The sequence below is a fragment of the Zootermopsis nevadensis genome, unplaced genomic scaffold (assembly GCF_977971745.1).
Source record: "Zootermopsis nevadensis isolate Lab colony 2312 unplaced genomic scaffold, Znev_1.0 Znev_ptg000001l, whole genome shotgun sequence".
In the NCBI taxonomy this organism is placed as follows: domain Eukaryota; kingdom Metazoa; phylum Arthropoda; class Insecta; order Blattodea; family Termopsidae; genus Zootermopsis; species Zootermopsis nevadensis.
Genome location: NW_028259133.1, coordinates 6,352,790 through 6,620,021, shown reverse-complemented (window position 1 = coordinate 6,620,021; position 267,232 = coordinate 6,352,790). Strand labels below are relative to the sequence as shown.

The 267,232-nt window shown below is 39.1% G+C and overlaps 7 protein-coding genes and 2 long non-coding RNA genes across 27 annotated transcripts; 3 read left to right on the top strand and 6 right to left on the bottom strand.

The window, feature by feature from the left end:
* Window positions 1-42,104: 42,104 nt before the first annotated feature.
* LOC110839605 (putative RNA-directed DNA polymerase from transposon BS) lies at window positions 42,105-46,511 on the bottom strand. 2 transcript variants are annotated; one of them, XM_087340363.1, is made up of 3 exons: window positions 44,015-46,511; window positions 42,619-42,791; window positions 42,105-42,169 (listed from the first exon to the last, which is right to left on the bottom strand). In XM_087340363.1, exon 1 carries the CDS (start codon window positions 46,497-46,499, stop codon window positions 44,205-44,207), a length of 2,295 nt encoding a protein of 764 aa, XP_087196489.1. In that variant the 5' UTR covers window positions 46,500-46,511; the 3' UTR covers window positions 42,105-42,169; window positions 42,619-42,791; window positions 44,015-44,204. The 2 variants fall into 2 exon arrangements, with proteins under 2 accessions (XP_087196489.1, XP_087196533.1); XM_087340407.1 differs by having other exon boundaries at window positions 42,107-42,169; window positions 42,659-42,791.
* A 24,765-nt stretch (window positions 46,512-71,276) lies between these two features.
* Window positions 71,277-80,692, bottom strand: LOC110840176 (uncharacterized). Of its 5 annotated transcripts, none has more exons than XM_087340114.1 (4): window positions 80,545-80,692; window positions 76,207-76,370; window positions 74,793-75,218; window positions 71,277-72,682 (listed from the first exon to the last, which is right to left on the bottom strand). In XM_087340114.1, exons 3-4 carry the CDS (start codon window positions 75,089-75,091, stop codon window positions 71,512-71,514), a joined length of 1,470 nt encoding a protein of 489 aa, XP_087196240.1. In that variant the 5' UTR covers window positions 75,092-75,218; window positions 76,207-76,370; window positions 80,545-80,692; the 3' UTR covers window positions 71,277-71,511. The 5 variants fall into 5 exon arrangements, with proteins under 5 accessions (XP_087196240.1, XP_087196278.1, XP_087196346.1 ...); XM_087340152.1 differs by lacking the exon at window positions 80,545-80,692 and adding an exon at window positions 80,263-80,537; XM_087340220.1 differs by lacking the exon at window positions 80,545-80,692 and adding an exon at window positions 77,215-77,482.
* Window positions 80,693-82,698: 2,006 nt separating this feature from the next.
* Window positions 82,699-95,832, bottom strand: LOC110829271 (uncharacterized). The gene is made up of 7 exons (XM_022062838.2): window positions 95,630-95,832; window positions 91,977-92,210; window positions 91,065-91,234; window positions 90,494-90,663; window positions 87,227-87,385; window positions 85,828-86,032; window positions 82,699-83,076 (listed from the first exon to the last, which is right to left on the bottom strand). Exons 2-7 carry the CDS (start codon window positions 92,121-92,123, stop codon window positions 82,917-82,919), a joined length of 1,011 nt encoding a protein of 336 aa, XP_021918530.2. The 5' UTR covers window positions 92,124-92,210; window positions 95,630-95,832; the 3' UTR covers window positions 82,699-82,916.
* Window positions 95,833-96,512: 680 nt separating this feature from the next.
* Window positions 96,513-130,379, top strand: LOC110829278 (ubiquitin carboxyl-terminal hydrolase 36). 10 transcript variants are annotated; one of them, XM_087360926.1, is made up of 13 exons: window positions 96,513-96,837; window positions 98,684-102,796; window positions 113,508-113,671; window positions 115,178-115,244; window positions 116,053-116,166; window positions 118,200-118,308; window positions 119,437-119,504; window positions 119,876-120,107; window positions 121,042-121,467; window positions 123,979-124,074; window positions 126,981-127,078; window positions 128,310-128,390; window positions 129,715-130,379. In XM_087360926.1, the coding sequence occupies exons 2-9, from the start codon at window positions 102,757-102,759 to the stop codon at window positions 121,418-121,420; spliced, it is 1,173 nt and encodes a 390-aa protein (XP_087217052.1). In that variant the 5' UTR covers window positions 96,513-96,837; window positions 98,684-102,756; the 3' UTR covers window positions 121,421-121,467; window positions 123,979-124,074; window positions 126,981-127,078; window positions 128,310-128,390; window positions 129,715-130,379. The 10 variants fall into 10 exon arrangements, with proteins under 10 accessions (XP_087217052.1, XP_087216954.1, XP_087217010.1 ...); XM_087360828.1 differs by having other exon boundaries at window positions 96,513-97,875; XM_087361029.1 differs by lacking the exons at window positions 96,513-96,837; window positions 98,684-102,796 and adding exons at window positions 102,803-103,693; window positions 104,324-104,363.
* A 4,057-nt stretch (window positions 130,380-134,436) lies between these two features.
* Window positions 134,437-162,604, bottom strand: LOC110829277 (Succinyl-CoA:3-ketoacid CoA transferase). Of its 2 annotated transcripts, XM_022062846.2 has the most exons (12): window positions 162,441-162,604; window positions 161,112-161,199; window positions 158,455-158,560; window positions 155,864-156,090; window positions 154,099-154,221; window positions 152,545-152,678; window positions 150,160-150,328; window positions 148,191-148,305; window positions 144,083-144,299; window positions 143,546-143,621; window positions 142,894-143,064; window positions 134,437-138,612 (listed from the first exon to the last, which is right to left on the bottom strand). In XM_022062846.2, the coding sequence occupies exons 1-12, from the start codon at window positions 162,539-162,541 to the stop codon at window positions 138,463-138,465; spliced, it is 1,677 nt and encodes a 558-aa protein (XP_021918538.2). In that variant the 5' UTR covers window positions 162,542-162,604; the 3' UTR covers window positions 134,437-138,462. The 2 variants fall into 2 exon arrangements, with proteins under 2 accessions (XP_021918538.2, XP_021918539.2); XM_022062847.2 differs by lacking the exons at window positions 161,112-161,199; window positions 162,441-162,604 and adding an exon at window positions 158,769-158,906.
* LOC110829280 (uncharacterized) lies at window positions 159,642-167,902 on the top strand. 2 transcript variants are annotated; one of them, XR_015532463.1, is made up of 4 exons: window positions 159,642-160,016; window positions 161,249-161,329; window positions 163,090-163,296; window positions 166,943-167,902. It is a non-coding gene; the product is annotated as an uncharacterized LOC110829280 (long non-coding RNA). The 2 variants fall into 2 exon arrangements; XR_002542934.2 differs by lacking the exon at window positions 166,943-167,902 and having other exon boundaries at window positions 163,090-163,754.
* On the bottom strand, window positions 167,812-195,952 carry LOC147875183 (succinyl-CoA:3-ketoacid coenzyme A transferase 1, mitochondrial-like). 2 transcript variants are annotated; one of them, XM_087360694.1, is made up of 12 exons: window positions 195,816-195,952; window positions 194,487-194,574; window positions 191,830-191,935; window positions 189,239-189,465; window positions 187,473-187,595; window positions 185,919-186,052; window positions 183,534-183,702; window positions 181,565-181,679; window positions 177,458-177,674; window positions 176,921-176,996; window positions 176,269-176,439; window positions 167,812-171,987 (listed from the first exon to the last, which is right to left on the bottom strand). In XM_087360694.1, exons 1-12 carry the CDS (start codon window positions 195,914-195,916, stop codon window positions 171,838-171,840), a joined length of 1,677 nt encoding a protein of 558 aa, XP_087216820.1. In that variant the 5' UTR covers window positions 195,917-195,952; the 3' UTR covers window positions 167,812-171,837. The 2 variants fall into 2 exon arrangements, with proteins under 2 accessions (XP_087216820.1, XP_087216877.1); XM_087360751.1 differs by lacking the exons at window positions 194,487-194,574; window positions 195,816-195,952 and adding an exon at window positions 192,144-192,299.
* Window positions 192,364-212,289, top strand: LOC147875182 (uncharacterized). Of its 2 annotated transcripts, XR_015532490.1 has the most exons (3): window positions 192,364-193,391; window positions 199,081-199,135; window positions 210,743-212,289. It is a non-coding gene; the product is annotated as an uncharacterized LOC147875182 (long non-coding RNA). The 2 variants fall into 2 exon arrangements; XR_015532495.1 differs by lacking the exon at window positions 199,081-199,135.
* On the bottom strand, window positions 200,350-258,341 carry kermit (PDZ domain-containing protein GIPC-like protein kermit). Its single transcript, XM_022062855.2, has 7 exons — window positions 257,778-258,341; window positions 214,692-214,788; window positions 211,252-211,385; window positions 205,633-205,771; window positions 204,033-204,139; window positions 203,552-203,633; window positions 200,350-200,733 (listed from the first exon to the last, which is right to left on the bottom strand). The coding sequence occupies exons 1-7, from the start codon at window positions 258,039-258,041 to the stop codon at window positions 200,576-200,578; spliced, it is 981 nt and encodes a 326-aa protein (XP_021918547.1). The 5' UTR covers window positions 258,042-258,341; the 3' UTR covers window positions 200,350-200,575.
* Between the last annotated feature and the right edge of the window lie 8,891 nt (window positions 258,342-267,232).

Sequence of the window (267,232 nt, the reverse complement as noted above, 5' to 3'; positions counted from 1 at the left end):
CAGGCACTCTGCTTCTCCTGTTGGTGTGCGTAGTGAAACAGTTGGCATCGTTTTACGGATACGTTGGCATGGTTGTTATCCCATTAGAGAGATACTCACAGTCGTGAGGTGACCCATGATCCTCTGCGCATTATTACACTGACCTCTGAACACATTGAGAAACAACAACCTAGGATAACATTGGTGCGATTGTTATTAACATTGTTGCCCTGATGACGTCGGCCAAAGCCCGAGTTCAAATGTATTGATTTATTCGCGCGAGTCGCATGCCGTGTGCGACTCCTAGAATCAAGCCAAGAAGCTTGTTCTTCTATACGCGCCTTCTTCCACATGTGACGTGGGCGCGTATCCTCCTGAAGAAGGACGACGTCCCCTAGTCTGAGGCTCGACGAACCTCTCTGCGGCTGGCGGACCTCATGGAAACTCTTCAACTGAGTTAGGTATTCGCTTTTAGATCTTTTTCAGAAGTCTCCCGTAGCTCTTTGTTGTCGTCTGAATTCCTTCGCTAAATCCCTCCTAGCTACCGGCTCTGGCGTTCCCCAACGAGAAAGTGCGCAGGCGTCAGTATGTCAGGATTTGCCTCGTCTGGAGTTCAGTGCGGCTTCTATGCTCACCAGGATGGTGTTTAGGCCTTCTTCGTCCACCTGCGATCGTCCCAACACCTTTTGCAGGCAGCGTTTGGTGGATCCAATCATACTTTCCCAAAACCCTCCCCACCAAGCCGCACGTGGAGCTATAAATTTCCAGGTTATGCCATGCTGAGCTAAGAACTTGTGTGTCTTGCTTGCTGTGAGGGCTAGCCAAAGTTCCTTCAGCTCTCTATTCGTGGCATGGAAGGTAGTGGCGTTGTCCGAATAGATAGTATTAGGCAGCCCTCGTCTTCCCACAAATCTCTCAAGTGCTAATAAAAATCTGTCCGTAGACATACGAGGTGCGATCGGAAAGTTTAAAGACTGTGTCAATAGAGGGCGAACCGTCGAGATAATTAAACAGAAATTTAAATTTGATGTCTCCAAAGATTCGATCCACCTCACGGCTTAATATCTGCCCTCCTACACAAATCCCTATGGGCAGTTTAACAAACTCATACAAGCCAAACGGGGTGATAAAAGCGGTATATTTCCGACTTTTCTGATCGAGAGGTATCTGATAATATGCACTATTCATGTCTAAAACACTAAAATACTTAGCTCCGGAGAAATGTTGAAATGCACTTTCAATAGTGGACAACGGAAAGGAGTCGTAAAAAACTTTCTGATTCAATTTCCGATAATCGACCACCAAACGAAATTTTCCCTCCTTTTTGGTGACCAGGAAGGCCGGACTTGCGTAATTAGAAGTGCTCGGTTTAATGACATCATTATTCAGCAAGTCGTTCACATGCTGCCGGAGGGCGATAAGCCTAGGCGGTGAACACTGATACGGTCGCGATCTTATCGGCACATTGTCAACTAATTCGATGCCACAAGTGCGTCCCCTCACCGTGCCCGGTCTATCGGAAAACAGCACGGGAAACTCTTTAACAAAAGTTGAAATACTACAAGCCGGCCTCTCGACTATAGGCATAGCTGTTTTTCCGGACGTGCTTGTTGAATTAGAGAGAAATTCATACTTTTGCTGAGGTCTAAACTGGAAGTGGTAGATCCCCCGAGAAGGATTCAGAACCATAAAAACTAAGGCAGACAAAACCTGCTCCCAGAATTACTCCCACTGGCAAGCGTCTTGCCACGAGAAATTCGGAAGTCCCACGAGTAGTCGTGGATTTTAAAATGCAGTTTGATACTCAAGGAGATTCGAAACTCTCGCGACGCAGCCGTTACCAAACTGATGCCAAACGCCCTTTTCTGAAACAGGACACCCGATTTCCGTAAATCCTCAACAAAATCCATAGCGACCAGAGTAAAGACGGAGCCTATATCTACCAAAGAGGGTTAGTGGAGACTTCTACAAGAGACAGTAACCCATGGACACAACGATCGGAATGGTCGAACCCGAAATCTCGCGTTCGGGAAGGAAAATATTTGGGGCCGCCCACTCCTACCTACGATTGGGCGGCCGGACGTTTCCCTGTCCGCGACCATAACCACGAGTCCCGCTCTTACATTCTGACCGCCTATGTCCGTATTCTTGACAATTCCAGCATCGGCCTCCCTTAAAGTCCCTTATGTTATGACGGGAGAGAGGATAATCTCTTGAACCACTCGCCGTAGACGCGGCACCGAGGGCGTCCAACCTTTGCCTCCCAGCTACCAGACAGTTAGATCGGTTACGCCCCAACGCGTACAGATCTGCAACTGCTCTTGGCCTTTTAGAGAAAACAAAGTGGGTTCTCTGCCCCGGATCCATATTCTGAAGAATAATATCCACTATCTCGATCTCCTGAGAGAAACCCGGCAGAACCTCGGCAGCATTAACTGCGAAGTCTATAAGGTCCAGAAAGCTTTCTCCGACGGCCTCAAAGCGACGGGTGACGAATTCAAGCTTAAGGTCCTCCAGTAAGCGAGAGGGCAGAAACTCCTCTATGAGCCTTTGCCGGATCTGTCTCCAGGCAAGATTAAAGCTTAAACACTTACCCATAGTTCGTGTCACCCGCTCTATTGTTTGGGAAGAAGAGTACAAAGGATTTCCTTTTCCCCGACTAGGCCCAATTTAAATAGTCAATTGGCCTTCATCTGAAAGTTCACCAATGCCTTTGGCGAAATGCCTTGCCCTGTCTTGCCTTGCCTTGCCTTGCCATCCCTTCCCTAGCCTTGCCTTGCCTTAAATTGTCTTGCCTTGCCTTGCCTTGCCGTGCCTTCTTTGCCTTACCCTGCCTGCCCTGCCTTAACTTGCCGTACCTTGCCTTACCCTGCCCTGCCCTGCCTTGCCCTGCCTTGCTTTGCCTTGTCTTGAATTGCCATGCCTTGCACTGCCTTGCCCTGACTTGCCCCTTCCTGCACTGCCCTGTCTTGCCCTGACCTGCCCTGCTCTTTCCTGCTCTGCCCTGCCTTGCCTTGCCCTGCCCCGCCCTGCCCTGCGTTGCCCTGCCCTGTCCAGCCCTGCCCTGCCCTGCACTGCTTTGCCCTGCCCTGCCTTTCTCTGCCCTGCTCAGCCTTGATCTGCCCTGATTTGCCTTGCCTTGCCCTGCCTTGATCAGCCCTGCCCTGCCCTGCCCTGCAATGACCTGAACAGGCCTGTTCTGCCCTGATCTGCCCTGCCTTGCCTGCCTTGCTTTGCCTTGCCTTACCTTGCCTTGCCTTGCCTTGCCTTGCCTTTCCTTGTCTTGCCTTGCCCTGCCTTGCCTTGCCTCGCCTTGCCCTGCCTTTATTTGCCTTGCCCTGTCCTGCCCTGCCCTCTCCAGCACTGCCTCGTTCTGCCCTGCCCTTCCCTGCTCTGACCTGCCCTGCCCTGCCATGCCCTGCCATGCCCTGCCTTGCCTTGCCTTGCATTGCCCTCCCTTACCCTACCTTGCCCCTTCCCTGACCTGCCTTGCCCTGCCCTGCCTTGTCTTGTCTTGCCTTGCCCTGCCCTGCCGAGCCCTGCCCTGCCCAGCCCTGCCCTGCCCAGTCCTGCCCTGCTCTGCCCTGCCCTGCCCTGATTTACCTTGCCATGCCCTGCCCTGCCTTGCCTTGCCCTGCCCCGCCCTGCCCTGCGTTGCCCTGCCCTGTCCAGCCCTGCCCTGCCCTGCACTGCTTTGCCCTGCCCTGCCTTTCTCTGCCCTGCTCAGCCTTGATCTGCCCTGATTTGCCTTGCCTTGCCCTGCCTTGATCAGCCCTGCCCTGCCCTGCCCTGCAATGACCTGAACAGGCCTGTTCTGCCCTGATCTGCCCTGCCTTGCCTGCCTTGCTTTGCCTTGCCTTACCTTGCCTTGCCTTGCCTTGCCTTGCCTTTCCTTGTCTTGCCTTGCCCTGCCTTGCCTTGCCTCGCCTTGCCCTGCCTTTATTTGCCTTGCCCTGTCCTGCCCTGCCCTCTCCAGCACTGCCTCGTTCTGCCCTGCCCTTCCCTGCTCTGACCTGCCCTGCCCTGCCATGCCCTGCCATGCCCTGCCTTGCCTTGCCTTGCATTGCCCTCCCTTACCCTACCTTGCCCCTTCCCTGACCTGCCTTGCCCTGCCCTGCCTTGTCTTGTCTTGCCTTGCCCTGCCCTGCCCAGCCCTGCCCTGCCCAGCCCTGCCCTGCCCAGTCCTGCCCTGCTCTGCCCTGCCCTGCCCTGATTTACCTTGCCATGCCCTGCCTTGCCTTGCCTTGAAATGCCCTGCCTTGTACTGCCTTGCCCTGACTTGCAATGCTTTGCCTTGCCCTACCCTGATTGCTCTGCCTTGCCCTCCCCTGCTCTGCCCTGCCCTGCCCTGCCCTGCCCTCCCTGCCCTTCTTTGCCCAGCCTTCTCTTGAATTGCCTTGCGTTGCCTTGCCTTGCCCTGCCATGCCCTGCCCTGCCCTGCTCTGCCCTGCTCTTCCCTGCCCTGCCTTGATTTGCCTTGCATTGCCCTGCCTTGCCCAGCTCTGCCCTCTGCCCTGGCTTGCCCTGCTCTGCCCTGCCCTTCTCTGCCCTTCACTGCTTTGCACTGCCCTGCTTTGCCCTGCCTTGCCATGACTTGTCTTGCCTTTCATTGCCTTTCCTTGCCTTGCCTTGCTTGGATTGCCTCGTCTTGCTTGCCGTGCCTTGCCTTGCTCTGCCATGCCCTGTCGTGCCCTGCCCTGCCTTGCCATGCATGCCCTGCCTTGCTTTCCCTTGCCTTGCCTTGCCTTGCCTTGCCTTACCTTGCCTTGCCTTGCCTTGCCTTGCCTTGGCTTGCCTTGCCTTGCCTTCCTAGCCTTGGCTTTCTTTGCATTGCCTTGCCTTGCCTTGGTTTTCCTTGCCCGGCTTTGTCTTGCCTTTCTTTGTTTGCATTGTCTTGCCTTGCCTTGTCTTGCCTTGACTTGTCTTGCCCTGCCATGACATGCTCTGCCCTGCCATGCCCTGCCTTTCCATGACTTGCCTTGCCATGCCATGCCCTGCCTTGCCCTGCCCTGCCCTGCCCTGGCTTGCCCGGCTCTGCCCTGCCCTGCCCTGCCCTGCCTTGCCTTGAACTGCCTTGGCCGGCCTTGCCCTGCCATGCCCTGATTAGCCTTGACTTGCCCTGCCCTGCCCTGCCCTGCCTTGCCCTGCCGTGCCCTGCCTTGCCTTTCCTTGCCCTGCCTTGCCTTGCCCAGCCCTGCCTTGCCTTTCCTTTCCTTGCCTTGCCTTGCCTTGCCTTGCCCTGCCTTGCCCTGCCATGCCCTGCCTTGCCCTGAGTTGACCTGCCCTGCCCTGCCCTGCCCTGCCCTGCTCTGCCCTGCCCTTCCCTGCCCTTCCATGCCCTGCCCTGCCCTGCCTTACCCTGCCGTGCTATGCCTTGCCCTGTCTTGCCTTACTTTGTCTTGCCAAACCTTGCCTTACCTTGCCTTGCCCTGTCTTGTCCTGCCTTGCCCTGCCCTGCACTGCCTTGCCTTGCCTAGCCTTCCCTTCTCTTGCTTTGCCTTGCCTTGCCTTACATTGTCTTGCCTTGCCTTGCCTTGCCATGCCTCAGCTTGCCTTCCTTGTTTTTTCTTGCCTTGCCTTGATTTATATTACATTACCTTACGGTATCTTACACTACATTACATTACATTACCTTGCTTTACACTACATTGCCATGCCTTGCCTTACATTACATTACATTACGTTACCTTATATTACATTACATTACATTGCCTTGCCTTACCTTTCCTTTCCTTGTATTGCCTTGCCTTGCCTTACATTACATTACATTACGTTACCTTACATTACATTACATTGCCTTGCTTTGCCTTGCCTTGCCTTGCCTTACCTTGCCTTGCCTTGCCTTGCCTTGCCTTGCCTTGCCTTGCCTTGCCTTGCCTTGCCTTGCCTTACGTTGCCTTGCCTTGCCTAACCTTGCCTTGCCTTGCCTTACCTTGCCTTGCCTTGCATTACATTGCATTACCTTACGTTACCTTACATTTCATTACATTGCCTTGCCTTGCCTTGCTTTACATTACATTACCTTACGTTACCATACATTACATTACATTGCCTTGCCTTGCATTGTCTTGGTTTGCCTTGCCTTGCCTTGCCTTGCATTGCCTTGCCTTGCCTTGAGTTGCCTAGCCTTACCTTGCCTTGCCTTGCCTTGCCTTGCCTTGCCTTGCCTTGCCTTGCCTTGCCTTGCCATGCCTTGCCGTGCCTTGCCTTGCCTAGCCTTTCCTTGCCTTGCCTTGACTTACATTACATTACAATGCTTTGCCTTGCCTTGCCTTGCCTTGCCTTGTCGGGCAAAAGTGCTACATTAAACCAATGAATATCTAACACCCTAAAGTGCATGTTTATAATAATTGGAAACATTAGACTTAAAATTTATGAACCACAAATCCTGACATTTTTTTGTTAGACCATTAAGGTCATATTGGATTATTGTTTTGATTTTTGCGTTCTGAGCATTATGCCACTATATACTGTATGTATTTAAACGTTTGTACGTAAGTTTGAAAGGATAATTATTTTCGAGCTACATCATTCTTGAATACCACAAAAGAATAGTGTCTTTAATATAAATCATATATATGATAAAACGTCTCCAAACAAATTCAAAACTCGAGTCTGTCCGTATATAACATTGCATCGTATATATTCACACACACATCTTTGTTGCTGCAATATTGTCCTACATAAAATGTGATCGGTGCACGCCGATTTTCGTTGATACAGAATTGAGATCTAAAAGAGATGACAACTCATAATATGACAACCTAATAATTCTGCCTATAACTTAAATATTATTAATCGGATAATAGTGCTACTTTATACCAATGAATATCTTACCTTAATGTATATGTTTATAAAAAATGGAAACATTTCTCTCAACTTCATGAACCTCCTATTCTGACACTTTTAGTACGACCTGTAATGTAAGAGTCGACTAATGTTTTGATTTTTGCGTTCTGACCCGTGTGACACTAAACACTTATTGTATTCTAACGTATATACGTAATTTTGAAAGTATAAAAAATTTCGAGTTACATCATATTTGAATACCTCAACAGAATAGTGTTTTTAATATAAATTATGAATGAATTGCGTATGAGTTTTGAAGTTTGTTTGAAGACGTCTTATGATATAAATGTTTTATATTAAAATGACTATTCTTTAATGTATTCAACCATCATGTATCTCACTCATCATATTCCTGTCAAACTCAGTGAAGATGTTATGATTCAAAAAGTATATAGTGATAGATAGCTCTGTAAGTAAAGAGCAAAACATTAATTCACCAGTACAGTACATGTCGTGGAAAAGAATTCCAGAAATGGTGGTTCATAACCTTGAATGGATGATTCAAATTATTATAAACATGTACATTACGGTTAGATATTCATCGGTTTCAAGTAGCACTTCTGTCCGATTAATACGGGTCGCGGCCACAAAGTAAGTTTCCCACTCGTCCCACAGCTAGCAAACCTTATATTGCCTTAAGCGACTGTGCGTACGTGATAGAGCAATGACGTAGCATGTTTTGATTTTTGCGTTCTGATCTTTGTGCCACTAAATTCATTTTGTATTTTAACGTTTATATGTATTTTTAAAAGGATAACAATATTCGAGGTACATCATGTGTTATTACCTCAAAAGAATAGTGTTTTAAAATAAAATATGTATTGATAAGACATCATCAAAAAACCAACAAAACTCAAATTTGTCAGTATATTTCATTGCATCGTATATAATCACACATATCTATGTAACATGTAGTCGCTGTTCGGCGGTGAACGTTCATTCATAATTGTGAGTTTTTCAGAGCTGAAAACGAGTAGAATGACAACACAGTAATTTGCCTGTAACTTAAATAATATTAAAAGGAAAAAAATGCTACTTTAAATGAATGTATATCTAACCATAATGTATATGTTTATAGAAATTGGAAACATTTCCCATCAACATTATGAAACTCCATTCCTGACAGTTTTTGTACGACCTAAAATATGCGGGTAGACTAATGTTTTGAATATTGTGTTCTGAGCTGTGTCCACAAAATACTATTAGTATTTTTACATTTGTATGTAATTTTTTAAAGGATAACATTGTTCGAGGTACATCATGCTTGATTATCTCAAATGAATAATTTTTTTAATATAAAATATGTATATGATAAGACGTCTTCAAACAGCCATCAAAACTCAAGACTGTCTGTAGATAATATTGCATCGTATATATTCACACACATTTTTATTTCTGCGATAATCCCTGACGAAATCTGTGGTCGCTGCACGCCGATTTTCGTTGATACAAAATTCTGTACTATTCAGAGCCGTGAACCCATAATATGACAAGAAACTAATCTACTTGTAATACATAATATTAATCGGACAAAAAAAGTCCTACTTTAGAGCAATAAATATGTAACCTAAATATACATGTTTATAATAATATGAATATTTCCCTTCAACTTAATGAACCACAACTTCCAACAGTTTCTGTACTACCTGTAATGTACGGAACGTATTGTGTTTTAATTTTTGCGTTCTGGTCTTTGTGCCACTAAATTCTGTTTGTATTTTAACGTTAATATGTTATTTTAAAAGGATAATATTGTTCGAAGTTCTTCAAGCTTTATTACCTCAAAAGAAATGAGATTTTAATATACAATATGTTTATAATAAGACGTCATCAAAAAAACTCAAAACTCAAATTTGTCTGTATTTATCACTGCAAAGTAACTAATCACACATATCTTTATACCTGAAATATTCTCAAACGTTATATATGGTCGCTGTTCGGCGGTGTTCGTTGATACATAATTGTGAGTTTTTCAGGGCTGAAATCGAGTAGAATGACAACACTCTAATTTGCCTGTTACTTAAATAACATTAAAAGGACAAAAGTGCTACTATAAATAAATGTATATCAAACCCTAATGCATATGTATATGAAAATTGGGAACATTTTCCGTCAACATTATGAAACTTCATTTCTGAAAGTTTTTGGACGACCTGAAATATGCGGGTGGACTAATGATTTGAATTTTGCGTTGTGAGCTGTGTCCACAAAATACTGTTTGTATTTTTACGTTTGTATGTAATTTTGAAAGGATAACTTTGTTCGAGGTACATTATGCTTGATTACCTCAAAAGAATAATGTTTTTAATATAAGTCATGTATATGATAAGACGTCTTCAAACAACCTTAAAAACTCATGTCTGTCTGTAGATAACATTGCAACGAATATATTCACACACATCTGTGTTTTTGATATAATCCCCAACGAACTCTGTGGTTGCTGCACGTAGATGTTCATTGATACAGAATTGTGTGCTAATCAGAGCTGAAAACGCTTAATATGACAACACATTAATCTATTTGTAACTTACATAATATTAATCGGACAAAGGTGCTACTTTAGAGCAATTAATCTCTATTCTAAGTGTACATAATTGGAAATATTTACCTTCAACTTTAATAACAACTTCTAACAGTTTTTGTGCTACCTGTAATGCACGGATGATCTAATGTTATCACACAAACATAGATGTGTGTGAATATATATGACGCAATGTTATCTACAGGGAGACATGAGTTTTGACGGAAGTTTGAAAATGTCTAATCATATACTAGTCTTATATAAAAACACTATTCTATTAAGGAAATCATGCATTATGTTCATCGAACATCGTCATCCATGCAAAGATACGTAACAACATGAAAATATAATCAGTTTTAGTTACACACGGCTCAGTACGCAAAATTCAAACATTATTAAACCCGTACATAACAGGTAGTCCAATAATTGTCAGAAATGGTGATACATATAGATGAAGGGAATTGTTTCGTATTATTATAAACATATACATTAGGGTTTGATATCATTGGTATAAAGTAGCCCCTTGTCCGATTAATATTGTTTAACAAACAGGCAGAATGTAGTGTTAACTTATTATGCGTTTTCTCTCTGAATAGTTCACTATTCCGTATCAACGAACATCGGCGCACAGCAACCACATTGTATTTTGAAGAAAATCTCAGTAATAAAGATATGAGTGATTATATACGATGAAATGAAACTTACAGACAAATTTGAGTTTTGATAGATGTCTGAAGACGTCTTATCATATACATATTTTATATTAAAAACACTATTCTTTTGATGTAATGAAGCATGATGTATCTGGAACAATGTTATCATTTTAAAAATACATATAAACGTTAAAATACAAAATGAATTTAGTGGCACAAAGATCAGAACGCAAAAATCAAAACATGCTACGTCATTGCTCTATCACGTACGCACAGTCGCTTCGGGCAATATAAGGTTTGCTAGCTGTGGGACGAGTGGGAAACTTACTTTGTACTTAATACAGTATTAGGTGGCACACAGATCAGATCGAAACATTAGATCATCCGTACATTACAGGTAGTACAAAAACTGTTAGAAGTTGTAGTTCATAAAGTTGAAGGGAAATATTTCAAATTATTATAAAATGTATATTTAGGATAGATATTAATTGCTCTAAAGTAGCACTTTTGTCCGATTAATATTATGTAAGTTACAAGCAGATTACTGTGTTTCTTATTATGCGTTTTCAGCTCTAAATAGCACACAATTCTGTATCAACGAACATCGGCGTGCAGAGTTCGTCGGGGATTATCGCAGAAACACAGATGTGTGTGAATATATACGATGCAATGTTATCTACAGGCAGACATGAGTTTTGACGGTCGTTTGAAGACGTCTAATCATATACGTCTCATATATAAAAAACACTAATCTTAAGGAAATCATGCATTATGTTCATCGAACTTCGTCATCCTTACTTGGAAATCCCCTGTTCCATTAATCATGAAGAAAACAATGCTACATGTGAGAGCAGAGATGGGAAGGGAGGGCAAGGCAAGGCAAGGCAGGCCAAGGAAGGGCAATGCAAGGGAAGGCAAGGCAGGGCACGGCAAGGCGTGGCTAGGCAAGGAAAGGCGTGGCTAGGCAAGGCAAGTCATGCCTAGGCAAGTCAAGGCGTGGTTATGCAAGGCAAGGCAAAGCAAGGCAGGGAAGGTAGGGCAAGGATATTCAATTCAAGGCAAGGAAAGGCAAGGCATGGCTTGGCAAGACAAGGCTAGGCAAGACAAGGCTAGAAAAGGCAAGGTAAATCAAAGCAAGGCAAGATCAGGGAAGGCAAGGCAAAGCATGGCAATGAAAGGAAGGCAAGGCAAGGCATGACAAGGAAGGCAGGACAAAACAAGGCAAGGCTGGGCAAGTCAAGTCAAGGCAAGTCAAAACAAGGCAGGGCAAAACAGGGCAAGGAAAGTCAAGGCAAGGTAAGGCAAGGCAAGGCGTGGCTAGGCAAGTCAAGGCAAGGTAACGCTAGGCAAGGCAAGGCAAGGCAGGGCAAGGAAAGTCAAGTCAAGGCAAGGCAAGGCAAGACATGGCAAGGCAGGAAAAGGCAGGGCAAGGCAAGGCAAGGCGAGGCAAGGTGTGTTCAGGCAAGGCAAGGCGTGGCTAGGCAAGGCAAGGCGTGGCTAGGCAATTCAAGGCATGGCTAGGCAAGGCAAGGTGTGTCCATGCAACGCAAGGCAAATCATGGCTAGGCAAGGCAAGGCAAGCCGTGGCCAGGCAAGGCAAGACGTGGCTAGGCAAGGCAACGCGTGGCTAGGCAAGGCAAGGAAAGGCAAGTAAAGGGAAGGCAAGACAAGGCAAGGCGTGGCTAGGCAAGGCAAGGCGTGGCTAGGCAAGGCAAGGTGTGGCTATACAAGGCAAGGCAAGGTGTGGCTTGGCAAAGCAAGGCGTGGCTAGGCAAGGCAAGGCAGGCAAGGCATGGCAAAACAGGACAAGGCAGGGCAAAGCAAGGCAAGGCAGGGCAACGCAGGGCAGCGGAGGGCAAAGGAAGGCAGAGCAAGGCAGGGCAAGACAGGGCAAGGCAAGGCAAGGCAAGTAAAGGCAAGACAAGACAAGGGAATGCAAAGCAAGGCAGGCAAGGCAAGGCAAGGCGTGGCTAGGTAAGGCAAGGCGTTGCTAGGTAAGTTAAGGCGTGGCTAGGCAAGGCAAGGCGTTGCTAGGCAAGTTAAGGCGTGGCTAGGCAAGGCAAGGCGTGGCTACTGAAGGAAAAGTGCGGCTAGGCAAGGCAAGGCGTGGCTAAGCAAGGCAAGGCGTGGCTCGGCAAGGCAACGCAAGGCGTGGCTAGGCAAGGCAAGCAAGGCAAAGCGTGGCTAGCCAAGGCAAGGCAAGACAAGTCAAGGCAAGGCAAGGCAAGGTAAGGCGTGACTGGGCAAGAAAAGGCGTGGCTAGGCAAGGAAAGGCGTGGCTAAACAAGGCAAGGCGTGGCTTGGCATGGCAAGGCGTAGCTAGGCAATTCAAGGCGGGGCTTGGCAAGGCAGGGCAAGGCAGGTTAAGGAAAGTCAAGGCAAGGCAAGGCATGGCAAGGCAATACAAACAAGTCAAGAAAAGGCTAGGCAAGGCAACGAAACGCAAGATGTGGCTAGGGAAAGCAAGGCTTATCTAGACAAGACAAGGAGTGGCTAGGCAAGGCAAAGCGTGGCCAGGCAAGGCAAGGCGAGGCTAGGCAAGGCAAGGTGTGGCTAAGCAAATCAAGGCGTGTCTATACAATTCAAGGCGAGGCTAGGCAAAACAAGGCGTGGCTAGGCAAGGCAAGGCGTGACTAGGCAAGACAAGGCGTGGCTAACGAAAGCAAGGCCCGGCTAGATAAGGCAAGGCGTGGCTAGGCAAGGGAAGCCGTTGATAGGTAAGGCAAGGCGTGGCTATTCAATGCAAAGCGTAGCTAGGCAAGGCAAGGCGTGGCTAGGCGAGGCAAGCAAAGGCGTGGCTAGGCAAGGCAAGGCAAGGCAAATCAAGGTAGGGTCGTGGAGGGCAGCGATGAGCAAGGCAAGGCAAGGCCAGGCAAGGCCAGGCAAAGCAAGGCAAGGCAAGTCAAGGCAAGGCAAAGCAAGGCAAGGCAAGGCAAGGCTAGGCAAGTCAAGGAAAGTCAAGGCAAGACAAGGCAAGGCAAGTCATGGCAAGGCAAGACAAGGCAAGGCAAGTCAAGACTAGGCAAAGCAAGGTAAGGCAAGGCAAGGCCAGGCCAGGAAAGGCCATTCCAGGAAAGGAAAGGCAAGGCAATGAAAGGCAAGGCAAGGCAAGGTAGGTTAAGGCAGAGTAAGGCAAGGCAAGGCGTGGCTAGGCAAGGCAAGGCGTAGCTAGGCAAGGCAAGGCAAGACAAAGCTAGGCAATGCAAGACAAGGTAAGGCAAGGCAAGGCTAGGCAAGGCAAGGCAAGGCAAAACAAGGCAAGACAAGACAAGGCTAAGCAAGGCAATGCAAGGCAACGCAGGGTATTGGAGGGCAGGGCGGGGCAAGGCAAGGCAAGGCCAAGCAAGGCAAAGCAAAGCAAGGCAAGGCAAGGCAAGGGAAGGCAAGGCAAAGCAAGGCAAGGCATGGCATGGCAAGACAAGGCTAGGCAAGGCAAGGCAAAGCAAGGCAAGGCAAGGCAAGGCCAGGCAAGGCAAAGCAAGGCCAGACACGGCAAGGCAGGGCAAGGCAGGGCAAGGCTGGGCAAGGAAAGTCAAGGCAAGGCAAGGAAAGGCAAGGAAAGGCAAGTCATGGAAGGCATTACAAGGCAAGCCAGGCCAAGGAAGGGCAATGCATGGCAAGGCAAAGCAGGGCACGACAAGGCGTGGCTAAGCAAGGAAAGGCCTGGCTAGGCAAATCAATGCGTGGCTAAACAAGGCAAGGCGTGGCTAAGCAAGGCAAGGATTGGCTAGGCAAGGCAAGGCGTGGCTAGGCAAGTAAAGGCGTGGCTAGGCAAGGCAAGGCTAGGCTAGGCAAGGCAAAGCGTGGCTAGGCAGGGCAAGGCAAGGCCAGGAAAGGCAAGGCAAGGCAAGGGAAAGAAAGGCAAGGCAAGGCAAGACAAGGTAGGTCAAGGCAAAGCAAGGCAAGGCAAGGCAAGGCAAGGAATGGCGAGGCTAAGCAAGGCAAGGTGTGGCTAGGCAAGGCAAGGCAAGGCGTGGCTAAGCAGGGAAGGCGTGTCTAGGCAATGCAAGACGTGGCTACGGATTGCAAGGTGCGGCTAGATAAGGCAACGCGTGGCTAGGCAAGAAAAGCTGTGGATAGGCAAGGAAAGGCGTGGGTATTCAATGAAACGCGTGGCTAGGCAATGCAAGGCGTGGCTAGCAAAGGAAAGCAAAGACGTGGCTAGGAAATTCAAGGCAAGTCGTGGCTAGGCAAGGGAAGGCAAGACAAGACAAGGCTAGGCAAGGCAAGGAAATGCAAGGCCAGGAAAGGCCAGGAAAGGCCAAGCAAGGCAAAGCAAGGCCAGATAATGCAAGCCAATGCAAGGCAATGAAAGGCAAGCAAGGCAGGGCAAGATAGGGCAAGGCAAGGCAAGGCAAGGCAATTAAAGGCAAAGCGTGGCCAGGCAAGGCAAGGCGTGGCCAGGCAAGGCATGGCGTAGCTAGGCAAGGAAACGCGTGGCTAGGCAAGGCAAGGCAAGGCGATGGTAGGCAAGGCAAGGCAAGGCAGGACAGGGCAGGGCAGGCCAGGGCAGGGCAAGGCAAGGTAAGGCAAAGCAAGGCAAAGAAAGGCAAGGCAAGGCAAAGCGTGGCTAGGAAATTCAAGTCACGGCGTGGCTAGGGAAGGCAAGGTGCGGCTAGGCAAGGCAATTCGTGGCTAGGCAAGGGAAGGTGTGGCTAAGCAAGGCAAGGATTGGCTAGGCAAGGCAAGGCTAGGCTAGGCAAGGCAACGCGTGGCTAGGCAGGGCAAGACAAGGGGTGGCTAGGAAATTCAAGGCAAGGCGTGGCAAGGCAAGGCAAGGCAAGTAAAGGCAAGGCAAGGTGTGGCTAGGCAAGGCAAGGCGTGGCTAGGCTAAGCAAGGCGTGGCTAGGCAAGGCAAGGCGTGGCTAGTCAAGGCAAGGCAAGGCTAGACAAAGCAAGGCAAGGCAAGGCAATGCAGTTCAAGGGAGGTCATGGCAGGGCAGGGCAGGGCAAAGCAATGCAGAGCAAGGCTGGGAAGAAAGGGCAAGGCAAGGCAACGCAGGCCAAGGAAGGGCAATGCAAGACAAGGAAAGGTAGGGCACGGTAAATAATGGCTAGGCAAGGAAAGGTGTGGCTAGGCTAGGCAAGGCGTGGCTAAACAAGGAAAGGCGTGGTTAGGCAAGGCAAAACTTGGCTAGGCAAGGCATGGCGTAGCTAGGCAAGGAAACGCGTGGCTAGGCAAGGCGTGGCTAGGCAATGCAAGGCAACGCAAGGCAGGGCAAGGCAAAGCAGGGCAGGGCAAGTCAAGGCAAAGCAAGGCTTGGCTACTCAAAGCAAGGCGTGGCTATGCAAGACAAGGCGTGACTAGGCAAGGAAAGGCGTGGTTAGGCAAGGCAAGTCTTTTCTAGGCAAGGCAAGGCAAGGCGTGGCTAGGCAAGGCATGGCGTTTCTAGGCAAGGCAAGGCGTGGCTAGGGAAGGCAAGGTGCGGCTAGGCAAGGCAAGGCAAAGCAAGGCAGGGCAAGGTAGGGCAAGGATAGTCAAGGCAAGGCAAGGAAAGGCATGGCAAGACATGCCAAGTCAAGGCAAGGCAAGGCAGGCAAGGCAAGGCAAGGCAAGGCGTGGCTAGGCAAGAGAAGGCAAGGCGTGGTTTGACAAGGGAAGGCGTGGCTAGGCAAAGCAAGACGTGTATAGGCAAGGCAAGGCGTAGCTAGGCAAGGCAAGGCAAGGCAAGGAAAGGCATGGCTGGGCAAGGCAAGCCAAGGCGTGGCTAGGCAAGGCAAGGCAAGGCGTGGCTAGGAAAAGCAAGGCAATGCAAAGAAAGGCAAGACAAAGCAAGACAATGCAAAACGTGGCTAGGCAGAGCAAGGCGTGGTTAGGCAAGGCAAAGCGGGACTAGGCAAGCCAAGGGGTGGCTAGGCAAGGCAAGGCAAGGCGTGGCTAGGCAAGGGAAAGTGTGGCTAAGCAAGGCAAAGCAAGGCGTGGCTAGGAAATTCAAAGGAAAGCGTGGCTAGGCAAGGCTAGGCAAGGCAAGGAAATCTAAGGCAAGGCAAGTCGTGGCTAGGTTAGGCAAGGAAAGGCAAGACAAGGCGTGGCTAGGCAAGGCTAGGCAAGGTAATTCTAGGCAAGGCAAGGAAGGCAAGGCAAGGCAAGGCTGGGCAAGGCAGGGCAAAGCAAGGCAAGGCAAGGCAGGGCAAGGCAGGGCAGCGGTTGGCAGGGCGAGGCAGGGCAAGGCAGGGCAAGGCAAGTCAAGGCAAGTCAAGGCAACTTGACTTGCCTTGACTTGCCTTGACTTGCAAGGGAGGCAAGGCATCACAAGGCAAGGCGTGGCTGGGCAAGGCAAGGCGAGTTTAAGCAAGGCAAGGCGTGGTTAGGCAAGGCAAGGCGTGTCTAGGCAAGGCAAGTCGTCGCTAGGTAAGGCGAGGCAAGGAAAAGCGTGGCTAGGCAAGTAAAAGCAAAGCAAATGAAGGCAAAGCAAGGCAGAGCAAGGCAAGGCAAGGAAAGATAAGGCGTGGCTAGGCAAGGCAAGGTGTGTCTAGGCAAGGCAAGGCGTAGCTAGGCAAGGCAAGGCGTTGAGAGGAAAGGCAAGGCGTGGATAGGCAAGGCATGGCTTGGCTAGGCAAGGCAAGAAAAAGCGTGGCTAGTCAAGGCAAGCAATGCGTGAATAGAAAATTCAATGCAAGTCAATGCAAGGCAAGGCAACGCAAGGCCAGGCAAGGCAAAACAAGGCAAGGCGTGGCTAGGCAAGGAAACGCGTGGCTATCAAGGCACGGCAAGGCGATGGTAGGTAAGGCAAGGCAAGGCAGGACAGGGCTTGGCAGGCCAGAGCAGGTCAGGGCAGGTCAAGGCAAGGTAAGGCAAAGCAAGGCAAAGAAAGGGAAGGCAAGGCAAGGCAAGGCAAAGCGTGGCTATTAAATTCAATTCACGGCGTGGCTAGGCAAGGCAAGCGTGGCTAGGCAAGTAAATACGTGGCTAGGCAAGGCAAGGATTGGCTAGGCAAGGCAAGGCTTGACTAGGCAAGGCAGGGCTTGACTAGGCAAGGCAAGGCAAGGGGTGGCTAGGAAATTCAAGGCAAGGCGTTCGAAGTCAAGGCAAGGCAAGACAAGTAAAGGCAAGGCAAAGTGTGGCTAGGCAAGGCAAGGCGTGGCTAGGCAAAGCAAGGCGTGGCTAGGCAAGGCAAGGCGTGTCTAGGCAAGGCAAGGTAAGGCTAGGCTAGACAAAGCAAGGCAAGTCAAGGCAATGCAGAGCAAGGCAGGGCAAAGCAAGGCAAGGCAAGGCAAGGCAAAACAAGGCAAGGCAAGGTAAAGCAGGCAAGGCAAGGCAAACAAAGCAGGGCAAGGCAGGGCAGGGGAGGGCAGGTCAGGGCAGGGTACGGCTGGGCAGGGCAGGGCAGGGCAAGGCAGGAAAGGCAAGGCAAGGCAAGGCAGTTCAAGGGAGGTCATGGCAGGGCAGAGCAGGGCAGGGCAATGCAGAGCAAGGCTGGGAAGAAAGGGCAAGGCAACGGAGGCCAAGGAAGGGCAATGCAAGACAAGGAAAGGTAGGCCACGGTAAGGCATGGCTAGGCAAGGAAAGGCGTGGCTAGGCAAGGCAAGGCGTGGCTAAACAAGGCAAGGCGTGGCTAGGCAAGGCAAAGCTTGGCTAGGCAAGTCAAGGAGTGGCTAGGAAAGGCAAGGCGTGGCTAGGCAAGGCAAGGCGTCTTAAGGCAAGGAAAGGCAAGGCAAAGCGTGGCTAGGCAATTCAAGGCAAGGCGTGGCTAGGCAAGGCAAGACAAAATAAAGCAAGGCAAGGCGTGGCTAGGCAAGGCAAGGCGATTCTAGGCATGCCAAGGCGTGGCTAGGCAAGGCAAGGCGTGTTCAGGCAAGGCAAGGCGTGTCTAGGCAAGGCAAAGCTTGGCTAGGCAAGGCAAGTCAAGGCATGGCAAGGCAATGCAAGACAACGCAAGGCAAGGCAAGGCAGGGCAGGGCAGGGCAAGTCAAGGCAAAGCAAGGCTTGGCTACTCAAAGCAAGGCGTGGCTAAGCAAGACAAGGCGTTGCTAATCAAGGCAAGGCTCGGCTAGGCAAGGCAAGACGTGGCTAGGTAAAGTAAGGCGTGGCTAGGAAAGGCAAGGCGTGCCTGGCAAGGCAAGGCGTGACTAGGCAAGACAAGGCGTGGCTAGGGAAGGCAGTCAAAGACGTGCCTAGGCAATCCAATATAAGGCAGGGCAAGGCAAGGTAAAGCAAGGTAAGGCGTGGCTAGGCTAGGCAAGGCAAGGCAGGGCAAGACAGGGCAAGGCAAGGCTAGGCAAGGCATGGGTAGGCAAGGCAAAGCGTGGCTAGGCAAGGCAAGGCGTGTCTATTCAAGGCAAGGCATGGCTAGCAAGGCAAGTTGTGGCTAGGCAAGGCAAGGCAAGGCAAGACGTGTCTAGGCAAGGCAAGTCAAGGCAGGGCAGGTGAGGCCAGGGCGGCGAGGGCAGGGCATGGCAAGGCAAGGCAAGGCAGGATAGTGGAGGGCCGTGCGGTGCAGAGCAGGTAAAGGCGATCAAGGCGTTGCAGGGCAGGGCAGGGCGGGACAGGCGGGAAGGGCAAGGCAAGACATGGTAAGGCATGGCGAGGCTAGCCATGGCAAGGCAAAGCAAAGCAAGGCGAGGCAAGGCAATGCAATTCAAGGAAAGGCAAGGCTAGGCAAGGCAAGGCAATGAAAGGCAAGGCGTGGCTAGGCAAGGCAAGGCGTGGTTAGGCCAGGCAAGACGGGGCTAGGCAAGGCAAAGCGAGGCTAGGAAAGGCAAGGCTTGGGTAGTCAAAACAAACACTATTCTTTTAAGGTAATAAAGCATTATGTTCATCAAACTTCGTCATCCTTGCAATGATATGTGCAAAAGTGAAAAGAATTTAGTGGCACAAAGATTAGAACGCAGAAAGCAAAACATAATACGATACGTACATTACAGGTAGTACAAAAATTGTTAGAATTTGTGGTTCATAAAGTTGAAGGGAAATATTTAAAATTATTATAAACATGTATATTTAGGATAGATATTAATTGCTCTAAAGTAACACTTTTGTCCGTTTAATATTATGTAAATTACAAGAAGATTAGTGTGTTGTCATATTATGCGTTTTTAGCTCTGAATAGCACACAATTCTGTTTCAACGAACATCGGCGTGCAGCGACCACAGAGTTCGTCAGGTATTATCGCAGAAATAAAGATGTGTGTGAATATATTCGATGCATATTATCTACAGACAGTCTTGAGTTTTGATGGTTGTTTGAAGACGTCTTATCATATACATGTTTTATAGTAAAAAAACTATTCATTTGAGATAATCAAGAATGATGTACCTCGAACAATGTTATCCTTTCAAAATTACATTCATACGTAAAAATACAAACAGTAATTTGTGGACACAGCTCACAACGCAAAGTTCAAAACATTAGTCCACCGCATATTTCAGGTCGTCCAAAAACTGTCAGAAATGGAGTTTCATAATGTTGACGGGATTTGTTACCAATTTTTATAATCATATACATTAGGGTTAGATATACATTTATTTAAAGTAGCATTTTTTTCCTTTTAATATTATTTAAGTTACAGGCAAATTAGTGTGTTGTCATTCTACTCGTTTTCAGCTCTGAAAAAATCACAATGTATGAACGTACCCCGCCGAACAGCGACTACATGTTACATAGATATGTTTGATTATATACGATGCAATGAAATATACTGACAAATTTGAGTTTTGATGGTTTTTTGGTGACGTCTTATCATATACATATTTTATATTAAAACAATATTCTTGTGAGGTAATAAAACATGATGAACCTCGAATATTGTTATCCTTTTAAATTTGTATTTTAACTTTAAAATACAAACAGTATTTAGTGGCACACAGATTAGATCGCATAAATCAAAACATTAGATCATCCGTACATTACAGGTAGTAAAAAACTGTTAGAAGTTGAGGTTCATAAAGTTGAAGGGAAATATTTCAAATTATTATAAAATGTATATTTAGGATAGATATTAATTGCTCTAAAGTAGCACTTTTGTCCGATTAATATTATGTAACTTACAAGCAGATTACTGTGTTTCTTATTATGCTTTTTCAGCTTTGAATAGCACACAATTTTGTATCAACGAACATCGCCGAACAGCGACGACATGTTAGGTTTGAGAACTTCTCTGTTACAAAGATATTTGTGATTATAGGCGATGCAATGACATTTACAGACAACCATGAGATATGATGGTTTTTTGATGACGTCTAATCATATACACATTTTACATTAAAATCACATTTCTTTTTAGGTAAAAAGCTTGATATACTTCGAACATAATTATCCATTTATATAAACATATAAACGTTAAAATACAAACAGAATTTAGTGGCACAAAATATTATGTAAGTTACAAGCAGATTACTGTGTTGTCATAGTATGCGTTTTCAGCTTTAAATAGCACACAATTCTGTATCAACGAACTTAGGCGTGCAGAGTTCGTCGAGGATTATCGCAGAAACACAGATGTGTGTGAATATATACGATGTAATGTTATCTACAGACAGACATGAGATTTGACGGTTGTTTGAAGACGTATAATCATATACGTCTCTTATATAAAAAACAGTATTCTTTTAAGGAAATCATGCATTATGTTCATCGAACTTCGTCATCCTTACTTGGAAATCCCCTGTTCTATTAATCATGTAGAAAACAATGCTACATGTGATCATCATATGGTGTGTTCATAGCCTTAAGACACATGTGATAGTGGAAACTTTCTAGCAAATACAGACTTCTGACAAACCACGATTTCGATCATTGCACGTCGCTCTTTAATCCCGGCCTTCAGCCATTTGATGAGACATCACACTTTGTCTCTCTTGAGCTCATCGTTCACCTCGAGCTCGTCATCCACCACGAGGTCATAATACATCTCGGGGTCATCATCCACCGCAAGGTCATCCTTCTCCTCGAGCTAGTCATTCACCTCGGAGTCATCATCCTCCGCGGAGTCATCGTCCACCTCGAGGTCGTTGTTGTAATCCTAGGACCAGAATAATAACATTTACACTGCAGCTGGCAGCTTTCAGTGCAAGCGGGAGGGATCTTTTTCATAGGGGATGTGTTGCTCAGTTAATCATGTAATAACATATGATTCCCCACATGGATATGGGAATACATTGATATACCCTACAAAGCCACTTTCATTCGCAGAAATGGAAGTAATTAGTTCTATGTATTGTTAGTTATTATTTGCTTTTAAGGAATTTGTGTTGATAACGCGTAGGTCGTGGGTTCGATCCCCCCACGGGCCACAAGGCAAAACGTGGCTAGAAAAGGCAAAGCGTGGATAGGCAAGGCAAGGCGTGGCTAGGCAAGGCAAGGCGTGGCAAGGCAAGGAAAGGCAAAGCAAGGAAAGGCGTGTCTAGGCAAGGCAAGGCTGGGCAGGTGAGGCCAGGTCGGTGAGGGCAGGGGAAGTCAAGGCAAGGCAACGTATGGCAAGGCAAGGCAAGGCATTGCAGGGGAGGCCAGGGCGGGACAGGGCAGGGCAGGGCGTTCAGGGCGTTGCAAGGCAGGGCAGAGTGGGGCAGGCGGGGCATGGCAAGGCAAGACAAGGTAAGGCAAGGCAAGGCTAGGCAAGGCAAGGCAAGGTAATGCAATGCAAGGCAAGACAAGGTTAGACAAGGCAACGCAAGATAAGGTAAGGCAGGGCAAGGCTAGACAAGGCAAGGCAAGGCAAAGCAAGGCAAGGCAATGACTGGCAAGGAAAGACAAGGCTAGGCAAGGCAAGGCAAAGCAAGGCAGGGCAAGGCAAGGCAAGGCTAGGCAAGGCAAGGAAAAGCAAGGTAAGGCAAGGAAATTCTAGGCAAGGCAAGGCAATGCAAAGCAAGACAAGGCAAGGCATGTCAAGGCAGGGCAAGGCAAGGCAAGGCAGGGCAAGGCAGGGCAGGGCAGGGCAGGGCAAGGCAGGGCAAGACAGGGCAAGGCAAGGCAAGGCAAGGCAAGGCAAGGCAAGGCAAGGCAAGTCAAGGCAAGGCAAGGCAAGGCAGGCAAGGCAGGGCTAGGCAAGTCGTGGCTAAACAAGGCAAGGCGTGGCTAAACACGGCGGGGCGTGGCTAAGCAAGGCAAGGCTTGGCTAGGCAAGGCAATTCAAGGCGTGGCTAGGCAAGGCAAGGCAAAGCAAGGCAGAGCAAGGCAGGGCAAGGATAGTCAAGGCAAGGCAAGGAAAGGCTTCCTAAGCCTTGGCAAGGCAAAACAAGGCAAGGCAAGACAAGGTTAGGCAAGGCAAAGTAAAGCAAGGCAAGGCAAGGCCAAGAAAGGCAAGGCAAGGCAATGCAAAGAAAGGAAATGCAAGGCAAGGCAAGGCAAGGCAGGACAAAGAATGGCAAGGCAAGGAGAGTCAAGGCAAGGAATGGCAAGGCAAGGCAAGGCATGGCAAGGCAAGACAAGGCAATGCAAGACAAGGCTAGGCAAGGCAAGGTAAAGCAAGGCAAGGCAAGGCCAGGAAAGGCAAGGCAATGAAAGGCAGGGAAGGCAAGGCAAGGCAAGGCAGGGCAAGGCAGGGCAAGGAAAGGCAAGGGAAAACAAGGCAAGCCAAGGCAAGGCAAGGCAAGGAAGGGCAGGGCAGGGCTGACCAGGGCAGTGCAAGGCAGGGCAGGGCAAGGCAAGGCAACGCAAAGCAAAGCAGGGCAAGGCAGGGCAGGGCAGGGCAATGCAGAGGTGGGCAGGGCAATGCAGGCCAGGGCAGGGCAAGGCAGGCCAGGGCAGGGCAAGGCAAGGCAAGGGAAAACAAGGTAAGCCAAGGCAAGGCAATGCAAGGAAAGGGCAGGGCAGGACAGGGCAGGGCAGGGCAGGGCAAGGCAAGGCATCGCAAGGCAACGCAAGGCAACGCAAGGCAAGGCAGGGCAAGGCAAGGCAAGGCAAGGCAAGGCAAATCAAGGCAAGGCAAGGCAGGCAAGCCAAGGCAAGGCAAGGCGTGGCTAGACAAGGCAAGGTTTGGTTAGACAAGGCAAGGCGTGCCTAGGCAAGTCAAGGCGTGGCTAGGCAAGGCAAGGCAAGGCAGGGCAACGCAGGGCAAGGCATGGCAAGGATAGTCAAGGCAAGGCAAGGCAAGGCATGGTAAGGCAAGACAAGGCAAGGCAAGAGAAAGCTAGGCAAGGCAAGGCAAGGTAAAGCAAGGCAAGGCAAGGCCAGGAAAATCAAGGCAAAGCATGGCAATGAAAGGAAGGGCAAGGCAAGATAAGGCAAGGCGTGGCTAGGCAAGGCAAGGCGCGGCCTATCAAGGCAAAGCTAGGCTAGTCAAGGGAAGGCAAGGTTAGGAAAGGCAAGGCAAGGCAAGGCAAGGCAAGGCATGTAAAGGCAATGCGTGGCAAGGAAAGGCAAGGCAAGGCATGGCAAGGCAGGGCAGGGCAGAGCTCGGCAGAGCAGGGCTGGGAAGGTAGGGCAAGGCAAGGTAAGGCAAGGCAGGCCAAGGAAGGGCAATGCAAGGCAAGGCAAGGCAAGAGAGGCTAGGCAATGCAAGGCAATGAAAGGAAATGCAAACCAAGTTAAGGCAAGGCAGGGCAAGGCAAGTCAAGGCAAGGCAAAACAACGCAGGGCTTGGCAGGGCAAGGAAAGTCAAGTTAAGGAAAGGCAAGTCGTTGCTAGGCAAGGCAAGTCAATGCAAAGCAGGGCAAAGGTTGGGCAAGGAAACTCAAGGCAAGGCAAGTAAAGGCAAGGCAAAGCATGGCAAGACAAGGCAAGTCAAGTTAAGGCTAGGCAAGGCAACGTAAGGTAAGGCAAGGCCAGGAAAGGCAAGGCAAGGCAAGACAATGAAAGCCAAGGCAAGGCAAGGCAAGGCTAGGCAGGTCAAGGCAGGGCAAGGCAAGGCAAGGCGAGGCAAGGTGTGGCAAGGCAAGGCAAGGCGTGCCTAGGCAAGGCAAGGCGTGGCTATGCAAGGCAAGTCAAGGCGTGCCTAGGCAAGGCAAGTTAAGGCAGGGCAAGACAGGGCAAGGCAAGGCAAGGCAATGCAAGGCGTGGTTAGGCAAGACAAGGCAAGGCCAGGCAACGCAAGGCAAGGTCAGGCAACGCAAGGCAAGGAAAGGCAAAGCAAGGCAAGGCTAGATGTGTCTAGGCAAGGCAAGGCGTAGTTAGGGAAGGCAAGGCGTGGTTAGGCAAAGCAAGGCGTGGCTAGGCAAGGCCAGGCGTGGCTAGGCAAGCGAGGCGTGGCTAGGCAAGGCTATGCGTGGTTAGGCAAGGCAATGCAAGTCAAGGCAAGGCAAGGCAAGGCATCGCAAGGCAGGGCAAGGCAGGGAAGGGCAGGGCCTGACAGGGCAGGTCACGGCAGAACAAGGCAAGGCAAGGCAAGGCAAGGCATTGCAAGGCAGTGCAGGGCAGGGCAGGGCAGTGTAGGGCAGGGCAGGGCAGGCCAGAATAGAGGAGGGCCGGGCAAGGCAGGGTAAGGCAGGCCAGGGCTGGGAAATTCAGGGCAAGGCAAGGGAAGGCAAAGCAAGTCAAGACATGTCAAGTCAGGGAAGGGCAGGGCAGAGCAGGGCAGGGCAGCGTAGGGCAGGGCAAGGCAAGGCAACGCAAGGCAAGGCAGGGCACGGCAGGGCAGGGCAGGGCAGGGCAGTGCAGAGTAGGGCAGGGCAATGGAGGTCAGGGCAGGGCAAGGGAAAACAAGGTAAGGCAAGGCAAGGCAAGGAAAGGCAAGGCAAGGAAGGGCAGGGCAGGGCAGGGCTGGCCAGGGCAAGGCAACGCAAGGCAAGGCAAATCAAGGCAAAACAAGGTAAGGTTAGGCAAGGCAAGGCGAGGCAAGGGAGGCAAGGCAAGGCAAGGGAAGGCGAGGCAAGGCGAGGCAAGGCGAGGCAAGGCGAGGCAAGGCATGGCTTGGCAAGGCAAGGCAAGGCAAGGCAAGGCAAAGCAAGGCAAGGCAAGGCGTGGCTAGACAAGGCAAGGCGTGGCTAGAAAAGGCAAGGGTTGGCTAGACAAGGCAAGGCGTGGCTAATTAAGGAAAGGCGTGGCAAGGCAAGTCAGGGCAGGGCAGGACAGGGCGGGGCAGGCTAGGGCTGAGTAAGGCAGTGCAAGGCAAGGCAAGGCAAGGCAAGGCAAGGCAAGGCAGGGCAAGGCAAGGCAAGGCAGGGCAATGCAGGGCAAGGCAAGGCAATGAAAGGCAGGGCAAGGCAAGGCAAGCACAGGCAAAACTAGGCAAGTCAAGGCAAGGCAATGAACGTCAAGTCAAGGCAAGCAAGGCAAGGCAAGGCTAGGCAAGGAAAAGCGTTCCTAGGCAAGGCAAAGGAAGGCAAGGCAAGGCAAGGAAAAGCAAGTCAAGGCAAGGCAAAGCAAGGTTAGTCGTGGCTAGGCAAGGCAAAGTGTGTATAGGCAAGGCAAGGTGTGTATAGGCAAGGCAAGGCGTGGCTAGGCAAGGCAATGTGTGGCTAGGCAAGGCAAGACGTGGCTAGGCAAGGCAAGGCAAGGCAAGGCGTGGCTAGGTAAATCGAGGCGTGGCTAGGCAAGGCAATGTGTGGCTAGGCAAGGCAAGACGTGGCTAGGCAAGGCAAGGCAAGGCGTGGCTAGGTAAATCGAGGCAAGGCGTGGCTGGGCAAGGCAAGGCATTCAAGGCATGAAAGCCAAGGCAAGGCAAGGTGAAGCTACGCAAGTCAAGGCGTGGTTATGCAAGGAAAAGCGTGGCTAGGCAAGGCAAGGCGTGTTATCCTTTTAAAATAACATATAAATGTTAAAATACAAACACAATTTAATGGCACAAATATCAGATCGCAAAAATCAAAACATTAAACAATTCGTACATTACAGTTAGTACAAAAACTGTTACAAGTTGTTAACAAAGTTGAAGGGAAATTGTTCCAATTTTTATAAACTAGTACACTTAGAATAAAAATTAATTGCTCTAAAGTAGCACCTTTGTCTGATTAATATTATGTAAGTTACAAGTAGATTAATGTGATGTCATATTAAGCGTTTTCAGCATAATATGACAACACAATAGTATGTTAATAACTTACATAATATTAATCGAACAAAAGTGTTACTTTAAAGCAATTAATATCTATCTTAAATATACATGATTATAATAATTGTTAATATTTCCCTTCTACTTTATGAACTAAAACTTCTAACAATTTTTGTACTACCTGTAATGTACGGATCGTTTAATGTTTTGATTTTTGCGGTCTGATCTTTGTGCAACTAAATTCATTTTGTATTTTAATGTTTATATGTATTTTTAAAATGATAACATTGTTCCAGGTACATCATGCTTTATTACATCAAAAGAATAGTGTTTTTGTACAACCAGAAATATGGGGTGGGGTGGTTTGAATTTTGCGTTGTGAGCTTTGTCCACAAAATACTATTAGTATTCTAACGTTTGTATGTAATTTTGAAAGGATAACATTGTTCGAGGTTCTTCATTCTTGATTATCTCAAATGAATAGTTTTTTTACTATAAAACATGTATATGATAAAACGTCTTCAAACATCCATCAAAATTCAAGACAGTCTGTAGATAATATTGCATCGTATATATTCACACACAACTTTATTTCTGCGATAATCACTGACGAACTCTGTGGTAGCTGCACGACGATGTTCGTTGATACAAAAATGTGTACTATTCAGAGCTGAGAACGCATATAATGACAACAAACTAATCTTCTTGTAACTTACATAATAATAATCGGACAAAAGTCCTACTTTAGAGCAATTAATATGTAACCTAAATATAAATGTTTATAAAAATTTCAAATATTTCCCTTCAACTTTATGAATCACCATTTCTGACTATTATTGGACTACCTGTTATGTACGGTATGACTAATGTTGGAATTTTGCGTACTGAGCCGTGTGTCACTAAATACTGTTTGTATTATCACGTTTGTACGTATCTTTGCAAGGATGTCAATGTTCGGTGAACATAATGCATTATTTCCTTAAAAGAATAGTGTTTTTTTTATAAGACATGTATATTATAAGACGTCTTCAAAAAACCTTCAAAACACATGTCTGTCTGTAGATAACATTGCAACGTATATATTCACTCACATCTTTATTTCTGTGATATTCACTGACGAACTTTATGGTCGCTGCACGCCTATGTTCTTTGATACAGAATTGTGTGCTATTTTTAGATAAAAACGCATAATATGTCAACACAATATTATGTTAGTAACTTACATAATATTAATCGAACAAAAGTGTTACTTTAAAGCAATTAATATCTATCATAAATATACTTGATTATAATAATTGTTAATATTTCCCTTCTACTTTATGAACTAAAACATCTAAAAGTTTTTGTACTACCTGTAATGTACGGATCGTTTAATGTTTTGATTTCTGCGTTCTGATTTTTGTGCCAGTAAATTCATTTTGTATTTTAACGTTTATATGTATTTTTAAAATGATAACATTGTTCCAGGTACATCATGCTTAATTACCTCAAAAGAATAGTGTTTTTAATATAAAATATGTATATGATAAGACGTCTTCAGACAACTATCAAAACTCAAATTTGTCTGTAAGTTTCATTTCATCGTATATATTCACACATATCTTTATTACTGAGATTTTCTTCAAAATACAATGTGGTTGCTGTGCGCCGATGTTCGTTGATACGGAATAGTGAGCTATTCAGAGTTTAAAACGCATAATATGTTAACACTACATTCTGCCTGTTTGTTAAACAATATTAATCGGACAAGGGGCTACTTTATAATAATGATATCAAACCCTAATGTATATGTTTATAATAATACGAAACAATTCCCTTCAACTATATGAATCACCATTCCTGACAATTATTGGACTACCTGTTATGTACAGGTTTAATAATGTTTGAATTTTGCGTACTGAGCCGTGTGTAACTAAAACTGATTATATCTTCACGTTGTTACGTATCTTAGCATGGATGACGATGTTCGTAGAACATAGTGCATGATTTCCTTAATAGAATAGTGTTTTTATATAAGACTAGTATATGATAAGACATTTTCAAACTTCCGTCAAAACTCATGTCTCTCTGTAGATAACATTGCGTCATATATATTCACACACATCTATTTTTCTGTGATAATCCCCGACGAACTCTATGGTCGCTACACGCCAATGTTCGTTTATACAGAATTGTATGCTATTGAGAGCTGAAAACGCATAATTTGACAACACACTAATCTCCTTGTAACTTACATAATAATAATTGGACAAAAGTGCTACATTAAAGCAATTAATATCTATCCTTAATATACATGTTTATAATTATTTGAAATTATTCCCTTCAACTTAATTAATCTCAACTTATAATAGTATTTGTACTAACTGTAATGTACGGATAGTCCAATGTTTTGATTTTTGCGTTCTGATATTTGTGCCACTAAATTCTGCTTGTATTTTAACGTTTATAAGTTATTTTAAAAGGATAACATTGTTCGAGATATATCATGCTTTATTACCTCAAAAGAAATGTGATTTGAATATAAAATATGTATATGATAAGACGTCATCAAAATACCATCAAAACTCAAATTTGTCTGTATATTTCATTGCATCGTAAATAATCACACACATCTATGTAACTGATTATTCTCAAACGTTACATGTGGTCGCTGTTCTGCTATGTTCGTTGATAAAGAATTGTGAGTTTTTTGAACTTTAAACGAGTACAATTACACAAACTACTGTAACTTAAATAATATTGAACGGAAAAAAGTATACATTAAATAAATGTATATCTATTCCAAATAAATATGTTTATAATAATTGGAAACATTTCCCGTCAACTTTATGAAACTCCATTTCTGAAAATTTTTTACGACCTAAAATATACGGGTGGACTAAGGTTTTGAAATTTGCGTTGTGAGCTGTGTCCACAAAATACTGTATGTAGTTTTACGTTTGTATGTTATTTTGAAAGGATAACATTGTTCGATGAACATAGTGCCTATTTTCTTTAAATGAATGGTGTTATTAAATAAGACATTTATATGATAAGACGTCTTCAAACAACCGTCAAAACTCTATCTACAGACATACATGTGTGTTTCTGCGATAATCCCCGAAGAACTCTGTGGTCGCTACACGTCGATGTTCGTTGATACAGAATTGTTGCTATTCAGTGCTGAAAACGTATAATATGACATTACACTAATATGCTTGTAACTTACATAATATTAATCGGACAAAGGTGCTACTTTAGAGCAATTAATATCTAGCCTTACTAAAAATATTTATAATGATTTGAAATTATTCCCTTCTACTTCATGAACCACAATGAATTTAGAGGCTCAAAGATCAGAACGAAAAATTCAAAACTTTATTCAACCCGTACATAACATATATTCCTATTATTGTCAGAAATGGTGATACATAAAGTTGAATGGAATTGTTTCGAATTATTATATACATATACGTTACGGTTTGATATCATTGGTCTAAAGTATAACTTCGGTCCGATTAATATTGTTTAAGTTGTTTAAGGCAGAATGTTGTGTTAACATATTATGCGTTTTAAACTCTGAACAGCTCACTATTTTCTATCGACGAACATCTGCGTGCAGCGACCACAGAGTTGCGATGTGTTTGAATATATACGTTGCAATGTTATCTACAGACAGACATGTGTTTTGAAGGATGTTTGATGACGTCTTATCATATTCATGTTTTATAAAAAAACCATTATTCTTTTAAGGAAATAATGCATTATGTTCACATAACATTGACATCCTTGCAAAGATACGTACAAACGTGATAATACAAACAGTATTTAGTGACAAACGGCTCAGTACGCAAAATTCCAACATTAGTCAAACCGTACATAACAGGTAGTCTACTTTATGAACTAAAACTTCTAAAAGTTTTTGTACTACCTGTAATGTACGGATCGTTTAATGTTTTGATTTCTGCGTTCTGATTTTTGTGCCAGTAAATTCATTTTGTATTTTAACGTTTATATGTATTTTTAAAATGATAACATTGTTCCAGGTACATCATGCTTAATTACATCAAAAGAATAGTGTTTTTAATATAAAATATGTATATGATAAGACGTCTTCAGACAACTATCAAAACTCAAATTTGTCTGTAAGTTTCATTTCATCGTATATATTCACACATATCTTTATTACTGAGATTTTCTTCAAAATACAATGTGGTTGCTGTGCGCCGATGTTCGTTGATACGGAATAGTGAGCTATTCAGAGTTTAAAACGCATAATATGTTAACACTACAATCTGCCTGTTTGTTAAACAATATTAATCGGACAAGGGGCTACTTTATAATAATGATATCAAACCCTAATGTATATGTTTATAATAATACGAAACAATTCCCTTCAACTATATGAATCACCATTCCTGACAATTATTGGACTACCTGTTATGTACGGGTTTAATAAAGTTTGAATTTTGCGTACTGAGCCGTGTGAAACTAAAACTGATTATATCTTCACGTTGTTACGTATCTTAGCATGGATGACGATGTTCGATGAACATAGTGCATGATTTCCATAATGGAATAGTGTTTTTATATAAGACTAGTATTTAATAAGACATTTTCAAACTTCCGTCAAAACTCATGTCTCTCTGTAGATAACATTGCGTCATATATATTCACACACATCTATGTTTCTGCGATAATCCCCGAAGAACTCTGTGGTCGCTACACGTCGATGTTCGTTGATACAGAATTGTTGCTATTCAGTGCTGAAAACGTATAATATGACATTACACTAATATGCTTGTAACTTACATAATATTAATCGGACAAAGGTGCTAGTTTAGAGCAATTAATATCTAGCCTTACTAAAAATATTTATAATGATTTGAAATTATTCCCTTCTACTTCATGAACCACAATGAATTTAGAGGCTCAAAGATCAGAACGAAAAATTCAAAACTTTATTCAACTCGTACATAACATATATTCCTATTATTGTCAGAAATGGTGATACATAAAGTTGAATGGAATTATTTCGAATTATTATATACATATACGTTACGGTTTGATATCATTGGTCTAAAGTATAACTTTGGTCCGATTAATATTGTTTAAGTTGTTTAAGGAAGAATGTTGTGTTAACATATTATGCGTTTTAAACTCTGAATAGCTCACTATTTTCTATCGACGAACATCTGCGTGCAGCGACCACAGAGTTGCGATGTGTTTGAATATATACGTTGCAATGTTATCTACAGACAGACATGTGTTTTGAAGGATGTTTGATGACGTCTTATCATATTCATGTTTTATAAAAAAACCATTTTTCTTTTAAGGAAATAATGCATTATGTTCACCGAACATTGACATCCTTGCAAAGATACGTACAAACGTGATAATACAAACAGTATTTAGTGACAAACGGCTCAGTACGCAAAATTCCAACATTAGTCAAACCGTACATAACAGGTAGTCTACTTTATGAACTAAAACTTCTAAAAGTTTTTGTACTACCTGTAATGTACGGATCGTTTAATGTTTTGATTTCTGCGTTCTGATTTTTGTGCCAGTAAATTCATTTTGTATTTTAACGTTTATATGTATTTTTAAAATGATAACATTGTTCCAGGTACATCATGCTTAATTACATCAAAAGAATAGTGTTTTTAATATAAAATATGTATATGATAAGACGTCTTCAGACAACTATCAAAACTCAAATTTGTCTGTAAGTTTCATTTCATCGTATATATTCACACATATCTTTATTACTGAGATTTTCTTCAAAATACAATGTGGTTGCTGTGCGCCGATGTTCGTTGATACGGAATAGTGAGCTATTCAGAGTTTAAAACGCATAATATGTTAACACTACAATCTGCCTGTTTGTTAAACAATATTAATCGGACAAGGGGCTACTTTATAATAATGATATCAAACCCTAATGTATATGTTTATAATAATACGAAACAATTCCCTTCAACTATATGAATCACCATTCCTGACAATTATTGGACTACCTGTTATGTACGGGTTTAATAAAGTTTGAATTTTGCGTACTGAGCCGTGTGAAACTAAAACTGATTATATCTTCACGTTGTTACGTATCTTAGCATGGATGACGATGTTCGATGAACATAGTGCATGATTTCCATAATGGAATAGTGTTTTTATATAAGACTAGTATTTAATAAGACATTTTCAAACTTCCGTCAAAACTCATGTCTCTCTGTAGATAACATTGCGTCATATATATTCACACACATCTATGTTTCTGCGATAATCCCCGAAGAACTCTGTGGTCGCTACACGTCGATGTTCGTTGATACAGAATTGTTGCTATTCAGTGCTGAAAACGTATAATATGACATTACACTAATATGCTTGTAACTTACATAATATTAATCGGACAAAGGTGCTAGTTTAGAGCAATTAATATCTAGCCTTACTAAAAATATTTATAATGATTTGAAATTATTCCCTTCTACTTCATGAACCACAATGAATTTAGAGGCTCAAAGATCAGAACGAAAAATTCAAAACTTTATTCAACTCGTACATAACATATATTCCTATTATTGTCAGAAATGGTGATACATAAAGTTGAATGGAATTATTTCGAATTATTATATACATATACGTTACGGTTTGATATCATTGGTCTAAAGTATAACTTTGGTCCGATTAATATTGTTTAAGTTGTTTAAGGCAGAATGTTGTGTTAACATATTATGCGTTTTAAACTCTGAATAGCTCACTATTTTCTATCGACGAACATCTGCGTGCAGCGACCACAGAGTTGCGATGTGTTTGAATATATACGTTGCAATGTTATCTACAGACAGACATGTGTTTTGAAGGATGTTTGATGACGTCTTATCATATTCATGTTTTATAAAAAAACCATTTTTCTTTTAAGGAAATAATGCATTATGTTCACCGAACATTGACATCCTTGCAAAGATACGTACAAACGTGATAATACAAACAGTATTTAGTGACAAACGGCTCAGTACGCAAAATTCCAACATTAGTCAAACCGTACATAACAGGTAATCTACTTTATGAACTAAAACTTCTAAAAGTTTTTGTACTAACTGTAATGTACGGATCGTTTAATGTTTTGATTTCTGCGTTCTGATTTTTGTGCCAGTAAATTCATTTTGTATTTTAACGTTTATATGTATTTTTAAAATGATAACATTGTTCCAGGTACATCATGCTTAATTACATCAAAAGAATAGTGTTTTTAATATAAAATATGTATATGATAAGACGTCTTCAGACAACTATCAAAACTCAAATTTGTCTGTAAGTTTCATTTCATCGTATATATTCACACATATCTTTATTACTGAGATTTTCTTCAAAATACAATGTGGTTGCTGTGCGCCGATGTTCGTTGATACGGAATAGTGAGCTATTCAGAGTTTAAAACGCATAATATGTTAACACTACATTCTGCCTGTTTGTTAAACAATATTAATCGGACAAGGGGCTACTTTATAATAATGATATCAAACCCTAATGTATATGTTTATAATATTACGAAACAATTCCCTTCAACTATATGAATCACCATTCCTGACAATTATTGGACTACCTGTTATGTACGGGTTTAATAAAGTTTGAATTTTGCGTACTGAGCCGTGTGTAACTAAAACTGATTATATCTTCACGTTGTTACGTATCTTAGCATGGATGACGATGTTCGATGAACATAGTGCATGATTTCCTTAATGGAATAGTGTTTTTAATTAAGACTAGTATATGATAAGACATTTTCCAACTTCCGTCAAAACTCATGTCTCTCTGTAGATAACATTGCGTCATATATATTCACACATCTATTTTTCTGTGATAATCCCCGACGAACTCTATGGTCGCTACACGCCGATGTTCGTTTATACAGAATTGTATGCTATTTAGAGCTGAAAACGCATAATTTGACAACACACTAATCTCCTTGTAACTTACATAATAATAATTGGACAAAAGTGCTACATTAAAGCAATTAATATCTATCCTTAATATACATGTTTATAATTATTTGAAATTATTCCCTTCAACTTAATTAATCTCAACTTATAATAGTATTTGTACTAACTGTAATGTACGGATAGTCTAATGTTTTGATTTTTGCGTTCTGATATTTGTGCCACTAAATTCTGCTTGTATTTTAACGTTTATAAGTTATTTTAAAAGGATAACATTGTTCGAGATATATCATGCTTTATTACCTCAAAAGAAATGTGATTTGAATATAAAATATGTATATGATAAGACGTCATCAAAATACCATCAAAACTCAAATTTGTCTGTATATTTCATTGCATCGTAAATAATCACACACATCTATGTAACTGATTATTCTCAAACGTTACATGTGGTCGCTGCTCTCCTATTTTCGTTGATAAAGAATTGTTAGTTTTTTGAACTATAAACGAGTACAATTACACAAAGTACTGTAACTTAAATAACATTGAACGGAAAAAAGTTATACATTAAATAAATGTATATCTATTCCAAATAAATATGTTTATAATAATTGGAAACATTTCCCGTCAACTTTATGAAACTTCATTTCGGAAAATTTTTTACGACCTAAAATATACGGGTGGACTAATGATAATGGTAATGATATTCGAGGTACATCATGCTTGATTACCTCAAAAGAATAGTGTTATTAATATACAGCATGTAAATGAAAAGACGTCTTCAAAGAATCATTAAAACTTATGTCTGAATGGAAATGACATTGCATTCTATTATTCACACACACCTTTGTTGCTTAGATAATGCCCGACATAATTAGTTGACGCTGCACTACGATGTTCGTTGATACAGAATTGTAATCTATTCAGAGCTGAAAACGCGTAATGAATATCTAACTCTAATCTACATGTTTATAACAATTGGAAATATATCCTTACATCTAAATCAACAACCTTGCCTTGCCTTGCCTTGCCTTGCCTTGCCTTGCCTTGCCTTGCCTTGGCTTGCCTTTCCTTGCCTTGCCATGCCTTGCCTTGAATTTCCTTGCTTTGCCTTGCCTTGCCTTGCCTTGCCTTACATTACATTACATTACCTTACGTTACCTTTCCTTACATTACATTGCCTTGCCTTGCGTTGCATTGCCTTGCTTTACATTACATTACCTTACGTTACCTTACCTTACATTACATTGCCTTGCCTTGCCTTGCATTGCCTTGCTTTAAATTACATTACCTTACATTACCTTTCCTTACATTACATTGCCTTGCCTTGCGTTGCATTGCCTTGCTTTACATTACATTACCTTACGTTACCTTACCTTACATTACATTGCATTGAATTGCCTTGCCTTGCCTTCCCTTGCCTGTCCTGCCTTGACTTGCCTTGCCTTACTTTACATTGTAATACGTTAACTTACATTACATTGCATTGAATTGCCTTGCCTTGCCTTGCGTGCCTTGTCTTGCCTTGCCTTACAATACATTGCAATACGTTACCTTACATTACATTACATTGCCTTGCCTTGCCTTGCCTTGCCTTACATTACATTATCTTACAATACATTACCTTACGTTTCTTAACATTATATTACATTGGCTTACCATGCCCTGCCTTGCCTTGCCTTGCCTTGCCTTGCCTTGCCTTGCCTTGCCTTGCCTTGCCTTGCCTTGCCTTGCCTTGCCTTACTTTGCCTTGCCTTGCCTTTTATTACATAAACTTACGTTCCCTTACAATACATTACTTTGCCTTGCCTTGCCTTACATTACATTACCTTACGTTACCTTTAATTACAGTACATTACATTGCCTTGCCTTGCCTTCCCTTGCCTTGTCGGACAAATTGCTACATAAAACCAATGAATATCTCATCCTAAAGTGCATGTTTATAATAATTGGAAACATTAGACTTAAACTTTATGAACCACAAATTCTGACTTTTTTTGTTAGACCATTAAGGTAAGGTTGGATTATTGTTTTGATTTTTGCGATCTGAGCATTATGCCACTATATACTGTATGTATTTAAACGTTTGTACGTAAGTTTGAAAGGATAATTATTTTCGAGCTACATCATTCTTGAATACCTCAAAAGAATAGTGTCTTTAATTAAAATCATATATATGATAAGACGTCTTCAAACAAATTCAAAACTCAAGTCTGTCCGTACATAACATTGCATCGTATATATTCACACACATCTTTGTTGCTGCAATATTGTTCGTCATAAAATGTGATCGGTGCACTCCGATGTTCGTTGATACAGAATTCAGATATATAAGACATGAAAACTCATAATATGACAACCCAATAATTCTGCCTATAATTTAAATATTATTAATCGGATTACCAATGAATATCTTACCTTAATGTATATGTTTATAATAATTGGAAATTTTTCTCTCAACTTTATGAACTTCCTATTGTGACACTTTTAGTACGACTTATGTTTTGATTTTTGCTTTCTGACCCGTATGACACTAAACACTTATTGTATTCTAACGTATATACGTAATTTTGAAAGTATAACAAATTTCGAGTTACATCATATTTGAATACCTCAACAGAATAGTGTTTTTAATATAAATTATGAATAAATTATGTATGAGTTTTGAAGTTTGTTTGAAGACGTCTTATCATATAAATGTTTTATATTAAAATCACTATTCTTTAATGTATTCAATCATGATGTATCTCACACATAATATTCCTGTCAAACTCAGTGACAGGCTTGAGTTTTGATGCTTGTTTGAATACGTCTTATCATATACATATCTTATATTAAAAACACTATTCTTTTGAGGTATTCAAGCATGATGTAACTCGAACATCTTATTCCTGACATAATTATGTATAAACGATATGATACAAACAGAATTTAGCGCTAGATATCTATGAACGTAAAAAGCTAAACACTAGTCCACCAGTACAATATAGGTCGTAGAAAAGAAAATCAGTAATGGAGGTTTATAAACTTAAATAGAAATGTTTCAAATAATTATAAACCAGTAAATTAGGGTAACCTCATGTACATCCACGCCTGCGCCCCGAGTTCTCAACGCCTCTTAAGACCTTCACTTATCTGATCGACTTTTCCGGTTATGACCTCGAAAACAGTCTGACGCACTAATTTATCGCACTCACAGAGTGCAGTGCACTGGCAACCTCATTTTTACCCAATCCTGTTTAATTGCTATTAATTTTATTATTTTGTCATCTCACGTGTCTTTTATTCTCACACGTGGGTCCGAATAATTAAAATTTTCCTTCTAAAATGTTTCCCATGTCTTTTCCATTCACTTCCCATCCATTCCTCGGCGGAGACTTCAAATAACGAAGCTCCTGTTCTACCTTCCACAGTGTCTCGGCAATTCTCGTCAGTGTACATCCAGAACATGTAAAACGTTTGCGGTTTCTCGATAATTCCAGCTCTTACGAACACTTTATGTTTACGTATGAAAACATTACGACAATCTTACAAGCGCATGAGCGAAGTTTGTGCAAGCGTTATCTTCTATTCTGACGCGATTAGGTGGAATCAAAGACCAGTTAGCCTCTGTAAAGTCTTCCTCACGTACTTTTGACGGGCGAGGAGAAACAAAGCTTCTGAGATAGAGACTGGCGGATTGGATTCTCGAGACAACAATAGAGGCCATGTCACTCATGCTGATTGTAAAATTTTGCTAGACAACCCCTATCACAATTCCTTGATATAAGTTTACTTCAAATCTAAGGAGACAAAACTGATTCTTGCCAAGGCAATCGGAAAAAATGAATGTGGTACTTGTGGGTTATCGGGACACATCGCTTTAAAAATAGGTTAGGTTAGGTTAAGTGAGGTAAGGTTAGGTTAGGTTAATGTTTGTGGATAACTGACATACTTGAAAGTTTTTATATTTTATTTTTGGATATGCATGAGATGTTAATTGTTACAACCTGATTCCGGAGGCCAAAATTCGCTTTGTGTCCCGATAACCAGAAGTACCAAGAATGTTTTGTGGAACGACGTCTGCTCAAATACCAATCACACACACTGTATCATAAATCCTTATCCTGACCAGCCCTGCCAGCCTCGAAAACAGCTTCCAACGTCTGCCTCTTGCAATGTCATAGCTGCGATCTGAGCTCCCGTTTCAACTACCGGTTTATTTTATCTTCAACAATGAGGAAAGTTATTTTTAAACACTATTTATAGAAGTTAGTGGTTACTGTAGGCTACACGGTATGACGAATTACAAGTTCTCAGCGAAGCTACTGGTCCCTGCACAGGGTCATTTGAACGCGAAATATGAAAACACAATAAATCTGTCTGTAACTTTTAGAATAATAATCGGACAAAAGTGCTACTTTAAGTAAATGTATATCTAATCCTAATGTACACGTTTATAATAATTAGAAACATTTCCCTTTAAATTTATGAACCACGAATTTTAAAGACTTAATGTACGGCCTGTAATGTAGAAGGGGACAACTATTTTGCTTTTTACGTTCTGAGCGCTGCGCCACTAAATCCTGGTTATATTCCACTGTTAATTCGTAGTTTTGAAAGGAATATGATGTTCGAGTTATATCATGTTTGAATAACTCAAAGGAAATAGTGATTTAATTATACAACATTTGTATGATTAGAAGTCTTCAAATAACCATCAAATCTCAAGTCTGTCTGTGAAAAATATTTCGTCGTCTGAAATCACACACTTTTTATTTGCTGCTTTACACCGCGTTAAATTACGTGGTCACCTCACGCTAACGAACTTTGTAACAGAATTGTGCGATTTCGATCGAAAACAAGATATTGGACGACTCAATAAATGAGCCTGTAACTTTTAGAATATTAATAGGACAATAGTTCCGCACTGAAGGAAATTAAAAAAAAATTCAACGTCTTACTGCAAGCGTTTCCATGGGAATGAAATATTGATGATTGTATTTGAAAGACAACTTAAACAAACTATTGTTGCGTGGTCATGGCCTACTATGTACACAAATCAGTAACACTCACTAGTAGGAATAGTGTTTCACAACTCTAAATCGTATTATAATCTCTCTCAATGCAGTGTACTGAAATACATAAAATATTGACAAATGTTGCTTTCAAGTGAATAATTTATCCTGCCATTTTACAATAAATTTATTCAGTACAAACAATAAGACAGAACCCCTTGACGTTCTTTGTCTTGTGCCTCGGAGATGTTGTGTCGCTGGGATCCAGTTCTATTGTAGTTGCAATATATGAAATATTTGTGCAGCGTTTTCTTTGATACAGAACGGATAACGATCCAGCACATATACAAATTCATCACTTGTTCTTTTAAATTTTCTATTGTCTGTTACGTGTTTTGCCCGTTGTCATAATATGTAAATGCAGTTCCTCATGCGTACCATGCGAGCGTCTAGTAGTCATGTATTTCTTAGTGCCGTCTAAAAATGTGTGCTTCATGAATATTTGTAGGTCTTGAATTTTGCAGTACAGAATTTAACTTAGAAACCTTCAAAAGGAGGCGGAGAAGACGCCCAATGCGTTGTAGAGCCAATAAGGAGGCTGCTATTATGCATTTGATCAAAACATGTTTTTATCATTATATTGTAAAATATAAGAAATTTCTACAAACAAAATAACACAAATTTATTTAATAAATAAATAATTAACAAGACATTAAGTTGATATGAGCATCATATCTGACGATTGCATTCTGAAAAGTATGTATTTTGTACAACCTGGTGCCTTCACACACAAGGAGAATAAGGAAAAATAATCAGTTTAAAAACACAAACATTCATATGTATTTAACAGTATACTAGGACCATCATAAATCAAATGATTCCGAAATACATCACTTCCTCCATGTAAGGAGTTATCAAGGTCGGTTAGCAGATTCGTCATTCACGTTGCTAAAGCCAGAGCTTTCCAGCCTTTGTAAGAGAGAACTTATGATGTCTTCCTGTTCCTGTATTACATCCTGCTGATTACTCGCCATATTCTCCTGGAACTGTAAAATGTATCAAATGTATTCCAGCACTGTTGTGGAAGGAACTACTTCACCAAACGTACAGATTACAAATAACAGTTATTTTCTGTGCATTTGCCAGAATATGAAATTTGGAAATGTCATCAATAACTGAGAATTAAGCTGCTCACATGCATTCAGTTCTATCAACGTGTTTCATGCAATCTGGTGAGGAGTTCCTTTGTCATTGTAATGGTTCAGCAGACAAGATATCGTTGATTTCATTGGTACACAATAATCGGGAAATACATCCATGAAGTCATTGTGGAAAGTCAAGTAAGAATGAGATGTCAGGTAGAGTTTGGTAATGAAAATTCATTTTTGATCACCCCGTATCATTTTGGAACTGCACCTTTTATTTTCATGGAGATCGCAATTCCAGTGCCCTCCTTTCAGGTTCCAGTTTCGAAGGGGTGAGACTATATCTCTTAAGGAGCCCTTTCTCCACGGCCCCCGATGATACATGATTGAGTCTGGAGCAGTCATGTGCTGCTATTGATTTCGAACAGAAGGGAACAACGTGGAGGGAAACCCACCCCGATAGCTGTTAAGGAATATAATTTTGGTTGTGCCTTGTTCTTAACTTGGAAACTGTTCCTTGTCTCTCACCTCATTTTCTTCAGCAAGTTCAGCCTCTCTTTCATTTTTGTCTGGATCTCTCACATAATATCCATTTGACCCTTCATAACTTCCTCGAAGTAAGGAGATGTCCATTTCAGATTTGGGAAGAAGTTCGTCATTCACGCTGCTCCGGCCAGTGTTTTGCATTATTTCTACGAGTTTCCTTATGACGTCCTCTTGTCCCTGTATTACCTTCTTCTGAGTAGACACTGCATTTTCCTGGAATAGTAACAAATGTTAAATATAATCCGCACTGTTACGGAAGGAGGTATTTTACATGTTATACGGCAGTGGAACTCAACCTGGGGTACGCGTACCCCCGGGGGTACACGAAGACATCTTAGGATGTATGTGAAATTTAAAAATATATGTATATATAATTTTATGAAAAACACTGACTAATCAGTAATGTAATTTATTTAATTAACTTTAAAAGTATACTATATACTATGTATAACTTGAATTATACGCCAACAACTTTTGTGATACAAAGTAAAAGAGAAATTATATCTGGGGGTACGCGAACAAAAAAAGTCGAATACCACTGATATATAGAACATGACGAGTTATTTTCTGCTTCAAGATACTAAGATATTAGGAACGATATGCTTAGCACAAAATTCTGCATGCTCCAAGGAATGGCAGCTTTCAGTGCAAGCGGGAGGGATCTTTTTCATAGGGGAGGTGTTGCTCAGGTAATCATGGAATAACATATGATTCCCCACATGGATATGGGAATACATTGATATTCCCTACACAGCCACTGCCACTCGCAGAAATGGATGTAATTAGTCTTATGTATTGTTAGTTATTGTTTGCTTTTAACAAATTTGGAAATGTGCAGGCACTTTTCAAACAAGTTCTCAAATGTCAGACTTCAAAGATGTTTAAGTGCACTACTGAAAATGAATTTATACAATGTAACCTTTTTATATACATATATCCATTGGAGCACCCTATATAGGTTTCATGACTTTGATCGCACTTTGTAATCTCTTTATATAAGTCTCAAGACTAGCTTGGCTGGATGAATGAATAACCTGTCCACACATTGGGAGAATTGGGGAGGCCAAAACCCACTCCGGGCTGTAGCGCCTGGGGAGAAGAAGATATTGCGAGAATTATGGCGGTGAATAAGGAATCTGCTTGCTGCTGAAGTAACATGCATATAGACATGCATGCCTTGGAAGGCATTCAAACCTACAACAAACCTAGGTCTTTCAGCTTGACTTGTGAAACAACTATTCAGAATTGACAACTGATCAAAGGAACTTGTTGCGTCCTTCATCAGTCACCTTGTAGGTAGAGACAGCAAGGAATTAGAAACTTTTACCAGACTACAGGACCCTATTTCCACGTTAAAGGGACATGTAGTGACAGAATTCATAAAAACATACTTGGAAATCCCCTGTTCCATTAATCATGAAGAAAACAATGCCACATGTGATCATCATATGGTGTGTTCATGGCCTTATGACACATATGTGATAGTGGAAACTTTCTAGCAAATACAGACTTCCGACATACCAAGATTTCGTTCATTGCACGTCCCTCTTTAATTCCGGCCTTCAGCGATTTCATGAGACATTTCACTTTGTCTCTCTTGAGCTCATCGTTCACCTCGAGCTCGTCATTCACCTCGGGGTCATTATCCTCCGCTGTGTCATCGTCCACCTCGAGCTCGTTGTTGTGATCCTAGGACCTGAATGATAACATTTACACTTACGTGTCACATAATTATGATATTGGAGGAGATCTAAATCCAATTCAGTGTTCACAGCACTGATTTTCTTTACAATGGATTTATCTCGGAGCAAATATAATTTGCACCCTTCAAATTTAAGTGAGGGAGCTAAATCTTTGTATTTAAAAGCACCTACTGTTGACATTTTCGGAGAAGAGTTCAAATCTAGGTTCAAGGGTTGCAGGAAGATCAAAACATCTTCTTCAATAATTTTATCATTCCTTGGATCAGATAATTCTCAAAAAATTCCAAATAGACAACAGAGAATTACAAAGCAGAGGAGTTGCGGAATGAAAATTTCTGAGTGTACCCTGTCTGCTGTTTTAAAAATGCGGTGAAATGTGGTATTAACACTACGAACAATAATGTAATCCACACTCAGTCAGAGAGAGCGACCTTGTACATACCCAGAACACATAAATGGTGAAGAACATGACTAACACGAACCGGAATACGTCATTTGTGGAGTAGCTGTTGTTTTGGACCGCCGTGCTTACTTGCTCAAGAATGTGTTTTATCCAGGACAGCATTTTGTCTTTGAAGTTGACTGTTGGTGTCGGGCGTCGCAATAACCAAGATACTGCAACAGAACATATCACACCGTCAGTTTAATCGTGTAGGCTCACATCACATTGTAGTCGCCCTTGAAAATGTTATCACACAATAAAATTCGAATTCACGTGTCTAAATAGAATGTACCAAAACAAATTAAAAATAAATCCGAAATTGAATATAGTAATTATCAATATCAAAGTTTCCATTCTGTGGTTCGTCTTTACCAATTTCCAACTGTTTACTGAAAGCGTTTCCAAAGAAATGCGGTTTCGTTGACTATTTGTTGTTTGTTGACTGTTCTGTAAACAATGTAAAAATGCAAAAAAATTGTCAGTGGAACTACGGTTCCGGAGAATCTGACGTATATAGGTCTCTATATTTAAATTATATTTAAGCAACAAATACAATGAAAGGAAGCTAGCTGAATGTAATGTAATATAATGTAATGTAATGTAACGAAATGTAATATCAAAATTATCTAGTCTACGACGCACTTCTTCTACAAGCGATTCACAGTTCAGCTCTTTCCGCAATAACGAAAGCAACCAACCAACCAAAGAAGCTAACTGAGGGCAGAGACTTGCGCAAGCAAGCATCGTCCCTACCTAGGTGAAACCATTCCTGCGCACAAGACGCATTGCTGGAAATGGTAAACGGTCGTAATATAAGAACGGAAATTTTGCTAACGCTAACGAGGTTTCGTCGTGGCGGGAGCCTCGACCATTCAAACTGGGATCTGTTGCTGCTGATGGGAGGTTATCCGGTCAGGCAAGTTGTCGAAGGAATTTGGTTGGTTGGGTCTCTGGGGTATGAACCCAGAGAGGGAGGGGCCGTTTCGGCTGAAGGCCTCTGCGGCATGGGGGAAGATCACTTCAGCTGATGGCCTCCATGATCGGGGGAAGGGTGGCGGGCTGTGCCCCTATTAAGTTATACCCTGGCTTTCGCCTTACAACTGAGGAAAGCACGGAAAACCTCAGTCAGGGTAGCCGAGTAGTCTAACCACTCGTTGTGCTGACTTGGCCGTCTTTTGGGGACGGCCTCGGCTGGCCTGCTGAACATCAGTCGCCCTCGGTTGCCCTTGGGCGACCTCTGGCAGCCCTCATTCGGCACGAGTGCCTCACGAGTTGCCGAACTAAGGGGTTCCCCACACCAGCTAACCTCGAGTCAAACCTCTCAGTTAGTGCTCTGATGTGGTCGGCAAAGAAAGGGACCCCCAGATCCTCATGTATTTGCCTGTTACTAACGTACCAGGGCGCGTTAGTAACAATGCGAGGACACTTGGATTGCAGAACTTGCAGCTTCCGGACGTGGCTGCGGGCAGCTGACCTCCAGATCGGGCATGCGTAATCCATTATGGGACGGATGAGCTGCTTATAGAGTAGCACACCGTTCCAGATGGACAGGCCACTTCTCCTATTGATAAGCGGGACTAGCACACCTAATCGTTGCGCCGCCTTCTTTCCCACTTGGTTGACGTGCGCCGACCAAGTAAGCCCGGCGTCAAGGGTGACCCCCAGATTCTGCGCTGTTTTGACCCATTGGATCGGTTGTCCGAGGAACTGCACGCGGAAATGAAGAGAACCGCGGTGCTCTTTGAGACGTTGATAGCAATCCTCCAGGCCCTGAGCAAGAGCTCAAGTCTACTGAGGTAGGTCTCCAGATACCTGACTAGAAGCGTTGGGCTACGGGACGTGACTACTAGAGCCGTGTCGTCCGCGTATTGTGCTAACTCGACGTGTCGGGACGGTGTGGGTATGTCGTTGACATACAGACTGAAGAGCACAGGGGAGAGAATTCCGCCCTGCACAACTCTAGCCCGCATGGTACGACGTGTGGACGTGGCCGACTGGAAGGATGTCTGGAATGTCCGGTCAGCGAGGTAGGAAGAGATGGTTTTTACCAAGTACGACGGGAAGTTGAGGACGGTCAGTTTGTATAGGAGGCCTTGGACCCAGACTGTGTCGAAGGCTTTGGCCACGTCCAGGAAAACCGCGCCGGTTAGCCGCTTCTCATCAAGGTTTCTGTTGACCCTTTCGACGAGGCGAGCCAGCTGTAACGATGTGCTGTGTCTGGGTCGAAACCCAAACTGCTCGTTGCGCAGCAGCCCGCGTTCACTGACCTCGTGTAGGACCCTCGTTAGTAGCATTTTCTCGCAGAGTTTGCCGACCGTGTCGAGAAGACTGATGGGTCTATAGGAAGAAAGTAGCGTGGGGTCCTTCCCCGGCTTCAGTATGGACACCACGCGAGCGTGTTTCCATGCCGGGGGGAAGTGTTGCCTGCGAAGTACCGCGTTGAACACTTTCGTGAGAAAGGTTACAGCGCGTCGTAGGAGATGTTTCAGGACCCTGTTCGGTATACCGTTGGGGCCCGGAGCCTTGCCAAGCTTGAGTCCCTTGATGGCCTGGGCGACCTCCGAAGGACTGGTTAATTTTGGTTCATTTGCAAGGGCATACTGGTTTGCTCGCATCGCCTCGTTAACCATGTCAATTGTAGCCAGGTCCGACGGGTTGTCTACCGGCTGGAACTGGACCTCAAGGCTGTCGGCCAGGGCTTCTGCCTTCTCAGGGTTCGAGAGAGCCAGTCCTCCCGGCACTAAGAAGGGGGGCGACGGAGTGGGGACTCGCATCACACGCTTGGTCATCTTCCAAAACGACTGGTCCTCGCAGTCCAAGGATTCGAGCGTGTCGCTCCACTGTTCGTTCCGCCACTCGTTGAGACGATAGGTCACCGACCTCTGTAGTCGATTGACCTGGGTCTTAAGAGCGGGGTCTCTTGTGACCTGCCATCGCCTCCTCAGCCGGTTCTTCAGGCGTATTTCATCTCGAATACTAGCGGGCAGAAGCGGTCGCCTGTCAATGCGGGGTCGAAGCTTGGGAGCGGACGCTGCTGTGGCTTCCAGGATAGCACTGGTCAGCTCCTCGACGCACTTGTCGATTTCCTCCTCGTCGTTTACCACGGGGTTCCCCGGGAGTCTGCTTTCGAGGCAAGCCTGGAATGCATCCCAGTCCATTCTCGCGAAGTCCGGGCGATCAGGCGGGTTTTGAAAGGACGATCGGCACGTGGTGTCGACAAGGACGGGCAGGTGATCTGAGCTGAGTGCGGGGCAGACAGTCAGGTGCACCGGTAGGACGAAGTCCTTGATGAGGACAATATCAAGGACGTCAGGTGTGGCGTTGTGTGTGTAGGGAGCCGTGGTTGGAGAATCCGGCCCGTAGATGAAGCAGGAATTTCTGTTAGCGTAATCACGCAGGAGCGAGCCCCTAGCAGAGATCAGCCTAGAATTCCAGTCCGTGTGTTTCGCGTTGAGGTCACCAGCCAAGAGGACCGGGAAACCCCCGCTCAAGCACTCGGTCAGGTCCGACTCTATCCATGGCCGGGTGGGTGCGAGGTATGCCGCCACTAGCTTGACTTTCCTGGTTGCCAGTACCAGGTGAATGGCGGTTGCTTCTAGTTGTTGTAGACCCGATACCGGCACAGGGTAATGATCAATGCCCCTGCGGACAAGGATCTCTGTGCCACCCCCTAGCGTCGGGCGGTCCGTACGGTGGCAAACGTAGTTCGCGAACCTCAAGGCCCGACCCGACGTGAGGTGCGTCTCGTTCAGGAGGCAAACATCGACTCCGTAGTCACCGAGGAATTGCTCCAGCTCCAGCTTCCTGTCGCGGACACCGTCAGCGTTCCAGTAAGCCAGCCGCAAGGCCTTGCTACCGTGTCCTCTAGGCCGTGCAGTCATTATCGGCCATGAAGAGGAGAACGGTTTGGAGGAGGGCTCGCGGACGAGACCCCCCGGGGGGGAGTGAATGGATCGCGGCGAGGAGACGGCGTGTTAACTCGATGCAGACCCGTGACGAGAGGGTTTCCAGGACATCTGAGATGTCCTGGAGCGGTGACTAACCCTTGGGTGGGGTGGGGTCAGTCTTCTTGGGAGTAGGTGCAGTGGGATTTGCCACCGGCGCCACAGGACGAGCGGGCTTGGCACGGTCGCCCTTGGGGATAGTCTGCCGCTCAGTCTGTGCAATGGCTCCAGTTGGCGTTGGGTCGGGGTTCTTCATAGCCGCAGCCTTGACGACGCGGCCACCACGGACCACGTGGTTCCACCCAGGGCCCAAGTTCTCCTGCTCGAGGGAAGGCTTAGCTAGCGCCGATTTGGGCGCTGGCAGGCGCGTGGAGACGTCGTCCTTTCGGCCGCGATCCCCTTTCGCACGCTGTGTAGCGGCCGCCATGGCTTCCTTCCACTTACTGCAACCTCTATAGTTCGCCGTGTGGTTGCCTCCGCAGCTGCAGCACTTAAGTTGCTGCTTGGGGGTGGCACACGACCCGGATGGGTGAGCGTCCCCGAAGGCCACGCACCTGGGTGCATAACCGCAGTTCCGCTGCGTGTACCCGAAGCGTTCGGTGCAACATATGTTTCTACCTTGACCCGCAGACCGAAGATCTCAGTAAGGGAACGCACTTTCGCCACGTCGGGGCCCCGTGCTACCGACACTATATTTGTGGCGTAAGGGGACGGTCACCGTCCTGGTCCATGGCCCGGCGCCTCGATCGCAGTTGCATGACCCCCTGCACAGCAATGTGCATGGCGGCCAGCTCCTCGCGTACCTCGGCCTCGAGCATGCGCACGCCCAGATTTTTAATCACCAGGCGCACGCACCGATCCTAAGGGAGGGAGAATGTGTGAAAACTCACACCATCGCCCTCATCGAGGGACCGCAGGACCCTGACGGTGGCCCGGAACCCGTCGGCGGTCTCAGGCACAAGAGTCAGGAGGTCTCCTTTCATCTGCGCCACGATCCCGCAGGCCAACTCCGCGCGAATCCTATGCAGGAAGCCGCGTACGTCCTTCACCCCATTGTTGACGCCAATATATACTAATGCAACAATGTCGAATAAACAGATGACGTAATAAATAGTTTATTACGTAACATAACTATTGTTGTCGGTCCATATTTACACATTGTTGATAATGATCTCACACACCTTCGTTACGCTTTTTTGCCGAATGACACTTCAATATGGACTTATTTACGTCAAAATTAAGCACCCATTAAAAATCGTACTTTAAGAAATATATTGTAGAAGTTATACTATAGCCTACAAGTTTTCATGATTCTGCGTTGTTGCTTTTGTAAAGTAGAAAGTTTATTGTGAAGGAAACTTGCTACTCTGCAATATACGGAAACATTTAACTTTTAGGAGTAAAATACACTGGTTTCATGTAAGGTACAAGTGATTAGGAATGTCAAGAAGTAAAGGTTGACAGTGGAACCACGGTTCCGGAGAATCTGACGTAAATACGTCCCTATAATATAATGAAATGTAATGTAATGTAATGTAATAATTCTCATATAAGATTAGTACCTGTGACACACTGAAACGTATTTACCAGCATGAAATTATCTACTCTACGACGCACTTCTTCTACAAGCGATTCACAGCTCAGCTCTTTCTGCAATAACGAAAGCTGATTGTTGACGCCAATATATACTAATGCAACATTGCCGAGTAAACATGACGTTTCCTAGGTGACATAACAATGCACGCAAGCTTACCATTGTTGTCGGTCCATATTTACACATTGTTGATATGGATCTTACATGTTTTCCTATGTAACAACAATTCCGAGTAAACGTAGCCTCACACACTACCCTGACTACCGTGCTTTTCCCTAGTTGTAAGGCGAATATCGGGGTATAATTTAATAGCGGCACGGCCCACCACCCCCGATCCCGGAGGCCCTCAGCTGAACTGATCTTCCCCCTCCCCCAAGCCGCAGAGGCCGTCAGCCGAAACGGCTCCTCCCTCTCTGGGTTCAAACCTCAGAGAGGAATGGAACTAAATTCTTTGAATAAGTTGCCTGACGGGATAACCTCCCATCAGCAGCAACAGACCCTAGTTTGAGTAGTCGAGGCTCCCGCCACGACAGAAACCCGTTAGCGATAGCAAAATTTCCGTTTTAGCAATGGCTCTGTTTACCATTTCCAGCAATGCGTTTCGTACGCAGGAATGGTGTCACCTAGGAAGAGACGATGCTTGCGCTTGCGTAGGATTCCGCCCGTAGTTAGCTTTTTTGTTGGTTGGTTTGTTGTTCCTATTGGCATTTTCATCGCCCTGATGACGGAGGCAGTATGACCTCTGAAACGTTGGTAAGCATCGACCATACTACACGGCGCAACAACCCAGTAGACAGAAATCTTCAAAATAAACGGAATTTCAAAAATATATTTTTTATACTTACAATCCGCAATTCGTTGGTCCCTGCGATTGACTGCGATTCTTTCATGTGATTGATGTGTACCGTCATCTCTGCTGTTATGCGATAGTTGCATTCATGTAAGACGCCGACCTATAGAAAATCGCGTAGTAAAAATAACCCCGGTATCTCCGCAGAATGAAATTAGTCGTTTGAAAGTTTAAAGCGCATAAGAACAAACTCGCATATGCAAAAGTTTGCATTTCACAAACAGCTTTTACCGATTCATCGATCTCATTGGAGCAAATTCGCGTTAAAGAAACATTCTTAATTGCTGAGAACACTGCATTTATAATTTTTGTTCAAAATCAGCGATGTAAGACAGAAATCTTCATACTCACCGCTGTGAAAACCTCAAATCCCTTTATTTTGTTTACATTATTTCAGTGTTTTAAATGTAATGCCATTATATTACTCGTGAATATTTAAAAGAGTTTCAATTTACGCCCGTTCGTCCAGGAACGCTTCCCCGGTTTAACTCGAGGGCTACCTGTATACTTACCTAAGTGCGTTTTGGAGCAGTATGGGAGAACCACTTGATAAATGACTCTGTTCTTATATATATATATATATATATATATATATATATATACTTACCTAAGTGCGTTTTAGAGCAGTATGGGAGAACCACTTGCTATATGATGTATTTCAGAATCATTTGATTGATAATAGTCCTAGTATACTATGGGCGCTCCAACGTCAAGCATATTATCTGAAATTTTCCTTCAATATATAGAACATAATAATATAATAAACATTTTAAATAAAAACTATATTCAATATTATAGTAGAAATGTAGATGACATACTAATAATTTACAATACAAAAAAGACTAATATTCAACAAGTACTTAAAGAATTTAACAACATAAATCGAAATATACAATTTACATTAGAACTTGAACAAAATAACTCAATAAACTATTTAGATTTAACAATAAAAAGAAAAACAAACAATTTCGAATTCAAAATTTACTGAAAACCAACAAATACAAGCACAATAATTCATGCCTCATCCTGCCACCTCATCGAACACAAACAAATGGCTATCATATACTTACTAAACAGAAAAAATCTATATCCAATATCTATAAAAAAACAATTCAATTCAATTCAATTCTTTATTATTTGTGTGCTGTATCAACAGCCTGATGGCCAATTACAGATACAGCACAGAGATAAACTCACAAACACAGTAAAACATAGAAGGTAAAACAAGCAATATATAAAATACATTGATACGGAAAAATACACAAAAAATTACTACCAACTATATTAGGATATTTGTAAAAATAACATAAATCAATTAAGTAAATTATGCTATTATAAAATGTAAAGAAGTGTGACAATTTTCGTCTCGAATATGTCCAAATCCCTGCAGATGACATTAGCAGCTGATGCGCATCTAGCAGGACTGTTTTTGATCAAAGGGCTAACACTGAACATAGAAAAATCTCTCAGATTCCGAGCAGGAATGCGCAGACCGACAGCTTCCAGAAGGGAAGGACAGCATTTAAATCGCGGTAAACCTGCGCAAGGAACAGTGCATCACTGCAATGCCTTCTCTTACGCAGGGTCTGGAGTTTTAAATACTCTAACGCATCAGCGTAGCTGTAAGCACTAGGGGGAGGAAACGATAGTAGCAAAGGGCTGCAAACTTCTGCTGAATACGTTCCAGTTTGTTGGCATCAGTAGTCGTAATAGAATTCCAAACGACCGAGGCGTACTCGAGCTTGGATCTAACTAAGGTTACATATAACATATACAGGCATTCGAGAGAAGAGAACGAAAACGTTAATGTGCGAACAAGACCCAGCAACTTAATACAATGTGAAAATATATGGTCAACATGGTTGTGAAATCGGAGCTTGGAGTCGATAAATATTCCCAGTTCTTTAATTGTATCGGTACGTGTTATGGAGGACTGAAAAAGTTTGTAATCAAAGATCAAAGTAGTGGTTTTCCTGGAGAAGGAAATTATTGTAGTTTTACTAATATTGAGTTTCATGAAGTTAGCAGTGCACCAACCTTGTACCGAGTCAATGTCAGTTTGAAGTTGATTGCAGTCGTTGGGAGATTTAATGGCACGAAAAATTTTGATATCATCAGCGAAAAGAAGGCATTTAGAATGATTAATTACTTGGCATATGTCGTCAATAAACAAGTTGAAAAGTAGAGGACCCAAAACAGATCCCTGTGGAACTCCAGAGAGGACTACAAAAGGAGACGAAAGAGTTCCAGAAACGCGAACCTGGGATTGTCTGTTGGTTAAGTAACTACGAAAACCAGTGTACATAACCATCAGAGAGTCCAAAAGCACTGAGCTTGTTGAGTAATAGATTGTGAGGGACAAGATCAAATGCACTGCTAAGATCAAAATAAACAGCATCAGCTTGACCCTGGGAGCCAAATATTGGATTAATAAAACCAAGATAGGTTACGAGATTAGTAACTGTAGATTTAGATTTAGTAAAACCATGCTTACAAGGATTTAAGATATGATCATAAATAACAAGTTCAAATAATTTGGAAAAAGTATTAAGTATAGAAATGGGTCGGTAGTTACTAACAGTGGCAAAGTTATCTTTTTTAAAAACAGGAACTACTGATGCCTGTTTCCATAAAATAGGGAAATAATTCTGTGCTAAACTTAGATTAAAGATGTGCTTGAGAACAGGAACAAAGATCTCCGAACATCCCTTTATAACGAAGCTAGGAATGCCATCAAGTCCGACAGATTTGGAAGGTCTCAGACGACGAATTGCTTTACAAATGTCCAATTCGGAGACAGGGGCTAAAGACAAGAAGTCAGAGTACTCTACAGGGGAAGGGGATACGCCTAAAGAGGTACTGTAGACCGACTGAATATGCTTAGCAAATGCATCGGCAACAGAATGGGGTTCAGCCAAATGAGTGCCGTTAACCTCAAGCTGAATACAGGTGGAATTTCTTTTTCTACGTGACGCCACGTATTTCCAAAATTGCTTGGGTTGCGACTTTAAATTGTCGTCAATCGACTTCAACCAAATATGTCTGTCAGACATGATTGTAGCCTTCACTAGCTAGCGATAGAAGGACAATTTACTATAAAAATAATCAGAGTTGTTCTTTTTAAAACGTCTGTAAAAGAAATCTTTCTTCCAGATGTAGTACCGTAAGGCACTCGAAAACCAGTGGGGGAATTTTGATTTTCTTGTAAACCCGCGGGGAACAGCCTTATCTATAGCATTTAAAACAACCGAGCTCAGGCTAGTGACAGCATCATCGACAGCGGTGATACTGTACATGTATGACCAGTCATAACTCGACAGAATGCTATACAACAGGGTGTAATCCCCAGATGCAAATTTACGGTAGGAAAGTTCGGAATTTCTTATACCTGTTTCCAGGGACAATGGGACATTAATAACTAAAGGTGGGTGGTAAACATCCGGCTTTACAATAAAAGTATCAATAAAGCTAGTACCAAACTCACTGAAGTTCGTTAATACAAGGTCTAGGAGACCACTGCTGCCAACAGTTTCCATGCATTGTCTGAGGTCGAGAAGACACACGGAGGTGTAGATGGCATCTCCCTTGAGTTTCGAATAATAATGGCAGTTAGCCAGAGGGAGACCGCGCTTCCAGTCAAAACGAGGGGTGTTAAAATCACCCATGAGAATAACCCGAAAATTTTGTGTATCCAAATTGTTTTCTAGAAATCGAAAATAATTAGCAACAACTTCAGGTTTAACATCAGGCGGAAAGTAATGGTTGCCAATGAGTAGATTTAGACCATCAAAAGAGGGGATTTCAACCCATACACATTCTTCGAAAGATTCTAAGTCGTGCCTGCGTTTACAGGCATGTATTCCGGGGGATAAAGCTATTAACACTCCACCTCCACGTGTCTTATTTGTGCATATTCTGTCAGAACGGAAAACAGTGTAACCGTCCGGAAATAAATTGTGATCGTAAAACGAGTCGTTTAGCCATGTCTCAGTTAAACATAAGATACTATGACCAGAGGACCAGACGCTATCGTAGAATTCGAGTTGCTTGTTTCTCAGACCTCTGACGTTTTGGTAATAAATGTCCAAAGAATTTAAATGCTGTTTTCTAGTAGACATGGAAACCCACCCGTGTTGACATCACCGGTGAGAGCCATTTAACTGAGTGAAGTAGCCCCACCCTCCAGAGGTTCCTCAGAAATGGCATTTGCACCTAATTTATCTAAAGGTGCGACACCTAGAGCTGAAACCTCTGCACCAGGGGAGGACGGACGAGATGAAAGAGTCGGAGGGGAATAAATTTGTTCAGGAGTAAGACGACCGAAATAAGGATCAATTAAACACCCACTAGGCCAAACACCGGTATTGTTTACAAGATGGAAGTCATCCTCTACGACTGAAATGTGGAATGACGCATACGAGTTAAATTTTGTCTTTAACCTGGTGCAGGTAAGCGACGTCAGTTTTAATTGGTCTTTAAGTGAGTCTTCTATATCTGTGGAAGTGACGTCCGGGGAGAAGCGAGAGACGAACAGCGACTTCATTTTTACCCTTTTCGCTATGACAGACAGCGAAGAAGAGCTCCTCACTCCAATCATTGTGGGCCTCACCTTCTTGGAAGAGTTAGCCGACCCAGGAAGTTCAACTCTCTTCTTCTTAGTAACAGTTATAAAGCCATCGTCGGCAGACCCAGGACCTCGAGCTGAAGTATCGGGAAGTACAGGTACAACGGTCCCCTCAGAACGAAGGCGACACAATAGCAGTAGGGACACTATCCGACAGCGCATCCTTGTAGGATTTGGGTGCGTTGAGCTTGGGACCTCCCAATGACGTCACGTCCCGCCGAGGCAACATATCCTGCACAGATGGATCCCTAGGTTGTGCCGCCATATGCATGGTATCAATCATGAGTTTCATTGATTCATTTTCCTTACGTAGTTGGCCGACTTCGTCAGTCAGCTTGAGAACCATCTCAATTAGGTTCTCGATTTTGCTGTTGGTGTAAACACCATTAATCCGAACAGCCTCGAGTTGCGCACTCAGAGCGTCATTGGCGTTTCGCTGGGAAGCAGCTTCCTTAACAGCGGTCGCCAGTTTCAGAGGCCGATACGGACCTAAGAGAGCGAACAGGAGTATTTTCGGACCTCACTGAACGTAACCTCCTATCGCAAGTGTCGCACTTATAGGTAGACTCACCGTTTAAAGTGTAACAGGAATATTCTGCATCACTCACTCGCAGGCACGACAGATGAAATCTTGCAGAGCAAGGCACACTACAACGGAGAAACTTCTGTTTCCCATAAAATGACTTCTTACAAATGTCACACTATCTTTGCTAGCAGTCATGCCAGCTAATAAAAGCTGATGCTGAAGGAAGACTAAATCCGCACTGGAATGAGTACACCACAGAATACCACAGACAGCAGGTAGCGGAGCACGGAGCGAACACGTCTGCTCTCCACGAAGGACAGGAAACAAATAGAATTAAACATCATTCAACAAATTCTTAAAGAAAACGGATATAATAACTACAAACTAAATAAAAAACCTAATAATACAACAAAACACAACGAAAACGAAAACATACAAAATAAATGGGCCACATTAACATATATAGGTAAAGAAACCAAATTCATAACTAAATTATTTAAAGAAAATAAAATAAAAACGGCCTACAAAACTAAAAACACAATAAAAAACATCCTAGAACAAAAACCAATAACGAACATAAACAACCAATGACACTTACCAGGTATATACAAATTGAAATGCAAAGATTGTCCTGTAATATATATAGTTCAAATAGGTCGCACTTTCACACACAGATACAAAGAACACATAGCAGCCATAAAACACAATAAAGATAGTTCTCCATACTCTAAACACATTCTCAATACAGGACATGCTTACAACACAATTGATGAAACAATGGACATATTAAAAATAGTAAAATACAAAAGACACAGAGATACAATAGAAAAATATCACATATATGAAAATTATAAACAAAACATATGCCTTAATGATAATAATATTATACTTAACAAAACCATTTTTAAAGCACTCCAGTACCTTGACCTCAACCCTAACAAACCACCTTTCACCCACTAGCACCGCAGTCGGTAACCAGCCACGATCCGATACAGTATACCTCCAATCTCTCTTAATACTGCTACGATATTAAGTCTTGGGTAAGTTTACATGATTACTTTCAGCCATTTATTTTGTTTTCTATATTCAATTTTCATTAATAGTATTGAAACCTTTACTTCACAGTCCATATACACAACATTGGCATCAGTACGAAATACAATCATATTAGTGACTTGTGATACAACAACAGATGAAGATACAATATGAAGGACAAGAACATGATAAGGAAAATGAAAACTAAAAATCATTAAAATTTTTAAAAATCAGTAATTCAGTTAAAAAGTTTATAACATAACACCTGATGACGGCTATATATAGCCGAAACATTTCGTAAATGTTCCACATGTTAATCGAGTACTCGATAAGGAACGTAAAATGATATTTTAATCTTTTAATTATCTTATATTGTGATTGACGGCCTATTTTAATATATTTTTAATACTATATGAATATTTGTGTTTTTAAACTGATTATTTTTCCTTATTCTCTTTGTGTTTGAAGGCACCAAGTTGTACGAAATACATACTTTTCAGAATGCAATGGTCAAATATGATGCTCATATCAATTTAATGTCTTGTTGATTATTTATTTATTATTTAAATTTGTGTTATTTTGTTTGTAGAAATTTCTTATATTTTACAATATAATGATAAAAACATGTTTTGATCAAATGCATAATAGCAGCCTCCTTATTGGCTCTACAACGCATTGGGCGTCTTCTCCGCCTCCTTTTGAAGGTTTCTTAGTCTTTCGAAATATGCATTTGTGATCTTCCCCCCATGCCGCAGAGGCCTTCAGCCGAAACGGCCCCTCCCTCTCTGGGTTCAAACCACAGAGATCCAACCAACCAAATTCTTTGGGACAACTTGCCTGACGGGATAACCTCCCATCAGCAGCAACAGATCCCAGTTTGAATGGTCGAGGCTCCCGCCACGACGAAACCCCGTTAGCTTTAGCAAAATTTCTGGGTTTTTTTATTAAGACCGTTTACCATTTCCAGCAATGCGCCTTGTGCGCAGGAATGGGTTCACCTAGGTACGGACGATGCTTGCGCTTGCGCAGGCCTCCGCCCTCAGTTAGCTTTTTGGTTGTTGGTTGTGGAAAGAACAGAGCTGTGAATCGGGCGTAAGAGAAGTGTGTGGTAGAGTCGAGTGTGTGGGGCAACGAGCGGTCTGGAGTGGCGCTGAGTAAGGACAGGGAGGCCGCATGTGAGAGCACCGGGTTCGTGGACCGTGGCGGCCGAGGAGCCAGCGTGTGTCCAGTGGGGTGCTACGGGCCGACGCTGAGAAAGGACGCGTTGGCTGCGTGTATATCTGGTATAGTGTACGGCATGTTAATAGTTTCTGAATTGCATAACAGCAACAATTGATGAAACTCTAATAGAGCTATAGGAATTAGTTCTGAGTTCATCCCGTCAAATTGAAAGAACTTGTAACATTTTTGTTTCACTTTTTCCATTAAGAATTGCTCTGAAATAAGTAGTGCCAGACAGTGTGTGGTCCATGTAGCCTATGTGTCCCTGCAGGTAAACCCAACAAAAGATAAGATGGATTTAAATTTACCTTTGAGTGGCGGCCGAAGATTTTGCACAGCCCATAATCAGAGACTGCGATGTGGCCGCGTGAATCAATCAGGATATTCTCTGGTTTTAGATCTCGATGTACTACTCTGATCTGAAAGAAACAAAATAAGATATTCCATGCACAGTTTCATAAAAGATGGGACATGTTACATTCTAAATGTGGTAGAAAGATTAGTATATGAATTATGTATCCAGCTAGATATCAGATTAATTATGAGCATTATTGTTACTGTAAGGACACTTAATGAAACTTATGGAACTAGTGAGTGCTACTGCGTTATCTGTTGAACTTGACAACAGTGTTACTGCAATGTTATCCTCTGCAGAAGACTGGAAACTGAAAGATTGTTTAAAAAGAAACAGCAGATTTGTTTGTCAGTTGGGGATGAAACACTATCTGTAGACAGTTCTGTTGTACATCTCTTTGCGAGACAAAACTAACAGCCCATGCAGGACACTGTACTCGATGTTTGAGAAGCAAATAAATAATAAGCTGACCCTTCTTCCTCCGGTCGACATGGTGGTCACTCCTTGTGCTACCCGATCTAAAAATTGTAATTGAAACTTATTTTACTGCTATGTACACTTTAGGCTTCTATAAACAGATATAAATTCTGAGTAAACATGATTCCTCACACAAAACATGATTCACAAATTATACCAACTACAGAATATGGAATATGGAACATACAAATATGTACAAATTAAAATATCAATTAGGTTTCACGGAAGATAGAGGTTTAATAACGATTTTAAGATATTGCACTAAAAACACTGTTATGCAGAAGAAAGGCCTAAGTACAGCAAATTTGTCCTTATCTTTAATAGTTTTCACACTAATTAACAGAATTTTGAAGGTTTTGATTACAGCAGAGTACGCATATTCTCAAAACATTGAATGTTAGGAATTTAAGTTTGAAGTTAGTTCTTATTCTTTGTGTTACTAGAGCAGGGCGCTCCTTTCGGAGCTCCTACGGGGGAGTTGGTCAAGTTTGTAAAACGCAACCAAGCTTGTGTAAGAAACTAAAGTAACCGCCCCGAATTGAGGGTTAAACAATAGGGGTTTGGTTGCGTTTTGAAATCTTAAGTAACATGCTAAACTAACTGCCCTTCGGGGAGTTAGTTAAGTGTCTCATTCAAGTGTTTAAACCCTTGTGTAAGAAAACGACGACTAATCCTTTCGGAGCGCTTCTTGTAATCTAATATTTTACTTCTTTACGTCGCTGATCAGAGGCCAACAGTTCTTGTTTAGTCAACTATCTACGTCCAACCCCAACCTTGCAAGTAATTCCCCCTTCGCATTTTTTATTTGTTAAGTAGGTCTTATGTTTTAGTTCTTTACGTCGCTGTTCAGAGGCCAACTGTTTTTGGTTAGTCAACTATCTACTTCCAACCACACCCTTGCATGTCTTCGTTGGTATTCTTCTGCTCTTCTGTTCTTGTTGAATACGTTTTTCTTCGTTTAGCCGTGTAAATATACCTTCCCCTTTCTTTACTTGTTAAGTAGGTCTGATGTTTTAGTTTTTACGTCGCTGATCAGAGGCCAACTGTTCTTGATCAGTCAATTTTCTACGTCCAACCCCACCCTTGCAAATCTTCATTTGTTTATTTTTGCTCTTCCGTTCTTGTTTAATACGTTTTTCTACGTTTATCAATGTAACTCTCCCTTCGTTTTACTTTATTTGTTAAATAGGTCTGATGGATTAATTCTTTACATCGCTTTTCAGAGGCCGACTGTTCTCGGTTAGTGAACAAATCTTCGTCTGTTTTTCTACGTGTGTCGTTAATATGGTCTCGTCTATCATTGTAAGTCATACATCGCTTTGCTTCATTTGTTAAATAGTTCTGATGTTTTAGTTATTTACGTCGCTATTCAGAGGCCAATTATTCTTGGTCAGTCAACTTTCTACGTCCAACCCCACCCTTGCAAATCTTCGTTTTTCTTTTTTCCCCTTCTGTTTCTGTTGAATAGGTTTTTCTGCGTTTATCAATATAAGACATCCTTCTCTTTTCTTCTTTTATTAGTTCAGATTGTTAAGATTTTACGTTCCTATTCAGAGGCCAATTGTTCTTGGTTAGTGAACTATCTACGTCCACCCCACACTTGCAAGTCTTCGTTTATTTTCTTCTGCTCTTCTGTTCTTGTTGAATAAGTTTTTCTACCTTTATTAATGTTAGTCTCCCTTCGCTTTTGTTTATTTGTTAAATAGGTCTGATGTTTAAGTTTTTACATTGCTGTTCAGAGGCCAACTGTTCTTGGTTAGTCAACTTTCTACGTCCAATCCCGCCCTTGCAAATCTTCGTCTGTGTTTCTACGTGTGTCGTTAATATGGTCTCGTTTATCAATGTAAGTCTTCTTTCGCTTCTCTTTATCTCTTAAATGTCTGATGTTGTAGTTCTTTACATCGATGTTCAGAGGCCAACTGTTTTTGGTCAGACAACTTTCTACGTCCAATCCCACCCTTGCAAATCTTCGTCTGTTTTTCTACGTGTGTCGTTAATATGGTCTCGTTTATCAATGTAAGTCTTCCTTCGATTCTCTTTATTTCTTAAATGTCTGATGTTGTAGTTCTTTACGTCGCTGTTCAGTGGTCAAAAGTTCTTGTTCAGTCAATTTTTTACGTCCAGCCCCACCCCTGCAAATCTTCGTCTTAAAATCGATCATAAGGTCAGTTTTCATAATAGTTTTCGTAATCGTAATATATCGAATGAGTATCAGTTTATCTTGTTTAAGTTGTTAGAGTTGGTACTTCAAATACTTGATAACGTCTTCTTTCACTTTTCTGATGTTTTAGGTCAACTGTCAGTCAATATTCAAGAATGCTAAGTGCTTCTTCTGGAACAGTGATAATGCGACTGGCTTGATATCTTTTGATTTCTTTGTTGTGAAGCGTTATTTGTTTACTCGACATTGTTGTGTTCCATGTTGACATTGTTGATGACGTAATTTTTTGACGACAAATTGGTTGACGACAACGAGGAATCACAAATTTTTATAGTAAAGAAAGAAGAAGACTAGGGTGATGGGGGTAGCAAGTACCTCTGCAACATTGTAAATTTGACTGCATTACTTGGCACTACAACGCACTGACACGTCTGTTGTTAAATTATTCACTTTGCTTCTCAACCATCCTGGAATCAGGAATTGTTTTTTATGTACTCACCAAGTGCGATACAGATCTTGGACTTTGTCCGGAACGTGTTACAGAGTGCTACCAAGAATGGAAATTGGCAGCAGAGTTGATGGACGTAGCACTCTGTTTGGTATTTGTCTCGGTCGCCTTCAAGGGGACGTCCATGATTTTCATCGCATATATAATATCATCCACGCCGCAGTTCTTCCTCGTCTTGTACACCTTTCCAAAACCTGTAACGGTACACGGTTATGATTCTTGTTTCTTTCTGCTCAACAGTGGTCTCAAGTATTTGTAGACTGTCCCTTTATAAAGATGTTTATCAACGTTTTGTGAAATATCAAACGTTTATGTGAATACACAACAATACCATTCTTTTTCATATTGCTGACTACTTTCTCGAATTTTATCTGGAAAGAGTGGACTGACAAATGGTAACCATTATTAACCGTGTCTTTATCTTGGTACAAATAAAGACCCACAAATTTATAATGTTAGCACTAAATGTCTAGTGGATTTCTAGGGCAGGGGCAATTACTAACATCAATAAGCACTAAAACACATTTAAATTAAGTAACTAACCGTTTTTAAATACCGCAGTCGAGCTCGTACATCGGTAGTTTTTTTCGGTGTCCATTTAAATTTTGCTCTAAAATACTTTTTTATCATAACTTTTAAACTATATGAGACATAATAATAAAATTTCACTGAAATCCTTTTAAAAGATGATTTTATAATCTTACCTTATAAGATGAGCATCCTCTGTGTGAGGAATAGAAGCAGGTGGATTAGAAGTTCAAAGTTGGTTTTATAATCATATCTTATTTGATGAACACTGTGAGCAATGGAAGAAGTTGAGTTTTGTATGGTAGTTCTTGAAACGTCATCAAAACACAACACTACACAAATAAATAGATTCTATCCTTTTCTGGCGTTTCCTACATAACACGCAATGAGGCCTGTGTCAAGAATAAGCGGGAGGAAATGTGGCAGCCTAACCCCACCATCTGAACACGAACTGAAGGCCAAATATATGCATCATACATAACTCTTTCTATACACTTCTAAGTATAGGGGTGCTAAAATGTAGTTATTCTGCCACACCGAAACATGACAACGACATATATTATAGATAAATTATGGGGCCCCTGACCGTTTCAGATAATTTTTTTTTCCCTCTGTCCATCGCAACACGACAAATCAAATGCAAACATCATATATCAATCGGTATTATTTTCATACTTATGGGCATTTGAAATTAGGCTTACAGCCGAACGTCAATGAACGACGATCCGTAGACCTGGATTTAAATTCCAGAACGTCCCGAGACGCCGACCCAATATATTGAAACGCAGACAAGACGTTTTAGGGGCTGGTTCTGCCCCACCTTCATGTAATAAAACCTATTCTTTAAATTGAAAGTCGAAGCTAGTTTATAAATCATAAAAATAAATTAAACTTTATGGCAGTTTATTAAAAATGCTACGAACTTTCTATTATAAGTAGGTACACAATATCATTTTCTATAGAAATTATTAATTAGTAAGATATCTGACAACAATTTTGCTTCAGTGATCTTTCAGTATCAAGTTTAAAGATCTGTTGTAGCAATCTGCATACCCCACCGGGGCTCTTCCCAAGTATTCAACAGTCAGACGCGTCTTAGTTCTTGACGCTCATTAAGCTGAGCAGTCACTCACAGCGATAGTTACTGACAAATACGGACGATAATAGGAAGATATGCTTTCTCATAACAGGTAGCTATTTTTCGTGTAACAGAATTACACAAAAATATCAATAAATCACGCGAGCCTGTCAAAACATATCGGCGGGCCGCCGGTTTATAACTTTTGCAGTAGATGATTACGTATACACATTTGTATACACTGAAAAGGAAGTGTTACTGATTACTTGGGTACGGACAATTTTTTGTACATAAGGGAATTAGGTTAGTAGTTAGGATGGTAGAACAGAACCGTAATAGGATTTCCCAAAAGTTTGGAATTATTGTTCCGAGGATAAACGTGACAGTTTCGGGAACAAAGGTTCCTGCAGTTAAGTCATTACAAATCAAAAATCCATCTGTCGTGCGAGATAAGACACTTTTGATTTTCGCGTTTAATAATAACAGCGGAGTAGCGCTGCGTCTGGATGGAGATATGCGGGCGCGATGTTCGGCTGTTTACAGTCAGTCTACCGCTGGACTTGGGACGGAGCGGTGCGCCTCAAGAGAGCAGCAGTGTTATCGTGTGCGTGCGCCAATATCACGTATTAATTTTGTGTGGATTGTTTCATGCATGGTAAATACACCAATTGCCAATTTTTGACTGTTAGTAGTAGTTTTGCATAAACAAAATTAATTTATGTATTTTAACTTCATAATTATTGAATAATTCAATGCCTGGTGCATGAACGCAGAAAGCATTAGCAGATTTTGGATATTAATATTTATTGATCTTAGTGTAGAAAGCTTCAGTAAAACTGTATTTTAAGATTATGAAAATATAATTGATTAACAATTTCTCTGTTACGTAAGAGATGTGTCGTTTTAAACATAGACCTATAAATATATTATTTATTTGGTGTTTAATAATTTTCATGTTGTCGTTTTTAATAAAATAAATTATACTTTACGTGGAACTATTCTAACAAGATATTCCTTACGGCATGAAGCCTACATTGTTGGATGTGACTCGCTTAAACCACAGAAAAGGAAAATTTCTTGTATGTGACACGAGAGACGTCGTGCTGACAGAAACACAAACAGAGAAAATTAATAAATATGAACAAAAATTGAATACTATTTGCAATATTCAAGAAATTTTTAAAACTAGAGCAGGGCGCTCCTTTCGGAGCTCCTACGGGGTCAAGTTTGTAAAACGCAACCAACCTTGTGTAAGAAACTAAATTAACCGCCCCTAATTGAGGGTTGGTTGCGTTTTGAAATCTTAAGTAACATGCTAAACTAACTGCCCTTCGGGGGGTTAGTTAAGTGTCTCATTCAAGTGTTGAGTAAGAAACTAAACTAACCCCCCCCCCCCGAATTGTGGTTAAAATACTTGACGAACCTCCCTCCGGGGGGGGTTGGTTGCGTTTTAAAATTTTGAGTAAGACACTAAACTAACCCCCTTCGGGGTGTTAATTTAGTGTCTTATTCAAGTGTTTTAACCCTTGAAGAACAGTATGACTTGGATGAATATTATTATTATTATTATCAGATTACCTTTTTGGTGTTGGTAATGTCTTCTTTCACTTTTCTTCATTTCTTAGATAGTCTAATGTCGCTGTTCAGAGACGATATAGAGCAGTGATAATGAGACTGGCTTGGTACTAAGCGTTATTTCTTTACTCTGCATTGTTGTGTACACGGCATTGTTGTTCCACAACAATTCCGTGTATAAACAAATATAAGGTGATATTGTTGATGACGTCATTTTTTGACGAAAACGACGACTATTCCTTTCGGAGCGCTTCTTGTAATCTGATATTTTACTTCTTTACGTCGCTGATCAGAGGCCAACAGTTCTTGGTTAGTCAACTATGTACGTCCAACCCCAAACCTTGCAAGTAATTCCCCCTTCGCTTTTCTTTATTTGTTAAATAGGTCTGATGTTTTAGTTCTTTACGTCGCTAATCAGAGCCCAACTGTTCTTGATCATTCAACTTTCTACGTCCAACCCTACCTTGCAAATCTTCGTTTGTTTGTTTTTTGCTCTTCTGCTCTTGTTGAATAAGATTATCTGCGTTTATCAATGTAAGTCTCCCTTCGCTTTTCTTTATTTGTTAAATAGGTCTGATGTTTTAGTTCTTTACGTCGCTAATCAGAGGCCAACTGTTCTTGATCATTCAACTTTCTACGTCAAACCCTACCTTGCAAATCTTCGTTTGTTTGTTTTTTGCTCTTCTGTTCTTGTTGAATAAGTTCTTCTGCGTTTATCAATTTCAGTCTCCTTTCGCTTTTCTTTATTTCTGAAATATGTCTGATGTTTTAGTTCTTTACGTCGCTGATCAGAGGCCAACTGTTCTTGTTCAGTCAACTTTTTACGTCCAGCCCCACCCTAGCAAATCTTCATCTTAATATCGATCAAAAGTCAGTTTTCATAATACTTTCATAATCATAAAGTCAGTTTTCATAATGTGATTATCAGTTTACCTTGTTGGAGTTGTTAGAGTTGATACTTCAAATAGTTGATAACGTCTTCTTTCACTTTTCTGATGTCTTAGGCCACCTGTCAGTCAATATTCAAGAATGCGATGTGCTGCTTCTGGAGCAGAGATCATGCGACTGGCTTGATAGTTTTTGTTGTGAATCATTATTTGTTTTCTCGGCATTGTTGTGTTGTACTCGGCATTGTTGTGTTCCACAACAATTCTTAATATAAACAAACATAGGTTGACATTGTATATGACGACATCGAGGAATCACAAATATTTATAATAGAAGATAAATATATTCTCTCTGATCCAACAATTTTAAATATCTCATACTGTTTTTACAGCTATCTAAAAACATTTAGTTCATATGAAAATGTTGATTAGATATCTTACGAGGATAAACCCACACACTACAGGTTATTATTAACAACTTGTGTCTTACTATGGTGTGAATATGCCTATGTCAACTGGATCGACGTATTGATAGCTTCTGGGTTCTGTAAGAGCAGGAAATTACCTGATTGGTTGAATATGTCTTCAAGTTTATTAATAATTAATTATTGTCTTTTCTAACGCAGAAGATTTCAAATAGATATTTAACTTACACTAAAAGGTCGGATGCATCATATCACGTTATTGTAATAACCGAATGCGATTTCACACAATCTTAATTCTAATTTTAAAAATAAACGTGAAAATATATAATTTAAACTCCATAAATGCATATACTAGTTTGTATACTAAAGAATTTATTCTAGGCACATGTTAAAATATATTTGAAACCTATTTCGTATTACTGACTATTTCTGTGTCCCTTACTCCTTGTTTATAATAATCAGAATTACTATGTTAACATCATAGTACTTATAAGGATAACTTTACTGTTCAAAAGTAGGATCTTCAGAATAGCGCTTCCGACCAAGGATTTAGGCCAGCATATATTTTGTCTAAGGTATACTGTAATAAGATCATAATGATTCCGGTTGATTCTATGTCGTAGCCTATTTGGGAAACCACCTGATCATTCATCACACAGACTCAGCAGAACTACTAGAAACTTCAGTCAGATGAGGCCTATCTGATAACACATCGAGATTCAAACAAAATAACGCAAGATTAATTGGGGAACATGAATTGGTAAGCATGTAAAATGAAATGGTTGTGGACAGTGTAGATTTCGAATACCTCCGATATGATACAAAGTATCACATCGAGGATTTAAAACAGATCCTCCTAATATAAATTTAGAGCTTTACCAAAACTACCTGCGATATACCTTATGCCTACAGTAAAACATTCCGAAAACGTTTGTTATATTACCTGTTTCTAACATGTGTCGCATCCGAACTGCGGACCACATATTGAGGGTCTCCCTTGGAGAATGTATGTTAACATCTACCCTCCACTGTGGGAACCTTATGGTTGGTATTTCGGTGACTGCTGCAGCAGCCATACCATCCCTAAACGCATGACTCCTCTTGGTGTATGTCTGTTCATGTTTGACCTAATGGAATTTGTAAGTGTGGAGGCAGTAGATCCGTTAAGTGCCAAAAGACGAAAACCGGGAATTCCTTAGTAATTAACTCATGTCAGGTCCATTTTCCGAGGCCTTTACATTCACCTTCAAAACTAGTATCAAGGGGAAAAACGCTTTCACACATCACCGAAGGCAGTCACGCTATCACCGGTCTACACGATTTGGTTGTGGCAATCAAGGATTCAGCGTCTCGGCACAGCAACCACGGCCGTAGCACCTTCTTCATTATTACTATTACTTAATAAAGGAAATCTATATAGCCGATTGAAGATTATTCTTGGGCTTTCACCCTTAAACGCTGCCTTACTCACGAGCACCAAGGCCATCAGAAGTATCTGCCCAGCTACATTGTTCTGCCGAGCGTCCCAAGTTACATGCTTGGCGTTGAAGTCTCCTGCTAGAATTACTTTGTTTCCGGTTGCCAAAAGATGGTCCACGTCACTCTCTGTAATTATGCCCGGGGGGTTGTAGATAGAGATTAGTATTATTGCTTCCTTGTTGATGTTCACTTGGATAGCTTCCATATGTTGGAGTGGAGGAAGGGGGATTTCCGAATGCTTGAAACCTTGACGGATTAGAATGGCCGCTCCGCCACCTCTCTGATTTAGCCTGTCACACCGGAAAGTTGTGTAGTTTGGACACTTAAATTTTGTGGCAGATTCCAAATGAGTTTCATTAATGAGTACTATGGGTATGTTATTTGTTTCAAAGTAATTTAATAATTCTCACTTTTTCGACTTGACGCCTCTGGCATTCCAGAACAAGATGTCCGTGTGTCTAAAGAACCTAACCATGAATTGGGTGAGCGAGGAGGGTGGCAAGGAGGTTGTTGAATATTATTGGGAGGGCGCTCTCATATGGGTACTGCATGAAGTGCAGGAGCATTCCTGAGATGGAATTCAGAAGATACTGGAATGAGAAATTCGGATCGAAATTCCGAACAATTTCAACAAATTCTCTAGTCTGCTGCTGTGTCCGAGGGTTGCCGGGTCTCAGACCGCGGAGAAGGAAGTGGGTATTGATGTGTGCGTACGTACAATGTGTGTTTGTCTCTCTGAGACGTGTATTCTTCTTCTCCCTCCATGAGGTGTTCTGTGTTATGCGCTTTAAGGGTGGTGTTAATCCCCATGGTTGCGTTGGTCTTGGGGCCAAAGGGCCAAGATTTTGGGCCGAAAGAAGATTCGGCATTTGTAACGTCCTCCGCTACTATAGAGAGAGCGGGAGAGACTGGTCTGTCCGAAACAGGCAAAGAGATACCGGTTACAGAATTCGGAGGCTTTGCTCGCTGTAGCCTGTGTTGACGTGTTGGACCTTACGCAGCAGGGACAGGGAGCACCTTGTGCAAGCCGGCGGTCTGGCCTGGTGTGTTGCTGTATGATGTGCAGCTTTATGAAATTATTGTTAGAATAAAGGTCACGTAGTTGATTGAAGCTGTTCGGGTGTGGTGAGGGAGGTTGTATTACTTCCGAGCTGACAAGGTTCAGTGGCCAAGTCCAGGCATTTCCCGCAACCATGGGGGGAAGTCACGGAATATTTTAGGGGGCGGTCGCTATGATTGCGCTGTGACCCCCGATCCAGCAGGTCTGTTCTTCGTCTCCCTCTCCATAAGGTCACAGAAGAAGGGAAACCCTCTGTACTTTGAGCCGTGCTCCCAGATCTTGCACAGCGCGCAGGTCGGAACAAAATATGGGAGAAATCTTTTTACACATTGTCACGAACAATGTTCATCCACGCAGTGGGTACAGGCCGGAAGGGCCTGACAGTTTGCCGCCACGTGATAAAACTGTAGGCACCGTGCGCACCTTATAAGGTTCCACAGTAATTTTTATGAAGCAGAGATGGGACAGCAGAGATCTTTTCACCAAGTTAATCTTCATATGTAAGTCTTGAGGTTCTCACAGCGGTGAGCTTGAAGATTTCCGTCTTCTGTGTTGTTGTGCTGTGTAGTCTGATCGATGTTAACCAACGTTTCAGAGGTCACATTGCCTCCGTCATCAGGGCGATGAATATGCCAAGAGCAACCAACCAACCAACCAACAAAAAAGCTAACTGAGGGCGGAGGCCTGCGCTAGCGCAAGCATCGTTTCTTCCAAGGTGAAACCATTCCTGTGCACAAGGCGCATTGCTGGAAATGGTAAACGGTCTAAATATAAAAAACGGAAATTTTGCTGACGCCTCGACCATTCAAACTGGGATCTGTTGCTGCTGATGGGAGGTTTTCCCGTCAGGCAAGTTGTCCAAAAGAATTTGCTTGGTTGGATCTCTGGGATTTGAACCCAGAGAGGGAGGGGCCGTTTCGGCTGATGGCCTCCGCGGCATGGGGGAAAGATCACTTCAGCTGATTGCCTCCATGATCGGGGGGTGGCGGGCCGTGCCCCTGAGGAAAACCACGCAACCTCAATCAGGGTAGCCGAGTAGTCTAACCACTCTTTGTGCAGACTTGGCCATCTTTTGGGGATCACAGCGTGCGAAAGGGGATCGCGGCCGAAAGGACGGCGTATCCACGCGCCCACGTCGGCGCCAGCTAAGTCTTCTCTGGAACAGGAGAACTTGGGCCCTGGGTGGAATCACGTGGTCCGTGGTGGCCGCGTCGTCAAGGCTCAGGCTATGAAGAACCCCGCCCCAATGCAATCAGGCTCCATTGCACAGACTGGACGGCAGGCAGTCCCTAAGGATGGCCGTGCCAAGCCTGCTCGTCCTGTGGTAACGGTGGCAAATCCCACTGCACCTGCTCCCACGAAGACTGATCCCTCCCCAGCAAAGGGTAAATCACCACTCCAGGACATCTCAGATATCCTGGAGACCCTCTCGCCACGGGTCTGCGTCGGAGGGAAGGGATCGCGGCGAGGAAACGGTGTGTCACACGCCCTTTCCTCGCCGCGATCTCTTCCCACAAATCCGGGGACGCTCGTTCGCGAGCCATCCTCAAAACCGTTCTCCTCTTCATCACCGAGTATGGTTGAACGGCCTAGAGGACACGGTGGTAAGGACTTGCGGCTGGCTTATTGGAACGCGACGGTGTTCGCGGCAGGAAGCTGGAGCTGGAGCAGTTCCTCGGTGACTAAGGAATCGATGTTTGCCTCCTGAACGAGACGCACCTCACGTCGGGTCGGGCCTTGAGGTTCACGAACTACGTTTGCCTCCGTACGGACCGCCCGACGCAGGAGGGCAACACAGCGATCCTTGTCCGCAGGGGCATTGATCATTACCCTGTGCCGGTCTCGGGTCTGCAGCAACAGGAAGGAACCGCCATTCACCTGGTGCTAGCAACCAGGAAAGTCCGGCTCGTGGCGGCATACCTCGTACCCACCCGGCCCTGAATTGAGTCGAACCTGACCGAGCGCTGGAGCGGGTGTTTCCCAATCCTAATGGCTGGTGACCTCAACGCGAAGCACACGGACTGGGATTCTAGGCTGATCTCTGCTAGGGGCTCGGTCCTGCGTGATATATTTTTTTGTAGTGTTCTGTCTGGCGACAGGTCCATATGAACAGGATCCTTCCATCCTTTTCTCGGACTGGGACCTGTTCATATACGTTCTTGGCAGATGATCCAGAAGTGGTTTGCCATTGCCTTCTTCTGTGTATGAATGGAGTAATTGATGGGATGTCACGGAGAAATTGGGAAGCCCCGGGAGGAAAACTCCGTGTTGCCTAGACCACGGCCTTGCCCAACACAAGTTATAAATTCGGTCACCGCCGGGAATCGAACCCGAGACCTCAAGATTACAAGGCCAGCGTTCTAACCGCTAGACCACGCCAATAGAAATTCCTGCTTTATCTAAGGCCGGATACCCTAACCACGTCTCCCTACACACACAACGCAACCCCCGACGTCCTTGATATTGTCCTCATCAAGGACTTCGTCCTACCGGTGCACCTGACTCTTTGTCCCGCACTCGGCTCAGATTACCTGCCCGTCCTCATCGACACCACGTGCCGATCGTCCTTTCAAAACCCGCCTGATCGCCCGGACTTCGCGAGAATGAACTGGGCTGCATTCCAGGCTTGCCTTGAAAGCAGACTCCCGGGGAATCCCGTGGTAAACGACGAGGAGGCAATCGACAAGTGCGTCGAGGAGCTGACCAGTGCTATCCTGGAAGCCACAGCAGCGTCCGCTCTCAAGCTTCGACCCCGCGTTGACAGGCGACCGCTTCTGCTCGCTAGTATTCGGGATGAAATACGCCTTAAGAACCGGCTGAGGAGGCGGTGGCAGGTTACGAGGGACCCCGCTCTTACGACCCAGGTCAATCGACTCCAGAGGTCGGTGACCTATCGTCTCAACGAGTGGCGGAACGAACAGTGGAACGACACGCTCGAATCCTTGGACTGCGAGGACCAGTCGCTTTGGAATATGACCAAGCGGGTGATGCGAGTCCCCTTGATAGTGCCGGGAGGACTGGCTATCCCGGTAGACAACCCGTCGGACCCGGCTGCAATTGACTTGGTTAACGAGGCGATGCGAGCATACGCTTATGCCCCGGCAAGCGAACCGAAATTAACCAGTCCCTCGGATGTCTCCCAGGCCATCAAGGAACTCAAGGTTGGCAAGGCTCCGGGTCCCAACGGTATACTGACCTGTTCAGTATACCGTAGGGGCCCGGAGCCTTGCCAACATCTGAGACATCTCCCACGACGCGCGATAACCTTTCTCACGAAAGTGTTCAATGCGGTCCTCCGCAGGCAGTACTCCCCCTCGGCATGGAAACACGCTCGCGTGGTGTCCATACCGAAATCGGGGAAGGACCCACGCTACCTTCTTCCTACAGACCCATCAGTCGGCAAGCTCGTTAGTAAACGAGGGTCTGGCCTTTCCTAGTCTTGCCAGCTATGCCTGGACTTGCCTGGCCTCGCGTGGACTCGACTGCCAGTCATGCTTGGCCTCACGTGGCCTTGTCTGGGTTTCCCTGGCATTCCCTCGCTTTCAACAATGCAAACAGATATTTGTTTACACGGCATTGTTGTGTTCCACGACAAATTGGTTGAAGACAACGAGGAATCACAAATTTTTATAGTAAAAAGTTATAGTAACTTAATCAAACCCCTCCTTCGGGGGGGTTGGTCAAATGTTTAAATCGCAACCAATCCCTCTTCGTGGGTTAGTTGCGTTTTAAAAACTTGAGTAAGACATTAAACTACTCTCCCCCTTCGGGTGGGTTAGTTTAGTGTCTCATTCAAGTGTTTTAACCCTTGAGTAAGAAACTAAACTACCCCCCGAATGGGGGTTAAAACACTTGACCAACCCCCCCTTCGGGGTGGTTAGTTTAGTGTCTCATTCAAGTGTTTTAACCCTCCATGACCAATGTCCGCACTTTGTCAATGACATCAGCATTTCGGCTCATTAACGGTTTCTCGGAACGCTAGTCCACCAACATGCGGCCATCTTTAAAGCGGTTGAACCACTCTTTAATTTGAGTGAACCCCATTGTATCATCGCCGAAAGCCTGCTGAATTCTGCGGTTTGTTTCGACTTGGGTATCCCCAAGTTTCTGACAAAACTTGATACATTATCGATGCTCCAAGCGTTCCATCATCTTAAGCGAAACGAGAATGCGACGTACACGTGTTACACCACTTCGCTATCTGGCACACACAGACGCATCCAGTGGTGCTGCGAGGAAGCAAGAGATCTCGCATGAAAGTCCCTTCTACCACTACGCTCAGTTTCCCCACCCTTTCGCCATTACTTACCGCGGAAAAAAATATAGTCGGATACTTTTTGTCCTTTATTCACGTAATTAAAAATTGTAGCCACAAAGGTTTAATATTAGTGATAAGGAATTCCAAAAACACTACAAATTCTGAGCTAGATTAATATGATCCATACATCAATCTCTGTGTCAGTATTAACATAAATTGTATCTATTTGTCACCGGTTCAGATTAAGTATTATGGACATGGTTCAAACTGAGCAAGAAAAATATGTTACATTAAATACAGTAGCTGAGTTAGCCATAAGCTGGTACAGATCCTTCTTCTCTTAGTGTCTTGTCTTGTCTGTTCTTGTAACGGTATAAAGTTCCCTCTTCAATACTGGAATCTCTGTCTATCTTCATTCTCTTAGTCTGAGGTGAAATCATCTCACATTCGGTTTCTTCATTAAGGTACTTGCCAGGAACACTAAATATTTCATAATTTATTGTAGCTGCATCCCTAATAAAAATATGCTGCTCACTTGTAGATTTTGGCACCATATTGTTCATGTAAGATTTGTAGAGTGTATTTATATTAACATCCTGTTCACCTGCTAGCAGCTTTTCCTCATTAACACTTGTGTACATATCACTGTTTGAGCAAGATGACTGAAGAGGAACTAGTTTGTCAGACTTTACTAAAGCATAATAACACTTGTCTTTTTCTACTGTCATTGAATTGGCTACACTGTCACTGCCACTACTATTCTCACTAGCTACAGATGAATTCAGGAGTAAGAAATCTGTTAAGAGCCAATATGTACTGGATTCTTCACAGTGTGTAGGAAGAGATAAATTCATGTGCTGGTTTACTGTTGAACTGCAGCTGATGTTATTTCCCGTGTACTCCAATAGGCCACTATTAGCACCCCGAGACTCCATATTTTTGGAGCAATTTTCACTATGCACATTCTCAGGAATTCTCTTACCAAGTAACACAGAATTGTTGCCATCTTTGTCAATTCTTGCATTATCATGTGACACAATGTCAATACTGTTTAGATTAGAAATGTCGTCAGCTTGCGAATTCATGTTGTTGGCTGCAGGATTTTTATTATTAACAGCTGTCAATGATGGTGTCATTTTTCCACTGTTTGTAATACCTGCACTGTACTTGAAGTCCTCTCTCAAATTATTATTTACTGGAGCCTTGTTACAGATAAGCACAGGTCTGTCAAGTAAGAATGAATGGTCAAAACTAGGCATACCCAAAGAGCAAAGTGGTGCTGCCTCTGAGTCACCTGAATTTATCTCATGTTCACCTGACTCGCAGTGTGGCACAAGACTTGCTACTAAGCTCACTGCAGGAGACGCACTTGGTTCACATTGTTGAGGAAAAGGCTTAGGTGGTGGGTAATATACTTCTCCCTTCTCTGGTAGTTCAGGTGACACAGCCAGCTGGTGTATACCAAACACATCAGGGTACCTGCAAAAACATTCTGAGTCTATGAAATAAAAATAAAAATTCTGGATATATTTACAGGTATGAGTTCAGAAGCGCATCAAATACAATAGTTTTCAAAATGGTCACATTTAGCTGAAAGATGATGCTGACCTCTCACCGACATCTAATGCCAAGGTCAATAATGGGCAGGACCCATACCGCCTCTCCCCCCAAGCGCTTACATGGCACATAGTGGGACAATAATAACTATAAAAATATATGAAAATATACTGTAATGTTGTTATGTTGACAGTCCATCTACACAATAATATTGTAATATATGTTACTGGCAATATAAAATCAAATATACACAATAACACAGATTGATGTGTTAATGGAACTTCTTCTAACATTATGGACACTCAAATTAAGAAAGGCATAAATCATGAGAACTAGGCAGCAAAATTCAGTGCTACTCAGTGGTAAAACCACTGTACAACTGCGGTGTTTATTCAGCAGTACTTTAATGCCCGTTAATTCTCAGAAAACTTGAGCATTATGGACTGATAATTTTTGGAGGGCATCTGCCCATGAAAAATACCTTCAGAATGTAAATGTTACGTTAAACACACAAATATAATTTCAGCTCCTACAAACTTCATTAAATATGTAATTACGAGGCGCGTCCACAAAGTAAGTTTCCCACTCGTCCCACAGCTAGCAAACCTTATATTGCGCGAAGCGACTGTGCGTACGTGATAGAGCAATGACGTAGCATGGCACATGCACTAACGGCACTTCCCGCGTTCTCACAGTAGCATCGTTGCAGCTGTTGAAGATGGAGGTTCTTATTCCTGCTCCCGCCGACTGTGAAGTGCGGTCAGTGATAACGCTAGGCCGCACACGGCTCGACGGACAGCAAGTCTCCTGCAGGAGTTCACCTGGGAGGTGTTTAACCATTCACCCTACAGCCCGGACCTCGCTCCCAGTGATTTCCATCTTTTCCTACACCTCAAGAAATTCCTGTCCGGTCAGCGTCAGCGTTTTGAGAATGACAGAGAGGCGGAGATGGTTGTCACACAGTGGTTCCAATCCCAGGCGGCAGACTTCTACGACACAGGTATTCAAAAGTTGGTCCCACGGTATGACAAATTTCTCAATTCCGGTGGCGAATATGTTGAAAAATAGCTGGACACTTGCTGTATCTGTTTCAATAAATATTTCCATGAAATTGTGTTTTGTTTCTGTTAACGGCCCCAGGGAAACTTACTTTGTGGACGAGCCTCGTACGTTTCAGATAATCCTGTCTCATACTAAATCATTCTTCAAAGGAAGGGAGTCCATTTGTTTTAAGTATAATATGAAATGAGACTAACATTTATTAGTTTCAACCATGCTAAAAATGTCCCATGTCACCACACCATGACAGTCCTCATGAAACAGGATAAGGTTAGAGAAAACAGACACCATGCTCATGTTCTGACAGAAGAGAGCATTCAAGTATGCTTGATAAATAAGGGAGTGAAATCAATCTTGTATGACTGAGATGTGCGTAGTTCTGCTATTATGGAGAGAAAGAAAGAAGAAAGAGGGGATATGGGGACTGTTTTGCAAAGTGGCAGCCAACTATGAAAGTATCGGAATGGTTTGGAGATTGATTCAAAGATGTTTTCACTGAGAACAAGGTCCTACCTCCCCCCCCTCCCTCAAAAGCAATGGGTATATTAGTAAATACGAATGGCAGAAGCTGGAAATCTAGAGCAATACATGCAAATGAATTGGCTCTAGTTCCAAAAGTTGGTTGTGAATGTATGACATAAGAAAACGTATTTTAACATTATTTTACAAGATATTTTTTAATACATGCTACAATTGAAAAAGATTTACCAAAAAAAAGGGGGTCTAAAAAAATCCCTGTTCTATGAAGATGCTTGCCAGACATCAACTTTAGTTCAGAAGTGTCCTACTGTGACACATGGTCAATAGAAGTTAAATGGCAATTTAAAAACATACCTGTAATAAGAAAAGAGTCCTACAGCCATATAAAAATTGATAAACCTCTTTCATTTCATTACAATAAATCATAAACTTCAACTCAACTAATAGTTTACAATATCAACAATAAAAAAATCACACAAAGCGAAGTACATACCTATCTTTACCTGGTGGCACGGGTAAAGCATCAGCATTGCCGAAACATTTTCTACTATTGTGTTTAATGCTTCTGGTGGCTGTGATACATTCTTCACGCTGCTGTGCTGCTAATGAAACTTCAGGTTCCTCACAAGGTTCACACTCATAGAGCAGAATGTATGCATTAGTTTCTAAAACTTCTGACACTGACATGTGATACACTAACTTGTCATCAAACTCAAAGTAATGACCGGCACACATTCCTGCCACTGCAGTATAGTGTCCAGATTCGACTGATGAACCAATGTGTGTAACCATAGAAACTAGACTGTATATAAGTGGTTCTGATCTACGTTGAGCTGAAGAAGGACAAAGCAACCTTGTAATATCCAGTCGTTCTGAAATTGTCACATGCTTCGCAATCTTCCTTCCCGAGAAGTTGAACCTATAAAAGACAACGAATATTCCAGTAATCATAAAGCACTTGAGTTTGTTTACTACATGCGTGGCAGTTGTACATTTTTTATAATTTAAATGTTGTAATCTGAAATCAGGAATAATTATAAATAGCTGTTAAAAAGGAAGATAATTGTACGATTTTGTTTAATTTAAGAGTTATCTGCACTTGTGACACCTGTCCCGCAGATATTTCAGTAATTACTGTAAGACATACATGTCTTTCCTAAACCAGATAAATATTTCATGTATTAATTAAGATCTTTATCGCTTAAACTTCAGGCCAATTTACTTAACCTATTGATTGAAGAGCTTAAACAGCAGGGTACAGCCTAAATAAGAGTTCCATACAAAACTTATTAACTGCACGCTGCACATGGCGAAACATTCTATGTTAACAGCATTAACAGCATGCATTATGTGCTACAAAATAAAAAGTAAACAATTTCTTAAATGTCGTTTTAAAACAGAATTTTATTTTTGCATTTAAGTTTTTAAACATTATCACACTGAATAATGTAGAGCTATAAGTATACAAAATAGCAAGTTTTAATCATGTAATTGTTTGTTCGTAATACATCAGTATGATGTTAACTACGCCTTGGGTTTCTTAAAAAGTTGTGACTACAGTCATTGAATTTCAGTGTTTTTCTTTTTAAATAAAGTATTTAAGTCAGATCAAATCCACAGTGATCTGCAAAAACCCAATGTATACAAACTTTGTTCTTATTTTTCATCATCTTGTAGAAGCTGAGTATAAACATTTTCAAACACAGTATATTCTCCAACAGTTTCATTTCAGTCCATATATTATCTTTGTAGTGCTCACTGGATTTACAAACCATTTTGACTAAATTCCTAGAGATTATTCAACTTAACTTTTTCTACTAATTTGTGTATAAGCCTAAAGACATGATTTTAATTATTTTAAATTAAAATACACAGCAATGAAACATGCAGAACAATTTCAAATATACCTGCAGTGATGAATTGATGTAACAAGTGTTTCCAAAATTAACCATTCCTGCTCCTACGTAATGGGTTTGTCTCCAGCCCAACTGCACAAATTCTGCTGGGAAAAGTGTCACTTTTGCTGCTGGCATTTTGGAATCAGGTACAATCATTGTAGCAGTGCTGTTAACTGAAAACAAATTACCGTGTTTAAAATTCCCGCCACCGTAATCTATCCTGAGCCAGCTGCATCCAGTTCGCTCCATCGATTCCTGTCTCCCTTCCCCCGCTATGCGTGCTGCATGTCCCGCCTACCTCATCATCCTTCATTTTACTCACCCTAACAATATTAGGCAGGTGAGGAGTACAGGCCCTGCAGCTCATCACTATGCAACTTTCTCCGTGATACGTCTTCCTCCCTTTTAGGTCCAGATATCTTCCTCTACACTCTGTTCTCAAAGAACCTCAATCTCTGTTCCTCAGTTCAAAGCGAGAGACCGAGTTTCGTACCCATGCAGCACACCTGCTTAAATTACGTTTTGGTTCATTTTAATCTTTAGTCTTGTTTAGATATGAGACGGGAGGACAAAGGGTTTGGACTGAATAACAACAAATATTCACTGGATTTAATCTGCTCTTGATTTTGTCACGAATGTCATTGACTTGTTAGTGTCACATCTTCCAACGATTCCTTAGTTATGCTTGTATTCTGGTTCTGTCCTTAATTCTTATGCCGAGATATGATCATGTACTTTGTCTTTTTTGCATTTATTCTAGACCAATATCCCTGCTAGCCCCTAAGGGCGTTTCCTTATTCGTTTTCATATTATCTATATTAGTGGTATTCATCCTTTTTTTTGTTCGCGTACCCCCAGATATAATTTCCTTTCAACTGTTTACCCCAAAAGTTGTTGATGTATAATTCAAGTTATATATAGTATATAATCTACATTTAAAATAAATTAAATAAATTACATTACTGATTATTCAGTGTGTATCATAAAATAATATATATTATTTTAAATTTCACGTACCCCCTAAGATGTCTTCGCGTACCCCCGGGGATACGCGTACCCCAGGTTAAAAACCACTGATCTATATCATCGCCCAACAGATTAATATCATCAGCATAGACCAGAATCTGATGTATCACTTTCAGTTTCAAACCGGCCAGATGTTCCTGGACTTTTCTGATGGCACATTCTAAGACAAAATCTAAAAGCAGCTTCGATAGAGCATCTCCCTGATTCAGGCTATTCCGAGTAGGAGATGTATCGGACAAAAGTTCAACTGCACGGATTTCGCTTATGATTTCACTTACACAAGTTTTAATTTGCCTGACTACCTTCTTAGGTACATCAAATTCAATAAAATATTGTAAAGAGCTTCCCTTATAACTGAGTCATAGGCTTCCTTGAAGGCTATAAGTAGCTGATGTACTGTCCCATTGTACTCCCACTATTTCCATAGTATCTGGCGAATGTAGAAAATTTGATCAGTTGTAGACGTATTACGACGGAACCCACACTTATTATCCCTAATAATTTCACTGGCGCATGGAGTAGCGTCGCTAGACTAATGTTGGACACAATTTTGTAGGAAGATAATAAGAGGAAGTTTCCTCGATAACACTGTTCAACAGCCAAAATATATCGGAGACGAAACTAACCAATTTTTACTAATTTTGAGCTGCTAAACACGAAAATGATATTCATTTTGCATGATTGGTTCGCATTTCGAAGATATTCATACCAAGCTGTTTCGCTCTATTTTCGTAATTTTCAGAATTGTAATGGTCTACTTACTTCAGAAACAACCTGTAAAAGGGTGGAGAAGGTTTTATTTCCTTCTGCAGGTCTAGTCAACATTCCTAAGGGATGATTAATAAATTGGTTCAGTTCTGTTTGGCAAACAAGTGTTTTGTGGAGTGCGGATTTTGTGTTTCACTTAGTCTTAGAATACTTATGTAGTAAACAGCAAAAACGTCGTTGTGAGTACTTAAATGAGAAATTTGTAACACTAAAATATACAAAATTTCGCGTAGATGTGTCAATAATCCTAACAACGTTTGTTATATCTGTGGAGAAGTGACTTTTAAATCACAAAAACGAAACTTGACCCCCATCGTTAAGAAAGCGAACCACCTTTATTTTGGTTGCAATGAGGGTGACATGGGCAGGGCATGGACACTCCATATTTGCTTTCTGAAGTGTTCTACAAATCTACGTGAGTAGCTAAAAGGAAAAATGCAGTCTATGCCCTTCGCTGTGCCCATGGTGTGGCGGGAACCGCATAATCATGTAAACGACTGCCACTTCTGTATACTTCCTCCTGTCATCGACATAAACAATAAAAAAAAAGTTGACAGTGGAACCACGGTTCCGGAGAATTTGACGTAAGAAAGTTTATATATTTTTATATATTTTCTTTATTCTAAATATTTCCTTTATACATGCTTTACAATTGAGTAAAGTTTGATTAAGACATTGCATAATCAACTTGAATTAGTTACGCTTAAAATGGGTCTGTGGTAGCTGAATGTAATGTAAAGTAATGTAATGTAATGTAATGAAATGTAATGTAATGTAAGGTAAGGTAATGTAATGTAATGTAATGTAACGTTTCCTAGGTAACAACAATGCCGAGTAAACACGACGTTTGCTAGGTAACCAGGTTACACTTTTTCGTTCCACTTTTTTGCCGAAAGACCCTTCCTTACAGACGTATTTACGTCAGAAAAAATTTGAAATGTTAATTGAATATTACTTTATTGTAAATAATACGTGAACAAATAGAAGTCAATCTAATATTAATAGAAACTGTGTTAGAAAGAAGACAAGCCTAATTTAGCCAATAAGGCTAGACTAAGAAGCCAAGACAAGCCAATAAGGAGATTAGCTCAGTTCCTTGACTCTATGATATACGGTCCCGCGAGGGATTGTCCCGTTTTTGAGGGTGATGTCCCGTTGTCCAGACAAGGATAAAATGGGACGCCGAATAACACCGTTTTTCAACAGCGCTCTTTTGTTTATAAGTGATACAGATTTTTCATTATGGCATACAAGCAGAAACTGGAACTTAGACTCTTCGACTAACAGCGGATATCAGAAAACACCGTTGTTACAATTCTTTGATATAGGTTTATTGAAATTAATGGAGACAAAAATAATTCTCGCCGAGATATTAGGATAAATAAATAATATAATCCAAGGACGTCTACAGAGTCATCGATTACAAATGCGTAATTATAACTCTTCATGCCCGAGTGCTGTACTGTATATCCAAATCTTAACTGGGCTTTCTGAAAATTCCAGACTCTTTCACATTCACAGCTGCAATAATTAACCAAACGGCTGCCAGCGATGCTACCTTCAGTTTCGAAAGGCTATTTACTCTAACTTTAAAATTTAAGAAAACTGAGTGTGCTGAACTTGGACGATCGTTATATTTTAATTTAATTTATAGAAGTAAACGGTTATCGGAGGCTACAGGGAATTAAAAATTGCAAGTTCCCAATCGTGGCTAATGGTTCATGTACGCTTCCTTAGTATCCATTCAAAAATCCCAGCTTCTACGTTTTGATCTCCCAGGCTTTCGTTTTGCATACTTTTCATTTACCGCATACCTGCTACATGCTCAGCCCATCTGACACTCCTTCTCTAATCGGATTAATAATATTTGGTGAAGTTTTCAAGTTATACAGTAATAATTTTATTAACAGCAAATATAACACTAATATATCACAACAAGAACCACGGAACATAAACTTATGAAGCTACTAAGGCGTTGACGAGACCTATACAACTTGAAAGTACGTTTCGGCTCAATACCCTGATGTTGGAGGCAGCAAGGACCTGTGAAGGGTTAGTGAACTTCTACCAGACTACACGACGCTACAACCGAGGAAACAGCTACCTTCTACTCACCGCCGAGAAAATTTTTAATTTGTTTTCACCGACATCCAGCATCCGTAAATCGGGATGGGTCGTTTCAAAGTGCAGACGAATGTTCTGTTCCTTAGGTACAGACACATATTTTGTCTTTCGTAAATTCATTCGTCCAGTCTAGATTAAATGACCTACCTTCAGATCCCGTCTTTCCCTGCTTCATAGAATTCGTATTGACAAGGAAAATAATGAAAGGCAGTCAACGTTTTACTCAACACTCACAAAACACGAAAGGACGCAATTGAGTTCAGGATTATCTGTCTTATGTCCTAATACAGGTTTTATAAAACCAAAAGTAAATCCCTTTAAATGTAGGCATTTAACACTAAATAAACAGTGGTTTCAGAACGTTAGGCCGTGCAGTTATAATTTTGACGATGCAAATTCCCTAACTCAAAATATTTTTAATATACTAGCCTGGAACACTTGATGATAAGTTAAAATGATGTTCAGAGAAGTAACCTCTCAATAATTATTAAATTAATTGCTTCTACAACACGGATTTGACGCCCGTCAGTCTCAGAATCCAACTGTTTACTGCACAGGATACATGGATATTTAGGCCAACAATATCAACAACTAACAATGCATAATCATCATCATCATTGCCTCTACAGCTAACAATGCACCTACAATTATTTATCCGCATTCCCACTACGCGGCGCTAAGGTGGCAAATAAAGGAACACAAGTTCTACATTCCGAAAATTGTAATAGTAATTTATTTTATTATTCTGAAGCGTTTGTTGAGCAAGGGAACTGTGGGGTACCACGTGATATAAAGTGCAATTTGTTCAGTGATCGGTCACGACCTCCACACGTCTCATCTTCTGGAAGCACAAAGGAGTTACGTGCGAGATTGACGTTTTAGAGAGCAAAAGACGAACAAAAGTTTTGTATTTCATATGCAGCTCGGCAACATAACGTTTTGTTCCCAAGAGAATGCAGGTGGGAAGAATAATTGGCGTCGGGATTATGCTGCAGGATCTTATCACAAGCAAGTTACGTAATGAAGAACTGGAGTTTTTAGTAATGTAGGATTTAAGGTTTCACGGCGGAGAGTTTCAAGCTGGCTGTCCTCTAGGTTGTTGCGCCAGGTAGTCTGGTAGACGGTTACCAGCGTTTCAGAGGTAAACGTGGCGATGAGATTGCCCTGATGATGGAGGCAGCAAGGACCCGACCACACGGCGCCGAAGACAGCCATCTTCGATTTCACTTATGTTTGTTATGCACATGAACTATATGGCATAGACGCTGATTCGCCGTGACTTTTTTAATCGTCTTCAATTGATTCCGTTATGGGTAATGTCTACTCTGAGTGTTTCAGTTCGATTTAAATTTGAACACAGCAACTTGAATTCGTACATCCATTTTAAATGTGCATCTGTATCGGAGCTATATACCGCAGATTTGACTGCTCTTACCTAGTGTACAAAAAAGACAGATTTTTTTTAAGAAGCGCTTTACCCCGGGAATTGACCCCGGTACCCATTGGATAGGAGGCTGGGTGGACCCCAGAGTCGGTCTGGACGCAGAGGCTACAGGAAAAATCCTCTCCGCCTGTCAGTGATCGAACCCCGTTCGTACATTCCGTAGCTACCTGCTATACTAACTCAGTTGGTTGTAACTAATAATAAATGTTGATTCGGAAGACTCTGTACAACGCAAAACCTTATATTAAGCCTCCTTCTCAGCGTATACACTGAAACGAATGTCAAAAGTCCACCTCGAGTCTGCCTGATGGGAACTGAACCCAGGACTGGTTATCATACCTGCATACAGGCATTCGAGAAGCTGCCTGTCGTGCCTCAGGCCTTTCGTGAGAGGGAGGTAACAAAATTAAACTTTGCCGAAGTCATTTTGTGCTTCAAAGCACATCCACAGACAAAATCAGCTTCAGACATTCGTAAAAGCCGGCGAGGGTCACCGAGTGAAAGATTAATGAGGAGACGGGAGGCGGGAGACAACTGCACAGTGAGGGGCTCTACTAAATTTTCAATGTTTGATCCCAACACTTACTTTGTTAAAGTATGCTATTTTGCCCCAAGTTATGCCACAGATATGTAAAATGAACATGTAACAGTTAAACTTATTTCACGAGATCTGTGCATCTCACGGCAATTAAGATGTCTCTACCGGTCTTCTGGGTCGTTACGTCATGTTGACTTGTAAGCGTCTACCAATTTTTAGGAGGCATTTAAATCCTATGAAACTTTCATATTTACCCACACGTTAACATGGCGTAGCATACCACAAAACTCTATATTTTATCCTCAGAGAGTAGTTATGGGTTTTATGCAATTCTCAAAATAATTAGGGATTACTTACGTGAACAGTCTGATCGTTGTTATGGAAATGCTCTGTGTTTTCTTTGAGGTAGTGGTACGCAACCATCAGCTCCAAAGTGTTTTAGACACAGTTAGTAGAGACTAATCGAGTTAATCGATTATAATACAATGTAATTTCTTACTCTACAGACGATCGCACAAAGAATTGGTTAATATAGCTTTAATGTTAACAATAAAAAACGAAATGTGTTTAAAATAACATGGTTATATTAAGACGTCTTGAACATAACATACTGAGGAGTAACACTTCCTTCTTAAATTCATAAAATACTTTATTTTTCATTTGCCGTCTTCTTTACCACTCTGCTGATGTCCTATCACACCGTCATGTTGAACCTTGATTTCTTCTTCAAAATTGACATCTTCAAAAAGGTTATTTTTGTCTCATCCCGGGGTTACTTTCGTCGAGATCTTAGTTTTACTGTTGCTCTTCTTGGTTCCCTTAAACTTTCAGGGATCCAATTTTTTTCAAAATTTTCTGCCGTTCTTCCTCCAGCAACATATCCCTGTGTTTATAGATGTAGTCTTTTGCATTCGGAAGTCCCTTGACTACACAGGCCGATAGCTCTGTTCTATGTGTATTCATGTCTGCAACCTCGTACCTGCAGTTGTGAAAAATTAAAAGTGAAAATAAGCAAGCTTATATATATCATCTGAAGCTCAAAATCAACTACATAACACATAAGACAGAACCACAGAAAATACGTAGGCAAATCATAACAGGGAAGCTCGAATAAAAGTACCGATACCTTTATATTCGCCCTCAAACATTTTTGACGTAAATACGAGGTGCGATCGGAAAGTTTCAAGACTGCGCCTATAAAAATCCGTACACTTATCTCAGGTATTAAATTCATCCATCACCCTCGAAATAGTTCCCCTGGGAGTGAACACAACGATCCCAGCGCCGCTGCCAAGCCTGGAAGCATCCCTGGAAATCTTTCTTTGTCAGCCTGTCAAGCACCATCTGCGATTCTGCCTGAATCTCTTCTATCATCTCAAATCTCCTTCCCTTTAGCTGAATTTTCATCTTTGGGAAGAGGAAGAAGTCACACGGAGCTAAATCCGGCAAATAAGGAGGGTGCGGGATGACGGCCATGGTGTTTGAGGCCAAAAAATGCCGAACTTTGAGGGCGGTGTGCGCTGGCGCGTTGTCATGATGCAGCAGCCAGTTGTGGTTGCGCCACTTTGCCGGCCTCTTCCGTCTCACATCTTCACGCAACAATGTCGCACAAGTCGTTGATGGTACGACGTCGATCTTCGTGAATGGCCTGCCGAATCTTCGTAACATTTTCGGGCGTTGTGTTCGAAGATGGTCGTCCACAACGCTTGTCATCATCGACAGAGGTTCGGCCATTTTTAAAACGTGAATGCCACACAAAAGTTTGTGCACGACCCATTGCGGACTCCCCAAATGCTTGCTTTAGCATTTCATACGTTTCCGTAGCCGTTTTGGCGAGTCTTTGGCAAAATTTGATGCACACTCTTTGTTCATGAAAATCCGCCATTCCGAAATCGCAGGAGGGTCGGTGTAATGTACTACCAAAACGCCCGTAACTAAGAAACAAATGCTAATTCGATGATGCCGGCTGGCACACTGATTCACTATGAATTTAGGCCGCACCCCCTAAAGGCAGAAGCTCGTACTACATCCGGTTCGCCCTCTATTGACACAGTCTTTAAACTTTCCGATCGCACCTCGTACGTCTACAAGGAAGGGTCATTCGGCAAAAAAGTGTAACGAAAAAAGGGAACGAAAAAGTGTAACAATGGTTACCTAGGCAACGTCATCTGTTTACTCGGAATTATTGTTACCTACGAAACGTCATCTGTTTACTCGGAATTATTGTTACCTACGAAACGTCATCTGTTTACTCGGCATTTTTGTTACCTAGGAAACGTCATCTGTTTACTCAGCATTGTTGTTACCTAGGAAACGTTACATTACATTACATTACATTACCTTACATCACTTTACATTACATTACATTCAGCTACCACAGACCCATCTTAAGCGTAACTAATTCAAGTTGATTAAGCAATGTCTTAATCAAACTTTACTCAATTGTAAAGCATGTATAAAGGAAATATTTAGAATAAAGCCAATATATAAACTTCCTTTCCGTATAGACGTATTTACGTCAAATTCTCCGGAACCGTGGTTCCACTGACAACTTTTCTTATAAATTGACGTCGCCTGTGATTAACGAAAGAATGCCAGTGTTATTCCGTACAGAAATTTAATCATTTTCTTAAAAAATACGTTTTTGTGGTCCTAAGATGTCTGTGACTGTGATGTGGAATAAGTATGAAGGTATTATCTTTTGGACTCGTCATCTGTGTTGACCTAAAATGTCTTCGATGTTTGATGGGATTGGTCTGGATTCCGGTAGAATGGAACTCAAAGACTGCTATTTAAACGTTCAAGTTCTTTTCTCAGTTAACCACCAACGAAAATTCTCCCAAAGGGAATTTGGTGCATGATATTCCTCTCCTTTTGGGAACCGGAAGCTTCGTTACGGGGTCACAAGAGACCGCCACCGGTCCAAATTCTGATCCAGACTGTATTTTATGATCTGTTTTAACAGTATCCTTCCATCTAAATATAGGTTACTATGAATTCTGTTGCTAAGATCTAACTACACGTATTTTCATATGTGTTCATAGAAAATTTACAGCTTTTAACAAATTAGTTTGAAAATTAATTTTTCGTCCAATAGAAAATTTTTGTGGAGAGTTTCTGTCGAGCGTAGCAATAGCAGAAGAACCTAAAACAAGTGAACTTGTTTTATTTCTAGTCCCTATGCAGACGAAATGCTTACTGTCTCCATCATCAGGTGGCAAAGGACAACACGGCGAAACACCACAAAAGACAGCCATTTTCAAATAAATTCATATCAAATATAAACAACTCGTAATGGGTATGAAATGTTAAATCTGGTAGTTTGATTGGCCTAATATCGTGATTAGTATGGCTGCGTTGATGTTTTGAGCCCCATGAGAGTATCCCTGATCAAAGAAACTTCGCTTATGGGCTTCTTATTAGTACAGTCATTGCTTACGCCTGCTTAGCATTACTCAGCCAACTGCAGCTTGGATTTAATAACTGAACTTGAACGAAACACTGTCTTGCCCACTCTCACTTTAACACACAACTCCCACCCACTTTCCTAGTGCGGCTTACATACAGACGTGATGATGGAAGCAGCAAGCGCCTTCGAAACGTCGAGAAATTTCTAAAAGCCTACAAGGTCAAAGACTCCATGAACTGATTACTTTAATTCGAAACTCACTTATTTATGCTTCCCAAATTATAGGTTGTGAAAAGATCCAAAACTATCAAATAAACAAACCATTCATTTCTCCTGTGGTCGAAACACTCCATTTGGCAAATGCTGGTTTCACTATTGAAACCACCTATGGCGAAGATGTCGTCAATTACTTGAAGCGCCATGTTGCTTCGTGAACTAGGCATGTCGGAGATCTCGGTCCACGTGTCTGTTTCAGGGTTGTACCTCTCCCCACTACTCGTAGTGCGTATCAATCTGACAAATCCTCCTGCATGTAAAAACGCTCTCTATTAGGTCACAGAATATAAAAGTAGGTTGCCGAACGAAACGTGTTTCAAGTCCATTCAGCAGGGTTCTCGCCGATAATTATTACTCCCTCAACTGGTAAAGGAATTTCCGGTTTTTAATAGAACCAGAATGTTCATTATCATGGTCACATGATCCCATCATTCAACCTTCTCCCTAACTAATTTTTATAAACTCACATTTAATATTATCCTCCTATTTATTGTCTATTCCCTTCAGGTTTTCATATTAAAACTTTGCATTTGTCGTATATTACATGAGTAGTACACAGTCCGCCCACCTCATTGTATGATGTTATGCTCCTAAAATATGAAATTCTGTCCACGTATGAATTTTATCAGTTAATGAAAACAAAACATGTCTGAAGCCGCATGAGTGAGACGAGGCAAACTAATTCCTTGATGCAATTTTGATATTTGAAGAACAAAATTACGAATAAAATGGATATGATGGAACACATTTTCAAGTCGTGATGGCTCTATTAGTGGACATTGGAATTTATGAACATACGCAGCACACCTCTGTAGTTGATTTACAGTACGCCGTTAAAACAAGACTCTCCTTAACCACACAGTGTCTATGAAGTCACCAAACCTAAGTTTAATGCCTCGTTCAATGTGCATATTAGCTCACAGTTACATATTAAATTCATAAATACATGATTGAGATATGTGTTGAAAGCATCCCGAACCCATTAGTAAACAACGCAATCCCTTTCAATATATTCCTAGAAAATCTGGCGACTGACGAGTGATTCGATTCAATTTCCTAAAATTATGTTGTACTGCAGCAGTTGCCACGCCTGTTACCTGTTCCATACGGCTGCATCCGAAAACATTGTTCAACATTAAATACACGTAATTTTATTACATAGAGAGTCGATTAAAAAACAAGGAATTCTAAAAAACCGCTTCAAAACATGGGCTTGGTGCCGAGACGAAGCCAGTGTTGCCACGGCTCACGGCAAATTGAAATTTCTTTCCCACACTCAACAAAATACGTGAAAATTGTGGCGTACTATAATAGAAATACGCTGTGAGGAGAAGGTAATCGAAACCGCGATAAATAAATCACATAATACGAGGTTAAAAATGCTGACAAACGAATTAAGTAAAAACAGGAGAAAAATACTGCTCACAAAATTGCAAATTCCTACCTACGGCGTACACACTGCCCTGGAAGGCGACGCAAGAAAGACCACTGCGTCCGGAAAACATTGGGGATTTTTTTGTCCATTGATTCGTCTGTGGGTCATACACCTCTGCTGAGGCCAAACATTCTTGGCCATTCAATCCACCAACGACGTAGATTATATCTGTAAAGAGAGACCAGCTATGTGACACAAATGGTATGTTGTATTTGAGAAGTGCTGAGTAATTGTACTAATTCGTACAAAGTACAAATGCGGGAGATTTTTTGGTTGTGAATGAGTAAAGGCTTCTGTATTTAATGTCCTAGGAACTGTAAGTAAATCGCTGCCAATGTTCGTTTCTTTTTGCATTTTACTCTATACATAACAATGAAATGAAAATAATTGAGAATTGAGAATAAAAGAGAAGAACAGAAATGTAACATAAACAACGTGAAATTTATGCGGTAGGCAGACAGGCAATTCCTCTGTTTTGTATTCACTGTTGCTAGGTTCCCACTTCCGATCAGAATTAATGAAAACTTGCATATTTCATTTGTTTGGTAAATAACAGAAAATACGGAAATTTTGCTCGTCTACAGAGCCCATCTAGGAATGATTGTACACAAAATTTCAGCTGCTGATACGCTATGCAAGGGTACGAAAAAATTGCTCGAATTTTGAATGAAGCTAGCAGCTTAACTATTGTTGTTTGCGCATAGTAGAGGAGGTGATTTAGTGACATTGTGATTACCAGATATATGCTTCAAACATTCCATTGATGCTTCATATTTCTGTCAAAATTACAGTGCAACATTTTGTGCATTATTTTTTCGTACGCATTCTGCGAGCTCTACTTGATTCCTAATATAAAATATACTGGAGACGTACGAATCAAAAATGACAACAACAACAACAACAATAATATTTTGAAACCCATTCCCATTTATTGCACATTACACCCCAGACTCAATGAAATTTTATAAAGTTAATTTCACCAATTTTTCCTTCCCCGTCGCAAAAAGAAAATCACATTTCTGTTAACAAAAATTGAAATCAAATGCAAGTGCAATTCTGTAGTTCAGTGAAGGGTTCGGGGAAAGAATAACTAAACACTTTCACTGCATTTCAACGATGGGTTCATGTCTCTTACCCCCTAAACCATAGGTTAAATCTAAAGACAGAAGGCATTCATTAGTCATTAATTCAAAACAACAAAATATATAACTGTAAACGTTTCCCTGAAATGTATTGAAGCTTAAGTGCATGAACCTCTCCAACTTACAACAAAAGGGTGTCCAAGATATAGTGTATTGTGGAAATGTAAAATTATATGATATTCGCCGGTTCCAATTAAAAGTGTCCAATATAAAGGGTTTGTACAACTTGAGAGAATTTACCGTATATTAGTACATGTATTAGTCGTTCGCTCAGACATGAGCTGTGGATATGCGCGTAAGGGAGGGTACTGACGCTGTCTGCTAGTGATAGTGGGGCGAGTAGGGGAACAGATTTCTCTGTACTACTGAACACAAAAATATCAGTGCATTTGTACCATCACCCCAGGCATGTCCTTTCGTGTGTGAGGAGTGAATGTACGTTTCGTCCATTTAGATAATAGGTCGCCCCTCATTTCTGTAACGACTTATATTTCTCAAATAAGACAGTCTTGCTGCACGAATATCATCCTTTTGGATGAGAACTTTCCTATTACTTTCCGATTTCCTCCACCTGAAGCCTAAATTTCTAATTATTTTCCAAAGAGCCCACTTCCCGCCACTGAAGTTAATCTTTTTCTTAATTACTGCCAACAACGATTTTAAAGTAGGACGCTCGCCTTGTGTAGTGTGAAATTCGTTAATCGTTCTTCGAATTACACACTTGTCAAAATCATCTACATCTGTTTTAATTTTCCTTCTTGGCCGTTTCTTGTGAGGTGTGCTGAATTCTTTTCCCACTCTTTTATTATGTTCGTACTCTTTCAGAATGCGTTTCAGAGTACTTATAGACACACCAGTAGCTTCAGAAACACGATTTTGTATTTGATTAACGTTAATCACATTGCCGCTGTCCGCTTCTTTCTTCATAAAACTGTAAACACTTATCACCATTTCTCTACTTTGGTTGTGTATTACTTTACGTCCCCCTATTTTCTTTACACCTCTGCCCACGCTTTGCATTCTGTTCGTGCTGAGTAGAAACAGCGATGAATATGAAATGCCTATTGAAAATGGGTCAATGTTTTTAAAATGGAATTTACCACACGAAGTGAACTCGGCCGCTTCTGCCTTGGAACTGAGCTCTGAGTTCACCCCATCCACTGTTCGGGGTGGAAATGCACTGCACATCTCAAGGCCATAGCTCATGTCCTAGCAAACAGCCTATACATAGTGGCCATGGATGAGTGAAGTCTTTTGTTTCGGTGCATTGTTTCCACAAAGCAGCATATAAAACACCTGAAGATTTCTGTCTTCTGGGTTGTTGCGCTGAGTAGTCTGGTCGATGTTAACCAACTTTTCAAAGGTCATACTGCCTCCGTCATCAGGGCGTGATGACGGAGGCAGTATGACCTCTGAAACGTTGGTTAGCATCGACCAGACTACATGGCGCAACAACCCAGAACACAGAAATCTTCATACTCATCGCCTTGAAGACGGAGGCAGTATGACCTCTGAAACGTTGGTAAACATCAACCAGACTACACAGCGCAACAACCCAGAAGACAGAAATCTTCATACTCTGATGACGGAGGCAGTATGACCTCTGAAACGTTGGTAAACATCAACCAGATTACACGGCGCAACAACCCAGAAGACAGAAATCTTTACACTCACCGCTGTGAAAACCTCAAATCTTACATATAAAACACCTGCGTATTATATACATACTGATAGTTCCTATGTACTTAATTATTCAATAAAATACGTGTGTATGTGTGTGAGAGAGAGAGAGAGATTTCTCAAGTCTTTCGCTGCCGCTCTCCGCTGCAATATACCGGTGAATACCGCGCTCGCTATTGCTTTGACGCGCTGCTGTCACGCGCATGCCCAGTGACGGGAATTTTAACCAAACTCTCCAAATTTGAGCATTTTTTTCGCACCCTTGCATAGCGTATCAGCAGTTGAAATTTTGTGTACAATCATTACTAGATGGGCTCTGTAGACGAGCAAAACTTCAGGTGAGGTTTCGACCTGATCAAACGAAATATTCCCTTGTCACTTCTGATTACTCCTAAACACGATGCCTTGCCATTATTCATTAATTTACGCGGTTGTATTTCACAAGAGTCACTACCATTGAGCACAGCCACACTTGCATCGGATCGCTCAGTGTTCATAGAAGCGATCATTGACCACTCGTTCGTCCTGTAGTTGTATCGTTCAGCCGTTTTATGTCGACAAGAGCCATCATAGCCACCAACAGCGTACACCAGATCCATGAGCACTGCCACATTGACGTAGCTTCTGAAACGAAATAAGTGCAGTCTTCACCAGGCTTCAGGTCCCTCTGGCTTTGATGCTCATTTATTGCGCACACAAATAGATTTTCTTTCCCAGAAAATCACCCTGCATTATCTACCGTTGAATCAAATGAGTAATTCAAATTCAATGTGTAATTGAAATGAGTTCGCAAGGAAATCTAATATTCAAAACCTGGAGAAACTAAGAACGAAATTATTAACTGGCTTCTATTCCGAGTTTTAATGGAGACCATTTTTGATGTAAGTGCATTTATTTACGCTACTTGTTCCTGTATGTGAGCGGTAAAGGTTATAGCCATTGTACACTTATATTTCTTGAATAGCAGAGCAACTATCAGTTTTTCAAGAAGGACGGACTTCGTTAGCTTACTAGTTGTGTCTTACCTGCGGGCATTCATGGGCGTCACCTCACGCCATGTCTTTGTAAAAGCGTTGAAACAGAGGACTGAGCTCAAGAAGTAACGCCCGTCATAACCACCGATGACGTAAATGTTGAAACCGACTACTGCCGTGCCATGGTAAGTTCGCGGTCCGATCGTGTTGCACTCCTCCATCTACAACGACAACGACAGATTACTGGAATATTATGTTTTGTTTGTTTGCTCTTGGTTAAGTTTTTACCTAAGATTCTCGACAACTATGGGAAAGAAATGAATTTGAAGCTTCGGTGCAATTGCAACTAAGTAACTGATCTACTGCTGTTCTGTTCCAGTTATGTTTCTGCTCTCGGAAGAAAGTGGAATATGTTATACGTTTATGACATTCGAGGCTCTCACGGCGATGAGGACAGCTTTCAGTATAAGGGTTTTAACGACGCGAGGCTGCTGGCAGCGGAATGGAATAGAATCAACGTACTAATTCACACGGCGTTAACACGCAAATAACCAACATTCTCGCTGCTCAGTACTTGCGTAATTTAGAATGTTGAAATCTACACTGATGGACAACAACAATTCCGATTAATGTCCAAACTCACCAGACAGCATTTCACTTAGGCCGTTTATGGTAAATATTGTAAGTGGCGAACAGAACTTATTTCATGGACCCAGATAACAACACATACTACACATACGAGAAACGTTTACTTCATTTATTTATTCGGTTTAATTTGCTTGACTGTAACATATTTAAAATGAACGTACCACTGTTATGGAAAGGAATTAATACAAAAAATCTGCAAACAAGGTTTAAATACATATTAACGAAATAAGAAAACTAATTAAGTGGCAGAGATATGCAAAGAGAAAGATTTTTATGCAGACATCATTTAACAAGGCACAATTGCGTGGAACTTACCTTAATCCATTGATCTGCGAGTATGTCATAGGTTTCAATCCCATCAGTGAAAATTCCCGCTGTCCACCCTCCAATAACAAAGAGAATGTCATGAGGAATTCGCGGATATGCAATCTTCGGAGTCCGTAATTCTCTGTCGTTCACCATAATTTGTGAGTCGTGCAGAAAATTAAACGTCTCTTTAATAACGGGTCCGCACACCTCATTTTCCCTCACATATGGGTGAAGTCTCACCTGTTTCATAATGCAATGTAAATATTATAAACATTTAAGAAGAGACAGTATGAATATATGGAGGTTCCATTACAGACGAAACACAGTTTTGGTTGGGAAATCCCATCGAAAGAGATTATGGCGTATACAGGAGAACAAAATTATTGGTTTATATAATGCAACTCTCACAAGAGTACACATTGCAGAGAATAGGGAGAATATTGTTGAAATGAACCTTAAGGAATTGTACTGAAAAATATTCCAATTTCAAGACACAGACTTCATTAAAATACAAATCTTGAGTTACATTAAATATGTATATATATATATATATATATATATATATATATATATATATATATATATATATTTACAGAGTGAATCAGAAGTATGTTTACAAACTTTGTGTGCGTGTTCTAGAATCAAGAATAAGAAAAAAATGTTCCTAAGAATATGGGGTCGCAAAAGTTTCATTTTCAAAATAATAGCCAAAAATTAGTTTCAATGTATGCCTTTATTGCCAAGTATAAGGACATGGATGTTTCTTTATTACAGTTGCTCAAAGGTTATTCCTCCATTCTCCACACATGCACGAGAACGATGTACACAAGACTGACACCAGGGTTTCCTCGAATCATCTGGCATGCATTCTGCACACTTTCCCATAGGTCGTCATCATTGCTTATGGGTGCTGCATAAACGAAGGACTTCAAGTGACCTCACAGATAAAAATTCAATGGAGTCAGGTTCGGTGACCTCGGTGGCCATGCTACTGGACCACCACGCCCAATCCATCACTGAGGGTACTTTTCTTTGAGATGATATCTGATTCGACGGCTCCGTCGTGCATAAACCATATTTGTCCTCTTGTATTCAGTGGTACATCTTCAAGGAGACGTTGCAAGTGTCTTCCTAAGAATCACCGATATGAAGTTCCTCTTAGACGCGATGGAAGCATGTGTGGACCAATAAGCATGTCGCCAACAATTCCTGCTCAAAAGTTAATTGAAAACCTTTCATTGAAACTTATTTTTGGCTATTACTTCGAAAATGAAACATTTGCGACCCCATGTTCATAGTAATTTTTTTCTTATTTTTTATCTCGGAACAAGCACAAGAAGTTTGTAAACATACTTTTGACTCATCCTGTGTGTGTGTATGTATGTGTATATATATATATATATATACACATACACACACATGTATATTATCTCTCAGATGCGAGCTGCATGCTTCTTTTGTCTCGAGTTAATAACTTCAATCCAGCGTGAAAATGGTGTAGCGTAGAAAGAAAGTAATGAAAAATTAAATTATGAATAAATGAGTAGCTAATCAATTATATGGGCCTATTGCTTAAAAACGTAAAAGAGAAACGGCGAAGCAGCGTTATTTAACCGATAAATAAAAAAACCGAAGTAACCTGGGAATTGCTAACACAGTAAGGAATTTAGGTCCTTATGTAAAGTTCCAGTTATTGTTGTAAGATTTTAACAAAAATTCAAATGTCAACACATCTCTTCTTTCTCTACTATAAAAATTTCTGATTCCCCGTTGTCGTCAAAAATGACGTCATCAAACAACTAACGTAATAAATAAACAACTACCAAGCCAGACGCATTATCACTGCTCCATAAGCAGCACATCGCCTCCGAACAGCGATATAAGACTATTTAAGAAATGAAGAAAAGTGAAAGAAGACGTTACCAACACCAAAAAGGTAATCTGATACTAATAATATTGGCGTATACAGGAGAACAAAATTATTGGTTTATATAATGCAACTCTCACAAGAGTACACATTGCAGAGAATAGGGAGAATATTGTTGAAATGAACCTTAAGGAATTGTACTGAAAAATATTCCAATTTCAAGACACAGACTTCATTAAAATACAAATCTTGAGTTACATTAAATATGTATATATATATATATATATATATATATATATATATATATTTACAGAGTGAATCAGAAGTATGTTTACAAACTTTGTGTGCGTGTTCTAGAATCAAGAATAAGAAAAAAATGTTCCTAAGAATATGGGGTCGCAAAAGTTTCATTTTCAAAATAATAGCCAAAAATTAGTTTCAATGTATGCCTTTATTGCCAAGTATAAGGACATGGATGTTTCTTTATTACAGTTGCTCAAAGGTTATTCCTCCATTCTCCACACATGCACGAGAACGATGTACACAAGACTGACACCAGGGTTTCCTCGAATCATCTGGCATGCATTCTGCACACTTTCCCATAGGTCGTCATCATTGCTTATGGGTGCTGCATAAACGAAGGACTTCAAGTGACCTCACAGATAAAAATTCAATGGAGTCAGGTTCGGTGACCTCGGTGGCCATGCTACTGGACCACCACGCCCAATCCATCACTGAGGGTACTTTTCTTTGAGATGATATCTGATTCGACGGCTCCGTCGTGCATAAACCATATTTGTCCTCTTGTATTCAGTGGTACATCTTCAAGGAGACGTTGCAAGTGTCTTCCTAAGAATCACCGATATGAAGTTCCTCTTAGACGCGATGGAAGCATGTGTGGACCAATAAGCATGTCGCCAACAATTCCTGCTCAAAAGTTAATTGAAAACCTTTCATTGAAACTTATTTTTGGCTATTACTTCGAAAATGAAACATTTGCGACCCCATGTTCATAGTAATTTTTTTCTTATTTTTTATCTCGGAACAAGCACAAGAAGTTTGTAAACATACTTTTGACTCATCCTGTGTGTGTGTATGTATGTGTATATATATATATATATATACACATACACACACATGTATATTATCTCTCAGATGCGAGCTGCATGCTTCTTTTGTCTCGAGTTAATAACTTCAATCCAGCGTGAAAATGGTGTAGCGTAGAAAGAAAGTAATGAAAAATTAAATTATGAATAAATGAGTAGCTAATCAATTATATGGGCCTATTGCTTAAAAACGTAAAAGAGAAACGGCGAAGCAGCGTTATTTAACCGATAAATAAAAAAACCGAAGTAACCTGGGAATTGCTAACACAGTAAGGAATTTAGGTCCTTATGTAAAGTTCCAGTTATTGTTGTAAGATTTTAACAAAAATTCAAATGTCAACACATCTCTTCTTTCTCTACTATAAAAATTTCTGATTCCCCGTTGTCGTCAAAAATGACGTCATCAAACAACTAACGTAATAAATAAACAACTACCAAGCCAGACGCATTATCACTGCTCCATAAGCAGCACATCGCCTCCGAACAGCGATATAAGACTATTTAAGAAATGAAGAAAAGTGAAAGAAGACGTTACCAACACCAAAAAGGTAATCTGATACTAATAATAAAATTCATTCAAGTCATACAGCTCATTCAAGGGTTAAAACACTTGAATAAGACACTAAATTAACCCCCCGAAGGGGATTAGTTTAGTGTTTTACTCAAGATTTTAAAACGCAACCAACCTGCTCTAGTCTACTATAAAAATCTACTATAAAAAATTGTGATTAGTCGTTGTCGTCAACCAATTTGTCGTCAAAAAATGACGTCATCAACAATGTCACCTTATATTTGTTTATACACGGCAGTACAACACAACAATGCCGAGTAAACAAATAACGCTTCAGTACCAAGCCAGTCGCATTATCACTGCTCCAGAAGCAGCACGTCGCCACCGAACAGCGAGATAAAAGTATTTAAGAAATTAAGAAAAGTGAAAGAAGACGTTATCAAGTATTTGAAGTACGAACTCCAAAAAGTGATACTCATTCGATATATTACGATTACGAAAACTATTATGAAAACTGACTTTATGATCGATTTTAAGACGAAGATTTGCAAGGGTGGGGCTGGACGTAAAAAGTTGACTGAACAAGAACTGTTGGCGGGAGGGGTAGTTTAGTTTCTTACTCAAGTGTTTTAACCCCCATTTGGGGTGGTTAGTTTAGTTTCTTACTCAAGGGTTAAAACATTTGAATGAGACACTAAACCGGAAGGGGGGGTTAGTTTAGTGTGTTACTTAAGATTTTAAAACGCAACCAACCCCCCTCGGGGGATTTGTCAAGTGTTTAAAACAACAACAGTTAAAATAACTGACCAACCCCCCCGAAGGGGGGATGTCGGGGGGGTTGGTCAGTTGTTTTAACCCCAATTCGGAGGGTAGTTTAGTTTCTTACTCAAGATTTAAAACACTTAATGAGACACTAAACTAACCCCACCGAATTGTTTTAAGCCTCCATTCGGGGGGTGGGTTGTTTAGTTTCTTACACAAGGTTGGTTGCGTTTTAAAAAATCGACCCCCCACCCCCCCAGGAAGTTCCGAAAGGAGCGTTCTGCTCTAGTCTTTTACTATAAAAATTTGTGATTAGTCGTTGTCTTCAAGAAATGACGTCATCAACAATGTCAACAGATATTTGTTTACTCGGCATTGTTGTGGAACACAACAATGCCGTGTAAACAAATATATGTTGGCATTGTTGAAGTTGGCACAACAATGCCGAGTAAACAAATAACGCTTCACAACAAAAGAAATCAAAGAATATCAAGTCAGTCGCATTATCACTGCTCCAGAAACAGCACGTCGCATTCTTAAGAATTGACTAACAGTTGTCCTAAAACATCAGGAAAGTGAAAGAAGACGTTATCAAGTATTTGAAGTACCAACTTAAACAAGGTAAAGTGATACTCATTCGATATATTATGATTATGATCGATTTTGAGACGAAGATTTGAAAGGGTGGGGTTGGACGTAGATAGTTGACCGACCAAGAACTTTTGACCTCTGAACAGCGATGTAAAGAACTAAAACATCAGAACTATTTAACAAATAAAGAAAAGCGAAGGGAGACCTATATTGATAAAAGCAGGAAAACGTATTTAACAAGAACACAATAACAAAAAATCAGACGAAGATTTGAAAGGGTGGGGTTGGACGTCGATAGTTGACTGACCAAGAGCTGTTGACCTCTGAACAGCGACGTAAAGAACTAAAACATCAGAACTATTTAACAAATAAAGAAAAGCGAAGGGAGACCTATATTGATAAACGCAGGAAAACGTATTTAACAAGAACACAAGAACAAAAAATCAGACAAAGATTTGAAAGGGTGGGGTTTTACGTAGATAGTTGACTGGCAAGAACGTTTGGCCTCTGAACAGCGACGTAAAGAACTAAAACATCAGAACTATTTAACAAATAAAGAAAAGCTAAGGAAGACATACATTGATAAAAGTAGAAAAACTTATTCACCAAGAGTAGAAGAGAAAAAACGAAGATTTGTATGGATTGGGTTAGACGTAGAAAGTTGGCTGACCAAGATCAGTTAGCCTGTGAACAGCGAAGTAAAGAACTAAAACATCAGAACTATTTAACAAATGAAGGAAAGCGAAGTAAGACTTACATTGATAATCTTATCTTTTTACTATAAAAATTTGTGATTCCTCGTTGTCATCAAAAAATGACGTCATCAAAAATGTCAATTTATGTTTTTTTTATACTCGGCATTGTTATGGAACACAACAATGCCGAGTAAACAAATATAACGCTTCACAACAAAAACATCAAAAAATATCAAACCAGTCGCATTATCTCTGCATCAGAAGCAGCACGTCGCATTCTTGAATATTGACTGACAGTTGGCCTATAACATCAGGAAAGTGAAAGAAGACGTTATCAACTATTTCAATTATCAACTCTAACAACTTCAACAAGGTAAACTGATACTCATTCGATATATTACGATTAAGAAAGTATTATGAAAACTGACATTTGATCGATATTAAGACGAAGATTTGCTAGGGTGAGGCTGGACGTAAAAAGTTGACTGAACAAAAACTGTTGGCCACTAAACAGCGACGTAAAGAACTACAACATCAGACGTATTTCAGAAAAAAAGAAAAGCGAAAGAAGACATTTATAAACGAAACCATATTAAGAACACATGTAGAAAAACTTATTCAAAAAATAAACATAAGAGCAAAAAACAAACGAAGATTTGCAATGTAGGGTCGGACGAAGAAAGTTAACTGTTCAAGAACAGTTAGCCTCTGATCAGCGACGTAAAGAACTAAAACATCAGATCAATTTAACAAATAAAGAAAAGCGAAGGGAGATTTATATTAATAAACGCAGTAAAACATATTCAACAAGAACAGAAGAGCAGAAGAAAACAAACGATGTCTTGCAAGGGTGGAGTTGGAAGTAGATAGTTGACTAACCAAAAACACTTGGCCTTGAAAAGCGACGTAAAGAACTAAAACATCAGACATGCTTAACAAGTAAAATAAAGGGAAGGGACATTTACATTGATAAACGAAGAGAAACTTATACAACAAGAACAGAAGAGCAGAAGAAAACAAACGATGTCTTGCAAGGGTGGGGTTGGAAGTAGATAGTTGACTAACTAAGAACAGTTGGCCTTGAACAGCGACGTAATTAACTAAAACATCATACATACTTAACAAGTAAAGAAAAGCGAAGGGATATTTACATTGATTAACTAACAAAACTTATTCAACAGGAACAGAAGAGCAGATGAAAACAAACGAAGACGTCATCAACAATGCCAACAGATATTTGTTTACTCGGCATTGTTGTGTTCCAAACAAATATCTGTTGGCATTGTTGAAGTTGACACAACAATGCCGAGTAAACAAATAACGATTCACAACAAAAGAAATCAAAGAATATCAAGCCAGTCGCATGATCACTGCTCCAGAAGCAGCACATCGCATTCTTGAATATTTACTGACAGTTGGCCTAAAGCATCAGAAAAGTGAAAGAAGACGTTATCAAGTATTTGAAGTACCAACTCCAACAAGGTAAACTGATACTCATTCAATATATTACGATTACGAAAACTATTATGAAAACTGACTTCATGATCGATTTTAAGACGAAGATTTGCAGGGGTGGGGCTAAACGTAAAAAGTTGACTGAACCATAACTGTTGACCTCTGAACAGCGAAGTAAAGAACTAAAACATCAGACATATGTAACAAATAAAGAAAAGCGAAGGAAGACTTACATTGATAAACGTAGAAAAACGTATTCAATAAGAACAGAAGGGAAAAAAGCAGACGAAGATTTGTAAGGGTGGGGTTGGACGTAGAAAGTTGAGTGACGAAGAACAATTGGCCTCTGAACAGAGACGTAAAGAACTAAAACATCAGACATATTTAAGAAATAAAGAAAAGCGAAAGAAGACTTACATTGATAAACGAGACCATATTAACGACACACGTAGAAAAACAGACAAAGATTTGCAAGGGTGGGGTTGCAAGTGGATAGTTGACTGACCAAGAACAGTTGGCCTCTGAACAGAGACGTAAAGAACTACAACATCAGACATATTTAACAAATAAAGAAAAGCGAAGGAAGACACATTGATAAACGTAGAAAAACGTATTCAATAAGAACAGAAGGGAAAAAAAGCAGACGAAGATTTGTAAGGGTGGGGTTGGACGTAGAAAGTTGATTGACCAAGAACAATTGGCCTCTGAATAACGACGTAAAAACTCATACATCAGACATATTTAACAAATAAAGAAAAGCGAAGGGAGACTTACATTGATAAACGGATCAGAATAAAACAAACAAAGACATGAAAGGGTGGGATTGGACGTAGAAAGTTGACTAACCAAGAACAGTTGGCCTCTGAACAGCGACGTAAAGAATTAAAACATCAGACCTATTTAACAAATAAGGATAAGCGAAAGAAGACTTACTTTGATAAACGCAGAAAAACTTATTCAACAAGAACAGAAGATCAGAATAAAACAAACAAAGACTTGAAAGGGTGGGATTGGACGTAGAAAGTTGTCTGACCAAAAACAGTTGGCCTCTGAACAGCGACGTAAAGAACTAAAACATCAGACATACTTAACAATTGAAGAAAAGCGATAAACTTATTGAACAAGAACAGAAGAGCAGAAGAAAACAAACGAAGACTTGCAAGGGTGGGGTTGGACGTAAAAAGTTGTCTGACCAAAAACAGTTGGCCTCTGAATATCGATGTATAGAACTAAGACATCAGATCTATTTAACAAATAAGGATAAGCGAAAGAAGACTAACATTGTTAAACGAGACCATATTAACAACACACGTAGAAAAACAGAAGAAGATTTGCAAGGGTGGGGTTGGAAGTAGATAGCTGACTAACCAAGAACAGTTGTCCTCTGAAAAGCGACGTAAAGAACTAATCCATCAGACCTATTTAACAAATAAAGAAAAACGAAGGGAGAGTTACATTGATAAACATAGAAAAACGTATACAACAAGAACAGAAGAGAAAAAAAGAAAAAAAGAGACGAAGATTAGCAATGGTGTTGCTGGACGCAGAAAGTTGACTGATCAAGAACAGATGGCCTCTGAATAGCGACGTAAAGAACTAAAACATCAGAACTACTCGACAAAAAACAGAAGAGAAAAAAAAGATTTGCAAGGGTGGGGTTGGACGTAGATAGTTGACTAACCAAGAACTGTTGGCCTCTGATCAGCGACGTAAAGAAGTAAAATATCAGATTACAGGAAGCGATCCGAAAGGATTAGCCATCGTTGTCGTCAAAAAATGACGTCATCAACAATATCACCTTATATTTGTTTATACACGGGGGTTAGTTTAGTGTCTTACTCAAGATTTTAAAACGCAACCAACCCCCTTCGGGGGGTTGGTTTGAACCCCCCATTCGGGGAGGTTAGTTTAGTTTCTTACTCAGGGGTTAAAACATTTGAATAAGACACTAAACTAACTCCCCTTCGGGACTAACCAAGGTTGGTTGCGTTTTACAAACTTGGCCAACCCCCCCCCCCCTAGGAGCTCCGAAAGGAGCGCCCTGCTCTAGTCTTATACTATAAAAATTTGTGATTCCTCGTTGTCTTCAATAAATTACGTCATCAACAATGTCAACTATAAACAAACTCGCATTGTTGTGGAACAACAATGCCGAGTAGAACACAACAATGCCGAGTAAATAAATAACGCTTCACTACCGAGCCAGTCGCATTATCACTGCTCCAGAAGAAGCACGTGGAATCGCATTATTGATAATTTTCTGACAGTTGTCCTAAAACATCAGGAAAGTGAAAGAAGACGTTATCAACTATTTGAAGTATCAACTCTAACAACTCCTACAAGTTAAACTGATACTCATTCGATATATTACGATGATTGAAACTATTATAAAAACTGACTTCATGATCGATTTTGAGACGAAGATTTGCAAGGGTGGGGCTGGACGTAAAAGGTTGACTGAACAAGAACTGTTGGCCTCTGAACAGCGACGTAAGGAACTACAACATCAGACCTACTTAACAAGTAAAGAAAAGCGAAGGGAGACTTATATTGATAAACATAGAACAACTTATTCAATAAGAACTGAAGGGAAAAAAAACAGACGAAGATTTGCAAAGGCGGGGTTGGACGTAGGAAGTTGACTGACCAAGAACAGTTGGCCTCTGAACAGCGATGTATAGAACTAAAACATCAGACCTATTTAACAAATAAAGAAAAGCGAAGGGAGACTAACATTAATAAAGGTAGAAAAACTTATTCAACAAGAACAGAAGAGCAGAAGAAAACAAACGAAGACTTGCAAGGGTGGGGTTGGACGTAGATAGTTCACTATCCAAGAACAATTGGCCTCTGAATATCAATGTAAAATTTTAAGAATCTGAACTAACAAATGAAGAAAAGGGAAGGAAGTCTTACATTGATAAACGCAGAAAAACGTATTCAACAAAAACAGAAGGGGAAAAAAGAAAAACGAAGATTTGCAAGGGTGGGGTTGGACGTAGAAAGTTTACTAACCAAGAACAATTGGCGTCTGAATAGCGACGTAAAATCTTAAAAAAAATGAACTATCTAACAAATAAAGAAAAGCGAAGGAAGACTTACATTGATAAACCTAGAAAAACTAATTCAACAAGAACAGAAGGGGAAAAAGCAAACGAACAATTGCAATGATGGGGTTGGACGTAGATAGTTGACTAACCAAGAACAATTGGCCTCTGAACAGCGACGTAAAGAACTAATCCATCAGACCTATTTAACAAATAAAGAAAAGCGAAGGGAGAGTTACATTGATAAATAGAAAAACTTATACAACATGAACAGAAGGGAAAAAATAGAAAAGAAAACACAGACGAAGATTAGCAATGGTGTTGCTGGATGTAGAAAGTATACTGATCAAGAACAGATGGCCTCTGGACATCGACGTAAAGAACTAAAACATCAGAACTATTCAACAATAAACAGAAGAGGAAAAAAGAAAAACGAAGATTTGCAAGGGTGGGTTTGGACGTAGAAAGTTGACTAACCAAGAACTGTTGGCTTATGATCAGCGACGTAAATAAGTAAAATATCAGATTACAGGAAGCGCACCGAAAGGATTAGCCATCGTTGTCGTCAAAAAATGACGTCATCAACAATATCACCATATATTTGTTTATACACGGAATTGTTGTGGAACAACAATGCCGTGTACACAACAATGCCGAGTAAACAAATAACGCTTAGTACCGAGCCAGTCGAATTATCACTGCTCCAGAAGCAGCACATCGCCTCCGAACAGCGACATTAGGCTATTTAAGAAATGAAGAAAAGTGAAAGAAGACGTTGCCAACACCAACAAGGTAATCTGATACTGAAAATAATATTCATCCAAGTCATACTGCTCTTCAAGGATTAAAACACTTGAATAAGACACTAAATTAACACCCCGAAGGGGAGGGGGTGGTCAAGTGGTTTAACCCCCATTCGGGGGGGTTGTTTAGTTTCTTACTCAAGGGTTACAACACTTGAATGAGACACTAAACTAACTCTTCCGAAGGGGGGTTAGTTTAGTGTCTTACTGAAGAATTTTGAACGCAACCCCCTCGAGGGGGCTTCGTCAAGTATTTTAACCACCATTCGGGGGGTTGTTTAGTTTCTTACTCAAGGGTTAAAACACTTGAATGAGACACTAAACTAACCCTTCCGAAGGGGGTTAGTTTAGTGTCTTACTCAAGATTTTTAAACGCAACCAGTTGGTCAAGTGTTTAAACCCCCCAATTCGGGGGGTTAGTTTAGTTTCTTACTCAGGGATTAAAACACTTGAATGAGAATAAACTAACCCCCAATTGTTTTAACCCTTAATTCGGGGCGGTTAGTTTAGTTTCATACACAAGGTTTGTTGCGTTTTACAAACTTGACCAACTCTCCCTAGGAGCTCCGAAAGGAGCGCCCTGCTCTATCTTATTATACTATAAAAATTTGTGATTAGTCGTTGTCTTCAATAAATTACGTCATCAACAATGTCAACTTATGTTTGTTTATACTCAGCATTGTTGTGGAACACAACAATGCCGAGTACAACACAACAATGCCGAGAAAACAAATAACGCTTAGTACCAAGCCAGTCGCATTATCACTGCTCTACAAGCAGCACGTCGCATTCTTGAATATTGACTGACAGTTGGCCTAAAACATCAGGAAAGTGAAAGAAGACGTAATCAACTATTTGAAGTATCAACTCTAACAACTCCAGCAAGGTAAACTGATACTCATTCGATATATTATGATTAAGAAAGTATTATGAAAACTGGCCTTATGATCGATATTAAGACGAAGATTTGCTAGGGTGAGGCTGGACGTAAAAAGTTGACTGAACAAAAACTGTTGGCCACTAAACAGCGACGTAAAGAACTACAACATCAGACCTATTTCAGAAAAAAGAAAAGCGAAAGAAAACTTACATTTATAAACGGAACCATATTAAGAACACATGTAGAAAAACTTATTCAAAAAATAAACAAAAGAGCAAAAAACAAACAAACGAAGATTTGCAATGTAGGGTTGGACGAAGAAAGTTAACTGTTCAAGAACAGTTAGCCTCTGATCAGCGACGTAAAGAACTAAAACATCAGATCAATTTAACAAATAAAGAAAAGCGAAGGGAGATTTATATTAATAAACGCTGTAAAACATATTCAACAAGAACAGAAGAGCAGAAGAAAACAAACGATGTCTTGCAAGGGTGGGGTTGGAAGTAGATAGTTGACTAACTAAGAACAGTTGGCCTTGAACAGCGACGTAATTAACTAAAACATCATACATACTTAACAAGTAAAGAAAAGCGAAGTTATATTTACATTGATTAACGAATAAAACTTATTCAACAGGAACAGAAGAGCAGATGAAAACAAACGAAGACTTGCAAGGGTGAGGTTTGAATTAGATAGTTGACTAACCGAGAACAGTTGGCCTCTGAACAGCGACGTAAAGAACTAAAACATAAGACCTACTTATGAAATAATGAAAAGCGAAGGGGGAATTACTTGCAAGGTTAAGGTTGGGGTTGGACGTAGATAGTTGACTAACCAAGAATAGTTGGCCACTGATCAGCGAAGTAAATAACAAAAACATTAGACCTACTTAAAAAGTAAAGAAAAACGAAGGGGGATTTACATTGATATACTTAGAAAAACTTATTTAACAAGAACATAAGAGCAGAAGAAATTAAATGAAGACTTGCAAGGATGGGTTTGGATGTAGATAGTTTATTAACTAAGAACAGTTGGCCTCTGAACAGCGACGTAAAGAACTAAAACATAAGACCTACTTAACAAATAAAGAAAAGCGAAGGGGGAATTACTTGCAAGGTTGGTGTTGGACGTAGATAGTTGACTAACCAAAAACAGTTGGCCACTGATCAACGACGTAAATAACAAAAACATTAGACCTACTTAAAAAGTAAAGAAAAACGAAAGGAGATTTACATTGATAAACGAAGATAAACCTATTTAACAAGAACAGAAGAGCAGAAGAAAACAAACGAAGACTTACAGGGGTGGGTTTGGAAGTAGGTAGTTGACTAATCAAGTACAGTTGGCCTCTGAACAGCGACGTAAAGAATTAAAACATAAGACCTACTTAACAAATAAAGAAAAGCGAAGGGGGAATTACTTGCAAGGGTGGGTTTGGACGTAGAAAGTTGACTAACCAAGAACTGTTGGCCTCTGTTCAGCGAAGTAAAGAAGTAAAATATCAGATTACAGGAAGCGCTCCGAAAGGATTAGTCGTCGTTGTACTAAAAAGATAACGTCATCAACAATATCATTTTATATTTGTTTATACACGGAATTGTTTTGTGGAAAAACAATGCCGTGTACACAAAAATGCAGAATAAAAAATAACGCTTAGTACCAAGCCAGTCGCATTATCACTGCTCTATATCTTTTCCGAACAGCGATATTAGACTATTTAAGTAATGAAGAAAAGTGAAAGAAGACGTTACCAACACCAAAAAGGTAATCTGATAATAATAATAATATTCATCCAAGTCATACAATTCTTCAAGGGTTAAAACACTTGAATAAGACACTAAATTAACACCCCGAATGGGGTTAGTTTAGTGTCTTACTCAAGATTTTAAAACGCAACTAATGGGGAGTTAGACAAGTGTTAAAACCCCCCATTCATGGGTGAGGGTTAGTTTAGTTTCTTACTCAAGGGTTAAAACACTTGAATTAGACAAACTAACCCTTCCGATGGGGGTTAATTTAGTGTCTTATTCAAGAATTTAAAACACAACCAACCCCCCCGGATGGAGGTTCGTCAAGTATTTTAAGCACCATTCGGGGGTGGTTAGTTTAATTTCTTACTCAAGGATTAAAACACTTGAATGAAACACATAACTAACCCCCCGAAGGGTAGTAAGTTTAGCATGTTACTTAAGATTTCAAAACGCAACCAAACCCCTATTGTTTAACCCTCAATTCGGGGCGGTTACTTTAGTTTCTTACACAAGGTTAGTTGCATTTTACAAACTTGACCAACCCCCGCACCGTAGGAGCTCCAAGAAGAGCGCCCTGTTCTATATATAAAAATTTGTGATTAGTCGTTGTCTTCAACCAATTTGTCGTCAAAAAATGACGTCATCAACAATATCAACAGATATTTGTTTACACGGCATTGTTGTGGAACACAACAATGTCGAGTAAACAAATAACGCTTCACAACAAAGAAATCAAAAAATATCAAGCCAGTCGCATTATCACTGCTCCAGAAGGAGCACTTATCATTCTTGAATATTGACTGACAGTTGGCCTAAAACATCAGAAAATTGAAAGAAGACGTTATCAAGTATTTGAAGTACCAACTCCAACAATTTCAACAAGGTAAACTGATACTCATTCGATATATTACGATTACGAAAACTGTTATGAAAACTGGCCTTATGATCGATTTTAAGACGAAGATATGCATGGGTGGGGCTGGACGTGAAAAGTTGACTGAACAAGAACTTTTGACCTCTGAACAGCGACGTAAAGAACTACAACATCAGACATTTAAGAAATAAAGAGAAGCGAAAGAAGACTTACATTGATAAACGAGAAAATATTAACGACACACGTAGAAACAGACGAAGATTTGCAAGGGTGGGATTGGACGTAGAAAGTTGACTGACCAAGAAGAGTTGGCCTCTGAACAGCGACGTAAAAACTTAAACAACAGACCTATTTAACAAATAAAGAAAAGCGAAAGGAGAGTTACATTGATAAACGCAGAAAAACTTATTCAACAAGAACAGAAGAACAGAAGAAAACAAACGAAGACTTGCAAGGGTGGGATTGGACGTAGAAAGTTGTCTACCAAAAACAGTTGGCCTCTGAACATTGACGTAAAGAACTAAAACATCAGACATATTTAACAAATAAAGAAAGCGAAGGGAGATTTACATTGATAAACGCATAAAAACTTATTCAACAAGAGCAGAAGAGCAGAAGGAAACAAACGAAGAATTGCAAGGGTGGGGTTGGACGTAGAAAGTTGGCTGACCAAGAACTGTTGACCTCTGAACAGCGACGTAAAGAACTAAAACATCAGACATATTAAACAAATAAAGAAAGGCGAAGGGAGATTTACATTAATAAACGCATAAAAACTTATTCAACAAGAACAGAAGAGCAGAAGGAAACAAACGAAGACTTGCAAGGGTGGGATTGGACTTAGAAAGTTGACTGACCAAGAACAGTTGGCCTCTGAACAGCGACGTAAAAACTTACACAACAGAACTATTTAACAAATAAAGAAAAGCGAAGTAAGACTTACATTGATAAACGTAGAAAAACTTATTCAATAAGAAGCGAAGGGAAAAAAAGCAGACGAAGATTTGTAAGGGTGGGGTTGGACGTAGATAGATGACTGACCAAGAAAATTGGCCTCTGAACAGCGATGTAAAGAACTAAAACATCAGACGTACTTAACGAATAAAAAAAGCGAAGGGAGACCTATATTGATAAACGCAGGAAAACGTATTTAACAAGAACACAAGAACAAAAAATCAGACGAAGATTTGAAAGGGTGGGGTTGGACGTACATAGTTGACTGACCAAGAACTGTTGACCTCTGAACAGCGACGAAAAGAACTAAAACATCGGAACTATTTAACAAATAAAGAAAAAGTAAGAAAGACATACATTGGTAAACGTAGAAAAACTTATTCACCAAGAGTAGAAGAGAAAAAACGAAGATATGTATGCATTGGGTAAGACGTAAAAAGTTGGCTGACCAAGATCAGTTGGCCTGTGAACAGCGAGGTAAAGAACTAAAACATCAGAACTATTTAACAAATGAAGGAAAGCGAAGTAAGACTTACATTGATAAAAGTATAAAAACGTATTCAACAAAAAAAGAAGGGGAAAAAAATCAGACGAAAATTTGCAGGGGTGTGGCTGGACGTAGAAGCTGACTTACCAAGAACAGTTGGCCTCTGAACAGCGACATAAAGAAGTAAAAAATCAGATTAGAGAAAGTGCTCCGAATAAGACACTAAATTAACACCCCGAAGGGGGATAGTTTAGTGTCTTACTCAAGAATTTAAAACGCAAACAACCCCCCCAGAGGGGGAGTTCGCCAAGTGTTTAAACCCCCCATTCAGGGGGTTAGTTTAGTTTCTTACTCAAGGGTTAAAACACTTGAATGAGATACTAAACTAACCCCCCCGAAAGGGAGTTAGTTTTGCGTGTTACTTAAGATTTCAAAAAGCAATGGTCAATTGTTTTAACCATCAATTCGTGGCGGTTAGTTTAGTTTCTTACACAAGGTTGGTGGCGTTTTACAAACTTGACCAACCCTCCCTAGGAGCTCCGAAAGGAGCGCCCTGCTCTAGTCTACTATAAAAATTTGTGATTTGTGGTCGTCGTCGTCAAAAAATGACGTCATCAAACAATGCTACGTTATATTTGTTTACTCGGCATTGTTGTGTTCCACAACAATGCCGAGTACAACACAACAATGCCTAGTCAACAAATAACGCTTCACAATAAAGAGATCAAAAACTATCAAGCCAATCGCATTATCACTGCTCCAGAAGCAGCACATCGCATTATTGAATATTGACTGACAGTTGATCTTGAAACATCAGAAAAGTGAAAGAAGAACTTATCAAGTATTTTAAGTACCAACTCTGACAACTCCAACAAGGTAAACTGATACTCATTCGATATATTACGATTACGAAAGTATTATGAAAACTGACTTTTGATCGATTTTAAGACGAAGATTTGCACTGGTGGGGCTGGACGTAAAAAGTAGACTGAACAAGAACAGTTGGCCGCTGAACAGCGACGTAAAGAACTACAACATGAGACCTATTTAACAATTAAAGAAAAGCGAAGGGAGACGTACATTGATAAACGTAGAAAAACGTTTTCAACAAAAACAAAAGAGCAGAAGAAAACAAACGAAGACTTGCAAGGGTGGGATTGGACGTAGAAAGTTGACTGACCAAGAACAGTTGGCCTATTAACAGCGACGTAAAGAATTAAAATATCAGATTAGAGAAAGCGCTCCTAAAGGAGCGCGTTTCTCTAGTAATAAAATAAGTTACTATTAAAATTTTTGGAATGTAGAGCCTTTGTTCCTTTATTTGCCACCTTAGCGCCGCGTAGTGGGAATGCGGATAAATAATTGTAGGTGCATTGTTAGCTGTAGAACCAATGATGATGATGATTATGCATTGTTAGTTGTTGATATTGTTGGCCTAAATATCCATGTATCCTGTGCAGTAAACAGTTGGATTCTGAGACTGACGGGCGTCAAATCCGTGTTGTAGAAGCAATTAATTTAATAATTATTGAGAGGTTACTTCTCTGAACATCATTTTAACTTATCATCAAGTGTTCCAGGCTAGTATATTAAAAATATTTTGAGTTAGGGAATTTGCATCGTCAAAATTATAACTGCAGGGCCTAACGTTCTGAAACCACTGTTTATTTAGTGTTAAATGCCTACATTTAAAGGGATTTACTTTTGGTTTTATAAAACCTGTATTAGGACATAAGACAGATATTCCTGAACTCAATTGCGTCCTTTCGTGTTTTGTGAGTGTTGAGTAAAACGTTGACTGCCTTTTATTATTTTCCTTGTCAATACGAATTCTATGAAGCAGGGAAAGACGGGATCTGAAGGTAGGTCATTTAATCTAGACTGGACGAATGAATTTACGAAAGACAAAATATGTGTCTGTACCTAAGGAACAGAACATTCGTCTGCACTTTGAAACGACCCATCCCGATTTACGGATGCTGGATGTCGGTGAAAACAAATTAAAAATTTTCTCGGCGGTGAGTAGAAGGTAGCTGTTTCCTCGGTTGTAGCGTCGTGTAGTCTGGTAGAAGTTCACTAACCCTTCACAGGTCCTTGCTGCCTCCAACATCAGGGTATTGAGCCGAAACGTACTTTCAAGTTGTATAGGTCTCGTCAACGCCTTAGTAGCTTCATAAGTTTATGTTCCGTGGTTCTTGTTGTGATATATTAGTGTTATATTTGCTGTTAATAAAATTATTACTGTATAACTTGAAATCTTCACCAAATATTATTAATCCGATTAGAGAAGGAGTGTCAGATGGGCTGAGCATGTAGCAGGTATGCGGTAAATGAAAAGTATGCAAAACGAAAGCCTGGGAGATCAAAACGTAGAAGCTGGGATTTTTGAATGGATACTAAGGAAGCGTACATGAACCATTAGCCACGATTGGGAACTTGCAATTTTTAATTCCCTGTAGCCTCCGATAACCGTTTACTTCTATAAATTAAATTAAAATATAACGATCGTCCAAGTTCAGCACACTCAGTTTTCTTAAATTTTAAAGTTAGAGTAAATAGCCTTTCGAAACTGAAGGTAGCATCGCTGGCAGCCGTTTGGTTAATTATTGCAGCTGTGAATGTGAAAGAGTCTGGAATTTTCAGAAAGCCCAGTTAAGATTTGGATATACAGTACAGCACTCGGGCATGAAGAGTTATAATTACGCATTTGTAATCGATGACTCTGTAGACGTCCTTGGATTATATTATTTATTTATCCTAATATCTCGGCGAGAATTATTTTTGTCTCCATTAATTTCAATAAACCTATATCAAAGAATTGTAACAACGGTGTTTTCTGATATCCGCTGTTAGTCGAAGAGTCTAAGTTCCAGTTTCTGCTTGTATGCCATAATGAAAAATCTGTATCACTTATAAACAAAAGAGCGCTGTTGAAAAACGGTGTTATTCGGCGTCCCATTTTATCCTTGTCTGGACAACGGGACATCACCCTCAAAAACGGGACAATCCCTCGCGGGACCGTATATCATAGAGTCAAGGAACTGAGCTAATCTCCTTATTGGCTTGTCTTGGCTTCTTAGTCTAGCCTTATTGGCTAAATTAGGCTTGTCTTCTTTCTAACACAGTTTCTATTAATATTAGATTGACTTCTATTTGTTCACGTATTATTTACAATAAAGTAATATTCAATTAACATTTCAAATTTTTTCTGACGTAAATACGTCTGTAAGGAAGGGTCTTTCGGCAAAAAAGTGGAACGAAAAAGTGTAACCTGGTTACCTAGCAAACGTCGTGTTTACTCGGCATTGTTGTTACCTAGGAAACGTTACATTACATTACATTACATTACCTTACCTTACATTACATTACATTTCATTACATTACATTACATTACTTTACATTACATTCAGCTACCACAGACCCATTTTAAGCGTAACTAATTCAAGTTGATTATGCAATGTCTTAATCAAACTTTACTCAATTGTAAAGCATGTATAAAGGAAATATTTAGAATAAAGAAAATATATAAAAATATATAAACTTTCTTACGTCAAATTCTCCGGAACCGTGGTTCCACTGTCAACTTTTTTTTTATTGTTTATGTCGATGACAGGAGGAAGTATACAGAAGTGGCAGTCGTTTACATGATTATGCGGTTCCCGCCACACCATGGGCACAGCGAAGGGCATAGACTGCATTTTTCCTTTTAGCTACTCACGTAGATTTGTAGAACACTTCAGAAAGCAAATATGGAGTGTCCATGCCCTGCCCATGTCACCCTCATTGCAACCAAAATAAAGGTGGTTCGCTTTCTTAACGATGGGGGTCAAGTTTCGTTTTTGTGATTTAAAAGTCACTTCTCCACAGATATAACAAACGTTGTTAGGATTATTGACACATCTACGCGAAATTTTGTATATTTTAGTGTTACAAATTTCTCATTTAAGTACTCACAACGACGTTTTTGCTGTTTACTACATAAGTATTCTAAGACTAAGTGAAACACAAAATCCGCACTCCACAAAACACTTGTTTGCCAAACAGAACTGAACCAATTTATTAATCATCCCTTAGGAATGTTGACTAGACCTGCAGAAGGAAATAAAACCTTCTCCACCCTTTTACAGGTTGTTTCTGAAGTAAGTAGACCATTACAATTCTGAAAATTACGAAAATAGAGCGAAACAGCTTGGTATGAATATCTTCGAAATGCGAACCAATCATGCAAAATGAATATCATTTTCGTGTTTAGCAGCTCAAAATTAGTAAAAATTGGTTAGTTTCGTCTCCGATATATTTTGGCTGTTGAACAGTGTTATCGAGGAAACTTCCTCTTATTATCTTCCTACAAAATTGTGTCCAACATTAGTCTAGCGACGCTACTCCATGCGCCAGTGAAATTATTAGGGATAATAAGTGTGGGTTCCGTCGTAATACGTCTACAACTGATCAAATTTTCTACATTCGCCAGATACTATGGAAATAGTGGGAGTACAATGGGACAGTACATCAGCTACTTATAGCCTTCAAGGAAGCCTATGACTCAGTTATAAGGGAAGCTCTTTACAATATTTTATTGAATTTGATGTACCTAAGAAGGTAGTCAGGCAAATTAAAACTTGTGTAAGTGAAATCATAAGCGAAATCCGTGCAGTTGAACTTTTGTCCGATACATCTCCTACTCGGAATAGCCTGAATCAGGGAGATGCTCTATCGAAGCTGCTTTTAGATTTTGTCTTAGAATGTGCCATCAGAAAAGTCCAGGAACATCTGGCCGGTTTGAAACTGAAAGTGATACATCAGATTCTGGTCTATGCTGATGATATTAATCTGTTGGGCGATGATATAGATCAGTGGTTTTTAACCTGGGGTACGCGTATCCCCGGGGGTACGCGAAGACATCTTAGGGGGTACGTGAAATTTAAAATAATATATATTATTTTATGATACACACTGAATAATCAGTAATGTAATTTATTTAATTTATTTTAAATGTAGATTATATACTATATATAACTTGAATTATACATCAACAACTTTTGGGGTAAACAGTTGAAAGGAAATTATATCTGGGGGTACGCGAACAAAAAAAAGGATGAATACCACTAATATAGATAATATGAAAACGAATAAGGAAACGCCCTTAGGGGCTAGCAGGGATATTGGTCTAGAATAAATGCAAAAAAGACAAAGTACATGATCATATCTCGGCATAAGAATTAAGGACAGAACCAGAATACAAGCATAACTAAGGAATCGTTGGAAGATGTGACACTAACAAGTCAATGACATTCGTGACAAAATCAAGAGCAGATTAAATCCAGTGAATATTTGTTGTTATTCAGTCCAAACCCTTTGTCCTCCCGTCTCATATCTAAACAAGACTAAAGATTAAAATGAACCAAAACGTAATTTAAGCAGGTGTGCTGCATGGGTACGAAACTCGGTCTCTCGCTTTGAACTGAGGAACAGAGATTGAGGTTCTTTGAGAACAGAGTGTAGAGGAAGATATCTGGACCTAAAAGGGAGGAAGACGTATCACGGAGAAAGTTGCATAGTGATGAGCTGCAGGGCCTGTACTCCTCACCTGCCTAATATTGTTAGGGTGAGTAAAATGAAGGATGATGAGGTAGGCGGGACATGCAGCACGCATAGCGGGGGAAGGGAGACAGGAATCGATGGAGCGAACTGGATGCAGCTGGCTCAGGATAGATTACGGTGGCGGGAATTTTAAACACGGTAATTTGTTTTCAGTTAACAGCACTGCTACAATGATTGTACCTGATTCCAAAATGCCAGCAGCAAAAGTGACACTTTTCCCAGCAGAATTTGTGCAGTTGGGCTGGAGACAAACCCATTACGTAGGAGCAGGAATGGTTAATTTTGGAAACACTTGTTACATCAATTCATCACTGCAGGTATATTTGAAATTGTTCTGCATGTTTCATTGCTGTGTATTTTAATTTAAAATAATTAAAATCATGTCTTTAGGCTTATACACAAATTAGTAGAAAAAGTTAAGTTGAATAATCTCTAGGAATTTAGTCAAAATGGTTTGTAAATCCAGTGAGCACTACAAAGATAATATATGGACTGAAATGAAACTGTTGGAGAATATACTGTGTTTGAAAATGTTTATACTCAGCTTCTACAAGATGATGAAAAATAAGAACAAAGTTTGTATACATTGGGTTTTTGCAGATCACTGTGGATTTGATCTGACTTAAATACTTTATTTAAAAAGAAAAACACTGAAATTCAATGACTGTAGTCACAACTTTTTAAGAAACCCAAGGCGTAGTTAACATCATACTGATGTATTACGAACAAACAATTACATGATTAAAACTTGCTATTTTGTATACTTATAGCTCTACATTATTCAGTGTGATAATGTTTAAAAACTTAAATGCAAAAATAAAATTCTGTTTTAAAACGACATTTAAGAAATTGTTTACTTTTTATTTTGTAGCACATAATGCATGCTGTTAATGCTGTTAACATAGAATGTTTCGCCATGTGCAGCGTGCAGTTAATAAGTTTTGTATGGAACTCTTATTTAGGCTGTACCCTGCTGTTTAAGCTCTTCAATCAATAGGTTAAGTAAATTGGCCTGAAGTTTAAGCGATAAAGATCTTAATTAATACATGAAATATTTATCTGGTTTAGGAAAGACATGTATGTCTTACAGTAATTACTGAAATATCTGCGGGACAGGTGTCACAAGTGCAGATAACTCTTAAATTAAACAAAATCGTACAATTATCTTCCTTTTTAACAGCTATTTATAATTATTCCTGATTTCAGATTACAACATTTAAATTATAAAAAATGTACAACTGCCACGCATGTAGTAAACAAACTCAAGTGCTTTATGATTACTGGAATAAACCATCGCTCTCATCAATAAATATTTGAGTCACAGGTTTCCAAAAAATATACTGTCTTCCTTCACACAGATGACAGATTTCAGATCGAAATGTACATTCCATCTGTTATTGGAATTATATTTTCTCAGTGATCTACTTGAAAGTGTAGTAACTACAATGTGTTTCCTGACACGGTTATCCGGCTACCAACCATAACTGCATCAGTCACCACCTTTCGCATATAATTCCTATAGAAAATAAAAGCATGCTATTTACACACACAATCAGCATGAACAAGAACTTAACACAATGTCACTGTCATGTGAATAATTTTAGCAGCGTTTGCTTTTGAGATTGAGCAGTCAGGAAGAGGCAGTTACGTGTAAGTATGTGAGTGATACACTGCACCACGTGATTCAAATGATTAGTGAAAATCTTCACAGCCACTACATATTAATTAAAAATATAATATAGCCATTTCATTTATATAAAGTATTTGCTTCCTAAATTCCAAGCTCTCGACTTATGTCGGGGTCTGCTTCTATTTGATTTTAGGCCCTGTTCCACGTACCAGCGTTTGTTAACTGGCTGCAGAGTGAGAGCCGTCACTTACAAGAATGTAGTGAGTATTCTGTCCCAAATAGTGGGTTGACGTTAATGTCTGTGATAAGACAAACTTTTGTTTTCGTGAAACTAGTTGGTCCAAGTAAAATGTGTGCAGATAAAATGCATAGTAAAGTGAAAAAGGTAAAATTTTGTCTCACATATTTCCTGTTCAGAATGGCTTGGAACGTGGAATTGCCTTATTAGCATCGCTTTCCATGTTTTCTCTAAAATACATCATTACAATGGTCTAAGAAAACAATGGGAAAGGGAAAATGGAATTGTGTGGTCTATGGTCCTGGCGTGAATTTGTTGGGCTAAACCACAAATACCATAGAGAAAAACACAGTAACTCCGAAGGTCAGTACTTGGGTAGATGGTATAGAAGAGAACGTTTAGAAAACTTAGAATGTGTTCATGTCTTGTAATCAGATTAACGATGAATTTATAATAGAAATATAGCTAATAAATATTTGAGAATTATGGCAAAATTTAAGTCAGGATTGGCTGAAACAAGTCACAATTACAGTGAAGAAAAATTTAAGAGCAAAATTGCATTGTGGGAATGCTTGCTACCTACTTTTCTCTATTAGGATGATGAGATTGGTGGGACACGTACGGGAGAGAGAAAAAATGTTTAGATAGGACATCATTGAAAGTCTCTTAAAGAAATAGGGTGTGTTGTTGTGGACTGTAGTCATCTGACTCACTGTTAGCTGCTCAAGAAGGATGCAGCTACGAGTATGGTTGCAGTCGATGCAGCGTACTTTCACGTTTATTGGTTGTCTCTCTGTGGTGTAATGTAATAATTCTATGTTCTGTTACAGATGGAGAGAGTATAGGAGACTGCATTATTTGTGCAATGTACCGCACTTATAAGTCATCACAAAATATATTAGGCATTGTAATTAAGCCAATTCTCATTTACAGAAGACTGAAATGTAAGTCTTAACCAATTTTGGTTTAGTATAAGATAGTTAGCCATGCGAGAAATGTGTCTCATATTAAGTTCACCTTTCTTATCTGTTCAATTGTTTACAATGCTTTTATTTTCCCGCTTTTCATAAATAAGAAAAAACAGGCTTGTGTCTGTCTCTGCCAATAACATTTGAGCCTATAGATGGATTTTCATGAAATTTGGTATGAATATCATACCACTAGACAACATGGCAACGAAAATTGTGAGGTGGAGGAAGCACTAGTTCTCTTCAATACAGGGTCTTGAAAATTCTGTGTTGTTACATTTTACACAAAAATATAGCATTTAAAACAAAAAGGCTGTGGTTGCTTAATGATGGTGATAATTGATGAACCACTGGATTTGCGTGTGAAATTTTATGTTGCAATAGACCACAATTTTTATATTCAATGTGTCCCAGGAGAAAATGTCGATATTCCGGTAGGTCTTAGTATCGGTCATTCTAAGAAAAAATGTGTATATGTACATGCTTCCTATTCTGAACGGTTTCCGCGATAGAGCTATTTCACTGTACAGTAGTTTGGTTTTATGAGGAACAGCAGAAATGAGAATAATGATTCGTTAAATATCAAAATTGGGAAAGACACAGTAGAAGAAGTGAAAGAATTATATTTAGGAAACAAAATCACAAAAGATGGACGAAGCAAGGATAACATTAAAAGCAGATTAGCACAAGCAAAAAGAGCCTTCTTCAAAAAGAGAAGTCTACTAGTGTCAAACATTGACCTGGGATTAGGAAAGATTTTTCTGAAGTTATATGTTTGGAGCACAGCGCTATACGGAAGCGGAACATGGTCAGTGGGAAAGCCAGAAAGAAGGAGGGTAGAAGCATTTGAAATGTGGTGCTATAGAAGGATGTTGAGAATTAAGTGGACTGATAAAGTACGAAATGAGCTGGTCTTAGACAGGATAGGCGAAGGAAGGAGTCTATGGAAAAATCTTACGAGAAGAAGAGATAGGATGGTGGGACACATTCTGAGGCACCCCGGATAGATTAATTTGGTAATGGAAGGAACAGTTGAAGGGAAGAATTATAGGGGGAGACAAAGATTGGAAAATGTGACGCAGATTTTTGAGGATGTGGGCTGCAAAAAATATATGGAAATGAAGAGATCGGCGCAAGATAGGCGAAAATGGAGGACCACATCAAACCAGTCGGAAGACTGATGACACACAAACAAATTGCCCTTCCCTATTGGATGTTATCGCCCGCATAAACGAAGGCCAAGAAGCACTCAGACGAGCAATACGCCATGTCCTCACACGAGTTGCAAAGTGCATTGATGTTGACGGTGGAATATTCGAAAATGTATTATACTAGGTAAACTGTACCACCTTTCTCACTTGAACAATAAATACCGGTATTAGAAACAGTACGTAATATCTCTTTCTTATCGACAATTTTGCAACCGTACAGTGAAATAGCTGTAGCTCGGAAACCGTTCAGAATAGAACACGTGTACATATACAATTTTTTGCTTAGAATGACCTATATTATGGTCTCCCAGAATTTTGACCTTTCCTTCTGGGACACCCTGTATATTACAAAGCGTGCACTCTAACAAATATTTTCGTACTTTTTTCATAGTAGACAATAATTTATTGCCAGGCAGTTTAATCTGACAAGTTTTCAGGTGCTCAAGTACTGATGAATACAAACATGAAATAAGTGTTCCCTGCTCAGGCAGGTTTTACATGTTAAAAGTGTTTAGACTTGAAAAACTGACAGAACAGAATTCATAGTAGAATACCTGCATAAGAAGTGAAGATCCAGTTTTCATTCATTCTTTCTAACTTTAGTCACTTTTCCTCTTCAAAATTTCTTCCTTTGAAACTTGGAGGTAATTAAGCTGAGGCCACACAAATGAGCACCAATAGAGGAAATTTTTAAATTTGTTAACCTTACTTAATGAAGTGGAATGCATTTCCATCTCAAAGGGGTGAAGGTGTTCAGATATTTTTGTTGGGGAAATCAATGTTATTTACGTGTTACAGATATCTGCAATCACTTTGCATATGGCCGGGAAGAAGATGCTCATGAATTTATGAGATATCTTTTACACAGCATGGAGGAAGCATATCTCGCAGGCTATATTGGCGAGAAGTATGTAAAACCTATTCCCATTTCAGACTTTAACCTTCATAATTGAATGATGATAAAAGTCAGTTGTGTAGGTGATAATTCCTATTTAGTATATGTTTGTGTACTCTCTAGGTCACATTTTGGTAAGTTTTCACTTACCAAAAACACTTCTTTTTGAAGATTTTCTGTGATAATATTTAAACTGTTTGCCAAAAGTTGGTATAAATTATGTCAATTGACGTGAAAACTACATTTAGTATACTAAGGAGAGAAATCAAGATGTACACAAAATTAAGTTCTTATAAAAATTGTTCTGTTAAGTTATGTATTTCCATTTTTTCACATAACAGAACATACATCACCTTGGGTTGATAATAAAGTTACAGAAGTCTTTTTCAAATACATTTCCGTGATGGTCTTGTGTTTAAACTTTTCCATGTCGAAGAGAGCATGCCCTGATTGTCTGCTGCAGTACTGATGTCATGAGACTAATAGTTTTTTTTCAAAAATTTTGTTTGTTTGTAGGTACAATTTATATTTACAATTATTTTTAAATATACTTATAATTAATTTTGTTCCTTCCCTTTGTAGCACCTGAGAACTATTTAAACCAGGTTATTATGTAGACTGTTGTATATATTATTTACGGAATCCTAATACAATACACAAAATTTAAAACATTTATTAATTTAAGTAGAAGTCATCTGCTTCTAAGAATGTATAACAAATTTGAACATACTGGTTTGAAAATGAAGTCCTATAAAATTCTGGCAACATTGGAATTGTCGGATCAACGGTTACTTGCATCATTATTATTGTTTGCATTCACAGTTATGTGCTAGTATCTGGCTAGAACTTACATCCGTACTACTGTCTGGCTACCAGCTTTAATCTTACTTTCACAGTTCACTGAAACAATCAGTTTGTAGGAGTGATGTAACAAATGAACTTGTCAGTAATATTGACATGTTACATCAGTATGAATACCCTGTATTTATGTAATTCCACTCCTAGAGATTATGTATTGCTTCTGTTAAAATATGTTGAGGTTGTGTTGTAATGATGCTGGACTGATAAGAATATTTTAAATAATTTTTATTCTTCTTCGTATGCAATAGATTTTGATGTAATGTTTTCTTTTTTATTCAGGCTTGACACTTTCAGCAGAGAAACAACCCCAATAAACCAGATATTTGGAGGTTATATTAGAACAGAAGGTATGTTAACACGTGAACAGTTATTTTAATTTTATAACATTTAATTTCTTTTTGAAGTTCAAACTAATCTGCTGTATTGCAGATTTTTAATTTTGTGATTGTTATTCGTATATTACCAGTTTTTAAGGAGGACATTTTCTCTGTCAATACAATACATTTTATAAGCATTTCTTCTTAATGAAGTAAGGATAAACATCTTGTTTTAACTGAAGTTTTTGATTAATTACTTCAGGATACTTCAGTAATACTGTGCAAGTATTGCCCCTCCATCCAAATAAGAATACTGATTATAAGTAACTTTGATGTTATAAAGAAATAAAATCGGTATATTATGACTTAAATATTAACAGAATCTTCTTGTTCCATTGCAGTGACATGTTCAGAATGTGGGTCAGTGTCTACAACATTCCAACATTGTCAGGACTTTCTTCTGGATATTGAACATGTATCCACAGTAGACGATGCTTTAGATGATTATTTCTCCACCGAACGTCTGGATGGGGATGATGCTTATTACTGTAGAGGATGCAACAAGAAAGTTGTGGCTACAAGGAAATTTTCTTTGGAGAAAAATCCACAAGTTTTATGTTTACAATTCAAGAGGTATTTTATTTCACTTTTAGACATCATACACTTCCTTCTATATTATTTTGAAGGATAGACTGGAAGGTATCAAAGAATGAGACTATATTTGGGTTTCTTGTTTTCTTCCTGTCTGCACAAGTCAATCTCAGCGCACCACACATCAAATTCTCTAGACTGATATAACCCAAAATCTCTGGTAAATTTTGTTCATATATTTAGTACCCATCTTGAAATATGTCTAGTAGTACCAAAGAGAATATTTCCGTCTAGTAAAACACTTTCTTGTGTTTAGAGAAGTATCACATTTTTCATAATGAATATATAAATTTTGTGTCTTAAAGATGTTATCTTCATTCCTTTTCTACTTATTTATGTCATGATACTTAACTTAGCAACATTAATTAGATTCATCTGCCAAGAGAAAAATAAGTACAACACTTGAAAAGTAGTTTTCTACATTCCACCTGGCTTTTGTCGGAACTGCTTGAAAAAGTGATTAGTGTCTTATGGATGCAACATTTTGAGATATATTTATGGATATTCATTAAAATGCAGTTTATGGGCATTTGTTGCAATTCTCTCAATTTACTTTGGATTCAGCAAGAGTGATATACTTATTTGAATTTCTGCAGCAGCTTCACACTTTTATGTATAATTTTCATTATGTTTGGGTTTTAAATAAAATGGTGATTTGATCTTCTTTAGATTATTTCCGTGGTTAACACAATTTTCATGTTCTTTGTTTTGTGAAAATTGTACCACAGATTTCCACTTCAAACACTGAAGAGGAAAGTTGTAAATATGAACATAATGTGCATTACAATAACAAGAAATTAGGTTATGTAAATAAATGTCTAGACAAGTTGAAACTAAAGTGTTTCACATAAGGTATGGTTGATGATTCTTCGCACTTACTTGCTTATTTAAATGTAATATTCTTTGTCTTTTACAGGTTCAACTTCTCGGGAAGGAAGATCGAGAAGCACGTGACAATTTCAGAACGACTGGATATTACAAGGTTCCTTTGTCCTTCATCAGCTCACCATAGCTCAGAGCCACTTATATACCATCTAGTTTCTATGGTCACGCACATTGGTTTATCAGTCAAATCTGGACACTATACTGCAGTGGCAGGAATGTGTGCCGGTCATTACTTTGAGTTTGATGACAAGTTAGTGTATCACATGTCAGTGTCAGAAGTTTTAGAAACTAATGCATACATTCTGCTCTATGAGTGTGAACCTTGTGAGGAACCTGAAGATTCATTAGCATCACAGCAGCGTGAAGGATGTACCACAGCCACCAGAAGGATTAAACACAACAATAGATAATGTTTCGGCAATGCTGATGCTTTACCCGTGCCACCAGGTAAAGATAGGTAAGTACTTCGCTTTGTGTGATTTTTCTTATTGTGGATATTGATAAATTATTAGTTGAATTGAGGTTTATTATTGCTAATATTATTGAATGAAAGGAAAAGGTTTGTCAATTTTTTTAAGGCTGTCAGACTCTTTTCTTATTGGAGGTATGTTTTTAAATAGAATATTATAGATACTACATAATTACATATACATATGTTGTCTGTTAAAGTTTTTTCCCTTAGCTTTTACATTATTTGTTCAGTACCAATTTAAAAATTAAAGGAGTGTAATTTTCTCGCTGTTACTATAGTGAGTACAACTTCAATCGAATTACAGGAATTTTGTGCAGAGGTTGCAGTTTATGAAGTCTGACTTTGTATTGCTGTTTAACCTCTTTTGACCATTTGTCACAGTTCGATACTTCTAAAGTTGATGTCTGGCAAGCATCCTCATAGTACAGGGATAGGTTTAAAGCCCCTGCTTTTTGTGATTAATCTGATTCAAGTGTAACATGTCTTAAAAATTATCTCATAAAGGAATGTTAAAATAATTTTTGTTATGTCATACATTCACAACAAACTTTTAGAACTAATGCTAATTCATTTACATGTATAACCATTGATTGCCAGCTTCTGCCATTCGTATTTACTAATATACCCATTGCTTTTGAGGGAGGGGTGAGGAGGAGGTAGGACCTTGTTCTCACTGGAACCATCCTTTAATCAAACCCCAAACCATTCCAATACTTTCATAGTTAGCTGCCACTTTGCAAAACAGTCCCCATATCCCCTCTTTCTTCTTTCTTTCACTCCATAATAGCAGAACTACGCACATCTCAGTCATACAAGATTTATTTCACTCCCTTATTTATCAAGCATACTTGAATGCTCTCTTCTGTCAGAACATGAGCATGGTGTCTGTTTCCTCTAACCTTATCCTGTTTCATGAGGACTGTCATGGTGTGGTGACAAGGGACATCTTTAGCATGGTTGAAACTAATAAATGTTAGTCTCATTTCATATTATACTTAAAACAAATGGACTCCCTTCCTTTGAAGAATGATTTAGTATGAGACAGGATTATCTGAAACATAATTACATATTTAATGAAGTTTGTAGGAGCTGAAATTATATTTGTGTGTTTAACGTAACATTTACATTCTGAAGGTATTTTTCATGGGCAGATGTTTTATCACATATGAGGCCCTCCAAAAATTATCAGTCCATAATGCTCAAATTTTCTGAGAATTAACGGGCATTAAAGTACTGCTGAATAAACACCGCAGTTGTACAGTGGTTTTACCACTGAGTAGCACTGAATTTTGCTGCCTAGTTCTCATGATTCATGCCTTTCTTAATTTGAGTGTCCATAATGTTAGAAGAAATTCCATTAACACATCATTCTGTGTTATTGTGTATATTTGCCAGTAACAAATATTACAGCATATAGCTTTAAGGGATGTATCCTGTTGCATGTTGTTTGCTAGGTTGATGGTCTGTCTACATAAAAATAGAGACTATATAAAAAAAATTGTGTAGATGGACTGTAATAAACCTTAAAATATTACAGTATATTTTCTTACATATTTATAGTTATTGTCTGTAATAATAAATATATAATGTTCATCTAGGTTTCATCTCTTAGCGAAACGTGACCAATTTGGAAACCAGTGTATTTGAAGCGCTTCTGAACTAACACCAGTAAATATATTTATGTGTGTGTGGCATGGCACACAAATGTATTTTGAAACTTTATAATTACACTATTTTGAGTTCAACATGCTAAATTAACAGCAGCTTGTCAAAGGCTTTCAGGGTATTCATTTATAACAAATGCTGCATACAGGATACTCATGTTAAGTTGTACTGGAGTGGAATGTATAATAACACATTTTTACTTTGAAATGTTATGTGAAAACAGAATCTGTTTTGCAAACACAGCATGGCTCTTACATTTAATTTCATATAGACCATAAAGGCTATGCTGCTTCATGGAACACAGTCATTTCTTGGATAAAACAGCAGCATTAAATAAGCTCAGTTATTCTAACAAAATGAAAAGGATAAAAACAAATGGTATGCATGAGAGAAAACATCACAGCAGTGAGCTGCATTTCATCAGTCCAATTTGTTCAGCATGGAATTATTCTGAAGTCCTAGAAATGTCACACTGAGCATTAAAACATATTCTGCATCTGAACTTCCATTTCCAACCTTTTAGAATGCGGGTTGTTCAGGAGTTGAGCAATCATGATAAAGCATGTCGTCTCAGATTTTGTAACAGGTTTCAAGGATTGTTGCTGTAAAACCTAGATATTATTCATGAATTGATACTGAGTGAAGAAGAAATCCCTTCTCTAGTGGTCTGAGATTAATCCACAACAGCTGCATGAAACTCCCTTGCTTCACAGCTGCCTGCTATATGCAACATTTGGTTCCAGTAGGATGGAGAAACCACCCATCCTGCTACAGCAAACGTTGATGTGTTATGCACAGTGTTTTTAACTGCATTCTTTCTTATTTCCTCAGATCTAATGGATGCCAAGGTCTTCTGAAGGATCAAGTCTACCGCAAGATACCCCACAGCATTAAGGAATGTAAAGAATGGATTACTCAGGATATACTGTCAGTTGTTTATAATTTACTTATAGTTGTAATACCTGTATGGTACTTTTACACATAGTTTTCAGAATTGCTTAAAGCCTTTTGAATGGGAGTGGAATACTTTACTTTTCATTTACTTATCCTTTGTCACATGAAAGAAAACCATTATGTATAGTATTATTGAAGGATTTGTACCACCTTGTAGCCTAGTCAATTTAGCAACAGAGATAACACTGCTCCTGTATTGAATATAACATATTTTTGTTGCCTTAATTTGAAGCATGTCCCTAATACTTAATCTGAACCAGTGACAAATCGATACATTTTATGTTAATACTAACACAGTATTTGATGCATGGATCATATTGATCTATCTCACAATCGGTTGTGTTTGTGGGATTCTTTGTCACTAATGTTAAACCTTTTTAGTTATATGAATAAAAGACATATAGACATATAATATATCTTTTAATTGCCCATGCATGTTTATAGGTATAATTTTGCATTTTATTTCTTCCTTTTTCATTTGCTCTATGTTTTTATGGATAAAGAATATGTGACTCTTCATTGTTTGTATGATTGCCAGTTTTCAGCCATTTGCTTCCTATTGCTTCTTTCAATAGAATTTAAGTTAAAGAATGAAACTCGTTTCTATTCATACATCTGCATTTACACTTTGAGACTGTGTTGACAACTAGTAGCATGTCATATGACATTACCCATGCGTGTTTACTAAGATACCTAATTGTGTAGGGCTCCAATCACGAAAGGCTGGTGTGATTTAATTTGTCATTTTGCACCTACTGCTGTTTGAGCCTCTCTTAGATGAGTGACAACTTCAAATGGAAATCAGTTTGTAAGGTCTCTTGGAGAAATAACTGTTGAAGCCATGTCCAGTCATAAGAATATGCAGCAGAATCCATTTGCTTGAGAGTGTTTGATATGTTTTATTGTTAATAAAATTATTATTTTGAACGGAATAGAGAAGTTGGCAGCAGATGGCAGTGAATCCTGGAACTGGTGTTGGAGGTTGGAAGTGTGAATGGGTTCAGGCTCTTGGAATGAAAACTTCACATCAGGAAAAGACAAATAGCCTCTGCAGGGGTTGGTATCAGGAACTTTGTGTTACTAACCACTTCAGCTTCCTGTCATACCAAATCAGTGGAGTCTCGTCTTCTGATTCGTACAGCAGACATACAACAATTTCTAAACTGTGTTTCTCCAGTGTCTTGGGAGCCTTGATTTTAAGAATTTGTTCTGGATTCTGCAACAGTAGTATAACAGTTTCTTCCTCATGATTTTATGTGACAGGATTTCACATGCAGATGTACCTATGCAAGTCTGCTTTAACTGGCATAATGTAGAAGTAGACTGAATTCCCATTTCTTTATCCATGAGACTAAATAAAAATAAAGAGAGGCTCTTCACAAGTTTATAGTAAATGAATCAAGGATGAGCAGGGATAACTTTATTTTGAGGATAAAGTTTAATTAAACTTCATTTGGCTGGAGAATATTAATGCAGTTCACTTGTTTTTCATGTTCTGTTGAAGAGGTTGCATGATTCATTGCATGACACAGAAAGTTATTGATTTTATTTTTGTTCACACATCAGGAGTGTTAGGAGTGTCATATTTGTACCCAGGAACTTTAACTGTAAATGTAGAAGGAATGCAAAGTAAATTAATGTTTCATGGTGGAGGGATAAATGAGTTTCTGTAGTATGTGCACAATGCCAAAGGTTTGCTCTCCATGTTTTGTCTACTTGTACAGCATGTGTAATAATTTTCCTTGGCATATGTTACCATGATACAAATATTTGATATTGTCATCAGATTATAAAAATAAAACCGGACCTACTCTTTTCAGTGAAGTTCAAGACATTATTAACATCAAAAATATATATGAATTTAATTTAGCTCAGTAAATATAGTAACTGGCTATGGACTGGACACCCGGTGTTCGATCCGCAACAGGGGCAGAGGATTCTTCCTCGATCCTCAGTGTCCGGACCAGTTCTGGGGCCCACCCATCCTCCTATCAAATGGGTTGCGGGGTTCTTTACCAGGGGTAAAGCACGACTGGGGTGTGATGCTGACCACTCACCCATTTATAGTGCCAAGGTCAAGAATGAGGAGCTATACTACCTCTCACCCCAAAGAACCTACATGGTGTATAGTGGAACAGCTTTTACTCTTTTTACAGTATTATTTTATTAGTGACAGATTTCCCAAATTATTAAAAAACTACACACCATGTGGACAAACAAACACTTGAAGACGGCAGAGGAGACTTTCAGACTACAAGGCCAAAACAGGTCGATATGACCTAACTCTTTGACTGCTTGATGAAAATGATATTTTATAAGTAGTCTGGCAACAATAAGGATGTACATTCTCTTCCTTATAGACAAACTGTATCATTCTGTACTTCTCACTTGGCATAAAGTTAACATAGCCAGATAGTGCAATGTATCAGTGCTCCAAGGACAAAACTGTGTGCTTTGCCTACATCACAGAATAGCGGGTAGAAGGAAAACGAATGCACATACTACACAGCCAAAGACATTACTGACACTGGAAATGAGACAGCCTGCCCCTGAGAAATAATGTTTTCACCACCCTGAAAACCTCAAATCCTATAATGTTTGTATGATGGACAGTACTTGCTTCATTATCTGCTGCCTGTTTCCCTTCCATCATCTCCTTACCTTTTACTTCTAACAACCCTTTGATGCACAGATTCACCATGACTACAGGAATCAGATTCATTATGAAATAAATTTAGTTTTGAGAAAACATTTTAAATTCATAACCGTATAAGTCAAACACTTTCGTATATCTATGTGATAGCACTCACGAAATGGTTACGGTAAAGTAAGTATGTAACATATTAAGCTACAAATGGATGTAATTCTCCTTTTTTCAGGTTGAAACAGTGAACTCCATCATGTAGACTGTCATCGTAAGAAGATGAAGTATAATAATTTCCAAGACTACATGAATTACAGAGGAAAAATAACAGAGGTCATTATTATTATATCTTTTATCATAAATATTATAAGTTATAATATCTGTCATCCTCTTACTGGCTAAAACGCTTAATATCACAATGAATCTAAATACTGTAACCATAATTACTTTATTAAAAATAAATTGTGGAAACAAAGATTCTTATGCCTATCTTGGCAGTTAATTTCAGTTTAATTGCAGTCTCCTAGACATTAAATAAGTACAAATTTAATTACATTAGACAAATGTACTACTTTTCAGGTGAAGTGTTTAGTATATTTATTTGTACTAACTTCGTGGTTTGATAAGACAGAGGAAGCAGGTTATATTGAAATGGCTGCTGGCCCATACACGAATAAACAGGGAAAGATATGTCAGTGTAAGGCACAAAACCAGCAGAACTTTGAGGAATAAGAAGAGGGACTATCTGAAAGATCAGATAGGGAAGCTGGAAACTAACAGCAAAAATAACCCATCACAGAGTTGTATAGAGGCATAAGGGAATTCAAGAAGGGGTACAAACTTAGGACACATCTGCTCACGAACTCACATGACATCATAGACAGATGGAAAGATTACTTTAGCAAGTTACTAAACGTTCACATAGCTGATCAAGTTAATGAGCCTGAAGTACATACAGCAGAGCCCTTCATCCCGGAAGTTTCAGAATGAACATAGAGAGTGACAGAATACCCTGATAACATAATTTTATATCCTTATTGCATTAGAAGAACTTTCTAATATTGATAGAAAGAGTTCAGGATCTTCATCTATAGTTTAAAATCTTTGTTAGGAAGAATGGGTCACAGTTGTTTATTAACTAATAAAATATTGAATATCAGCGAATACTCTGAAAGGAACACACATCCAGTGCTTCTTTTCCAAGTGACAGTAGTCTGATCAGCTTGTACAACAATGTGGTTATATGTACCCACAAACTATCAAGGATGTGGAAGCAAACTCAGAATAAATGTGTAAAATGGGGGGAAATATGCATAACATATTTATTACTACAAAGAAGCTGGTTGTGAGATCACCAATTTTACAAGGTTATGTTATACCGGGTCTCATTAAAACAGGAATGCAATGGAGGGTAAAATTTCACTTACCTTGCTAGCAAACCGCAAATTAAAACTGCTGGTGACTTCCCTTCCGTATATTTTTGTACTCTGTGTTGGCATAAAGTGGCAAATACAGCTGAAATTAAAATGACAAAATGCCAACCTCACGAGGCTTTCGTTTTCAGTTGCTGAAGTACCTGTTGTATGATACCAATCTCTTCTGTGATGTGCCACATTTTACAAGATAAAATCACTAACAAGCAAAGGTAGATATACAGTAAAACCTCTCTAACTTGGACACTTGCGGTTCCACGATAATGTGTCCAACTTACAGAGTTGTCCAGGATAGAGAGAAAGGGGAAAATCATCCTTTCAAAGTGTTGTGTAATAACAATGTGGTAAATGTAGAGTATAATGGAGCCCTTCCCAAAAAGTAAATTATTGATAAGAAAAATCAAAAAAGTAAATTAAATTTTTACAAATTTTGTTTTCACTAAATTCAACTTGCATGGATAAGCTAAAAAGGAAGGACACCAATACTTTATGTTTACTGACAATGTAATCTATTTACTTACATAATCTAACTACTGTAATTTCTGTTAACAATGTTTAACTCAGTTGCAAGCACTGTACTGACAAAGTTAAAGCTGTACCAGCAATACCTACTGTAGTCCAGTAAAGGGTTCAACAAAAGAATAACTATACACTTTCACTGCATTCCAATGATATGCTCAATGTCTCACCCTCAACCATAAGCTAATCCTCAGGCAGAAGACATTCATAAGTCATAAATTCAAAACAACAAAATACTAACTGTAAATGTTTCCCATTAAAGCATTGAAGCTAAGTGCATGCATGCACCTGTCCAACTTACAACAAAAGGGGTGACCAAGTTCCAGGATAAATGGGTGTCCAAGATACAGGGTATTGTGGATATGTAAAATTATAGGATATTCGCCAGTTCCAATTAAAACTGTCCAATATAGAGGGGTGTCCAGGATATATGGGTGTCCAACTAGAGGGGTTTTACTGTAGTAAGGTTTATCTCTCCTCGCTTACAATCTTTCACCTACTCTGATCCCTTTCAACAGGATGTTATGTGGTATCTACAACAAACATTATCACACATCATTTATATAAATCGTTGTGGGTTTAGGTAAGAGGGCCAACAGGATTTCTTGTTCCCCTTCCCTTTTATACGCAATGACAGAAGCAGAATCCAGCTTCCAAAATGCTCTAGTTTATAATTTGGATGATGAACAAGGAGCAAAATAATAATTTTACATATTTGAATGCACTATCATCAGAAACCTTCAGATTTTGTTTAGATTTTATGTTTTGAACTCAGAACTTTATATAATACTATGGATTCACAAGAAAAATGGTTCCTGTGGGGTAATATTAACTGAGAAATAGATAACCCAATTTTAAGCATGCAATGGAATGTCAAAATTTTTAAACACAATGTCATAAAAAGAACAAGGACAATTCACAAATTTTTATATATGCCCCTTTATCACCATCCCCATCACTTTGTAACATCTTTTATCACTCATGTTCTTTGTATACACTGTTCCTATGTTGTTTCAGGGGTGACAACTGTAAGTTGGAAAGCCTGGGAGCTTAGTGATACTGTGGAGCAGACCCAAGGCAAGAAGGCTGGCAAGCCTGATGAGTAGAAAGTGGCTATTAGGATGTTGGAAGTGACAGTTGGAGCTGGTGGAACATGACTTGTACTATTCTTCACCAGATGTGTATAAAATGTGCATTTATTGTCCCTCTCTTTTCAGGCTGCAGGTTAGAAATGATACATCTTATGCCATTAAAGGCAACACCAAAGTTGTACTGTTTAATTTTCTAAAATAATATGGTTGATGCTGAAACTAGTGAGCTGGGACTACATAATGTAGGGCCCTGAAAAGATGGTAAAGCATGAAAAACATGTAACTTTGTTAAGGCATGTTATATTAGAGTTTCCTGTGGCAGTGAAGATGTCAGTGTTGTCCTTTTGGGTTGTGATGCTGTGTGGACACTTTTAAGACCACAGGGCATCTGAACCCAGAATAACATAATCACTGCTTTGTTAATGTAATTATTCTATAGAATGTAAAGCAACAACATAATAGTTTAGCAAACATTGTCTTCAGCTTTGAATTTGATTGTGATAACTAATGAACCATTGTAACTGGGCAAATTCAATTTTGAACAGAGACCAAAGAAGCTTGTGAGTCTAATGAAAACGCACTTAAATGAAACCTGTAGCAAAATTCTTCATCAAGAAGGGTCTAAAACAAGATACTTTGTCTCCCTTGCTCTTTAACTTCGCGCTAGAATATGCTATCAGGAAAGTCCAAGATAGGCAGCAGGGTTTGCAATTGAATGGGACACATCAGCTATTGGCATATGCTGATGATGTTAATTTATTGGGGGACGATATGAATACAATAAAGAGGAACGCAGAAGTTTTACTAGAGGCTAGTAGACAGGTGGGGCTACAAGTAAATTCAGAAAAAACTAAGTACATGTTAGTATCTCGTCATCAGAAGACAGGCGGGCAAAATTATCTTAGGGTAGCTAATAAGTCCTTTGAAAGGCTTGAGGTTCTCCGTCATCAGGGCGTCATCGCCCTGGTGACGGAGGCAGTATGACCTCTGAAACGTTGGTTAACATCGACCACACTACACAGCGCAACAACCCAGAAGACGGAAATGTCCTTTGAAAGGGTTACAAAGTTCAAATATCTGGGAACAACAATAACAAATCAAAATGACACTCATGAGGAAGTTAGGAGGAGATTAAATTCTGGAAATGCTTGCTACTTCTCAGTTCAAAATATTTTGTCTTCCCGTCTGATTTCTAAGAACCTAAAAATTAAAGTGTACAAAACAATAATCTTGCCTGTTGTTTTGTATGGGTGCAAAACATAGTCTCTCACTCAGAGGGAGGAACACAGATTGCAGGTGTTTGAGAATGGGGTGTTGAGGAGGATATTTGGGCCTAAGAGGGAAGACGCTGGGGCGTGGAGAAAACTGCATAATGATGAGCTTAAAAATCTGTACTCCTCCCCCAGTATTGTCAGGGTGATTAAGTCGAGAAGAATGAGATGGGCTGGGCATGTAGCGCGCATGGATGAGACAAGAGGTGTGCACCGGGTACTGGTTGGGAAACCTGAGGGAAGAGACCACTGGGGAGACCTAGACGTAGATGGGAGGATAATCTCAGGCAGGATCTATGGGAGATAGGAGTTGAAGGAAACTGGATTTTGTTGGCCCAGGACAATTACTCCATTCACACACAGAAGAAGGCAATGGCAAACCACTTCTGGATCATCTGCCAAGAACGTATATGAACAGGTCCCAGTCCAAGAAAAGGATGAAAGGATCCTGTTCATATGGACCTGTCGTCAGACAGAACACTAAATAAATAAACTGTTTGGAAGTAAACCATTACAGACATGTAAATTTGATGGCGTCTAAGAATCGGTACCTTCTTCCTTGACATGGACTCATTGGTGTATATATAAAAATCGATATCGAAACATTATTATATTGTACGACTAAAGCGCAACGATAATCTTTATGTCCTTAGCACCAGCCATGGAACAATAAACACAGAGACAGCAAGAATTAAAATTCCGTATTCATAAACAGATGTTTAAATATTGATAATTACTATTGTAATAAACATATTTTTCCTGAAATCTTAAAACTAAACCAAGGGTATATCTTACAATTGATGGCATCTTAAAATCATGGAAATCCAGTATTAGCACATAACCTACTAAGAAAATTTGCATTACTTTGTAAGCCTATTATTACGTTCAGTATGATGTTAATTTATTGGGTTATGATACAAATACAATAAAGAGGGACATAGAAGTTTTACTAGAGGGTAGTAGATAGGTGGAGTTAGAAGTAAATTCAAATTATATCCCTATTATAATTATTTTTGCATATTGAAAACAGTTAAGAAATAGATGCTGAACTATTTTAAAAGTTTAATGTAGAGTGTGTTCTGGACACTTTCCATTAATTTAAAAAATACAAGTACAGTAAAACCCCTCTAGTTGGACACCCCTCTATATTGGACACTTTTAATTGGAACCGGTGAATATCCTATAATTTTACATATCCACAATACCCTATATCTTGGACACCCCTTTATCCTGGAACTTGGTCACCCCTTTTGTTGTAAGATGGACAGGTGCATGCATGCATGCACTTAGCTTCAACGCTTTTATGGGAAACGTTTACAGTTAGTATTTTGTTGTTTTGAATTTCTGACTGATGAATGCCTTCTACCTGAGGATTAGCTTATGGTTGAGGGTGTGAGACATTGAACACATCATTGGAATCCAGTGAAAGTGTATAGTTATTCTTTTGTTGAACCCCTCACTGGAGTTTTAACTTTGTCAGTACAGTGCTTCCAACTGAGTTAAACAGTGTTAAAGGAAATTGGAAAGGTATGCTTTCCCTCATAGTCAACCAGGAATGGTTCAAACTTTATTCTGATTGCTGCGAAAATTAGAAAGGGAATGGACAAATTCCAAGATAAAAGCAAAAGGCAGTGTCTTGTGATGAAATTTTTTACAAGAAATAAGTGACATCATATCTTGAGCTAATGCCGTAAGTACAATTAAAAAAATACATTCTGAACATTGCAACCATGAGAGTGGGTTTCAAAAGATTATTATTATTGTCATTAATTCTTAATTTGAGCAAGCCTACAGTAGTTAGATTATGTAAGTAACTAGATTACATTGTCGATAAACGTAAAGTATTGGTGCCCTTCCCTTTGAACTTATCCAGGCAGGTTTAATTTAGTGAAAACAAAATTTGTAAAAATTTAATTTACCCTTTTGATTTTTGTTATCAGTAATTCCCTTTTTTTTGGGGGGGGGGGGGAGGGCTCCATAATACTCTACAATTACCACATTGTCATTACACCACAATTTGAAAAGATGCTTTTCCCCTTTCCCTCTATCCTGGACACCTCTGTAAGTTGGACACATTATCGTGGAACCGCAAGTGTCCAAGTTAGAGAGGTTTTACTGTAGTTAGAAATATTGTCATTACAATGACAAACATAATATAGCAACATGTCCTACTTGCAAGTTAAGAAAGGGAGTTTGACAGCAGTTTTCACAATTATAGTATCTTTGGGAGACAGACAAAGAAGGACAATTTCTTTGCAGTACCAAATGACTGAATTGGACATTTCTAAAGCCATTTTATTCCATTCATTCAACTGGTTGCTGCATCAACATTCATTGTGGAATTTCTTCTACTGTAAGTATTCACTTGTGGGGGGAACCAGACACATCCAGCATCACAGTGTCAATAAGAGTCGTGTTAATTATGATTTCCAGTAAAATCTATATCCAATTAGAAGTGAAATAGACAGCCTGGAATGTTGTGTATTTGATTTGTAATTTTTTTGTCAGAACTTTGATCCATAAGAACACTGTGAAGCAGAGACTGCTACGGGCATGTGCTGTATGCCAGTAGAAAGACAGTGAGAATTATGTTTTGAACACATATCAACCATACAAAATAATACGAGGTCCTCCAGGTTGGGGGTTAGTCGCAAGGCTAACAACCTTGCACGGTAAAAAGTAAGATGTTTCGAAACCTCAATCAAAGCCTCGGACAGACGGACTTAACAGAGCAGTGGAGGATAGGACCGAATGGAAGAGAAGAACTGAGGAGGCCATGGACCAAATATGGACCGGAGAGCCATAGAAGAAGAAGAAGAAAGTAATACGAAATGTCATATTTGACAAAACTCAATCTGTCAAAGTTTGGTTCAGAGCTAAAGAACTGCTAGAGTTATTTCGGCTTCATGTGTCAAGCCCACAGCTGCATCTTCCTCAGTTTTCACATATTATTCTAAATTAAACTGAAATACACAACTGTGGGGTCAAGGTGAGTCTCATGTGCCACCTGTGGTGTGTCAGTGCACAGAAACTTCTGAATCATCATGTATATTTAAAAAATGCAACAAAGAGAAGAATTTCTTGTAAAAACTACACTTCCAGTAATTTTATTTATATATTACTGTGTCCTTGTTGTGATATCTTGTGGGTCAAGTGTGTGTGTCTCTCTCACACACACATGAATGCACACACGTGTAAAAATTTGCACATGTACACACACCAGAGCAGGCGATAGTTCCATACAGTGCATTAGTGCCATGATAATTAACCTTCATATTTAAGCTAAAAAGAAACTAACTATACATATAAAAACCAAAATACCTTTTGTGTAATATCATTCAGTAAGATTTTGAAATATATGTAAATCAAACAAAACATAAAATTCTTACACAACCATTTATGTACTGAAAACTCAACCCCAATTACAAGCAAAACAAAATACTAATAAAACTATAATTACATATCCTATGGTTTCCTGTATTCATTTATCAAAATATTCCTAAGACTCAATTACACATTCATGGTGAGTATAAAAATGTACCTTTTCCTTTACAAACCACACACCAACTATTTGAGTTTTACTGGGACTCAGATTTTGAAGCATTTGACTATCATCAAGCACACTGCAGAATTCACATGACATACTTCAGAATGAGCAACTTAAAAGTCTGCTTCATTACCAGAAGTTATCTCATGCAGAAGTGACCTTTCAATATAAAAATGTAGCACACAGAAACCAAACATTCATAGAGATATATCACATACCCTTCACAATGTAATCATGATTGAAGTCTCCTAAGGATTAATATTTTCTTTCTTTTAAATTTCTGTCACGCTGATGCAAGTTATGTAATACTTTCAAAGAGACAACTAATTAATAAATTATCAATAATAATAACGTTTTATCTTTGCCATTCAGTATGTATAAATAGAAGGCATGTGTACAAACCATTTCCAAAACTGTAATTTATTTACAGGATCAGAACAGCTCAGTTAGTATAATGATTATCTACAGGCTAGACAACCAGGGTTTGATTCCTGACAGGGGCAGGAATTTACTTTTGCCACCATGTCCAACTAGCTGAGGCCCATCCAACCTGCTGTACAAAGCACAGTAAATGCTCGTTCCATGGGGTATAATGGTCAGGGAGCAAAGCTGACCACCTACACCCACTGCAAAAGTTAACCTTTATTGTATGGGAAAAGGCAATATAAACCCTCATACCTCAGCATGCCAGCTTGATTTAACTCTGTGGTTAAAGGTTTGGCAGTATACTACTGTAATTCAAGGTTAATATCTTGAGCTATGCCTCCACTCCTCCATACATCATGGTGTGTGCTGAATTAAGCATAGGAACCAGTTTGGAAATATTTGCAAATAAAAACTTCCCAACTCTAAAATTTTGTACTGTCAGTCACCTGTTGATATGCAGGCTGAAAATAAGTAACATGACTATAAAGAATAAGTAAACACACTTGTCACAGAAAAATAAATTTAGTAACTGAATAAGAGAATGATGCTGTTCTGACAGAAAGACAAAACTTTAAATGTTCTAGATATAATCAGTATACTGACTTAAGGCACAGGCAAACATAATCACTGAACACTGCTGAAATAAAATGTTTGTCCCAAGTGATATATGGTTATGTGGTGAGAAACAGAAATATTAGATAACCTAACACTCGGTGTAGGCACACATGTATGTGTTTTATTTCTTGCAATTAGAATTCTGTAGCTTTCTGTATTATGGGCATTTGGGAAGTATTAAGTCTCCATGGGCCGGCGCAGTGGCCACACGGTCTGAGGCATAGACCTTGTGCGCCTGGCCATTGCGACCGTGGGTTTGAGTCCCACTCAAGGCATGGATGTTTGTCCCCTCTTCCAGTCTGGTGGGTAAAGACTGGCCATGGAAGGCAAGGCAAAACCACCGTGGTACTTTCACAAGAAAACCCCGATGGGGCGACGAAGGTCAAGCTGACCATAGATGATAAAAAAAGTCTCCATGGAAAGAGAACTACTAGTTGTTGGTACATGACTGTTTGTTATGGACAAAAGCTATTTTGTTTAAATGTGTAACAGTGTACAGTATTTATATACTATAATATTATATCGAACATGACTAGCCGAATAACTGAACACACAAAAATTCTTAAAATAAATCTAGAAGTGTTTGAAGGTCAGTGGATTTGCTGTGCTTATCACAGCAAATCCACTGATCTGAAATATCTTTTATAATTTGGAAAACTGTTAAAATGATGACTGTTCAGAAAACATCAAACATGTTTCAAGCTGACACTACAGCTGAAAACATATGGTCAATTACATAGGATGACATGAAAAGAGATGTCAATGATGACAGGAAAGCTGCTATTAATGATTTTAGACTAGATTCTGTGAATTCAAACCTCTGACTGGATACATAATTACTGGCCTTGGTCACAATATACCCCATTCCAAGATGTAATCAGTGTTGTTTCAGTGTATCAAGCTTCAAGTTTTTCCACAGAATGTATTAAAAGGGTTTTAGACTCAAATAATCATATTGACTCAACAATCATCATGACTTAAAGAAAGATAAAAAACATTTAGCTGCAAGTCATTCAAGAGTAACATAAGAAATCGTTTGTACGTACTTGGTGTACTACACAAATAATAAAGATGAAAGATGAGCCATTCAAAACATATACCAGATACATACATATAGAAAAATTTGAATGGCAAAAAGTTTAACTACATTTCTTTGGATTAAATACTATTCCAATTCATCTATATGAAGTTGTAAGGAAAATGCTTACTTCTGTGAGTTGCTTTTAACATTTTAGATAAGTAAATAATGTGCTGTAATGTCATATCTACCAAATTTTTTTACATAAAATTCATCTGTAAAAAGATAATTACAAATACTTGAATAAAGCACAAGAAACATGAAGTTTTTATTCAAGTTCATCACAATATAAAATTAGCCCAGCATCCCTATTCATCCTTATGAAAGTTAAATCTCTTTTAAATATATAAAAATTTACTACTCTACATAATTGTCTCCTTACTGTGTTTAATTATACTGATGTGATGAAATAAGTGACTTAACACAGTATGTTATACTTGACAGTGGCAATTTCATAGTGATAGGTATCCAAGAAAGCATAAACAAATTAAAATAACTGTACCAGTTTACATAGGATGGAAGACAGAGTAAAAGTGTAGATGAAAAATTACAAGAAAATGACTATGGCAAACTAATGATAAGTTCTGAAACACATATGAAAGTAGGAGCATATTCTTATACAAGCTTGTACAAGCTTGTCCTTGTTATGGGATGTTCAACCTTTCCTGTTTTCCTTTCTTCCATACTATATACACTTCTTATATTTCTATTTAATATGAAAATCATATGAAAACTGTTTTAAAGTCATCAAACTACTGTCAAATTAATGAAGGATTTTAATGACAGTTCATGACTGTAAAACAAGTCCACTCTCCATAAGTTCAATTTGTAGTTACTTCATACATCTGTGTCACAATGATGTGAATTTAAGAAAATATGGAGCAAACAATCTTGAACTTAACACATCAGAGACCGTTCCTATTTCATGTTCTGTAGTACCAATTTGAAGCCCCTGATGAATACATTAAATCAAGACAATCTAAGGCCCATGTATTATTCTGTATACTAAACAAGTATGATGAGAATTTGTTCCATTTGTTAAAGTTCATGCCATTATTATTCTTATAAACACTGGCTCACTTCACTATGATATGTCCCCATAACAACCAAGACAAAGTAATAGTCTATTTGTACATAAAATCTTGTTCTAGCATTTCATTAACCTCGATATCAAAATGTCAGTAACAGACAGACATTGGAATTACACTCCTTTCAACAGAAACAATAAAGATTATATCCCTTTAGAATTATGTAAAAATATATTAAGACATGCAAGTTCAATTACTGGAATAAACAGAATTACTCGATATTCATCTTCTGGGTTGTAATACCATGTGGACTTGCAGGTAGATACCAATGTTTCACAAATACAGTAGTATCCTACAAGTCCATACGGTGTCACAACCCTGAAGACCAACAATGACAACTCCACTGCTACAACCTCAGTTCCATACACCATTACTGAACTTCCATAGCATGTTTTGAAAAATACCTGAATGTATATTAATAATTTAATTACTGCTTCCTTCTTTGTCCTACAACAAAACAGGGGTAGAGCGATTAAAAATATGAAATAATTTTGTAAGCAATACTACAATTAACATAAATGTTTACAAGATTTGATTCAAGTCAAGACTGTAGAGTTATACTATGAGAAATAATCTTGATGAATTCCTGGAAAAGATGTAGTACCAACATTTCTGTAAGTCAATAATCACACTGCATGTCCCTACATCTTCAGTCTTCAACTGACACTTGTACCATAGGTTTCAAGTCTGGTGACACTCCAAACTCACAACCTGTCGATGCAATGATGTCCTCAACACCAACACCATCTGCTATCTCTATGAGTGTGAGGCCCTCCTCCTTATCAACATTAAACACACCCTAGAAATGTAAAATATTTAGCATTACTATACATGCATCTCAAAGAAGAAAGTTTTAACTAATGACACATGTGGAAATGTCAGTGGACATATATTAAATGTTGGTTGTGTAGCCGGACAAGTCTGTGGATCATGCCCGGCTTGTTTCCCTAAGATATGATCTAAGTTATGAAGGACATTAGTTTTTAAAATTTATATTTCACAAAGAACATGGGCTGGCAACCCATTGAGGTTGTTTTAGTTTACCTATGCTCATAGAAGTAACTAAAACACATTCCATCATAATATGTGACTGGGGATTTAACCCAGAACCCTCTGAATGGGAGTTCAGTATATTGGTGAAAATGTCTATTAAATTGTCAAAAATATATCTCCACATAAAAATATCACATCTTTTATAAACATAATGAATAGGCTTATAAAAAATCTCCTTATATCTGAAATCTATATTACAATCATTGCAAAATTTTGGTCCCAAATTTTCTTATACAGTATGCACAATGGTCCTCAGGGTCTTAGCACTTACTTCCATTTCTCAGTGTACTAACTGATATTAAATCCTCTCTTTACCATCAGCTCATATGAAAGGTGCTATTGAAAAGTTTCTGAACACAGTAACATACAATAATAAATAAATAATATTACAAAAAAAGACTTGTTCCATGATATGACTTTCAAAGAAAGTCACCTTTGCGCAAGTGTATCGTTTCAACTTCTGTTGAATTTTCAAAATGTCACTGAATCTCTTCCCTTTCAGTTTCAGTCTTGGAAACAATCACTAAGAACCAGGTCTAGACAGTAGGGGTGGAGAGGGGGGCCAAAGCCATGTTGTTCTTCGCCATATATCACTGCAAAGAGTGGGCAGTGTGAGCAGGAGCACTGCCATGATGCAGTAACCAGTCACCAGCACACCATTTTCCTGAATGCTTGAACCCAATGCCTTCCCACTGACACTGTAGAATACGAGGTGCGATCGGAAAGTTTCAAGACTGTGTCAATAGAGGGCGAACCGGATGTAGTACGAGCTTCTGCCGCTAGGGGGTGCGGCCTACATTCATAGTGAATCAGTGTGCCAGCCGGCATCATCGAATTAGCATTTGTTTCTTAGTTACGGGCGTTTTGGTAGTGCATTACACCGACCCTCCTGCGATTTCGGAATGGCGTATGCATCAAATTTTGCCAAAGACTCGCCAAAACGGCTACGGAAACCTATGAAATGCTAAAGCAAGCATTTGGGAAGTCCGCAATGGGTCGTGCACAAACTTTTGTGTGGCATTCACGTTTTAAAAATGGCCGAACCTCTGTCGATGATGACGCGCGTTCTGGACGACCATCTTCGAGCACAACGCCCGAAAATGTTACGAAGATTCGGCAGGCCATTCACGAAGATCGACGTCGTACCATCAACGACTTGTGCGACATTGTTGGGATAGGCTATGGGACCTGTCAGCTGATTCTAAAGGAAGAAATCCACATGCGACGCATCATGACAACGCGCCAGCGCACAACGCCCTCAAAGTTCGGCAGTTTTTGGCCTCAAACACCATGGCCGTCATCCCGCACCCTCCTTATTCGCCGTGTGACTTCTTCCTCTTCCCAAAGATGAAAATTCAGCTAAAGGGAAGGAGATTTGAGACGATAGAAGAGATTCAGGCAGAATCGCAGATGGTGCTTGACAGGCTGACAAAGAAAGATTTCCAGGGATGCTTCCAGGCTTGGCAGCGGCGCTGGGATCGTTGTGTTCACTCCCAGGGGAACTACTTCAAGGGTGATGGATGAATTTAATACCTGAGATAAGTGTACGGGTTTTTATAGGCGCAGTCTAGAAACTTTCCGATTGCACCTCGTACCTCTGTAGAAGTGTTGGTAAACAGTTTGGCCCTGTGAGACAAATTCATGGTGAATGACCCTGTCCATATAGAAAACACTATCAACATGCTCATGACATTCAAACAAACCTGCCTGATCTTTGGATGTGAAAATGAAGGGTTTTTCCACTCACATGACTCCTGCTCATTTTTTTGATCATATCCATAAACCCATGTCACCTCCTTCATGACCTTTAAAAGAAAGGTCAGGTCATTCTGAACCTGTTCTTCATGGTGATACACACTGAAGTCCTATTGCTATTAGTGTCCAGCCAACACAGGGTCGGACAAATTCCTCCACAATATATATCCTGTTCAGTTCTTCTATCATAATTAATTTGCAGGTAACAGGAGAGCCTCAACTGGTCTGCCAGGTCATGGATATTCAAATGCGTTTTACTGAATTAACTAAGTAACTGAAGCAACATTCTCATCTGTTTTGGCTCTTCATAGATGCCGCGAATGTTCTGCATCTTCAACATGTTAGTCTATGACTAAATTTGCAAACTGGTCAAAAGTTTGCATTCTGCCCATTTCTTGCTGTCCAAATGCCATTGTTGGCTTTTTAAATATGTTTTGAAAGCTTTTTCTTCTAAGAGTGTAACAAAACTTGATGCAAACTCAACACAGTCTCAATTGAAGGCAAGTAAACTTATATCAAAGCAAGCTAAATGAGGAAGGCTAGCACCAAACTACTCAAAAAGACTCCATACCATCATTTCCCTTGCAACATCAAAGGAAGTCCATAATCTTTTGGATAGCACCTTATATGAGTACTTTTCCTTCATTTTCTCTTTACTGGTGTCATAACAGCTTTGTTACATAAATTCTATTTGTGTCCGAGTTAAGTGACATACAAAATGTACATTACACACAGCTACTAGAAAAACTGATAGTCATGGATGAATAATTTGCAATAGAACAAAAGTTTCAAAATTATCCATTCTTTAGAATTAAATTGATAGGTAAAAGACAATCTTCTGACACCTCAAAAGACCTTTTTTTTTATTTCCTCATAACTAAAGGTTTAATTTATTTGGCCCACTGAAAACCCAATGCAACATGCTATTAGGTTTCGAAATCTTATAGCTGAAACATAAACATAAATGAGATGGCATGCAATTAGAAAGCTAAAACGGCAACTATAAATAATGTTTATGTAGAATAACTGAAAATTCAGATCACTTTGTAATATTCTAAGTATACAAATAATTACTTCCAGATCACTGACCCAATTTCAATGAAGCAACTTTGTTATCAAGTGCAAATATTCACAAAAATTTGAACAAAGTTTAAATTGCATGTGCCTGTAACAAGTATTAGAAACAAACAATAATTTACATTTACAACAAAGAATCAATTTAAACAATTTTTAAAAGAATATTTCTCTGTATACCTAAGTATCTGGACACCTACTGTAAGGATAGCTAGGAGCAATTTCTTTTCTTACTTAGGTACCAGTAACACCTTGATAACTGCTTTCTATAGCACAAGGTTTTAAACACAAACAACACAACACTAAATCCCAAGAGCTATGCTGGCGGTAGCATAGCTACTTGTAGGGCATCCCTAGCCAGATTGGTTGAGGGGGAGAGGTCAGACTAAGACAGGTACCCTGGTCTTCCAGGTTGGGGGTTGGTCGCAAGGCTAACAACCTTGCACCGTAAAAAGGAAGATGTTTCGAAACCTCGATCAAAGCCTCGGACAGACGGAATTGAGGAGGCCATGGATGAATACGGACCGGAGAGCCATAGAAGAAGAAGAAGAAGAAGAACATAACTTGTTTTATTTTTATCAGAATTATGTCTTCCTTTCCATTTTACAAGAAATAACAACAGATAAACAGTATGAGGGAATGTAGGACATTAAGCAGAACTGAAGCTTACCTCAAGTGAAGTTGGCAGCACTGAAAAAGTTGGCAAATATAAACAATTCAAACATTCCTCCATATGTGTTCAGTTAATTTTAATTTTCTTTTAAGTAGTGACAAAACTGTGACATGTTTATCATGGCACCTCCATTAATAGAAAACAGCAATTAAGATCAATAATATGCAACATGATATTGGTGATCATAGGGTGTAAACATTACTTAAATTTATAGGAGAATGACAGTTCAATATGGTAAAAACTGAATGAACCACAGGAGAATTCAAAGGAAGGCAATGAAGCACTTTACACACATTCTGGGCAATGATTGATTGTAAACAGGTGTTGGGATTAAGACGCAATTCTGGGAAGAAGAAGAAGAAGACTGAGGCAAAGTACATAGAAAAATACGGCATTTTATGTCTTCACAACTATGTGATTATTTTGTTAAAACTCATAATCAAACTGATTTAAATTTTTTACTTACCTTCAAACACACAGCAAAGTATACACAATTAAAATACAATAATCAATTTTCTTACATACCATTTCTGTAATGATCATATCCACACAATTCTTGCCAGTCAACGGCAAGGTACAATTGCTTACAATCTTGTATGAACCATCATCGGCTGAATGTGTCATGGTTACAATAACTTTTGTGTGTGGTGCTGCTACCAGATCCATGGCTCCTCCCATTCCCTTCACAATTTTTCCCTAGACATAAAGTACAGAAATACCAATTCATGTGTCTTGCTATTTCTTCTTAAGGTTACAGTGATATCTGTGTGAAAATGTTGTACAATGTCAGCACCTATAGTTAGCACTCTGAAGAAAATTTCTTTACAGACATAATCAAACAGATGGTGCAGAGGAACTTAAAATAAACAGGTGCAATTAAAGCATGTTTACAGACATAAGCAACTCAACTAAGCCTGATTTCCAAGAGTTTCATCATAAATTCAAAACAGGTTTCATATTCCACAGCAGATCACATAGAGTACAAACTACAGGAACTTCATTCAGACATTCAGATTATACATAAAGCACAGACTTACTTTGTCCCCTGTGAATATCTACTTTATATTTAATTTCTGGTTAACTTCTGAAAAATAACTTTCACACAAATAAAACTTACACATAATGATACATAAATACTTTTACAATAAAGATTTTAACACAGGTATTACAAACTTACAGGAATCATCCAATTGGCCAGATCACCATACTGAGAAACTTGCATGGCTCCAAGCACTGTCACGTCTATGTGGCCACTTTGAAAAAAGGAAAATTGGAAATTCAGCTACTAGAACACAAAATATTTTGAATGTGACTGACAGTTTAAAAGTGCTTAAGGTTTTAAACTTCAATGGGATAATTACATGATATGGTATGTTGATCATGTTTTAATCTCGGTACAAAACAAAGATATTGTGGAAAATAACCGGAACTATAAGAGAACATCTGTAAGTGGGAAATGTATGAAATTATGTAAAAAGGGACTAATGATTAACAGTTCTCTTAGTACTGATGAGTAACTCAGTGGTACACTATCTTCAGACGATATTTGTTATTCTGAACAAGAAATTACTTAAAATGCAATATATGGCAAATAATATAAAGTAACAATTCAAGTTCATAAACAATATTTTTGCTCTGCTCTGGGATTTCAATGTGCCCAATTGGCAATCCTGAGGTTTTAAATGAATAAACATGTGATAGCCCACTAACTTACCCTCTGATCATAGCAAAGCTGTCATCACTACTGAAGTACGAAGCTCCTTGTATAACTGTGACAGTTTCCTTTCCAGCATTAATCAAATCTGGATCAACTTCCTCTTTTGTTGGATATGGACCTAATCCCAAAATACCATTTTCACTGTGGATGTATACTGTCATGTTTTTAGGAACATATTTGCTGGCCTGAACAGGTATACCAATACCCAAGTTAGCTATTAACACTGTTAAGGACATTATCGAGTGGAATCTGAAATTAGTACAATGCAACTTTATGTAATGAAGACAACTGCAGGATACACAGAAACAAATTGCAAACATTTCAGACAAATTAAAAACTATCAAATTCATATGGAACTACTCACTGACTGACTGAAAAAATATCAACAATTTGAAGGACAAAAATGCAGCTGCTATTGCAACAGTTTACATCCCACAACATACATGGATGGGGCATAAATATTGTTTGGGCATTGTACATGTGACAGTGGTACCCATGTTGAATATGAATGATGTTCAGAAAAACTTTGAGAGTTTTTTTGCAGATTATGCTCAGTGTGTCTATGTCTTTCCAAAAAGGTTTGATTCACAAGTAAAATTGAAAAGACAATTTATATATACACTGTATAAGCAAACTATGATATGTCAAACAGTAAACTATTTTTTTATCCATGTGTATTATCCAGTTATTTATATTTTTCCTGACACAACAGTTGTAGCCTAACTCACATAGATTTCATACTGAACAACTGAAACATTATTAACACACTGCACACAAAGCACTTGCATTTAAAAAACTGAAACTAACATCTGAGATGTATGTCTTGATTCCAGTTCAGTTTTAATGTATGTTACCTGAACAAAGTGATATGAATGACAACGTTCAGAAAAAAAATTTAAACATTGAAATGTTCAATATTGTTGTTTTTTTAAATGAAATCCATCATTCACTACATTAAAATGAAACCATAATGTTTCATGGGTTGCCTCTACCCCATCTTCAGGTGATAAAACCGCTTCTGTTGGATTCACATGAAGGAGATAATCCCAGCATCTAGATTTACATGTTGAGATATATGAAAGTGACAATTTGCTGAAGTAAATGTGCTTAGGCCAGTACCCTCAATTATCAGTTTTACAGATTAATTACTGTCCTGCCCACTTAAAATTACTGGCCTAAAAATAATAACAATTATGTATATGGATCATTCTATCTCTAAGTAAATGTTTAAATTGCGTAGACTATCAACTCTAGCCTTTCTACTGCTATACTACAAACTTTTTCCATCATAATATTTCAGGAATGCATAATTCACCATGCATGAAATGCATCCCCTCTTCCTAGTGCCGATTCCATTCATACAGTTCTTGTCAGCCACTTCATGGAGCAATGCAACAAAACTATTCCATGTTTTCATATTAGAAGTAGTGGGTGTAACCAGTATTTCATGAAAATATTTTATATTTTAAACCCCCTTACGTCTAAACCCACATCCATGTCATAGAAGCAAGACAACATTCAAATAGAGGAAAGCTTGTTAGCACGAAGTACTCTTACATTGGGAACATGACATAAACCTTGAGATGCATAGAGTAATGGTGAAGTTATGATAGGTTAAGCTAAACTGCTAAATGCTGACTGTGGAGTTGAAGCCTCACTGGAACCCTCTTGTATGGGGGTTTAAATCCATGAAAAATGTTAAATGCTGAACATGAAACAACAAATCACAGTGTACCGGAAAGCACGGTACCTTAAGAAAATCACAGTAAAACGTGTTTGCAGGCAAAGAAAAAAGTTCATATTGTGCTTTCATAAGTAAATGACGTCTATGGCTGATGAATATGGAAGGTTATGAAAGTATACACAACTACAATAAATTGTAGTTTAAGATGACTGTAGATACTCTAGTTATGTTCTAACTGACAAGATGGGGCAGCTTTGAACAGACAAAAGTGAGGATGAATAAATTGCATTAATGCTGGAGTAAAAAACATTCAGTTGCTATTGAGTGAAATGAAATATTAATCAATTATTTAAAATTGGAGAACACATTATTTTCTGATAAGATGGCTGTAACTGAGATCTAACATAAGTAAGCAAGTATGTAACTTGAAAGCAAACATAAAAACACTACATCAGATTAGCTGCCATTTTGAGTAATGTGTCAGTTCTTCTGTCCACTCACAAAAAGTAAAAACAAAACGAAAGCTGTCCCACTATATGCCATGTAGGCACTTGAGGGGAGAGGTGGTATAGCTTCTACTCATTCTTAACCTTGGCACTAGATGCGGTGAGTGGTCAGTGTCACACACCAGCTGCACTTTACCCTGGGAAAGGACCCTGGTACCCATTAAATAGGAGGCTGGGTGGGCCCCAGAGCTGGTCTATACACACAGGCTAGAGGAAAAATCATCTGCCCCATCGGGGATAGAACCCCGATCATCCAGCCTGTAGCTAGTCATAATATTGACTGACCTACCCCGGATCTCTGTCCACTAACACAGATAAAAATGAGCTTGCTGAATAAGTTTCAGAATATGTCAAAATACTTCACTGTGCAGAAAATGATCATACTTCTGTTTTGGATAGAATGAAACACTGTCATCTAATGTCAGCACTAACATTACACACCCAGTACATCCTGCATTCAGACAGCCATATTCCCCACTCCAGTGTCACAAGACAAAATAAGGGTCACATGTTGACACCATTCCTATACTAAAGTGACCCATAATACACCAAATTCAAATGAATAGTGTGCTGGTGGTTAACAATCTGTCACCAGGTCAACTGTCTTTAGAATTAACCATCATGGACTGCGTTATCTGTCACATCAATTCTACAACATGGAAGATTATATTTCCTTATTAAGAGTTACTCATTACATGCAAAGAGCCTTGCACTGCAACTGTCGAACAGCATAGCAATCTGTTACACTCAATCTATATAAGACCACCGACAACTGTCATTCTTTAGTTCAATACACCTGAGTAACATGTCTGAATATCAGCTATATGTGTTCTTGGTATTTTGTGCATATAAACAACGTAACACAAACACTGGCTACAAGTATTAGGTGCCTGACTGCAATGTGCTCAATTAAAAAGCAATGCCTTGGAAAATCCTTAAATACTTCCCTGTTAACCCTCATTAACCAAACACAACAAATGAAGTTAATTATCAATTCTTGGTTTCCCAATTCGGTCCTATATACCACTACAAACTAAAGTAATAAATACATTCAAACAATACATATAACTACTATAACTAAATCACATAAAACAATGTCAAACAAAATGCACACTATACAGAATACAAGAACTAAATAATTTGTCTGATGAGACTCTTCTGAACTTTTAAGAGCATTTTGTAACTTCCTCATAAATCATCATAATGAACTGTATAATTATTCTGTCAGACTTTATTCAATGTCCAAGAGTTTTAAAACTATGACATTTTAGAAGTAGAACCAACTTCTGCAATGTGTTTTTACACTTAGATGACGAATGAACTAGATCTACCTTCCAATATGTTGTGATTAAATAAATACATTTAGATACTGAATAAAGTCCAAGAGAATAATTACATGAAATGTATTACACCATCATCAACAACACACTTCCAACATGACACAGTACAGTATTTTCATTCCTGTGTAAGACTACAGCACTCAGGCCAGAAATTTAAAATGGATCTTCTACATTGTCTTCATCCATTACCTGTGGTTAACACACTGTAGTACCCCACTAACAGGTAACATGAACAGAAAACAGAAGATCCATATTGAAGCCTCAACCAAGGTAAATAATTTCAAACAAGAAATAAAATGAAATAAAATAAAATAATAAGAACATTAAAGATGACTGTCATGTGGGTTGCAGTGCCATGTAATCAGGTAGAAGCTTACCAACATTTCAGAGGTCCTCTATCATCAGGGCGGTGTGGCAATAAGGACCTCTGAAACATTGGTAAACTTCTACCAGATTATACAACGCTACAACCCAGAAGACAGCCATCTTTGTACTCACTGCTGTGAGAATCTCGAATCCTACAATAGGAACATTTCCTATCTTTCATACTGAATGCAACTTCCTATGAAGGATACCATACATCCCATCTGTGAATTCTGCCGCGGCTCGACGAGCTATCCTCTCCCTCATCAGAGCTGCTGGCGTTGATGAAGCCAATGAGTGCTTAGCCTCTTTCCGCACTACCAGTCTCTAAAAACACCACACACATACAAGGAGAACATAACCACAATGTTATTAATTTCCATTTGCTTATTTAAAAGTAATTACTAGAAAATAAAAACTGCCAAATAAAATAACATGAAAAGGGTAATTAATTGGTCTTTGTCAACATCAAACAGTTTGTTATAATACACAATGCAATCCCTCATCACACTCAAATACAGGGTAAGTCAAAAGAGCTGCACAACTTTGGAGAACTGTAACCGTGTTAACTGCAGCCAAAATGTGCTGATATCAGCAGATATCTGTAGAGCGTAACCTAAAATTCGTTTGTTCGTTGTAGTTATTCACATTGCCACTGAGAGCGCTTGTGATTTGTTTAAAACACAATTGAGACTTATAGTGGCGAGGAATGGCTTGCCAAGGAAGCTCTGGAGGGAACAGGAGACTTCAAAATTGGAGGAAGAGTGATAACGACTGTAAAGTATGCAGACGACTTAGTAGTATTGGCAAAGGAAGAAGAGGAATTACAGAACATGATGGACAAGTTAGTGGAAACAGGTAGAGTATGGAATGGAAATCAACATTGAAAAATCAAAGGTAATGAGGATAGCACCGAGAGCAGAACCATTGAACGTTGTAATTGGAAACCAACAGCTGGAGAATGTGGAGCATTTCAAGTACTTGGGAAGCATAATCACGACGGACACTCTATGCACCAAGGAAGTAAAAGCAAGGATAGCCATGGCCAAGGCAGCTTTCGTCAAGAAGAGGATACTTCTCACTAGCAAGTTGGGCTTGGAGATGAAGAAGAAACTAGTGAAGTGTTACATATGGAGTGTCGCGCTGTATGGAGCAGAGACTTGGACACTCAAGAAGAAGGAACAGAAATACCTGGAGAGTTTTGAAATGTGGTGTTGGAGAAGAATAGAGAAGATCAGGTGGACGGAACGAGTGACCAACGAAGAAGTATTGAGGAGAGTCAACGAGCAAAGAAACATTCTGCAAGCGATTACACGAAGGAAAGCTAACTGGCTGGGACATATTATGAGAAGGAATGGGTTACTGAGTGATATCATCGAAGGAGAGGTTGAAGGAAAGCGAGGACTGGGAAGAAGACTGATAAGGTTACCGACGATCTGAAACAAGGAAAGAAGATGAAGTTCCAGGAATTAAAACGAGAAGTTGAGAATAGGGAAAATTGGAGAGCTCTTTTTGGGCAGAGCAATGGACCTCTTGTAAGACAGAACACTGAATAATAATAGTGGCGAGGAAAGAGCACAATGTGTGTTCTGGTTCGAACAAACGAAAAGTGCAACTCAATTTCAAGATGATGGTGCACCCCCTCACTTCCATACAGAAGTCAGAGCATGTTTGGATCTCCACTTCCCAGGTCGGTGGATTAGGCGAACAGGTCCAGTCGCTTGGCAACCTCGTTCACCAGATCTCACGCCAGTAGATTTTTTCCTGTGGGGATATATTAAGGATCACGTTTGCCACCCAACGATCTTAGAGAATTACGGAAGAGGATTCGTTTGATGGAACCAGAACACACATTGTGCTCTTTCATCACCACTATAAGACTCCACTTGGTTTTCCACAATTCACAAGCGCTCTCAGTGGCAATGTAAAGAACTACAACAAACAAACGAAACTTGAGGTTACACTCTACAGATATGTGCTGATATCAGCACATTTTGGCTACAGGTAACACAGTTACAGTTCTCCAAAGTTGTGCGGCTACTTTTGATTTACCCTGTACATCTGTTTGTTATATTTTTGTTGATGCAGATCCAATGTAAAGCATATTTACATTTTGTTAGCTCCTTCTCATGGTAAAAGTCATGTTTAAAACTCGTCACACAAATGCATTTCCTTTCTCACCTCTATTCTCTTCTCATACTTGTCACCCTTAACAATCCTGTGAACAAAGATGCCTGGAACATGAACTGCATCAGGAGGAATTGAGCCCACTGGCACAATTTCTTCTACTTCTGCAATTGTTACCTTTGCTGCTTTGCACATGGTTGAATTAAAGTTTTGAGCAGATTTCCTACAATTAAAAAGTATAAAAATCACTACAAAATGTGCCATACATTCTAGAAAATTAAGTATGTACACTCTTTGTTAAGCAAACATAATATACTAAACTAAAAACAAAATCATCAAAATTAAGAGCACTGTGCTTGCTCAGGTTCATAGTTGTCTACAGATTAACAATCTGTAGCTAGTTTTCTAAAGGAAAATGATTTGTATGGTACAAATAACATATGAATCAATCTCAACACCATTTCTAATATCCTTCCATCTACCTTTACCACCATGATCATATCAAGAATTCTAAAGCATAAGATGAATCACAACCACCACTCAACACATGGTTCTGAAACTCTACATAAAAATACCTTTTTTAGAAATAAGTAATATCTGTCATAAATGAAAACATATTAAACGGCTTAATAACTTCTATTTAAAACAGAGTGAGTAATGAGATCTAAGATTTTCATATAAGCAAAATATTAGACTGTGATCTTCTATGCTGTGACACTGTGTACTTTTATAAATGGTTGCAAGTGTTTTAGACCAAATTCCAGCCTCCATATTTGGGGTAGAATATGGAGGCAAAAGGTTCCATAAATAATGGTAACTAACTAACTATATACTGTCACAAACAAGACACAAGAAGCAGGTTCTTCCAAAACACTGGTAGCCATCTACAAGAGTACAGTGTCATGACCCGGAAGACCATAATCAAAACATATACAAGAGTGCTTCACAATCTCTAAAATAGCAATTATTTTGACAGATAATAAATATATTCAAACTTTTTAATGCTATTCGGCTTGTACTTAAAATAACTGGACTTCACCTAATCTGTAAGATTTGAGATTTTCACAACGGTGAGTATGAAGATTTCTGTCTTCTGGGTTATTGCACTGTGTAGTCTGGTCAATGTTTACCAACGTTTCAGAGGTCATACTGCTTCCGACATCAGGGCGATCACCCTGATGATGCAGGCAGTATGACCTCTGAAATGTTGGTAAACATCGACCAGACTACACAGAGCAACAACCCAGAAGACAGAAATTTTCACCTAATCTGTTTGTTCAAGAGACTGGGAGGACAGCCTACCTGTCATAACCTCATGGCCGTGTGTCTGTGTATCTATTCGTCCATCCTGTAAGTCTCTGCTAACAGCCCTTCAACCAAATTCCAGATTTTCGTGGAATGAGTAACACAAATTTAAATATCTGAAGAAAAGTAGGCATTGTACATGTCTCACAACTTCTTTAATTCCTGTTACATTATTATTTTCTGTAACATTCTGTATGTTAAGCTGTGCTAACCATGATAGGGTCATACATGGTACTTTGGAAAACTTGTATGAGACACCTGAACATAAAACCTAACTAATCCACAGAGTAGAGTCCTTTTTAAGAAGTTAATTTTATGCTCAGCTAGTTAAGAAATTTGGTTTTCATGGAACCCAAAGGTTCATTCACATGTCAAAAAGAATCTGCCACACAGCCTTATTCTGAGCCAGATGAATTCAAACCACACCCTCCAACCCCTTTTCCCAAAAGATTCTGATCTGTACGACAGCAAGCATTTCCCAAAGTTTTGTCTGTTCTTAATTTTCTTGTAAATACAATTTCTATTTGTTATACTTGCTCCCAAATATTTCAACTTTGCCACATTTTCAAAGCTACCTTTATACCTGATTTCTTCTGCTGTCTGATAATGAGACATGAACATACGCCTATACTTAATTTCCTCTGCATTTACTTCCAGATCAACTTCCTAACTAGCAACTAATGAAGCCTCTGCATTTTTCTTGATGATCTTTCTTTTTTTTCATGACTGTGAAATCTATAAAGGTGAGTCTGGTTATATGCAGGTGTTGTGTTCCTGTGAATCACTATGTTTATGTAAAAAACACAAAATTGTAAATGTAAATGGATTTCATGAGTGATACACCACTAATTTGTAGTCCCCAAAGTCAAAATAATAGGGTGAGTCAGTGAAATTGTGTGCACAACTCAGTGGGCCTGTGCAGCAGCTTTTACCATGGCTGAAGATAGGAAACTGATGCTCTTCATAATACTGAAATATCCATGGATATGTTAAACTGCACATAGCAAAATCTCATCGCCTGTACAACAGAATGAGAAAGTCTGCTGCAATCCATCAAGTCTGCTTATATACTAAGATGGTTTAGGAAATATATGTGGGAGAAACAAGAGGGAAAAATATATGTTTAAACTGTACCTGAAAATGAGATTGCCAACTTCATCAGCTTTCCATGCTTTTACTAATGCAAAATCCCCAGTGATGGCTTTCTCCATGACGTACGGTTTTCCATTGAATTTTTCAGTTGAATGTTTCTTACTGGCAATTTCCACCTTGAAAACAATAGTAATATTATAAATGGTTGGTAAACTGATAGATCAAAGGGCATACAATATATTCTCATCATCATCAGTTGTTCTACAACCCAACGTGGGTCTTGGCAGCTTCTACAGAGGTTTCTCACTCTTTGAAGTGTGCATTTGTGAGTAGTGAGTGACCAGCCCACTAACTCTGCAAAATTCTACTCAATCCCGATTTCACTGCCAGAGCCATCTAGCAGTCAATCGGGAGACTTGGGTGAGAATTGGCTGCTAAATTTCACTTACGAAACATCTCATTCATGCAGTCCCATGCCATAAATCTATGACATGGAACCGCCTGCTTTACTTCCCCTCTGAAGGAAGTTGTGCTACGGATTTTTACCACCCTTAAAAGTCCACTGACCTTGGCCAGGTTTGAACCTGCAAACCTTGGGTCCAGTGGCAAGCACGCTAACCACTAGTCCACTGATGGTGACACAATATCTTCTCCCTCTCCCAAAAATCAAAACAAGAACAATTTAACCTTTATCTTACTAGCGTTCCTTGTCTGAGACGTAAGTTGTGTACTCAGCCCCACGAACGTTCCTTGTGCGGAACTCAAAACTTGCAACATTGTAAGTAGACTTGGCTACTTCTTTTGGCCTCTTTTAGGGGCTGCAAATATTGCATCACTTTCTCTAGGGTTCTGACAAGTTCAACCTGAGCTGTCAACCCGGGAATTATAACCATAAACAGCAATAAACATTGTTATTGTCAAGTGGGCTTCCGCTTCCTTTTCAGACCCCCTATTCAAAGATTCTCACATTCCTCAGCATGATGGGTGAAAACAATGTGTATCCACTGAAGTAGGGGAAACAAATTTTTCTGTGTGGTCATTAGTTCACAACCATGGCTTCTACCATGTCGAATGAGCTTCCAAAGGAGAAAGTAAAGTTAATAAGACCTATTTAGGCAATTAACATATTAACTGCATTTTTAAAAAAACTCTATGTATTCTCTGTTATATTCGAATAAATATGGCTTTTATTTCGTCAATTTATCATGTTTACTTTAGATAATATCAAAGTTTAAAAACCTGGAAAAAAACCTCCGTAGGGCTGCTACCACTTTGCCATTTAAATCCCTGTTGTTTAAAGGTTAATATGGCCCTCATATAAAGAACTGCCAAGCAGCATTCACATATGACCCATAAATGGTGATCACATAACATTGAAGTGGCTGAAATGTACGCAGAGGCTAGAGGAAAAATCCCCTGTCCCTGTTGGGGATTGAACCTTGGTCGTCCAGTCCATAGTCAGTCACTGACTAAGCTACCCTAAAAGTATCCATCATTTTTTTCCCATTATAATTTTAATTCTGAAGCTGTTATTTTACTGTGTAAAATAGATTAGTAATGGGCATAAAAATTAAAAACAGGAATTAAAAAACAAACCTCTCCACCTGGCTTGTATTTAATTGGTACTCCACCCTCATGGATGAGTGTGCCATAACCTGTCGGTGTGTAGAATGCAGGTATACCAGCACCACCAGCACGGATCCTTTCAGCCAAAGTCCCCTTTAAAAAACACTCTTGTTCAGTGAGAGTAATAGTTTCAAACAGAAAAATTACTAATATCAACCTACCAATTAGGCTGATATTTAGTGTGTTTGTGATATTAGTTTAATGCATTTAGATTTCTACAGCATGTATTATTTATACCAAAAAATGGTGCTTTTCAGGAATGTTACAAGAAAGAAATTTACTATAACACTAGAGTTCACCCTCAAAATACATACATAATGGTACCACAGAGGAATATATTATATGAAAATTACATCTTTTAAATCAACATAAGTGAAACTGTAGAGCTGATCTGAGACCTAAAATGCAATTATCAAGTTGATATAGAAGTACCAAATAAAAAAGATCAAAGATGTTGTGAGTGCTATATATTTATATTTATTTACACTATAGTATTTTTCAGTGGAATTGGCGGCTGAGTCAAGTTCTGCTCTTTGTGAGTGACCAATCAGCTCAATGGTCTGTTGGTAAGCAGGGAGACCTCAGTCTGTTCAGAAACCCCATGGTAGAAGCATCAGCAGCCGCACTGCATTGTTGCCAATTCTTACATGTCTTTGTGTAGTGTTGTGACCATTCACCAGAAACCAATGTTCCATGATGCTACATCTGGCACCAATGTATGTTTGTTTCCTCTCTTTCTCACCCCTCCACCTCCCACCTCTACTTCCTACCATGGCACAGCACATGTGATTGGTGCACGCTTCAGCCGCCACTTCCGCTGAAAACTGTTATAGTCTTTTGTATTAAATTAAATTAAATCTGTGGCGTAACAGCTCCAGAGAGCCAAAGCTGACTAGCTTGACTCCTGGCATCACGTTCACATGCCTAAACAGAGGTGAACGATCATCCAACCAGATATATGGTGACGTGTGGTCAGCACGACGAACCCCCAGCCATTGCTAGCTTTCCTGAACGGATTACGCTACTCATTGTAGCCCCCCAATTTCCTCACGATGCTGGGTTGGCACCGGTCCCATACACTGGTTGAAAGCTCATGAGAAAATTTCTTCTCCCCCGAGACTCGAACCAGCGCGCATTCCGTATCGCCGGTCCAAAGCATGATGCCTCAGACCGCGCGGCTACAGCGCGGGACAGTCTTTTGTATAAACCCTTGAATTAAGTTCTGTTTTCCAGGTTCATGACCTTGTGCTGTTTCAATACTTTTCAATTTTCAAGCACACCCACTTTTATGCTTTAGCACTATGTATCATTATGTTGGAGGCATACAAATCTTTTATGTTTCAGCCAAGCTATATTGTAAGATGCAAACACATGCACTTCTGTGGAGGAACTATTAATAAACTCAGTATAGCTAGCCCCAAGAATTTAAACTAGTAACCATCTCAATATAAGCTACATAATACAGAGCAAACTTTTAGACCTAAATTCAATTTATGTATGCCATCCCAAACAAAGCTGGTCAAATGGCTGCGTGGTCTGTGGCGTGGGTCTCGTGCTCTTGGACACTGTGGCCATGGGTTTGAATCCCGCTCAAGGCATGGATGTCTGTCTGCATCTTTCTGTGTTGTGCTGTCCTGTGTATAGGTAGAAGCCTTGTGATGGGCTGATCACTTGTTCACAGAGTCCTACCAAATGTCTAATAGATTAAGAAACCTCTAATAATTCTGTCACTCACCTGTGGTGTTAATTCAAGCTCCAGTTCTCCAGACAGATACTGGCGTTCAAACTCTGCATTCTCACCAATATATGATGCTATTATCCGCTTCAAACGACGCTCTTTCAGAAGCAGGCCCAAACCAAAATCATCCACACCAGCATTATTGCTGACAACAGTTAGTTCTCTTATATCTGTTTTTAAGATTTCTGATATCAGATTCTCAGGAATTCCACACAGTCCAAAGCCTAGAAATAGAATAAACCTTAGACATATAATTGATGATGGAGGCAGTATGACCTCTGAAACGTTGGTTAACATCGGCCAGTCTACAAAGCGCAACAACCCAGAAGACAGAAATCTTCATATAATTTTAAGTCTGGAGATTTTGTTTCCAATGAGCAATAAAATGATTCTCAGACAAGTATAATTATTGAAATTTTTTATAAAAAGCTTGGAGTGTAATATCAAATTACAGTATGGTAGATAATCTTCCATCTCAACTCATCTCAAAATCTCTCACAATGTAGATCTGAACAGTGACAGTGAGGATGGACTTTGCCTGAACTGGTCATGGAAGCCCCTTAACCACTCTCTCCAAGGACCCCAGAAACATCCCATAGTGCGTTGCTAATCCCTCCTGTTCCACTAACCACTACTCAGCCCTTTTCAAGGCACATCTGGCCCTGGCTCCTGTTTCCCCCTCATCATGACCACACACCTCCCATATGTCTGGTAATCCACCGGTCAGACTCCGAGAAGCCCTTAAAAGGGCTGTCTTTTTGGACCTCTATCTCTTTCCTTCGCTCCATCTCTCTCACACATGCTGTGCCACGCCCACACGCTCCTATTGGTTCACATATCCTCACCTGATTCTGACACCAGTCTGCACTACTTTACGGTTAGGCAATTCCTTAAGTGTCTGGTCCCTATAACTCCAGCGCTTTCCACTTTCACAGCTTACTCATCGCCCTCAAGATGGAGGCAGCAAGGACCTTTGAAACGTAGGTAAACTTCTACCAGACTACATGGCACAACAACCCAGAAGACTCACCGCCATGGAAACCTCAAATCCTACAATGTACTCCAACAATGGGATGAAAGATGTGACGCAATGAGGTAACAAGCCTGACTTTGAGGAAGCTTGTTGGAAAAATTCATGGTATGCTAGCCCCCTAGTGATCCAAGCCTCTGGATGGCAGTCCCCTTTGGTGGCCAGTAGTTTCCAAGTCCAGCGAGGGCAAACATGTTGTTTCTGAAAGTCAGGAGGGCAAAGCCTCTGCAGCAACAAGAAACGGTGGCTTGGCCACAAGTCACAAGTTTGTTGGGGAAAGAACAGGTCTGTTAAGCTGTGGGGGTGTCAACCCCAGTTTGAAGCAAGATTGGGGAAAATCTCTCTCATTTTACCTTGTGGATTAAGGCCCCACAGATGACCTAGCTTCATGTGCGGCAAAGCCTGTTGTGGGCAGTGCCGGTGGTGGCCTAACTTGGCATGGTGGAAACCCAGAAGTGTCCATTCCCAATGAAGGATAAGCAATGAATTTGGAAGTCCAGTGGGGTAGGTACAGGTGGAAAGGCCTGGGTGTTGAAGATCCAATAGTGGTTGCATGCCCAGTTGGGAACAAGTGCAGTTGGGGCAATACCTGGGGGGGGGCACCAACCCCTGGAGTTGGCCTACCCCAGTGGATGGCCAAACCCATTTGGAGCAGTTCTGGTGTTTCCAAGGCCTGGGTGCTCTAACCTGAGATGGAAAAAGCCTAGGGGTTTCCAACTGTGCAAGGGTAACTCGGGAGGAGAAAAGCTAGAGAGAGAAAGAATTGTGGGTGAGAACCAAAAATGAAGAAACATGAGGGTGACAAAGGCCCAGAGGAAAGAGTTTCACTCAGGCAGAAGCACCACCATCCCTAGAGTGATGGAGAGGAACCCCCAGCATTTGAATTCCTACATTCACTTTGCCTGGGGTTACCTAGTTCGCAGGGGTGGCTAAAAATATGGTAGAGAGTTAGTCAGACATGGATGGATCCATAAGGAGTTCTTCGCTTATGCAAAAGTATAAAAAACCTAAAGGAAAAGCAACTTTGCAATACAATAATCATCTATTAACACATGGTAAAGAAGATTTAAACAACAGTAAAAATAAACAGCTCAGTGGATTTGAATGGAACTCTGAATAGAATAAATATTTTTGCATACAAACTTACTTCTGTTTTTCACAACTTGTATGAGTTTCATTCAAATCCATTTAACAGTTCACTTTTCTCATCGGTTTTTTTTTAAATACTTTTTTATTTAAAATTACTAAGCCTGACACAAACTGCTGTCACCTACACAACCCCACTAACCTATCACTGGAATGTTAGTTTTATGTGAGAGTAGAGTGCACCAGTTGGCAATACAAAGGGGTACAGAGGGAAAGAGACACGAGAACTGCAGTCTGATCCCGGAATTCCAACGTGTATGCAATGCAATTGTACAGTTATTAATTCTATAAGACACTGGTGTTATTAAATTGTAAGTTGTATGAGATCAATAGTCCAGTTATAAGCATTTATAGTGGATTACTGATTCTGTAATTTTGTAGTATAAGAGCACTGACACCCAACATTTCTTACCACCTATTAACAGGTTGGCTCCGTTTGGGATATCCTTCACAGCTTCTGTAGCAGTTCTTATTTTGTTGTTTCTGTTTGTTATAAAAGAATATGGACAAGAAAACACCTGAAACAAACAACAAGGGGGGTAACTGTAACATAGCACTTCCGTACTACACATAATACAGGTTTGTGAATACATTACAAAACTGTTGAGCATATTGTAGGTTAAAGACGATAATCCTTTTATGTGGAAACGTCATTCTTAACCTTGAACTATGATGTAACACATCGTAAACAGCATACACTATAACAATATGCATCTTTACGTTTACCTTTGACACTTCACAGAGTTGCTTTCTTGTCCAACATCGATGTAAACTCAAAATTGATACACTTATATACTTAGATATCGGAGCCATGTTGTATCCTGTCAGAAATGCGTTTCATCAGTGACTGTATCTTAAGTAGATGTACAGAATGCATACAATCAACTGTGAACATTACTCAAAAGCTATGTCTACACTCGTGCGCTTTCGTTTTCAACTTTCAATTCAACTTACGCTTCGCTACGTTTTGGGCCCACCCATCCTCCTATCAAATGGGTTGCGGGGTTCTTTACCAGGGGTAAAGCACGACTGGGGTGTGATGCTGACCACTCACCCATTTATAGTGCCAAGGTCAAGAATGAGGAGCTGTACTACCTCTCACCCCAAAGAACCTACATGGTGTATAGTGGAACAGCTTTTACTCTTTTTACAGTATTATTTTATTAGTGACAGATTTCCCAAATTATTAAAAAACTACACACCATGTGGACAAACAAACACTTGAAGACGGCAGAGGAGACTTTCAGACTACAAGGCCAAAACGGGTCGATATGACCTAACTCTTTGACTGCTTGATGAAAATGATATTTTATAAGTAGTCTGGCAACAATAAGGATGTACATTCTCTTCCTTATAGACAAACTGTATCATTCTGTACTTCTCACTTGGCATAAAGTTAACATAGCCAGATAGTGCAATGTATCAGTGCTCCAAGGACAAAACTGTGTGCTTTGCCTACATCACAGAATAGCGGGTAGAAGGAAAACGAATGCACATACTACACAGCCAAAGACATTACTGACACTGGAAATGAGACAGCCTGCCCCTGAGAAATAATGTTTTCACCACCCTGAACACCTCAAATCCTATAATGTTTGTATGATGGACAGTACTTGCTTCATTATCTGCTGCCTGTTTCCCTTCCATCATCTCCTTACCTTTTACTTCTAACAACCCTTTGATGCACAGATTCACCATGACTACAGGAATCAGATTCATAATGAAATAAATTTAGTTTTGAGAAAACATTTTAAATTCATAACCGTATAAGTCAAACACTTTCGTATATCTATGTGATAGCACTCACGAAATGGTTACGGTAAAGTAAGTATGTAACATATTAAGCTACAAATGGATGTAATTCTCCTTTTTTCAGGTTGAAACAGTGAACTCCATCATGTAGACTGTCATCGTAAGAAGATGAAGTATAATAATTTCCAAGACTACATGAATTACAGAGGAAAAATAACAGAGGTCATTATTATTATATCTTTTATCATAAATATTATAAGTTATAATATCTGTCATCCTCTTACTGGCTAAAACGCTTAATATCACAATGAATCTAAATACTGTAACCATAATTACTTTATTAAAAATAAATTGTGGAAACAAAGATTCTTATGCCTATCTTGGCAGTTAATTTCAGTTTAATTGCAGTCTCCTAGACATTAAATAAGTACAAATTTAATTACATTAGACAAATGTACTACTTTTCAGGTGGAAGTGTTTAGTATATTTATTTGTACTAACTTCGTGGTTTGATAAGACAGAGGAAGCAGGCTATATTGAAATGGCTGCTGGCCCATACACGAATAAACAGGGAAAGATATGTCAGTGTAAGGCACAAAACCAGCAGAACTTTGAGGAATAAGAAGAGGGAGTATCTGAAAGATCAGATAGGGAAGCTGGAAACTAACAGCAAAAACAACCCATCACAGAGTTGTATAGAGGCATAAGGGAATTCAAGAAGGGGTACAAACTTAGGACACATCTGCTCACGAACTCACATGACATCATAGACAGATGGAAAGATTACTTTAGCAAGTTACTAAACGTTCACATAGCTGATCAAGTTAATGAGCCTGAAGTACATACAGCAGAGCCCTTCATCCCGGAAGTTTCAGAATGAACATAGAGAGTGACAGAATACCCTGATAACATAATTTTATATCCTTATTGCATTAGAAGAACTTTCTAATATTGATAGAAAGAGTTCAGGATCTTCGTCTATAGTTTAAAATCTTTGTTAGGAAGAATGGGTCACAGTTGTTTATTAACTAATAAAATATTGAATATCAGCGAATACTCTGAAAGGAACACACATCCAGTGCTTCTTTTCCAAGTGACAGTAGTCTGATCAGCTTGTACAACAATGTGGTTATATGTACCCACAAACTATCAAGGATGTGGAAGCAAACTCAGAATCAATGTGTAAAATGGGGGGAAATATGCATAACATATTTATTACTACAAAGAAGCTGGTTGTGAGATCACCAATTTTACAAGGTTACGTTATACCGGGTCTCATTAAAACAGGAATGCCGTGGAGGGTAGAATTTAACTTACCTTGCTAGCAAACCGCAAACTAAAACTGTTGGTGACTTCCCTTCCGTATATTTTTGTACTCTGTGTTGGCATAAAGTGGCAAATACAGCTGAAATTAAAATGACAAAATGCCAACCTCACGAGGCTTTCGTTTTCAGTTGCTGAAGTACCTGTTGTATGATACCAATCTCTTCTGTGATGTGCCACATTTTACAAGATAAAATCACTAACAAGCAAAGGTAGATATACAGTAAAACCTCTCTAACTTGGACACTTGCGGTTCCACGATAATGTGTCCAACTTACAGAGTTGTCCAGGATAGAGAGAAAGGGGAAAATCATCCTTTCAAATTGTCGTGTAATAACAATGTGGTAAATGTAGAGTATAATGGAGCCCTTCCCAAAAAGGAAATTATTGATAAGAAAAATCAAAAAAGTAAATTAAATTTTTACAAATTTTGTTTTCACTAAATTCAACTTGCATGGATAAGCTAAAAAGGAAGGACAGCAATACTTTATGTTTACTGACAATGTAATCTATTTACTTACATAATCTAACTACTGTAATTTCTGTTAACAATGTTTAACTCAGTTGCAAGCACTGTACTGACAAAGTTAAAGCTGTACCAGCAATACCTACTGTAGTCCAGTAAAGGGTTCAACAAAAGAATAACTATATACTTTCACTGCATTCCAATGATATGCTCAATGTCTCACCCTCAACCATAAGCTAATCCTCAGGTAGAAGGCATTCATAAGTCATAAATTCAAAACAACAAAATACTAACTGTAAATGTTTCCCATAAAAGCATTGAAGCTAAGTGCATGCATGCACCTGTCCAACTTACAACAAAAGGGGTGACCAAGTTCCAGGATAAATGGGTGTCCAAGATATAGGGTATTGTGGATATGTAAAATTATAGGATATTCGCCGGTTCCAATTAAAACTGTCCAATATAGAGGGGTGTCCAGGATATATGGGTGTCCAACTAGAGGGGTTTTACTGTAGTAAGGTTTATCTCTCCTCGCTTACAATCTTTCACCTACTCTGACCCCTTTCAACAGGATGTTATGTGGTATCTACAGCAAACATTATCACACATCATTTATATAAATCGTTGTGGGTTTACCAGAATGCTGGACGATGACTAAAATCCTGATACTCAGCAATCCAGCATGCTATTGAAGATTTCTGTCTTCTGGGTTGTTGCGTTGTGTAGTCTGGTCAATGTTAACCAGCGTTTCAGAGGTCATACTGCCTGACGGAGGCAGTATAACCTCTGAAACGTTGGTTAACATCGACCAGACTACACAGCGCAACAACCTAGAAGACAGAAATCTTCATACTCACCGCTGTGAATACAAAACACAAAATCTAATCAGAGTCTGAAGTATTCTGGTAGAGGTGCAGTATAATATCCAGAATTTTCTTGTTGCACTATGTCCCATCATCTGAATTATAAAATAATAAGACTACAGTGTTCTGGAAGATGAATTCTGCTACAATCTTCCTGTAAAGAAGCGGAAGGATATAAATCCTTTGTGCTAGTCTGGAGCAGGTCTTAGGTAAGAGGGCCAACAGGATTTCTTGTTCCCCTTCCCTTTTATACACAATGACAGAAGCAGAATCCAGCTTCCAAAATGCTCTAGTTTATAATTTGGATGATGAACAAAGAGCAAAATATTAATTTTACATATTTGAATGCACTATCTTCAGAAACCTTCAGACTTTGTTCAGATTTTATGTTTTTAACTCAGAACTTTATATAATACTATGGATTCACAAGAAAAATGGTTGCTGTGGGATAACATTAACTGAGAAATAGATAACCCAATTTTAAGCATGCAATGGAATGTCAAAATTTTTAAACACAATGTCATAAAAAGAACAAGGACAATTCACAAATTTTTATATATGCCCCTTTATCACCATCCCCATCACTTTGTAACATCTTTTATCACTCATGTTCTTTGTATACACTGTTCATATGTTGTTTCAGGGGTGACAACTGTAAGTTGGAAAGCCTGGGAACTTAGTGATACTGTGGAGCAGACCCAAGGCAAGAAGGCTGGCAAGCCTGATGAGTAGAAAGTGGCTATTAGGATGTTGGAAGTGACAGTTGGAGCTGGTGGAACATGACTTGTACTATTCTTCACCAGATGTGTATAAAATGTGCATTTATTGTCCCTCTCTTTTCAGGCTGCAGGTTAGAAATGATACATCTTATGCCATTAAAGGCAACACCAAAGTTGTACTGTTTAATTTTCTAAAATAATATGGTTGATGCTGAAACTAGTGAGCTGGGACTACATAATGTAGGGCCCTGAAAAGATGGTAAAGCATGAAAAACATGTAACTTTGTTAAGGCATGTTATATTAGAGTTTCCTGTGGCAGTGAAGATGTCAGTGTTGTCCTTTTGGGTTGTGATGCTGTGTGGACACTTTTAAGACCACAGGGCATCTGAACCCAGAATAACATAATCACTGCTTTGTTAATGTAATTATTCTATAGAATGTAAAGCAACAACATAATAGTTTAGCAAACATTGTCTTCAGCTTTGAATTTGATTGTGATAACTAATGAACCATTGTAACTGGGCAAATTCAATTTTGAACAGAGACCAAAGAAGCTTGTGAGTCTAATGAAAACGCACTTAAATGAAACCTGTAGCAAAATTCTTCATCAAGAAGGGTCTAAAACAAGATACTTTGTCTCCCTTGCTCTTTAACTTCGCGCTAGAATATGCTATCAGGAAAGTCCAAGATAGGCAGCAGGGTTTGCAATTGAATGGGACACATCAGCTATTGGCATATGCTGATGATGTTAATTTATTGGGGGACGATATGAATACAATAAAGAGGAACGCAGAAGTTTTACTAGAGGCTAGTAGACAGGTGGGGCTACAAGTAAATTCAGAAAAAACTAAGTACATGTTAGTATCTCGTCATCAGAAGACAGGCGGGCAAAATTATCTTAGGGTAGCTAATAAGTCCTTTGAAAGGCTTGAGGTTCTCCGTCATCAGGGCGTCATCGCCCTGGTGACGGAGGCAGTATGACCTCTGAAACGTTGGTTAACATCGACCACACTACACAGCGCAACAACCCAGAAGACGGAAATGTCCTTTGAAAGGGTTACAAAGTTCAAATATCTGGGAACAACAATAACAAATCAAAATGACACTCATGAGGAAGTTAGGAGGAGATTAAATTCTGGAAATGCTTGCTACTTCTCAGTTCAAAATATTTTGTCTTCCCGTCTGATTTCTAAGAACCTAAAAATTAAAGTGTACAAAACAATAATCTTGCCTGTTGTTTTGTATGGGTGCAAAACATAGTCTCTCACTCAGAGGGAGGAACACAGATTGCAGGTGTTTGAGAATGGGGTGTTGAGGAGGATATTTGGGCCTAAGAGGGAAGACGCTGGGGCGTGGAGAAAACTGCATAATGATGAGCTTAAAAATCTGTACTCCTCCCCCAGTATTGTCAGGGTGATTAAGTCGAGAAGAATGAGATGGGCTGGGCATGTAGCGCGCATGGATGAGACAAGAGGTGTGCACCGGGTACTGGTTGGGAAACCTGAGGGAAGAGACCACTGGGGAGACCTAGACGTAGATGGGAGGATAATCTCAGGCAGGATCTATGGGAGATAGGAGTTGAAGGAAACTGGATTTTGTTGGCCCAGGACAATTACTCCATTCACACACAGAAGAAGGCAATGGCAAACCACTTCTGGATCATCTGCCAAGAACGTATATGAACAGGTCCCAGTCCAAGAAAAGGATGAAAGGATCCTGTTCATATGGACCTGTCGTCAGACAGAACACTAAATAAATAAACTGTTTGGAAGTAAACCATTACAGACATGTAAATTTGATGGCGTCTAAGAATCGGTACCTTCTTCCTTGACATGGACTCATTGGTGTATATATAAAAATCGATATCGAAACATTATTATATTGTACGACTAAAGCGCAACGATAATCTTTATGTCCTTAGCACCAGCCATGGAACAATAAACACAGAGACAGCAAGAATTAAAATTCCGTATTCATAAACAGATGTTTAAATATTGATAATTACTATTGTAATAAACATATTTTTCCTGAAATCTTAAAACTAAACCAAGGGTATATCTTACAATTGATGGCATCTTAAAATCATGGAAATCCAGTATTAGCACATAACCTACTAAGAAAATTTGCATTACTTTGTAAGCCTATTATTACGTTCAGTATGATGTTAATTTATTGGGTTATGATACAAATACAATAAAGAGGGACATAGAAGTTTTACTAGAGGGTAGTAGATAGGTGGAGTTAGAAGTAAATTCAAATTATATCCCTATTATAATTATTTTTGCATATTGAAAACAGTTAAGAAATAGATGCTGAACTATTTTAAAAGTTTAATGTAGAGTGTGTTCTGGACACTTTCCATTAATTTAAAAAATACAAGTACAGTAAAACCCCTCTAGTTGGACACCCCTCTATATTGGACACTTTTAATTGGAACCGGTGAATATCCTATAATTTTACATATCCACAATACCCTATATCTTGGACACCCCTTTATCCTGGAACTTGGTCACCCCTTTTGTTGTAAGATGGACAGGTGCATGCATGCATGCACTTAGCTTCAACGCTTTTATGGGAAACGTTTACAGTTAGTATTTTGTTGTTTTGAATTTCTGACTGATGAATGCCTTCTACCTGAGGATTAGCTTATGGTTGAGGGTGTGAGACATTGAACACATCATTGGAATCCAGTGAAAGTGTATAGTTATTCTTTTGTTGAACCCCTCACTGGAGTTTTAACTTTGTCAGTACAGTGCTTCCAACTGAGTTAAACAGTGTTAAAGGAAATTGGAAAGGTATGCTTTCCCTCATAGTCAACCAGGAATGGTTCAAACTTTATTCTGATTGCTGCGAAAATTAGAAAGGGAATGGACAAATTCCAAGATAAAAGCAAAAGGCAGTGTCTTGTGATGAAATTTTTTACAAGAAATAAGTGACATCATATCTTGAGCTAATGCCGTAAGTACAATTAAAAAAATACATTCTGAACATTGCAACCATGAGAGTGGGTTTCAAAAGATTATTATTATTGTCATTAATTCTTAATTTGAGCAAGCCTACAGTAGTTAGATTATGTAAGTAACTAGATTACATTGTCGATAAACGTAAAGTATTGGTGCCCTTCCCTTTGAACTTATCCAGGCAGGTTTAATTTAGTGAAAACAAAATTTGTAAAAATTTAATTTACCCTTTTGATTTTTGTTATCAGTAATTCCCTTTTTTTTGGGGGGGGGGGGGAGGGCTCCATAATACTCTACAATTACCACATTGTCATTACACCACAATTTGAAAAGATGCTTTTCCCCTTTCCCTCTATCCTGGACACCTCTGTAAGTTGGACACATTATCGTGGAACCGCAAGTGTCCAAGTTAGAGAGGTTTTACTGTAGTTAGAAATATTGTCATTACAATGACAAACATAATATAGCAACATGTCCTACTTGCAAGTTAAGAAAGGGAGTTTGACAGCAGTTTTCACAATTATAGTATCTTTGGGAGACAGACAAAGAAGGACAATTTCTTTGCAGTACCAAATGACTGAATTGGACATTTCTAAAGCCATTTTATTCCATTCATTCAACTGGTTGCTGCATCAACATTCATTGTGGAATTTCTTCTACTGTAAGTATTCACTTGTGGGGGGAACCAGACACATCCAGCATCACAGTGTCAATAAGAGTCGTGTTAATTATGATTTCCAGTAAAATCTATATCCAATTAGAAGTGAAATAGACAGCCTGGAATGTTGTGTATTTGATTTGTAATTTTTTTGTCAGAACTTTGATCCATAAGAACACTGTGAAGCAGAGACTGCTACGGGCATGTGCTGTATGCCAGTAGAAAGACAGTGAGAATTATGTTTTGAACACATATCAACCATACAAAATAATACGAGGTCCTCCAGGTTGGGGGTTAGTCGCAAGGCTAACAACCTTGCACGGTAAAAAGTAAGATGTTTCGAAACCTCAATCAAAGCCTCGGACAGACGGACTTAACAGAGCAGTGGAGGATAGGACCGAATGGAAGAGAAGAACTGAGGAGGCCATGGACCAAATATGGACCGGAGAGCCATAGAAGAAGAAGAAGAAAGTAATACGAAATGTCATATTTGACAAAACTCAATCTGTCAAAGTTTGGTTCAGAGCTAAAGAACTGCTAGAGTTATTTCGGCTTCATGTGTCAAGCCCACAGCTGCATCTTCCTCAGTTTTCACATATTATTCTAAATTAAACTGAAATACACAACTGTGGGGTCAAGGTGAGTCTCATGTGCCACCTGTGGTGTGTCAGTGCACAGAAACTTCTGAATCATCATGTATATTTAAAAAATGCAACAAAGAGAAGAATTTCTTGTAAAAACTACACTTCCAGTAATTTTATTTATATATTACTGTGTCCTTGTTGTGATATCTTGTGGGTCAAGTGTGTGTGTCTCTCTCACACACACATGAATGCACACACGTGTAAAAATTTGCACATGTACACACACCAGAGCAGGCGATAGTTCCATACAGTGCATTAGTGCCATGATAATTAACCTTCATATTTAAGCTAAAAAGAAACTAACTATACATATAAAAACCAAAATACCTTTTGTGTAATATCATTCAGTAAGATTTTGAAATATATGTAAATCAAACAAAACATAAAATTCTTACACAACCATTTATGTACTGAAAACTCAACCCCAATTACAAGCAAAACAAAATACTAATAAAACTATAATTACATATCCTATGGTTTCCTGTATTCATTTATCAAAATATTCCTAAGACTCAATTACACATTCATGGTGAGTATAAAAATGTACCTTTTCCTTTACAAACCACACACCAACTATTTGAGTTTTACTGGGACTCAGATTTTGAAGCATTTGACTATCATCAAGCACACTGCAGAATTCACATGACATACTTCAGAATGAGCAACTTAAAAGTCTGCTTCATTACCAGAAGTTATCTCATGCAGAAGTGACCTTTCAATATAAAAATGTAGCACACAGAAACCAAACATTCATAGAGATATATCACATACCCTTCACAATGTAATCATGATTGAAGTCTCCTAAGGATTAATATTTTCTTTCTTTTAAATTTCTGTCACGCTGATGCAAGTTATGTAATACTTTCAAAGAGACAACTAATTAATAAATTATCAATAATAATAACGTTTTATCTTTGCCATTCAGTATGTATAAATAGAAGGCATGTGTACAAACCATTTCCAAAACTGTAATTTATTTACAGGATCAGAACAGCTCAGTTAGTATAATGATTATCTACAGGCTAGACAACCAGGGTTTGATTCCTGACAGGGGCAGGAATTTACTTTTGCCACCATGTCCAACTAGCTGAGGCCCATCCAACCTGCTGTACAAAGCACAGTAAATGCTCGTTCCATGGGGTATAATGGTCAGGGAGCAAAGCTGACCACCTACACCCACTGCAAAAGTTAACCTTTATTGTATGGGAAAAGGCAATATAAACCCTCATACCTCAGCATGCCAGCTTGATTTAACTCTGTGGTTAAAGGTTTGGCAGTATACTACTGTAATTCAAGGTTAATATCTTGAGCTATGCCTCCACTCCTCCATACATCATGGTGTGTGCTGAATTAAGCATAGGAACCAGTTTGGAAATATTTGCAAATAAAAACTTCCCAACTCTAAAATTTTGTACTGTCAGTCACCTGTTGATATGCAGGCTGAAAATAAGTAACATGACTATAAAGAATAAGTAAACACACTTGTCACAGAAAAATAAATTTAGTAACTGAATAAGAGAATGATGCTGTTCTGACAGAAAGACAAAACTTTAAATGTTCTAGATATAATCAGTATACTGACTTAAGGCACAGGCAAACATAATCACTGAACACTGCTGAAATAAAATGTTTGTCCCAAGTGATATATGGTTATGTGGTGAGAAACAGAAATATTAGATAACCTAACACTCGGTGTAGGCACACATGTATGTGTTTTATTTCTTGCAATTAGAATTCTGTAGCTTTCTGTATTATGGGCATTTGGGAAGTATTAAGTCTCCATGGGCCGGCGCAGTGGCCACACGGTCTGAGGCATAGACCTTGTGCGCCTGGCCATTGCGACCGTGGGTTTGAGTCCCACTCAAGGCATGGATGTTTGTCCCCTCTTCCAGTCTGGTGGGTAAAGACTGGCCATGGAAGGCAAGGCAAAACCACCGTGGTACTTTCACAAGAAAACCCCGATGGGGCGACGAAGGTCAAGCTGACCATAGATGATAAAAAAAGTCTCCATGGAAAGAGAACTACTAGTTGTTGGTACATGACTGTTTGTTATGGACAAAAGCTATTTTGTTTAAATGTGTAACAGTGTACAGTATTTATATACTATAATATTATATCGAACATGACTAGCCGAATAACTGAACACACAAAAATTCTTAAAATAAATCTAGAAGTGTTTGAAGGTCAGTGGATTTGCTGTGCTTATCACAGCAAATCCACTGATCTGAAATATCTTTTATAATTTGGAAAACTGTTAAAATGATGACTGTTCAGAAAACATCAAACATGTTTCAAGCTGACACTACAGCTGAAAACATATGGTCAATTACATAGGATGACATGAAAAGAGATGTCAATGATGACAGGAAAGCTGCTATTAATGATTTTAGACTAGATTCTGTGAATTCAAACCTCTGACTGGATACATAATTACTGGCCTTGGTCACAATATACCCCATTCCAAGATGTAATCAGTGTTGTTTCAGTGTATCAAGCTTCAAGTTTTTCCACAGAATGTATTAAAAGGGTTTTAGACTCAAATAATCATATTGACTCAACAATCATCATGACTTAAAGAAAGATAAAAAACATTTAGCTGCAAGTCATTCAAGAGTAACATAAGAAATCGTTTGTACGTACTTGGTGTACTACACAAATAATAAAGATGAAAGATGAGCCATTCAAAACATATACCAGATACATACATATAGAAAAATTTGAATGGCAAAAAGTTTAACTACATTTCTTTGGATTAAATACTATTCCAATTCATCTATATGAAGTTGTAAGGAAAATGCTTACTTCTGTGAGTTGCTTTTAACATTTTAGATAAGTAAATAATGTGCTGTAATGTCATATCTACCAAATTTTTTTACATAAAATTCATCTGTAAAAAGATAATTACAAATACTTGAATAAAGCACAAGAAACATGAAGTTTTTATTCAAGTTCATCACAATATAAAATTAGCCCAGCATCCCTATTCATCCTTATGAAAGTTAAATCTCTTTTAAATATATAAAAATTTACTACTCTACATAATTGTCTCCTTACTGTGTTTAATTATACTGATGTGATGAAATAAGTGACTTAACACAGTATGTTATACTTGACAGTGGCAATTTCATAGTGATAGGTATCCAAGAAAGCATAAACAAATTAAAATAACTGTACCAGTTTACATAGGATGGAAGACAGAGTAAAAGTGTAGATGAAAAATTACAAGAAAATGACTATGGCAAACTAATGATAAGTTCTGAAACACATATGAAAGTAGGAGCATATTCTTATACAAGCTTGTACAAGCTTGTCCTTGTTATGGGATGTTCAACCTTTCCTGTTTTCCTTTCTTCCATACTATATACACTTCTTATATTTCTATTTAATATGAAAATCATATGAAAACTGTTTTAAAGTCATCAAACTACTGTCAAATTAATGAAGGATTTTAATGACAGTTCATGACTGTAAAACAAGTCCACTCTCCATAAGTTCAATTTGTAGTTACTTCATACATCTGTGTCACAATGATGTGAATTTAAGAAAATATGGAGCAAACAATCTTGAACTTAACACATCAGAGACCGTTCCTATTTCATGTTCTGTAGTACCAATTTGAAGCCCCTGATGAATACATTAAATCAAGACAATCTAAGGCCCATGTATTATTCTGTATACTAAACAAGTATGATGAGAATTTGTTCCATTTGTTAAAGTTCATGCCATTATTATTCTTATAAACACTGGCTCACTTCACTATGATATGTCCCCATAACAACCAAGACAAAGTAATAGTCTATTTGTACATAAAATCTTGTTCTAGCATTTCATTAACCTCGATATCAAAATGTCAGTAACAGACAGACATTGGAATTACACTCCTTTCAACAGAAACAATAAAGATTATATCCCTTTAGAATTATGTAAAAATATATTAAGACATGCAAGTTCAATTACTGGAATAAACAGAATTACTCGATATTCATCTTCTGGGTTGTAATACCATGTGGACTTGCAGGTAGATACCAATGTTTCACAAATACAGTAGTATCCTACAAGTCCATACGGTGTCACAACCCTGAAGACCAACAATGACAACTCCACTGCTACAACCTCAGTTCCATACACCATTACTGAACTTCCATAGCATGTTTTGAAAAATACCTGAATGTATATTAATAATTTAATTACTGCTTCCTTCTTTGTCCTACAACAAAACAGGGGTAGAGCGATTAAAAATATGAAATAATTTTGTAAGCAATACTACAATTAACATAAATGTTTACAAGATTTGATTCAAGTCAAGACTGTAGAGTTATACTATGAGAAATAATCTTGATGAATTCCTGGAAAAGATGTAGTACCAACATTTCTGTAAGTCAATAATCACACTGCATGTCCCTACATCTTCAGTCTTCAACTGACACTTGTACCATAGGTTTCAAGTCTGGTGACACTCCAAACTCACAACCTGTCGATGCAATGATGTCCTCAACACCAACACCATCTGCTATCTCTATGAGTGTGAGGCCCTCCTCCTTATCAACATTAAACACACCCTAGAAATGTAAAATATTTAGCATTACTATACATGCATCTCAAAGAAGAAAGTTTTAACTAATGACACATGTGGAAATGTCAGTGGACATATATTAAATGTTGGTTGTGTAGCCGGACAAGTCTGTGGATCATGCCCGGCTTGTTTCCCTAAGATATGATCTAAGTTATGAAGGACATTAGTTTTTAAAATTTATATTTCACAAAGAACATGGGCTGGCAACCCATTGAGGTTGTTTTAGTTTACCTATGCTCATAGAAGTAACTAAAACACATTCCATCATAATATGTGACTGGGGATTTAACCCAGAACCCTCTGAATGGGAGTTCAGTATATTGGTGAAAATGTCTATTAAATTGTCAAAAATATATCTCCACATAAAAATATCACATCTTTTATAAACATAATGAATAGGCTTATAAAAAATCTCCTTATATCTGAAATCTATATTACAATCATTGCAAAATTTTGGTCCCAAATTTTCTTATACAGTATGCACAATGGTCCTCAGGGTCTTAGCACTTACTTCCATTTCTCAGTGTACTAACTGATATTAAATCCTCTCTTTACCATCAGCTCATATGAAAGGTGCTATTGAAAAGTTTCTGAACACAGTAACATACAATAATAAATAAATAATATTACAAAAAAAGACTTGTTCCATGATATGACTTTCAAAGAAAGTCACCTTTGCGCAAGTGTATCGTTTCAACTTCTGTTGAATTTTCAAAATGTCACTGAATCTCTTCCCTTTCAGTTTCAGTCTTGGAAACAATCACTAAGAACCAGGTCTAGACAGTAGGGGTGGAGAGGGGGGCCAAAGCCATGTTGTTCTTCGCCATATATCACTGCAAAGAGTGGGCAGTGTGAGCAGGAGCACTGCCATGATGCAGTAACCAGTCACCAGCACACCATTTTCCTGAATGCTTGAACCCAATGCCTTCCCACTGACACTGTAGAATACGAGGTGCGATCGGAAAGTTTCAAGACTGTGTCAATAGAGGGCGAACCGGATGTAGTACGAGCTTCTGCCGCTAGGGGGTGCGGCCTACATTCATAGTGAATCAGTGTGCCAGCCGGCATCATCGAATTAGCATTTGTTTCTTAGTTACGGGCGTTTTGGTAGTGCATTACACCGACCCTCCTGCGATTTCGGAATGGCGTATGCATCAAATTTTGCCAAAGACTCGCCAAAACGGCTACGGAAACCTATGAAATGCTAAAGCAAGCATTTGGGAAGTCCGCAATGGGTCGTGCACAAACTTTTGTGTGGCATTCACGTTTTAAAAATGGCCGAACCTCTGTCGATGATGACGCGCGTTCTGGACGACCATCTTCGAGCACAACGCCCGAAAATGTTACGAAGATTCGGCAGGCCATTCACGAAGATCGACGTCGTACCATCAACGACTTGTGCGACATTGTTGGGATAGGCTATGGGACCTGTCAGCTGATTCTAAAGGAAGAAATCCACATGCGACGCATCATGACAACGCGCCAGCGCACAACGCCCTCAAAGTTCGGCAGTTTTTGGCCTCAAACACCATGGCCGTCATCCCGCACCCTCCTTATTCGCCGTGTGACTTCTTCCTCTTCCCAAAGATGAAAATTCAGCTAAAGGGAAGGAGATTTGAGACGATAGAAGAGATTCAGGCAGAATCGCAGATGGTGCTTGACAGGCTGACAAAGAAAGATTTCCAGGGATGCTTCCAGGCTTGGCAGCGGCGCTGGGATCGTTGTGTTCACTCCCAGGGGAACTACTTCAAGGGTGATGGATGAATTTAATACCTGAGATAAGTGTACGGGTTTTTATAGGCGCAGTCTAGAAACTTTCCGATTGCACCTCGTACCTCTGTAGAAGTGTTGGTAAACAGTTTGGCCCTGTGAGACAAATTCATGGTGAATGACCCTGTCCATATAGAAAACACTATCAACATGCTCATGACATTCAAACAAACCTGCCTGATCTTTGGATGTGAAAATGAAGGGTTTTTCCACTCACATGACTCCTGCTCATTTTTTTGATCATATCCATAAACCCATGTCACCTCCTTCATGACCTTTAAAAGAAAGGTCAGGTCATTCTGAACCTGTTCTTCATGGTGATACACACTGAAGTCCTATTGCTATTAGTGTCCAGCCAACACAGGGTCGGACAAATTCCTCCACAATATATATCCTGTTCAGTTCTTCTATCATAATTAATTTGCAGGTAACAGGAGAGCCTCAACTGGTCTGCCAGGTCATGGATATTCAAATGCGTTTTACTGAATTAACTAAGTAACTGAAGCAACATTCTCATCTGTTTTGGCTCTTCATAGATGCCGCGAATGTTCTGCATCTTCAACATGTTAGTCTATGACTAAATTTGCAAACTGGTCAAAAGTTTGCATTCTGCCCATTTCTTGCTGTCCAAATGCCATTGTTGGCTTTTTAAATATGTTTTGAAAGCTTTTTCTTCTAAGAGTGTAACAAAACTTGATGCAAACTCAACACAGTCTCAATTGAAGGCAAGTAAACTTATATCAAAGCAAGCTAAATGAGGAAGGCTAGCACCAAACTACTCAAAAAGACTCCATACCATCATTTCCCTTGCAACATCAAAGGAAGTCCATAATCTTTTGGATAGCACCTTATATGAGTACTTTTCCTTCATTTTCTCTTTACTGGTGTCATAACAGCTTTGTTACATAAATTCTATTTGTGTCCGAGTTAAGTGACATACAAAATGTACATTACACACAGCTACTAGAAAAACTGATAGTCATGGATGAATAATTTGCAATAGAACAAAAGTTTCAAAATTATCCATTCTTTAGAATTAAATTGATAGGTAAAAGACAATCTTCTGACACCTCAAAAGACCTTTTTTTTTATTTCCTCATAACTAAAGGTTTAATTTATTTGGCCCACTGAAAACCCAATGCAACATGCTATTAGGTTTCGAAATCTTATAGCTGAAACATAAACATAAATGAGATGGCATGCAATTAGAAAGCTAAAACGGCAACTATAAATAATGTTTATGTAGAATAACTGAAAATTCAGATCACTTTGTAATATTCTAAGTATACAAATAATTACTTCCAGATCACTGACCCAATTTCAATGAAGCAACTTTGTTATCAAGTGCAAATATTCACAAAAATTTGAACAAAGTTTAAATTGCATGTGCCTGTAACAAGTATTAGAAACAAACAATAATTTACATTTACAACAAAGAATCAATTTAAACAATTTTTAAAAGAATATTTCTCTGTATACCTAAGTATCTGGACACCTACTGTAAGGATAGCTAGGAGCAATTTCTTTTCTTACTTAGGTACCAGTAACACCTTGATAACTGCTTTCTATAGCACAAGGTTTTAAACACAAACAACACAACACTAAATCCCAAGAGCTATGCTGGCGGTAGCATAGCTACTTGTAGGGCATCCCTAGCCAGATTGGTTGAGGGGGAGAGGTCAGACTAAGACAGGTACCCTGGTCTTCCAGGTTGGGGGTTGGTCGCAAGGCTAACAACCTTGCACCGTAAAAAGGAAGATGTTTCGAAACCTCGATCAAAGCCTCGGACAGACGGAATTGAGGAGGCCATGGATGAATACGGACCGGAGAGCCATAGAAGAAGAAGAAGAAGAAGAACATAACTTGTTTTATTTTTATCAGAATTATGTCTTCCTTTCCATTTTACAAGAAATAACAACAGATAAACAGTATGAGGGAATGTAGGACATTAAGCAGAACTGAAGCTTACCTCAAGTGAAGTTGGCAGCACTGAAAAAGTTGGCAAATATAAACAATTCAAACATTCCTCCATATGTGTTCAGTTAATTTTAATTTTCTTTTAAGTAGTGACAAAACTGTGACATGTTTATCATGGCACCTCCATTAATAGAAAACAGCAATTAAGATCAATAATATGCAACATGATATTGGTGATCATAGGGTGTAAACATTACTTAAATTTATAGGAGAATGACAGTTCAATATGGTAAAAACTGAATGAACCACAGGAGAATTCAAAGGAAGGCAATGAAGCACTTTACACACATTCTGGGCAATGATTGATTGTAAACAGGTGTTGGGATTAAGACGCAATTCTGGGAAGAAGAAGAAGAAGACTGAGGCAAAGTACATAGAAAAATACGGCATTTTATGTCTTCACAACTATGTGATTATTTTGTTAAAACTCATAATCAAACTGATTTAAATTTTTTACTTACCTTCAAACACACAGCAAAGTATACACAATTAAAATACAATAATCAATTTTCTTACATACCATTTCTGTAATGATCATATCCACACAATTCTTGCCAGTCAACGGCAAGGTACAATTGCTTACAATCTTGTATGAACCATCATAGGCTGAATGTGTCATGGTTACAATAACTTTTGTGTGTGGTGCTGCTACCAGATCCATGGCTCCTCCCATTCCCTTCACAATTTTTCCCTAGACATAAAGTACAGAAATACCAATTCATGTATCTTGCTATTTCTTCTTAAGGTTACAGTGATATCTGTGTGAAAATGTTGTACAATGTCAGCACCTATAGTTAGCACTCTGAAGAAAATTTCTTTACAGACATAATCAAACAGATGGTGCAGAGGAACTTAAAATAAACAGGTGCAATTAAAGCATGTTTACAGACATAATCAACTCAACTAAGCCTGATTTCCAAGAGTTTCATCATAAATTCAAAACAGGTTTCATATTCCAAAGCAGATCACATAGAGTACAAACTACAGGAACTTCATTCAGACATTCAGATTATACATAAAGCACAGACTTACTTTGTCCCCTGTGAATATCTACTTTATATTTAATTTCTGGTTAACTTCTGAAAAATAACTTTCACACAAATAAAACTTACACATAATGATACATAAATACTTTTACAATAAAGATTTTAACACAGGTATTACAAACTTACAGGAATCATCCAATTGGCCAGATCACCATACTGAGAAACTTGCATGGCTCCAAGCACTGTCACGTCTATGTGGCCACTTTGAAAAAAGGAAAATTGGAAATTCAGCTACTAGAAAGCAAAATATTTTGAATGTGACTGACAGTTTAAAAGTGCTTAAGGTTTTAAACTTCAATGGGATAATTACATGATATGGTATGTTGATCATGTTTTAATCTCGGTACAAAACAAAGATATTGTGGAAAATAACCGGAACTATAAGAGAACATCTGTAAGTGGGAAATGTATGAAATTATGTAAAAAGGGACTAATGATTAACAGTTCTCTTAGTACTGATGAGTAACTCAGTGGTACACTATCTTCAGACGATATTTGTTATTCTGAACAAGAAATTACTTAAAATGCAATATATGGCAAATAATATAAAGTAACAATTCAAGTTCATAAACAACATTTTTGCTCTGCTCTGGGATTTCAATGTGCCCAATTGGCAATCCTGAGGTTTTAAATGAATAAACATGTGATAGCCCACTAACTTACCCTCTGATCATAGCAAAGCTGTCATCACTACTGAAGTACGAAGCTCCTTGTATAACTGTGACAGTTTCCGTTCCAGCATTAATCAAATCTGGATCAACTTCCTCTTTTGTTGGATATGGACCTAATCCCAAAATACCATTTTCACTGTGGATGTATACTGTCATGTTTTTAGGAACATATTTGCTGGCCTGAACAGGTATACCAACACCCAAGTTAGCTATTAACACTGTTAAGGACATTATCGAGTGGAATCTGAAATTAGTACAATGCAACTTTATGTAATGAAGACAACTGCAGGATATACAGAAACAAACTGCAAACATTTCAGACAAATTAAAAACTATCAAATTTATATGGAACTACTTACTGACTGACTGAAAAAATATCAACAATTTGAAGGACAAAAATGCAGCTGCTATTGCAACAGTTTACATCCCACAACATACATGGATGGGGCATAAATATTGTTTGGGCATTGTACATGTGACAGTGGTACCCATGTTGAATATGAATGATGTTCAGAAAAACTTTGAGAGTTTTTTTGCAGATTATGCTCAGTGTGTCTATGTCTTTCCAAAAAGGTTTGATTCACAAGTAATATTGAAAAGACAATTTATATATACACTGTATAAGCAAACTATGATATGTCAAACAGTAAACTATTTTTTTATCCATGTGTATTATCCAGTTATTTATATTTTTCCTGACACAACAGTTGTAGCCTAACTCACATAGATTTCATACTGAACAACTGAAACATTATTAACACACTGCCCACAAAGCACTTGCATTTAAAAAACTGAAACTAACATCTGAGATGTATGTCTTGATTCCAGTTCAGTTTTAATGTATGTTACCTGAACAAAGTGATATGTATGACAACGTTCAGAAAAAAAATTTAAACATTGAAATGTTCAATATTGTTGTTCTTTTAAATGAAATCCATCATTCACTACATTAAAATGAAACCATAATGTTTCATGGGTTGCCTCTACCCCATCTTCAGGTGATAAAACCTCTTCTGTTGGATTCACATGAAGGAGACAATCCCAGCATCTAGATTTACATGTTGAGATGTATGAAAGTGACAATTTGCTGAAGTAAATGTGCTTAGGCCAGTACCCTCAATTATCAGTTTTACAGATTAATTACTGTCCTGCCCACTTAAAATTACTGGCCTAAAAATAATAACAATTATGTATATGGATCATTCTATCTCTAAGTAAATGTTTAAATTGCGTAGACTATCAACTCTAGCCTTTCTACTGCTATACTACAAACTTTTTCCATCATAATATTTCAGGAATGCATAATTCACCATGCATGAAATGCATCCCCTCTTCCTAGTGCCGATTCCATTCATACAGTTCTTGTCAGCCACTTCATGGAGCAATGCAACAAAACTATTCCATGTTTTCATATTAGAAGTAGTGGGTGTAACCAGTATTTCATGAAAATATTTTATATTTTAAACCCCCTTACGTCTAAACCCACATCCATGTCATAGAAGCAAGACAACATTCAAATAGAGGAAAGCTTGTTAGCACGAAGTACTCTTACATTGGGAACATGACATAAACCTTGAGATGCATAGAGTAATGGTGAAGTTATGATAGGTTAAGCTAAACTGCTAAATGCTGACTGTGGAGTTGAAGCCTCACTGGAACCCTCTTGTATGGGGGTTTAAATCCATGAAAAATGTTAAATGCTGAACATGAAACAACAAATCACAGTGTACCGGAAAGCACGGTACCTTAAGAAAATCACAGTAAAACGTGTTTGCAGGCAAAGAAAAAAGTTCATATTGTGCTTTCATAAGTAAATGACGTCTATGGCTGATGAATATGGAAGGTTATGAAAGTATACACAACTACAATAAATTGTAGTTTAAGATGACTGTAGATACTCTAGTTATGTTCTAACTGACAAGATGGGGCAGCTTTGAACAGACAAAAGTGAGGATGAATAAATTGCATTAATGCTGGAGTAAAAAACATTCAGTTGCTATTGAGTGAAATGAAATATTAATCAATTATTTAAAACTGGAGAACACATTATTTTCTGATCAGATGGCTGTAACTGAGATCTAACATAAGCAAGCAAGTATGTAACTTGAAAGCAAACATAAAAACACTACATCAGATTAGCTGCCATTTTGAGTAATGTGTCAGTTCTTCTGTCCACTCACAAAAAGTAAAAACAAAAGTAAAGCTGTCCCACTATATGCCATGTAGGCACTTGAGGGGAGAGGTGGTATAGCTTCTACTCATTCTTAACCTTGGCACTAGATGCGGTGAGTGGTCAGTGTCACACACCAGCTGCACTTTACCGTGGGAAAGGACCCTGGTACCCATTAAATAGGAGGATGGGTGGGCCCCAGAGCTGGTCTATACACACAGGCTAGAGGAAAAATCATCTGCCCCATCGGGGATAGAACCCCGATCATCCAGCCTGTAGCTAGTCATAATATTGACTGACCTACCCCGGATCTCTTTCCACTAACACAGATAAAAAAGAGCTTGCTGAATAAGTTTCAGAATATGTCAAAATACTTCACTGTGCAGAAAATGATCATACTTCTGTTTTGGATAGAATGAAACACTGTCATCTAATGTCAGCACTAACATTACACACCCAGTACATCCTGCATTCAGACAGCCATATTCCCCACCCCAGTGTCACAAGACAAAATAAGGGTCACATGTTGACACCTTTCCTATACTAAAGTGACCCATAATACACCAAATTCAAATGAATAGTGTGCTGGTGGTTAACAATCTGTCACCAGGTCAACTGTCTTTAGAATTAACCATCATGGACTGCGTTATCTATCACATCAATTCTACAACATGGAAGATTATATTTCCTTATTAAGAGTTACTCATTACATGCAAAGAGCCTTGCACTGCACTGTCGAACAGCATAGCAATCTGTTACACTCAATCTATATAAGACCACCGACAACTGTCATTCTTTAGTTCAATACACCTGAGTAACATGTCTGAATATCAGCTATATGTGTTCTTGGTATTTCGTGCATATAAACAACGTAACACAAACACTGGCTACAAGTGATAGGTGCCTGACTGCAATGTGCTCAATTAAAAAGCAATGCCTTGGAAAATCCTTAAATACTTCCCTGTTAACCCTCATTAACCAAACACAACAAATGAAGTTAATTATCAATTCTTGGTTTCCCAATTCGGTCCTATATACCACTACAAACTAAAGTAATAAATACATTCAAACAATACATATAACTACTATAACTAAATCACATAAAACAATGTCAAACAAAATGCACACTATACAGAATACAAGAACTAAATAATTTGTCTGATGAGACTCTTCTGAACTTTTAAGAGCATTTTGTAACTTCCTCATAAATCATCATAATGAACTGTATAATTATTCTGTCAGACTTTATTCAATGTCCAAGAGTTTTAAAACTACGACATTTTAGAAGTAGAACCAACTTCTGCAATGTGTTTTTACACTTAGATGACGAATGAACTAGATCTACCTTCCAATATGTTGTGATTAAATAAATACATTTAGATACTGAATAAAGTCCAAGAGAATAATTACATGAAATGTATTACACCATCAACAATAACACACTTCCAACATGACACAGTACAGTATTTTCATTCCTGTGTAAGACTACAGCACTCAGGCCAGAAATTTAAAATGGATCTTCTACATTGTCTTCATCCATTACCTGTGGTTAACACACTGTAGTACCCCACTAACAGGTAACATGAACAGAAAACAGAAGATCCATATTGAAGCCTCAACCAAGGTAAATAATTTCAAACAAGAAATAAAATGAAATAAAATAAAATAATAAGAACATTAAAGATGACTGTCATGTGGGTTGCAGTGCCATGTAATCAGGTAGAAGCTTACCAACATTTCAGAGGTCCTCTATCATCAGGGCGGTGTGGCAATAAGGACCTCTGAAACATTGGTAAACTTCTACCAGATTATACAACGCTACAACCCAGAAGACAGCCATCTTTGTACTCACTGCTGTGAGAATCTCGAATCCTACAATAGGAACATTTCCTATCTTTCATACTGAATGCAACTTCCTATGAAGGATACCATACATCCCATCTGTGAATTCTGCCGCGGCTCGACGAGCTATCCTCTCCCTCATCAGAGCTGCTGGCATTGATGAAGCCAATGAGTGCTTAGCCTCTTTCCGCACTACCAGTCTCTAAAAACACCACACACATACAAGGAGAACATAACCACAATGTTATTAATTTCCATTTGCTTATTTAAAAGTAATTACTAGAAAATAAAAACTGCCAAATAAAATAACATGAAAAGGGTAATTAATTGGTCTTTGTCAACATCAAACAGTTTGTTATAATACACAATGCAATCCCTCATCACACTCAAATACAGGGTAAGTCAAAAGAGCTGCACAACTTTGGAGAACTGTAACCGTGTTAACTGCAGCCAAAATGTGCTGATATCAGCAGATATCTGTAGAGCGTAACCTAAAATTCGTTTGTTCGTTGTAGTTATTCACATTGCCACTGAGAGCGCTTGTGATTTGTTTAAAACACAATTGAGACTTATAGTGGCGAGGAATGGCTTGCCAAGGAAGCTCTGGAGGGAACAGGAGACTTCAAAATTGGAGGAAGAGTGATAACGACTGTAAAGTATGCAGACGACTTAGTAGTATTGGCAAAGGAAGAAGAGGAATTACAGAACATGATGGACAAGTTAGTGGAAACAGGTAGAGTATGGAATGGAAATCAACATTGAAAAATCAAAGGTAATGAGGATAGCACCGAGAGCAGAACCATTGAACGTTGTAATTGGAAACCAACAGCTGGAGAATGTGGAGCATTTCAAGTACTTGGGAAGCATAATCACGACGGACACTCTATGCACCAAGGAAGTAAAAGCAAGGATAGCCATGGCCAAGGCAGCTTTCGTCAAGAAGAGGATACTTCTCACTAGCAAGTTGGGCTTGGAGATGAAGAAGAAACTAGTGAAGTGTTACATATGGAGTGTCGCGCTGTATGGAGCAGAGACTTGGACACTCAAGAAGAAGGAACAGAAATACCTGGAGAGTTTTGAAATGTGGTGTTGGAGAAGAATAGAGAAGATCAGGTGGACGGAACGAGTGACCAACGAAGAAGTATTGAGGAGAGTCAACGAGCAAAGAAACATTCTGCAAGCGATTACACGAAGGAAAGCTAACTGGCTGGGACATATTATGAGAAGGAATGGGTTACTGAGTGATATCATCGAAGGAGAGGTTGAAGGAAAGCGAGGACTGGGAAGAAGACTGATAAGGTTACCGACGATCTGAAACAAGGAAAGAAGATGAAGTTCCAGGAATTAAAACGAGAAGTTGAGAATAGGGAAAATTGGAGAGCTCTTTTTGGGCAGAGCAATGGACCTCTTGTAAGACAGAACACTGAATAATAATAGTGGCGAGGAAAGAGCACAATGTGTGTTCTGGTTCGAACAAACGAAAAGTGCAACTCAATTTCAAGATGATGGTGCACCCCCTCACTTCCATACAGAAGTCAGAGCATGTTTGGATCTCCACTTCCCAGGTCGGTGGATTAGGCGAACAGGTCCAGTCGCTTGGCAACCTCGTTCACCAGATCTCACGCCAGTAGATTTTTTCCTGTGGGGATATATTAAGGATCACGTTTGCCACCCAACGATCTTAGAGAATTACGGAAGAGGATTCGTTTGATGGAACCAGAACACACATTGTGCTCTTTCATCACCACTATAAGACTCCACTTGGTTTTCCACAATTCACAAGCGCTCTCAGTGGCAATGTAAAGAACTACAACAAACAAACGAAACTTGAGGTTACACTCTACAGATATGTGCTGATATCAGCACATTTTGGCTACAGGTAACACAGTTACAGTTCTCCAAAGTTGTGCGGCTACTTTTGATTTACCCTGTACATCTGTTTGTTATATTTTTGTTGATGCAGATCCAATGTAAAGCATATTTACATTTTGTTAGCTCCTTCTCATGGTAAAAGTCATGTTTAAAACTCGTCACACAAATGCATTTCCTTTCTCACCTCTATTCTCTTCTCATACTTGTCACCCTTAACAATCCTGTGAACAAAGATGCCTGGAACATGAACTGCATCAGGAGGAATTGAGCCCACTGGCACAATTTCTTCTACTTCTGCAATTGTTACCTTTGCTGCTTTGCACATGGTTGAATTAAAGTTTTGAGCAGATTTCCTACAATTAAAAAGTATAAAAATCACTACAAAATGTGCCATACATTCTAGAAAATTAAGTATGTACACTCTTTGTTAAGCAAACATAATATACTAAACTAAAAACAAAATCATCAAAATTAAGAGCACTGTGCTTGCTCAGGTTCATAGTTGTCTACAGATTAACAATCTGTAGCTAGTTTTCTAAAGGAAAATGATTTGTATGGTACAAATAACATATGAATCAATCTCAACACCATTTCTAATATCCTTCCATCTACCTTTACCACCATGATCATATCAAGAATTCTAAAGCATAAGATGAATCACAACCACCACTCAACACATGGTTCTGAAACTCTACATAAAAATACCTTTTTTAGAAATAAGTAATATCTGTCATAAATGAAAACATATTAAACGGCTTAATAACTTCTATTTAAAACAGAGTGAGTAATGAGATCTAAGATTTTCATATAAGCAAAATATTAGACTGTGATCTTCTATGCTGTGACACTGTGTACTTTTATAAATGGTTGCAAGTGTTTTAGACCAAATTCCAGCCTCCATATTTGGGGTAGAATATGGAGGCAAAAGGTTCCATAAATAATGGTAACTAACTAACTATATACTGTCACAAACAAGACACAAGAAGCAGGTTCTTCCAAAACACTGGTAGCCATCTACAAGAGTACAGTGTCATGACCCGGAAGACCATAATCAAAACATATACAAGAGTGCTTCACAATCTCTAAAATAGCAATTATTTTGACAGATAATAAATATATTCAAACTTTTTAATGCTATTCGGCTTGTACTTAAAATAACTGGACTTCACCTAATCTGTAAGATTTGAGATTTTCACAACGGTGAGTATGAAGATTTCTGTCTTCTGGGTTATTGCACTGTGTAGTCTGGTCAATGTTTACCAACGTTTCAGAGGTCATACTGCTTCCGACATCAGGGCGATCACCCTGATGATGCAGGCAGTATGACCTCTGAAATGTTGGTAAACATCGACCAGACTACACAGAGCAACAACCCAGAAGACAGAAATTTTCACCTAATCTGTTTGTTCAAGAGACTGGGAGGACAGCCTACCTGTCATAACCTCATGGCCGTGTGTCTGTGTATCTATTCGTCCATCCTGTAAGTCTCTGCTAACAGCCCTTCAACCAAATTCCAGATTTTCGTGGAATGAGTAACACAAATTTAAATATCTGAAGAAAAGTAGGCATTGTACATGTCTCACAACTTCTTTAATTCCTGTTACATTATTATTTTCTGTAACATTCTGTATGTTAAGCTGTGCTAACCATGATAGGGTCATACATGGTACTTTGGAAAACTTGTATGAGACACCTGAACATAAAACCTAACTAATCCACAGAGTAGAGTCCTTTTTAAGAAGTTAATTTTATGCTCAGCTAGTTAAGAAATTTGGTTTTCATGGAACCCAAAGGTTCATTCACATGTCAAAAAGAATCTGCCACACAGCCTTATTCTGAGCCAGATGAATTCAAACCACACCCTCCAACCCCTTTTCCCAAAAGATTCTGATCTGTACGACAGCAAGCATTTCCCAAAGTTTTGTCTGTTCTTAATTTTCTTGTAAATACAATTTCTATTTGTTATACTTGCTCCCAAATATTTCAACTTTGCCACATTTTCAAAGCTACCTTTATACCTGATTTCTTCTGCTGTCTGATAATGAGACATGAACATACGCCTATACTTAATTTCCTCTGCATTTACTTCCAGATCAACTTCCTAACTAGCAACTAATGAAGCCTCTGCATTTTTCTTGATGATCTTTCTTTTTTTTCATGACTGTGAAATCTATAAAGGTGAGTCTGGTTATATGCAGGTGTTGTGTTCCTGTGAATCACTATGTTTATGTAAAAAACACAAAATTGTAAATGTAAATGGATTTCATGAGTGATACACCACTAATTTGTAGTCCCCAAAGTCAAAATAATAGGGTGAGTCAGTGAAATTGTGTGCACAACTCAGTGGGCCTGTGCAGCAGCTTTTACCATGGCTGAAGATAGGAAACTGATGCTCTTCATAATACTGAAATATCCATGGATATGTTAAACTGCACATAGCAAAATCTCATCGCCTGTACAACAGAATGAGAAAGTCTGCTGCAATCCATCAAGTCTGCTTATATACTAAGATGGTTTAGGAAATATATGTGGGAGAAACAAGAGGGAAAAATATATGTTTAAACTGTACCTGAAAATGAGATTGCCAACTTCATCAGCTTTCCATGCTTTTACTAATGCAAAATCCCCAGTGATGGCTTTCTCCATGACGTACGGTTTTCCATTGAATTTTTCAGTTGAATGTTTCTTACTGGCAATTTCCACCTTGAAAACAATAGTAATATTATAAATGGTTGGTAAACTGATAGATCAAAGGGCATACAATATATTCTCATCATCATCAGTTGTTCTACAACCCAACGTGGGTCTTGGCAGCTTCTACAGAGGTTTCTCACTCTTTGAAGTGTGCATTTGTGAGTAGTGAGTGACCAGCCCACTAACTCTGCAAAATTCTACTCAATCCCGATTTCACTGCCAGAGCCATCTAGCAGTCAATCGGGAGACTTGGGTGAGAATTGGCTGCTAAATTTCACTTACGAAACATCTCATTCATGCAGTCCCATGCCATAAATCTATGACATGGAACCGCCTGCTTTACTTCCCCTCTGAAGGAAGTTGTGCTACGGATTTTTACCACCCTTAAAAGTCCACTGACCTTGGCCAGGTTTGAACCTGCAAACCTTGGGTCCAGTGGCAAGCACGCTAACCACTAGTCCACTGATGGTGACACAATATCTTCTCCCTCTCCCAAAAATCAAAACAAGAACAATTTAACCTTTATCTTACTAGCGTTCCTTGTCTGAGACGTAAGTTGTGTACTCAGCCCCACGAACGTTCCTTGTGCGGAACTCAAAACTTGCAACATTGTAAGTAGACTTGGCTACTTCTTTTGGCCTCTTTTAGGGGCTGCAAATATTGCATCACTTTCTCTAGGGTTCTGACAAGTTCAACCTGAGCTGTCAACCCGGGAATTATAACCATAAACAGCAATAAACATTGTTATTGTCAAGTGGGCTTCCGCTTCCTTTTCAGACCCCCTATTCAAAGATTCTCACATTCCTCAGCATGATGGGTGAAAACAATGTGTATCCACTGAAGTAGGGGAAACAAATTTTTCTGTGTGGTCATTAGTTCACAACCATGGCTTCTACCATGTCGAATGAGCTTCCAAAGGAGAAAGTAAAGTTAATAAGACCTATTTAGGCAATTAACATATTAACTGCATTTTTAAAAAAACTCTATGTATTCTCTGTTATATTCGAATAAATATGGCTTTTATTTCGTCAATTTATCATGTTTACTTTAGATAATATCAAAGTTTAAAAACCTGGAAAAAAACCTCCGTAGGGCTGCTACCACTTTGCCATTTAAATCCCTGTTGTTTAAAGGTTAATATGGCCCTCATATAAAGAACTGCCAAGCAGCATTCACATATGACCCATAAATGGTGATCACATAACATTGAAGTGGCTGAAATGTACGCAGAGGCTAGAGGAAAAATCCCCTGTCCCTGTTGGGGATTGAACCTTGGTCGTCCAGTCCATAGTCAGTCACTGACTAAGCTACCCTAAAAGTATCCATCATTTTTTTCCCATTATAATTTTAATTCTGAAGCTGTTATTTTACTGTGTAAAATAGATTAGTAATGGGCATAAAAATTAAAAACAGGAATTAAAAAACAAACCTCTCCACCTGGCTTGTATTTAATTGGTACTCCACCCTCATGGATGAGTGTGCCATAACCTGTCGGTGTGTAGAATGCAGGTATACCAGCACCACCAGCACGGATCCTTTCAGCCAAAGTCCCCTTTAAAAAACACTCTTGTTCAGTGAGAGTAATAGTTTCAAACAGAAAAATTACTAATATCAACCTACCAATTAGGCTGATATTTAGTGTGTTTGTGATATTAGTTTAATGCATTTAGATTTCTACAGCATGTATTATTTATACCAAAAAATGGTGCTTTTCAGGAATGTTACAAGAAAGAAATTTACTATAACACTAGAGTTCACCCTCAAAATACATACATAATGGTACCACAGAGGAATATATTATATGAAAATTACATCTTTTAAATCAACATAAGTGAAACTGTAGAGCTGATCTGAGACCTAAAATGCAATTATCAAGTTGATATAGAAGTACCAAATAAAAAAGATCAAAGATGTTGTGAGTGCTATATATTTATATTTATTTACACTATAGTATTTTTCAGTGGAATTGGCGGCTGAGTCAAGTTCTGCTCTTTGTGAGTGACCAATCAGCTCAATGGTCTGTTGGTAAGCAGGGAGACCTCAGTCTGTTCAGAAACCCCATGGTAGAAGCATCAGCAGCCGCACTGCATTGTTGCCAATTCTTACATGTCTTTGTGTAGTGTTGTGACCATTCACCAGAAACCAATGTTCCATGATGCTACATCTGGCACCAATGTATGTTTGTTTCCTCTCTTTCTCACCCCTCCACCTCCCACCTCTACTTCCTACCATGGCACAGCACATGTGATTGGTGCACGCTTCAGCCGCCACTTCCGCTGAAAACTGTTATAGTCTTTTGTATTAAATTAAATTAAATCTGTGGCGTAACAGCTCCAGAGAGCCAAAGCTGACTAGCTTGACTCCTGGCATCACGTTCACATGCCTAAACAGAGGTGAACGATCATCCAACCAGATATATGGTGACGTGTGGTCAGCACGACGAACCCCCAGCCATTGCTAGCTTTCCTGAACGGATTACGCTACTCATTGTAGCCCCCCAATTTCCTCACGATGCTGGGTTGGCACCGGTCCCATACACTGGTTGAAAGCTCATGAGAAAATTTCTTCTCCCCCGAGACTCGAACCAGCGCGCATTCCGTATCGCCGGTCCAAAGCACGATGCCTCAGACCGCGCGGCTACAGCGCGGGACAGTCTTTTGTATAAACCCTTGAATTAAGTTCTGTTTTCCAGGTTCATGACCTTGTGCTGTTTCAATACTTTTCAATTTTCAAGCACACCCACTTTTATGCTTTAGCACTATGTATCATTATGTTGGAGGCATACAAATCTTTTATGTTTCAGCCAAGCTATATTGTAAGATGCAAACACATGCACTTCTGTGGAGGAACTATTAATAAACTCAGGATAGCTAGCCCCAAGAATTTAAACTAGTAACCATCTCAATATAAGCTACATAATACAGAGCAAACTTTTAGTCCTAAATTCAATTTATGTATGCCATCCCAAACAAAGCTGGTCAAAGTGGCTGCGTGGTCTGTGGCGTGGGTCTCGTGCTCTTGGACACTGTGGCCATGGGTTTGAATCCCGCTCAAGGCATGGATGTCTGTCTGCATCTTTCTGTGTTGTGCTGTCCGGTGTATAGGTAGAAGCCTTGTGATGGGCTGATCACTTGTTCACAGAGTCCTACCAAATGTCTAATAGATTAAGAAACCTCTAATAATTCTGTCACTCACCTGTGGTGTTAATTCAAGCTCCAGTTCTCCAGACAGATACTGGCGTTCAAACTCTGCATTCTCACCAACATATGATGCTATTATCCGCTTCAAACGACGCTCTTTCAGAAGCAGGCCCAAACCAAAATCATCCACACCAGCATTATTGCTGACAACAGTTAGTTCTCTTATATCTGTTTTTAAGATTTCTGATATCAGATTCTCAGGAATTCCACACAGTCCAAAGCCTAGAAATAGAATAAATCTTAAACATATAATTGATGATGGAGGCAGTATGACCTCTGAAACGTTGGTTAACATCGGCCAGTCTACAAAGCGCAACAACCCAGAAGACAGAAATCTTCATATAATTTTAAGTCTGGAGATTTTGTTTCCAATGAGCAATAAAATGATTCTCAGACAAGTATAATTATTGAAATTTTTCATAAAAAGCTTGGAGTGTAATATCAAATTACAGTATGGTAGATAATCTTCCATCTCAACTCATCTCAAAATCTCTCACAATGTAGATCTGAACAGTGACAGTGAGGATGGACTTTGCCTGAACTGGTCATGGAAGCCCCTTAACCACTCTCTCCAAGGACCCCAGAAACATCCCATAGTGCGTTGCTAATCCCTCCTATTCCACTAACCACTACTCAGCCCTATTCAAGGCACATCTGGCCCTGGCTCCTGTTTCCCCCACATCATGACCACACACCTCCCATATGTCTGGTAATCCACCGGTCAGACTCCGAGAAGCCCTTAAAAGGGCTGCCTTTTTGGACCTATATCTCTTTCCTTAGCTCCATCTCTCTCACACATGCTGTGCCACGCCCACACGCTCCTATTGGTTCACATATCCTCACCTGATTCTGACACCAGTCTGCACTACTTTACGGTTAGGCAATTCCTTAAATGTTTGGTCCCTATAACTCCAGCGCTTTCCACTTTCACAGCTTACTCATCGCCCTCAAGATGGAGGCAGCAAGGACCTTTGAAACGTAGGTAAACTTCTACCAGACTACATGGCACAACAACCCAGAAGACTCACCGCCATGGAAACCTCAAATCCTACAATGTACTCCAACAATGGGATGAAAGATGTGACGCAATGAGGTAACAAGCCTGACTTTGAGGAAGCTTGTTGGAAAAATCCATGGTGTGCTAGAACCCTAGTGATCCAAGCCTCTGGATGGCAGTCCCCTTTGGTGGCCAGTAGTTTCCAAGTCCAGCGAGGGCAAACATGTTGTTTCTGAAAGTCAGGAGGGCAAAGCCTCTGCAGCAACAAGAAATGGTGGCTTGGCCACAAGTCACAAGTTTGTTGGGGAAAGAACAGGTCTGTTAAGCTGTGGGGGTGTCAACCCCAGTTTGAAGCAAGATTGGGGAAAATCTCTCTCATTTTACCTTGTGGATTAAGGCCCCACAGATGACCTAGCTTCATGTGCGGCAAAGCCTGTTGTGGGCAGTGCCGGTGGTGGCCTAACTTGGCATGGTGGAAACCCAGAAGTGTCCATTCCCAATGAAGGATAAGCAATGAATTTGGAAGTCCAGTGGGGTAGGTACAGGTGGAAAGGCCTGGGTGTTGAAGATCCAATAGTGGTTGCATGCCCAGTTGGGAACAAGTGCAGTTGGGGCAATACCTGGGGGGGGGCACCAACCCCTGGAGTTGGCCTACCCCAGTGGATGGCCAAACCCATTTGGAGCAGTTCTGGTGTTTCCAAGGCCTGGGTGCTCTAACCTGAGATGGAAAAAGCCTAGGGGTTTCCAACTGTGCAAGGGTAACTCGGGAGGAGAAAAGCTAGAGAGAGAAAGAATTGTGGGTGAGAACCAAAAATGAAGAAACATGAGGGTGACAAAGGCCCAGAGGAAAGAGTTTCACTCAGGCAGAAGCACCACCATCCCTAGAGTGATGGAGAGGAACCCCCAGCATTTGAATTCCTACATTCACTTTGCCTGGGGTTACCTAGTTCGCAGGGGTGGCTAAAAATATGGTAGAGAGTTAGTCAGACATGGATGGATCCATAAGGAGTTCTTCGCTTATGCAAAAGTATAAAAAACCTAAAGGAAAAGCAACTTTGCAATACAATAATCATCTATTAACACATGGTAAAGAAGATTTAAACAACAGTAAAAATAAACAGCTCAGTGGATTTGAATGGAACTCTGAATAGAATAAATATTTTTGCATACAAACTTACTTCTGTTTTTCACAACTTGTATGAGTTTCATTCAAATCCATTTAACAGTTCACTTTTCTCATCGGTTTTTTTTTAAATACTTTTTTATTTAAAATTACTAAGCCTGACACAAACTGCTGTCACCTACACAACCCCACTAACCTATCACTGGAATGTTAGTTTTATGTGAGAGTAGAGTGCACCAGTTGGCAATACAAAGGGGTACAGAGGGAAAGAGACACGAGAACTGCAGTCTGATCCCGGAATTCCAACGTGTATGCAATGCAATTGTACAGTTATTAATTCTATAAGACACTGGTGTTATTAAATTGTAAGTTGTATGAGATCAATAGTCCAGTTATAAGCATTTATAGTGGATTACTGATTCTGTAATTTTGTAGTATAAGAGCACTGACACCCAACATTTCTTACCACCTATTAACAGGTTGGCTCCGTTTGGGATATCCTTCACAGCTTCTGTAGCAGTTCTTATTTTGTTGTTTCTGTTTGTTATAAAAGAATATGGACAAGAAAACACCTGAAACAAACAACAAGGGGGGTAACTGTAACATAGCACTTCCGTACTACACATAATACAGGTTTGTGAATACATTACAAAACTGTTGAGCATATTGTAGGTTAAAGACGATAATCCTTTTATGTGGAAACGTCATTCTTAACCTTGAACTATGATGTAACACATCGTAAACAGCATACACTATGACAATATGCATCTTTACGTTTACCTTTGACACTTCACAGAGTTGCTTTCTTGTCCAACATCGATGTAAACTCAAAATTGATACACTTATATACTTAGATATCGGAGCCATGTTGTATCCTGTCAGAAATGCGTTTCATCAGTGACTGTATCTTAAGTAGATGTACAGAATGCATACAATCAACTGTGAACATTACTCAAAAGCTATGTCTACACTCGTGCGCTTTCGTTTTCAACTTTCAATTCAACTTACGCTTCGCTACGTTTTGGGCCCACCCATCCTCCTATCAAATGGGTTGCGGGGTTCTTTACCAGGGGTAAAGCACGACTGGGGTGTGATGCTGACCACTCACCCATTTATAGTGCCAAGGTCAAGAATGAGGAGCTGTACTACCTCTCACCCCAAAGAACCTACATGGTGTATAGTGGAACAGCTTTTACTCTTTTTACAGTATTATTTTATTAGTGACAGATTTCCCAAATTATTAAAAAACTACACACCATGTGGACAAACAAACACTTGAAGACGGCAGAGGAGACTTTCAGACTACAAGGCCAAAACGGGTCGATATGACCTAACTCTTTGACTGCTTGATGAAAATGATATTTTATAAGTAGTCTGGCAACAATAAGGATGTACATTCTCTTCCTTATAGACAAACTGTATCATTCTGTACTTCTCACTTGGCATAAAGTTAACATAGCCAGATAGTGCAATGTATCAGTGCTCCAAGGACAAAACTGTGTGCTTTGCCTACATCACAGAATAGCGGGTAGAAGGAAAACGAATGCACATACTACACAGCCAAAGACATTACTGACACTGGAAATGAGACAGCCTGCCCCTGAGAAATAATGTTTTCACCACCCTGAACACCTCAAATCCTATAATGTTTGTATGATGGACAGTACTTGCTTCATTATCTGCTGCCTGTTTCCCTTCCATCATCTCCTTACCTTTTACTTCTAACAACCCTTTGATGCACAGATTCACCATGACTACAGGAATCAGATTCATAATGAAATAAATTTAGTTTTGAGAAAACATTTTAAATTCATAACCGTATAAGTCAAACACTTTCGTATATCTATGTGATAGCACTCACGAAATGGTTACGGTAAAGTAAGTATGTAACATATTAAGCTACAAATGGATGTAATTCTCCTTTTTTCAGGTTGAAACAGTGAACTCCATCATGTAGACTGTCATCGTAAGAAGATGAAGTATAATAATTTCCAAGACTACATGAATTACAGAGGAAAAATAACAGAGGTCATTATTATTATATCTTTTATCATAAATATTATAAGTTATAATATCTGTCATCCTCTTACTGGCTAAAACGCTTAATATCACAATGAATCTAAATACTGTAACCATAATTACTTTATTAAAAATAAATTGTGGAAACAAAGATTCTTATGCCTATCTTGGCAGTTAATTTCAGTTTAATTGCAGTCTCCTAGACATTAAATAAGTACAAATTTAATTACATTAGACAAATGTACTACTTTTCAGGTGGAAGTGTTTAGTATATTTATTTGTACTAACTTCGTGGTTTGATAAGACAGAGGAAGCAGGCTATATTGAAATGGCTGCTGGCCCATACACGAATAAACAGGGAAAGATATGTCAGTGTAAGGCACAAAACCAGCAGAACTTTGAGGAATAAGAAGAGGGAGTATCTGAAAGATCAGATAGGGAAGCTGGAAACTAACAGCAAAAACAACCCATCACAGAGTTGTATAGAGGCATAAGGGAATTCAAGAAGGGGTACAAACTTAGGACACATCTGCTCACGAACTCACATGACATCATAGACAGATGGAAAGATTACTTTAGCAAGTTACTAAACGTTCACATAGCTGATCAAGTTAATGAGCCTGAAGTACATACAGCAGAGCCCTTCATCCCGGAAGTTTCAGAATGAACATAGAGAGTGACAGAATACCCTGATAACATAATTTTATATCCTTATTGCATTAGAAGAACTTTCTAATATTGATAGAAAGAGTTCAGGATCTTCGTCTATAGTTTAAAATCTTTGTTAGGAAGAATGGGTCACAGTTGTTTATTAACTAATAAAATATTGAATATCAGCGAATACTCTGAAAGGAACACACATCCAGTGCTTCTTTTCCAAGTGACAGTAGTCTGATCAGCTTGTACAACAATGTGGTTATATGTACCCACAAACTATCAAGGATGTGGAAGCAAACTCAGAATCAATGTGTAAAATGGGGGGAAATATGCATAACATATTTATTACTACAAAGAAGCTGGTTGTGAGATCACCAATTTTACAAGGTTACGTTATACCGGGTCTCATTAAAACAGGAATGCCGTGGAGGGTAGAATTTAACTTACCTTGCTAGCAAACCGCAAACTAAAACTGTTGGTGACTTCCCTTCCGTATATTTTTGTACTCTGTGTTGGCATAAAGTGGCAAATACAGCTGAAATTAAAATGACAAAATGCCAACCTCACGAGGCTTTCGTTTTCAGTTGCTGAAGTACCTGTTGTATGATACCAATCTCTTCTGTGATGTGCCACATTTTACAAGATAAAATCACTAACAAGCAAAGGTAGATATACAGTAAAACCTCTCTAACTTGGACACTTGCGGTTCCACGATAATGTGTCCAACTTACAGAGTTGTCCAGGATAGAGAGAAAGGGGAAAATCATCCTTTCAAATTGTCGTGTAATAACAATGTGGTAAATGTAGAGTATAATGGAGCCCTTCCCAAAAAGGAAATTATTGATAAGAAAAATCAAAAAAGTAAATTAAATTTTTACAAATTTTGTTTTCACTAAATTCAACTTGCATGGATAAGCTAAAAAGGAAGGACAGCAATACTTTATGTTTACTGACAATGTAATCTATTTACTTACATAATCTAACTACTGTAATTTCTGTTAACAATGTTTAACTCAGTTGCAAGCACTGTACTGACAAAGTTAAAGCTGTACCAGCAATACCTACTGTAGTCCAGTAAAGGGTTCAACAAAAGAATAACTATATACTTTCACTGCATTCCAATGATATGCTCAATGTCTCACCCTCAACCATAAGCTAATCCTCAGGTAGAAGGCATTCATAAGTCATAAATTCAAAACAACAAAATACTAACTGTAAATGTTTCCCATAAAAGCATTGAAGCTAAGTGCATGCATGCACCTGTCCAACTTACAACAAAAGGGGTGACCAAGTTCCAGGATAAATGGGTGTCCAAGATATAGGGTATTGTGGATATGTAAAATTATAGGATATTCGCCGGTTCCAATTAAAACTGTCCAATATAGAGGGGTGTCCAGGATATATGGGTGTCCAACTAGAGGGGTTTTACTGTAGTAAGGTTTATCTCTCCTCGCTTACAATCTTTCACCTACTCTGACCCCTTTCAACAGGATGTTATGTGGTATCTACAGCAAACATTATCACACATCATTTATATAAATCGTTGTGGGTTTACCAGAATGCTGGACGATGACTAAAATCCTGATACTCAGCAATCCAGCATGCTATTGAAGATTTCTGTCTTCTGGGTTGTTGCGTTGTGTAGTCTGGTCAATGTTAACCAGCGTTTCAGAGGTCATACTGCCTGACGGAGGCAGTATAACCTCTGAAACGTTGGTTAACATCGACCAGACTACACAGCGCAACAACCTAGAAGACAGAAATCTTCATACTCACCGCTGTGAATACAAAACACAAAATCTAATCAGAGTCTGAAGTATTCTGGTAGAGGTGCAGTATAATATCCAGAATTTTCTTGTTGCACTATGTCCCATCATCTGAATTATAAAATAATAAGACTACAGTGTTCTGGAAGATGAATTCTGCTACAATCTTCCTGTAAAGAAGCGGAAGGATATAAATCCTTTGTGCTAGTCCGTATCAACAAATCGACAACAATGGTTACCTATGGAACGTCGTGTTTACTCGGCATTGTTGTTACCTAGGAAAACTTGTGATCCATATCAACAATGTGTAAATATGGACCGACAACAATGGTCAGCTTGCGTGCATTGTTATGTTACCTAGGAAACGTCATCTGTTTACTCGGCATTGTTGTGTCACATTGCTGCCGTCAACAATCCGCTTTCGTTATTGCGGAAAGAGCTGAGCTGTGAATCGCTTGTAGAAGAAGTGCGTCGTAGACTAGATAATTTTGACATTACATTACATTCAGCTACCTTGCTTTCATTGTATTTATTGCTTAAATATAATTTAAATATAGAGACGTATTTACGTCAGATTCTCTGGAACCGTGGTTCCACTGTCAGTTTTTTAGACTATATTAATCAAGTAATTATTGAAGATTGCAGTCTGCCTCCGTCATCAGGGCGATGTCGGAGGCAGTATGACTACTGAAGCGTTGGTGGAAATCTACCAGTTTACGCGGCGCAATATCCTAGATGACTGCAATATTCAGACTCACCGCTGTGAAAACCTGAAATCCTACAAATAAATTATTACTGAGAGTACAAAAATAATGAGCAGTTAATGCTATTTATTTTCCTCTAATGCGGCGGTTCTCTCTGCTTATTCTTCATAACTTCTTACCAGTTCGGAAAGTATGTTGGCTGCTACAGGCACAGTAGATTTGCTGTTGGGTCTGTTGCTTTCCTTGTTTGGTGTTCTTTATACTTAGGCTAAGCAATGGATGTAGTATGGGCCCGTCCATATCTGTTTCTCCAAATGTCATTCGCATCTTTCAGCAGAATATCTCGTGCTGGAACTGATGTGATTCTAAATTATTGAGATAGCTGTCTTGGTTATAGTGCCGTGTGGTCTGGTACAAGTTTACCAACGTTTAATCACTTCACGGCATTGCAACCCACCTTTGTACTCACTGCTCAGATTATACTGCGTCCAGTGAGAGAATGAGGATGATAGTGAACTGGAAGGAAGCGGTTGTGGCCTAATGTAAGGTACCATCCAGGCATTTGCCTGGAAAGACTGAGAAAAACCATGAAAACTCCAGTCAGGATAGCCGGTCTCTGGGCCTCCTGAATACGAAGCAGGAGTGTTAACCACTCGACCATCCATGGAGCCGAGTCCTTACTAAGAAGCCAACAGTTATGCACCTCGCTCAAGATCCCTCAGTCTTCATTCCTCTGATAGTGTCAGAGACCAAGTTTCACACCCATACAAAACTATGGGCAAAATTATAGTTTTGTATACTTCAATCCTTACATTTTTACACAGCAGATGAAAAGAACAAAGTTTCTGAACTGAATGGTAGCTAACATTACTCATATTTAACCTGCTCTTAATTTACGCATTAATACAATTTTTATTTGTTTTTGCCATTCCCAAATATCATAACTTTGCCACATTTTCAAAGGATCTATTAAGTATCTGTATGTTATGAATTTTCCCTGCATTGTGGTGACAAGACATCAATATTTACTTAATTTTCTTTGTGTTTACTTCTTGACCAACCTCCTTACCAGTCACAATTAGAGATTCTGTGTTTTCTTTATGGTATTTGTTATCCCTCAATCAATTTACGTCTTAAGCATAGATCAGAAACTGGATGTGTGTCCCTTTCAGTTTCAATCCCACCTCGTTTTATGGACCTTCCTAATGGAGTATTCTAAAGCAAAGTTGAAAAGCACTGACAATAAAGCATCTCCTTGTTTTAAACTATTTTGAATAGGAAACATTGTCAGACAAATATTTGCCTATATGGACTTTATTACAGGTTTCATTTAAACACATTTTAAGAAACATAACTAGTTTCACTGGTGTATAAGACTCAAGTATATTGTACAATACTTCCCTCCTAACTCATAGGCTTTCTTGAAGTCTATCAATAGCTGAGGTACTGTCTCATTATACTCCCATTTTTTCTCTAGTATCTGACAAATACAAAAATTCTGATCACTAGTTGACCTGTTACGCCAAAAACCTCAAATCCTACATCTGAGCAGACTAGAATAGAATTTATTTATATTCCACATTTTTCATAGGCCCAAGCCAAGGATGTAGAACATGTCACAACACAAACACAATACTTGTTTCTAATACAAGTATAGATTACATAGTTATGAAAGTAATTTATAGTCAAGTAAATAATGACACAAGAAAGTATACCCACTATTGCTTACAGCAAGTAAATCTGTCCTACTATTGGATAGGAGGCTATTGTTTATATGTATTTATAATAGCTGAGAATGTGTGATTGTGGTAAAGTCTTCTATAGAGCAGGAGTGGAATAGGAGATATTCTTTTAGTGCTGCCTTAATATTCTTTATATTAAGACTGAGACTTTTTATAGTGAGTGGAAGATCATTGAATAGCTTAATTTCAGTAGAGTAAGCTCTCTCTTGATTTGTACTGAGTTTAATGTTTGGCATATGAAGGTTATATCTGTATCTTGTACTTATATTGTTGATATCTGAGTTTGTTTGAAATTCTTCTATGTTTTGTATTGCCATTGTATTCCTGCTATTTGTAGGACAAACTCTGAAGACAATGGCGAAGCACAGGACATTTTTTTATAACTTTTGTGCAACAGGGTGGGACATGCACAGAACCTGGAGAGGGTGTTTCAATAGTGAAAGTGGCAGTATGGGACAGGTGCTTCCATGCAACACATTTTGATAATTGTCCTCAGTACATACTTTCAATCACGGGCTTCAGCCCTTCACGTAGCATCTCACTGTAATGTACACAACTTAATGCCATTCCCTACTGCTGATAATTCTCAAGTATTGGTCCTTGATATTCCCAAAATGTGTGAGTATAACTATTTCTGCTGTTGGCTGAGATTCAAACTTCTTTATGATACGGGATATTGGCCATTTGTTCTCCAGGTCAAAATAACAGATCTACATTTCATCACCAGTGACAATGCAACATAGAAAGGCATTATATTTCTCATGATACCTGCTCAGAAGGCAGTTATATATGTCCAAATGGTTGCATCTCTACCATACTCTAATTTCAGAACCCAGCTTACATAAACCCTATGGAAGTGAAGTTTGCTGTGGACCATTTCACAGGTAGGTGGTCTGTTACCCCACTGATAGCCATTTGTGTCAAGAATCAATGCATGGATTTTTTAGCATTTCCATTAGTCACTAATGTGGATGGATGCCTTAATTATTCTTCATCAGTGACAGTTGTCTGGCCACTCAACTTTTGAATGTCAATTCACCTGAACACATGTTGCTGTGGCAAAAACACTTCTAGTATGCTGTGCTGATTGCAGTATTTTTCCACACCTCTGATATCTTTTACCCTCAGAAACCTAATCACTGCACACAGCTCTTCTTTGGTGCATGTGATAATACTAATGGCACAAGATAATTCTGATTATAATGATAATGATAATTGCACTGAATGGTCAAGGTAAAAAAAAAACATTCACTACAGTAACTGAGAGGTACTGTCCTTGTGGTTGCGCATGCATTCAGTGCGATGCCAATCAAACAAATGAACAATTTGTGTACATCCTTTTACTCACCCTCACATATTGGTTGACATGAACATCTCATCCTGTATTCTCAGAACCCATAACATTTTAAAATAACTGTACTTAAGAATGTAAGTCTCAACTTTCAAAATAAATTTACAGTCTTGACAAAATCTTGTGAGATAACTTTTGCCCATTGCCACTCTGAGATTGAGAGATTAGGATTCTCTTTCTCCCCCCCCCCCCCCTTCTTACTTATGTTGTTTCCATACTTGTTGGTTCACCTGCATAGGAGTTTTCAGTTGTTTCTCTCTGCCCATTCTTGCATTTCAACTACAGTCTTTCAGTCTCATTCTCGCCGCTCTATATATCTCTTAACTTCTATCCATCATATGTGTTGTCTGCCCCTGGATCTTCTTCCATTGGTATTCTACATTCATTCATTCTTTTAACATGTCCAAACCATCTCAATCTGCTTCAATGTATTTGATGCTGTATATTTCCTCCATCTTGAGTTCTCCCTTAATATAAGTTTCTAATTCTGCCTCTCCTAGTTTTTCCCACAATCATCCTCAGGAATTTAATCTTATCTGCTTGTAGTTACCTTTCCTCTTTCTTAGTGCATGTATATATAGAAATAGTTAGTTTAAATTATGAAAACTGGAATAGCATTTATGATGCCCTTTTTAATAGCTGCAATTACAAATCAATCTCTGGTATGTAATAATTACAAATATAAATCTCTAATACCATGAACACTAAACATGGAATGGAAAGGAAAGGATTAAAATTACAACAGAGTTTACTTATTATAAATCTATATATGTATTTTACTTATAACTGTTTATCATATAATTTATAATAAGTCTATAAAGTATTTTGTATCTTAGAAAAAACCTTTCTGTTTTAAAAAGGATTAATTATAATATAACATTGTTCTTAAAATATGTAGTTCAGTTTGTTGTATACTGCAGTGCTCATGACAACACAACCTTCATATGAACATGCTCCCAATGCACTCTTATGTTCATTTCAGCCGCCCAGATCGTGCATCTGTAATTACTCCCCATAATTCAATGATAAATTCATCTGTGAATCCAAATTCTTCCAGTTCAGAACTGTCTATGGCTTCTGCAAAATCCATGCTATTTGTTTTGCCTTGTGCTTGCTCCCAAATGAGTGCAGCTGAAAAGAAAGTACATAAAGTAAAAGGCTACAATGATCATAGACTTTACTGATTTTTCAATTCTTCAATCTTTGCCTCAGAAATCCTGTGGAGAGACTGTCAACAGAGTGTGTTGATCTTCCATGAAAGTTTCAAGCAAGTAAACGTTTGGTTTTTGAGGTTTTCCTGCTAAAAGGGTTGTACAGTTTTTATTATTATTATTATTATAATTGAACAAAGTCCTGTTTAGTTAAAGTCTAATGGTGGCAGTAGTAATGTATTTGTTTTTCAAAAGTGGTTCAGCGGATTATCACAGAATGGATCCAAAAACTCACTTTTTATTAAGTTATGAAACTGATTATGGAAAAGTATGATTCACATTAATGTTGGGTGTTGGGAAACTGTGTTCAGTTATGCCAATTACACACATTGTTGTGCCACTATACATGTGATTACACAGTTGGAGTGGACACAAGATTATCTGTCCTTAGTAATAAACACAGTCAGCTTGCGTTCGATTGCATTGAGTCAAACTTTTAAGGTAGTTTACATATTAATTCACATGAGTTATATTTTGTAGTTTATAATTTTCTAACTATCTGCCCTAATTATGCTTATGTGTTTATTACAGCATTTAATTCACTTATATTTGAAGAAAGAGAATATTCTCAAAGAATTTTGTATGGCTAATCTTTGGTTTATGCATCCTGTAGTGTTCTCATTACACAAATAAAAGGATCACCACCACAATGTGAAGATATATGAAAGTATTATCTATGAACTATGTTTTGACCCTTAGGTCATCATCAGGTGGAAATATATTTAAAAAAGTCACTATTGGATTGGTACACACATCTACTCCTAATGTAATAGCCAGTGTCCATCACACTTGACTGTATGAGTTTGCTGTTTGTGTGATACAGAAAAAATTAAGTTCTGGGAGCGGTAACTGTGGTAACATGATATGCAAATGAAGCTATGCTAGTGCCCATGGTGAGATCTGGTGGAGTCTGCATTTGGTAGAAGTCTGAAGTTAGGCAGTTGGTTTAGTGTTGGTAAATTTTGTGAAAATCAGGCTTTAATTTCCTCAAGTTTTAACATTTTATTCACTTTATAAAGAAATTTCATAAATTGTGTATATTCAATGTGATTTTCAAAGATAATGATACAATAAACTGTATTACTCTTTAATACAAGAAAGGTTTATTCCCATCAACTCTTGATAGGTCATATTGTGATAGAATGGCTTTATTGGCTGGAGCTGCATCAGTAACATCTTACAATTTGTAGCATCATGAATAAACACAACCTGCAAATCATGTGGTTTACATCTACTTGGAGGGACATATCCCATTATGTCCTTCCATAAATTACAGGTCTTGTGTATAGTTCAAGATATGGTATAATCAGTCTGTAACTTCTGTGGCTGCTGAATGCTAGCTGGTCTACAGCCAGTCTCACAAATGGATATTACATTTTTCCATTCAACAGTTCACTATATGTGACAGATTTTGCCACTTATTTTTAATATCCCAATATCTTAATATATTTATTGTATTATGTGTGTGTGTGTGCATACACACATTAATTTATTTATTATAATTGCATACTGAAAACTGTAAAACCTACCTGATATGGATCATGCCCACTAAGATAATCACATACACATGTATGTACCATTTATTTATATATTATTACCTGATGATAACCTAAGGGCCAAAACATCAAGTGGACTTCTTAAATAATACATTCAGATGTCAATATGGTGTGTTGATGATCCTCCAATTCATATATGCAACTGCATGGTTGATTTGTTTATTCAGATCAGAAGTGATTCCATTGTTCAATTTCATGTACCATTACCTGAGGAAGTGTGAATGTGACATTGATCTCATCATACATTATACAAAATCCTGTGAAGGTCTTCATCTAATCAAATTGCACTTTCTCATTCTGGTATGTAACTTACTAGAAGCATCCACTGAAAACTTTACAACCTTGCTAGACACAGCATCAAATACTGTTTACAGCTGTAATCTTGAGATTTGCAAGGAATGCAGGAAGTCTGAAGCGTTAAAGGCAGACGCTATCTTTCTCCTTCCTCCTTCACCCCACCTCTTCACCCCCACAAGTCTCAAGATTACAGTCGCGGACTATAGTGTAATTATTTAAATCTGTGATCACTTAGCAGTGATCTAGTTGTACAAACAGAAAATTACTGAAAGATTCAACAATTATTGTGAAAACAATAGAAGTATGTGGCAGGCAGATTCAAAAGGCAGCAAGTAAAGAACCATGTAACCGAAGCAGCAGCCATGGTACATACCTTGTCTGTACAGGAAATGAAAGTAAATACTCAGAAAAATATTACCTCAGCAAAGAATTTATTTATAAAATTCATAGAAACCAAAGAAATAAAAACATCATGTATGTGCTGCAGTTCAACAGATTAATGGGAATACAATAAAATGAGTTTTATTTTAATTTCTTAAATTTTTAGATTAAATAGTTTACTTTTATATCCATGAAAACATACCAAGAACCAATAAAATAATTAGAAAACAGGAACGTTTTACTCAAAATATGCTAGTAACAGACAGAAAGCGACTCAGAACTGAGATCAATGTCACACAATAATTTCTGCTGTGCAAGGGTCAGCTGAGGTGACAGCTGTTCATGAAAGCATGTAGTAAGACTTAAGGAATGATGGTGATACTTGTTTTAAGATATGGTACTAATGCTTGAATTATAAAAAGTTTCTAAAGTAGAAGAACCTGATTCCTTGTCTTATGGTAACTAATTAGAAAGTATTATCTGTTTTGGTTTGAACAGTCTTACCAAGTTCTGAATCATTTATTCCCATGAAGCTCTCCAGCAAGTTATTGATTTTCTCAATTGCAACCTGCTGCTCATCAGTAGCCTGAAACAAACATTTATTTACATTTCATTTGTGTACTGGCATCTCATATGAACAGATTTGTAAATGGAAGTTGTAGATCATCCATTTTCAATAGCTGCATTAATTTTGTAGCTCTCTGTTAAGACCTTCCATTACACAGAACAGCAGATCAAATATATTGGTATATGGTCATCTACAGATTCCTGAATCCACTATTTCTGGTTTTGCTTATTTCTGAGCAGCTTCCCAATAATGTGTTAGGACAGAGGAAATAGCGAAATGGCCAGGGACAGGCTAGTGTCCTTTGTGGAAAATGAACCCCAGTTGTCCAATCCACAAGCAATCACTTTGCTGACTTCATTACAATATGCGTTCTACATAATAAAGTAAATCAGACTAAACTCAAGTGGTCATTCCTACCTGCTCTATCTGTGCCTCTCCATTGGCTCTGAACCTGAGTGTCTCCTTTCCAGTCCCGTAGTTTGCCTTCTTACCCTTGCGAGCATCACCTTTAGGCCCCACATTAACTACAAGAAAATGTATAATGTAAGAGTTACCTTACTTCAGAGAATTTCTTTGGTGTATTCACCTACTAAAACCTGTATTAAGGAATTAACTTGAACATACTGTATTGTAAAGTTAATGTTTTGACAATTTCTGTGGAATGTCAAGTAAAACACTGTACAAATTTTCACTGAAGCTTACTATTACTGGATTTAAATTTTCGAAATTGTAAAACAGTCCACAAATTTAAAACACATTTTTGTAAGAAAAATACTTAAGGCCTATACCAGTTCATAAGATTATTATGTTTAAAAATCAGTTTTCATTTGTTTCTCATTCTTGTATCGTACTAACACCATAAAATGAGCCGTAATAGCTCAGTCAGTATAGTGACTAGCTACGGGCTGGACGACCGGGGTTCGATCCCCGACAGGGGCAGAGGATTTTTCCTCTAGCCTCTGTGTCCAGACCGACTCTGTGTCCCACCCAGCCTCCTCTACAATGGGTACCGGGATCCTTTCCCGGGGGTGAAGCCGGCCGGGGCGTGATGCTAACCACTCACCCCCATCTAGTGCCGAGGTCAAGAATGAGTATGAGCTATACCTCCTCTCACCCCAAACGCGTACATGGCGCATAGCGGGACAAACTTTACTTTACTTTACTAACCCCATAAAACATTTTTATTTCCATTACAATTATCTAGTTTATGTATAACATTAAAATTGAAAGGAAAGACAATGTAAAATACTGGTACTGTTACAGGCCTTTTTCTAAATACCAATAAAATGGCCAAAGTACTTTGAGAATAAATAAACACATACACATGGAAGAGAAGACTTTCTTTATTGTTGTGAGGAAGAGGGAGGGATGTCTTACAATACCAAAATTCATATTACTGAGCTGAAATATCACTTAATAGAGTGTAGAAGAATGAAAGTTTTAATTTTAAGTCAGACTAGACCAGTCAGACAATTACAATTTCTAAGTAGCAAATTTAATGCGAGACTGTTAATGTTGACAATGTATCTATTTAGTGAAACTTTGTCATATCTGCAATGCCACTAGGCAAGGGGGCTCTGCTTATCTTGACTCAGTATCCAGTATCATAAATAAGGACTAGCAGTCACAGTTTAAAAAATACTTTACATTCTTCCAACATTTTAGTATAGACAGGGATGACTGGCTTATTTATGTTAACACAGCTCTATTAGCTATGTTGTAGTTGCTGTCTACAGGTTAACACTAATCATACATTCTATCATCAAAAATTTTATGATAATGTGAGATATTACCAGAACATTTGCATAGCAAACAGTCTACTGATAACTTCGATATCATTGATTGTAACTGTAATATGTAGGAGAAAAACATGACTGGTTTTCTCGGAATCCCACTGATACTGATTGCATTACTTCATTTTTCTTGTTATGATTTCTGAATAATGTAATCACAAATTATGTATGAACAGTCATTTATTTATTTATAACAATATTAACCCTGTCACCAAGATACTCACTGAAGCCATCCTTAAGTGGTTCCACAAGCCTAATTGTAAATATGCTATCTCTTGGAATTTCCTTGAGCATTTTTGCAACTTCAAAATGTCGTCTTCCCACAAGATTCTCAGAGTTGATCTTTTCAATATGGTCACCAACCTATAACAAGTACATATAGCATGTAATTCTAGAAATGTCATTGAGTCACTGTTCTGTTCCAGAAATAAAATTCTTCCACATTTTATGTGAGGGTCCATCAGCTTTGAGATAGCTGCATTTTCTTTAAGTTCTTACAATATTCTGACAATTCAATGCAGTTGCTATCCTTAGGGCAAATGTCATGGATAGGAAGGTCTCAGAAAGAGGGTGGAAAAGGAGACTGGTCAGTGTACTGCTCTGTATGCTAGCCAATGGATTAGACCTGGGAGTTTAAAATGAAGGGCAAAGGAAAGTGGTGAGATCAGATTTTATTCAAACTGTATCTGTCCTCCCAGCAAATATTCTCTGGAAGTCTCATTATTTCACTGGCTCCTATGGTGATGTAAGGATGATATCTGTGGATGTTTGTTATGAGTTCTGTTTAGACAGTTTGGTCGATAAATTAATGTAATATATGTACCGGATGGACTGTTAATTGTTTGCCCAGCAAACTCTGCCACAGCCAGTCCCAAGCCTGGTTGAGACAGGAGGAAGGACATCTGCTGCTACTTGAATGGAGATCAAACCTCGTCTCAAGGAGTTTAGAGACCGAGAACATATGGGTCTCTGAAGCGGCACATGGGGGCCATAAGGAGACAGCTCCTCCACTATGCTAGGGTACTGAAGGCCAATCCCCTACATACCCGAAAAGTTTTGAGAAAAAGTGAAGCTTTTGTGGCAACTGAAGTTGATGAAAGACTCTTCGGCTACAGGTACTGATCATTATCTACTCACCATGGTTAGGGTTATTGAGAGTCAGAAGGGGGGGAGAGACAAAGAAATTGGGGGCAGTAAAGATGCAAGGTATACAAACTAAAATCACAGGAGATTCAAAGAATGTATTGGGAAGAGATAACAGATGCAATCAAAGCACTGGAAAATAAACCATACATTAATGATCTATACGAAAGTTGGGTAAACTTTAAAACAGTTATCTTACATGCAACAAAAGAAGTATGTGAAAAGTCAAAAGCAAGGATAGAGGAAGAAACAGACCTCCTGGTGGAATGAAGAAGTTAAATATAAAGTAAAAATTAAGAAACAACTATGGCACAAGTTTTTAATAACCAAATGAACAGAAGGTTATGATAGTTAGAAAAGGCAAAGAACAAAGATGAAAACCATAGTTATACTGGCTAAACATAGCCTTGGGAGGAGTTTGGAGAATGTATGGAAAATACCAGTAAACATAATTAGAAATTGGTTTATTAAGTTTCAAAAACAGGAGGAATGATAAAGAGTGCCCATTAAAATTTATCAAAGGAAAATATGGAGACTGCTAACCCAAGAAAAAGAAATTATGACGAGATGGAAATAATATTTTTCAGAACTACTAGGTGAGCAACCATTAAGGGTAGATGCTGGTGAAGATCACAACAGAGGAGAATCTCTGAACTATAAATGGACTTTTAAGAAAGAGAAATGGAAACAGCTATTAAAAAGATGAGAATTATAAAAGCTGCAGGACATGACATGATATCCCCAGAAATGGTGAAATACATGTGTAAGGAAGGAAACTCACTGTCCCTCAGAACCCTAAGACATGTTTGGAAGGAAAAGAGGATTTCAAGACACTGGGAAATTTCAGTATTTGCCCCTATCTACAAAAAGGGGGATAATAGGTTGTGTGAAAATCATAGGGGCATATCACTCTTCAGCATACCCAGAAAGATTTATGCCAGAATACTCAAAACAAGGTTAGGGCAAAGAATAGAACACCAATTAGAAGGAAGCCAATGTGGTTTTAGACCAAGTTGAAGCACATCAGATCTAATTTTCACCCTCTGACAAATAAACAAGAAGGTAATTGAATATGGGAAGGAAGCTCATGTATGCTTCTTTGATTTGGAGAAAGTATTTGATAGGGTACCTCAGAATAAGCTGTAGAATGTGCTATGAAAGTTGGATGTAGAAGAAAATTTAATCAGTGGAAATCAAAAGTGTCTACAAAAGTAGTTGCAACTATATACAGACAAGCAACATTGAATCAGAAGAATTTGAAAAAAAACCAGGAGTAAAACAGGGCTGTATAATTATCCCCTTGATGAAAGACTCCCAGGTTACAAGCCACATCAGGTGGCTGAATAGTGAATAAACCATATCTTCTGCCAACGTTTCAAGAACAATCTCTGCTCTCATCCTCAGGGCTGCTTGGTAATCAGTCCAATCCTTTGTTACACACACACTGCTGGCAACTGGTGGTTGACAGCAGGTAGTATGATGTTGCTGGTAGCTCGTCCATTGGTTTGTTTCGCGCTGGCCAATGGGAACTGACAGTTGAGGTCATGTGCTCATACTAGCATCTTCAGTCACCACAGAAGCTTCACTTTATACAATTATCCCCTTGTTCTTTGTCATATTAATGGATGACATTATCAAGGCATGTAAAGGGAAAACCAAAGCATTGCAGGTAGGCAATTGGTTAATGAAACCTGTTGCTGTTAAGGAAATAACCTTTGCAGATGATATTATATTGTTGTCTAAAACAGATAAAGGACTCCAGCATAAATTAAATTCCTGGAATTCAGAAATGAAGAAGAGAAATATGAACATCAGCATGAATACAACAAAAACTATGATTATCAGATGAGTAAAGAAGAATCATGACATCAAACTTGACAATGAACCCCTAGAACAAGTCAAATGTTTTAAATATCTGGGGGCAGAACAGAAGAGATGAAGAAGTACTGAACAGAATCACAACAACAGGGAGACTATATAATAAGATAAATAAGAACTTTTTAACAAAAAGTGAAATTATCAAGAAGACAAAACTATCAGTCTATCGGTCAACCTATTTTCCAACAATCCTCATTCAGCACTTTAAACTGAGACATGACATTCACAGATATATGATTGATGTTTCAAGATGATATTTCTTTGTTGTGTCTAGAATTATAAGGACAGATAAATTTTAAACCAGATTTTTTGTTATTGAAGTCTGAAGGTTTCTGATGATGGTGCATTTTACATGTCAAATTGCTCTTATGGACTTTGACCATTATTTAAATTATAAAATAATAAAACTACAATACTTAGGAAGGTTGTTTCTGCATGTCTTCAGGCAAAAAAAAAGGGGGGGGAGAAAGGACAGAAAGCCTGTCTGTTGAGCCTTGCAGACCTCACATGTCTGAGGCTAGCTCAACCATGGCCCAACAAATTAGCTTCCTGCCCCCCCCCCCCCCCCCCCCCCAACTAAGACAAACAGAATCTGGCATCTGATAAATTTTAGTTTTATTATTTTATAATTTACATGATGGATGAATTCAAAAAGAACAATTTTACAAAAAAGAATTTTCATCATTTCTTGATTCCTCAATAATTGGCTGAGAGCCCATCATAAAAAATTCTATGGTCCTGGGATAGTAAGTGCATGTACATGCAGGTGGAGAGTATCTTGTGAGGACTTCCTTATATGACACTACTACTACTACTACTACTACTATGGCGTAACAGCCCAAAATCGAGCCCTAGCCTCCTCTATCTTCTTCCTCCAATTCTCTCTATCCAACGCTATCCTTCTCCAAGCTGCTGTTCCAAGGAGATTTCTGGAGTCAGTCGTCACTGCATCCAGCCATCTACCTTTAGGTCTTCCCACTGGCCTTCTCCCATATATTGTTCCTTCCAATATTTTTTAGGGTAACCTATACTCTTCCATCCTGTAGACATGTCCAGCCCATTCCAACCTTCTCAGTTTAATGTGAGTTACTATACGTATCATCACTTTTATATAGTCTATATAGCTCATGATTGTAGCGTATCCTCCACTTTGAGTTTTCCTGTACTGGTCAAAAGATTCTTCTCAAAATCTTCCTTTCAAGTGCGCCCAGCATCATTTCTGTTTTCTTTGTCAGTGTCCAGAGCTCACTTGTATAGCAGAGGATACTCCTGATGATGGTCTTATATATCTTTATTTTACTGCTTTTATGTACACAATTAGATTTCATAATCCCTTTTAACGCAAAATATTTTTTATTTTCTGCTGTTATTCTACTTTGTACTTCAGTCAACTCATCATTATTACTTGTCAGGATTGTTGCAAGATATTTAAATTCTTGTACTTCTTGGAATATCTCCAATTTCATGTTAGGCTGGATCGTTATTCTTTGTCTATCTCTACTTTGTATCAGCCATTTAGTCTTCCTTTCATTAACATGTAACCCTACTTTAGCAGCTCCTAATTCCAGATCCTTATATATTCCTTCTAATTCTGGTAGCATTCGACCCATTATATCGAGATCATCGGCATATCCTACTATTTGGGCATTCTTAAATAATAATGTGCTATTGAGATCCACCTTGGTTTGTTTAACAACCCAGTGCAGAGCAAGATTAAAGAGCATTGGTGCTAGACCATCCCCTTGTTTAAGTCCGGATCCAACTTCAAATAGATCAGTCATACCGCCACAGATCTTGACCCGGGCCTTGGAGCCAGACATAGTCATTTTGACCAGTCGTATCATCTTTGGATGTATCTCTTGTTCAGCCATGATTTTATAGAGTCCTTCTCTACTTATGCTATCATATGCCGTTCGAAAATCAATAAATAGATGATAAAGATTGAGATCAAATTCCCAAAATTTTTTGACTATACCTTTCACCGTATAGATTTGATCTATTGTCGACCTTCCAGCGCGGAAGCCTGATTGGTATTCCCCTATAATTTTATTATAATCTACCTCCAGTCTTTTCCGCAGTAAATGGGTAAATATTTTGTAGACCGTACATAATAGAGTTATACCTCTATAGTTCTGGCAATTCAACCTGTCCCCTTTTTTTATATATTGGACATATCAATCCGATTTTCCATTCTTCGGGTATTTGCTCTTTTTGCCATATCCTTATATGAAAGAGGTGGGACAATTTACTGAAACACTGTAATCAGAACTATAGATCAAATTTGAACTTCTTATATATTCTATCTGTTTACAGGCAGAATGTGGGCACATCAAGCAGCTTCTTAAAACATTACGCACAGCCAACAAAAGTGCACAATGCAGTTCATACCAAACATAAACAGGACTCCCAATATAATTCCATGTCCGAAGATTTATCGCCCTGATGACGGAGGCAGTATGACCTCTGAAACGTTCGTAAACATCGACCAGACTACATAGCGCAACAACCCAGAAGACAGAAATCTTCATACTCATCGCTGTGAAAACCTCATATCTTACAATTCCATGTCTGTTTGTAGTTAAAGCTGGAATGATGTGTGTATTTCCATGTTACATCCTACATAATGCAATAACAGATACAATTTGGACTGACACAAATAATGAGATTTAAATGCAAAGAACTGATATTCATACTACTTTTAGTTATTATGTTGTCTATTGTGCAGTTGTCTTGAAATTGATTGAGCAATATTTTCTGAGCAACAGATTTTCAATATCAGGAAATAATAAATCTGCCCTATTTTTATAACAATTTTTTCTAACCTGGATATGCTTAATGGTGTCAATGACACTCCCTTCTTTGATTCTCTTGATAAAAGCATAGCCAGCTCCATTGTCAGTGATTGTTAGTCCAAGTGCATCTTCTGTTTTTGTAATTTCAATTTCTTTAGGCCGGCCTGAAAAAGACATATATTAATAAGCAGTAACAACAATGCAGAATAATAGCAGCTTACTGCATTCACAAATCATACAGTTGAAGATGGCTTTCTTCTGGGTTGTTGCGCCATGTAGACTGGTACTGACATTTCTGAGGCCCTTGTTGCCTCCATCATCATGGCTCAACACCCTGATGATGGAGGTAGCAAGGAGAATCTTACCGACGTTTCAGAGGTCCTCGCTGTCTCCATCATCAGGGCTCTACCAGACTACATGGTGCAACAACCCATAAGACAGCCATCCTCATACTCACCACTGTGTAAACCTCAAATCCTACAATCATACAGTTGTGGAACACATGTCTTCACCCAGCAGTAGTTTGATATATGTAATATAAATCAGTTTCAATGTTCTAACTATATACTAAAGGAGAAGAAATGAAAGTCTTCAATCATGTATAACAACAACGCATATGTAGGATTTGAGGTTTTCACAGCGGTGAGTCTGAAGATTGCTGTCTTCTGGGTTATTGAATGTGATTCATCACCCTGAAGACCGAGGCAGTATGACTTCTGAAACTTCAGTGGAAATCTACCAGAATACATGGTGCTATAACCCAGAAGACAGCAATCTTCAACAACGCATATCTTCCTGCAACCAAAACATAGAGACCACTATTCTCTATGTTTTGGTTGGAGGAACTGCATAGAGCTACATAACTTACTTCAATTTCTGGTTCAGTGTCATAAGAAAGTTTAGGTTCATGTCACATTGTTAGAATTTGGAATTTTATACATCATACTGACATGCTCTTTAAGTTCAGTTGCCTAAAGACAGCAAACTCTGGTCAAACACATAAACTGCAAATGCCAGTACCATAAACAGTTATTTTAATAATAAAAGTTGGTGTTATGGTAGTGTAGACACAGTGTTGCATTGTTGTGTTTTTGTCTCAATATAAACCACTAACCCACAAGCAAAATCAAGGACAATTATATCAGAGGAAGGATACGGCTTTGTAAACTCTGAACCAATGATTATATTAAGCTCAAAGTGCTACTGCATGATAGAAACAAGCTGAAGGGAGAGTATGGACAATAATTTATGGGGAAAAAATAATTAAGCCTGTGTGGAAATCAATAACTTACAAGCAGAATGGACATAATTTGCAGAAGACAGGAACAGGATAAGGTAAATTAATATTAATTTGTTATAAAATAAAGAGAATAGAATGATTCTCTAAAGGTCTGTGACAATGACTGACTTGTTATACAAAAATCAGGTCACTGGAGTAGCCTACTGGTTGATGTGCCAGTTTAATAATAAAAGGATTCTGGCTTTGTTTCTGACTGCTGCCACTTATCTTAAAAATAAAATCAGAAGAAAAATATGTCAGTAGAATGACAACCAGTCACATGAAGATGGAAGAAGAGCCAACTTTAAAAGTCATGTATACATCTCAACAAATGGGCAGTATTTAATATAATTAATGTGTAAAGGGTTATGTAATTCATTAAAACTAAAGGAAATTTTGACTTCTGAATTAAGCTGTATTTGCTTTATTAAATAGAATATGATGGCAAAATTAAAACAGACTTCAGAAGAATACACCAAAAACTTTTGGATCAAGACATGATTTTTAAAAACTATTGTACATTTTTGTGCATTGCGTTTATTGATTTTTAATTTTCAGACTTCATCTTGATGTTCATTATCAGGTTGTATTGTGATGTATCGGACGTCTGATATCCACAGACGATAAATTGCAGTTTATCGTCTGTGGATATCAGACGACCGATACATCACAATACAACCTGATAATGAACATCAAAATGCATACTCCAAATCAAGATGAAGACTGAAAATTAAAAATCAATAAACGCAATGCACAAAAATGTACAATAGTTTTTAAAAAAGTATAAATTGATAAGCCTGAAGATGATGTGGTAAACATCGAAACATGTCGTCAAAATCAAAAGCGCTGTGATAGATGTAATATTATACGACACAGAAAAGCGCCATAAAATATAACATAATGCAATTTATATTGTAAATGTTATAAAAAAATTTAAACAACATTATTTTAAAACAAGTTTTGTGTATAGACTGGAAAAATAAATATATGTAGTAAAAATTAAAATATACAAAACTATAATTTTGCCAGTAGTTTAGTGTAAGTGTGAAACTTGGTCTCTGACATTAAGGGATGAACGTAGACTGACGGTATTTGAGAACAGGGTGCCTAGAAGAATATTTTTACCGAAGAAGGATGAATTACTAAGAGGCTGGAAAAAGTTGCATAATGAGGAAATTCATAACTTGTACTCCTCGCCAACAAGTCAATGAGAATGAGATGGGCAGGGAATTTAGCCCGCATGGGAAAGAAGAGGAATGCATACAGGTTTTTGGTGGGAAAACCAGAAGGAAAGAGACCACTAAGAAGACTTAGATGTAGGTGGGAGGATAATATTAAAATGGATCTAAGAGAAATAGGATGAGGTGGTGTGGACTGGATTCATCTGGCTCAGGATAGGGACCAGTGGTGGGCCCTTGTGAACATGGAAATGAACCTTTGAGTTCCATAAAATGTAGTGAATTTCTTCAGTGGGCTGCCCGATTGTTAGTTTCTCAGACGGACTCGGCTCCATGGAGCAAGTAAGTACTAATATTATGTCACACATTATTCATTATCTGATATGGAAACTGTGATCAGACCCAGGTCCTTTCAAATATTACGCTAGTACCTCTGAGTAATCTAATGGTTAATGTGCTAGCCTAGTATGCAAAATATCCAGAGTTCAATCCAAACTGATGCCATTAATATTACAAACAGTGTAACCAACTCCTTAGAAGTCAGCTTTAACAATGGTCAATTTTCAGCATAATATTGGTGTAATAAATCTGTCACTATCACTGTCACAAGCCTTTATGGAATCATTAATTTCTTATGTGATGAGACCGTGTTAAATAATACAGGAAGCATACCACAATGTCCCCCAACCCACCCCACGATCATCAATCATCAGGATACCTAAAACTACTGACAGTAATTCAAGTGTGTCACGTGCTTATGAAGAACTTCCTTTTCAATTGCAAGTATTACAATCTCATCACATTAATAGAGATCAATATTTTGTATCCAACATGATGAAATTACATGTTTATTCCAGACTTTTCAAATCCTTGTGTTTAATTCTTACACTATTCAGTGCATACAGAATTATTTTTATTGTATAGTTTAGCAATATATAAATATCATAAGAAGACTTCCCACCGGATTAAATATCATACTGGTAATTTCTTTAAATAATGACCTTATTACTCACCTTTTCTGTGTACAAATATAAAATCATCCAGTCCAATCTGACCTCCCAGAAGTTTGGTCATATCAACTTTGTGTGTGTTTAATGTGCAGAACAAGATCTGAAATTAGAAGTTAAAGGTAACATTGTTAAACAAACATAGTACCAGGGCTGAAGTAAGAAAATAGGGGTGTGGCCCATGCCGTGGGTTTTACGTGAATACGTCTGCGTTAGGGGGTAATATTTTCTTTGGGATATGGGAATGGAATGAAATGAAAGTAACGAAATGGATACATGGCTTTTATTCAGCATAACAAATATACAGAGTCTTGCTCGCGCCGTCGTTTGCCGCGCGCGCTGCGTCGACTTTCCGACGTTCCCGAAGCCGTCTCACTCGTTCCACCACGGACATGGCGGTACTGATCGATGGCTGATTAGACGCCCTTCCGATGAGATACGTTGCTTGTATTTCCTCTGGGCTTTTCGGTGAGTATGGGCCGACATCAGAAAGTTTAAATTTTTCACGACTTATTTTTGATTTGTCACCAACAAATATTTTACAAAGTTCACTTTTTATGGCTTAAATAGACAGATCTAGACTAGATCTTTCGTTTGACACCAAAATCAGCGCGCTAGCACATCGGAGTCGTGAGATATACTGCCCGGAAATTTTCGCCCACGCTCAAATTGGCCGCCAGTCGCCGCGGGCCCCCACCCGCGCCTCGCGCATGCGCGGCGCCAACTCAAGGTCATGCTCGCATCGTAGTCGTATACCCGATCAAACGAGACCACATTTATTTGAATCGTGTTATTAGTCACGAAGTTATAGTGTCGGAATGGATCACACTGCAAACGTTACATCGCCGTTTCCGTCCTGGTACCCCATATGTCGGTCTGATTTTAAAGACGTATTCACGTCAAAAAATATAAGTGAAAGCAGAAAGCCATCCCGCTACACGCCATGAGGCGCTTGGGGGGAGAGAAGGTATAGCTCCTACTCATTCTTGACTTCGGCACTAGATGGGGGTGAGTGGTCAGCATCACGCCCCGGCCGTGCTTTACCCCCGGGAAAGGACCCCGGTACCCATTGGATAGGAGGCTGGGTGGACCCCAGAGCCGGTCTGGACGCAGAGACTAGAGGAAAAATCCTGCCCCCGTCAGGGATGATAAATGTAAAGAGGAAAATTTGCAGGTCATGTAAACAACCTATAAAACACTAATGAGAAAATAAGATGAACTGAAGATGGCTGTCTTCAGACTCACCATCATAAAAACCTCAAATCCTACAAAAGATGAACTAAGTAACTAACTCCATGGATAAATCTTTCTTAAGCAGCCATCAGCAGCCAAAAACTTCCCTCCCTATTATGGAACCCAAGGGTTGATTTCAATATTCACAAAAGCCTGCTAACAGTATTTATTAAGAACTAGATTAATCCACGCTGCGAAAGCTTCACTTTATACATTCGATTAATCCAGTCCACACTCTACAAACCTATTTCCTTATGATCCATTTTAATATTAACCTCCCTTTACACCAAAGACTTCTGAGTTGTTCGTTCCCTTCAGGCTTTCCAACCAAAATTTCAGTGCATTTCTCATCCCCCCCCCCCCCATGTATATTACATGCCCCAACCATCTCATCATCATGATTTTATCAAACAATGAAAATCTGAAATTATTTTAAAATGTACAGGTAAACCTCGATTTACGCCGGGGATGCGTTCCTGGACGAAGCGGCGTAAATCGAAACTCTTTTAATAATGTAAATCAATGGGAAGTCAATGACATGCTCAAAAATTGACTTTGCCTTATCCGTGATAGCAATTTCAGTCAACGGAATGTTTTTTCGATTCATGTCATCCAACCATAGCAACAGTAATTTCTCCGTTCTTTCTAAAAGTTTACTTCTGCTATAACTCACTTGCGTTGTACTTACTCTCGTAGCCTGTTGCATCGACTGTTTTATTTTTATGAATTTTTCATTATGGTAGTCACAGTGGAAGGAGGCAACTTCATACTTCTGCACACATTACGACGGGTATCACCACCTTCTATTCTACGAATTACGTCCATCTTATCTTCTAACGCAATAGACCTACGCAACTTTTTAGCAACACATTCACTTCTCTTACCAGACATGGTGGCTCTTCTACAATTTATAAATATAAAAACAGTTGCTACTGCAGAATAGTGGTCGAATAACAACACAAACACGTTTAGTGCACAGCTTTCAGCACATTCAATGTGTCAACAAGAAGCGAACTGAGCGCATTTTTCCTTACTCCCTTATCAGGCTGAACGCAAATGCCTCGCCGTGATGAGTGACCAACGCTCACTACTTCGCAATGAGTGCAGCGGCGACTGTATTTATAATTTTTATTCAAAATCAGCGATGTAAGAATTACGATTTAGTATAAGAATCTGTATGAGATACATTGTAAAACGTTATAAATAATAGTAAAATATATTTTTATCACTTTTTGACTTTCTGGTTTCAAAATCGGCGTTATTCTGAATCGGCGCAAATTGAGGTTTACCTGTAGTCACAAATGAGTGACAGCAATAGATAGCAATAGAAATTTTTGTAACACTATCATCTTGAAGAACAAAAAATAAATCTTACTGCTAAAATTAAATTACCTATAGGTGATAGGCCTAATTAAGAAGCAACTGTTATCATCAAATTTTCTAAGGAAAATTATTGAACAGGCTAATATATGAACCTGTAATTTGGTAGCATTCTTAATAAACTGTCATGAAGTATCAATATAAATAATCATCATTAATTAACAACCTAGATGCCTGCAAGTTTATAAGAAAAAGTGAATGTGGCCCCAGATTTCTGAACAGATAAAACCCTCTGATGTGGATCCTACATCACTTTGAACCTATTTAGCTTGAAGTTTATTACAAATGTGGATTAGGACCAGTAATATTCTTGCAGTCACTAATGTATAGAACCTACATGCATTTCTGAATACAACTAATCTGAGTATTTTCAATGGGTGTAAGATCTCTTTGTTCCTTATAACATGCAGGAGACTTTATAATTAACAAATTGCTTTCAATTAAGTGATACTGCAGCCTTGCCTCATAATTCCCCACAAAATTCCTTTACACTAAACATCCCTTACACCACCTTTATCATTCTACAACATAAACTTAACAATCCTAATTCTCATACATCTAGAAATTACCAAAAAGTCATGAACACATGTCATTTTTGGAGTATGTATATGTTCAAAGAATGCATTATCTTACAAACACAATTTAGGTTATCTCCTGTCTTCAACCTATTGTTTCACAACTAAGAATGTATGACAAAAGGTATGATTCAAAGTTCTCATGGCAACATGTATAAAGATGGCGGCATTCCAAAATGTTGTGCCATGTAGTCAGGTAGATACTGACCACTATGATGATGGAAGCAGAGAATTCCTCTGAAATGTTGTTCAATATCTACCAGACCACACAGCAAAACAGCCATTTTCAACAAAAGGTCTGCTATTTTAACTGGTCCTCCGTATATTGTTATCTTTACCTTTACACATATAAAGCATAAAACAAACTACTGAATGTGTAAATACTGACTGGAAATTTAATAGATAAGATTGTCTCAAGAGAACCTTTGTTCAGAAGCAATTTCGCTAACTAGGTCGTCTGTCTGGTTGTCTGCCAAGTAAATAAGTATTTTTCAGGCAAAGTGCATGAAACCCAAGAATTATGTATATATACCTCATGTTCCTTTGATCAACAGAAGCTGGTGTTAAAATTCAGGGGTAAAAAATAAAATCTTGTAATAAATTTTACAAATTAATTCAACCCAATACTTTACGTTCCTGCTTCATATTAAGGTCTCTGATTCAAATATAAACCTGGAGACAGACTGTTCTCAGGTTATTCATGTTTTTCCTCAGTCCCTCCATGAAGATGGTAGGACAGTACCTTAAATGAGTTCATGACCACTTCCATCCACATGCTTTTCAATTCATTATTCATTAATCATCATATCATACACAGTCTGAGCTACTACCAAGTTTGTTAAATAAACAAACAACAAACTCCAGGGGTTTCTAGGAGACAGATTGTTCAAATAAAATAATCCACAAAGAACATAAGAATTGAAAGATGCAACTGAAACAGAAATTCAGCCAATACTGACAGAGGCACAGCTCAGAATTCAGAAAACCTTTGTTGTTTATTTGTGTTAAGTGAGGAAACAAATTCACCAAATTTATATCATTTCATTTCAGAAGCTTCAGCCACTTTAAGATAATCAATCATATTTAGTGGCAGGGACCAAATGATTTAAAGGTTACATTAACATGCAATGAATTTCATAGTTTAACATAATATAATGTTACATCATGATTATAATTTACTTAGATTAATATGCATGCTAATTAAGCATTAAATTATAATAAAAACCTGAGGTGCATATTCTGCCAGCTTACTATACAAGATGGAATGCACTTAGACACAGCCATCCTCATACAGTTGTTGAAATATTTACTTATTTTAGTATTTTCATAGTTGAAAATCCATATTTGTTCAGATAAATAGGAGCAAAACAAATCTGAGATTTAAGGTTGTTGCGGTAGTGAAGATATAAATTACAGACTTCTGGGTTATGATCTTGTGTAGTACTGCAGGTGGTTAGCAATGTTGTGGAGGAATGAGGTGACATGTTCCTCCAAAACTCTGATAACCAGTTGCAAGACTGCATGGTGTCACATTCCAGAAGTCCACAACTGACTGATTCAATAAATGTATTAAATCAGAATAAGAGTTTGAACATTTTCAACAGCTACAAAAACCAGGAATTGGGCTGTGAAAATGATTACCTCACTGATATAACTACAAATAAATTATTTCATTTTCTATTAATTTTGTTTGAAGATATAAAAATTCTAGAGACAATGCTTCTTATACCAAGGTCTTAAAAATTTCCTTTCAGAACTGTTAAAATGTTTGCTCTCAAATCTGTCGTAAGAACTATTTACACACTGATTTATCACAAAGATAACTTATGCACGTAGGCTACTTTTATCTAATGCTGGCAACACTCACAGGTAAGATTATGGCCATAAGCTATGCTGCAGAATCAATAACATGAATACTATAATGGAAACACAGAACAAGATCAATGGGCAATATATATAGCATATCAGATGGCTACATTCACATTCCCTGATTTATAGTGAAGGGTATCAGCACACAAGAAGTTGAAAAAATGTGTTGATTTGCTCATCTTAAGGTTTAAGAACACAGCTCATAAATATAATGAAATATGATATCAGAGAATAGCTAACATAGTTGTTTGATGGTGAAGTCTGACAATGCCTTTAAAGTATTGGGACTTTTTAAATAATAGAAAGGAATATACTGAGTTTGCTCAGGAAATCAGTCTACAGATATTTAGAAAACATGCTACAAATTTGATGTATGGTATATTCGTAATTTTCTATGGTACAGAAGAATATGATTTGTGAATTAAAACTCACTTTCACGGAAAGTTCATTAGTCTTCATGTGAACATATGTTCAATATGAGGTTCTTGACATCGTATATTTGCTGTAAATGACCACAAATTTGACAAATGTGTCATGTGACATATTGTCTCAGATATTTTCAGCAACAATTTCAGTTTCTGTTTGCAACTCCAGAACAGTGCACAGTACACAGTCATTGAGGTATTCCCAGAGGAAATAGATGCAGGGATTCATTTCCAGTGAACATGGTGGACAATAAAACCCACACAAAATGAGCTCTGGAAACTGATTCAACAGAGCATGGCTTCTAAACACATCATACAGGACATCCAAGACGGCAGTGCGCATGCACGATCCTGCTAAATAAATGTTGTGTCCACTCTGCCATGCTCCTGGAATGATTGGAATTACGAGGAGCGATCGGAAAGTTTCCAGACTGTGTCAATAGAGGGCGAACCGGATGTAGTACGAGCTTCTGCCTTTAGGGGGTGCGGCCTACATTCATAGTGAATCAATGTGCCAGCCGGCATCACCGAATTACCATTTGTTTCTTAGTTACGGGCGTTTTGGTAGTGCATTACACCGACCCTCCTGCGATTTCGGAATGGCGTGTGCATCACATTTTGCCAAAGACTCGCCAAAACGGCTACGGAAACCTATGAAATGCTAAAGCAAGCATTTGGGGAGTCCGCAATGGGTCGTGCACAAACTTTTGTGTGGCATTCACGTTTTAAAAATGGCCGAACCTCTGTCGATGATGATGAGCGTTCTGGACGACCATCTTCTAGCACAACGCCCGAAAATGTTACGAAGATTCGGCAGGCCATTCACGAAGATCGACGTCGTACCATCAACGACTTGTGCGACATTCTTGGGATAGGCTATGGGACCTGTCAGCTGATTCTAAAGGAAGAACTCCACATGCGACGCATCGCAGCCAAGTTTGTGCCAAGGCTCCTGTCTGAGGACCAGAAGCAGAATCGACTTCTCGTTTGTCAGGAGCTCAAAGATCTTGCAAGAACCGACCCCAACTTCCTTTCTAAGCTCCGTGTGACTTCTTCCTCTTCCCAAAGATGAAAATTCAGCTAAAGGGAAGGAGATTTGAGACGATAGAAGAGATTCAGGCAGAATCGCAGATGGTGCTTGACAGGCTGACAAAGAAAGATTTCCAGGGATACTTCCAGGCTTGGCAGCGGCGCTGGGATCGTTGTGTTCACTCCCAGGGGAACTACTTCGAGGGTGATGGATGAATTTAATACCTGAGATAAGTGTACGGGTTTTTATACGCGCAATCTTGAAACCTTTCGATCGCACCTCGTATATCATCGTTATGCAGGTATAGTCGGCGCAGTAGTTTTTGGCCGGTGGAGAAGCCAGCGGAGCTGGCGGACGGGCCTACTCCGTGTACTTGAGGTGGCACGGTCAGTGTATTTCTTTTGTTTGGGCGTTCAGTCCGATAAGCTCCTCGGTGCAGTCAGCATTATACTATCTCACAAGTGACTCGCTCCTAGCCTTCCCCTTGAAAACTCCACCGGCCAAAAACTACTGCGCCAACTATACTGCTGGCTTGTTATGGTGCCTGCCATGAAGATTGGATCATTAAGGCCTTGCTTGCTGACCGCACACCATGAGGTAGCATACATTTTGCAGGATGGAGTGGCGTTTTCATGAATCTGTGTGAATTTTCAGAGGACTAGAATCCCATGTTCTGCTTGTTCATGAACCAGCTGAGGTAGAAATGGACTTTATTTTGTATTTTACAAAAAAATTACAATACGAAGTATCTGGATCCTCATGCATAACCTCCATACCAAATTTCACCAAAATCTGTCCAACAGCTTTCAAGTCGAATCATGCGGATAGGCGGACGTCTAAATTCTATCTGAATTGATCTATTTTTATGCTATTCATAAAATGTTAGAGAGGCGTCAACTTGTTTAAACCATACTAATGAAGATTTATGCTCTTGTCACTGAATTTTAGAACTGTGGACGCAAGAATATGTTAATACTGAAGAGCCAGGTATCTTCGGAAGAGGATAAGGGCATCATGAATGTAATTAAACTATAGAGATTTTTCTTCTGACTCTACAGCCCTAGCAGAACCTTGGCCTCCTCACAAATGGGAGATTTCTTAATCTTTTACACTTGGTAGGACTCCTTAGACGAGATATCAGCCCGTCGCAAGGCCACCACCTATACAGGACAGCACAACACAGAAAGACAAACATCCATGCCTTGAGTGGGATTCGAACCCACGGTCCCAGTGTCGAAACGATCGAGGTCCAAAGCCACTGCTTACTAAAATATAGAGCTACTTTACTAAACATAAATGCAGCCTCGAAATAATTTTACAGCCGACTTCTTGTTATTACAAAACCAAATACGAGTACATTTGTCTTCTTTATGATTCCAAATTAAAATAAAACATTGTTTTATGTGGCATCCTCAGCTGGGACTAAATGGTCTGAAACAATGGTTCTTGTGGAATTCATGAAGTGAATAATCTATCGCATAGTCATATGAGCAAAAGTCCTCTGCGTATTCAACTGTGCCAATACGATATCAGAACCCACCACTACAGTTATAACGTTTCCGTTATCCTCGCAACAGGCTTCTTATCGGAGTAGCTCAATCTATTAGCTGCACGATTTGTCAATCCTATTTTAATTCACCTTCACTCGTTCAATGGCTGTACTGTCACCAGATAGCTCCATACCTGCTGAAACTGCTGATAACAAATTATGATAACATAATAGAGTATGTACATGTTAGCATTTGATGCATTACCAGCACAAGGACGTATGATGTAGTGGAGGTACAGCTCCACTTTTCCCCGCTTTATCCCTCGGGAAATGGACCCCTGCCCCTAAATTACCCGCTGGGTGGATACGGACGCGAGGAAAAAAGAAAAGTATTTTGCCCTTGCCGGCAATCAAACCCTGGTCATACAGCCTGTGGTCAGTCACTTTCCTGAATGAGCTAACCTGCTTTATCAACTACTACAAGGACTGGGCCTATTAACCCGGCAAGTTGACTTGAGCAACTGTCCCGGAACGGCAACCTGCTTTATACGAACCTAAAATGTTCTTAAAACAGGCTTTATCGAAGTTGGTTTCTGACATTAAACATACGAGGGTTACTTCAAAAGTCATGGCAACTAATTTTTGGGGGGCAAACACGTTATATTGAAGAAATTTCAAAATATACATATGAAAGGGCACGATATACTCCCCAGATCAGGTAGGTGTATATGGGTGGCACATTACGGAATGACCGGCTGGAACAGCGTTCTTACGTGAAAATAGCAGTGCTTCGCGGCAGAAATGCGACTGAATGTCACTCAGAGCTTGTGGAAGACCTTTCGCCATGTGACTGACTTAAAACCCAAATTGACACAGCCATTGAGAGGGAAACGCTTTCGTACACGAGAGGACATTTCCATCGTAGTTCGGCGCGAGATGGCAAGATTTGGAGATGGTGAAGCTGATGGTATTCGCCGTCTTCCTCGTCGTTGTCAGCGAGTACTTGACTACTTTGAAGGTTGTTAGTCTTAATGTAAGAATTCTTGATTTAACTCACATTGAATTTTTTTAATCACAACTGAATTTTTCGAGTATTAAAGAATGAAAAAAGGTCATTCCGTAAGTGCCTTTTTTATTGCCTACTATACCTACACCCATTCACACCAACCTGATCTGACTAGGCCAATCGGGGGAGTATATCGTGCCCTTTCATATGTATATTTTGAACTTTCTTCAATATAACGTGTTTGCCCCCCGCCCCCCCCAAAAAAGAAATTAGTTGCCATGACTTTTGAAGTAACCCTCGTATCGTACCCGGTGGCATGCCGAGATGTATATATACTGCCTCCATCTTCAGCTCTTAAGATGGAGGCAGTATGTTCCTCCAAAATATTGGTATCTACCTACAATTCCACTCGGCGTTACTACCCAGAAGATAAATGTCGACAAATATGCGTCTGTGCAAGTCAATTCAGACGAAAATGCAACATGCCTTATTGCCAGTTTTGTTCTTTCGGCGTTCGTTACTGCCTGTAGCAGACACAACACCTTATCGTCATCATCTATTCATCTGCCTGTCGCGGCTTTCAGCAGACATCGTGCTGCCATCTATCGGCAGTCATGCGAATTACATATAATGATTTATGGAGTCCTCATTAAATTTTGTGTGCGCTATGCCGTCAGAGATATGACCGAATTCTTGATTTCCTACCATCAGTAATACCAATATGACGGCAGTTCAAAGCCGTGAGGTAGGATTATGAGGGTGCCCACGATAATATGCAATAACTGATCACATCACATGCAAGAAATTATCATGTCAGCTTCCAGAACTGATAACGTAATCGCCTTGCGCCAAAATAGCTCGATAATAATTGCTCGCATTTTAATTAAATATGACACAGAAGTTACACTAGTAGAGGCTTCACCAATCCAGCACTTTTTAATTCTTTACAATCGATACTAGCGTGTCGCATGTTCAAGGCCGTAATGTGTTGAATCGCTATGTTGCTATAATAACGTCAGTACAAAGTCTATTTTGTTGAAGGAAGTAAATTACTGAACACTCCAATTAATTAATAACTACATTCCCACTTGTGCATTAGTCAGTAAACTGTCGCTTCTTTCTTTATTTTTTTTAATACTAAAATACGTGATTTCCCGTCGTCGTCAAGAAATGACGTCATCATAACCGAGTCACCTTTAAATGTTCATTCCTCAGGAATGGTAAGAGTAAGGGTAATGTAACCTATACGTAAAATGATCAGTAAATAAAGACCTGTAATAATCTGTAACGTATTTTGTTGTAACTAGGGCAGAACGCTCCTTTCGGAGCTCCTCGGAGGGATTGGTCAAGTTTTTAAAAATCAACGAACCCCTTCGGGGGGGTTGGTTGCGTTTTAAAATCTTGTGTAAGAAACTAAACTAAACCCCCCGAATGGAGGGTTAAAACACTTGACCAACCCCCTTTCGGGGGAGCTTGATCAAGTGTTTAAAAAGCAACCAACCCCCCCCCCCCGAAGGGGTTGGTTGCTTTTTAAAATCTTGTGTAAGAAACTAAACTAACCCCCCCCCCCGAATGGAGGGTTAAAATACTTTACCAACCCCCTTTTTCGGGGGAGCTTGATCAAGTGTTTAAAAAGCAACCAACCCCCTTTCGGGGGGGTTGGTTGCGTTTGAAAATCTTGAGTAAGACACTAAACTCGGCATTGTTGTGTTGTACTCGGCATTGTCGTGTTCCACAACAATGCCGAGTTTGTTTATACTCGGCATTGTTGATGACGTAATTTATTGACGACGAGGAATCACAAATTTTTATAATAGATTATAATTGTTTATACATTTATTGTAATTTTAATGAACCAATGTGTACAATTTTCAATGCATCTGGCGCGTTAAGCGCCCGCCTCTCGAAAACCGTAAGAGATGGATCCAGACATATTGCGTACGAAATACGTAATACCTCTTGAGCTTTCCATAACTGTTTTCAGATTTTACATATCCCAAATGGTTTAGGTTCTACAAACATTTATTTAGCGCAATCCACTGCGTCATTTCTTTACTCGGCAACTTGAGTTCATTTTTTTCCGTACAGGAGGCAGAACAGTCGAAATTATCGAGAAAGAACGACAAGGACTCTAGAGCAACCGCATGTAAGCACTTGAAAAAAATAATAGCAAATGAAAAGCTGCTTTTTAATTGATATTCATAAAACGTTTTTTAGGAAAGGGAGATAATGTCAACAGTATGTGAAGGGTATCTTTGGAACCTTTTGTACTCCAAAGAGCACGCATTTGAAATCTTACGAACTGCGATACCTTTAAAATATAACAAGACTAAAATGTCTCGTTCATTATCTTTCTGCAGTGCTTATCGTTATCCATACTTTAACTAATAATGATACACGTGGATGATTATGAAGGGTGAATTTGGAAGAACAAGGAAAGAAGCGGTCATGTCAGGCCTCTATTCAAAAAGGCCAAACGAAGGGCATCTGGCAGCACAGTATGACCCTTCGTGGTCACAGCGGCACAGCCCCCAAATGCCCTCAGGGTCTGGATCATGCACCTGAGCAAACAGTGGCACTTTTCACGTATTTTCTGTCCCATCATAAGGACAGAATACTGAGCAACAGTGGACACTTATGTTGGTATTATCTATGACTACTGTTATAACGGACGAAATTAACCGCATTGTACTTGGGACGTCCTGTTAAAAGTAAGTAGTAGCAGTTGTAGTAAAAATATGTGAAGCTAACAAATAATAGCTACATCCAGCTTCAAAAATCACTGTTTTAAAACACCTAATAAAAATTCTGTTATTATGAAGTGACAGTATCCCATCAGGAAACCGACAGGTTATATGCATTTTACGTACACTAATTCAACACATCCTTTAGCACATATTTACTGCAAAGCTCTTAGCGAGTCCATAAATCAAATCAAGAATGAATGGCTACACTGATGATCATGATTATTATAACAATAATAATAATGTAAGAAAACTGTGAAATCCAATTTCTTTTACGTTTTTCCGAATTTATTAAAAAAAACGCCACTATCAAAACTGGTGTTATCAGATCATTATTTCAATCCAGATGCACTCTGGAATGTAGAGTTCGAATTCCGTTTGGGGTAAGAATGTCAAGATTTTATCAGCGTTGTGATGCTATCAATCACCAGTCCCAGAGTTCTGCTGCTTGTTACGAGTTCTTCGCACGATGTGCATGAAATTAACGCGTTTCGGGATGGAAATATCTGTCTGCCTGTCCGCATAATTCAACTCGAGAACCGCTGGACGGTTTTTAATTAAATTTGGCACCGACGTTACGCAAATCGTAATTTTAAATGTCCTACAACCAGTAATACCAACCTGACGGAAGCATAAACTTGTGAGGTGAGGAGCGACACTAGCGCCACTTGTTGTAGGGCCATACAATGATGTGTGGTAATAGATTTGGGGAAAATGCAAAAGTTTAAGAAAGCAATTCTTTTGCATAATCTCAAATAAAAACATAACGAGTCCATGGAAGAAACTAAGTATCTCGACTTGACCACGACTCGATCCTGTAACTCCACGTATACGAATCCAGTAAGCTACCACAGAGCTAAGAAATACTATGAAATATCACTACTGATTTTATTACCTGAATAAACACAAAGACCATGTGAAAATTGTCAATGTTAGATAACTGACGCATTTTGTTAATAATTGGGAATTTGCAAAGAACGCGTGTTCTTATCCAGTACAGTCTTGTTTAGAAAAGTCGCTGTCTGAAAAATTTCTGAACTGGGACAGATTCAGTTCCAGAAAGAACAACAAAACATCGTTTCTCTTACTTGCATTCTGAATAAAAGAACACAGGAACACAGACCTATGTGTTAGTGCAAACAAGCGTCACGACTCTTGGCCTACAGCTGTCAGCAGATTATATCTGCGTTCCTTTATCGCCACACTCAAGATAAGACCAAACTGTCCATCACCGAAGAATGCGCTCATATTAACACCTTTGAATGTACGAACGACACGCAGAATCTGCATTTTATCACAGAGAGTAAAGGTTGGTTCCCCATATAAATATGCGTTTCTGACAAGTATAACAACACTCACTGATAATAGATAATACCAACGCTAACAATTTCAACCTAGTTTCCTCACCAGTAGGCGAAGAAACCATAACAGCATCAAGATCTTGTAGTTGTCTGTCCCTATAGAAGTTTCTACCTGGTAAACCTGGTATGAAGATCACGCCACCGCACAGTGGGATAGATTGCGATTCTAGCCGGGAAAAATTCGAAATTTGATTCTTTTTTTAAATCTGAATATTGAAAATGAAAATTCTGACAGCAAAAAGTCTGATACATTAGTTTATAATAAATATTAAGTAGTTTTATGTGTAAAAAGGGCAAAATACGCCTCTGAATACGGAAAAATAATGCATGCAAGTCAAGTTAGTAGAAACAAATATCACTACACTGCAAATATAATTATAAAAGCTACTCTACTTTCGAATACATAACATTAATACATAAATATTTAACTCAGAGCATTATTCATGTCAGTATTCGTCATCGGAAGAGACATCCGAATCATCCGAAGAGCTGTAGCCTTCCTCGTCCTCATGTCGTTGCTTATCAGTATCAACATCCGGTTCCTTCAATAATATGAGTACTTCAGAAGGTAAATGTGGCTTCCTTGCTCTCGAGGGCTGTTTAATCTGCGATATTAAAGGATCAGAAGAAACTAGTAACATGTGCAGGACATCTTCTAAATTTCGTTCGCGCGAACATTTCCTGGCGGGATCGAGTCTGTATCTTAGCACATCTTTGTGCCTGGCCATCTTCAGATAACAATCCGATAGGCAGAATGGCAGATTCTATAATTTTTCCGCCATGAATCAGTATCTTGTGGACACTGCAGGCACGTAGTACCATGGATACAAATATAAATTTGCTGTTTCCATGGCATATTTATCAAATGCCTCAACATTCACTGTGTATCCACAGGACAAGGTGAACAAAATTATAGAAAATCGTCGAATAAGATCTTCATTAATTCCAGAAATATTCGCCGATGATTTTCCACTAAAGGCTGAATTTTTTCCGTTTTCCTCTATCACTACATTCTTGAAAAAGTTTTCTTCGCCTACCCCTGACCCCACTTGTCGATGGCTCATCCCTGTTACTTTGTTTTATCTTCTCCACTAATGTTTCTGGAAAATTTAGATTCACATCTAACCAGTTAGAATTCTTATCTAAAAAGAAATTCTTATTGCGGTGTCACTGTACCCACTTTTTATTAAAATTGCTACGCAGATTCTTCAAAATCACTCTTAAACGGTTTCTATTTTCGGAATAACATTATACAATATCTAAACTTTTAAGAATATAAGCATAAAGTTCATCACAATCTGTATTCCTTTTGCACAACAACGGAAATATTTCTCGGCGCGAGATTGGCGGAGGTGCTCCTAATTCTGGAAAAAAATCACGACACTCACATTAGCAAAAACTAGCAATTGAAACAGGCCTCATCTTAAAGTGCATACTCTAATCTATATTTTTACGTGAATTTGGTCGTGACTCTCGATGACTCTAGCAACTAAAAGTCTATGTGAACATCGGAAAGATGAAAAATGATCAGTAAAAGCGCCATAATTGAGTTAGTGTGCCATATGTATAAAAATAATACAAATATTTATACAAAACCTACTACAAAATATACTACAAACCTTCCTCAATAATTTCCATTTAAAATATCAAAAGATATTCCTTTCGTCTTCTGCTACGAGGGTCTTGCTTCCAAGCTGTCTGGAACGTAACAACTAACATAAACATCTCTTCCTACTTCAACACCAACAGATAAGAGAAGCTGGGGTGCGCTAGTCTTGTTTAAAACATGTATTCTTGCCATTTTCTTATAGAAGGGGTCTTTATTAACAGAATCCAAGCAAAAATTCTGACATATTTAAATGTGAGAAATTTTTTTTTCAGGCTGGAATCGCAATCTATCCCACTGTGCACCGTACGCAACCCAAATGGCATATTCCTTTCTTCAAGGACACCAACTTGGTCAGCATGTGAGCTTCTTAAGCCGAAGTAATAAACTTCCTCATCATTAATCATCCTATCCTCCGACGCTACACAGACTGAGTTACTGAGAGTTTCGTTAAATAGACCACAAGTAAACAGTAATAATTCAAATCTATTCCCGTTGTTTAATTAAACACCGCGCCGTGCAGACGTATGGGGAATGGAGGCATAGCTCCACGCATTCTTAACCTCGGCATTAGATGCAGGTGAACAACCACTTCACAGCCCGGTCGCTTCATCCCCCTGGAGGAACCACGCTACCCACTTTACAGGCTTGGCACTGGTTGGGCCTCAGAGATTGTCTGTCTGGACACAGCGGTGGCGAAAGGAGATCGAATCACGGTCGCCCAACCCGTAGGCTAGTTATAATACTTACTGAATCGGGCTCTTTGAAACGTAAATAGCTTTATTGGTTCTCTAACAGCAACTCATGAACCAATGGAACTATGAAAGATGCACTTCGCGTGAGGAGAGATTATAATAAACACGTCCAAAAATGAAGCGATTCTTCTGGAGCGTACAAAATATGTGCCTATTATTTTCGCTATGTCGGTCTGTCCGCATGTAGCGCAACTCGGCAATCGATGAACGGATCTGTTCGAAATTTGATATCAAAATTTTTACTAAAATTACAATTTTGTTGAAAATCGAACAAGAATAACGTATATTTTATTCAGGGGTTCCAAACCTCTTCCAGACCTAGAGCCGCACGCATCTTGGTTATCGACACGCGAGTCGCAGGGTTATAAATTAGGACAATTTATTGAAAATTCATGACAATTCATTAAATATGGTATTTAAACTATGTACAAGTTCACAAAGTACACAGTCATCTTCTTTAACAAAATCAGTCAGCACTGAGGTACGTGACATTGCTTGTGTTTCATTAATTGTTCAATATCAAGTTTAATGTCTGTTGCGAATCGCATGTACGCAAGTGTTCATCAGAAAAACGCGACCTAGTTAATTCCTGATTCTACGTTCTTCACCAAGCTGTACCGTTGCTCACAGTGATCTAGCGACATTAACAAAGCGTGTTTTCTGATATCAGAAAAGTGTCTTTCATTGTAGTGTGACGCACAAAACGTATCGACGGGCTGCCGGGTAACAGATCTGCTGCTTCGCATGAAAACCTACGTGCGTTCTAGAGCGCATATCGGCGGAATTGGCTAAATATTTATCAGGGCGAAATAACGTTTCGAATAAAAATTACAGAGAAATTCGAAACACGTGTTTTATGTTCAACACGTCAACTTTTCAGCAAGTTGTCCGCCATGCCTGTCTTACGTTGTTTAAGGAGGCATTAAAAGGCCTGTTTTAAAACTGTTGCAGACATGTTATTTGAACTGGTTTTAAACTAATCAAACTACAAATGATACATTATTCAATAAGGTTTTATGCGCAACACATTTTTTATTTTCACATACGCTACTGCACTGTCAGCAGGTTTTATTAATTTAACTGGCACGTTCCTTCCTGCCGATCAGAACATGTTTCCGGGAATGTTCGTAATAACAATGGTTATTATTTCCTACAATTTTTCCGCATTTGCTGGTTTTGTGCGAATAAGCTGTCCCTTGGCCCACACGAAGGAGTCAAATGGCGTCAAGTCTGTGCTGCTGGGAACCCATTAATGAAGGCCCCGTCTCTTGAATGCATAATCCTGTTAAATGATCGAGCAGCCATGGGTGGGCACCATTAACAAGATGGTGGGGGGGGGGGGTGCCCCATCTTGCATGACACCCTTTCAAAACCATACTGAATAATCAACCAGTGTGATTCATTAAATCTCAAATTCTACATTAAAGTCAGTTCAAAAACAAAATTTATAGAACAGTTTAAAATGGACGGTGATTTATACATAGCACATCCAATATGCGACAGAATACAACTTATCATTCACGATCCGGAAATATAGGGACAAAAACAGAGCGAACACACCTAAATGATTAAACCGTGCATACATTTCCTAACTTGTTTACTTAATGACCAGCAACGGTCACCGGTCCGTGCCAGGCCCGTCTTCACACGCTATATAACATCTATTTTAATATTAAACATCCATCTTCATCTCGTCTTCCAAGTGGACGTTTTCCAATATGTTTGACCAGCAAACTCTGTGCACATTCCTTATAGCTTCCATCCAGTCCCACCAAGTCCTCATTGTTTCACTTCCTAAAAATACTCGAATTCCCTAAAACAGTGAACGCATATTTAGTATCTTCATTTTCTGATATCACAACGGTGTACGAGAATGTGGCTCTGTCAGTACTCGATCTGACGTCTTGAATTTTAAGACCTTTATATCTTTCAAACTAATTATTGGTTTAACAAGGCATTTCTTCTGCAGGCTATTTTCATATAGCCTACGTTTAGTCATTGGTGATGAAGGATATCTATTTCGACATATTTTTAACAACAAAATTCTTACAGAGGCGCGCACAAGTCCTGTGTTCATTCACAGGATTTTAACCATGCTGTTTCAACTGTAGCGGTTAAAAAGGGTCATATAACACGTGCTTGTAATTATGAACAGTAAACTACGTATAAAGGGGCATGGAATGGGTGTCGTGGCCAATTTAAGAAACAGAAGTAGTGAGGAAAACAAATAAGACACAAAAGTTACCGCCAGCTAACCTGATCGGTTACTTCGTACTGATTCAGGACCTGCCGAAAGTCCACATATCATAAGCCGTGTGTATTGATATCAATTACGAAGGTAAAGAAAACCTTTTGTAGGTTGCCCACAATTAATTCCGCATGACGTGACTGACTAGCTGACCTGCCTGATAGCAGACCACCTGTAATGTCACGACCCTGAGCAAATTCCATCCACCTTACAAAGTATCTATTGGGATCCATCTTGATGTTACGTTCCCACCACCTGCAGTAACTAAGTAACGGGTCTGTTAATGCTATCAGATTTCAAACCAAAATTGGAATGTCTGCAAATGTTAATAAAACTCCCCAGTATCAAATTACATGACAATCCGTTCAGCCATTTTTGATCTGTTTCATGCTACGGACAGACAGACGGACCTAAATTTCAAACACGCCTGAAACTGCAGCCTATAGAAGGAGGTCGCAGGATGTACACAAGTTAAAGGAACAATGCGGTGCCGATATTATTTAAGGCAAGTTGTGTAACTTTACCGTATTTACACTAATACGCTACACAGAAACGTAACTGAAGTTAAAGTGGTTTGTTCACTGAACAGTGATGACCCAACGGGAATCAAACTGTTTCTATCTCGGAGTGGCTCACTTCATACGTGAATAAAGAGAACGAACACACGTTGCAGTCTGCAATCACCAGGAGTGGATAGTTGGTTTCTGGGCTGTCTTCTTTCGTGAAACAGCTTCAAGCTCCAAGCAGTGAAATCGAAAGTTTTTTTCACTCGAGAACTTCGCAAAGCACACCGAAGTACAAAATTGTTTTTTCTCAAGCGATTTATAAACATAAAAGTCGTTCTTATGCTCTGTAGTTGTGATGTTTGTGCTGTCAAAACGATGTCCAACGGTGACGAATGAAATTAAAAAGTGTAAAAGTATTCCGCTTATCCCGATCTGCGACATCTTTGTCGAATGTGAGCATCTGAAGCTATACTAAAAACCGCGCCCTAAACGCAAACATCATGTTAAAGGTCCCTACCGCTAACAGTAAAGTTTTTATATTTAATACTCAATTACCCATAATTACAATGACTGATCATGGATGCAAATATTTCGCGAGAGAGCCACGTTGCTGTTTTTCAGTTAATTAAAAAGATTCGTACCGGAAATACTTCTAAAAAGAAATTGCTTATGGTAAATATGCTCTGGAAATTTCATGTGCGCGCAGTTGAATGTTCTGTAGGACAAACTGCTCCTCAATTCGACTTCAAAATCTTGGTTTCTGATACCCGTGCTTTTAACGAATCCGACTGTTAATTACAGTCTTGACAAAAGCCTTTCCATTGGGCCCTATCCTGAGCCAGATGAATCCAGTCTAAACAAACTCTCAGGCCTCATTTGTTTAAGAACCGGTTTAATATTATCGTTCCATATTACACCCTACGCTCCAACGTCCTGTTGTTCTTTGTTGCTTTGGTAATTCCACAGAATCTGCTGAGATCCTTTGTGATATTTCGTAACATGACGATTCTTTTCGCTAAAAGGCTATCAGCCTCCCGCCAAAGAACTAAGCCGAAGTACCACCTCTTTTCGGCTGTCCGTGACAGCTTACTTACACCTATGAACCATAACTGGAGGCCGTCTCCCCAGGCCGAAACCTATTTTTAAATTTGTATCTTGTGTTATAGCTGTACCATCTCGCATTCATATAAACATATAAAATCAGCTTCAAGGTTACTCAGAACAACAACAACTCGTTTGTCAAACGTTAGATCGCCTGTCTGGAGACAGACTATCCACAACCGAGGTACTTCGTGGTTCTACATACATCTTTATTACATTCCATGGATCCATAAGTTAGTCAGATGACAATGGGATGTAGAATAAATCATAATAATACAATACATGTTATACAAATACAAGTCAAACTATTATATAAATGTCACAAAAATACAAACAAAGGGTTCACATGAAGTAAAGATAAGTTACAAATAAATCCACCCATTATATACAATAGATAAATTACGACTTACTTGTAAACATTAGAAATTCATCGACAGAGAAAAAGGAGTGTGTAATTAAGTATCTTTTCAATGCTGGTTTAAATTGTGCCTTTTTATTTACAAGACTTGTGAGATTTGATGGTAGACTGTTGAAAATTTTGATCCCTGCATAATATGCACTCTTCTGAAAGCATGAGAGGTTGGCAATTGGTCTATGAAGCTGATTTTTATTCCTTCTGTTGACAGGGTGTACAGCAGAATTATTTTGAAAGAGTTCTTGGTTATTTACAATAAAGTTCATTAATGAGAATATGTATTCACATGGAAGAGGTAAGATTTCTAATCTCTTAAATAGACTTCTACATGAATTCCTAGGTTTTACACCAGCCAATAATCTAACAATTTTCTTTTGTAAAGTGAATATCTTTTTGATGTTTGATGAATTTCCCCCCAAAATTATTCTATATTTCATTAAAGAGTGAAAATAGGCAAAATATACTGATCTGAGTGTGTCAGTGTTGCTGACATGCAACAGAGATCTATCTGCGTAACATGCGCCACTTAACTTAGGTATCAGTTTATCAATATGATTTGTCCAATTTAGGTTATTATCAATTTGCAAACCCAAGAATTTTGTGTTTATTGACTCTTGTATATACTTCCCATTATAACCAATACTTAAAGCACATTGTGGAGAGTTATTTGTTATAAATTTTATTATATTCGTTTTATCTAGATTTAGGGCCAGCTTGTTAGCAGTAAACCATTTACTCATATGAGACAGAACTATGTTTGATGTTGCATGTTGTTCTCTTCTGTTCATAAGCTGTATCAACTCTACATTTTGTATTTGTGTGTTTTCCATGATTCTCACTGCAAACAGCGATAATTTCCTTAAATAGCGTTAACCAGTTGATCTTGTGTTTTCTTTACGGTACGAACCGAATTCTTAACTCTTATTGAGACGAGCTTCGGCTTCAGATGGTTTGGTGCTCGGTAGGAACAGCTTCAGTCAGTGCCGTTTGACGAAAGCCCTTCTTGCCTTACAAGAAAGATGCGAACTTGGCAATTGAAAGCATCGTTAGATAAACCAAAGAACAAACCCTCCCATTATAATGTTCCAGCAGTCCGTTAGCCAAGACGTAGCAGCTGCAAGCTTCGCACCATGGGAACAGTCTCCACCCCACGTAATATATGCACGGATTGAGTCTTCAGTTAATTGCATTGCATGAATAATGCGCTTTAACATTTCTTGTCAACTCCGTAACTGTTTGATGCTCTAACAAACCCGTTCTTCAGAATCAAATAGGATAAATTAAGCATTATAATGTACGTATTATTCTCGGGCTACTAGCCGTGTCAGGCGGATGAAGGGTGAAAACAAAATCATCATTAAAATTACGAGTAACTTAAATATATATTATACAAAATGCATTCATGGTGTAAGAGTTCTTGAACACGTCATAGTTGTCGAAACAATTTTCACTTTTCTGAAACACCAAGGTTCTTTAACGTGTTCATTACAGGCCTTCACTTAGCTCTAACCTGAGTCACAACCTCACACCCTAGTTCACTAAAATTTATTTTAATATTATCCTCCAATCTAGGTCTATGTTTCCCAAGTGGTTTCTTCAGACTAAAACATTTATGAAGTTATCATTTCCTCCCTGCATGCTAGTCCCGCCACCTCATTACACTTAATTAAAAGCACAAATTATAAAGCTCATTTGTAACTTTGAATCCTGTTACTTCCTCTTTCCAGACACGGTTTTCAAACACTGTCAATAAATCTGAAGGTTTGTGACGATGTATGGTTAGAACAACCAATTCTCTGGACATATCCATCGTTTTGATTTAATTTTTCTTTTCTGAAAATACGCCCGGAAACAGGGACTAGCTCTATCGATTGGGCTAAACAGAGTAGGTTTTATCTGAGAACAGCCCAGTCTCCAAAACGTCGTGTTTTAAACAAATATCAATATGATGGATAATATCCAAAGATTTGAGGTTTTCACAGCGTTGAGTATGAAGATTTCCGTCTTCTGGGTTGTTGCGCTGTGTAGACTGGTCGCCCTGATGACGGAGGCAGTATGACCTCTGAAACGTTGGTTAACATCGACCAGTCTACACAGCGCAACAACCCAGAAGACAGAAATCTTCAATGTCCAAAGAGTTCGTTGTTTTAACTCTCTATCAATGTTATTCGCTTGGACTGAGAGATCATGTTTCACAACCTTATAAAACAAGGACATGTAAGAGGTAAAATCACATTCAATATTTAGGTGTTGAGGCATTAGACGGGTTACTTTCACCGTATAAATCTAACTGGTTTTCTTACAATAAATCCAAGGCTATGCAACGATCATAAGCCTGAGGAAAGGTCAACATAGGAATGCCAGACAATGGGCCTCAGAAGGTAACTAACTCACTTTTATTCAGACATTCACGTTGTTAATAACCACTGAGGTTAAGTTGACTGCAAATATCATGAAAGCTGACTGAAGACGCGTGGTGCAATGGTCATGACATTCGCCGAAGGTCAGTCAGGGCAGTCGACATGGGCCAGAATTTGAATCATAAACTTCTCGAAAATAAGTCAAACATTGTACTGCTGTCCAACTACATGAAACCTCTTCGTAATGCAACGGAATTTTATAATAGGCGTAAATGTTAAATTTAAAAAATAGCATGAAGGTTTTATCCTGTATTCTGCAGTTATGACTAACGGTTAAATTAAAACGTATTTGTCCGTCTGTTCGTAAGTTAGGAGGATGAAGATAGACATAAACACACAAAAAAGCGTAGCTAATTAAAAGGAAGATAGTATTTCTCGAGAAGGAAACAATCGCTCATCTAGTCAAAAGAATTCCGGCTTTTATGGAATCCGAAGGTTCACTATCGTGTACACAAAAGCCCGCCAATCCCAATGCTCCGTGTAACATTTCGTCAGATGCTGGTCTTTTAAAATTAGGCGCTGTTATCACCCTGCCCAAATCCCAAGTTGCAGTCAGAAAAACTAAGGCTAAAAATTAAATTCAGCAGTTGGTTAAAATAACAGAAAACAGCGAAGGATCATACAAAAGGGGCAGTTAATCCGTGGAGACAGAAGTGTGAAATAGAAAATAAATCAGTTAAACGCACACTGTATTTCAAATTCGTCTCCTGTGTTCGACAATGTGTTTGTCTTGTCTCGTAAAGTAAGAAGAATATATAAAATGTCTGTCTGTCTCTCTGTCCAAGGTATGGCAAATAGCAATTTATTAACCTGTCGAGTGCATGACAGGTTTTCACTTTCAGGGTTCAATGCCTTTCCTCATGCACGTCTGTAGCTACGGACGTCAACTACGTTAAGAGCAAAGGTTCAGGGTCGACCAAATGGTGTTTCTGCTGCAGTTCAGTTACACAGGCGTCAGCTCTCCTGTCACATGGCCTCTCCTACTTCAAAGAAACAAAATACAAGGGGCTTCATGACGCGACTACCAGAATACACCCGATCGACGTTTTATTTGTGTTGCAGTCTTTTACATTAATTAATTTATTATGTCAATAAGTTGATGAAAATTTGTAGGTGACAAAATGCAAATTCGCATTTAAACTGCGTTGTCTGACGCAGATTTATAACGAACAGTAATGGATCCATGACAATTACTTAACAGGCGTCTGTGCGAGTTCTTTGCGATGTTCACGCACTTCGTTGGATTTGATGTTCAGCAAGTATTACTGCTGTAGGAATCGATGGAGCGAATTGGATGCATCTATCTCAGGATAGGGTCCGGGGGCTGGATTTTGTGGCCACGGTGATGAACCTTCGAGATCCATAAATAAAATGGGCTATTCTTTGACAAGCCGAGTGTGACATAACTCGACTCATTCATCCTTGAACTCCAACATCCCGTTGATAAGATCCCCTACAGGAAGTGATTTGACCTTTAATCCTACGCACTTGGTCCTTAAAATAATGTTAAGTCTCTTCAGACTTGTCATCTTCCACTTGTTATCGTATAAAAGAAAGATATTGTACTATTATGATTGTCATTGTACCAGCAAACTACGTACTGCATACTTATAGAAGACTTCCTACAAATCTGTATTTCGGCATTCTGAATAAACCATCTCTTCATTCTTCGCTGAACTTCTAACTTCACGATCTCCTTCGACTCTAGTCAAGACAGAGTCCTCATCCCACAACAAATTGGACACTTTACCAACCTAAATTAATATTGGTTGTCTCGGCTACGTGACACGAGTATACAATCGACTTTTAAAAAAATATCCTGCATCACGGAGGGAGTGAGTGAGTAAGTTAATGATAATGCATATTTTGTACTAGGACGATGAATTTTATTTCTTCTTCAAAAATGAAAAGTGCTGATGTTCACATAATCTGTAGGATATTCATATTGAATATACTTAACTTAATTTTATACATCCTGTTGACAGTCATAACGTATTAATTAATAATTAAATCTTCAAAGTGTGTCATATAAAGCGCACGCATAATGTTTAAAATAAACCGCATTAAAATAATCAAAATCAGCTGGTACAATTAACATTTAAGAAAGCCACAAAAGAAAGAAAAACAAATGAGCATCATTCAATGAGAGTGAGAAACGGGAAGATGGCTGTCTTCTGGGTTGATGCACCATGTGGTCTAGTAGAAGTTTTCCGACGTTTCAGAGGAGCTTACTGCCACCATCATCGCCCTGTGATCGCCCATCATCGCTCTGGTAATGGAGGCAGCAAACACGTCTTTAAATCTTCATTAAAGTTACCAGATACCAGACTACATGGCCGAACAACTCAGAAGACAGCAATCTCCAAGCTTGCAACTGTGAAAACCTGAAATCTCATGAGAGAGAATTTTTTTTTCCTTGTAGGACTATATAATTAACCGTTCACACCAAAATAATATTTCAAGTAAAAACTGTAATGCGATGTACGGGCAGGTTTAATATAAGCTTACGTTACATGCGAGTTAAAAATATTCCGTGCTGTTAGCCATCCCTGGGAACAGGTTAAGATCGACTTCAGGTTATTGCGAAGGACTCTTTATAGGTTTATATAATGATACTAATAAGTAAAGTAAAGCAGTCCTGCTACAAGCCATGTAAGTCGTTTAGGCGGAGAGGAGGAAAATCTCCTACTCATTCTTGACCTCGGCACTAGAAGGGGGTGAGTGGTCATAATCACGCCCCGGCCGCGCTTTTTCCCCGGGAAAGGATCCCGGTACCCATTGGATAGGAGGCTGGGTGGGGTCCCAGAGCCGGTCTGGACGCAGAGGCTAGAAAAAAAATCCTCTGTTCCCGTCGGAGATCGAACCCCAGTCGTCCAACCCCCGGCTCAAATAAGGATACAAAAAGAAAGTAAAACAGTTCGATAATTTTTAAATAAGTTCCCATACCAAACAATCTAAATTAGATCAGTAGATTCGTAAACTAAACATTAGGATGAGCATATAATTTTAATTATGCCCGCATTTTATAAATTTTAAGCAAAGAACGTGGAAGACTTGGACATGTACACCGTTATTCTAGGTGACGACATTACATTTATCGAATAGTGCTTGGCCTATATTCAACTTGTAGGGAAGACTCACTGCCACGCCGATGTGCAGTTCATTGCGGCAACCAAAAGCACGTGTGTGAACACGAGGAGGCACTATCTTATAAATCAATTACTGCCGCTAAAAGTTCACAATTTTATACCGACGTTTCGTACGTACTGCATAGCTTGTGATCTGCTGAAGTTGTTCCCCCGTGTGGTATATTGCGAGTGAGGCCAGGCCTTCATATCTGACGTGTTTAATACGTGTTAAAGTTGTAAACACAATCTGAACTGACTCACTGTTAGTCCGGATGACAATTTAGCAAGTTAAGTGTACAGGAGGTCAGCGTAAGTGTAATGTATTTATGAGAAATCTGCTCTTGGGATCCTTCAGAATTTCATTTTTTTTAAAAAAAAGTGCCAGCATTTGAGACTAGCAAATTACTTCACTTCGTTAGGTTCTGAGGAAGACTTTTCTGAGAGTGAGTCGTTTTGTCTAGGGTTCTTCGTGTGAGGTCGGGAGGTCTCGACAGCAAGTGTATATTCTCTTAGTTAATAGTTTCATGAACTCTAAAATGTATCGATTCTCACGTTCCGGTGCAGTATTACTGTTGCTTAGAAATGATTCATAATTTTTTGCATTGTTTACACTTTAAAATATTTAAATAAGCCGCGTAGTGAAGCTATCATGGCAACTTCGTTGTGATTTGTAAACATTTATTACACATTTTAGTACTTACTGTGTAAGTTACTGCGTATCCAACTGTCTTACAATCTAAGGGATTAATTTTTAAACATGGCGATTCTATGGCCGCTGATCATAAACTCTGTTCTTTAAATATCGGCACACAAAGAACTAGGTGTAGGATGCGGTGAGATCCCGGAGGTCTGTGTATGGGTTGCCAATACCTATTCATATTCACCACGTCTAGTTCAGATGGCTTCGAACGTTCGCTGACAGACGCGATGAAGCCCCGTCATTAGTTAGCAGTCGCAACTCTTCGACCTGCAGTGGAAGGTCGTTCTGCAGAAACTACTGATGCCAATATCTCTCAAGATAACGCCTGAAGAAGCATGTTCCAGTCACGTGGTCCACCAAGAACACACACCAAACATTAATTTCCAACTGTATCCAAAATGCTGTTTGCTTTTCCCAGCGGAGGTTACGAACACTTCAGTAATGTACGTTGTGTCGATTAACAGTATTACTGGTTTGAAATCGCGACTCAACTGTCAAAAGCACTAGCGAGAAGAATTCGCTATCGATTAGCAACCACTCGGAGCGTACCATTCGATTACTGAAGTCTGTTCCAAGCAGTTCCTGACACAGCTAAGAACGGTAAGCGTAAAAGTTCTGAGGACGCACTGATTCCCACTTGTTGAGCAATGCATCTGATGTTTTGAGGAATGCGTCCAACACCTCTCCTTCTGTATCGCCACTTGTAATTGGAGCTTCTCTTCTGCCACACGTCCTTTTAAATATCCCAGGATGACGCAGTCATATTTCGTCTCTACAGAATACTGTCGCGTTAAAAAAACCTTCTTTTTGGGTTTCCTCGCTGATAGAAGCGTTGCGCTTAGGTAGCATTTCGATTGCATTCACCATAAACTGATATATCAATATATTCTGTGAGAATGAAGGGTCCCAACCAGCGATACCTCTACCGCACTGCAGTTGAGAAACGCTGAGCGCACAGGTGTCAGAATACACTGCAGTCAAGCAAGCAAAAATAATGGCGGGAAATAACAGCCCTATTGCTTTCAGTGCACTGAAAGTGGGCGTTACCGACCATTAAACATTCAAGCAGGTTTGTGTTTTCGTCTTTCTCCCTCCAATTAAACTTTTCTTTCACCCTTTTTTGCATTTTTTGACGCGCAGAATACTTCGTCGTTAGACATCTCACTTTGTGACGGATACCATATATAGCGATTCCCTGTGCTCGTACAATTCTTTCTTTCTTCGTTCATTCCTGTCATTTAACCTTTTTTCTTTTATGCAATGCCTTATTCCAGGGAATATTGAACTGCCTATTTCATATCGGAGGCTGAAGAGTGTTGGGAGAACAAGTTAGATTTAAGCTTCATGTGCATTGAAATAAGCTTCATATTGAAACGCCTTTCAACACTGTGCAATGAAATTCTAAGACGAAAAAACTACAACAACAGTTGTTATGATCTGAAGCTTTCACGACGACAAAGTGAAATGAATTCTTTTCGGGCTACCAGCCGTGTCAAATGGTTTAATGGAGAAAACACCGACGTTTCGAGAGCCATCCTCACCCTCAGCGCACTGTAGTACACGGCTGGTAGCCCGAGAAGAATTCATTATACAAGAACAGTTGTCTAAGCATGTCCAGAACTGATATATATTTTGCATCCACGTCCTTTCCAATTCATCAATCGAACCTAACCTCACATTTGACGTTATATGGCATATGCAGTTGAAGAATCGTCGTAAAATAACCCAGCAGTCACACGGAACTTCATACACTGAATGAGATTCGAACCAGCGATTGCATGGTACAAGCGGCCGTAAACGAATTCACTGAACTACTTGTTCCATGCAATATCCGCCATATCAAGATGTGAAGTGCGATTGGTGGAACTCTGTTACATCCCTGATTCGATATCTCGTTAGACCAGTTGTGCAGGAAATAGCGCTGCAGTTGCAAGCATGCCTCTTTACCAACCACAGACAGGCCCTCGATTTTACGTTCAAATTAATATTCTATTTTTGTCAACCTAATCACCTTCTTTTGCCGATTTAAAGTTTCCCAACTCCGCACGAATTACTAGGCCGTTTAGCCTATGGCACCGACGAAATGTTACATTCTTCATTGCCCTTGCTGTTCATTTACTGTAAGCAGGACCTACAAATTACTTATTGCAGATGTAGACACCTTACAAAAACGTTCTTATAACCTTAAGAACAAAATGGAGCGTCATGTTGTGGAAATGTCAAAACATCAAATGTCCGTCTTCACACAAGAAATTATAAATTGAATAAATTCACGCACATAATCACTTATTTATTACGTCATATGCTGATCTTATAGTGGCATGTTTCGGACTAAACTCTCCATCTTCAGACTTCACTATCATCGCAAACTATTTGATTACATGCACTGTAATTGTATTAAATTGGTAGTACGTATATCATGATATAGTTTAGCATCATGATATACCTATTACCAATTTAATACCATTACAATGCATATAACGAAATAGTGTGCGAGGAAAGTGAAGTCTGAAGATGGCTAATTTAGTCCGAAACATGCCACTATAAGATCAGCATACGACACATAATAAATAATTAAGTCAATGAATTTATTCAATTTATAATTTTCTGTGTGAAGACGGACATTTAATAACATTATCCATACAATTTGTTTTCTTGCAGTACGTTAAATATTTCGAACCGTACCGAAAAATGTTTCAAATAAGATTTTTGGGTCTTTCCTTAGCGCGATTAACCGTTCATGGGAGAACATTACGAATTTCGATTTCAGTTCTCTGTGAATACCAATAAGAGTCAAAATGGAATGACCTAACAGTTATTGGGATGAAAAAGGCAGACGAACATATACATATATATGATAAAGACGACCTAAAAATTTATGTATTTTCAGACATCGAAAAAATAACTCCTAATAATATTACCTACATTGCACAACAGCCAGGATAGCTCAGTCAATATAGTGACTAGGTACAGGCTGAACGACTGAGGTTCGATCCCCGATGGGGGTAGAGGATTTTTCTTCTAGCCTATGCGTCCAGACCGGCTCTGGAGCCCACCCAGCCTCCTATCCAGTGGGTACCGGGGTCATTTCCCGGGGGTAAAGCCGGCCGGGGCGTGATGCTGACCACTCACCCCTATCTAGTGTTGAAAGGTCAAGAAAGAGAGGAGCTATAGCCCCCCCCCCAACGACCTAGAGGACTGCTTTAATTTTTTACTTTACTTACCTTTCACTGCATTAATTGCGCATGAATCAATAATGGGTTCATTTTAAATACATACTGCGGAATCCAAAGCCAAATAATTTTGACCCTTAAACTGCATATTACTAAAATGTTCTTGTAAACATTTTGAGTTTTAAAATATAAAATGTGAAGTGAAATATTTTAGAAACAAGTCAAAATTCAGATTTCAGTGCTGGCTGTGGTGCAAGACGAAGTAAAAAAGCTATCCCAATACGCGCCATGTAGGCGCTCAGGACGAGAGATTAAATAGTTCCTACTCAATCTCAGCCTTGGCATTCGATGGGGTGAGTGGTCAGCGTCACGCCCAGGCCGCGTTTCGTCCCGGGAAAGGACCCCCAGTACCCACTAGATAGGGGATAGGAGACTGGTACAATACGAATGTACCAGAAACAAAGGACCTCATGGTTCCAAGCGCATTATTTTTTGTGTGTTATGGTTTGTTAGTCATTTATTACAATGCATGAATAGCAATGAAATATAAAACTATTTTATATATGCCTAATGTGTTTAATAAAAATGGCGAGCGAGCCTTTGCAGTCAGTGGGAATGCTTCAAGTTAAAATCCCATACTTACAAGCACTTCAGTGCAAAACTAGCCTCCACAATGTGAATTCAGACAGCAAGTTACTTTCCGGAAAGGTGTGTGTAGTCTTTCAGATTCGCATGATCGGTACTTTGGCCCCTTTAGATGCTCATGACCACTTCAAGCAACATTTATAAATTTTACATGACCAAATTTGACGAATAGTAATAATTTAATCGAAAAACAGATAAAGAAAGGTCTACACGAGTCTTCTCGAATGCGTCCAGCAGGTTATACAACCATAGGGCTCACACATGTATTCCGGAAGTACAAGGATCAAATCTCGGTCGGGTTACCATATATTCCGACAGACCTTTTCGAGGTTTTCCTCGGTTCATCCAGACAAAATCCTGGATATAATCGTTAAACAGGTCACGACTAAATACTTACATATTCATTATAATCTTCAGATAACATTCGAAGCTAAAACTAGGTCCTTAAATAACCCAATTGTTAATCAAATTGATAAATATGCGTACTTTAGTTTGCTCTTTTTATAAATATCAAGTAGAATTATTATATGCGGTATCGAGAGAAACAGAAAAGAAAGCACAGGGACTGTAACTCCAAGGTCTCTCCTGGGTTCTCCCAATTAGATGTACCAGGACGTAGCCAATACTATAACAGCCCAAAAGTTAAGACCATTATCAACATGGCAGAAAGAATAAAATTTAGAGTTCCGTATAAAAACTACAACAAAATAATGCATATTCAATTTCAATGAGTCATTGTAAACGCTGTTAAGTTTCGTAACACAGAACATTTTAAAGTCAAATGTTGCTGGGACCAAGAGTAAGTTGGAATACCACCCATTGCCAGCGACTGCTTATCAATACACTCTCAGCTACCCTCCATATCTGAGGGCAGTGTCCTTCATCGTGCCGTGGTGACAAGTACGTATACCTCTTACCACGGATGTGCGCGGAATATTTCTTACTGTGAGCGAAGAATACAAATTACAAGATTTTGCAAAGTGCACAAGAAACATATTAGCCTGAGACGGATGAAGTAAATGTGCAGTTTAAGATAGTAAAGAATGAGGAACCAGGATTTGAGACGGAAAAGTGCCCTCTATATACACGTGAAGATGTTCTGCAGATTATTAAAATGTTCTGTGACAAGAAAACGGAAGGAACAATTTCTGAGTAGAAAATGGCTTAATGTTAACGAAAAGGTAGCTTACAAGATAAAAACAAATTCTACCAATGAAGTAGAATTAAGAAATGCGGGAATTTATTTGTATGAAGTTAGATATAAATTAGACAATAAAATTAGTAAGGCACAAGTGGCAATAGGGAAGGGGAAAGTAGGTTTATAATTATAACAATGAAGTCTCTGTAGGAAGTGGGTAGCGCCATTAGATATAGTTGTATTACGCAGTGGACAGCAAGAAGCATTGACTGATAACGAGGACCTTGTGGTTTCTGCAAGTCGCCTGCTCTTGTTAAGACAGTTAAATCTATAAAGCTACGACAGGTTGGGTATGCAGCTAAGATAGAAAACGGAATGCATACAGAATTTCAGAGGGGAAACCTCCTGGCAGACGTCCACTCTGAAGCCTGAAGATACTTTTCATATAAATGACCAAACGGAACGGTCAAGTGGTTCGCATCTGGGCCCAGGATTTAATGTATTTTCTTAGAAGCACCACGCAAATTCTTACTATAATTTCCTTTCATATCGATTCCAGCTCATCCTTCAGGGGGAAAAAAACAATGCACTGTTCAAAATCATCATAAGCAAGAATCAGAAAACTAATTTGGATCTTACGAAAGTAGGTTGTTAGGCTGATAGGTGGATCGAAATAAATTAAAATCGTCATCAATGGTGAAGAATCTCCAAACGATCACCTCAATCAATTGCCTCTTTAACTCTACAGATCATCAGAGGAACTGTGCAATGACGAAATTAACTTCATGTTCTCTGACTGGCTGCGTCATTATACTACTCAAACCTCAATAATATTCCTGATCGGGTTGCCATGGAAGAGTTTACACTGCAAGCTCTATCTTTTGTTTAGATTCACCTATATTAAGCATATTTACGAATCGTGTATGATGACAATAAATGGCCCTGAAACAGCCACACGCACATAGATGAGGTGAGAGGAAGGGAGGTGGGGACAAAGGGGTCGTTATCATATAAGTTTAGGGAGTGGGGTTTACTGTAAATAGCTCCCTTCCACCGCCACCATATGTTACAAATAAAACCCATTCCCCATTTCGTGTTTCCTGTCCTCAACAATACAGAGTAGCGTGTTTCCTGTTGTATTTCACCCTACCTCCAGTTTGCTTCACATTGCAGGCAAAAGTGTCATAAGGTATCACAATAAAAAACAATTACTGAGCATGCAAAAGTCGCTTTGCCCCGTCTCTTTTTTCGTTCCACCCACCAGGTTTTTCACTTCCGAATAAGTTCGGTTTATTTCGATCAAGTACTGATGACCGACAGGCCTACATGCAATACAATAACTCTGTCATCACTGTATTACGGTTGATAAAATGAAAACATTACGCTAATATCACTTCAATTAATAAAATAAAGGCATTTTAATAACAAAAACCATTAACATACGTCAGGACTGGCACTTTGTAAATTGGCAAATCTAGAGTAGGTGTTGAAAATGCTTCGTGGCACAGTTGACAGAGATGAGCAACTAACATGAGACCACATAATATGCTCCTATGTACAGGCATACCTCGGAGATATTGCGGGGTCGGTTTCTGTACAATCAACGACTGTGTCGATACCTAGGTCAGTGCTGAACCGCCGTCAGCGGATGTGTTTGTGCGGCCCGCGTAATTTCTAATAATACTACAAAGCTCAGTATAATGAATAAAAATTGCTGGCGTATAAATTAAATATTTAATTTTAAGTGAATAATTAGCACGACTTTTTAAATACATGGATCAGAGCTTTTTTAAAAAAAACTTACAATAGTTTTATATCAAATTTACTTCAATCTAATAAACCAAAAGCAATACCAAAAAACTGTTAACAAAATTACTGAGTAATATCTGAAACTGTTTTCGATAGTAAGCTGGTAGCATATTTAATTAATTACCAAAACTTTTAGAAAATAATGTCATGTATAACTCGGCGTCTCGTAGTGTGTCGATAAGTTAATGGGGTTCCAGGTCTTTGAACGTTGATAACCCTTACTGTTGTCAGATAATTGTTTATGGACGCGTTTTTCAAAAGAGCGACGTAAGTTCAGGGAACTATGCACCGTTTCTTCCCTAATATTCTGAGAGTTCAGCCATTACACAAAGAAAAACTTTTACCAGATCATTTGTTACAAATGTATCGATGTTTTTATACATCTGTCACTTTTACTTTAAATTTCTCCCTATGAACTTAGCGAGAGAAAATACGGTAAAAAGAAGTTCGGACTGTAAATATATTTAAAGAGACTGAAATATATTAGCTACACACACTATTTCCGAGTTTCTGTAATCGTACTGTACCTTCCTTCACATTGTTTTACTCGTCTTAATAACAATAACGTTATTTTCAATTTGTGACTGATCGAAGGCATTGAATCTGCCCGGTATAACTTAAGTTGACAAAATTAGAAGCAAAAAATTATGGAAATGTGAGGGCATGAAGAGAACGTGGATTTGAATAACACACCTGTCTGTCTGGAATGAGACAATGTTTGTATGGAGAAAGCATTTCAATGAAGACAGGGTACCACAGTACTGTTACTGAAGCATATTTAAATATATATCTGCACAGTGTGCCTATAATTCCGTGTTTGAGTTAGTTGCATGTTCAGCTACGGTCAGTTTAAAGTAGGGGTTTTCAATCCGCAACCCGTGAGACGGACGCGGTCCGCCGATACATTTTGTGAGACTCGCGTACATTTTATGTAACATTGTAGCACTTGATATGACGGAAAATAGTTATTTGATATCAGAAAACACTTTAGTTATAATGTCTTCAGAATTTGGTAGTACCACTCGCTGTCAACTACAGCTCAATGAAGAACATCAAATCAAGAAGTAAGATGCGTCTTGCTGGTAACCACTAGGAGGGATGAGTACATATCGCAACAACAGAAATTAAACTGGATACAGAGAGATAAGGCAAGCAAGAGCAGTGCCTAATTTGCATATAATTACTGTCTTTCTTAAAGAAAATTAGTAATCTGTAAACTCGTTTGTATTATTAGGAGAAATTTAGTAACACTTTTAATAAAGTTTCATGACGTTCGATGAAATGTCCTCATTTAAGTCCTGCAGGCCGAGTGTCGGTGTGAAAGGGTACCCCAGGTCTGGGAAAAATTTAGAATCCCTACTTCAAGGCAACGTTCAGTAAATGAACGTACCACCCCAATGTTTGTGCACCCCTACTTCACGTGGGATATCTCGGATTTAAATCTCCACCTGGAGATCGGGTATCTTGACACAGAGGTTTTTCATGGTTTTACTCAGGAAACTGCCGGAACAGAACCTTAAGTTAGGCCACGAATGCGTTCTTACATATATTTTCGGATCCATTATTAATCAATCATCCTGTAACTGAATGGTATGGACAGAGTCGTTAAATAAACCCAAAATAAATAAAGTTGGGCACTGGAAAAGGCATAATTTTGGGGACGCTTCTTTGTTTTGCCTTTCTAAAATAAGTGGCCTTAACATTTGATACCAGTGCTAAATTTATTTATATTGACACAAGCGAAAATATATTAAAAGATAATACATATTTTTATTTCCTTTGTTGTTTATAATGTTGTTTGTTCTCGTTTCTTATTTTGGGGACATCAAAGAAATTTACGAGAAATTCCCAATAATCACTGAAAAGTGTCAGATCTTACGTCACGTTAATCAATGATCTTACATTTCCTAAAATGCCAAAATCAACTGATTACCTTTATTGGATCCCCTCAGCATCCCCATGCAGCTGTGGTATTGATTTTTTATCTAACTTTTGCTGATTATACTAAGACTTGTTTTGTGTGCTGTTTTAAGGGTGCAATTTAAGTTCGTCACTGCCCTTTACCTACACCTTCGCATTTCACTTCATCCAGCTGTTTTAACTGTTGCATATACGTAGGAAAATAACGGCGCCATTAATGCAAGTCTTCAAAGAGAGGAAACAAGTTTACTATTTATTATTTGAGGTTTTCACAGCGGTGAGTATGAAGATCTCTGTCTTCTGGGTTGTTGCGCTGTGTAGTCTGGTCGATGTTTACCAACGTTTCAGAGGTCATACTGCCTCCATCATCAGGGCGCTTTGATGACGGAGGCAGTATGACCTCAGAAACGTTGATAAACATCTACCAGACTACACAGCGCAACAACCCAGAAGACAGAAATCTTCATACTCACCACCCTGATGACGGAGGCAGTATGACCTTGAAACGTTTGTTAACATCTACCAGACTATACAGCGCAACAACCCAGAAGACAGAAATCTTCAAGTTTATTATTGGTCCATGCGTTACAGTCCAAACATCCACCTCCCATTCTCTAATCGTTCTCCCACCATCTAAAAGTGCAACGCGAACTTTTCTGGCCGTTTGTAATTTGGTAAAATCTGATGAAATTATTGGAATCTTACTTTAGAAGACTAAAATTTATTCATTCTTAAAGAGTTTTAGAAACTCTTCAAGGGGGCAATGGACAGTCGCCCACTTTGATCACTGGATAAAACCGCCCAGCGTTCAGCAACTGCCAATCGTAACCTGCAGCTATTATCGAAAGGAAAAATTACGGGAAGCAGATGGAGGGGGCATTATTTTATTTATATAATTCCTAATCTTTGAAAACAACCACTATCTCAACATTTTGCCCACACAGTTCTTTTTATGGGTTTCATTGATTATCAGAATAAACATCGATTATTTCCTTGAACAGCATTAACCAATTTTTCTTTGTAATGGAGATGTTTGGTGTTTTCTTTGAGGGACGGACTTAAATCCGGACTTTAAAAAAATTGAATCGACAGAAATAAATCTTTCAGGAAGTGCGGCATATCTTTGCGAGAATATAAACGAAATGATGTCATCACGGGTATTCTGTATTAATGAAAAACAACTAAAGCATGCATAAATAACTGGCAGTAATATTCTGGTTGAATGGAGGAAAATCGCATTCTAAAGATCTTTAAATACTCTCGACGAAGCAGAAGAAATGTACGAAGACCCAGAATGCGATGGAGAATTCAGTGCCAATTAGAGTGTTAACAGAATGGGCCTAGTCGGTGCATACCTTCAAGTTGATGAAGCTGACCTAATTTTCAAATGTGAACTAAATAAACTGAGGAAGTGCTTAAAACAATGATTCTAGATTAACTTTGTACTTCAAATGGTTAACTCAATGTCGACAAAAACGTGTTACACGAACATAGTAAGAATACGAGCATGTCCTTGAAATATTTAAATGTGCGCTACTAACAAGAGTCTGTGTAGCCAGCCAGCACAGCCACCATCAAGCATCTGCTGTTCAATGCAATATCTGACGTCACGTTCCAATTTACGTGATATGGCGTGTTAGCAATGGATACCAGTGTATAAGTGGCATAAACAACATCGTGGCCTAAGATTTTAAAACATGGCGTTTTATTCGACAATTCTTTTCTGCAGAAAGAACTGTAGCATTTGTACGTATGTTTGCATGTTCCTTTATGAAGACCGTTACTCATACATCTATATGACACGTCATACTGCCTATTTTAAAACAGACATGGAAAACTGTTCACCAATTTAAATAAATACACACACACGCATCGAATGTCGGAATAAGAAGCCACTGTGAACGCCTGAGTTGTGGCACATGTCAATTTATAGCATCGAAAGCAGGAAGCTAGCTATTCACAGTGACTACGCCCTTTTTGTTTTATTAGTTCTACGGGGAATTTATGTCTTTCAGTCTGTCCTTTTGCACAACTACGAAACTGACTTAACCCTCAACTGGTGTCTTGGGATCTGTGTGACCCCACCCTCCCTTATCAATTACCATTATCTAATGAAGAGTCATGTTGCATGCTTTATCTTCCGTGTACCTTCAAGTCAATGCTTCATCAGCTGTTGAGAGGAATAGTTGCACTGCGAATCATATAATTCTTGTGTAATAAAAGTTCGAAGTTTAAAGGGAGTGCCACAATACCGATTGCATTAGAGTTTCAGTTTTGCACATCTGTAAGTTATTCCATAAATTTTATTAAATTATGTATATTTCCTACTAATAAAAAATGTAATCCTATAGACAGAAAATCCCGAACCTGGGGAGAACTGATCCGAGGGACACAATATGGTTCAGTTCAGAGCTTTTTCACGGTTGCTATATTACACAGCAATTTTCAAATCTAACCATGAAAATGTCGAGTCTCTTTTGCGATTAATAGAACTGGCAGGAACATATTCTGTTACACATTGTCTCTCAAAAGAGCAGCGATCCTCCTGACTTGCTTGCGTTTTGATAACTCATTACATCGAGGTGAAAGGAAGATAACGGCTCCTGCTGCTACCATATCATGGATACATGAAACAATGATACAGAATTCACAAGAATTTTACTGTACTGGTGAAAGAATAAGATGGGCGGGGCATGTAGCGCGCATGGATGGGGCAAGAGGTGTGCACCGGATATTGTTTGGGAAGCCTAAGGAAAAGAAACCGTTGGGGAGACCTAGACGTAGATGAGAGGATAATGTCAGGCGGGATCTACGGGAGATAGGAGTTGGAGACTGGATTTTGTTGGCCCACGACAGGGTCCGGTGTAGGGCTGTGATTAGTTCGGTGATGAACCTTCGGGTTCGGTAAGCCATTTAGTTAGTTGGAAAACATGTTCAATTCAGACTGTGTTTGTAATGCAATCCTGATGTATTTTCCGATATCCTTTTTCTGGATATTTTAAGTATTACAGATTTCAGATTCAAAGATTATACAATTTTCCAGTTTCGTTGCCTCGCCACTCCATACAGCCGTAGTATCGCTCTCAGTATACAGAAATGTGGCCACAGAATTGCAATTATCGACGTAAGCGTGTTCGTGCCAATATTTAATCATGATGTTTGTTGTTTCAACTTCAACTATTGCCAAACGTACACGTACAATTTTCGTGAAAAATCCGGAAAGAATGCGACGTGTTTATTTGTTTATATGGCTGTGTATGCGCCTGCAAACTAAATGAGCCTACTTTAGAACTGCGATTTTCAATGTCAGTTCCTTCTAATTAGTGAAAAATTAGCACAGACGATCACTTAATTCCTAACCGGTTAACACGACTGCTGTGTTCAGTATAGTAGCTGTAGTTCAGGTCTGTCGGATGAGGCGAAAGAATCATAAAATAATTCACTACTGCTTCTTCCATCATCTTTATTTATCTTTTAAACGAGATCAGAACGGTAATATTCGCGTTAGCGACAAATGGAATATTTCAACATCCAGCCATCTTAAACGATTTACTTAGTTCCAGGGTCGGAGCATTCATGTTAGCAGTGTTAGTGCGGCTAACACTTTGAAAAAAACGAGAAACAATAAGTCTCACTATCGTGCTCCATTGGTACTCCACGCACTAGAATACAGCAGAACCGATCTGATAAAATGCATAGTTAACCAGCTCCAACTTGCCCATGTTAGCAACCTCTTTCCCGTCTCAGGTGAGCGCCACTAGCCAATCATTCAACACCGTCTCATGCCGTAAATAAACCCCCACTTGACTGACCAATCCAGATATTTTACCAAAATAACAACCACAGCTTCTGGTTGCAAGATGGTTCGGCTTAGTTTGTTTGTCATCAGTCTTTCGACTGGTTTGATGCGGTCCTCCATTTTCGCTTATCTTGCGCCGATCACTTCATTTCCACATATCTTTTACATCCAACATCCTCAAAAATCTGTGTCACATATTCCAATCTTTGTCTCCCCCTACAATTCCTCCCTTCAACTACCAAATTAACCAATCAGAATGTGTCCCACCATCCTATCTCTTCTTCTCGTAAGATTTTTCCATAGACTTCTTCCTTCGCCTATCCTGTCTATTAAGAAGAAAATCGTCTTGGGACGGGAGATGGCGTTCATGAGAGCTGTTTCGTGTTAACTGACGAGCTGCAAGTGAAGTGGGCACGCGCTACTTGACTAGTAGAAGCCAGGGCGATCGCAAGTGAAGTGGGTCTCGAAATGAACCAACACCAAACTAATATGAAAATGCCGAGACAAAATTTAATGGGCATCTACCGTGTGGGGTTTGACCCAAACAGAACGCTGTTACTTGAGAGTAGGTGGCCCGACATGAAACAGTTACTTTCCGAAACGCACCCAGGAACAGAAATATTTTGGGACGAGTTTCCGTACCTAACACTACTGAGAAAATTGCGACTGCTAAACCACCTAGAAGCAATGCAACACCGCTAGACATCGGACAGGCACAACGTCACGTACCTTGCTGTATGTCATGCGAAAACAAGATTCCTTCTCAGAATGTCTGCAACTGACACGCGAGGCCGGAATTTTTGAGCTATTCAATTGTCACAGGATACACAAACTGTGAGCAGCCTGTTAAAATAAAATGTGCAACAAACACTTCGCTTTCTCCATACGTTATGAGATGGATTAGACCAGAGGTTCCCAAAGTGTGGGGCGCCCCCCCTAGGGAGGCGCGAGTAGTTTTCTGGGGGGGGGGGGTGTTGTTTGTACGAAAAACTTTTTTTAACGAAATATGGAGAAACATTTTTAACATCCTTTGCTTGGTTAAGGCAGTTTAGTTGTCTTACAGTGCTGTATACTCATAGCTAAATTTTATGTCAAATCTGTTTGCTTGAAACTGTTCTGGAAGGGGGGCGTAAAATTTATTAAATGTTTTAAGGGGGCACAAGGTATAAAAGTTTGGGAACCTCTGGATTAGACAATTCTAATATACAACTTACAAAACAATTTTTAAGCCCCACCAAAATATGCAGATTGTGATACTCGACAGAAAATGTGTAATTACTGTATATAAACAGGCGCAGTCCAGTGACTTCTGTCAACGAACAAAAAGCAGTCGCCAATATTATCATTCACATTCTCACACTATTATTTGCGCTGCACTGGCGAGGCCCACGAGTGAGAGAGAGGCAGGTACATTTCTTCTACATTTCCGTGATTCGTAGTCCATTGATATTCTGGTTCAAAGGTTCCGTGTTCGAATCTGACTGTAGACAAACCATTGTATTTGCAAAAACCATCTTTTACAAGCGTCCTCGTTTCTTAAACTATACCAATAACCAGAGCATCGCACCAAAGCGGCACCAGAGGGTAGCAAAGTAAGCAATTGCCTACGGCAGCCATGGTCGAAGGGACGCTAAAAAAAACTTAAATCGATCCATAATTAAACCTGATAATCTAAAAATAGAAAAATTTAGTACTTATACATAGGGGCGGCAGATATACTCGGCGCGGCCCTGCCAATAACTTTACATGATTCTGTAATTAACTAATTATAATTAATGGACGCCACAGAAAAGCCACACACAGACAAGTACAAGAAAATTATGAATGATTGGAATACTGACTCCAGTTGTACACTTTCATCACTTTCAGAAACCATGAAAATGTTTTGTTGTGCAGTGTACATTACAACGGTTCGTAGGAATTAACTGATCAGTTCGTGTGAAGTGGAAAAAACTTGGAACGAAGGTATATTTATCTTCACTGGCTGGACTAACCGCGATACATAATAATCCTTGCCGATCGAATTTGTTACAGCCGTTTTCTAACATGGCTTAAAACACTAACGCTGTTTAACAATGTTGCCTCTTCTTCTTGACGCTATAATAGGCCAATTCGCCGCAACGTCTCTCCTACAACACATTCCAACGAAGAAATGGTACTAGCAGGGGTACAGCTACTTTTGCAGCCCAAACCCCACTTTTTTGTGTTTAGGACTGTTTAATTTTCGAAGATGTGTGTGTGTGAGTTATCCCGTCACACAGCCCGGTAGAGATTTACTGACGTTTCAGATGTAATTGCGATGCCCTGCACTTCTGAAACGTCGATAAACTTCAAGACTACACGGCACTGCAACAACAACAAAAGACAGCAACTTTCCTTCTCGCGACCGTGAGAACCTGAAATCCTACATGTTTAATTTCCGCTCACGTAGCAATGCATGTCTCCATCAAGTAAACGGTTACGAAATAGCAACCAATATCAAGGGCTTGAAAAATTATGACACGCCCTACTAGCAAAGCCGTCATAACATCTATTTCCAATTTCTTACACAAGGTAGGATTCGAGTTGAATGAGAAGATGGCTGTATTCTGATATTCCAATCGCGTGCCTTACTCATCACCCTGATAATTGAGGCAGCAAGCAGCTCTGAAACGGTAACTTTTTACCAGGCTACACGGCGCTACAACCCAGACGAGTCTGAAACACTGTGGGAACTCTGCATTTTGTGACATCCGTGGTTTTCACGACTGTGAGCACGTTTCTCCGACACGCTGGCATCTACCAACGAGCCTACACGGCTCCAAAACACACAAAAACATATTCAACTCTGCATTTTACAGACATACTATTTACGAACAACAATTACTTCCCTAAACAGCATTAACCGACTAATCTATGTACCGGAGAAAAATTGTTTTATTTTAAAGTAGAAACTGAATTTCTGAATATTGTTTGGAAGAGATTCGTGTTTCAAAGAAATGTGAATCAGATCAGTATTTCTGATACGTAACATAGTGACGGATAAATACGACATTCCGATTATGCGTACATGTTACGTGTGCGTTTTCCGTTAAAAGACACAACATTCCCAACTGTGATCATGACTATGCAGGCGTTTGGTGTTATCTCATTTTCTTATCAGCGTCTGACTTCACCACTCGATTATTTCGTCAAGATAAAACGAAGTTCTGGATCAAATTATAACAAAGAACATATACACATTCATACATTCCATATCTGACAACTTTTCTCTTTTCCTCTGACGTGCACGCAAAGGAAGAATTTTCTTGTTACGCCCGTATGGAATTTCTCTTTATATTTTGTTACAAAATGACAGCATGATAAGACAGGGTATTCTTGATACGAATATTGAAACAGGAAGAGAAAACACAAGAAACCATATTGCGTGATGGATGTGACTACTGTTCTCACTTCAGTGTTAACAAAAGAAAACGTAATTCAGATGAAATAGACTTTTGTTTTGTGAAAGTAAATAACTTCCTACGAAGTGCAGCTGTAACTACATAGACCCAACACAGCAGGCTTACTCATTAAAAAAACTGGATTGTAGGTTATCTATAGCATTATTATTATTATTGCGCATTTCATTAAATAACTGACACTTTCTTTATTATTATAACGTAAGTGTATGTCAAATATTTACACCTATACATTGCAGTTCAGTGACTGAGGTTAGCTAATTCTAACGTATCCAAAGCAGGAATAATTTCTCATCCTTTCACCGTAAGATGGAAACAGATCGTTTCCGAAACGTTGTGTTCTGTTCGGATTAATACGCGATGGACAAAATCCAGAAAACCAACCGGCCTAATACTAATTCTAATTTTTTTTCCGCTCAGAACGAGATACTTCAGTTTCACATTCATACACAATAACTGGAAGAATTACAGCGTCATATATTTTAATCTTAACGTTTTCTGGTAGAAGTGACACATTTTATGCTGGAAACAACAAATATTTATGGAATGATATGATTACTGCACAACTGTTCACACATCCACTACAGATACGGTATTGCTTCGAGAGATTGTGAAAAATACAATTAGCCCGTGTCATGACAAGACCAAATGCATTCGATTTTGCTCTCAGTCTGTCCATGCATATGTACTTTAAACAAGTCACTGCTGTCTCTTTAATAATACTCATCGCTCATGATAATCTTTCCATTTCATTCGACGTCATATGATTTCCGCAGATGAAAGAGCGTTGTTAAATATCTTTAAGTCAGCCAATTCATCACAGAGCTCCAAGAAGCTGTTCTGGTGTTTATAAAAAAAAAGTACATACACCCTTTTCAGTTTTCTTGGGTATATTTGATTTGCAGACTGGTCACCGTGATACGGTGCGGTACAGGAAAAAGCAACTCTGTCACTGCTTCCAAGAAGCCCATACATTATTGTAAACCAAATGCTGGATCAGGAAATTATCTACGAAAGAATGCTTCCTACGAAAGTTTATAAAAACCCTCAATGTCTGACTTCAACACACTTATCAAAGTATAATGAATGTAAGCTTTTGTTGAAATGCCTACTGGGAAATAAAATAATTGTACAATTTACAACTCGCAATACAACTGCACTACTGTTGGAAACTTACATCATCAGCGGGAAATTCGTAGCATTCTGCAATCTTCTGGTAGAGCTCCCTGACGTTAGAAAACCCCGAAATTAGCCCAGTCGGGCTTCCATGGGCCTGCTGACAATGAAAAATTAACTTCGGACGTCCAACCGATGAATCTGAAACTTTTTCCGGCACCGTCTTGGTACCATTTTGATGACGTTTTGGATCACTTATATCACCATTTGATTCTGGAACAGGATTACTCTCCTTTTTAGGTGTACGCTTTTTGAAAAGAGACATTTTCACCACTTATGTGAACACCTGTCAGTCACAAATCTTCGCCACACACATCCATTCAATGTCTGATTTGTATGAGACACTACTGTGGCACCTGGATGACTCTTTCAGATATGATACTAAATCTTATCTCTCTCTAGTGTTTTAGCACCGTGTATTTGAAAGATAAAGATAGCGTTTCCCAACCCATGAATAGTCCACTCCAAAGTTCAAACACTCATTTGTCCCTCTTCCCAATTCAACGTCCTCATTTCCCAGCTGCAGACTACAGTCAACTCTGAGTCGGCAGGTTAACCAATTCACCTTTTCTATTTTACAATGCAGGCATACAATTAATGACATCTGCTATTGCCGTAAAAGTAGATGCTGGCGGCATCTGCACATAAAAATGAGAACTATTATCTTGATGTAGTTTACATTTCGTCCTAAAGACGGCAGCAAACGTTCTTGTAGTATTGCGCGTCATGTCCGAATACTGTGTCCAATTTGGTAGTTCACAGTCTACATAATCACAGAGTATTAACTCCACCAAACGAAACAGTCATCCTCAGCTTATATGGAACCGTATGCCCATTGCCATGTTCGAGTCAACCACTGGCACATTTACTTAGCTAGATGAATCCATTCCACTCTCCTATATTTACTTAAGATTCATTTTAATATTATCTTCCCATCTTTTTCAGTGTCTCCCAAGTATTTCAGATCAAAACTTTGCATGTAATTCTTTCTCTCACTCACCTCTGTATGTGCTATATACCTACCTATCTCACCCTGACAAATTTTTGAAGAGTACAAATTATAAGGCTATTAACCCTGTATTTTTTTCCCAATGTTACTTTCTTTGTCGTAGGTCCAAATATTTTCTCAATCTACGTCCTTTCTTTAGAATGATAGATCATGTTTCACACCCACACAAAATAACAGTTTTAGGATATGAGACTGTTATAACATATATGAAGGTAATTATCAGGATGATGAATAATTAATTGAGAAGAATACTGTTACAGTTTAATTTATGGTACTAAACAGCATTTGCCTCAAAGGAAAATAAAAATGTGATCTCTCAGCTGAGATTTGAATCTAGGTCCTCTCAATACAAAGTATGAGTGTTAAATGACTGCAAAACCGTGAAAATTAATTTTATATGTTTTTTAACAGGAGACAAAACATTCTGAATTGAATGGTAGCAAGCATTTCCCAAATTTTATCTACTCATTTCTCCTTAAATGTAATATTGACATGTTATTGTCATTTCCAAATATACAAACTTTTCCTTGCTTGAAATAAAGTATTAAGTATCTTTGTATTATGATATTGTCCTGCATTGTGGAGATGACACGCACTGACGTGTCTCTGTTTACCTCTATATCCCTTACTAGCATCTGACAAAACTTGTTCTTTTTTATATTTACACCAGCATCAGCTGATGTGTTTCATTAAATTCCAGTCCCTACTGATACTTAAATTTATAGAAAGGTCTCAAATATGGCATTCATAAATTTTCTCTTCAGCAAACAACTTGATATATGAGTGATGTCACAATTCTATGAAATTACAGCAATTCCACCAGCTATGAAAAAAGGATTTAACCTCTAGAAGCGAATCATTTGAATAAAAGTAAAAAACTATGTCAAGGAAAGAAAATATTGAAACACTAACAAAACGTTTGCCTAACTGACTCAAGCACATAACTCGAACTGCCATCCTGAACTGAAACCTGCAAGGCATGGTCGACTTCTACCATGACCAGACTGCCTGTAATGGTCATTAGTGCTCCAAGTAGTTTGCCCATATGCATGCAAAGGTAATTTATATTACTATTCTATTACACAGGTATATACCATCAAATTAGGTGGAAAGATGATCATCAATGAAGAGCTGGTAATGATTTCGAATTAGGTACTTATGGTCTAACAGATGATAATCAGCATAGCTCCATCCATTGTTCACCCAACATTAAGAATCTTTATTAATGCTCTTAGGGCAACAGCACTGAAAACTGACAGAAATTATGGTTCTAAGCACCTGAACACTTTACAAAAGCAGCATCAGTCTATCCCTATCAATATTAAATTTATTTTGTCACAACAATGCAGACAAACTAACATACTATATCAGAAGTATACTGGGCATGACTTTTAAGAAAGAAAGAAAGAAGCAACAAAAGGTGAAGCTATTACACTTAACAAGTACAACTCTGACAATCTAAAAATAAAATCCATTATTAGTACAGTAATTTGAAAACTTCTGCCTAATGTAAATTATGTACTGCCTTCACCATCATTTTATGGATCAAGATATGAGATCTTTCTCATTGTTGCTTGATGATACAAACAAAAATTACTAAAGTTATGGACTTTTAACAAGTTACATTGAAAGCATGGACTCAACCAAACCTATGCCACCTATAACAGAGGTTACTGCCTTCAAAAGAAACGCTAGGCCAGCACCCTACTCATAGAACACCAGTGTTTCAGACAAACACACCATCTCCATGTAAAACTTTAGGTTCTCTCATTTCCGTACCTCAAACCAATTCCTTGTGTGGCTTAACTCATAATCCTGATGATGAAGGCAGCAGACTTACTGTTCCTAAAATGCCAAATTAACCTCAAATGTTTTTTGAGCATCATTAAATAATTCATTCAAGGATTACTGGGCATTTATGCATTAAAACAAAACTGTATTATTAATGCACACTATAGTCAGGGCAGATTGTAGATCAGGCATCATTTGGGCTGGAATAGAAGTCAAGTTTAGGTGGGGTACAGATAAGATCTGAAGGTAAACTTTTGGCCAAATTCTACTGGGGCTGAGCTGATTGAAATTTTAGCCAATGCAGGCTTCTAGTACATGGTGGCAAACAAACATTCTTACATTACTGGGACTAATAATTTGGCCAGTTATTATTTGTAAAAAGGTTTAACATTATATGAGTTTGGCATGGATTGTTTTTTCCAGGTATTTTGAAATTTTACAAGCATAAGAGTTAACCCAATAACTACATCTCTAGTGGGTATGAGTGTATTACATAAATGTTCTTCTCTAAGGACAATATGGATATTAAGAAACAAATCTTTATTATAAAAAGCCAGTTTGAGGTCTCGGTCTCTGTTGTGCTCCCAGTGGGCACCATGCAATTTCTTAATATTCCACATAGTGCCAGTACCATGCACACAATGTATCCCACCTTACAAGAATAAGGACAGGAAACTATCACTTACTCAGTAATTTAACTTACTGCAAATTGAAATAGTACTGTAAACATGGCTGATGAAGTTCACTGTTGTTCTGCAATGTAAACAAATGAATGTGATGGGAAAGGGATAAGGTAGAGAGGTTGGAAGGGTACAAGGATATGAAGAGAGCACAGGGAAGGAAAAAAAAGGGGTGAGACAAAAAAATTCCCACCAAGTTTCAACAAGCCCCTTCCACAGTTATAACAATAACAATAATGGGTTAAGGTAATGGGGAGAGGTAGTACATTCTACCATCATAGTCTGACTGTGATGGACACTGGTCCACACCCATCCAGGAGTAAAGTGCAATATAGATGCTAATCATCCAACAGCCTCTCCTTGCTCAAGACCATCCATGCACAGTGAAGAGCCATGTCTAACTAAAGGTAACCTTGTTATACAGCAGAACATGACAGATCTAGAGGAGCAAACCTTGATAAACAGTCCCATAGTTCAAAGTGTGAACATCTGTGCTGAGGGACTACAGAAGCATCTGCGGTGGAAGGTCAGAAGCCGAGAATGGTGAACTCCGGGTATCTGGCACCCCGATTTCAAAATGCCTTAGTGTTGCACGTAGGGCTCTGTTACAGTGGACAATGCAATCCCTAGTTACTCATGGGACAAGAAAAAGGGGGGGGGGATGTAAATGATCAGCAACTACTACTGAAGAATAGATAGAGATCTGGAGTACAGGTGACACAAGAACAAACACTGTCAACAAGCCCAAGACAAAAGAAAATCAATCAAGAAAACCAAGATTGGCTTGGACGTGTGAAGAAATGAAGGAAGTTATGTGGTGTTACATACATGTATTGTAAAACACCCTCTTCAGATGACTTTAAGAGTGTGTATGAGCTATGGAGGAAAAGAAATCCAAATACTAGAACGAATATAGATGCAAAGAAAGATGAACCAAGGAAATTACATTGTGAAGAAAAAAGAGTGAGGACCAATTAGAACAAGCACATGATATGCTTCCTGAACAGGCCCAAACCTAGACCTAGTACCCCAAGATTAAATGGCTTTTCCACAACAAACACAGTCAAACGAGAAACTGAAGTTATGTGCCATCAGGTAAAAATTAGAAAAAAGACCAAGATTAGAGAAACCCCAAAACATGTTCAAAATAAAAGAAAAAATTAAGAATGCAAATGCAGTTCTCACAGAAATACTAGGAGAAAGAAATATGAGTTTAACTTAACCAAATCATCTCATTTATATAACAGCAAAAGTAATAACAGAAAATTTAGATGGACCAACAAAGTTCATGCCAGAAAAACAAACCCTAACAATACCACCCTGGATGAGGAGAATACAAAGTACTATTGATGCCATTCGAAAAGGTTTGCCACCTCTGATGGAAATTACGAGACAGAAAATGTAATGAAGTCGCCAGAGAATGGCAGAAGAAACTGCAAACACATTACTTCATAGATAATACCTCCTTAACACACTACTATTTGCAGATAACCAAGTTATGCTTGCTGACTCTGAAGATAATCTGCAAAGAGCAGTGTATAAATTAAATAACATTGTAAACAAATGTAACTTGAAAAAGTCTTCATAGAAAACTGTAGTTTTGGTTTTTGCAGGAATAAATTCACTCAGAGCAAAAATTATGATAAATAGAAAAATTATAGGACAAGTGAATTATTTTAGATGCAATGTCTCTCACATGTCTTCCAAAGATTTTGACAATAAACTGATAAAATTTCAACAGCTCATAGGTACAACTAAGAAAACCTTACTTAAGAAAGTAAGGGCAGAAACAGCTTTAAAATTTTATAAAACACTGATCATCCCATAGGTCTGAGACAAAGATGCTTACTGCATCTCAGCTGAAGAGATCAGAGACAGCAGAAATGCGACTACTAAGACCACTAGCATGACATACACTCCTTGACCACAAAAGGAATGAAGACATTCATAAAAAGTAGAATATAGAGGGCATTACCAGTATTATCAGTGTATATAGAAAAAATTGGTATGATCACTTGATAAGAATGCCTCCACACAGACTTCTGCTCTACGAACCATCAGAAAGAAGGAACATTGGTTGACCTAAAAACCTTGAAGGACAAGCTGTGATCAACCTGAGGAGATGGAATAGGCCCAATAGCCTAATCCGTAAAGTTACTGATGACGATGAAAATGTAAAATTGGAGTATTAAAAGGAAATGCCTGCTTCAGAAATATAAAACAGAAAGTGAAGAAAGCTTCAATCATATAAATGAAGAACTTTAACAAAAGATGTAAGTAAAGTCGCAATGCATCAGGAGATATAATAGAAGAGAAACCCAATCTCAACAAAACAAACTATTTAGAACAGACTGCAAGAAATCATACAGATCTTTAAGGCAGAAGAAGATAAATATAAAATTCACACCTAAGGATAAATTAAAACTTTTTGGAAAGAAATATATGAAACAAACATCAAACACAATGAAGAAGCCATGTGGATAAAAAACCATGTTTACCAAAACCAGAGAATGGAATGGGAACCAATAACAAGAGCAGGAGGTAACAGCAATTCTGAAAGAAACTCTGAATTGAAAGGCCCCAGGAGCAGACCAGATAGCAAATTTCCAGTATTGACATACAGTTTTGGAATAATTAACTGGAGACTGGCAGAACTGCAGAAAAACTAGGAAAACAATGACAACATATGGGATGCATTATCCGAAAGCAGACGCAGACAGAATTTACGTAAAGAGAAAAGAAGGGGGAAGAGGACTGGCACAAATTGAAGCAATATACAAAAGTGAAATACAGTGAAACCTCGATGCATCGTTTTCGGCGGGGGTGGGAAATAAAAACGATGAATGCGGGAAAACGATAGATGCGGGAAAGCATTAAAAATTTAAAAAAAAACAATATTTCTCTTTCAAAGTTACTTCTTTTTACCAAAAAAGTCTTTAATGGACAACTGGTTTGTCGAAACTTTACGTTTTAGACCAAACAGAGCACTTTCCACGTTCAAAATGTTTTCCTCGTCACGTTCACTAATATTAAGCGCATAAAAGAACGACTTCACTTTCGCCAATGCAGCGTGCGCTTCGGCAAAACTCGGCAAAGCTTCGGGCTCGCATTCGTCGTCTTCTTCTTCCTCACCACTCCAACCCCCTTTGCGGACAATAACAGGAAGAATGGAAATACTATTACTGCCGAACTCAACGAAACGTAGCTGTAGAAGACCCTGAACCGCTGGAAACGAGATGAACCAGAAGAATGAAAAATGCCGCCAGCCTTTCCTTTGTACTTATAATAAAAGCATTTGTGAAGAAATTCACACTGCACATGCCATCTGGCATCGTTGGAACGAAATATGAGTGCACCCAAATTAAAATCGTAAAATTTCTGACAATGGGCACCGCCATTAACTCCAACTATCACCCCTGCACCGCTGACCCTCATTCCAAAAGAATGTGCTGGTTGGGCGATATAACAGGTTACCGCTACTGCGTATTCCAAAAACATTGTGCGTCTTTCGGTAATAATTTATCTCAAAACCCAGCATTTTAAATTCTCAGAAACGATCATTGCGGGAAAATTGTGGGCCGGGACTAAGATTTTTGAACGATCGATGCGATAAAACGATAGTTCGAGGAACGATAGAAGCGGGAAAATGTAACATTATTTTATATGGGATGTATTCGGGACCGAACAAAACGGACGATGCATCCGGGAAAACGATAGTTCCGGGAACGATGGATAGAGGTTTCACTGTAGTTAATATTACAGGGTATTTTCACAAAAAGCATCAGAAGGATCCACATATAAAAATTATACAATCACATGATAGGTCCCAAGCAATTATGGATTCAATAATTAAGACAGCATCAAAAATCAAATAACTAAATTCTAAAGATGAAATCAACAACACAAATAAAGGGAAACAACCAATTAAGTCATTGATTCAATAAGCTATAAAGAAAAAGTGGGAGAACAAAATAATGTTCGGCCAGAGAGCGTACAAGTAAAGAAGACACATTTCTGTGGCTAATAAAAGGAGATCTGAAAGGTGAAACAAAGTTAAATTAAAGCAGTACAAGACTAAGCACTAATTACTAAATATTATGCAAGCAAAATATTTAAAATGACCGACCTCAAATACAGATTATGTCAGCAATTTGAGGAAATGACAAAACGTATGTCAGGATGCTCAATGCTGGCATAAAAGCAATATATTTCAGTACTTAGTTACATTTTTACATATGCAGGAAACTAGGGGTAAAGTTAGAGAAGACCCATTGGTATGAACAGATCCTGAAGGAAGATGAGAAAAGTCAGGACAACCAAATAACTATTTTGTGGAACCAATAGTTCAAAACAGATAGAAATATTTCAAAAGCCAAACCAATTCAAAACAAAAAATGGAACTTGTCTCTTAACTGATATAGCAATACCAACCAACAAAAATATGATTAAGGAAGCTGAGATCTTGAATTACAAGGACCTTCTCATTGAAATGTAATGAATGTGGAAAGTAAAAACAAAATTAATTCCAATAATTATAGGAGCAACTAGAACTGTCTCCAAGTCACTCAAAAAATATTTGGCTAATGTCCCAGGTTAACATGACATTAGGGAACTTCAGAAAACCGCCATTCTCAGAACATCATACAAAAGATGTTGATGTAAAATACATAATAATGCCTCACACAAAATCTGTATAATGCATGTAACACATATTAAAAAACAAAATATATTTCAGAAATAGATGTTGCTCTATATACCTTAGGGGCAAGGTTTGTGTTAGGTACACAGAATAAATACCCTGTAAAAATGGTGAATAAATGGAATAAAAAAATAAATAAAAACAATCCAAGATTTCATACTTACAAACCAAATTAAAGAGATTCTGTATGATCAAACAAATCAATATTACAGAGTCAAGAAATAATTATAACACATAAAAATCACAAAAGGAAAATGTAAAAACATGCAATCTGAAAGCTCAAGGTTTGGCACCTCAGCTTTGCTATACACTACAAATTAATGTGTTTACCCTGTCACAATATCATTTCTTTCCCACTGTGAACAAGTCTGACATACTAAATCACTGTCTTCTTTATTAATCACAAATAACATTAATTTCAATAGCAGTATAACTGCAAAGAGGAGAGACATGCTATCAGAGAAGGAAAATATTTTCCCATAGGGAAGAAGTAAAATCTCAATTCACAAATTTGCCACAGATTTATATTTACTGGTTGCACTAACACACTAGATGGCTTACCGAACCCGAAGGTTCATCACCGAATTAACCAAAGCCCTCCACCGGACCCTGTCCTGCACACAATATTTCCAACATATCAGTACATACTCTATATATACATTTAGAAATAAATGTACAGCCACCTGACACATACATATAATATATATTATATTATAACAGAACTTTTTAATATTAGCAGTTCATACTAAATGAAAATCTTCTACTTTCACTGTTTGTTAATTTTGCTCATTATCACTTATGAAATGATGCCTCCAATTCATCAACAGTTAAAACACCCAAAATACCAAAAATTGTCAGTGGAAGCACGGTTCCGGAGAATCTGACATAAATACGTCTATACGGAAAGGAAATTTATATATTGGCTTTATTCTAAATATTTCCTTTATACATGCTTTACAATGGAGATAAGTTTGATTAAGACATTGCTTATTCAACTTGAATTAGTTATGCTTAAGATGGGTCTGTGGTAGCTGAATGTAATGTAAAGTAATGTAATATCATGTAATGAAATGTAAGGTAATGTAATGTTTTATAGGTAACAACATTGCCGAGTAAACAGATGACGTTTCCTAGGTAACAAAAATGCTTGAATCCTTAACTTGAAATAGTTACGCTTAAGATTTGTCTGTGGTAGATGAATGTAATGTAAAGTAATGTATTTTAATGAAATGTAACATTTCCTAGGTAACACAGCAATGCCAAGTAAACAGATGACG

Coding starts and splice junctions, on each gene's coding strand:
- LOC110829271 (XM_022062838.2), bottom strand. CDS start 92,123: ATGGTGAACGACAGAGAATTACGGACTCCGAAGATTGCATATCCGCGA. Junction 90,664..91,064: donor ACGCCCATGAATGCCCGCAG/GTAAGACACAAC, acceptor ATTTCGTTTCAG/AAGCTACGTCAATGTGGCAG. Junction 83,077..85,827: donor GACCACAGGAGAAATGAATG/GTTTGTTTATTT, acceptor TCACAACTGCAG/GTACGAGGTTGCAGACATGA.
- LOC110839605 (XM_087340363.1), bottom strand. CDS start 46,499: ATGACTGCACGGCCTAGAGGACACGGTAGCAAGGCCTTGCGGCTGGCT.
- LOC110829278 (XM_087360926.1), top strand. CDS start 102,757: ATGAAGAAAAGTGAAAGAAGACGTTGCCAACACCAACAAG. Junction 102,797..113,507: donor ACGTTGCCAACACCAACAAG/GTAATCTGATAC, acceptor ATTTGTTTTCAG/TTAACAGCACTGCTACAATG. Junction 116,167..118,199: donor CATTTACAGAAGACTGAAAT/GTAAGTCTTAAC, acceptor TACGTGTTACAG/ATATCTGCAATCACTTTGCA.
- kermit (XM_022062855.2), bottom strand. CDS start 258,041: ATGTCTCTTTTCAAAAAGCGTACACCTAAAAAGGAGAGTAATCCTGTT. Junction 205,772..211,251: donor ACACCATTAAGCATATCCAG/GTTAGAAAAAAT, acceptor TACTTGTTATAG/GTTGGTGACCATATTGAAAA. Junction 200,734..203,551: donor AATAAATGATTCAGAACTTG/GTAAGACTGTTC, acceptor CTTTCTTTTCAG/CTGCACTCATTTGGGAGCAA.
- LOC110840176 (XM_087340114.1), bottom strand. CDS start 75,091: ATGGTTACACACATTGGTTCATCAGTCGAATCTGGACACTATACTGCA. Junction 72,683..74,792: donor GTGCCACCAGGTAAAGATAG/GTATGTACTTCG, acceptor ATGTTTTTGCAG/GTACCCTGATGTGTTTGGTA.
- LOC110829277 (XM_022062846.2), bottom strand. CDS start 162,541: ATGATGGGACATAGTGCAACAAGAAAATTCTGGATATTATACTGCACC. Junction 154,222..155,863: donor AGCTTGAATTAACACCACAG/GTGAGTGACAGA, acceptor TGTTTTTTAAAG/GGGACTTTGGCTGAAAGGAT. Junction 138,613..142,893: donor ATATGATCATTACAGAAATG/GTATGTAAGAAA, acceptor TTACATTTCTAG/GGTGTGTTTAATGTTGATAA.
- LOC147875183 (XM_087360694.1), bottom strand. CDS start 195,916: ATGATGGGACATAGTGCAACAAGAAAATTCTGGATATTATACTGCACC. Junction 189,466..191,829: donor AGCCAACCTGTTAATAGGTG/GTAAGAAATGTT, acceptor TTCTATTTCTAG/GCTTTGGACTGTGTGGAATT. Junction 186,053..187,472: donor AATACAAGCCAGGTGGAGAG/GTTTGTTTTTTA, acceptor ATTGTTTTCAAG/GTGGAAATTGCCAGTAAGAA.